Consider the following 288,358-nt stretch of genomic DNA (forward strand, 5'->3'; position numbering starts at 1 on the left):
TCACTTACTCGATGAGCTTCAGATTTAAGAGTAAGAGTGGAAAGGAGAGACGAAAACTAAGTTGAATGCAAAATTTTTGTTTTTTGTTATTTACTTGCTTGCTTGAGATGGAGTTTACACTCTTTTGCCCAGGTTGGAGTGCAGTGGCACCATCTCGGCTCACTGCAACCTCTGCCTTCTGGTTTCAAGCGATTCTCCTGCTTCAGCCTCCCACGCAGCTAGGATTACAGGCACCCGCCACCATGCCCGGCTGAGTTTTGTATTTTTAGTAGAGATGGGGTTTCACCAAGTTGGCCAGGCTGGTCTTGAACTCCTGACCTTGTGATCCGCCCATCTCAGCCTCCCAAAGTGCTGGGATTACAGGCCTGAGCCACCGCGCCTGGCCACATTTTTAGATTACGATTCCAAAGATGGCAGCATTTGCTTTTTAAAGAATATGTTATACTAGAAAATGATTTTACTGGACAAGTTTCTAAGATTAATGCTTGATACCACTTTTACTAGACCAAGTTAATTTTTAAAAACCGTAATAGTGGTCTCATATACTGGCTGTAATTTTTTGCTTCCACATACCATTTGAACATTTCCAAGAATAAACTTTGCCTGTCTTTACATATTTTATTAACATGACAAATGATTTTAAAGATTTATGGAATCAAGTCAAAAGTAAACCAAGGTTAAGTAAATTGGGTGTTCTAAGTGCGATCATATCATATGGCAACTCAGATTAAAATATTTGTATTTCTCAGTATACATATGGGGAAAAATTCTGAAAAAGCAAGTTATTGGGTATTATCCATATGCAAATTTACTTATCTTGATGAAAACTTCAGACTTTAATTATGGTAGATGAAACTTATTAATCAAAATGGTTAAGGCAAGTTTCAAATTTGTGAAATTTGATGTGTAGACAAATTTGTAAGTTTTAACCTTAAATGATAGTCACATTTTGATAATGGGTGGACATATGCTGATTTCCTCCTGTTTAATTTAAACCTTTTTGACAATGTTGTGACATAATCACATTTATTTTGTTATAATCAAATAAAACTATCTCACTTGATGTACTCATGAGTTGTTTGCTCAGAATAGGAGATTGATATTTCAAAGGCATTAAAGAAGTATAAGTTTATGTAAATCAGATTTCTTGAGATAACAAGGCATCTATAAAATATGTACCATTTTATTGAAGAACAGTTATACAGTGTAGCTACAGATACTGACTAGATACTAAATATTTCTGCCTGATTTTTCATTGTCTTCACAAGTTAGGGAACAGAAATCAAAAAACCAAAAATCTCAAATGATGTAGATGTCCAAAACATATTTAACAGTTGATAAATTTATAACAGCTCTGACATATAAATTTCTAATTAAAGAATCCTTTCATTTGAAAAAATTGAGATGATATTACCCTAATGAAGTTTCTGCCTGAAGTTAACAAAGTCCTGGATTTGATATATTACTTTGAATGCATTAATTCTGAAAATTCATATTTAGTTCTACTTTATAACATTTCTTCCCTTAAGGATAGGGTGTGAGGTACACATGAGCTGGTTTCTACAGTATGAATGTATATACATATATAAAGTATGGTTGTAAAGGAGTGGGTGATTTGCAAATAAAGCACATTATACACAAAATATAAATAACTTCCCTTTTAAAAGTTACTGAGAATAAAGAATACAGAACACGGTTACAGGCACTTACATTGCTATCAAATGCAGGAATTCACTTCAATAAGAAGTGCTTTCTTTGTAAGCATGGTTCATGGCATTAGAAGTTCCAACTTTGGAGAGGATGCTTTCCATGACAAAAATAATAACCACAAAAAAAATGGTGGTAGAAGGAAAACAGTCCAAATTTACAGATGCTTTAAACTTCTTTTGGCCTTGGTATCAGCTTTCATGTTAAAAAATAAAGCTGGTGGGGAAGCTATCTCACTTGCAAGGTAAATGGCTTATATGAGATTGGCGAATCTTGGTCAGATATTGCATTTTTAAAGCACAAAACCACCGGCCACCAATATCTTCCTGTGCATGCATATAAATTATTTTCTTCTAATTCAAATGGCAGCAGAGGAATCCTGGCGTGCATGTGCATGGACACACACACACATTATTAAGGAAGGCAGGACAAACTATCATAAACTAAGCAGTATCCCAAACACATCATCATTTGTAGGCTGTTTTACAAAGGTAGAATACAAACGAACTGAATGTCTCAGGTAGAAGGCAAAGTCTATTTCTCCATCTCTGCTGCACTCATTTATCTTCTTAAGGCTTTCACAGAAAGCACCGTTTTATGAACAGGCAATTCAGTACCCAGAGCTTGACTGGAGACACTAATCAGGATTGAAGTCTTGATGCAGTTCATAAAAACCCATTTAAAAAAAGGCATCAAAAACCACATTTAAAATAAAGCTGTCCATATATAAAGAATTAAGTGTTTAGAAGTTCCCAGCTTGTATTCTAAAAAGAGTACTGAAACGTTTAATATTAGCAGCCTGTGAACACGTAGTGAAGAAAGAGTCTGAGAACCAAGTTAACATCCTTATTCCACTCTAATTCCACCCATGCCATGGGTAAAAACAGTCTTGCAGTCTAGAGTTTCTCCTCCGATGGTTACACCGTCAGATTTTTACATCTTGGGATTCAACCATCTTGGCAAGTGTCTTCTTAATTCTCAACGCTGTGAGTCTGGAGGCTGGATTGTGGGCCCAGCATTCTGACATTAGCTTCAAAACTGCTCGTAGACACTGAAAAGTAAAGAGATGTTTAGTGAGCAGAGAATATCTTTCGTGGCATTTACCAATCACTTCTTCAGGGGACTGAGTTCCACTCACTTCATCACTGTTCCACCGATTAGACACAAGTGGCCGCAAACGTTTGACACACACAACCTCACGCATATCTTCATATGACGGATCACTCGGTACCATGTTGTAATATGGCAATTGGTACTCTTCCACGATCCCTGTAAGGGAGAAAACATGAGCACAAAAACAGTTGCTGGACAAAATATACCAACCTATTAAGCATCTTTTGCTAAACTATGGAACTAAAACGGATTCTTACACAAGAAAAAATACAGACATGATGATTCACTCTTAATAGCAGATGTATGTTTTTCTCTTATTTATGTCCAACTACGTCCTCTACCTCCACCAGGGATGTCATCACAACTGTGACAGAGTCCATCAACAAAGGGCATACCAATCTTCCTTACAAAAAATAAGCAAGGCGAAACCAGCCATTTACCCTCAAGTATAATTATTTACTCACACGGTTGTTCCTACTAATGAATAGATTTATTATTTTTTCAGTTTGCTCTGCAGTAGAAAGACTTATGAGGTGCAGATAAGGGTTCACACAAGCAGGCCTGAGACCTTCCCTTAGGAAAGGCGGCTTGCAAGGTTTGGCCTTGGCCAGTGCCTGGATACATGAATGGTAAACAGTTCCCTACATGGATATCAAACCTCCCAGAAACGGTGAGGGTGACTCACCACTCCTGGGCTGCTTGTGCAAACAATGTGGTGTGTACTGCACGTCTGCTTTCCTGCTGGAATTCTGCTACATGCCAGGCAGAGGATGCCTATGTGACCAGCCTCCAGTAAAATCTCTGGGCGCCAAGTCTCTCAGGAGCTTCCCCACACGAGAATACTTTGTATGTGTTGTCACAACTCGTAGGAGGAATGAAGCACACCCTGACTCCACTGGGACAGGACTCTGGGAAGCCTCACCTGGTTTGCTAAAACTTGGCTGATTTTGATTTGTATCCTTTCACTGGGATAAATGTTAGCCATTGGGACAACCACATGCCGAGTCCTGTGGTCCTTCAAGTGAAATCGCATAACCTGGGGGCAGTCTTGGGGACTCTGACGTATGTGACATCTAAATACGTAACTGCCAGCAATTGCACTCCTAGGTGTATACCCAAAAGAAAGGAAATCAGCTAACCAAAGAGATATCTGCACCTGCATGTTTGCTGCAGCACCGTTCACAATAGCCAAGATGTGGAAGCAACCTAAGTGACCATCAACAGATGAACAGATCAAGAAAATGTGGCACCTATACACAACGGAGTATTATTCAGCCAGAAAAAAGAATGAGATTCTGTCTTCTGAAATAACATGGAGGAACTGGAGGTCATTAAGTAAAATAAGCCAGGCACAGAAAGACAAACTTCACATGTTCTCACTTACTTGTGAGATCTAAAAATCAAAACAACTGAACTCATGGAGACAGAGAACAGAAGGATGGTTACCAGAGGTTGGGAAGGGTAGCAGGGGGCCGGGGGGATGTTTAATGAGTAGAAACAAAATAGAAAAATGAATAAGACCTGGTATTTGATAGCACAACGGAGGGACTACAGTTAATAATAATTTAACTGTACACTTAAAAATAACTCAAGGACTATAATTGGTTGGTGAAACACAGGATAAATGTCTGAAGGGACAGATATCCAATTCTCCAAGATGTGATTATCACACACAGCATGCCTGTACTAAAATAGCTCCTTATCCAAAAATATATACACCTACTATATGCCCACAAAAATTAAAAAATAAAAAGTTATATAACTGGAGCCGTTATTTTTAAAATGATGGGTAAATAAACATAATCAGAAACTACTCAAACTCCTACCTCCTGTGATACAACGACGAGCCATCTCCCAAATGATCAGGCCGAAGCTGTAGATGTCAGCCATGATGTAGGGCTGGAAGTGGTTTTTGTTCAGGCTTTCGTCCAGCACTTCTGGAGCCATGTAGCGTTTGGTGCCCACCCTGGTATTCAAGGGCACGTCAACTTCATTTGTGTCACTGAAACAAAAGAAAGCCAATGTCCAAGTTGAGGGCTAAGAATAAAATAGTTTATCTTGCATTTTTGTCCTATTTTATAAAAGCTTCTTTTCCACCTTGGGGCCAGATGTATTGTGGAATTTAGCATTTTTCAGATTTTTCTTTAAATATATGCTACATACTACATGACATCCTCGGTAGGGTTGGGGCAGCACTCTTAATCAAACTCAGTACTCAGTACTGTGTCTGCAGCAAAACACTAAGTCCGATAGTCCTACTCAACTGGATAAGGGCAATACATACCTCACATCCATTCAGGTCAGGTTTTGTCACTAAATAAGTTTGGTGTCTAAGAAAGAGGACAACACTGAATATAAGATAAAGTAAGGCCAGGCACAGTTGCTCATGCCTGTAATCTCAGCACTTTGGGAGGCCAAGGAGGGCTGATCACCTGAGGTCAGGTGTTTGAGATCAGCCTGGCCGACATGGTGAAACACCGCCTCTACTAAAAATACAAAAGTTAACCAGGAGTGGTGTGCACTTGACTATAATTCCAGCTACTTGGGAGGCTGAAGCACGAAAATTACTTGAACCTGGGAGGTGGAGACTGCAGTGAGCTGAGACCACGCCACTGCACTCCAGCCTAGGCAACAGAGTGAGACTCTGTCTTAAAAAAAATAGTAGATAATTATGTCTGAGAAGTGTTGAATATGAAAATAGAAGAGGAATCGTTTGCTTTTACCACTCTCATATGATACACTAAGGCTTTGTAACATAGGATTACATTTTCTTCTTTATGGGTCCAATCATCATAGTTCTGTTGTTAGCAATGTTTACATGATCATACTGACAATTAGTAATAATTACTCTAAAGTAGTGATCAATATATGCACTGTATTTTCTTATAGCATCTGATATATATCTGAGCCAACAAATACTACACTGACTCACAACACTGCAACACATTTAAATGTCCCTTACAGTTGTTTTAAAGACTGGAACTTTTATGTTACAGCCTAAAATGAATTCTGAAATGTAACGCAGCCACTCCATTCTAGAATTACGAGATTAAAATGGTTTCAAAGGTTTTCTAAAAATTTGTAATTTCTAACACTTGCATTTGTTTTAAAATACTGACACTATCAAGTGGTGATAGAAAAATGACATCCTTATCTCTACTGCTTATGGGTATGTAAACTAAGGCACACTCCTAAAAGAAATAATATGCAACATACCATAGTTTAATATGTATAAACTCACTGCCTCAGCAGGCCCTTCTCTAGGAATCTATCATGAAGAAATGCTTGTACAAGTGCCCAAGAATCCAATATATAACATATGGATAAAATACAACAATGTTCATTAAAACCTTTTTAATAATCAACTGAAGACACCTTTAATGTTCATTAGTTGGGTCTTAAGAATAAACTACAGTACCTCCAGATAAAGAAAACTCTGCATCTATAAAAAAGAATGAGGTAGATTTACATCAGCTGAAATGGAAGGATGGCTAAGACTATAACAAAGGAAATCCGGCTGGGCGTGGTGGCTCACACCTGTTATCCCAGCACTTTGGGAGGCTCACTTGAGCTTAGGAGTTTGAGATCAGCCTAGGCAACACAGTGAGACCCCATCTCTACAAAAATAAAAACATTAGCTGGGTGTGGCAGTGCACGCCTGTAGTCCTAGCTACTCAGGAAGCTGAGGTGGGAGGATTGCTTGAGGCCATGAGGTCGACGCTGCAGTAAGCTATGATCACACTACTGTATTCCAGCCTGGGCAACTGAGTGAGACACTGTCTCAAAAGAAAAAAAAAAAAAACCCCAAAAATATATCAAGAATTATGTATAGGAGGAGTAGCACACAATTTTTGTAAAAAGAACAAAATCCCCCCAACTATATATTTATGTAACTAAAAACGAGCATGTGTACAGTTTTAGAATTCCATTATCTTGAAGACAAATAGGGAAATATATTTTGGAGATTAAAAAAATTTCAAAACAATGGGGCAAAGAACCACTAACCTGTTGAATTTAACAGCAAGGCCCAGATCAGCAATACAGCAACTCCCATTTTTCTTGATGAGGATGTTTTTGCTCTTTAGGTCTCGATGAGCAATTGCGGGCTTTCCTTGGGTGCCATAAATTTCTGTGTGCAGGTGGCACAGACCACAGGCAGCCGAATAAGCCAATTTGAGCAGGGCTCTGGTGTCCAGTGTAGCACATTTCAGGAAGTCATAGAGAGATCCATTTTCATGGTAATCAGTAATCAAATAGAGCTGAGTCCAGGAACCTGTACCTTTAATGTCTGCCGCTATGAAACCTGTCCAGTTGATGAGTTTAAAAGGTTAGTCGTTATCAGAGATGGCTAGGGAGAAGTAATGCTCATTCTGGATATTGAGAAAAACCGTATCCTGTGCAGATAGTGAAACTTTAATTTGCCTGACACCAAATCATGAATGTGTTACTAAAAATTTTATTTCTACATTTACACATATAACTGTACTTCTACAATAAATTTATTATAATCTTAATAATCATGAAAGTGAGAATATGATTAAGAAAAAGATCACATATGCCAGGTGCAGTGGCTCACACCTGTAATCCTAGCACTTTGGGAGGCCAAGGCGGGCGGATCACTTAAGGTCAGGAGCTAGAGACCAGCCTGGCCAACATGGCGAAAACCTGTCTCTACTAAAAATACAAAAATTAGCCGGGCATGGTGGCACGTGCCTGTAGTCCCAGCTACTCTGGATGTTGAGGCAGGAGAATCACTTGAACCTGGAGGCAGAGGTTGCAGTGACTTGAGATGGCACCACTGCACTCCAGCCTGGGCGACAGAACGAGACTCTGTCTCAAAAAAACAAACAAAAAAAAAAAAAAAAAAGAAAAGAAAAAGATCACATATTATACAAATAACCTGGAGAATATTATCAACCTACATGATTCTCTAGTGGAAAAGGCTCTCAATTTCAAAGCAAAAAGTGGACACTTTAATAAAATTAAGAATGTCCAACTAAGAGTTAGCTCCTAATTAAGCCAACTCCCATTTGCCCATCAGTGACTCATCACAGCTGCCTTTTCAGTCTGGTTCGTTGACTGCCAGGTCCACAGTCCTGCTCTTTTCCTTTCTCTCCTACCGTCTTCCCTCCAGAAAAAGGTCAGTGAGTGCTATGTACTAAGCTGAATAGTGGTCCCCCACAAAATTCATGTCTAAAATCCATGTCACCTATAAATATGACCTTATTTGGAAAGAGGGTCTTTGCAGATGTAATCAAGTTAAGATAACTCATACAGGATTAGAGTGGGCCCGAATTCAATGACTGGTGATGTTATAAGGTGGAAATGTGGACCCAGACACCCAGAGAGAAGGCCACTTGATGACAGAAACAGAGACCAGAGTGTTGTCTATAATAAGCCAAGGAACACCAAAAATTCCTGGCAACCACCGGTAGCCAGAAGAGGCAAGGAAGGCTCCTCCCCTAGAGTCTTCAGAGACACAACAGCTCTGCCAACACCTTGGTTTTAAACTTCTAGCCTCGAAAACTGTGAGTGAATACATTTTGGAGGTTGAAGCCACCCAGTTTGTGGTAATTGATACAGCAGCCCTCGGAAACTAATACAATTGCCTGCTTGGCAATGTGCTATGCACTCTACAAATTAAACGGAGGAAAACAGGAGGTGAAGGGAAAAGAAAACTCAGGATAGCCAGATCGCCTTATGCACCTGACTGACCAGCTCATACCTAAATTACTTTGCTATTATTGTGTAAATGTGGAGATGGGGGGAAACACACATTAAACACAGAACATACAATGAAACTGCATGTTGGGCTGTGGGGCTTATGAAAGGGAAAAGGCATATGTTACCCTAAATCACTGCTTAAATTATCTATGAAAGACTGGGTTTTCATTACTATGGGAGTAAGTCCAATAAACTAGTATTATTTTCCATTTGAAGCTCACTGCTGTTTCTTCAGCTGGTTAGTAAAGAAACAGCTTGGTTGGCATTCCAGATTATGTTATATTTAAACCATATATTCTACTGGGTTTCCTTTAGACAAGTGTATATAGTTGAACTCACACATGTTTTCAAAGCATATATAGAGGCTTCCACCTGCACCCCCACTAGCCTTGTCAAACATGAAATTGACTGAATCAGTGTGTACCCACCAAGTATGTTTTCATGGCGCATTAGCACAGTTTGGTAGATTTCTGTTTCTCGAAACCAGCTGGCTTCTTCAGTGGTAAAGAATACTTTCACCGCCACTTTTTCGCCACGCCATTTACCCATCCATACTTCTCCGTATCGGCCTTTACCAACTTGCCGGACCATCTGAATCTGTTTGGCAATAGTTCGCTGAACCTTGATAGAAAAAAGTAAAAGGTTTGAGCTCCTGATGAAATAAACCCATTAAGACTGGCAAAGGGATAGTCCATCTCATCAAAAAGCATCGTATACCCAACCAGCTCCAGTTAAAAACTTATAATGTACTTTTTTTTTTTTTTTGGATGGAATCTCGCTCTATCGCCCAGGCTGGAGTGCAGTGGCCCAATCTTGGCTCACTGCAACCTTCACCTTCTAGTTTCAAGTGATTCTCCTGCCTCAGCTTCCCAAGTAGCTGGAATGACAGGCACCCGCCACCATATCCAGCTAATTTTTTTGTATTTTTAGTAAAGATGGGGTTTAGCCATGTTAACCAGGCTGGTCTTGAACTCCTGACCTCAGGTGATCTGCCCACCTCGGCCTCCCAAAATGCTGGGATTACAGGTGTGAGCCACCATGCTCAGCCATAATGTACTTTAAAGTATGAAACAATTTACAATGTATTCTGAAATTATAAACAGGTTATTCAGTGTGGCTAATGGCAAAAATGGTCATCATAATTCCCCTCCCAGTGCACACAGCCATGGGTACTCCTGGCCCGCAGACTCAGGGCTTAGGCCATATGACCTGCTTTGGATAAAAGAACAACAGCGAACGTGATGCAAGCAAAGACCTGACAAATGTTTGTGGACTGGGGCTTGCCCTTTCCTGCTACTTTGGTAACCCTGTGAATAACAAATAACGGCAGCATGAACGGTTGGCCATGCGTGTGAACTATACCACCTAGCTCTAGGTGAGCAAGTCCAACAAATGAACTGCCCCGCAGACTCACAGAATGAGAAATAATGTTTGTTGCTTCACGGCAATAAGTTTTGGGATGGTTTATTATGCAGCAAAGTCCAAATGACAGTTAAAGATCTTAAAAATCCCATCTATAAGACCCTGCAAGATCTGGCTTGGCCCCATTATTCGCTGTGACCACCCACCCACAAACCTACTGTTTATGTCAACTTTTAGAATTCACTCAAGCTTATTCCTGTCTCTGGGTCTTTTTGAATGTCCAGTTCCCTTTACTTAGAGTGCTATTTTCTCACTTAAACACCTTCATAGCACACAAAACCTCTCAGCTGCTGCACTTAACACAATCATAACTTTATTCTTATTTACGTACATATTTGCTTGAAATCCATCCCCTGCTCACAGAATACAGGTATTTATTTGGGACAATATCAGAAGTACTTTTATATTTGTTAAATAAAAGATGTATATGGATTGTTATCTTTCATTTTCAGAAGCATTAGTGATCATTCTACATTAAAAAGAACATTATGTTCCAAGTTGGAAATGCTTCTAAAATGAACTAGATTTAGTGCAAAGTTAAAGTGACTTTATGTATCATTTATTATCGAATCCTTTTGTAAATTTTGTTGTTTTTTTTGAGACAGAGTCTCGCTCCGTTGCCCAGGCTGGAGTGCAGCAGCCAATCTCAGCTCACTGCAACCTCTGCCTCCCCAGTTCAAGCGATTTCCTGCCTCAGCCTCCCGAGTAGCTGGGATTACAGGCATCTGCCACCACGTCCAGCTAATTTTTGTATTTTTAGTAGAGATAGGGTTTCACCATGTTAGCCAGACTGGTTTCGAACTCCTGACCTCAAGTGATCCGCCTGCCTCAGCCTGTAAGTTTTTAAGTCAAGATTTTATAATTTACATAGAATGTACCCTTTTTGAGAAAAGTGCAACAAGCCTTTGACAAATCTATATCATGTAATCACCAATACCACAATTAAAATACAGAACATTTTAATCACGTAAAAAAATTTTCACTTTTTGGCTGGGCGTGGTGGCTGTAATCCCAGCACTTTGGGAGGCCAAGGCAGGTGGATCACCTGAAGTCAGGAGTTCAAGACCAGCCTGGCCAACATGGTGAAACCCCGCCTCTACTAAAAAAAAAAAAATACAAAAATTAGCTGGGTGTGGTGGCGCATGCCTTAATCCCAACTACTTGGGAGGCTGAGGCAGGAGTGTAGCCTTTTGTGTCTGACTTCCTTTATGTAGCATAAAATACTTCTGAAATTCACCCACTGTTACTGCTACAGGTGTTAGAAGTTGTTCCTTTTTACTGATGAGTAGTATTCCACTGTATGAATGTACCAGCATTTGTTTATTCATTTACCAATTAGCATTTGTTTATTCATTTACCAATTAATGAGCTTTGGGGTTGTTTCCAGTTTATGTCTATTATAAATAAAACTGCTATCAACATTCACATTCAGGCCTCTGGTGTGGACAAATTTTCATACCTCTTGGGTAAATAATTAGCAGAAGGATTGCTTCATTGTACAGAAAGTATACCCTTAACTTTCCAGACAATTGTCAAACTGTTTTTCAAAATAGCTATACCATTTTGCATTCCAACCAGCAATGTATAAGATTTCTAGTTGATCTACATCTTTGTCACCACTTAATATTGTCAGTCTTAGCTATACTAGTGGATGTGTAGTAGTATCTTACTGCATTTAATTTGTATATCCCTGTTGATGCTGAACATCTTTTCATGTGCTTGTGTGCCATTCTTTTATCTTCTTTGGGGAAGTGTCTGTTCAAATCTTCTGGTCATTTTTTTAAAAAAATTAAGTTGTTTTATTAAGTTGCAAAAGTTCTTTATATATTTTGCACAAACACCCTGTATCAGATCTGTTTTGCCAATCTGTGACTTGTCTTCTCATTTTCTTAACATTGTCTTCTAAATAACAGAAGGTTTAAATTTTGATAAAGCCTGATTTATCATTAAAAAAAAGATTTGTGCTTTTTATGTACTGAGAAGTCTGCCCAAGGTCACAATAATTCCTTTGGACATTTTCTTTTAGAGGTTTTATACTTCAACTTTTACATTTAGGACTATGCTACATTTCAAGTTAATTTTGTATACAGAGTGAGGAGGTAAGGGCTGAGATTACCTTTTTGGTAAATGGATTCCTGATTTTTCCTGCACCATCTGTTAAATAGATTGCCTTTTTCCAACTGAATTACTTGGGCACCTTTTTTTTTTAAAATCAATTAACCATATTAAGTGCATGTTCCTTTCTAAACTCCATAATCTGTTCCATTCATCAATACATCTATCCTTACACCAGTACCAAATTGTGATCATTATTGAGCTTTACAGTAAATCCAGAAATCAGGTAGTGATTCCTCTTTGTTCTTCTACTTCAAAATTGTTTTGGCTCTTCTAGTCCTTTGCATTTCCATATAAATGTTAGAATATACATCAATTTCTATAAAAATTTGCTCTGATTTTCATTTGGATTCAAATGAAATTACACACCAATTTGAGGAAAACTGAAATCTTAATACTGAGTCCTCAGATTTATAAACATCTCCACTTATTTAGGGCTTTATTAATTTCTTTCAGCAATGTTTCATAATTTTCAGTGTGCAGGTCTTGCATAAATTGTTAGGCTTATTCTAAATATTTCATGGTTTTTGATGCTATTTTAAATACTGTTTTTATAATTTCCTAATTGTTCGTTGCTACTGCATATAAATTCAATGATATTTGTACAATGACTCTGTATTCTGCAACCTGATAAAGTCATATACTGGCTGCAGTAGTTGTATCATTCTTGGGATTTTCTACATAAACAATCATGTTGTCTGCATATGAAGGCAGTTTTACTTTTACCTTTCCAATTCAATTAGAGTTATTTAATAAGATGAATTTTAAAATTAGAGATCAGAGTGGGTGCGGTGGTTCACACCTGTAATCCCAGCACTTTAGGAGCCAATGTGGGAGGATCACTTGAGGCCAGGAGTTCGAGACCAGCCTGGTCAACATGGCAAAACCCCACCCCTCCAAAAAAACAAAAAACAAAAAAATAGCCAGGCATGGTGGTGCATCTGGTAATTCCAGCTACTTCAGAGGTTGAGACGGGAATTGCTTGAACTTGGGAAGCAAGGGTTGCAGTGAGCCGAAACTAGGCCACTGCATTCCAGCCTGGGTGACAGAGCAAGACTGTCTCAATACAATTAAAATAAAGTAAAATAAAATAAATAAAATAAAATAAGAAGAGATCAGTTTCTTTCAACGAATACAATTAAAAACTAAAACCTATCTGGATATCTAGTGTTCATAACACAGGTCCTCTCAAATAAGAGTTCCTTCGACCCATAAATCTGACTATTTCTATATATAAATGAACCTGCCGGGATTATCTTTTTTTCTCTTATACCAAGAATCAGTCCAAATTTGTTGGAATTTGTAATCCCCTTTAAAATTATTTTTTATTGAACTATGTTTTGGTGGTAGTATATTGAGAGAAGCATCCTCTCTAAGAATATCTGTTGAAACTTCTTTTTTATTTCAGAATCTGAAATAGTTACAGTTCCCTCAATCAATCCATTTTAACCTTACAGATGCAACGAATCTTATACCTGATTCCTCTTTAAGTCGGCTGGTAAAATGCTTAGAGCAAAACTTGTGAGCTAACTCTTGCCTTTCATATAGGACTCCGTGATCTAACTTCCTTCGCCCTTCTCTGTAGGACTCGGTTCCTAACCTTGTTTACAGCTCTATCTTACTTGCCTATTCTATTTTTCTTGGTTCATATTTCTTATTTTTAACTAATTTCACCTTGCAATAACGCACACCTCTTTCTAAATAAGGAGAAAAAAATGTGTCCATTATCGTTCCCTGATCTGCAATAATTATACTGTCCACCATCATGAGGACACATTCTAAATCAACACACCCTTCATGTTTATAGGAACTTTTAACTTACCAATAAAGGTAGTCCAGACCCACTACCAGAACTTTGTGACTGGTCAATAAGGTCTTTTAGTGATTCTCCAACTGGAATAAATGCTTCATCCTGTTCCAAATCACGATTGTAACGACGTCTGCTTGAGATGCTCTTACAATAATGTCTTTTAAAAAAGCAGAAAACAATCTACATTAAAAATGAAAAACTATAAAACCCTAAGGTTAAGAAAACCTTGAGATTCTCTATACCGTTATCCTTCCCTCAGACAAAATCCTATCCAAATTAGTCTTATCATTGGATAATATATCCTGTTAAATACATCTAGAAATGGAGTTCAGAGTTCTATGTATCATGTTAAAATGGAAAGATGTCTATGGTATATCAGCATGTAAAAAGAAACTATCAAAATCAGATGTGAAATGTCATCCTAGCTATAAAAAAAAATACGACTTCAAATAATCACAATATACATTTCCTTACATTCCAACCCAAACCTTGAAGTCATATTTTCAGACTTTTGCCAACTTGATAGATATGAAACAATGCCTTCTTTTAATATGCTTTCCTCTGGTTACTAGCGAAATTGAATTTTTTTCCACGGTTCAGTTTTTTTTTTTTTTCCTGTGAACTGCCTATTCACATTTTTAACAAATACATATTTTTTGAGATAGGATCTAGCTCTGTTGTCTAGGCTGGAATGCAGTGGTATGATCTCAGCTCACTGCAACCTCTGCCTCCCAGGCTCAAGTGATCCTCCCAACTCAGCCTCCTGAGTAGCTGGGACTACAAACACGTGCAACCATGCCCAGCTAATTTTTTTTTTTTTTGTATTTTTAGTAGAGATGGGGTTTTGCTATGTTGCCCAGGATGGTCTTGAACTCCTGAGCTCAAGCGATCTACCATGTTGGCCTCCCAAAGTGCTGGGATTACAGGTGTGAGACACTGTGCCTGACCAACCTATTTGTGTTTATTGCACATTATTCAATTGAAGTGTTCCCTGAACTCTTCTCCTTATTGATTTGTAGGCGTTCATTATATAATCTGTACACCAAATGTTGACAATTGTGTTTCAAGCATCTTCTCAGTCCGTGATTATCACAGCATTCTCTTTATGGCATTTTTATGTTGGTTTTTAAATTTCAGTGTAGACAAATTAGTTAATCTTTACTCTTTTTGACATATGCTTTTGTCTCTTAAGACAACCTCTCAACCCTAACGTCAAGAAATACATTCTCAAGGTTTAAATTTTTCTTTTCTTTTTTTTTTTGAGACAGGGTCTCACACTCTGTTGCCCAGGCTGGAGTGTAGTGGCACGATCTCGGCTCACTGCAGCTTCAACTTTCTGGGCTCAAGTGATCCTCCCACGTCATCCTCCCAAGTGGCTGGTACTACCGGTGTGTTCCACTATGCCTGGCTAATTTTTGTATTTTTCGTACAGATGAGGTTTCACCACATTGTCCAGGCTGGTCTCAAACTCCTGGGATAGGGAGTTGATTTGAGCATAGGAGTTTGAGATGAGACCAGCGTGGGCTCAAAGGAGTCTTCCTGCTTTGGCCTCCCAAAGTGCTGAGATTACAGGTGTGACCCAATGTGCCTGGCCTGGTTTTAACATATTGATTCTCTCATTTAGTCGTATGGTCCACTCAGAATTTATAATATAAAATGGAAACTAAGAAACAAATTAAAGTATTTTCCATATAAATAGCCCAATGTACTTAATGATTTTTATAATTTTATTTTTAAAACTTTATATGGGTAATTGACTCAAATGGTTTAAAATTCAAAAGGCACAAAAGGGTATATGGGAAAAAAAAAATCTTCCTCCCAGTTCTATCCCTAAGCTGTCAAGTTCACTTCTAAGGAATTGCCTATTCATACTTTTAACAAATACATATTTTTTGAGATAGGATCTAGCTGTTGTCCAGGCTGGAATGCAGTGGTATGATCTCAGCTCACTGCAATCTCTGCCTCCCAGGCTCAAGTGATCCTCCCACCTCAGCCTCCTGAGTAGCTGGGACTACAAGCACGTGCCACCATGCCCAGCTAATTTTTTTTTTTTTTTTTTTTTTTTGTATTTTTAGTAGAGATGGGGTTTTGCTATGTTGCCCAGGATGGTCTTGAACTCCTGAGCTCAAGTAATTCTCTAAGGAAATATTCCCTATTTCTTCAGAAACAAAACTATTTCTGGTTTCTCTGGTTATCTTCTGGAGAGACACCGATGCCATTCTGCATCTTGCTTCTTACCTGGGGTATCATTCCACAGAAGTACACAAGTGTCACCTTTTTCTTTAATGGCTATATAGTATTCCACTGTATGGCTGCTAACCATTCACCTACTGGTAATATTTATTTTTATTTTTATTTCTTTATTTTGAGACGGAGTCTTACTCAGTCCCCCAGGCTGGAGTGCAATGGTACAATCTCGGCTCACTGCAACCTTTGCCTCCCGGGTTTAAGCAATCCTCCCTGCCTCAGCCTCCCAAGTAGCTGGGATTACAGGCACCTGCCACCACATCTGGCTAATTTTTGTATTTTTTTTTTTTTTATTAGAGATGGGGTTTCACCATGTTGGCCAGGCTGGTCTTGAACTCCTAACCTCAAATGATCCACCTGATTCAGCCTCCCAAAGTGCTGGGATTACAGGCATGCACTACCGCACCTGGCCACCTACTGGTAATATTTAGATGGTTTCTAGTCTTATTGCATGCAAGTGTGAAATACAATTTTCTACCATATCTGTAGTAGGAATTACTGAATTTGGAACTTTGATGGAGTGCCCTACTGACCTCCTGAATGGCTGCACCAGTTGGAATCCCTCCACCAACATATAAGAATGTCTACTTTCCCTACACCTTTATCCCTACCCTTGTGTTATAAACTTTTAGAACTCAGTTTTAAACTTCATCAAATTTTATATTTATAGAACTTAATATTTAATTTTATCAAGCATCTTTATTTGCCTACCTTTGAATGTCATACAGTTCTCCATGGCTTGGTAATGAAAAAGCCATCCCTTGTCTCCTCTCCTCCTCCTATCCAGTTTCCACTTCTTAGAATAAAGAATTGTGACTTTTTGAAGCTTATTTAACATTTACCTCATTCTTTTTTCTTTTCTTTTTTTTTTTTTTTTTTTTTTTTTGAGACAAGGTCTCACTCTGTCACCCAGGCTAAAGTGCAATGGTGCGATCTCAGCTCACTGCAACCCCCGCCTTCCTGGTTTGATCAATTCTTGGGAACCCCAAGTAGCTGGGACTACAGACAAACACCACCACACCAGGCTAAGTTTTGTATTTTTAGTAGAGTTGAGGTTTCACTAGGTTGGTCACGCTGGTCTTGAACTTCTGGCCTCAAGTGATCCACCCACCTCACCCTCCCAAACTGCTGGGATTACAGGCGTGAGCCACCACAACTGTCCCTCATTATTTCTAAATAGCATCTTTACACTGACATTTTAAGTTTTTCAGTATTAGGCTTTAACTATTGACTTACACTGGGGAATATGAAAATTTAACTGATCATTTAACACCCTGCGGCTTCCCAAAACAGAAAGTACTTCCATCCTCACATCCTCCTTACAGTTATATTATTTGTTTAGCTCAACATTCAGTGCTTGTATTATTATGGCTACATAAACTCTATCTACACGTGGCCCTCGCTGTATAACATGACTATTGTTTTCTTTCTTGCACACCCTCTTCCCCCCGCCCCAGAGCACAGGCAAAGATCCATTACTTCAGAGCCTCTTGGGGATGTAGAGGAAACGTTCCCTGTGCCCTGACCAGGTTAAGATCCTCTGATGCTGAGGAATAGGAGAAGATGACACCTTCCTCTCTCCTTGTGGGCACAGGATCCTACAGGAGGACCACAGGGAGGTCAGCTACCTCTGTGGGAGGAGGTGCAAGAGCCCTGAGGAAGCTGCACCCTTCAGGTCTAGCAACACAGAACCTACCTAAGGACAACAGGCACGCCCCCCTCACTTTCCACCTGTCCTCTAATGTGAATAACACGCAACAGCAGATGACTTCTGCAGGAGGAACAAGAACATGGACAGTGACTCCCACAGAGGTGCAACAATGCAGTAAGAGCTGAAAGCTATGGGGGAAGTAGGAACTCAGAGAAAAACACTTCCTTCTGCACCCAAACCCCAACTCGAAGCAAATGAACAGCAGCCCATCACTGAAGGAATTTGAAACTTGTGAGGCACAGACCCAAACACTAAACAAAACCTTAACCCAAATCGACTCCTACTAGACTGAACACCTCCTGCTTATCAACAGCCTAAGAGGAGGTGTGCCCATTTTCAGGAGTATGTCTCTATCTCAGTGTCTGTTCTTCTTTTTAAAACTGATATATAACAGTTGTACATATTTTGGAGGGTACGTGTGATATCTTACGCATGTATACAATGTAAAATGAACAAATCAGAGTAACTGGGATAGCCATCATCTCAAATATTTATCTTTTGTTTTTCTTTGGGTGGGGAAGAGGAGGCAGGGCTCCTGCTGCTTGGGCTGGAGTACAGTGGCGTGATCTTGGCTCACTGCAACCCCCGCCTCCTGGGCTCAAGCAATCCTCCCACCTCAGCCTCCCCAGCAGCTGGGACCACAGATGTGTACAACCATGCCCGGCTAATTTTTGTATTTTTTTGTAGAGATGTGGTTTTGCCATGTTGCCCAGGCTATATCTTTGTGTTGGGAATATTACAATTCTTCTCTTAAAGACTAGCTACTTTGAAATACACAATAAATTACTAACTATAATTTTCCTACTGTACTATCAAATACTAGAACTTATTTCTTATATTAGTAATTGTAGTTTTGTGCCCCTTAATCAACCTCTCTTCATCCATCCATCTTCATCCAACCTCCCTCCCTCCATCTTTCCTAGCCTCTGGTATGTTATTCCACTTACTACCTCTATGAGATCAACCTTTTGAGCTCCCACCTATGATTGAGAACATGTAGTATTTGTCTATGACTGGCTTATTTCACTTAACATAATGAACTCCAGTTCCATTCATGTTACTGAAAATAACAGGATTTCATTCTTTTTCTGGTTGAGTAATATTCCACTGTAGAGATCACATTTTCTTTATCCATTCACCTGCTAAAAGACACGGGTTGATTCCACATCTTGGCCATTATGAATAGTGCTTAAACATAGGGGTGTGAACAGGCCTTCAATATACTGATTTCCTTTTGGATATATACCAAATAGTGGATTGTGAGATCATAGGGCAGTTCTAATTTTAGTTTTTTGAGGGACCTCCGCACTGTTCTCCATAGTAGCTGTGCCAATTTACATTTCCACCAGCAGTGTGCTGTGGATCCCCTTTCTTCACAGCCTCTCCAGCATTTGTTTTCTTTTTGATAACAGCCATTTAAATTGGGGTGAGGTTGATATCTCATTGTGACAATCTCTGCTATTCTTAACATGATGTACAACATCCAAATAAACTTATGAGACCCACTAAAAAGCAAGGAAAAATCACTCACTGCCAAGTGGGCAGGCAATCAAGAGGACCGGTGGCAGACAGCACTTGTGCTGGAGCTGCCAGGAGGGCCTTTCACAGAACTGTGAGTAAAAGGGGAAGGCACCTGGTGAAGGTGGTAACAGGAATACACAGATGGAGAGTCTCAGCAGAGAAATGAAGTCAGACAGGAATGTGAAAAAGGGAAAACATGCTATCAAAGATGAAGAATTAGTTTGATGAGCTCAACAGTACCCAGCTCAGATGGACACACGTGAAGAAAAAAAAAAAATCTATGCATTTGAAAATAGGTAAATAGAAGTTACCGGAACCAAAATACAAAGAAAAAACGAGTGAGAAAAACTGAAGAATTAAAGAGCTGTGGCACAACACCAAATAATCTCAAATATGTATAATTGGAGTCTCAAAAACAGAAGAGATAGATAAAAGCACAAAGTGTTTTTTAAAAAATAGTAGATAATTTAGCAATAATAATGAAAGATAGCAAACTATAGATTCACTAAGCTCAGTGAAACCCAACGCAGAGAAAATACGAAAAAAGAAACACACATATACTTCTAAATGTATTGTAGCTGAGTTGTTTAAAATGAAAGATAAAGGGAAAACATTAAAGGACGCCAGGAAAAAATTACATACAGTACATCAAAGACAAAATGTGTGTCAGAAGGTATGCAAGTAGAAGATAATGAGTGACAGCTTTAAGGGAAACGAACTCGATCCCACCCAGATTTCTACAGCCAGTGAAAATACCTTGGGTAAATGAAGGCAAAAGACTGCAGACAACAGCTGAGAGGACTTAGAGCCAGCAGACCTGCACTACAAGAGGTTAAAGAAATTCTTCAGGCAGAAGGAATATGGTATCAGATGAAAACTTCTAAACATGTATTTAGAATTAAATACATGGAGAGTGCTGAAAGTAATAAAAATACATGTACATATAGGGCATTTTTTTCTTATTTTTAATCACTTTGAAAGCTGATTGGCAGCTCCTTTTTTAGGTAGTTAGAAAATGTTTATGTTCTTTCTTATGAAAACATTACTTGGCAATTTTTCTTTTTCCTGTAATCACTGCAATTTAAAAAGTCATTCAATTCTTAATATTTAACTCTTGTAGGACCAGGAGTCCCCTAAAGACAATGAGGATAAAGGGTCCATTATAAAGCCAGAAGCAGGGTTTTCATCTGACAAATGCATCTGTGATGCTATTTCCCAAGCAGAAATTCTGGGCCAAGGGTGGCTGGCAAACAGCAACAAGAGTGAGTAAGTATCCACGGTGTGCCAAGCATGAGGGACACACAAGATTCACCATGGGCACCCTTCAAGATTCAAGAGGAAAGTGGCAATTTAAACAGCCAGCCAGCTGATCATCAATATTAATGGTTAAGTAATCTCTGCTACCACTGAGATTCTTGTTGAATGGAAATGCAGACTTTTGGCAAATAAGCATGAACAAGTAAATGAATACTTGCCAATGTAAAAAAAAAAATGCAAGATAAAATTAGTAAGTGTTATGGGGGCAGATCACAGGATCTAAGCAGTTTGAAGGATTAAAGGAGCTACAAAAGAGGATGCCAGAGGAAACACCCAGGAACTGGCGTATGGCACGGAATGATCCCTCGTCCACAGTAGAGGGAGGCCATGGTTCCAGAGAAGGTTTTAGAGAAGGTATCAGTTTTGAGGGTCATGGGTCATGAATGTAAATGTGAATGGAGAATAAATTGCAGATGTATCTAAATTGGAGGAAAACAACCACATCAGAAAAAAGGGAAACAAAATATCAATGAGGCAAACAAAACAGACAAACCTTAATATGCTGACGGACAGACCTCTCTTTAATCTTATCCTTTTACGGTTTGCTATGGAGAACAACTTGTGACTTGTTCAACTAAATATGAATGAATATTCCAAATTACAGACTGTGTATATCTGATCAATAATGAATCTTCACGTAGACTCAACTAGCACATGAAGTTCAAAAGCTAAATAAACAGGGCAGTCACAAAGTTCTATATAGCATTTAGTTTAGAACTATAAAAAAGCCTACACAACCAGTTGCTGATGTCTGATCGTATGTTCTGTGAAGTGTTATAGGTCACCCACCTGAGTGTCCACGGCCTGAGTCTCAGATGAGTGGTATTTTTTGTTCATCTTAAAAGATATTGTTAGTTTGTGTCAGGGTCACTTGGATCCACTTCCAGCTCTTCATTCTCTTATGTGGATTCTTATCTCCACCTGGCCTGTCTTCCCTTCACATTTCTTGTTGGGTAGGTCTAAGGGGGCAGAGTTCTTTCAGGTTTTCTGTATGACTGGAAGTCTTCCCATTACCTTCATTTTTGAAGGATATTTTCTCTGGCTATAGAATTCAAGGTCTGTGACGTTTTTCTTTGGGCACTTTAAAGATGCTGGTTGACTATCTTCTTGAGCGCACTGTTTCCAACAAAAGGTCTGCTGTCATCCTCAACTTTGTGCCTCTGTAGATAATCTGCCTTTTTTCCTTCTTGCTTCATTTAGTATTTTCTCTTTATTATCAGTTTTGAGCAATACGATTATCATGTGCCTTAATGTAGTTTTCTTCATGTTTCTCCTACTCAGGGTTTGCTGAGCTTTCAGATATATGGGTTCATGGTTTTCATTAAATTTGAAAAAGCTGAGTGCGGTGGCTCACGCCTGTAATCCCAACACTTCGGGAAGCCGAGGCAGGTGGATCACTTGAGGCCAGGAGTTCAAGACCAGCCTGGCCAACATGGTGAAAGCCCATCTCTACTAAAAATACAAAAATTAGCCAGGCTTGGTGGTACACGCCCGTAATCTCAGCTACTCAGGAGGCTGAGGCACGAGAATCGCTTGAACCCAGGAGGTGGAGTATGCAGTGAGCTGAGATTACACCACTGCACTCCAGCCTGGGTGACACAGCAAGATCCTGTCTCAAAAATAATAATAATAGATAAATTTGAAAACATTTGATCATGATTTCTGTATGTTTTTCGTCCCTCTTCTGGAAACTCCAATTATATCGATATTAGGCCATCTGAAGTTGTCCCGCAGCTCACTGATTCTCTATTCATTCCTATGTCTTCACGTTCACTCATCTTTTCTTCTACAGTGTCTGTCACCAATTTCATCTAGTATATTTCATCTGAGATATTATAGATTTCATTTCCTAAAGTTTCATTTTGTAAAGATCTTTTACAAAATCTTCCATGTCTTGATTTAACTTTTGTACATATAAAATACAGTTCTAACAACTATTTTAATGCCATTGCTAATTCTAAGGTCTGTATCAGTTCTGAGTCAGTGGTTTTGATGGCTTTATTTCTTTCCTCATTATGGGCCATATTTATATGTATTCATTTATTCACAGTATTCATTTATTGGATGGCAGATATTGTGAATTTTACCTTGTTGGATGCCAGATATTTTTATATTCCTATAAATACTGTTGAGTTTTGTTCTAGGATACAATGACTCAGAAATGGTGTGATCCATTTGGGGCTTGCTTTTAGGGTGAGACCAGAGCCATGTTAAGTCTAGGGCTAATTATTCCCCACCACTGAGGCAAAATCCTCCTGAGTCTTTCAACCAAAGCCTATGAATTATGGGGTTTTCAATTCTCACAGCTGGTGTGAACAGATCCTACTCCCAGCCTTGTGTGAGCACCAAACACTGTTTCCTCAATCATTTCAGGTGTTCTTTCCCCAGGCTTGATAGCTTCCTCACAACTCCTCGAACTGAGACAGCCTGCTGGCTACACCTGGGCTCCCCTTGTGATGCCCAACCCGAAACTCTGTTCAGGGAGAAGGTGGGCAATCACAAGGCTCAACTCACTTGGTTCCTGTTTCTCACAGATCAGTATCCTTCACAGCCTGATACCCTGATTGGCAGCTGTTAGTATACAAGTAGGGTTTACTGATTACAAGCTTCACTGTAATATAATCTGCCTGGACCATTTCACTGGGCCCTAACAGTAGTATTTTTAGGTTTCATCTCTTGGGCTGAACAGATTTCCCTAAGAAGAAACATCCTATCTATTGCTTAGAGAGCACACACCTGACTGATAGGCTTCTTTACTCTGTGGCTGAAGGCACTGCAGGCAGTCTGAAGACACACCACAATGAAAAGTGTAGGTAGCTCTGCGGTAACGCAGCATGAAAAAAAAAAAAAGAAAAGTACAGGTAGCTCATATTACAAAGGGCTGATTTCTGAAATATAAAGAGCTTCTATAAATCAAAGAGAAAAAAAATCTATGCAATTCAAGAGAAAAACAGGCCTCCCAAAATGAACACATGATTTAAATAAAAATGTAGATGGCTCTTTTCTTAAAAGAAAATTAAAAGCATACTCAACAATATTTTACTATATACATTATAGGCCAGGGGCGGTGGCTCAGACTGTAATTTGGCAGGGTGAGGCGGGTGGATCACTTGAGGTCAGGAGTTCAAGACCAGCCTGGTCAACATGGTGAAACCCCCGCCTTTACTAAAAATACAAAAATTAGCCAGGTGTGGTAGTGCATACCTATAATCCCAGTTACTTGCCAGGCTGAGGCATGAGTATCGCTCGAACCTGGGAGGCAGAGATTGCAGTGAACCGAGATTACTGCAATCCAGCCTTGGAGACAGAGTGAGACTCTGTCTCTAAATAAATAAATAAATAAAAATAATTTATATATTACGGTGCCCTTGTGTAATAAAGAAACCAATGTATAAAAAAAGTATTTTAATATGAAAAATATAAATTCAAATCACCTTGATATATTATCACCTGTCTTACTGGCAAAGATTCAGTTATTTGACAAAAGCTGATTTCTGAAATATAAACAGCTTTTATAAATCAAAGAGAAAAAAATCTATGCAATTCAATGGAAAAACAGGCCCCCCAAAATGAACACATGATTTAAATAAAAATATAGATGGCTCTTTTCTTAAAAGAAAAATAAAATAAAATAAAAACATAATCTGACAAAGCTTAAAATAACTGATTGAGCATACTTGCTTGCTTTTACTAGTCCACTAAAACAGTAATGAAGAGTTTTAAACTTCTTTGTCTAACAGCCAAGGAGAAAAGGAGATAAAATAACAGTAAACACTGTTGGAATTCATGAAGCAGATGAATGAGTAGTGACTTTGCAGACCCAAAAAGTCTGATTCTTAGGCTAGAAATTGAGAAAACCAAGAAGCAACCAGTTTATACTATGGAGCTCCCCCAAGAACTTCGGAACCGGCCATTGTAGTTATCCCTGGAAGTAAAGTTGACCAAGATGACTGCTTGAAAGTCAATTTTCAGAAAGTCAGACACTGGATTATCTAATACTGTGTTAACAAATCACTCCCAAACTGAGTGGCTTAAAACAGCAATTGTTATCTCACTGTTTCTGTGGATCATGAACTCAGAAGTGACTTGACTGGGTAGCTCAGGGTCAGACATCAGCTGAGACTGCACTCATCTGAAAGCTTGACAGGAGCTTGCAGTCACTTCGAAGGCGGCTCACTCCCAAGGCTTACAGGTTGCAGGCTGGGTATTGGCAGGAGGCCTCAGCTCCTCCCTGTGTAGGCCTCTCTCAGAGCTGAGTGTCCACACAGAATGATGCCTGGCTTCCCCCAGAGTGAGTGATCCCAGAGACCATGGTGAAAGCTGCAAAGCTGTTTATAATGTAGACTTGGAAATCACTTTTGCCATATCCTATTGGTCACACAGATCAGCCCTGATGTGTTGCAGGAGGGGATTGGCCCCAAGGTGAGGAACCCCAGGCAGTGAAAATCACTGGGGGCCATTTGGGATGATGGCTACCTCAGATGTGGAGCTCTCCTCTCCACCCCATCTCCTACTCTGAATAATCATGTGACTTTCCCATCACCTTCCTAACAGAAGATTCCAAGTCTATTATCTGGAAAGACCCAAAATACAGTTTCTCAACTGTGGTACCCCATTGTTGAGGGTGAGGAATTATAATAAAAACAAGGAGGTATGCAAACGTCTTTTTCTCAGTAATCTGAAGTGTTTCCTTTATCATATGCTAAACTGCTTTATGTACTTGGGTTTATTTATGGGTTTACTAACTTGTTTCATTAATCTATCTAGGTCGGTATGATGTTTTATTATTAAAGTTTATATCCATCAGGGACTATCTCTTATTACTCTTCTTTTTTGGCAACTGTATTCTGAAATCGTGGCTACATGCAAACAATTCTGAAGCTCCAAATTTCTAAAGAATTATAACACAGTGGGTTTCTTGGGAGAGACTGAAAATATTCAGATACCAGAAAGCTCACTATTCCATTAATAAGAAAATCATAAGTATTCATGAACATATAAGAAGTATGAAATTGTGCCCAATTAATTAATTGGTAGTAAGGTCCTTTTCCCTTAAGAGAACTATAGTCTAGTTACATAAAGGAGATATACAACCAGAGAACACAAGTTAATGGTTTCTGCAATGGCTTTACAAACAGCGGTAGACATCTAATATTTGACAAAATATTTTGCTTCAAAATAAATATCTTCTTACTTGTAACAAAAGCAGCTGGAGAAGATGATCATAGCAATTATGCAGACAGCCATAGAAATGAGCAAAACCAGCCATCGAATGCTGCCATCAAAAAATGGACCTGACAATAAAAGTAAACAATGAAATAAACAATGAAATGAAAAAATAATCTGAAGTGTTCAATTCTAGGTAGCTTGGTAAAACCAGAGAAGATATTTGAGAAGCATGCTCCGACTTTTCTCGGCTAACCTACCTATGACAACAGGGGGCAGTGTGGGTTGCAAATACTGGTTACATAAATTGGTCCGACAACATTCTATTGTCCGGCGTAGCTGAGCTTTTGGAGAATCCTAAAAGAAGAGTAATGATTAAAATTAGAAATTGTTTGGTATTTTAAACTGATGATACGTCATTTTAGTATTCATAAAATACAATTTCTGATTCAGTGAGTGAAAGGGGCCTGCAAATTTTATATGTAAAAACGGATTACTGAAAGACTAAAATTTGTGCTGAAATAGTGAAGACTGCAAAATGGCTTTTCTTAAGAACATATCTATGTGGATGGTGTGTTAGACACTAGATTAGAATACCAAACCCGAACTTAGGTAATTAAAATTATAAACTGGTCTGGTACATATAATCTCACTGTGGTACTGAGATGTGGATGAGATTTAAGATCAGACTAAAAAGTGGGGGGTGTCTTAGTCCAAAGAAAAGGCTGGTTAGCAAGGCAGCTGAGCGTGCAGAGGCCGCTGCAGACCCTGCCTACCCCAGCCATGTCGAAAGTCATGAGCCTGATGCGGAGGCAAGTTGAGCATCTGTGGTGAGGGAAGGGCAAACTATAGAAAGCATTCCTGAGAGATGATTACAGATCACCAGCCAGAGAGGAGACTGTCCCTAAGAGAGCAGAAAGTTAGCACAGAGAAGGGCAGCAGCACTTACATATGATGTTTTATTGTATTAACAATATAATATCTGACAAGTTGAATGCTGCCATTTCAGCACAGCCTGGGGAGAACTGCCATTCTGGACCAACATGTGAATAGCAAAGAACTGTTTGTCACTACGGAAGTCACAAGAATGTAAGCAGAAATTAAGGAAAAGCCTCAGTATAATCAGCTATGACTTTAAAAAGGTAAACATGAGCCCATGACTTCAGATTCTGTTGGGAAGATGGTCAAGAGCATTTGGAAATCTCCAAATACATATTTTATATTTTAAATGAAGTTTTATTCATAACTTTTACACAATTTTTACTTTTAAATGACCATAAGGAGAGAGAGAAAAAAGTTAGGCTTAAACTGGAGAGTCTGAAATAATCCCAGATTCAGAGAAAACTTACATGAAGGAGGAAATGAAAATCATATAACTAACTATGAATGAAAGAAGTGCCAAGCATCCAAGAGGGTTCCAGGAAAGCTAAAATGAGCTTGGCCTTGCAGAAGAGAAAAGTGCAAAAGAAAGAGTTTCTCTGGCAGCATGGGGTTTCTCCAAGCAACAGATGTACTGCTGACATGACAGTGGATGATGAGGACAAAAATGAACAATTCTTCAAGTCCTGTCTTGTTTCTTCTTCTCTATGAAGGATGCTGACAGGGATGACGAAGGTAGCTCAAACACTACTAAGTGGGAAATGACATCCCAAATGTATGAAGAGATCTTACAATGCTTTTGTATTCTACATGAGTTCCTATCTTCTAAGCTAGGTGAATTATATCCCAGGAAGATGACAGCCCTTGTAAGAGAGATGGCTGAAAGACAGATGAAATTTAAAGACTTTAGAAAGATGGAGCGTTGGAAACTATGATAGATAACTGAATGTTATATTTTTATATAAAAATATATATATATGTTTACATGTATATGTTATATATGTCCCTTTTCTTTAAAAGGGAAAGAAAGTAGACTTTAAGCTGTGTGTGGTGGTGTGTGCCTACAATCCCAGCTACTTGGGAGGCTGAGGCATGAGGCTCACTTGAAGCTACGACTTCAAGTCCAGCCTGGGCAATGTAGTGAGACTCTATCTCTAAAAATAATAATTTTTAAAAAGAAGCCAAAAACAGACTCTGCCAACAGATTAAGGCAGCATAGTATTACAGAAAATACAAGGGTTTTGGAATCAAACAGTTTGAATCCTAGCTTTCCCAGTTGTTCACTTTATGACCTTGAGCAAGTAATTTATCTCTGGGCTTTAGTGTGCTAAAAAATACAGGATAAAAAAAATATCAGCTGGGCACAGTGGCTCACACCTGTAATCCTAGCACTTTGGGAAGCTGAAGCAGCAGAATGGCTTGAGCAGAGGAGTTTGAGACCAGGCTGGGCAACATAGTGAGACCCCATCTCTAAAAAAAACTTTTAAATCAGCCAGGTGTGGTGGTGCACGCCTGTGGTCCCAGCTACTCATAAGACTGAGGTGGGAGGATCACTTGAGCCCAGGAGGTTGAGGCTGCAGTGAGTTGTGATTGCGCCACTGCACTCCAGCCTGGGCGATGGAGCAATAGCCTGTCTTTAAAACAAAAAAAAATCTGCTCTATTGAGTAGTTGGAGGGAATCAAGGTAGAATATACTGACTCCCCAGGTTACTATACACATATAGCAAATATTCAATAAATTAATTTCCCTTCCTCTGTGCCTGACATGAATCCCAGATGAGATTCTAGACTAAGCCAAAAAACTTATAAGCCCCTAAAGACCCAACATGGCTTCACTAAGAGTAAGCAACACCTGACTCATCTCATGTCTGTCTTACTCAGGTTAACGATGGATCTCGGTAGGCAAAAACTGGGTTTCTCGAGGTTACGAATTTGGGTGACACAGCCTTTCCTTTCCCTGCACTCTCCACCCCTACCCTCTGCCAGTCAATTTGTATTTCTAGATTTATGTGGGGAATACGAATTTTTGTGGGAAACAAATTTACTTGGCACTTATGAAGTAAGAGATTCTGACTTAAATAAACTTATTCAGTGTGCTCAAACTGGAGACAGTGTATGAGGAAGGAACTGAAGCCAAGTTACAAGGAATGGCAGCGAGGTTTCTGAAAAACAATTTGTCCTACAGGAGGAAACAGAATAAGCACAATTTACCAGTGCGGCCTGGGGAGTGGAAGAACGTGAGGCCTGGTGAGAGACACTCACATCTGTTCTGCGCCACACCTGGCAGTGTGTGAAGACACTGGGGAAAGGGTTAGGATGAGCATGAGAGAGCTGTGCTTGGGTGAGGTGCTGTGCTTGGGTGACATTTACCAAGAAATACAGAAAGTTAGATAAGTGCTGGTCAAAATTTTTGCTGGCATAACCCAATTCTTAAAAGCAAGGTATCCTTCACATATTTTTCAGGTGACACTTAAAAATTTTCACCCAAAATTTAAATGGCTGCAATATATTAACAATTTCTGGCTTACTGTACATAATGACACTTTGAAATAGAATTGTTACCTCATTTTGAAATAGAAGTGTTACATCATTTTTAATGCATTCAGTAGAATCTAAATAGCATGCAATTTGATACCTATTATCATCATTTTAAAGAATAAATGAACAAATGCTTCATTTAGCAATGAGAAATTTTACACTACAACTCTTACTTCTCCTTGAACTCTTATTTCCTTTCAGTATCTCCCACAATAATTATGTCCTAAAGTAATATATAACTGTCCACATCAAAGATAAGTATATAAAAATTCTTTTATTTCCTATAACTGTATGTCTTTAAGTCTTAGAAAATTATTCTAGTTTATCATAATCATTAGCATAAAATTGATCAAAAATATATATTACAATCTTTATTAAATACAAACTTAAGAAAATGTTACTGGAAAAGGCATTTTTTCTTTTTCTTTTTATGATACAAGATCTGGCTGGCTATCACTCTGCACACTAGAGTGGAGTTGCATGATCTCAGCTCACTACAACCTCTGCCTCCCGAGCTCAAGTCATTCCTCCCACCTCAGCCTTTTTTTTTTTTTTTTTTTTTGAGACGGAGTCTCACTCTGTCACCCAGGCTAGAGTGCAGTGGTGCTATCTCGGCTCACTGCAACCTCCACCTCCCAGGTTCAAACGATTCTCCTGCCTCAGCCTCCCAAGTAGCTGGGATTACAGGAGTGTGCCACCACGCCTGGCTAATTTTTGTATTTTTAGTAGAGACAGGGTTTCCACATTGGCCAGGCTATTCTGAAACTCCTGACCTCAGGTGATCCGCCTGCCTCAGCCTCCCAAAGTGCAAGAATTACAGGCGTGAGCCACCAGGCCCAGCTAATTTTTATAGAGATGTGGTTCTGCCATGTTGCCCACGCTGGTCTCAAACTTGTGAGCTCAAGCGATCTGCCCACCTCGGCCTCCCAAAGTGTTGGGACTACAGGCATGAACCACTGCGCCTGGCCAGGCATTTCTTAATCATATGGATGGGTCTTTTAAAAAAAATCAGTTCATGAATTCATGAATAAATATTACTTACTGCTAGAGTGAGAAGATTCATCATTAATTTTATTCTTATTTTTCCATTTGTCATCAAGACAATTTATTCACATAAGCAAGATAATAATGGAAGGAAATTATTATACCATTGTCCCATAATTTTCTTTTGAGATGGAGTTTCACTCTTGTTGCCCAGGTTGGAGTGTAACGGCACGACTTCAGCTCACTGCAACCTCCACCTCCCGTGTTTAAGCAATTCTCCTGTCTCAGTCTCCCAAGTAGCTGGGATTAAAGGCACGCGCCACCACGCCCAGCTACATTTTGTATTTTCAGTAGAGACAGGTGTCGCCATGTTGATGAGGCTGGTCTCTAAGTCCTGACCTCAGTTGATCCACCTGCCTCGGCCTCCCGAAGTGCTGGGATTACAGGCTTAGGCCACCGCACTACCTCAATCAGCCCATAATTGTTTAAAGTCCTTCCAAAGCATATGCTAAAAGTGCCATAAAGATCCTATCAACAAAAATTATTTTCAATGATCCAGCAACTTGGTTGAAAGCAAACAATTGAAAACCATCTGTCATGTAAATACTTACTTGATATTCCCACATAGCCTACACTGATACCTTTACTTCGAATTATAACACCGTTTGGAAACCTCAAGTTTTACACCTCAGGCCTTCTATTTGTAAACTAGGAGGGGTTGACTATGAAAAGTGACTAAGGGAAAGAGAACTGCTTGAGAAGTTCTGTTCTCAGGCAGAGAAATATTCAGCAACAGGACCTACGGAAGTTGAGGATCCAAAAACTGATTCTCTTAAAACCATCAACGTGCCCGTTACCCTTGTATAACACAGTCTGAGTTACACTGTGTTTAACAGAGCATGAAGACTGCTCTGTTAAAGAATCAATATGGTCAAAGCTAACATCTATTAAGCCCTTACTATGTGCCAATTGTGCTAAACTATTCACATACATATAATTGGACCCTTATAGTAATTCCTTCATTTCTTTGGGAGAAAACAAGAAAGCAGAGCACCTTGTCCAAAGGTTCACAGCAGTATATAGATTTGAACAGCTTGTCAAGTTTAACTAACTTATAATGGTGAATTCAGTTTAGGACAGGCCTACTCTAGGGGCCTGCTGAACACTGGTTATTACTGCTGGGCTCAGTACCCTAACCATAGCTCTTTCTTCAATTTTTTAAGTGATTAAAAAATGTATAGTATGTGTGGTTGACAAATATGCAAACAGCCTAAAACTGGAAGAAACAACTAAATTAGCATCCTTTAAATCCCGACTAATTAGAGCAAAGGATTAATGCTTGTAAGATAAAATTCATATAGACAAGTATGTAACAACTGTATAGGAAAATCTCATTCCATTCCCATCTAGTTATTTGTGTGAAGAAACCAACAGCACCAAAGAAGAGTGGAGGAGATGTGGCTCAGCAGCAGCATGAGTGAGTGACATGGGGATTTCAGCTTACAGAAGGCTCAGTGGTTCAGGAATATGGCGTGACTGCCAAACATCTAACACGAGACTGTGTTTAGAAAAAGGGAACAGGACTATTTACTCTCTAATTTTTTCCTTGGTCATACCACACTCAATTCTGCGTATTACACTGAGGAAGTGGAGACTGAATAACTCTAAAGTTGATCATATAAGGAGCAGCTGAGGTCACTACGAACTATTACTTTCACTGGGTAAAGACTAGCAGGATGAAGCACTTTTTTTTTAGTTAGTAAAAGGCTATCATCTTAAAAAGAGATTAGGTTTGTTCTCTATGGTCCGAAGAGTCAGACAGGAAGACAGATTTGCAGTCATTTACAAAGAGGGTGATTCCAAACATTAGCTGAGAGGTTGAAACACATAACCTTTAAGGTTTCTATCCATCCTGAGAATTTCTTTTCCTTTTTTTTCTTTTTTTGAGACGGAGTCTCACTCTGTCGCCCAGGCTGGAGTGCAGTGGCATGATCTCGGCTCACTGCAAGCTCCACCTCCCGGGTTCACGCCATTGTCCTCCTGCCTCAGCCTCCCGAATAGCGGGGACTACAGGCGCCCACCACCACACCCAGCTAGTTTTTTGTATTTTTAGTAGAGACGGGGTTTCACCGTGTTAGCCACGATGGTCTCCATCTCCTGACCTTGTGATTCGCCCGCCTCGGCCTCCCAAAGTGCTGGGATTACAGGCGTGAGCCACAGCACCCAGCCCCCATCCTGAGAATTTCCAAATAATAGGAACAATTTCCTAACATAGCTGAGACTTAAATTATGCACAAACAATTCTATCTGGAGCTGGTTTTCAGAAACACTGGAAGGATCTCCTGGGACAAAATTACTATACAGAATTTGAAGAGATCAGGTTTACAACCTAGAGCCATCAGGATGCTCATGAACTATTACCACCCTGATTCCTTCGTTGCTGCTTTGTTAAAGCAGCTCCACTGACACCTCCTTACAAGGCCTTAACATTTTTTTTTCAACTTTAGAGGTTGCCCTAGAGTTTGCAGTATATCTTTAACATTTCTAAGTTACCTCAGAGTGATACAAAGGTTATTGCCACTATAAAACTTATTGAAAAGACTTTTAAGATAATCTACAAATAAGTGTGACAATATAATTTTTTTGCAGTCATGACAACCTAGGATGATTTAAAACATTTTACTTTTTTAAAGTAAAATAATCTGGAACTTAAATTACCATAATCATATTACTTGAATAAAATTTTTATTTTTAAAGAAATGTTAGCTGCAATTATTGTGATAAGAAAGTTTAGAAACTTGTCTTCACTGAAAATTGTAATCAGTAGCCAGAGACAGTTGAAATTTAAAAAAAGAAAAAAGAATTTTTTTTTTTGTTTTTGAGACAGGGTCTTGCTCTGTGGCCCAGGCTGGAGTGCCGTGGAACGATCTCAGCTCACTGTAACCTCGGCCTCCCAGGCTTAAGCAATTCTTCTGCCTCAGCCTCCCAAGTAGAGAACAAAGAAAATTGTAATCAGGCTGGGCACAGTGGCTCACACCTGTAATCCCAGCACTTTGGGGGGCCAATGTGGGCAGATTGCTTGAGCCCAGGAGTTTGAGACCAGCCTGAGCAACATGGCGAAACCTGGTCTCTACAAAAAATACAAAAATTAGCCAGGTATAGTGGCATGCACCTGTAGTCTCAGCTATCCGGGAGGCTGGCTTGAGGCTGCAGTGAGCAGAGATTGCAGCACTGCACTCCAGCCTGGGCAACAGAGCCAGGTGCTGTCTATGGAAATAAAAAAGGAAAAAAAGGAAATTGTAATCAAACAATTAGCTTTTCAGAAATGATTTAGTTATAAACTCTACATATGAATACAGGACAGAATCTAGACAGAATGTATTCCTCCAACATATTTACTGACATGAACATACAGCCATGTGTACGTCAGGCATGTTTCTCCTAGGGGGAAATTGATGCTTTTGTGTGGCCCCTCCCTTCTTTGTCTCATGGGTCCCAAATTATATCTTACTTTGCACTGAAAATCAGATCCTTCATATTTCATACACCCTGAAGCTAATGTGGTTTCTCCCTGGTCATCTTCTTCTATGATGGCAAAGCAATGTCCATTAGTTCTAAAACAGAAAAAACAAAACAAAACATAAATTCACATAGAAAGTACTAATGAAATTTGAGTCTGAATGTGAACAGGTACAGACAGCCTTTAATACTTTGTTTTGTGATTCAGAATTGCATTCACATGTGATTTACTGGCAAAGCCAAAGCGGTTTTAAGACAAATGAAAGTTATGTCTGAGCTAAGATCTAAAAGGCCAGTGACAACCCTTTGTCAAGCAGAAAAGGATTTCGATTAAACAAGTCCTCCACATGGGAGTTATGTGACTTTTCTTTGCTAATCACAGTCATGTAGTCACAGAAAGCTGATTTATACAATTTTATAAGGTAAGTCACGGTTTGAAAATATACTTTAAAATAACTTTGTCTCTTTTTACCCATTTTTTCAGTACTCCCATATTGTATATGATAATAGATAAAAACAAACTTTTCTCTGAAATATACAGATAGGCTTAAATGACCCAAAAAAGGGGGACTGAAAGGCACCTTTTACTGAATATGATGGGAAAACAGGGAGAGGACTTTTGAATAAATTTTCAATAAATTTACATACATATATTTAATGAAATTCTTATCTTAGTGTTAGCATCCTGGAATTTCCCCTTAATATATTCATATAGACTTCAACAGGTCTGGGATAAATTTCTAAAAACTTTTTCTGCGCTCCTATTTATTGTTAATATCAGGAATTGTGCTGCTTCTACTTAGAAGAATTTTGCAGAATTCTTTGTTTTCTGTCAGGAGAAAATGTTACATGTGGGACAGAATTCTGCTAAAATGGATGACTCAGTTTTACTCTGGGTTACTAAGCTACTAACAGACAGCCCATTATATCAGGCAGGTACTACAGACAAGAAGTTTAGCAAAAGATTATTTGGTGACACAGCGGAGAGCAGTTCCCTGCTGGCAAACTCCCAGGAAGGTGTAAATGGAAAACTAGTCACAGTCAGCCACGCAGAGTCCACCACCACCAGGGGACAAGCAGCACACCTAAGACACGATGACCATCACATAGGTTCAAGAGTTTACGTGTAAAGTTTCATGCTTTCTATCTGGTCCATTCAAGGAGCATACAATTATTAAAAGTACAAAACATGACATTCATTACTGCCTCTATAATAAGGAGACAACTAATTCAGGTTGAGTTGTTCAGGCAATTTTTTTTTTGGTCTTACTAAGTCAGTATGTCAGTGTTTCCAACAAATATGGACTAGAATTACATAATCATATATAAACATGTTGCGTAGTTAACATGAAATACAGTAGAAAAATTATAAATCAGATTTGGATTGGTAAATTCACAGGTAAGAAAAAAGTTTAAAATTAATTAACACAATATGATTAATATATATCCGCAGAATATTTCAACCAATTAAAAAGTAGGAGGCCAGGTGTGGCAGTTCACACTAGTAATCCCAGCACTTTGGGAAGCTGAGGTGGAAGGATTGCTTGAGCCCAGGAGTTTGAGACCAGCCTGGGCAAAATAGCAAGACCCTGTCTATAGAAGAAGTAGGAGGTTGTCGGTGAGTTTTTTGATTTTTTTTTTTTTGGTAATCTCTAAGTTTTCTAAAATGACTTCAAGATTAAAAGATCATTAAAAAACTCAGATGTTAAAAAAAATACTAGATCCCTTTGAAATTATTTTAAAAGCTGCATTATAACATAATTCTAATATAGTAACTCACCTATCAATCATTTAATGGAGTAATGTTCTAATACACAAAACACAAGGCTTTTTGGCTTTCTGGAAAGATACTATATATGAAGGAAAAAAAAAAACCTTAGACAAGCTTAATAATTCTTAAAATAGCACTAAATGCAACTCTATTCTCCTAACTCTTAAGAAGGGCTGCATAAAATACTTACATGCATGTGTTATTAATAGCATCATCCGGGCAGTGCCCTGAGCAATAGCACTTTAAAAAAGGCAAGGTATCCTCTGGTGCTAAGGTTACTCCATTTTCTGACTTTTTCTGGTCGGAGTCTGATTTCATCCCAGTGCCATGGAGCATACTGTCTAGATTCTGTCCTGCATTCAAATATGGAATTTGTAAGTAAATCATTTCTGAAAAGCTCATTGTTTGATTACAATTTTCAATGAGAAAAAGTTGCTAAGCTTTCTTATCACAATAATTGTAGCTAACATGTTTCTTTAGAAATATAAATTTCATTCATACAACAGACAGACATTTCTTAATAAGTTACCATGCACAGAATTACTGGTATTGTGGGGTATATGAAGACAGCAATAGCACAATTTTTGCACTAGTGAAAGACAAACAAGAGTGGTGCAAGGCAGAATACAGTCAAATCTTGTTTTTTATATTTTTAAAATAACTTTAAAAATTTTTAATTTAACCAGGGGAAAGCATGAACGCAGTCCCTCACTATCACAATTATGCAGTTGAGTTTCCCATGTTTGGGGAAATCACAGGGGTCAGCACATCCGGAGTGCAATGAATAAGCCTCGCCCTGGGAAAACCACCTTCGTGACCCTGGTCTCTCCCTTGTCAGGTTAAAGTATACAGTCATCACTTGTAAGAAAGGTACAAAATGGGGAGATACTTCAGAGAAGTCTGTGAGAGTTTCCAACCATTAAATAGAGACAAGTTATGATTCTTCTTTTAACTCTTTGGTTCAAAACTTGTGACTAGCTTTCCTTTATTTGCGCCTCTATGTGGAAAAGGAGTTACTAAGCATTTTGCTTTGGCCTTTAATTGCTTAAGTAAGGAAATCATGAGAGCACAGAGACCAATCATGTTATCTGGAGACTTTTACCTCAAGGTCATTGGTTTGAATGCAGACCAGGGTGGCAGAAAGTGAAGGTTATAGAAGGGCAGCAGTTAGCTCACAGAAATGGAACTATGTTCTTACACGAGAGCCTAGTAGCCTGCAGTGACAGATACTGTCATATCTGGTACTAAATCTTTCAGGTTTGAAGCAGAACAGTACTAAAAAGACTGTTCTAGTAATTACTTCCTCTCTCTGACTCAGCTAGGCCATTCTTTGTGGGTTACTCTCAAGGGAATAAAAGGTAGAACCAAACAGACAAGTGTATATGTATTTCATTATAAATGTTAAATAAGTAGTTCAAGACACAACACAGACTTGACATTACATTTAACATACTGATACGATAAACTACTGAAAAGACAAAAAATATCACATATGCACACACTGATAACAGAAAAAGCACTGCTAAATAGTATTTTGGTGATTCCATGCCTTCAGTTTTAATAATCTTCACTTTTTTTTTTTTTTTTTGGAGACATGGTCTCACTCTATTGCCCAGGCTGGAGTACAGTGATGTGATCACAGCTCACTGCAGCCTCAACCTCCCAGGCTCAAGTGATCCTCCCACCTCAGCCTCTAGAGTAGCTGGGACCAAGGGCACACGCCACCAGGTCTGGCTAATTTTTAAATTCTTTATAGGGACAAGGTCTCCCTATATTGCTCAGGTTGGTCTTGAACTCCTGGGCTCAAGTGATCCTCCCGCCTCAACCTTCCAAAGTGCTGGGAATACAGGCGCGAGCTACCATACCTGGCCAATAACCTTCACTTTCTTATGCTGAATATTTAGTAAAGGAATTTGCTACTGAATGACTATATATTAACAAACAACAGGAGAGAAAACTTTTTTTTTTTTTTTTTTTTTTTTTGAGATAGAGTCTCCTCTGTCACCCAGGCTGGAGTGCAGTGGCGCAATCTTGGCTCACTGCAACCTCCGCCTCCCAGGTTCAAGCGATTCTCCTGCCTCAGCCTCCCAAGTAGCTGGGATTACAGGCACCCCCCACCATGCCTGGCTAATTTTTTTGTATTTTGTTGGTAGAGATGGGGTTTCACCATGTTGGCCAGGCTGGTCTCAAACTCCTGACCTCAAGTGATCCACCTGCCTCGGCCTCCCAAAGTGCTGGGATTATAGGCGTGAGCCACTGTGTCCGGCCAGGAGAGAAAACACTTAAAAAATAAAAGATGAAGTTTGCGTACATACATATATTACTCATCCCTGTGCCTCCTCCCCCTCCCCACACTCTCCTTTCAGAAATAAATTCCGTAATATAATGTCAAGGCTTCCATTGCACCTGATAGCTACAAAGCAGAAAGATCTCATTTATGTTAGAAACATCAACTGTAAAAGATGGGGTGGGGGGAAGCAGGAGGTACAGGAAGGGAAGAAATCCACTGAGCAGAGAATGAGGAGACTGGGATTCTGTTTTACTGTGGGCCTACCCCGCTTTACCTAGCTTGATGGTCTTGGGCAAGCCATGCCACTTGTCCAGGCTTCATTTGCTCTATAAGGCTATAGGAGTAGAGGACAGGTGAGGTCACCTAACCAGCTTTAAAATCCTATTACGTTAACAGAAGACACTTATCAATTCAGCTCTGGAGAACAAACAATATAATATATCACAGCAATTAATTTTTCAAAAATCTAGTGACACAGAAAAAGCAGTTTAGTGTGGCAGAAATGTCACTTAACAGCAAGAAGTGAAGGGTTCAAGTCCCAGTTATGGGCACAGATAAGTTACTCTCTGAACCTCAGCTCTCTATCTATAGAAAACGGTGATAATAATTCCTGCCTAATTCAAATCAAGAGGTTATAGGTAGATCAAACGAATATCTACTAAAGTGCTTAACTACATGTAAAACAGTATACAAATAAGATGTTACTAATAACAAAGATCGTAACACTAAAAGATCACTGATACATGAAAAACTCAAAGTTATATGAAACTTCCTAGAATACAATTTGAATTTACGAGACAAAAAACTCAATTACAATAGTTGTATCTGGAGCTTATATTATTGCCAAATATTCAACAGAATACTTATTAGGGGTCTATTATGTACAGGCAAGGTATTAAATGCTAGAAATGCAAAGATGTGGCATCAAAACCATGTATGTGGCCTTGAGAAACTTGGTGGGAAGCAAAGGGGGGATAAGCACAAAAGCAAATAAATACAAAATGAAAAGTGACAAAATGCAAAGCCAGGTACGGTGGCTCACCAGCCTGGTCAACATAATGAAACCCTTTCTCTACTAAAAATATTAAAAAATTAGCTGGGCATGGTGGCGGGCGCCTGTAATCCCACTATTCGGGTGGCTGCGGCAGGAGAATCACTTGAACCTGGGAGCCACCATGGAGGTTGCAGTGAGCAGAGATCAAGCCACTGCACTTCAGCCTGGGTGACAAGAGCAAAACTCCATCTCAAAAAAAAAAGTGACAAAATATGGAGGTGTTATGTAAACAAAGGAAAAGGCTCATCCTAGGTGTCAAATTCAAACCGATCTTAGGTGTCAAAAGTAACAAAATCTAAGCTACATCTTAAAAACTTGCAAGATTTCACCAAGTGAATATTGAATATAAAGAAAAGTAGCAGGCCCAGAGCCTCTCTGCACTGTCCCTAGATGATAGCATCCATTCTGTTGATGGTTCCTGGATGTACCCCTCTAGCCATGACTTGCTTAGGCATCTCCTGACTGACTTGTCCTAAATGAACTTCTGATTTGCCTCAGACCTGGTCTTACCAAAGTCTTTTGGCTCAACCTCCAAAATGTACATCAATTGTTTTCATTTTTCTCCACCTCCGCTGCTGTCACCAAGGCCCATCACATCATGCCTCTACCAAGGTAAGAAGTCTCCAACTCGTCTCTCTGCTTCTGCTCTTGGTCCCTGCTATCCATTTCCCATAGACATTTTATAAACACAAATCTGTCACTCCTATTTAAAACCAACCAATGGCTCCACAACACACTCAGAATAAAATCCAACCTCCACTGTGTGCTCCCAGGACCCAGCAGGATCTGGATCCTGCAGGCCTCACCATCATCACTTCACTTGCCACATGGCCTTCTGTCAGTTCTGAACATGTCAATCTCTCCCCATCCATAAGTCCCATATATTTACAAAGAATAAATTACGAGTCCTGGGGTGGACTGGGGGTATGTATAGGTTATACTTCAAAACACACACAAAATATTTAATAGCTTATATGCTTAAGTATAACATCTCAGAAAAAGATGAAAACATATACATACAAAGATACAGTTACAAGAGACACATGACTATACACAGGCACATTTACAGGTCCTTGTCATAAATGGCAATTTCTGGCATCAATGATTTTACTAGATTTTTATTCCTGGCTAAGTACTTTTTCATACTTTCCCAATAATTTATTGGCTTCCTTTTTCTACAGCAAATAAATGCCCTCTGCCCCAAGCTTAAGATAGAATGTCTACAACAGAACTCAGATGGCAAACGGTTGGTGAGACCAATGGACTACTGATGCGCTATACATGTGAGCTAATCAGCAATGGTAGCTGAATGAATTCTGTAACAATAGTCTGCATCATTAATTAAATAGAAACCAGGAAGACATCAGCAGGAGGAAAGTCAAGTACAAGGAGGCAAGAACTAGGGAAAAGGTGGCATATCTACAACTGTGTTGTCCCGTATGGTAGCCCCTAGCCACACGTGACTTAAAATGTAGGTGAATTAAAATGAAGTAAAATTAAAAGTCAGTTTCTCACCCACACTAGCCACAACTCAAGTGCTCAAAAGCCACATTTGGCTAGTAGCTATCACACAAGACAGCAAAGATACAGAAAACAGGTATTGGTTTTGTGGGCCCCAAGGTCTCTGTCACAATATTCAATTCTGCTGATACAATGCAAAATCAGCCGTACAACATGTACAAAAATGAGCATGGGTGTGTTCCAATAAAATTACTTATGAATAATAAAATTTGAGTTTCATATAATTTTCATGTGTCATGAAATATTCTCTTGATTTTTCTTCAATCACTTAAAAATGCAAAAACATCATTCTTCACTCATGAGCAGCACAAAATGAAGCAATGCGCTGGATTTAGTTTGTGGGCTATAGTTTGCAAATTACTGATACAGAAATTTCCCTCACCAAAGTTAGTTCTATCGTACTATGTTGGTCTAGGGGGAAAATTAAAGCAAGAAGAAAAGACTTTGTGGCAGGGCCAGAAAGCATAGAAATGGGCTTTTCACATCTGATAGGATAATATGTGAATGATTAGGCTTTTTTTATGACACTTTTGGAAGGCCAATAAAAAATTATAGTTGGATGTATTTCAGTTGAACATTAAAAATTGCAGTTAATCAGTTAACATTAATCAAAGTTGGTTCTGAACCCGTTATCAAGAATGAGGTGATTCCGACACATACTGACATGCAGTGTCATTCATAATGTCACTGAGTGGCAAAAAAAGCTTCTAGAAACATGAATATAGTTATTGCATTAAAAATCATATGCTCGGCCAGGCATGGTGGCTCACGCGTGTAATCCCAGCACTGTGGGAGGCCGAGGTGGGTGGATTACCTGAGGTCAGAAGTTTGAGACCAGTCTGGCCAACATGGTGAAACCCTGTCTCTACTAAAAATACAACAAATTAGCTGGGCATGGTGCTGTGAGCCTGTAATCCCAGCTACGCGGGAGGCTGAGGCAGAGGAATCACTTGAACCACGGAGGTAGAGGTTGCAGTGAGCCAAGATCACGCTGCTACACTACAGCCTGGTCAACAGAGTGGGACTCCATCTCCAAAAAAAAAAAAAAAAGAAAAAGAAAATCATATGCTTGCCAGGCATGGTGGCTCACACCTGTAATCCTAGCACTTTGGGAGGCCCAGGCAGGTGGGTTGCTTGAGCTCAGGAGTTCAAGACCAGTCTGGGAAACATGCTGAGACCTGGTCTCTACAAAAAAATTTGAAAAATTGGTTGGGTGTAGTGGAGCACACCTGTAGTCCCAGGTACTTGGGTGGGTGAGGTGGGAGGATCGCTTAAGAACCCAGCAGGTTGGCAGGGAATGGTGATTCAGGCCTGTAATCCTAGCACTTTGGGAGGCCGAGGTGGGTGGATCACCTGAGCTCAGGAGTTCAAACCAGCCTAGCCAACATGGCGAAACCCTACTAAAAATACAAAAATTAGCCGGGTGTGGCGGTGGGCACCTGTAACCCCAGCTACTCGGGAGGCTGAGTTGGAGAATCGCTTGAACCCAGGAGACAGAGGTTGCCATGAGCTGAGATCTTACCACCGCACTCCAGCCTGGGCAACAGAGCAAGACTCTTGTCTCAAACAGAAAGAAAAAAAAAATCATATGCTCGAACAAAGTTTACACTGCTGAATTCCTTTCATTGCATTATGATCAGAGTATGTGGTCTTTGAGGTTATCTTATTGTTTTTTTTTTTTTTTTTTTTTTTTGAGATGGAGTCTCACTCTGTTGACCAGGCTGAAGTACAGTGGCATGATCTCCACTCACCACAACCTCTGCCTCCTGGGTTGAAGCAATTACCCCGTCTCAGCCTCCAGAGTAGCTGGGATACAGGCGCCTGCCACCATGCCTGGCTAATTTTTGTATTTTTAGTAGAGATGGGGTTTCACCATGTTGGCCAGGATGGTTTTGAACTTCTGACCTCAAGTGATCCGCACGCCTCAGCCTCCCAAAGTGCTGTGATTACAGGCGTGAGCCACCGCGCCTGGCCAAGGTATCTTATACTTAACTGAAATATTATTTCAAAATTACCCATGATAATCCAAGGGTGGTGTGGGAGAAGTGCATGGGAGTAGAGAGGAAATAGGCTTGGTCATGAGTTGATACTGTCAAAACTGAGTGACAAGTTCATAGAGTTTCACTATATTATTCTCTCTACTTAGGCATATGCTCAAATAAGTGTTTTTCCTAAAAGTAGTTTTTGGTGTTTTTTGTTTTTTTGAAATGATGTTTTTGCTCTTGTTGCCCAGGCTGGAGTGCAGTGGCATGATCTCGGCTCACCACAACCCCTGCCTCCCAGGTTCAAGCGATTCTCCTACCTCAGCCTCCCGAGTAGCTGGGATTACAGGCACGTGCCACCACGCCTGACTAATTTTCGTATTTTTAGTAGCGATGGGGTTTTTCCATGTTGGCCAGGCTAGTCTCGAACTTCCGACCTCAGGTGATCCACCCGCCTTGGCCTCCCAGAATGCTGGGATTACAGACATGAGTCACCGTGCCTGTTTTGTTTTTCTTTTTTTTTTTCTATAAGTAGTTTAAAATAAGAATGTATTCTCATAGGATCCAAAAATATATATATATATATTGAACCCTACAAGTAAACCAAAAAGGCCTCTTTGGGCCCATCTAACCCCCCTCCCACTCCTTAAACATAACCACTGTTATCTGTTTGGTGTATACGCTTCTTGTCCTTTTTCTATTCATTTACATATATTCTTCCAGAAAACTTCTTATTTTTTTGAGACAGGGTCTCACTCTGTTGCCCAGGGTGGAGTTCAGTGGCCCAGACTCAACTCACTGCAACCTCCGCCTCCCCGGTTCAAGTGATCCTCCCATCTCAGCCTCCTGAGTAGCTGCAACTACAGGCACATGCTACCATGTCCCACCAATTTTTGTATTTTTAGTAGAGACAGGGTTTCACCATGTTGGCCAGGCTGGTCTTGAACTCATGAGCCACCGCACCCAGCCAGAAACCTTTTATAAAAGTAGAGAAAACTGTACAATGAACCCACACGTACCCATATAGCCCAGCTTTTATGATGATCAATTTATGGCCCTTCTTGTTTCACTCCTTCCCCCTTTCATATAATTATGAAGCTAATACCAGATATGTCCTTTTATCTGTAATATTTCAATGTGTATCTCTAAAAGGACTTAAAAAAAAAACCACAATTATCACATCTAAAAACTTAATAGTAATTCCTTATCCTTACCAATATTATCAAACATCAAGGCAATGTTCAAATGTCCAATTATATTATAAATGTTATAAATTGCTTTCTAATTTCTAATTGTATTATAAATGTTACAAATTGCTTTAGTAGTTTCCTTGAATCAGGATCCAAATAAGGCTCACACATCACACCTGGTTGTCTCCAAGTCTCTTAATCGACCAGTTTCTTCTTCCTCTTCCTGACCTTGAGATTTACTTGAAGACATTAGGTAACTTGTCCAGTATTTACCAGTATAGCATTTACCAGTCTGGAATTTCTGATCACATCCTCCTGGCATCATTTAACATGTCCTCTTGTTCTCTATGGATTTTGTAAATGGTAGTTAGCTTGAGAACTGTGCTGTCCAATATGATAGCCACAAGCCACATGTGTCTATTGAGCGCTGAAATGCAGCTGTTCTGCATGTTGTGGGGAGGAGAGAACTAAATGTCTGCTTATCTTTGTTTTTAAGGTCTAGATTCACTAGTTCAATTAGCATAGTATAAAATAATGTATCTAATCCTATCATTTCTCTTCTTTTTTATGACTTGGAATACATCTATGAGATGCTTTCCCTCACCTACTAATTGGATACAGGTGGCACAGTTCATATTAGAAAGGCAAGATTAATGCTTGATTTCCCCCTCTATTTACCAATTTTCAAAAGTAATGACTTGAACTAGTTGTTTTCTTTTTTAGAGACAGAGTCTTGCTCTGCTGCCCAGACTAGAGTGCAGTGGCATGATCATGGCTCACTATAGCCTCAAGCTCCTGGACTCAAGTGATCCTTCCGTCTCATCCAGGAATACAGGCACACACCACCACACCCAGCTAATTAAAAAAAATTTTTTTTGTAAAGACCAGCTCTATGTTGCCCAGGCTGGTCTCAAACTCTTTTTTTTTTTTAAAGGGGCTCCCAGTTTAGCCATGGATGGTCTCAAACTCTTGAGGCTCAAGTTATCCTCCTGCCTTGGCCTCCCAAAGTGCTGGCACGTACAGGTTTAAGTCACAGCCCCCAGCCCCGACTAGTTTTTTTCTAAAGTGTCATTACAAACACATGGATTTAAACATATTTGATTTGTTTGAATCCACTGCAATTCGTGTCCAATTCAAGCCGGTCACTGAATCCTTTGAACTTTTCTCCTTGCTTTCTGGCCAAGATACCAAGATCACCTTGCTCTTTCCCTGCCAAACTTAAACTTAGTGATTTCTCCAAGGAGTTCTAGATCCTTAGTGAAAAAAGATAATCAGATACTACAAATGGGTTGTTACAGGTGCTTGTTGCTACTGGGTTGGTCAGTGTAAAAATATATGGCGAAAAAAGTAGTTTTGCAACTTGCTCTTTTCACTTTAACTGTATTCATCCATTAAACAAAAATGTACTGAGTACACAGTGCTAGCCACTGTTTTAAGCCCTGGGTGACTAGAAGAGTAAACAAAACAAAGTCCCATATATATTAAAGCTTACAGTCTTGGACAGAGAAAGACAATAAAGACGAATAAATACTGACATTTGGTACTATTTTAATATTTATTCATAGATAAGTGCTATGATACCAAATAAACCAGGTCATTTTCTAGCATGGGAAAGGAGCGGAGGGCCTCAGAGCGGAGGTCATTAAACCAAAGGCCAGGAGAATGGGCAAAGCAGAGGCCAGTGGCTAGGTCAGAAATTCTCAGAACACAAAACTAGACAAGAGATTTAACTGTTTAATGGAACGAAAACAAAGAGACCAAAGAAAGTAGAATGTAGGACTACTACAACTTTATGGGAACTGCACTGCCAAAGATATCCCAGGCTGACTCAGTCAGACTGTGAGTTTTCAATCCATAGGACAATTTCCAGTAATCAGACCGCCATACTAACAGAAAGCAGGCTGCTAAAGCTGTTCAGTCTCCACAAAGATCATCCACTAATTCCATCTCATATGTGACCATGAAGGCAGAAACACTAGCCAAGGAACACCAGAGAGAAGGCAAATCCTCCCAGAAAATAAAACTAGAGGCTGACAAACAGGCTAAGAATCATTAATCTACATGCTATGGAGCAGTGAACACAGAGGTTGTTTCCAATTTTTCTTCCTCTGAATGGGAGTTTTATATAGTACTTAATCCCACTTCATTTTTGTCACTGGATACTGGGTATACTGTGCACTGATAACTGCTTTTAGCCACACACTGCTGGACCCTGAAAAGGCACCTGGACCTGAAGGAGAGGGCTTTGCACCAGCCACAAGTCCTGGATTAGTAGCTGCGTGTACTACATGGATGCAACTCTGGGGTATAGAACCCTTTGAAAAGGAACTGAAAATTTCATAGCAACATGAGCATTTTAGCATATGTATGACGTCAGGTTGACAAATGTGGTGCCCGGCCAACAGATACTCTTATTCTTCCCCTCCTTCCCTTGCTGGCAACAGGCATGTGCACATGTACACACACATTAAGGGTCTGCCCCTCCCCCATGTGATTCAGGGAAGCGCAGCCCTCTACTCTCAGCAGAGACAATTGTTGGTCTAATCCAACAATTTTAATTCCATTTCCCTTGCCAGTGATTTAACATAAGAGCATACAATGAATTTTGGCCACTAAGATGAGAAGGAAGTCTGTTGGGGAGAGGATGAGTGATTGGGGAAAGATTTATCAATTAAAAAGAGATACAAATAGATGTCCCTCTTCTTTAACTGAGCATTGTCAATTCAAGCTTACCTCATCTGCATGTGCTGTCTGGTCTCTCAGCAGCCACACTGTGACACTGTGGCTAACCTGACATTTAGAGATGGCACAGTTGAAAAGTACAAAGAAGGTGGGTCTTGATGAGCCACATAAGCAACTACAGTCCCCTTATATCCAGACTTCTTGTGTGTTACTACATTCTCCTTATTGTTCAAGTCTTTTTAAAAAAATAAAAATCGCCTAACCCAAAATGTCATGCTTAAGCTCTTTTAAATTTTTTTAAAATTATTTGCAGAGGAAAACATTCTAATTGATGGAAGAAATTAAATCTCTCCCAGACCCTTTTAGTTGCCCAATTGATACCTATTTTTCCCCTTTTCCCAGCTAACCAAACTCCGATTTTGTTTGGGGGAACAACACATCCAGCCTAGGCAATGGATAGAGTAAGCTAATTGTGACAATACTGTTTCTCTGTTTTCCAGTAGCTCTTGCTATGAGAATGATTAGGACTTAGGATAAAACCTGTGATACTTTTGCTTTCCTGGTATCAGGTCTAGTTGAGGCCAATGCCGACCCTTTCCCCGTTTTACCTGCCTCAAATGCAGATAATAGTAGCCACTTGGGAACCACAAGGGAAATGTCAAGAAAATAACAGACATGTCAGCCTTGACACTACTCAATAATTGAATGAACAGCAAACATCTACCACCTATGTTAAAAATAAATCTCTATTGAAGTCATTATTAGTTACTTAAAGCTAAAATCCATTTCTGAAATTTGTGATGAAATTCAAAAAAGGGACTAAATATCTACCCAATATTAATATATCCTGCTGTAAAATTTGTGACCAAGTCTTAAAAAAAAAAAAGAACTAAGTATCTATCAGCTGTTAATATCAGATGACTCATTTTTCTATTCAAACTTTATCTCAATGTAAAGCACTTAAATTTATACCCTAACAGTTGATGGTCAAAACATTCTTGTTTGTATCTAGGATAAGCATTATTATTTCTATTTTACATCAAGGAAACCAAGGTACAGATAAGTTTATTTTCCTGAGACACAATTCAAAACAAGATAAAGCTAGAGCTAAAGTCAAAAGTTATTTCCATTAATACCCTTCTACAATCCTTCCTAATGATCTCTAAGAAATAACTTTTCTACATTGGTTTTAGCTTTAAGAGCAAACATTTTTATGTTATTTGAAGCAACTATCAAAATAATATTTTTGAAAGGAAATGTAACAAATTTCACTCTTTATCAGAGAAATGTAATTCTTAATAAGATCTTTTGCTTTTACACAGTAACTAATTACCAACTTATTGCATCTAATAAAAGTTTATTATAGAACAACGTGAACTGGGGCGAGGACTGAGAATTTTGTATCATATTGCCTATGTGTGATCTAAACAGAATTTTAAAAAACTTATGCCAAAATGGAGATTACCTGGGAGTGAGGTAGCAAATATAATATTACTATGAATTTAACTCATCTTTAAAACTATAGCAGCTTTGGTTGATGCTGATCAACAAGGCATGTAACGGATATTGAAGTAAAGGTATTGTACTAAATAATTTGGTGTTTCACAAGTAAAAGTGGCTTTTGCTGAAGGCTCTGTATTCCAAGCATGTTAATACTAAGGATATGATTATAATACTAAGGCAAAATAAAAAGAAGCTATAGATTTCATTCTGTTTGTGCTTTAAGATGAAAATACCAGCCGGGCACAGTGGTTCACACCTGTAATCCCAGCACTTTGGGAGGCCAAGGAGGGTGGATCACGAGGTCAGGAGATTGAGACCATCTTGGCTAACATGGTGAAACCCTGTCTCTACTAAAAACACAAAAAATTAGCCGGGTGTAGTGGTGGGCACCTGTAATCCCAGCTACTCGGGAGGCTGAGGCAGGAGAATGGTGTGAACCCAGGAGGCAGAGCCTGCAATGAGCCGAGATGGCGCCACTGTACTCCAGCCTGGGCAAGAAAGACTCCGTCTCAAAAAAAAAAAAAAAAAAGAAAAAGAAAATATCAAAAGGTTTATGATGTTAATCATGTTTCTTTTTAACAGCAGATATTAATCCAGATCACTGCAAATAAAACGTTAGGAAAAAGCAACCTGTGAAGTAAAAAACTTGAGTATGAAGACATCCAGTAAGTTTTATCTAAAATCCTCTTGCAAAACAGTACTGTCTTTTCAGCTTAAAATATAATCCTACTTAAACCATACAGGAAAAAGCTTATGTGCAAACACAGGCCATCTGGTCCTAAAAGTCATCACAATAACTTCCTGTTTGGGAGTTCTGAGTTGTGAACACATAGTAGCAAAATTACATTATTGGTCATAAACAAACTGTCAGTGCTCTATGAAGAAATTTTAGTATTCAGCATAGACAAGTGCCAGTTATCTTTCTAAAGTCTTTTGACAACAATAAAATGAAATTTTTCGGTGGTGGGGGCGGGGACAGAGTCTTGCTCTGTCGCCCAGGCTAGAGTGCAGTGGTACGATCTCGGCTCACTGCAGCCTCCGCCTCCCGGGATTCAAGTGATTCTCCTGCCTCAACCTCCCTAGTAGCTGGGATTACAGGCACCCGTCATCACACCTAGCTAGTTTTTGTATTTTTTGGTAAAGACGAGGGTTTGCCATGTTGCCCAGGCTGGTCTTGAACTCCTGACCTCACGATCCGCCCACCTCGGCCTCCCAAAGTGCTGGGATTACAGATGTGAGCCACCGTGCCTAGCCAATAAAATGATTTTTAAATTATTATTTACATTTGCTCCTTATTGTATTTTAAAGGAGAGAGGAATTTTGAAGCTCAGTCTGGAATATCTATTACTCTGTCTTTCAGCCACTAACAGGTGGCTTTACATACTTTATCTCATTTAATCCTCACAAGACCTAATGCTGTGTATCATCACGCCTATGTTGTGAAGCAGAAGATAGACTCAGAGAGAATGAGATTTCAAAAACACTTGAAAATGTTTCCATCACAGCCAAGTTAAAAAATTATTTGGCATGTGTTTCATCTTTGCTTCTTTCCTAAAAACTATTCAATAGTTAGGCCTAACTATTCAAACAGGGATGAGTGGAAAGAACAGAAGCAAGAAAGAGTGCTTTTTATATACAGAAATACATTACTAAAATGAACACTGATTTACCTTGAACATGAGAAATGATGAAGAGATAGGCTCCCAATAATCTGATGTAAATATATAGCTGAGTCATTGTTCAACTGTAATGTTTCCTGTGTACTGTCACCTTTAATAATTGGTCTTGCTACTTCACCAATTTAAAATGACTATCATTCAGTGAGATTTTCTTGTAAAAGATCGCAAGCACTTGACAATGACTTCAACTCCCACTGCTTTCTTATGACTCCTGAAAGACAAAAACATTTAAAAGGTAAGGAATACAACTGAATTCTGGAAAATTTTCAAAAACTAAAAGGGAAACAAATGCCCAAACACACCTTTAAACAACGAAAAACATTTTAAAAGATTAAAGCTATCTTTGCTTTTTTTTTTTTTTTTTAGGCACTATAATTTCAAACTTCAAATAATTTAGTAATAGGCTGCAACCTCCCCTGATCTCAGATAAGCCATATGTACAACAAGGGAAGTATATTAAACAATCTCAATAGTCTCTTCTGTTCTAAAGTAATTATTTTATTAATAACATGAAAATTCCCAAATATATTAAGACTTAAACAGGAAAAGTCAAATTTAAAACATAAAGGTAACCATCAACATTCTTGTAAATGCTAGTAGATATAATGAAAATACCCTGTCTTTGTAATAAATAATTTATTCTATAGATAGAAAAAGAAGCTGACCTAGAAAATTACACATATTTATTCATTTTATTTTATTTTATCTGAGATGGAGTCTCAGATCACCCAGGCTGGATCACCCAGGATGGAGTCTCTTATCACCCAGGCTGGAGTGCAACAGCGCCATCTCGACTCACTGCAACCTCCACCTCCCAGGTTCAAGTGATTCTCCTGCCTCAGTCTCCTGAGTAGCTGGGATTACAGGTGTGCGCCACTACACTCGGCTAATTTTTGTATTTTTAGTAGAGACAGGATTTCACCATGTTGGCCAGGCTAATCTCAAACTCCTGACCTCAGGTGATCCGCCCACCTCAGCCTCCCAAAATGCTGGGATTATAGGTGTCAGCCACCGTGCCAGGCGAAAATTATACATATTTGTAGAGTATGCTTCATCATTAAAGGAAAAAAAAAAAAGGGAGCCAGGTGCGGTGGCTCACACCTGTAATCCCACCACTTTAGGAGGTCAAGGTGGGCACTCACCTGAAGTCAGGAGTTCAAGACTAGCCTGGCCAGCATGGTGAAACCCCATCTCTACTAAAAATACAAGAAATCAGCCAGGCATGGTGACGGGCACCTGTAATCCCAGCTACTCAGGAGGCTGCGGCAGGAGAATCGCTTGAACCCGGGAGATGGAGGCTGCAGTGAGCCGAGATTGCAGATTGTGCCACTGCACTCCAGCCCGGGTGACAGAGCGAGACTCCATCTCAAAAAAAAAAGAAGGCCAGGCGTGGTGGCTCATGCCTGTAATCCCAACACCCAACACTTTGGGAGGCTGAGGCGGGCAGATCATGAGGTCAGGAGATCAAGACCATCCTGGCTAACACAGTGAAAAAGTCTCTACTAAAAATACAAAAAAATTAGCCAGGCGTGGTGGCGGGCACCTGTAGTCCCAGCTACTCGAGAGGCTGAGGCAGGAGAATGGCATGAACCCAGGAGGCAGAGCTTGCAGTGAGCCAAGATCGTGCCACTGCACTCTAGCCTGGGCAACAGAGCGAGACTCCATCAAAGCGGGGGGGAGGGAAAAGGGAAGAAAAAAGGGAAGAAAAAAGGGAAGGGAAGGGAAGGGAAGGGAAGGGAAGGGAAGGGAAGGGGAAAAGAAAAAAAGGAAAAAAGCAGTATCTTAAAAAAATTATTTACTAAAATATTGCAAATTTGACTTTATTAAGACAAAATTGAACTTCTAATATGGATGACACGAAACATAACCTCTACAATTACGGTTTGGTGATACAGACAGTGAACTTTTAAAGGCCTCAAAGTAAAATTGTTAAATAAATAACGGGGGAAAAGGCTAGTTAGTATCAAGATAAATATCATTCTACTTTACACCCATCCCATTGTTTCAGGTGGTTTGATTTTATTGACTTTCAGCTTGAACTATTCCTGAATGACAAAGATTTTGCTTATCTATGGCACAATGACTCTGATGTGATGTCTACATTAATAACCCGAGCTTTTTATTTTATAATATCTACGTAAGAATTTTCACTTTAATTAGCTCTCCAAAGTTATTTACAGTACTGAGGCAAAGAACGTTTACAGTAAGGTATCATTTATACGTGTATTTTTTATGTGGCTTAGTTCTAAAAATCCCTGCAATCTCTTATCTCTCTAATATGAAATTGTTTCCCATCACATAATGCTGAGAGAAAAAGATGTAAAGTCTAAAGTAACTATAGAATAATGTTTGTCACATGATTTAACAGCATTTCTTTGAAAACTTCTTGAAATAATTCAACTGTCATTCTAAGGATACATGTTCCAGGTTTCAAATTCAAGAGAAGTTTCCAGTGTATCTCCAATCCTAATCTCTCTTCCTCATTTCAATTTTCCCATTAAATATTTCTACTAGAATCACACTCCACCTGTCTAAATCAAACCCACACCTTTCTTGCTTGCTCCTCCTCCTCCACTGGCTACCACTCTCCAGTGACCATGCCAGAAACCCTGGCTTTGGTCCTGCCTCCCTTGCTAGGTCTCCACCCCTCTCCAAATTTTCACTTATTAATTTACTCACTTATTCACCAACAACATTTTTTTTTTTTTTTTTTTTTTTACTTTAATAGGGGTGGGAGCAGGGGGACTCACTATGTTGCCCAGGCTGGTCTCAAACTCCTGGCCTCAAGCAATCCTGTGGCCTTGGCCTCCTCCCAGAGTGCTCAGATTACAGGTGTGAATCACTCCAACTGGCCTGCATCTAGAGTACATATTACCAACCCAGTGTTAGGTACCAGAAATACGAATATGAGTATGGTTGCTCCTGCTGCAAGCAGCTCAGTCTTGGACAGGAGACTGACCACTATGCCATGTTACATCTTTCATTGTCACTGTTTCCTCATCAGTTTATTTAAAGCTAATATGTGGCCTTGCCTCATCAGAGCTACAACCAAGGCATCCTGCAGAGCTGGCTGGCCACAAGACTCTAAGTGCTTTCCCTTTCAGAGGAAAGAGCTGTGTGTGATTCCTTCCACAAAAACATCCATGACCCTGCTACCCTGGCACAAGCTCAAATTCTGGATCTGCCTTTAACTTAACCTCTCTGAATAAGTTTCCTCATCTTTAAAACTGGAATGAGGCCAACTGTGGTGGCGACCGCCTGTAATCTCAGCTGTAATCCTGGGCTCAAACAGGATCACTTGAGCCCAGAAATTCCAGGCTACAATGCACTGTGATCACAACAGTTAAGAGCCACTGCACTCCAGCCTCAGCAATACAGCAAGACCCCATCTTAACAAACAAACAAATCTGGAGTGATATTTATTAACTGACAGTTATTTTGAGAACCAAATGAGATAATAGCAAGCACATATTTAAAACAATTTTTAAAATAAATTAAATAAATGTAAATATTTTTAAAATTAAGGAACTCATATAAAATAATAGCTAACACATATTAACCTCTATGTCCCAGTGCTGTCATAAATGCTTTGCATATATTAAGTTATCAAACCATCAACCAACTTATTTAAAGGTTAAATTATTATTTTAATTTTACAGATGAAGAAACAGGCAGGTCGACTTTAAGGAACTTATCAAAGCTCACACAACAGGTAAGTAGAGTCATAATTAATATCAAGGAGGTCTGATTCCAGATTCTACATGTTAACAACTATCCTATACTTCCCTGCCTGATTTTATATATATTATATAATGTAAATACACATTTTAAACTATTTAAGAGAGCCTGGTACACAGTAGGTGCTAAATAGAAGTTCCCTCCTCTAATCCATGTTTATAACACACTTGCCAACCTGGCAAAGGAAGTCACTGACAGGTGCTATCCATGACAATCCAATCTGCAAGAAATTTTTATAGACAAAAAAAAGCTGTGATCACTTGTATGGAGAACAGCCATCAAATCTTCCCTGACTACGAGTTCAACATGCATTGGTATTGATGACGACTGCTAAGACATGCATGCAGTCTGAGATTAATCAAAGAGGACAACCATCTTACTTTATTCCACCTGGCCAGGCCTCCTAAGCACTTGAGAGAAGAATGACAGGAATGCAAAGGACATAGCAACCACTCCACTTGAGATACAACCAAAAGAACCCAGGGGTTTTGCTCACAGAGTACATAAGGAATAAAGTTTGAGTGCACCTTTGTCAAAGACATGACCAACGTGATAGAAAGGGAGACTGGACTAAATTTTATTTTTATTTTTTTGGAGGCAGGGTCTTACTCTGTTGCCAAGGCTGAAGTGCAGAGGTACAATCTCAGCTCACTGCTTCCTGGGCTCCAGGCAATCCTCCCACCTTAGCCTCCTGAGTAGCTGGGACCACAAGCACATCTCACCAAGCCTGGCTAATTTTGTGTTTTCTGCAGAGATGGGGTTTTGCCACGTTGCCCAGGCTGGTCTTGAACTCCCGGACTCAAGCAATCCATCCACCTAAACCTCCCAAAGTGCTGGGATTACAGGGATGAGCCATTAAGCCCGGCCCTAGACTAAATAATCTGTTATCCCGTCCAACGTTGGAGTCCTGTGGAAACAGTGTTCTTACCATTGAATTATTAATGTATTCACTAAATGTTTATTAAGTGTCTGTACTATGCATGATTCTGTATTAGATACCAAGAATACACTGTTCAGAGCCAAACAGTCCCAGCCTTCATGGAGTTCAGAGTCATTAAACAAAACAATTAAGATACTCAAGACACCAAAGAAGAAAACACAAATGATACACAATCATAACTCGTGGTAAATGCAAAGGAAGAAAAGTGCCAGGTCCTGAAGGAATAGGGGCAGTGACCCCCTCTAACCCAGATGGAGGGGAAAGGGAAGCAATGCTGAGAAGTGACCTTTAAGTTGAGATCCGAAAAATAAAGAGTCAGCCAGGCAAAGAAAGAGGGGATGTTCTAAGCACAGGGAACACCCTGGGCAAAGATCTTGAGGGAGAGAAAAGCAAAGAGAGAACAATGTCTGAAATGTTGAGAATAAGAGATAGTGTAGTGGGAGATGAAGGTGAAGAGGCAGAGAAGACAAAGACCAGATCAGGCAAGGGCATATGAAGGACTTGGGATTTAAGCCTAAGTGGGCATCATCTGAATTCTATGTAATGGACTGGAGGGGATAACGGCAAAAGCAAACAGATCAGTAAGCAGAATATTGTGAAAATTTAGGAGAATGACAATGGTGGTTAAGATTAGGGCAGAATCCATGTGCAGATGGGCGAATTAAAAAAAAAAAAAGATAGGTGGCAGTGGTCTAGTGGATGGACTCATGCTATACTTCAAAAATAATTTTTGGCTGGCTATGTGGCTCACACCTGTAATCTCAGCACTTTGGAAGACTGAGGCGGGAGAATCACTTGAGGTCTGGAGTTCAACACCAGCCTGGGAAACACTACAAAACCTCATCTGTACAAAAAACTTTAAAAAATTAGCTGGGCATGGTGGTGCATACCTGTAGTCCCAGACACTAGGGAGGCTGAGGTGGGAGGATCTCTTCAACCCAGGGGTTCAAGGCTGCAGTGAGCTTTGATTATGCCACTGCACTCCAGCCTGGGCAACAGAACGAGGCTTGTCTCAAAAAAACCTCAGCGGTACTTAGCAATGGATTAAATGTAGGGTGAGGGAAAGTGAGGCGTCAAAGAAGATTCCCACATCTGTGGCATGAACAGTTACTGAAACGGGAATAAGTGATTTTGACAGGAGTGAAGAGATCAAAGGTTCAAATTTAGAGATCTGAGATTACCCAAAGGGAACGTGTAATGGGCATTTGGTTCTGAAACTTACAGCACACATTTGGGGCTGAACATACAAACTGGTTATGCCAAAAGCACGGTGACATTCAGCTACGACTCTGGGTAAGATGGCCTTCCAAGAGTGACAAGAGGGGAGGGCCCCAGAACACCATTCGTCTAAAAACTGTATTAATAAACGCATTAACACCATATACACTGATGTGGTATTCACTCATAAAATAATAAAATATAAATAATTTTTAAAAATCAGCTCCAGTATTTATTTGCTGTGTGATTTTGGGGAATTACTTAAGCTATCCGGGTCTCCGTTTCCTTCGCCACAAAATAGAGATATTACTAACTCCTTTGAGTTAGTAATATTACATCTCAGTAAACATTTCAACAAATAGATGTAATTATTAATAACTGAGCACTTCTTTGTCTCATATTAACTGTTTCTATAATTACATAGCAAAATATTAACCTTATTTTTCAACAATTTTTTTTTTTTTTTGAGACAGAGTTTCGCTCTTGTTGCCCAGGCTGGAGTGCAACGGCGTGATCTCGGCTCACTGCAACCTCCACCTCCTGGGTTCAAGCGATTCTCCTGCCTCAGCATCCCAAGTAGCTGGGATTACAGGCATGCACCATCAGGCCCGGCTAATTTTTGTATCACTAGTAGAGACGAAGTTTCTCCATGTTGGTCAGGCTGGTCTCAAACTCCCAACCTCAGGTGATCCTCCCGCCTCTGCCTCCCAAAGTGCTGGGATTATAGGTGTGAGCCACCGCGCTCAGCCTTTTTTTTTTTTTTTTTTTTTTTTTGAGACAAAGTCTTGCTCTGTTGCCCAGGCTGGACTGCAGTGGTGCAACCTCTGCTCACTGCAACCTTCACCTCATGGGTTCAAACGATTCTCCCGCTTCAGCCTCGCAGTAGCTGGGACTACAGGTACGCACCACCATGCCCAAGTAATTTTTCTATTTTCAGTAGAGACAGGGTTTCGCCATGTTAGCCAGGTTGGTCTTAAACTCCTGACCTCAGGCGATCCGTCCACCTCGGCCTCCCAAAGTGCTGGGATTACAGGCGTGAGCCACTATGCCCGGCTGCAATCATTCTTAAAATTATATAACGTCTAACGATAAAACATATTTTTTAATTCCTAAATGATTCATCGGAATTTTTACATTAAATTAAAAATATCTTACAACGTGAAGAAAATGAGGAGATGCACATATTTGACATGCAGCATAATCAAAATTTTTAAATCATGCTGCCATTTAAAAGCTATTGAATAGTCAGACAAAATAGGCATCTAAATAAATTTACTTCCCCTTGCTATATACACAGACTGGTGCCATTTCTTTACAGGAAAATAACATTAAGGCAGAATTACTCAAATGTAAATAATTTCTTTTTTAAGTAAAAGATTTTAAGGCTTCTCAAACAGCAAGACAACTGAACCAACAGTGCAATTGGAACTTTAAAAAAAAAAAAAAAACAGGAAAAGGCTGAAGTCAGCTGAAAAAACAGACTAAAGTCATTCTTTCCTCTTCCCGTTAAGCCCCCCACCCTTGATTTTCACTTTCTAGTAGAGAAGTTTGGGAATTTCCAACAAGCTGGCCAGCAGCCAATTCCATAAAATAGCAAGGAGAAAACTCCCCTTTCCAGGGGTCCCTCCCCTCAGGCAGCTCCAGGCGCCGGGTCTGACAAGCTTTCTGAGAAGGAATAGACTCACTGCAGACTTCCTGGCTCCAAGGCCATTGTTCGCATGGCTGCTCTGCTCCTGATCCAGGGCCTGGATTAGCATAAGAATATCATCTTTTCCCTTAACAAGCAACTCATCCATTCCTTCCCGATTTCTACACTCCTCCCCATCAATCCTTAGAAGAATACACACTTGTACAACCGAAGCAACATCACTCGCAGTTATTTACATCAGTGTAGAAAACAATATCCCCCAAATCTAAACATAAACCCTGAAGAAAATAACTTGCTTAAAGAGTTGTCTGAGTGCTTCTGAGGTAATACACAGAAATCTTACTGAAATGCCTGCCTTGGCGTCCACGCTGTCAGATCTTGCTATGGGTAAGATATTCACAACAGGGTCTTTTAGAAAGTTTTACAATAATGCCCGTGGGCCAGGAGCAAAGAGAGCCAATCACGCAACTAAGTGATGACCTAAAACAGGGATAGGGAAGTTCCACTGTATAACACTTCCACCGTCATGTCTCCATCACTTTGAAGTTACCAATTTCATTGCCACCCCTGATATGACTTTCCAACTCCACCTTTCCCCCATGCTCAATTATTAATTAATAATCAAAACAAGCCCATATTTAACCTTCGTATTTCTGTTCAACTGTCCCTGCCCAATCAAATCCTTCACTTTTCTTCTGTGCCAAGATAGTTTCCCCAACACAAGTATAAACTCTTCCAGGACCAGAGAATCAAGACAATCTAGTATAGCATTATATATAGTTGATGTTAGTTGATGCATTTGTGTGTTTTATATCCTTCACCAGGACCTCAATATTAGATGCAAAAGAAATGTTTCCAGGTTTCTGAAACATTCTTCAAATAGATAATCTGTATTCAAAACATCATTCAAACTTGTACTACAAAAAACATCATTCAACCTTGTACTACAAATTCCCTAATCTAGTTTCTCCTAAGTTTTTTGTTTGTATAACTGTATTAAACAACAACAAAAATCTCACAATTACAACTGGATTGTACTATACAGCAATCTTTGGCATATCTGTACTTTGAAGAGATTCGTAATGTTTGTCAGCTGTTTATTTAAGAGGCCTAGGTGTTACTCTTCTGTTTCTCCTCTAGAACATGCACACATGACTAAAAACAGGGGAAGTGAATCAGTTATTACAGAACTGTCTGGAAGGGGAGAGGGTTTGGTCACCCCATAGGCATACTATGGGTACAAGTTGAGTACTTCTTATCAGAAATGCTTGGGACCAGAAGCGCTTTGGATTTTTGATTTTTTAAATTTGTAATATTTGCACTATCTATACTTACTGGTTCAGCAACTCGAATCCAAAACTGTGAAATCCAGAACACCCCAATGGGCATTTCCTTTGAGCGTCATGTCGACACTCTTTAAAAAGCTTCACGTTTTATAGCATTTCAGATTTCAGATTTTTGGATTAGGGATGCTCAATCTGTACTGGTAAATTGAATAGGGAGAAAAGAGTTTAATGTGGTGGTAAAGAGTTCAGAGTCTAGCATAAAACAGATGATCAAGGTCTTTTGTGCAGATTAAATCAGAGAAACTCAGGTATGTGGTGGTATTTAATGGTACCTGTTTAGCATCCTATCATCACTGTCGTTTTTATAACTTACAAATTAGTTTTACATGCATTATACCATCTCTGTGATCCTTACAGTAAGTAAAATCATTCCTACTTACAGAGAAAGGATAGGTTCAGGGAGATAAATAACTTGCTGAATTCCATGTAGCTAGTATATACGACAAACTAACACCCAGGTTTTCTAATCCAAAGTGCAGCGTTTTGTCGGGTATACCATGAGCACATATGTTAAATGAGAAAGTGGAAGTTATTTTTTATTGAACCCTGTAAGATCTTTTTTCATCTTCATAACTCTGCAAAAAAAAAAAAAAAAGTGAGGCGCAAAGTTAAGAAACTTGCCCAAGTTGGCCAGGCATGGTGGCTCATGAGGTCAGGCACTGGAGAGTAGCCTGGCCAACATAGTGAAAACCCTGTCTCTACTAAAAATACAAAGAATTAGCCAGGCGTGGTGGCAGGCGCCTGTAAACCCAACTACTCGGGAGGCTGAGGCAGGAGAATCGCTTGAACCCGAGAGGTAGAAATTGCGGTGAGTCGAGATCGCACCACTGCACTCCAGCTCAGGTGACAGTGCGAGACTCTGTCTCAAAAAAAAAAAGAAAGAAAAAGAAAGAAACTTGTCCAAATTAACACAACCAGTAAGTGGCAGGTTTGCTGCTGACAAAGCCCAAATTCCACTTGTTACTGCATGTTAAGGTGCTGGCAGGAAAGTAATGAGATTAAAAAAAAGAAAGTACTGTGTCCCTTTTTACACTATTGCTTTTCAGCCAAAAAAAAAAAAAAAAAAAAAGGGCCCCTCTTCTATCTATAGACTCTGCTTTCTGACGCTGGAGCTGGGATGCTGCTGACAATATGTCCTTCACCAGCTGGCTCCTGGAGAGGCTCTGCCAACTGGGGAACTAGAGAAAGCTGGAAGAGAGGAGAAGGGACTTTCTTTTCCCTGATTTGGTTCGCTGTTCCTGTCAGTTGCCTGAATGCCACTGGCATTCAACTGGCAGCAGCAATCTACACTCTCTGCTTCCTTCCACACTCCCAGAATCAATCCCATGGAATCCTTTTAGGCCCAGTGGTGCCTACTCCTCAGGGTCTCAGTCCCAGCTCCTCAAAAACCCCACTTTGCACTCCCCTCAGGCATCAGCAGTGGCTGGGTTACCACCCCCTCCTAAGAGGATCTAAAAAATGCAGGTGACTTTTTGGTTGGAATAATGTCTAGGATATGACAGGACATACGGTTTGACCAGGGACCAGGATAGAAAACACAATGTGCAGGGACAATCCTTCAAAATAAAGAACTGTCTTAACCAAATACTAACAGTACTCTCCTTGTTGAGAAACACTGTGGGGGCAGGAGAAGGTAATTTTTCTTCGTCAACTGCTTGGTCAATTTGTAGAGAAACACTAATTCTGGCCTAGTATATATAACTATCATACTTATTATTATCTAATAATATAACCATTATTATCTAATGGTTTCTTTGTAGTGCCAGCTGGTCAAGTGGCAACAATATTAAATCTCTAAGAAGAAAAATCACCTTGATCAAACTAATGTCTGAATACAACTTTACTTTTTCTCCCTTCCCACCTGACCGCTTTAAAGAGGAATTGTTTTTGCTGTGTTAACCATGGTGCTTGTACAATGCAAAAGCAATTTTAAAAAATCAATCATTTATTTCCACCTATGTATCTATTTAAATTTTTTTTTTAAATTCAGGATGCAAAGATTTCCCCTAAGATCTCAGGAGTAGAGGCTCCTACGCTAGGCATATTCTATCTTCCACGCCACAAAAAGTTCAGGGTTGAGCTGGTCTAACAGTCTCAGGACTTTCACAGGCCCTGCAGTGACAAAGTCACTCTTCTCAGACTCAATATGAATAAGGCAGTCCCAGAAACTGCTGGCAGCTATGTTGGGCCCAGAAGGAGAACCAGAAGGCAGAGCCAGGAGACTGAAAGAAGCCAGATCCCGGGAGACATCGATGAGCTGCTCAAGCAATCTTGTCTGAAGCCTGAATTACTTTGGGACTCTTCAGTTAAGAGCCAATAAATTCCATTTTTAAGGTCAGAGACAGTTAATTTTTCTGTTACAACCAAAAATATTCCAGCTAATATAGCTAGTATCAGGATTAAAGAGAAAGGCACACTTGAGTATTCTGGGTCAGATTAGCATAAAATTAGCAATTCTGAATAAAGGCAAATAAATGTCTTATCAGAAAAGATACTTGCTAACATCTTAAAAGAAGACACAGGCTGCTATAAGGGCTATTTTTAAGACAACTCGGGCCTGCACAGTGGCTCTCGCCTGTAATCCCAGCACTTTGGGAAGCTGAGGCAGGCAGATCACTTGAGGCAGGGAGTTCAAGACCAGCCTGGCCAACACGGTGAAACCCCATCTCCACTAAAAATACAGAAATTAGCTGGGCATGGTGGTGGGTGCCTGTAATCCCAGCTACCTGAGGCCAAGGCAGGAGAACTGCTTGAACCTGGGAGGTGGAGGTTGCAGTAAGCTGAGATTGTGCCACTGCATTCCAGCCTGGGCAACAAAGCGAGACTTTGTCTCAAAGGAAAAAAAAAAAAATTCAGCTCAAATAGTATAAAAATTGACTTAACAATGTTACCAACAACTATACAATTTGTCACTTATTTTTCCTTGCCTCTTCCCTCCCAAATTTGCTAGATCCTACGTCTTTCCCACCTCCGTTAACAGCCTCTTTACTTGGTGTAAAATCTTAAAAGTCCCAGGTCTAAAATCTTTTTTTATTTTTATTTTTAGAATATCACTACATAGATGTAACCAGGCCTAAAATCTCAAGTCATTCTTGACAAATTCCTCTTTCCTTCTCACATTCCATTTCCTATCTGTCATCAAATCCACTGGTTCTACCTGCAGAATCTATCCAGAACCCATCCCCACACCTAGCACTCCTTTCTGGCTCTTTCTTTCTCTTTAGCATTTGTCATGCTATATAATTTGATATAATTTACTCTGTATTTTATTGCCTGCCACCTGCTCCAGAATATATGCTCCATGAGGCCAGGAGGGTTAGTCTGTTTCACTCACTTTATATTTTTAGCACCCAGAACAGTGCTTAGCACATAGTCGATACTAAATAACTATTTGTTGAGAGAATGACTGAATAGAGCAGAAGGAATTAAAATGTTATGCCTATTCCTTTTACTTTTATATACAAACTAGACTTTCCCAAAAGAGCAGTACAGTGGATAAACTATCCCATTTCCTTATCTCAACACAATTGAAATGATATAAAAACCACACCACTTCCTTTTGCTCACTTCCATCCCTGACTGTGTCAAGATCCGGAGAAGAGAAAGTTTCCACTGTTTTCATGGATATCCTCAAGTTTGAGATATAAATTAAAAGGGCTTAAGAAAGGCTTGTAAAAGTAAACACCACGTCCCCAAATCTAAAATGTTGCTTAAGGCAAACAATGGCTTGGGTTATGCTTTTACAGTACCACATGTTATACCAAGTTAAATAATTATGGAAATAATTACAGACAAAAAGAAAATGCAGTCTTTCTTTGGTACAAACAATGTGGTCTGACAAAGGGAACTTCAAAGCATGATCTAAATTCAACTGCAAACTTTCAGTATGTAAACACCACACTGAAGGTTCAAAGGTAGTATGTGTATGTAAAATTTAAGTCTCTAACTGCCTTGAATAAGGGCAGAAGGTGTTAAAATAGATTTTTAACAATTCTTCCTTGACAAGCATGACCAAAAAAGGATAGCATAGAAAACTAAAATCTTACAAACCCGTAGGTTTAAGAAAGAACTCCCTCAAGATGACAGATTCCTGCTATATGCACGTGAAGTTCATGAACTTGGGAACCTAGGAAGAGTTTCCCTCCTTGGGAACGAAATATCTGTACTTCATTTTCTTTATTCTGCGTTAGAACATCTTTTCAGGTTGAAACGTACTGGTTTAGGATGTTGTAAGAAGTTCTAGGCCGGGTATAGTGGCTCATGCCTGTAATCCCAGCATGCTGGGAGGCCAAGGCAGGCAGATCATGAGGTCAGGAGATCGAGAATCCTGGCTAACATAGTGAAACCCCATCTCTACTAAAAATACAAAAAATTAGCCGGGCGAGGTGGCAGGCACCTGTAGTCCCAGCTACTCGGGAGGCTGAGGCAGAAGAATGGCATGAACCCAGGAGGCGGAGCTTGCAGTGAGCTGAGATGGTGCCATTGCACTCCAGCCTGGGCAACAGAGCAAGACTGCGCCTCACAAAAAAAAAAAAAAAAAAAAAAAAAAAAAAAAAAAAAAAAAGGTAGTTCTATGGCATGAGATGGATTTGACATTTACTTGCCCTTGCTTTCCTTTTAGCATCTTTTGGATATGGAGTCTCACTTTGTTGCCCAGGCTGTAGTGCAATGGCACAATCTCGGCTCACTGCAATCTCTGCCCCCCAGATTCAAGCAATTCTCCTGCCTCAGCCTCCTAAGTAGCTGGGACTACAGGTGCATGCCACCACATTTGGCTTATTTTTGTATTTTTAGTAGACACAGGGTTTCACCATGTTGGCCAGGCTGGTTTCGAACTCTTCATCTCAGGTGATCCACCAGCCTCGGCCTCCCAAAGTGTTGGAATTACAGGCGTGAGCCATGGCGCCCGGCCCCATTTAGCATCTTTCTTTAAGCCCAGGTACCTTTCTGATTTTTTCCTGGAATTTCTAGTTTAAACACACATCAACTTGCCTTTCATTTCAAAGAAGGGATTGTAAGTGACATAACAGCATTGCCTTACATATTGTTAAACTTTCAATAGATATATAAAAACTTCACTGTTTTTATATGTATAATGCTTTAATTTTGTTCACATAACACTGTGAAGTATTTCCATGATGGATACTTGTAGTTCTTCTTAATTCATTTTCAATGTTATCTAGTGTTTTATCCTATGAATACCTTATGGCCATATTTGCCCATTCTCTTGTTGATGAACATTTTCTTCTTAGAGATGAGGTCTTGCCATGCTGGTCTAGGCTGGAGTGCAGGAGCTATTCACAGGTGCAATCAGATTGCACTGCCTTAGTCTCCCAAGTAACCCCAACTACAGGTGCATACCACGGTGCACAACCATGTTGATGGATATTTTAGATTATTTCCAATTTAGTATAAGCAATGCAGCAATAAATAAACTTGAAGAGATGCTTTTGTTGTTGTTTGGGCAGATAAAACTGTAGGTTAGATTTGCAGAAGTGGGATTCTAGGTCTAACAGCAGTTTTGGTTTTTTGAACAATACAGGTTGGAACCACATGGGTCAACTTACAAGCAAATTCTTTTGTTTGTTTGTTTTTTTGAGATGAGTCTCACTCTGTCGTCCAGGCTGGAGTGCAGTGGTGCAATCTTGGCTCATCTCAACCTCCGCCTCCTGGGTTCAAGATATTTTCCTGCCTCAGCCTCCCAAGTAGCTAGGACTACAGGCGCATGCCAGCAAGTCTGGTTAATTTTTATATTTTTAGTAGAGACGGGGTTGGCCAGGCTGGTCTCGAACTCCTGACCTCAGGTGATCCACCTGCCTCGGCCTCCCAAAGTGCTGGGATTAGAGGCATGAGCCACCGCTCCCGGCCTCTTCTTTTCAATAAGTATTGCAATGTCTTCATAATGCAAGCAAACATGGGCTGAAAATACAGTATTTAGCTGGGCACTGGTGGCTCACACCTGTAACCCCAGCACTCTGAGAGGCCAAGGCAGGAGGATCACTTGAGCCCAGGAGTTTGAGACCAGCCTGAGCAACGTAGCAAGACCTCATCTCTATATTTAAAAAAATAATAATAAAAGAAAATAGATGATTCACTTTGTCTTTGGTGGCTTTGTCTTACATTTAAGTCTTTAATCCATTTAGAGCTTACTTTTGTATATGGTGAAAGACAGGGGTGCAGTTTCACTCTGCATATGTATATCCAGTTTTCCCAGCACCATTTATTGAAGACTGTCTTTTCCCCAAAGCATGTTCTTGGCACCTTTGCCAGCTGGCTATAAATATGTGGATTTATTTCTAGTTCTCTATTCTGTTCAATTGGTCTATTGTCTGGTTTTATGCTAGTACCATGCTGTTTGATTACTAGAGCTTTGCAGTATATCTTGAAGTCTGGTAGTGTGATGCCTCTAGCTTTGTCCTTTTGGCTCAGAACTGCTTTGGCATTTGTAGTCCTTTGTGGTCCCATATTAATTTTAGGATTGTTTTTTCTATTTCTGTGAAGACTGTCACTGGTATTTTGATAGGGACTGCATTGAATCTATAGCTTGCTCTTCGTAGTATGGTCATTTTCACAGTATTAATTCTTCAAATCCTTGAAAATGGATGTCTTTCCATTTTTTGTGCCTGCTTCAATTTCCTTCATCAGTGTTTTATGGTTTTCCTTGTAGAGATTTTTCAACTCCCTGGTCAAATGTATTTCATTTTTTGGTAGCTTTTGTATATGGATTACTCTCTTCTTTTTCTGCTAGTTCATTATTGATGTATAGAAACACTACTAATTTTTGTATATTGATTTTGTATTCTGCAACCTTACTAAATTCATTTATCAGTTCTAAGAGTTTTATGGTGAAGCTTTTAGGGTTTTCTACATATATGATCGTGGCAATTCGACTTCCTCCGTTCCAATTTAGATGCCCTTTATTTCTTTCTCTTGCCTAATTGCTCTAGCGAGGACTTCCAGTCTTCATGTTTCATTATATCATTTTGCAATTCCAAATGTAAAACACTGATATAAGCACAATTTTAAAATACTGAAGAACAAAAGAATAAGTTTAACAAATAGAAAGACGAATCATATTAGGTACAGAAAGCCTCAATATTAGGTACGTCAACTGTTCCTAAATTATAAATTTAATGAAAGTCTTTATCACATTAAGGAAGTTCCCTTCTTAGTTTGCTGAGAGGTTTCATCATGGAGTTAAATTTCATCAAGTGCTTTTGCTTCATCTAGTGATATGATCACAGAGTTTTTCTCCTTCAATGTACAAATGAATTAATAAATTAATACTAATTCATATTAAGAACTTTCTTGAATAAACCATCTGTGGTGGTTTTTCTTTTTTTTTTCTTTTTTTTTGAGACAGAGTCTCGCTCTGTCGCCCAGGCTGGAGTGCAGTGGCCGGATCTCAGCTCACTGCAAGCTCTGCCTCCCGGGTTTACACCATTCTCCTGCCTCAGCCTCCCAAGTAGCTGGGACTACAGGCGCCCGCAACCTCGCCCGGCTAGTTTTTTTGTCTTTTTAGTAGAGACGGGGTTTCACCGTGTTAGCCAGGATGGTCTCGATCTCCTGACCTCGTGATCCACCCGTCTCGGCCTCCCAAAGCGCTGGGATTACAGGCTTGAGCCACCGCGCCCAGCCTGTGGTGGTTTTTAAACATGTCCACAAATTCTTTCATACTGTTCTTTTTAAGAGGTGGAAACTAATTCCTTTGAGTATGGGTTAAACTGAGTGACTTCCTTCTAACAAACAGGATAAAGAAATACTACAGGCTCCTGCCTGTAGTAACAGCACTTTGGGAGGAATAGGCAGGAGGACTGCTTGAGACCAAGAGTTTGAGACCAGCCTGGTCAACACAGCAAGACTCCATCTCAATTTAACTCATCTCAATTTAATTAAAAAAAAGAAAGGAAAAGAAAAGAAAAAGTAATGACTAGGTCCTTAAAAGGCACTGCAGCTTTCTCCTTGCTTTTTCTGGATCACTAGTTCTGGAGAAAGCCAGCTGTCACAGTGTGAGGACACTCAAGGAGCCTATGAGAAGGCCCATGGGGTGAAGAACTGAGGCCTCCTGCCAAACGCCATGTGAGTGTGCCACTTTGGAAGTGTATTCTCCCCAAGTCAGGCTTTCAGATGACTGTAGCCCCAGCTGACTTCCTGACTGCAACCTTGTGAGACATAAAGATTAGAACCACATCCAGCTAGGCTACTCCTGAATTCTTGTAAGTTAAGGTTTCACGTCATTAAGTTTTTGGATAAACTGTTATGAAGCAATGATAATTAACATGATATTCTTGGATTCCTGAGATAATTTCAATTTGTCATTATTGTAAAATAAATAATGTATTCAGTCTTTGACTCTAGTTCTTGGGAGAGAACCTCTTAATTCATGGAATTTCCTTGGTAGGAGGAGTGCCTTTGTTACTCACGAGCCTCACGGATCATTCCTGAGATTATGCTAACAAGATGACTCAGAAAGGGGTCTGCTCACCAGAAAGGCCACCATGTGTAGAAGGATGGCGTTTGAGCCAGCTAAGCCTCTAAGGAAGAAAGGAGAGAACACTGAAGGTTTGAGTTCAATCACATGGCAAATTATTCCATTATACCTACATATAAAATCTCCATACACCATGGCTCAGGTAGGCTTCCTGATTGGTGAGCATACTGATGTGTCAAGAGGGTGACACACCATGATTCCAGGAGAAGAGAGCACAGAGCTCCGTGTTAGGAACCCTCCCAGTTCCCTGTATCTCATTTGGCTGGTCCTGATCTGTATTCTTCATAATTAAAGTGTAACTTAAGCATACCACTTTCCCAAGTTCAGTCAGTCACTTTATAAATTATCAAACTTGAGGGGATTCATGGGAACCCCCAGATTTGCAGCCAGTTCATTGGAAGCACAGGTGGTCTGGGGACCACCAAACTTTTAACTGGTACTTGCAGCAAGGGCAGTCTCGTTGGGAACTGCGCCCTTAAACCTGTGGAGTCTCAGGCAGACTGTGGAGTCTCAGTCAGAACTGTATTACAGTCAGCATTGTAGACATGAGATATATACATATAAAATATTTAAACATACTACTGGACTTGTTTTGCTCCTATCTTGTTGGATTTTACATAAGCAAGATTGGCCAATAATTTATTTCATATTAGCCACTCTTGGTTTTGGTATCAAGGTTATACTAGTCATAATAAACTGAGGTACTTTCCTTAATTTGCTATTCTCTGGAACAGCGTATGTAAATGTGGACATACCTACGACCTGGATAGCTGAAAAGAATTCACCCTTAAGATAATCTGGGCCAGGTAGGGAGATGGGGCCTCGGGGAGAGACTCTGGAGCTGGTCCCGACTCGCAGACTACTCTCCCCTATGGCTGACTGTGCTGGGCTGCGCAAGGCCGGGGCTCCCACCGTTCTCGAAATGCCACAGGTACTAAACAGACAAGTACTTTGAAACCAGAAGATGCTTCTAAAAGAGGAAGTTCATTACACTTGCTCACTACAACGATGTAGTGAATGAACGTTCTATTTGTCAAACTCTGTGGTTATCCTTTATGTCACAAGAAGCTGGGAATTAAATATAAAATTTCAAAACCAATAAAGTCTATGATATTACTGAAAGAAAGTCTTTTTGCAGCAATTTTTGTTATTAAGCATCTGAGTTTTTTGAAGCACAAATTCCCAAAACTCCAGTATGGGGAGAGGCATCCTGATTTTCAACTATTAAAGGAAGGGCAAAGTGGCCATTCTGGAAAAGAAGTACAGTTATGCAGTAAAGCCATTAAAACATCAGATATAGACAATCCTAGCCACTTTGAAAAGCAATATGAATCTAGTTCTTCTAGCACTCATAATGACAGCAGCAGTGATAATGAGCAGACTTTGTTTCCTCCATTCTACCAGGAAACAGACCAAATTCAACAAGTATTAGACCACAGCTGCACCAAAAAAGCATAATGAAAAAGAAAGCTGATCTCAAAGCTAATGCCAAACACAAAGAACAGACAGTAGTGGATGTCACTGAGCAGTTAGGCAATTGCAAATTAGATACTCAGGAGAAAGCTGCTACATGTGAACTTCCTTTACAGAAAGTAAATACTCAAGAGTTCTTCAAATAGTACTTTGCCTGAAAGATTAAAGCTTCAGAAAATTCTGAAAGTAAATACAGTAGGTCAGAAATAACTCTAGTAGGAGTAAGTGCGGAGTTAATAAGTTATTAATAACTTAAGGAGTTATTAAGTTATTAATAAGAAAAGTGTGGGGCACTTTAACAGAAAATTTGCCAAATCAAACCAAGTTTCTAGGTCAGTCTCTAGTGCAGGTGTGTCCTGAAGTGGCAGAGAAACTTACTTAAAGTTTTGAAGGAGACTTTGACTGTGTGGAAGACAGAAGAAACTTTGAGGTTTTTGTATGGTCAGAATTACGCTTCTGTGTGTCTGAAACCCGAAGCCTCTCTGGTTAAAGAACTTAGTGACGCCGGGTGTAGTGGCTCATGCCTGTAATGCCAGCACTCTGGAAGGCCAAGACAGGCGGATCACCTGATGTCAGGAGTTCCAGACCAGCCTGGCCAACATGGTGAAACCCTGTCTCTACTAAAAATATAATAATTAGCTGGGTGTGGTGGCAGGTGCCTATAATCCCAGCTACTTGGGAGGCTGAGGCAGAAGAATTGCTTGAATCCAAGAGGCGGAGGTTGCAATGAGTGGAGGTCACACTACTGCACTCCAGCCTGGGTGACAACGAGACTCTGTCTCCAAAAAAAAAAAAAAAAAAAAGAACTTAATGACATAATCTCAGACCCAGATAGTCTCATTCCCCCTGCCTGGAAGGAGCCTCAACAGTTTGGACGAGTCTTTACCTTTTAGGGGCTCAGATACAGATACACTGACGAGAACTTGGAAAAAGAAACTGAAAAGTTAAATCTGAAGATCAGGGAGTTTTACAGAGGATGATATGTTTTGGATAAAGAAACCACCAAATCACAAGACTCAGAAGGGATACGTCTTAAAGACAATGAGCTTTTCCAGGTCGTTAACATTTGGAAAACTGACCATAGCAAATCTTCGAGCAGGAAGGATACTGAAGAGATAATTGTTAAATTTTCAAGTAGTTTCTTTAGTCATTCTGCCTTTTGGTTTACAGTGCCATCTCCACGGCTGGCATTACTATTTTACAGGTAAGTTGAAATTTGCCCCTAGTAAACTTTCATAAATGTGCAATATTTTTTCTACTGTAAAAATAGCCTAAAATGGTGGGACCAAGTTTTCTCTAATTCTTCATATAATAAATGAAGTCTCTGAAGTGGCTTTTTTTTTTTTCTTAAAAAAAAAAAGAAAAAGAAAAAGAAAAAAAGATCATCTGGGCCCAAGGTTTATCTCTAAGTGTATGCAAGTGGGTGGCTCTTTTAATTACAAATCCAATTTCTCTAACAGTTATAGAAATATCCAAGTTTTCTATTTACTCTAAGTCAATTTTTGTTGTTATAATTTTCTAGAAAAATTGACATTTAAATTGTAAAATTTATTGGTATAAAGTGATTCAAGATTTTATTTTTAAGACTTTCTTCTGTATCTTCCTTTTACATCCTCAGTATTATTTGTACTTTATATTTTTTCTTGATCAATCTTTCAAATAGTTTATTAGCCTTTTCATAAAAAACAACTTTCAGCTTTGTTAATCCTCTTCAATGTATCTTCAAAAAAAAATTCATCATTTCAAACCCCAATTCTATCACACTTATTATATAGAGGCTTGGATAAGTTTCTCTTTGTGCCTAAGTTTCCTCATCTGTAAAGTGCACATAATAACAATACCCCCTCATATGGCTTTGGGAAGATTAAATGAGATAATCTTTGTGAAGAACATGGAACAGTGCTTGGAATACAGTAAGAACTCTAGAAGTGTTAGCTTTTATCTGTATCATCTATTTTACTTCACTTGAATTTACTGCCTTGTTCTTTCCCTAACTTAGATTAGCTTATCAGTATTCAAATCTTCTTTTAAAATATGAATATTTAAGGCTTCAGGGTTTCACACAAGTTTTAGTATGTCCTAAGTTTCTTTTTTTTTTTTTTTTTAAATAAGGTCTTGTGCTCTGTAGCCCAGGTTGGAGAGTAATGGTGTGATCATGGCTCACTGTAGCCTCAACTTTCCAAGCTCAAGCAATCCTCCCACCTCAGCTTTCTGAGTAGGGGCTACAGGGAGACACCACAGTGCCGGGCTAATTTTTTTTTTTTTTTTTGTAGAGGCGGGATCTCACTATGTTGCTCAGGCTGTTATTTTCTCTATTATTTTGTTCAAGGTGTTCACTAAATTGATTATTTTATATTTAATCTGTGGTATTTACCGAAGTGTGTTTTTAAATTTCCAAACATGTATAGTTTGTTATTCATTTCCAACATCCACGCTTTCTTGCCAGAAAATATGGTTGATTTTATTTGAAATGTATAAGAACTTGCTGTATAGCCTAGTAAACGGTCACTTTCATAAAACACTACATGTGTGCTTGAAAGAACTTTTTTTTTTTTTTAAAGAGTTGTAAGAGGTATTTCAGACTTTTCTTTTTTAAAGACAAGGTCTTGCTCTGTTGCCCAGGCTGGACTGCAGTGATGTGATCACTGCTTATTGCAGCTTCCAACTCCTGGGCTCAAGACATCCTCCCTCCTCAGCTTGCCCAGTACAGGCATCTGTCATCATGCCTAGCCCAGACTAACTTCTAAAACCAAATGACCTTGCCATTCTCTCTGCTTAAAAACCTAAAAAATATCCTCATTTCATAGGGTAAAATTAGTAACACAAGACTTTTTGTGATCTGACATCTGCTGAGGTCTCTACTACTGTCTTCCCCTCTCCTCCATACCCTTACGATGCTCCAACTCTACCAAAGTCAGTGCAGCCGCTCTCCCTTCACAGGCATTCCTTCCGGGCTTCCATTCCTCTGCGCAGCCTTTGTGTCCTCGTTGTTCTTTGCCAGAGTAACTACAACGTTCTCTTCAGGACTTGATCTGTGAGTTCCCTTGTGTATGCAATCCTCGATCCCAACTCATCAGGCTGCGTGAGGAGTCCTGTTCAACTTCTAGTACACCCAGCACACACCACAGCTGCTTCGCAGATCTTGAGCAATGTTCACTCAAAAATGACTTAATGATGACTTGGTTATGTGCCATGTACTGACTATCCAATGGTAAATAAAACAAACATGATTCCTCCTCTTATAAAGCTTAGTCAGCTGATTTTTTCACTTATCTTGCAGCAATGTAATTGCCACTGTCTAGCACATTTCTAAGCAAAGGAATAAAAATGTTCAATAAATAAATTTAAGCAATAAAAAATAGTAATATCTTGCTAAGGGCATTATACTTGGGGAATTAAACCAACCATAAAACTACATAATGCACTCTTAACAGTTCTTTATAAGTATACTGGCACCTAAAAATGTATCTCTAGATCTTATAGTAACAGCCAGTTACTACTGACAGTGCTAGCTCAAGGACTTCGTTCCCAAAATCACCATCCTTTTGTGATTTCTAGACATCAGAGAACAGAAATTGAGATTCACATCATAAAATGGAGGATCTTAATATACTTAAAACCTCTCTTTCCAAAATATTTCTGGTTTGTTTCATACTTTGAATTAGCTTAAAACTTTCAACTATCATGAACAGTTGAGCACTAAGTTTACTGTTTTTTATATTATCACATAAGAAATCTAATAATATAAAGCTGTATTCACAATTAAGTCTTTCTCATATTGGTACTAAACAATGCACCTACTTTATGCAAAAAACATGAGAAAGAAGTTTTTACACAAAAACTTTTCCTGAACATATAAGGGCTGTCTTTAAAAATTATGACCTCAAAAAGGAGAACTTTGGGCCAGGTGTGGTGGCTCATGCCTGCAATCCATCTCAGCACTTTGGCAGGCTGAGGTAGGAGGATCACTTGAGCCCAGGAGTTCAAGGCTGTGGTGAGCCATGATCTGCCACTGCACTCCAGCCTGGGCAACAGAGCCAGACCCTGTCTCAAAACAACAACAACAACAACAAAACTGTGAGCTAAATTAAAGGACTAGTTCTAAAGACTAGGAAATGTTAAAATGGGTATAAGTAGACAACCTAATGAATTACACCCTCACTGGGCGGAGCTGGCTAGCTTGCAAGCTGGCTAGAAATGCAGAATCCCAGACTGTGCTGAATCAGAATCTTTTAACAAGACCCCCAGGTGACATGCACGTACACTAAATTTGAAAAGCACTAGATAAGACCACCTTTATTTAGCTGCTTAGTCTACCCTGTTTAATTTAAGCTTCCTGGAAATATTCATTAATTGAGTAAATACCTGTAAAATAGTAATGCCAGCCATGGAGATGGCACTGTAAACCAAAAGGCAGAATGACTAAAGAAACTACTTGAAAATTTAACAATTATCTCTTCAGTATCCTTCCTGCTCCAAGATTTGCTATGGTCAATTTTCCAAATGTTAAACTTTTTTTTTTCTGAAATGGAGTCTTGCTCTGTCACCCAGGCTGGAGTGCAGTGGCGCTCAGCACTGGGTGCGGAGCTCACTGCAACCTCCGCTTCCCAGGTTCAAGCCACTCTCCTGCCTCAGCCTCCCAAGGAGCTGGAATTACTGGCGTGCACTACTATGCCTGGCTAATTTTTGTATTTTTAGTAGAGACAGGGTTTCACCATGTTAGCCAGGCTGGTCTCAAACTCCTGACCTCAAGTGATCCACCCACCTCGGCCTCCCAAAGTGCTGGGATTACAGGCATGAGCCACTGCACCTGGCCTGAGTAATGAATTTTTTTTAACTTCCTCTCCCCTACTCTCCCCACCCCAAAAGAGAGCAAGATGCTTTCTGGGTGCTTCGTAGTATTTACTTACTCACCCAACATATATTTATTGTTCATGCACTGCATTAGCTGCCATAAAGATAAACTATTACTTTTTAAATAGCACAGGTAAACTAATAAAATTCAGATGAGGAAAGGAAAGTTAAACTAATATTTACTGATATAAACTAATATTACTTACTATGAGGATGTGATACATAGGAGCAACATTCCCTGGTGTCTATTATTTGCCAGGCATTGTTCTAGATGCTGCTCAAAATAACTTTCTGCAATCATGAAAGTCTCTATGTTATTCAATAAAGTGGACACTAACCATATGTGGCTACTTGGTAGCCAAAATACATGTGGCTAATGACAACCATATTGGATAGTGCAGTTCTAGAAGCTTATACTTACTACCTATCTGATTCACTGACCAATCCTGACAAGCCAGTGTAAATGTGGATCTAAGGCACAGAAGTTACTGGTAGACTATCAAAAATGGTATGACTAGTAACAGAGCACAGAAGCCACAGTTCAAATCCAAAGACATGGGAAAAGAAGATTAATTCCAGGCAATGGGATCAGATAAACCTTCATCAAAGTGTTGGCATCTAAGCTCACACTTGAATAACGGAAAGATTTCAACATACTAGGATGTGAGAGAGGCATTCCAGACTGGGAAATCCATAGGCAAAAGCACAAAGTCAGAAAAGCATGGTAAAGATAAGGAATAGAGTAAGATCAGTAAGACTGAAAAACAGCATCACTATATAGTTTTATATTTGGTTTATCTTACCAATTACGATTTTTTCCTAAAGAACAAAGGAATAAAGAATGATTAAGTGTAGGCAGGAATTAATTCATAAGATTTTCAAACGCTAGTGTAAAGTAGCCTGAACTTAACTCAACAGACAAGGAGAAATCGCTGGAGGTTTCAGAGCAAAGAAGTAAGTGCACCATGGTTTAGAAAAATCACTCTTGAAGCATTACATGGGATGAAAGGGACAGGGTGAGGTAGATAAGCCAAAGGGTAATTACAGTAGTTCACATGAGAAGTAACCATCCCAACCAAGAGGCAATGAGAATAGAGAAGTGGAAGAAAACTATTATAGAGGTGGAGCTGACAGAATTTAGCAACTTCTAGATCTGATAGAAAGTAGAGATGCAGTTGTCACAGGTGGTTCCCAAATTTAAATCCTGGGTTGCTGGAAAGATTACAGACCATCAGGAGACAGAGGTGCAAGAAGCTTTTGAAAACATACAAGCAGCTGTAACTAAGGCTGAGAAAATAAACAAATGTGTTCCTACTGTTCCTAAACCCTCAGAAACAACAGAAAAATGTTTAAAAATAGAAGAATATTATGTGTAACCGAAATGGACGACTAGAATGGGTACCAAACGCAGGAAGAAAAGGTAGTATGCTAAAAGCAAAAATTATTAAATATATAACAAAAAAGTGGAGTTAATTTATAAAACTAAAATGCTGCCTCTTTGAAAAGACCCACGAAATATATCTAGAAAGGTCAATATCCCTAGGAAGTCTAAGCACACAAATAAAGAAGAAACGAATAATATGAAGTACAAGGAGGCCTACCAAAAATAATTATAAATATTCAAGTATAATAGTATTAAATAATAGTTAACACTTAGAGCTCTATAGGCCAGGCACTGTTCTGCATACTTCATATGTTAAATTCTTTAATCTTCACACTAACTTTATGAGATGGATATTCTCATTAGGCATAATTTTATAAGAATAAATCTGAAAATTAAGAATGTATGGACTGGGCGTGGTGGCTCACACCTGTAATCCCAGCACTTTGGGAGGTCAAGGCAGGTGGATCATTGAGGTTGGGAGTTTGAGACCAGCCTGACCAACATGATGAAACCCCGTCTCTACTGTAATTACAAAAATTTAGCCAGGCGTGGTGGCAGGCACCTGTAGTCCCAGCTACTCGGGAGGCTGAGGCAGAATTGCTTGAACCTAGGAGGTAGAGGTTGCAGTGAGCCAAGATGGTACCACTGTACTCCAACTTGGGCAACAGATGGAGACTCTATCTCAAAAAAAAAAAAAAAGTATGACTTTCTAGAAAGATTACCAAATATTAACTCAACAGAGTTAATACCAAAATTAACTCAACAGAGAATGTAATACACAGACCAATAACCTAAGAAACAGAGGGCCCCAAGATGGCAGTGGGATCGAGGTGAAGGAGGGTGGTGAGGAGGGCAATGGGGTGAAGGGTGGGGAAGAGGGACTGAAAGACTTGGGTGCATAGCATTTAAAATTTTATACAGGAATTTATTAATAGGCTGCTTACATAATCTTTTTACACACATACATATACACATGTGTGTATGTGACTATTTTTAAATAGAGATGGGGTCTCGAACTCCGGGCCTCAAGCAATTCTCCCACCTTAGCCTCCCACAGTGTTGGCATCACAGGCATGAGCCGCCGTGCTTGGCCAATATATAATCTTACAAAAATAAAATAATCATTTTAAAAAGAAGCAATGAGGAAAAAGAAAAACAAAAGGGGCAATGAGATGTTCTCTATCCCCTGCCCTATAAAAGACAGAGCAGGGAAAGGAGAAAGAAAAGGAAGGAAGGAAGAATACATAAGATATAATCAGAGGTTAAACTGGAGTATCTGTGACACCGAGACTGGAAATTACCTTTCACAGTTGAAACTATCAGACAGTAGTGCAAGAGAGAAATTATTAGGCTGGAAGATAAAGTTAGGAATTGAAATGTAGTAACAGAGTATGAGGAGATGCTACTGAAAACATTGTGGCTTGCTCTCCCCACTATATCATATGGAGCTGCAAATTCACAAACTACCGTCTGCATCTAAAAGCACCCAAAATGGGCCAGGCGCAGCGGCTCATGTCTATAATCCCAGCACTTTGGAGGCCAAGGCAGGCAGATCACTTGAGGTCAGGAGTTCGAGACCAGCCTGGACAACATTGTGAAACCCCATCTCTACTAAAAATACAAAAATCAGCAGAGAGACAGAGTGAGACTCCACCTCTAAATAAATAAATAAGTAAAATTAAAGCACCCAAACTGGAGAAGAATCAAATAAGTAAACCAGAAGTAAATTCACTAAACTTAAATTAAGAAAAAATTAAACTTAAGAGAAGGAAGTCTGAATGGAAGAGAGTGGGACTAAACAGCCTCTTTTTCTGGAGTTGCAGAATAACCCAAAAGCCTGAAAGCGAGGCCTGGATGACATTTCTGAGACCAGGAGTTCTAGGTTTCTCTACAGAAGCAAGTGGATGTGTGGCTAATTTTTTTTTTGCTTTGTCACCCAGGCTGAAGTGCAGTGGCGCAATCTCAGCTCACTGCAACCTCCACCTCCCGGGTTCATGACATTCTCCTACCTCAGCCTCCCGAGTAGCTGGGATTACAGGTGTACACTACCATGCCCGGCTGATTTTTGTATTAAAAGGGGACAAAAAGGAAATAAGAGACCAGAAGCCTGGAGAAGAGGCACGCTGACAGCCCGAAGGAAGGGAATACAGAGTGCCAATCTTTATCTTATATGAATGCCCAACACAAGGCACCTCCCATGGAAGAGGCATTCAACTACACCCCAAGGACAGACAGGATGGCTCGTCAGTGCTGTCAGCCAGCTTCTTCCCAAGGCAGGAGTACCAGGCCCGTCAATGGAGCCTGTGGAGTGACAGAGAGGAAGGTCTACATAGGCCCAACAGCATGGGCTCCTTCTTATGACAGGTGACCTAACTACTGCCACTGCCAAATGCCAACTAACAAGGAGGGTGCAGAACCAACACTCCAGATGCGGGCTTGCCTTCCCTGCCCAGAGAACACCCTACTGCCAGCACAACTGAGGGCTCTTAGAGCATTCTCATGTGAATGTCAAGGATGGAAATAAGAGCTCAGGACTAGCTGCAGTGGTGGAGATTTTAACCCTCTTGTTTTAGATATTTCTTTTAGTGATTATAATCAGTCACCACTCTGCAGGGTCAGTGACAGAGCAGATCTAATGGGGCATGAGGGAATCTCACTGGTAAAAGGGGCAGACCACAGCAGACCCTCATGGTGCTCTGCAGCTCACCCCTCTCCACACTGTGGCTCTGGTGGGCAGTTCTATGTGACACGCACAGTGTCTGACTCAAGTGGGAGTGGAGGCACTGCTGTTTTGTTCCTTGGAGACTTTGCAAACCTAAGGGAGACTGCTCAACAGCATGGAGGTGCAAGCACAGACGTGCCCGAGTTAAAGCTCACGGAGCAACCTTCAAATAACAGGTGAAAGTTGGTACATGCATGTCTCAGGCTCCCTGTCCTTTGGTGGGACAACAGTGAGGAACATTCAGAAGACACCCACAGGGTTGAAGCCCAGTTGCCCACAGTGGCAACTGGATCACCCACTTAATGAAACTTCACTCCCTTCTCTGTCTCACTTTTCCTGTTCTCTCACCTCTGCTTTTTGGTTCATCTCCCAAATAACCTATCAGCCAGTAAGTCTTTTTCTCAGGCTCTTCTTTCAAGGGAACACAAACTAAGTGGTAAAGTCAAGATTCAAACTGAAGTCCTCTGGCTACACTGCTGTGCTTTTAAACAGAGTATGCTGCGTCGGGCGTGGTGGCTCACTTTGTGAGGCCAAGGTAGGCAGATCACCTGAGGTCAGGTGTTCAAGACCAGCCTGGCTAACATGGCGAAACCCCATCTCTAGTAAAAATACAAAATTGGTCAAGCGTGGTGGCAGGTGCCTGTAATCCCAGCTACTCGGGAGGCTGAGGCAGGAGAATCACTTGAACCTGGGAGACAGCAGTTGCAGTGAGCCAAGATCGTGCCATTGCACTCCAGACTGGGCAACAAGAGCGAAACTCCGTATCAAAAAAAAAAAAAAAAAAAAAAAAAAAAAAAAGATAATAGTTCAACACAAAGCCTGACTTAAAAAACAAAACAAAAAAACAAAACACAAATGCCTTCCTTCCTCAATAATGTAATGGCTTCCAGTTTTACAGATGCATAATTATAAAACAATTAGTGACTATTTTCAATAGAGAGAGACTGTTTCTAAATATGGCTAAGTTCTAAATCAGTCATCAATTAAGAGTTGGTAAAAATTTTAATAAATGCATTTTAAAAGCCAGTTTTCTATAACTAAGTAACTTATTGACTTATTACACAATATTTCTCTAATGGACAGTACCATAATAATGCTTATCTGTTAATATGGAACCATCGAATTCTACTTAATGAATTTTTCACAGGTCCCCATCCCTCAAGCAGTACTTCTATTAAAACGAGATACCATCCTTTGGTAATGGTATCAGAATTACACCTGTAGAAATACTTTAAACATTCTTAAATTTTACAGAATCTTACATAGCATTTAACATGATAGCAAAAGAGATAGAACTATGAACAGAATACTGTTTATTTCCTTTAAAACTGCTTTTGTAAAAGAGGTAATACTTTGCTTTTTTCATAAAATCTCCCTTTGAATATGTTAAGCTGGAAAAAGAATGCGAAAAAAAACTTGTTGCATATAAGCAATTTAAGAGACCAACAGTACAATAAAACATAAATTTTAACATTTCTCTACATTTAGAAAAGTAGGATCCAACTTACGTTAGCTATTAATGAGGCCAACATTATCCCCACCATCCAGGCTCAAAATTTGGGTAGCATCATCTCTTTCCAACATCTAGTCACACATCAGTGTCCCTTCTTCTGCCACAATACCTTTACCATTGAGTCTTGCTTTTCTCTTTTCACAATCACCACCCTGATTGAATTCTGATCAACTCAAGCCTAACTATTGCCACAATCTCCTCACTCAGCTCCCTACCTCCTCACTTCATTTCTCTAATGATATATAGTTTATATATCACTGCTACAGTAATTTCCCTAAAAGAGCTTTCTTCACATCATACTTTCTACCCTTTCTAAGACCTTCACCACATTCCTACAAAAACATTCACTTTCTATCCATCCACTTTTCCAGAAATATCCTTTACCCATCTAAATTTAACTCATCTTTCAAAGCACAGCTCACATAACCTCCCATGTTCTTCTCAGTTACAGGACCCTGACTAGAAGCAACAATTTACTCCTGTGGCATTCCTCACTTTTGCGTGGCAATGTTGGTTATCATTACTTACATTACTTATATACATACCTCGCTAACTGGACTATATACCACCAAGGGTAGGGCGCAGGTTACTTTCTGATTCCTCCTTTAAGACTTGCTGCCACATATTTTAATAGGTACCAAAAAAGTAATATCCTGTAGAATAAAAATAAGTGCTTTGGGGGCTTTAGACTAAGAAAGGACATATATTTAGAGTCAAAGCAATACAGATTAGAAAGAACTTTAGGGATGAACTGCCATTTGAGATGTGGTTTTTAAGGTTCATAGGCACTCCACAAGAGAGAGGAAGGGCCAAAAATATGCCGAGAGAAAAGAAAACGCAGGACAATTTCAAATCACTAGCTGAAGAGTACAGTACATAGGGGAAGAGAAGAAAATTAAACATTTTCTAAACAATCAATGCTTAAACGGGTAAGTTGGCCCCCATCTTAAGTTGACAGCTTCATTATTTCTTGCTTGAAACAGTTAAGAATATCCTAACTTATCTCTCCAGTTTTGGTTTTTCCTTTTTCCAAACTACCATTCATATCACCGATGATAAGGTTTGACTGTGTCCCCACCCAAATCTCATCTTGAACTGTAGCTCCCATTATTCCCACATGTTGTGGGAGGGACCCAGTGGGAAATAATTGAATCATGGGGGCGGTTTCCCCTATACTCTTCTCTTGGTAGTGAATACGTCTCACAAGATCTGATGATTTTGTAAGAGGTTTCCCCTTTCGCTTGGCTCTCATTCTCTCTGCCTGCTGCCATGTAAGACGTGCCTTTCACCTTCTGCCATGACTGTGAGGCCTCTCTAGCCATGTGGAACTGAGAGTCCATTCAACCTCTTTACTTTATAAATTATCCAGTCTTGGGTATGTCTTTGTCAGCAGCATGAAAACTGACTAATACAAACATCATATTAATTTTAACAAAAAATTATGATCCAAAATATCTTTAAATGTTAAAATTTTTCAATGACTGCCCACTTTTCACAAAATAAAAGTCTAGACTCCTTGCCATGGCATTCAAAATTCTTCATAAGGTCCTTTCCAGCCTTGTCCTTCAAACTCGCTCTCCTATTCTAAATTCAAGCCATACAAAAATTATTCTATCTTCTGTACATTCTATACACTTGCAAGCTCTGCCTCCACCCCGCTCTGGGTTCTGTGCATGAAATTAATTCCCTTGCCTTCTGTGAGTATGGAAAACACTCAAACTATTTTTCCTCTGCCCTCTCACCAAAACAATCAACAGGGAAGACTTTTCTTACCAAATGTGTGAGGGTTTCTCTCCACCAACAAGCAAGCAGACAATTCTGCATCAGACACCAGCTGGAACCTCCAATTCAACTCCGACACTATCCACCTGGAGACAGCACCAGATCCCACAGGTTGAGGGATCAATCCTCAAGGTGGTCCCCACTTTCAACACCAATGGCAAGCCCAGGTTATTTTACCTGTGCTTCTGACCAACCAGCCATAAATCCAGGTATCCACAACCCCTTTTTCTCAGGTTCTATTAGTTTGCTAGAGCGGCTGACAGAATTCAAGGAAACATTTATGTTTACAGGTTTATTATTGAGGATGTTACAAAGAATAGATAAAGAGATGTACAGGGCACCAGAGCCTGCACATGTTCAGCTATCCAGAAGCTCTCTGAACCCAGTTCTTTTGGGTTTTTATGGAACGTTCATTCTGTAGGCATGACTAACTAAACCACGGGTCACTGGTGATCAACTTAACCCTCTGCCCTTCTCCCCTCCCTAAATGTTGGGGGTTGGGGGGGTGGGAACTGAAAGTTCTGATTCTAATCCTGCCTTAGTCTTTCTGCTGACCAGCCCCCAACCTAAAGCTAACCAGCGGGCTGCCATCTACTAGTTAACTCATTAGCATACAAAAAGACATCACTTCAGAGGTTTCAAGGATTTTAAGACTTGAATGCCAGGAAATGGCATCAAAAACCAAATACGTATTTTACAGTATTACACTTTCCAATTTCCATTCGGCAATCCTCTACTCGTCCATCAAGACTCTGCTCAAATATTCTCTCTTCTCTGAAGCCTGCCTGACAATTCTCTCCTCTCACAACATTGGTGTAGTCTTTCTAGGTGATGCCAATATACTTTTTTTTTTTTTGACATGGTCACTCGTATTTTTAAATTTTTTTGAAAAATTATAGCTGTATGCAATTATGGGTGTACCATGATGTTATAATTATAATCTATGTATACAGTGTGGAATAATCAAATAAATCATTTCAATCATAATATAGCACTTCTCAGATTGCACTAAAATAACTGTTTTCATGCTCATCCATCTCTAGACAGACTGTTTTTTGAGTATAGCCAGGAACCTGTTTTTATTTAATGTTTTGCATTCTGATCTAACACAATGCCTGGCATACAGTAGGTGTTTAATAAATGCTTAAAGGGTGAAAGAAATGGACAGATGAAGGCAAAGCTATGCTGTCTTTAAAATTAGAGGAATTTGTCCTTACTCTGGCAGACACGCAAACTGTCACCGACAATACAAGCAAAATTCTCTCTTAAGATAATTTAAGCTGGCAGTAACATGTAAAGTGAAGTATGAGTGAGAAGAAGCACAAGTTGGGAGATCCCTGCAATATTTTCAGTGAAATGTAATGTAAGGACCTAAACTTGGATGGTGAAGGGGGACTCGGAAGGAGAGGATTCAAATATTTGTGATACGTTAGAGAAGTAAAACTGATAGGACTTCACTTGTGCCTAAGGGTAGGAAGCAAATGATGAGGAATCCGATACAGCACTAAGACTCTGAGCCTGGGTGACAAAGAGGTCCGTTAACAGAAGGAGAAATAGCCAGTGCAGAGCTCACGATGAATGATGTGCTAGATAATAGGAAGTCTGAGGCACTAAGCTAAGCCCTCTGTAAACAGCTGAAAATATGGGCTTGAAGCTTAGAGAAAATGCCACAACTGAGATAGGAAGTTGAGAGAGATCATTTTAGAGACAACTGTGGAAATCATGAGACTAGGAAAGACATAAGAAAAAAAATAGAAGAATTTCAAAGATAAAACCTTGGGGAAGGCCATTATTATTTAAAAGTAGGAGGGAAAGGAAAAAAGGTGAAGGAGTAATTAAATAAGTGGAATCAGAAGAGCATACAATCATGGAAACCAAAAGAACTGAGAAAGAAAAAAAAAAAAAGAACTGAGAAAGAAAAAACAGCTCTACCAATCAAACAATATGAAACCTCATAAAAGAATTTGAGAGTCACAGTATTTTTCAGAAGAGCTAATCCAGCGGTTTGGCACGGGCAGGAGAAGGGCAAGTGAATGCTGCAAGTATTAACAGAAGCAGCGAGCAAAGTCTGCAACCTCCAGAAGTGTAAGCGTAGACTGCTTCCCAAAACTATACATCCTATCTATTTCTTAAAATGTAGATCCCTGATGAATTCAAACCTTTTACCTGATCATTAGTCTCTAAATGGATTTTAAAACAGTAAGCCTGATTTCCCTGTACATACTGTCTTAGGATGGCTTCTTTCCTCCTATTTCTGGCAGCTCCTACCTCTTTAAATTCTATTTCCAAAGATCTATTATTCTAACATGCTAAAAATATTATCCTGGGCTGGGCATGGTAGCTTATGCCTGTAATCGCAGCACTTTGGGAGGCTGAGGAGGGAGGGTCACTTGAGTCCAGGTGTTCAAGACCAGCCTGAGCAACACAGAGGGATAAAGAGACCCTGTTTCTATAAAAAAAAAAATTAGCTGGGCATGGTGATGTGTGCCTGTAGTCCCAGCTATGTGGGAGACTGAGGCAGGAGGATCGCTTGAGCCCAGGGGGTTGGAACTATGCTCACACCACTGCAGTCCAGCCTGGGTGACAAAAGCAAGATCCTGTCTCCCAAAAAAAAAAAAAAAATCCTGAATTCTAAAAAGCATAAAAACTTCAGAATAACATAAACATTCATTTTTCAATATAATCTTTTCTTTTCTTTTTTTTTTGAGACAGAGTCTTGCTCTGTTGCCCAGAATGGAGTACAGTGGCACGATCTCAGCTCACTGCAACCTCTGCATCCTGGGTTCAAGCAACTCACACCTCAGCCTCCCAGGTGGCTGGGATCACAGGCTTACGCCATCATGCCCAGCTAATTTCTGCATTTTTAGTAGAGACGAGGTTTTGCCATGTTGGCCAGGCTGGTCTCGAACTCCTGGCCTTAAGTGATCCACCCGCCTCAGCCTCCCAAAGTGCTGGGATTACAGGTGCATCTGGCCTAATCTTGCGTTCTGAACTCTGCCTTGCAAACTTAGGGTGAAAAAATAAACATATAAACCATTTAATGCTTATCTTCCAAAAGGAGATTTATGAAAGTGATTAGTAAGAAATAAATACCTTTCACTCCTGAAGAGGTTCAACATTTATGAGGAAAATATATTAGAATTATTTATGAACTCATCAGGAAGATGATTAAGGAAACTAAAAAAGCTACTATAAAGTGGTGTTACAAAGAAACTGAAGAACGCTCAAATAAAGTGGCAATGTAGAAGGATTATTTTCAACTATTAAAAAATGAGAAATTTCGTATTATTCTAATTATGTTATTTTCCTTACCTCCAAGATGTGGCTAGATAAAACTGTACCTCCGATTTTCTCCAAACAGCTTTGACCTATGCTTCCATCTCATGAATTCCAAGACAGTATTAAACTGATGCATATTTTCATAAGTCTGTTTAGAAAAAAAAAGAACTTATTTAAGACTTAAGGAACACTGTCAGAATAATACATGTAGAAGCAATACTAGAAGTGTTTCACATGTACAACTATACCTTTTCAAAGTAAAGTCAACGAAAATTTCTACAGTTTTTAAGAAATCTATCACTTTACCATGTTCCTCAACCTCTGCCCAAGCTTTACATTTTTAAAGTTAGTTCTGTGGGAACAGTACTTCCATATAAAATTCCTATCTTAGCTTAAGCTTTACAGAAAAAAAAAATCTCATCTCAATTTGAAAAGAAAAAGAACAGGAACAGCTAGAAGCAGCACCAATATTTCTACAATATTCAGATTCCTACTTAGACAATAATATATTGGATCATCTAGCTAATATCACTTTTTTCTACTTTTTTATTATAAAGTCTCATAACCAGTTTTCATTTCAGCCACAATTCTACCTAGAACATTAGGACTTGTGAGGGTGGAGAATTAATTGCACTGGTTGAGCTAAGTCCGTGGAATAGGTCTAAACTACCGTATATTAGTACTGCCATTAACACCTTACCCTTTAAGGGGCAAGCATTCATAAATCTAAAAGATAGAAACTATTAAAGGTTAACTTTTTTTTTTTTTTTTGAGACAGGGTCTCGTTCTGTCACCCCTGCTGGAGTGCAGTGGCACAATCTTAGCTCACTGAGACCTCCACCTCCTGGGTCAAGTGATAAAAAAATTTTTAAAGATATGTCTGCTGTTTACTTAGCGATCTTAAAAATAATCTCATTCAATCTTTTAACGGAAACTTCAAATAGCAAAGTATTCTGTTTCGTATTTTAAAAGCTGTATGAACATTGCCTATGCCCCATTGCAAGGTCAAATACCTTGTCTTCAAGTCCATTTAGAAGTATCACTTGTGTCACACTGAGGTTTAGCAGTCTTGGCAATAATGACTAAATTCATGTAAATGACGGCAACCTGAAACGGTCTAGCATATCAGGTAGCAGTCTTTCTTAAAGACAAGAGTCTCCACTCAGCAGACAGGCTGCTGTATCTTTCATGGTCTGGCTAAAGACAGCCTGACCCTGAATGCAATTAGCAATGCTTTGCTTTCAGGAGCCTTTCAGTCTTTTCAATGCACTAGTTACCCACAACTTAGCCAGGTCTCTAACATTTTTCAGAGTCCTCATATGACTATAAAACTCTCAGGCTGTCCCTCAGAGAAATGAGGGAAGGCAAAAATAAAGAGTTGGTGTTTCGTGTTCTTCTGAAATGCTCATAATCTTTAATTTCCCTTTTACTAATCAAGAAAAGAAATGCGGGCCAGGCACAGCAGCTCATGCCTGTAATCCCAGCACTTTGGGAGGCTGAGACGGGCAGATCACCTGAGGTCAGGAGTTCGAGACCTGCCTGACCAACGTGGAGAAACCCTGTCCCTACTAAAAATACAAAAATTAGCCGCATGTGGTGGCACATGCCTGTAATCCCAGCTACTCTGGAGGCTGAGGCAGAAGAATCACTTGAACCGGGGAGGCAGAGGTTGCAGTGAGCTGAGATAGCGCCATTGCACTCCAGCCTGGGCAACAAGAGCGAAAAACTCCGTCTCCAAAAAAAAAAAAAAGAAGAAGAAACGCATTGTTTCCATTTTAGAAATGGCATAGGGAGATTCTTCCCCAAAGCCATTATTTGCCAACTACTCCATTCCTCCCTAAGGGTATGGAAGAGAGAGGAGGCAATCACTGTATTAAACAAAGTTCAAATTAATTTATCCCCAAAAAGTAAAAACAGTCCATCGAAGTGTCTGTTTTAAAAATATATGGCCTGGCCGGGTACAGTGGCTCATGCCTGTAATCCCAACACTTTGGGAGGCCAAGGTGAGTGGAACACTTGAGGTCAGGAGTTCAAGACCAGCCTGACCACACACACACACACACACACACACACACACACACACACACACCATATATATACATACATATATTCATATATATATAGCCTGATTCTAATTCTACCAGATATTTCCAATGTATCAAATTATAAAATTAACATGTAAACTTACCAACTATTGTTTATTACAGCACTATTTACTAAAACATTATTTTCTTGGCTAAAAAGTTTTAGGCTTCAGGCTAAATTTAAAGTTTAAAAAATAGAGAATAACATAACCAAAAGAGCTTTCAAACACCCCATCTTCAAAGTCCAAAACCCCAGATGATCTGTTCTTCTCTGTTTTCCCACATGTACAAACACTCAACATAAACTTCAGAAAATCTTTTCTTCTTTTTCTTTTTTGAGACAGAGTCTGGCTCCGTTGCCCAGGTTGGAGTGTGGTGGCACAATCACAGCTCACTGCAGCCTCCACCACCTGGGCTCAAAGAATCCTCCCACCTCAGCCTCCCGAGTAGCTGGGACTACAGGTACACACTACCATGCCCAACTAATTTTTATATTTTTTGTAGAGATGGGGTTTCGCCATGTTGTCCAGGCTGGTGTCAAACTCCTGGGCTTGAGGAATTCTCCCACCTCAGTTCCCCAAGTAGCTGGGGCTACAGGCGAACACTACCACGCCCGGCTAATTTTTATATTTTTTGTAGAGACAGGGTCTCGTCATGTCAGCCAGCCTGGTTTCGAACTCCTGACCTCAAGTGATCCACCTGTCTCAGCCTCCCAAAGTGCTTAGATTACAGGCATGAGCCACTGTGCCCAGCCTAGAAAACCTTTCCTAAAGACTGAATTTAAGTCCCACACATGTATCCTAGAACTATAACGTAACGTAACGTGACATAACATAACGTAACATAACATAACATAGATTAGCTAAGGAAAATCAAGTAAGATTTGACTTCATTACTCAGAGGTAAACAAAAGACACAGGAAACATATGCTCCACAGTACAGATCTGCAAGTCACTTTGCACACAATGGAAGTTGTGTGAATAAAGTAAAGGTTAGGACCTTTGCAATGTAGTGCTATAGTCCTATGAGCACAACTCTATAAATACGTATACACATAAAAATAGGACATACATGGGCAAAATGTTCCAAACAACTTTAATCACTTAGCTTACTGGGTAATTTACCACAGGCTTTTAACACTATGAACTTGTGGTTCAACAACCACCAGGGGTGTTAGTCAAAACAAAACGCTAAGTAAGTACAAGTCATTTTTTCAAAGATTTTGTGTCTGAAATTTCTAAGACTATTAGTTGTAGAAAACACATTAAGAAGAAGGCAATTCTTTAAAAAAACATATCCAAGCTTCTCAATGACATGGAAAAAATGAAAATCAAACGTTTCTAAATATATTCTAACATTCATAATTCAGAGTTAACATCAAAAATTTCCTCAACATTAATAATTATTTGTAAACACACACAAAAAGTTCATTTTAATCCCACATTTCCCTTACAAAACATCTTGTCATCAAAATGTACATATCCATCTTGGTTTTCAAAATTATTAAAATGGTTCAATCTTAAACCAACAAGATACTTTATTTAAAGCTCACTACCCATGCAGAATCCAAGGACAAGCACTAATTATGGATATCATACCAGTTATGTATAAGGTTTCAGAACGTCACCCACTAATTTCTATTATTAATATGATTTGCTTTATAGAAAATAATAGTTTAAATATTCTTTTAGTCAATCTAGGCCAAAACACTTTTTTGTTTTGTTTTGTTTTGTTTTTTGATACAGAGTCTTGCTTGTCACCCAGACTAGAGTACAGTGGCACGATCTCGGCTCACTGTAACCTCTGCCTCCTGGGTTCAGGCCATTCTTCTGCCTCAGCCTCCCCAGTAGCTGGGATTACAAGCGTGCGCCACCATGCCCAGCTAATTTTTGTATTTTAGTACAGATGGGGTTTCACCATGTTGGACAGGCTGGTCTTGAACTCCTGACCTCATGATCCGCTCGCCTCAGCCTCCCAAAGTGCTGGGATTACAGGCGTGAGCCACCAGGCCTGGACACTTTTTTGTTTTGTTTTGTTTTGTTTTTAAAGACAGGGTCTCACTCTGTCACTCAGGCTGCAGTGCAGTGGCACGATCATGGCTCACAGCAGCCTGGACCTTCCAGGCTCTAAGGATCCTCCTGCTTCAGCCTCCCAAGTAGCCAGCACATACGGCCATGCCCTAAGCCAAAATTTAAGATTAACTTTGAGCTTGTATCAGATATCAAGATGTGATGGAATTCTTAGAATTCGGTGGAATCAACAACACTGATTGCACATTTTTTCCTTTGGCTACTCCAAATCCCCTCTTCCCTATCATTTCTCCTCCCTTCTCAGCACCCAGAAAAAGTACCCCATGCACTGCACAAATACTGCAAACACGATAGCTGCATTCATATGACCATTAAAAACAAAAAGCCAAATTATAAAACAATCTACATTTTACAAACATTTCAGTCGGGTTCTTAAACTAAAGATATTACTGTTACTTTGGTATGTTAGCTAGAAAACGCAAACATGATGCTCCAAAAAAATATAATGTGGGTTCAGCTTTAAATAACTCCAATGAACAGTTAATTTAGGCTAGTATACCATGCACTCCTATAATAAACATGTAACCATCTAACTAGAAAGGGAACATCAACTCATGAATGGGTTGTGTTCTAAATTTCCAAAAGTTCATTTATAAGTTGAATATAAGTCTGACTTTGAAACTCGTGATGCCTTTACTCATAAAAAGCAAACATATAAACAGTTGTACTAAATTCATAGTCCAAAGGAACTTTAGTGTACAAATCTATCATAGCACTCTTCTATTTAAGCTTATATCTATGTCAAACTACAAGTTTCTTATTCATTTCTGTATCCTAGAATCCGGCACAGTGAATGACAGAGTATAGGATTTTGGCAAGTATTTGCTGTTGTGAAGTATTTGAATAGTAACAACTAAGTGATATAAAACTGGGTTGCATGGAAAATCTAACCTATCTCAACTACAGAAGAGAATCAAAAGTCAAGGGGGTAAAGGATTCTTCCAGAAGAGAGAACAGTAAAAGATACTTGGGCTAGAAAGCTGCAGTCTGAACCAGCTGTGACAATTTCCATTCCCCTTGCCAGCGGGTAGGCTGGTAACACATACCTAATGCAATTCCGGCCAAGAAGACAAGAAAGTAAATTTGCTAGGGAGCTTTTAGGAAAGGTTTTCTTGGTTGACGAAAAAAGACCCAGGCAAAAACACATGCTCCCAGTCTTTTTGCATGCAATTCTGGGTTTGAATGTGTAAACAAGAACTGGACCATGAGGACAACCAACAGATCAAGAACAGCGGCAGCATTAAAAGACAGAAAGAACCTGAGGTCCTTGGTGATGCTGTCATGCCTGAATGAATTAATCCTAGAATCATCTTAACGTGGATCTTTCCATATTAAATTCTTTTACTGTTTAAACAACTTGCCACAAGTAACTCAGCAGACAGGGTGACTTAGGAACAGATACATCATTTACTTTCATGAATTTAGTTGTTCCCTACACAATGTAAACTCCCCTAAATTCATACCTCAGGCCAGATCCTTCTTTTGAACTAGATACATGTTTCCAAACACTCTATTAAATGTTTATTCCAGTGGCACACCAAGAGAACAAGATCAATATAAAAGCCATCATTCACCAACACAAAATCTGTTTATGTACCTGTAGTCACTTTTTGGCTAATGGCAGCACCATTAGCCAAGAAGAACCCAATTGCCAAAGTTTAAAATCCTGGGATCACAAGCCCCACCTCCCTCTGCTTCATCTATTATACTCAGGAGTTACTAAATGCTGCTCATTCTAACGCTGATACACATACCTTTAAAATGTCTCCCCATCTCTATACATGCTGTCTGGCATAGGCTCTCATCTTTCATGTAGTTCACCTCCATTCTTACCTCTATCCACTGGACTCATGTTTCTAAAATATAACTGCTTCATGAAAAGATTATAAACATCCTGTCATTAGGAAGATGCAACTTAAAACTACAATGAGACACACTATATAGCCATCAGAATGGGCATGATCAAAAAGACAATACCAAGTGGTGATGAGCATCTGGAGAAGCTGGAACCCTCGTACACTGCTGATGGGACTGTAAAATGATGCAGTCACTTTGGAGAATAGTCTGTAAACTTTTTTTTCTTTGTTGTTTTAGAGGTGAGGTCTCACTCTGTTGTCCAGGCTAGAGTGCAGTAGCACGATCATGGCTCACTTCAGCCTTGACCTCTTGACTCTTGAGCTCAAGCAATCCTCCCACCTCAGCCTCCCGAGTCACTGGGATTATAAGCGTGAGCTACCATGCCCCAATTTCTTAAAGTTATATATAAACATAAACTCATCACAAGATCCAAAATTTCCTCTTCCCAAGAGAAATATGTGCCCACACAAAGATTTATCTACAAATGTTCATAGCGGCTTTGTTAATAATAACCAAACACCGGAAAAAATCCAAACATCCATCATCTGCTGAGCATATAAAGTGTGGCATCACCACAGAATGGAATACCATCAGGCAATAAAAAGGCACAAAATACTGATACACATTACAGCATACATGAGCCTCAAAGACACGCTAGGTGAAAGAAGCCAATGTAAAAGTACTGCATACTACATGTTTCCAATGCATATGAAATGTTGAGGAAAAGCAAATTTAGAGACAGAAAACAAGCAGTGGTTGCCTAGATGAGGAGGTAGAAGAGGGTGATTGTGGGAGGTGATAAAGTGTCACAGCACAAAAATTTACTAAACTTAAAAAATTTAAGTATGCCTACATTTCTTTCAATTATTTCTAATTATGTACAATATGAAGTCCAAATTCTTTAGGACATTCACAGACTGCTATAATCTGCTTTCAATCTGTTTAACCTAACATGCCTTACCTTCTGCTACAATCTCTGCCCAACAGCCTCCTGATGACTGTATTAAACTATGGATTTGCTATTTCCTAAATATGCCACCCTATGCAGTGCTGGTCCCTTTCTTCACACTTGCAATTCTATTTCAAAACTCAGTGTTCTTATATTTTCCCAAATGAACTTCCATTTGTCCTCACGAAGACCCACCTTAAGCATCCCCTCCCTTGTTTTAATCCTCCACACTCCTTTGTTACTTGTTCCACAGGATTTTAGTAATAACACATTGTGTGCTAATCACAGTGAACCATGATTACCTATTTATAGATATATCGTCTTTACAAAAAACTCGAGTATAGCATTTTACTAGTGTTTGTGTCCCTAGTGTCTGATACACAGTACAGTGCCTGGTCTATAGGAGATAATCAATACACTTCTAAGTAAGTTAATGATGAATGGCATTGAAGAGAAAAATCCAAAAGTAGATAAAACTAGCTATGTACCAAAAAGACACTTGTACAAGGATGATTAGTGTCACTATTTTTTGTTTGAGTCAGGGTCTTGCTCTGTCACCCAAGCTGGAGTGCAGTGGTGTGATCCTAATTCCTTGCAGCCTCGACCTACTGGGCTCAAGTGATCCTCCCACCTCAGCCTCCAAAGTAGCTGGGACTACAGGCAAGTGCCACCAACCCTGGATAATTTTTTGTTTGTTTGTTTGTAGAAATGAGGTCTCTGTATGTTGCCCAGGAGGGTCTCGAACTCCTGGGCTCAAGTGATCCTTCTGCCTTGGCTTCCCAGAGTGCTGGGACTACAGGCGTAAGCCACTGTGCCTGGTGCCACTGTTATATAAGAAAGAAAAACAGGAAGTTGCCCAATGTCAAATAAATGTTTATTAGAATAGGATCAATTAAGCAGCCACACTAAACACTATACAGTGTTTTAAAATAATGAGATAAATATCTATTTGTATAGACATAAAAAGGCATCCTAAATATCGAAGAAAAAAAAACAACTATAAAATAAGTTAATCCTCCACTATTTAAAAAAGAAAACAAAACTGTACACACAGGTGCTCGCATGCGTACATCTGTGCATCCTGTATAAGGAAGGTGCAGGGCTGAAGGGTACACACACAGCTGTACTGGTGTAGACGAATAAGCGAAAACAACCTTAACTGCCGATCAACTGACAAATGGCTAAACAAAATGTGGTCTTATCCATGCAGTGGAACATTATTCAACTATAAAAATAAATGAAGCCATTAAAAAAAACTGGTTAATGATACAACACCGATAAGGCCTGAATATATGCTAAGTGAAAGAAGCCAGACATATGATTCCATTTATGGGAAATATTCAGAATAGGCAATTCCACAGAGACCGAGAGTAAATTCATGGCCATCTGGGTCTGGAGAGTGGAGAGTGGGGAATGGGGAATGGGGAATGACACCAAAAACATGATCCATGAAAGAAAAAAAAACACGATAAACTGAACTTCAACAAAATTAAAAATGTTTGTACAATATATGTGACAAAAGCCTCATCTAGGATATATAAAGAAATCTCAAAGCTCAACAACTGAAAAAAAATTCAACTAGAAAATGGGCAAAAAATATAAAGAGACATTTTATTGAAGAGGTTACACAGACAGCAAATACGCACATGAAAAGATATGGTCAACATTACTAGACATCAGGGAAATGCAAACCAAACTATGCTGCAACCATCCCTGCACACCTATTGGCACAGCTAAAATAAAAAAACAGTGACAATACCAAATGTGGACACGAATGTAAAGAAACTGGATCTCTCATATATTGCCAGCGAGCAAGTAAAATGGCACAGCTACTTACAGGTAAGCCACCAACTGCACACCCCTGGGCTCTGGCAAAGATTCTTTGCTTGGTCAAATCAGCCAGGCTCCTGAACTTTCTCCCAGGCCTATCTGTGTACTTCCTTGTAAATTCCTGCTTTAGCAAAGAACCCTCCTAAGCTAGATTAGCAAACCTCCCATCATTTTATCTGATTACCCTCTTCATCTTCTGCCACCCTCCAGCTGATGTCTGATCACCTTGGCCTGTCTTTTGCAAGAAAGAATCCTGTTAAGGTCAGTTTAGGCAGAAACCCCTTACACCTGACATTTCCTCTTGAGAATTTTTCCATCCACTGGCCCTCACCCAGCTCCCTGGCTGCAAATTCCCACTTGCCCATGCTACATCCAGCACTCAGGCCACGCTCTCTACCCACCCACTGTAAGACACTCTTGTAGTGGTCCCTACACTTACAGGGATGATCCTGAATAATGTCTTCCTTACCATGCTTTAACAAGTGTCACTGAATAATTTCTTTTCTTCAACAGCACCTCTCCCAAAGAAATAAAAATTTATGTCCACACAAAAAACTGAATATGAATGTTCATAGCTGCTTTACTGTTAAAAGCCAAAAACTAGGGGAAAAGATTATCCTTCAAAAGGTGAACGGTTAAACAAACCATAGAATACTACTCAGCAATAAAAAAGAAAGAACTGTTGATTCACACAACTTGGATAGATCTCAAGGAATTGGGTCAAATGAAAATAAGCTAATTTAAAAAGGTCACATACTATGTGATTCCATTTATTAACATCCTCGAAATGTCAACGTCATAGAGATGAAAAGCAGATTACTGGCTGCCATGGGGCAGGTGTGTGCAGCATAAGGGAGATCTTGGTGGTGGTAGCATTTGTGTCTTGATGCCACGGTGGTTCACAAATCAACTACATATATGTTTAAACAGCACAGCACTAAACACACAAAATGTACCAATGTCAATTTCTAGTTTAATGTTGTGCTGTGGGTATTAAGAAGTAACCACTAAGGGAAAGGTGAAGGGCACAAGGGACCTCTCCTTACTGTTTTTTTGCAATTTTCTGTAAATCCATACTTATTTCAAATTTACAATTTTAAAGAACCTACTTTGAATAGTAAAATAACTGTTCAAGGACTATACGAGATACAGTATTTCTTTGAAATTATCTTTCTTTTATGTAGGTGTGAGTGTATATATATATGTGTGTACATACAAGTTTATTTTTTGGAAAGCAAAGAAGAAAAAAATCACCTAGGAAATTTCAATTCTGCCAAGGTTTCCAGTTTCCTAGAAACAAAACAGCAGTCCCAGGTCGACTTCTGGGTGCTCAGTCTGAAGTTGGGAAAGGGCCCTTTCCCTCCGTATCCCTCCTGCTCTGGCTCCGTGAAGGGGTGACTATTCCGAGGGGAGTGCCAATCTGTTCTAGGGGTGGCACCTGCAAAAGAATGAACCCCAGATAATCACCCAGCTCTATGTTCTTTTGTAATTTATCCTTCCCAACAATGAAGCATAAAAACACTTCCACATTCTCATTCTTGCTCTACAATTTATGAAGCTAATAAGACATTTAAATTTTTTGATAACACCCTCTTTCCTTTTCCAAGTAAATCCAATTCAGCCAGTAGAGAAATATATTGTATATCACCTGTTTTTGTTTTTGTTTTTTCTACAGAGTTTTTGAGAAAGTATCAATAGACCATTTGTTTTATTAGCTAATAGGTAAAAGTCCCATGGAACAAGCTTCCCAGAATAATTTCACCACATGAAACAGTTAAATTTCTACTATTAAGTCAGAAATTATCAGGGAGTGATTCTAGATTTAGCAGTTCACCAGATCTGCTAAAATGTGCATGATTACACTCTCTCAACATATAAAGAAATTCAGAATTGACATTATGAATACCAGAGTTATGCTACAATACAGCGAAATCATCAGGGACTATTAATACATGCTGCTATTTGTTTCAGATCTAAATAATCATGAAAGAGTGTTGTGGTTTTTTACTTACTTACTGGTTTATTTGTTTTAGCTTGCACCCATCTTTCTGTTAGGTTTTCTCCCCTTTGCGAACCACTACCTGGAATGCATACTTGCTAACAGCATCACCCTCTACCCACTTCTTTATGTCATCCCTGGAAAACAGCAAACTAGCTTAATGTAGTTCTGTGGTTCAAGGTCCAGAAAAATAAAAAGGTTGCATATGATGGATGGCCTGAGACCGAAGATATAAAAACTGAACACATCTTCTATTACGATCAAGTAATTGTTGTACCATGATATTACAATTTTTTTCTTTAAAGGCCACTTTAAGGAGAAGGGAAAGATGACACACCTGAATGAGTAAACCCACGAAAAAACAAAGATGGGCGGAGCTAAAAAAGTAAACACATCTCAAATGCCTACTTAACATTTCTAACTAAATAGGCTAAAACTCAAAACACACGAAACGTAACTCACTATCTCACTAGTCCATCCTCTCACAAACTGCTCCTCTTGAACTCATTTATTTGGTTTATTCCACAACTGTGTAAAAGAAGACATTCTGCCATACCTAGTAAAGCTGATGGTGTACATACCCAAGACTCAACCATTCCAGGTCTATGTATATAACCTAGAGAACCTTTTGTACTTAGCTACCACGAACCACGTAAAAGAATATTTAAAGCTGTTTTTTCCATACCAAAAACTAGGTGAAACCCAAGTGTAAAGCAACAGTAAAATGGATTGTGGTATATTCATGACATATTCCATATTCCAATAATTTGGATATCACCTAAAAATGAAAATTAATGAACCTCAGCTAAGAATGTCAACATAAATGACATCTCAAAATCGTAATGTTAAATAAAAAAATCAAGTCCAAGAAGAATACATACAGAATAATTCCATTTGTATAAAGCTCAAAAACAAGAAAACTTAAAAAAAAAAAAAAGTATGTTAAAGAGACAACACAAATGTGGTAAAACAAGAAAAAACTAAGGGAATGGCATCAAATTTAGGAGGATGGTTACCTATGGGAAGGGAGGAGTAATTGTCTTGAGGGATGAAGGAGTTCAAAGTTGCTGTTACATTTCTTAAGATAGAAGGTTGGGCCAGATTTATTCATGTATTATTATTATTATTTAAAATGGATATATACATTATAGATAGAAAGAGAGGTAGATAGATCCTTGTAAAATTAAACCTATCTAGAGCAGATACGGTTAAATGTTAATATTTTAACAATTTAAAAGATTTTTTAAAATTTAAATGTATGCCCACATTACATAAATGTCTATTACAGCACTTTCTATAATTTTGGAATATAACATACTAACAAAATTAAGAGTAAACCACAAAATTCTATTTTGAAATTTAAGGACAGTATCACAAATCTTTAACAGCAGTATATTAAAACAAATACTGAACTATTATACAGCAGAAAAAACAACATGTAAAAAAAAGTTACTTCTCCTCCTAATGTAATATAATGGAAAATTAATGCCATCTATATAGTATATTCATTCCAAAATATTTTTATTTTAATCTAGGCATGAAATATAATCAGCAAACTGTGGGATAGCTTATATAAGAAAAGAAAAAACATGATGAGATTTCATAAAAGACCACTGCCGGGTGGTGGCTTATCCTAAAGTAAAGGAAACTAAAGAACTATGACAGCCAAAAGGGTGTGTGTGTGTATTTCCTTGATTGGTTTCTGGATCAAATATAGATATATTTAGCTCTCTATAGATATAGATACATTTTTTCCCTCGGTTCTGGATCAAAAGTTGAAACATCTATAAAGAGCTGTTCTGGGGAAGAAAATAAATGAAATTTAAATAGGGATCATATGTTAGATAATACTGCATTAATACCGTATCTCTTAAGCATGATAATGTAACTCCTCAGGAAGACAACCCTGTTCTTAAGATACACGTGCTAAAATGTTTAGGAGTTAAATGTCAAGATGTTTGCAGGTTACTTTCAAATGGCTCGGGGAATTAAAAAAGTATGTCTTCATAAACAGAGAGAAAGAGAAAGCAAATGAGGTAAACGTTAGCAAGTGAGCCGCTGAGTTAGTGAAAGACACAACGGTGTTCACTATTCATTCAATTTTTCTATCAATTTATAAATTTTTAACAATTTGCAGAAAATACGTATTTCATTCTTTAGTTATGGGTAGTAATTTTACCACAAAGCTTAATAAACAGTGTTAGTATGACAGAGCTTATTAAAATCAAATATTAACACATTTATAAGCAAGTCCCAAAGATCTTTCCTCCATCAGTAATTTCAAAGCTTTTTTCTGGAAATTGTGAATTACAAGTTGAATGAAAGGCTGGGCATGATGGCTCATACCTGTAATCCCAATACTTTGGGCAACTGAAGGAGGAGGATCACTTGAGCCCGTGAGTTCAAAACCAGCTTGGGCAACAGCGAGACCACATCTCCACAAAAAAATGTTAAATTTAGCCAAGTATGGTGGCACGTGCCTGTAGTCCCAATTACTCGGGAGGTTGAGGTGGGAGGATCACTTGAGCCTGGGAAGTTGAGGCTGCAGTAAGCCATGATTGCATCACTACACTCTAGCCTGGGCAAAAGGGCAAGATCCTGTCTCAAAAAAAAAAAAAAAAAGGTTGAATGAAAAATTAATTTTTGCTTAAAAGGTCAAAAGATTATATCTGTGCTTCAGAAACAATATCATAAGCAATTTGAGGGCAAGGACGTTTATTTTGGCAATTCAATTATACTATATATAATTCACAAAGATTTTTACACCGCTAAAATAGATAAAACCACACTAATACATTAGAATGGGATTTCTTGGCTGGATGCTGGTGGCTAACCCTGTAATCCTAGCACTTTCAGAGGCTGAGGTGGGAGGATCGCTTGAGCCCAGGAGGTTGAGGCTACAGTGAACTATGATTGTGCCACTGCACTCCAGCCTAGGAAACAGAATGAGTCCCTGTCTCAAAACAAACAAACAAAAAGCAAGAAAAAAATATCATTTCTAAATGTCCTATTATTTCTAATATATTTAGAAAATAACATTTCTAAATGTCCTATTAACAGTGTATGTTAAAATTTATTTCTCAAAATAGATTTATTTCCTAATGATGCATACTCTAAGATTGTATTTACAATATTTTTCAGGATTGCGAAGCAGGTAGTAAGGGTGGAATCAATTCCTTTATGTGGACAAAGTTTCCTGAAAAACTAATTACATTTCATAGAAAATTAGATAAACATCTGTCCCCTTAAGGATGTATGGGTCATGTCAGAATTGAGTCCAATTAAACTGTCAAGTAATACTTAATTGTTGTTTACTAAAAACTTAAAATTATCTTCACAAAAAACCCAGTTGTCACCCACCCAAGATGTGTGCATCAATAAACTAACAAAACTCTAGAAGTTACAGAAAATAAAATTATTTTCAATTAAGAGCACCCATGTAAAATCCATCACTTGTACAGGAATATGTCAACTAGCGATTTCAAACAAGAGAAATAAGTCTAGCAATATTTTCTCCAAAAGGCCAGGTGTGAGACAGCGTTGCTACATGTCTGTGGGTGGATAAACACACAGGGAAGAAAGTTTTAGCTGGGAAGCCTACATTTAAGTTCTCATCTCTATGTGATGAGAGGTAGGTAGTTAATTACCACACAGCACTGTCTTTTAAATCCGTGAGTCACATGCCTAAGGGAGGGGCCTGGATGCAGGATGAGCAGCAACTCGGGCAATCAAGGAAGGTTTCAAAAGGAAGCAACAACAGGTTCTGAGGAGCTGCAGACAGACAATTAGCAGCAACTACTACCCCAACACAATGTACATAATCCAACAGTCGACTAGGGACTGCCCACCTTCTTGCAAAAACACAGTATGTACCTTTGGGACTAAGTTTGTGAGGCTAGGTATGTTTGAATTTCAGAGATATTCTATTACTGACAGATATGTGAGACTGAAAAAAACATACATACATACAAATACACACACACACACACACACACACACACACACACACAACTTGGTAATATTTCCAGGAGCCATTAAAGCAAATTTTAAAACATTTAAGGCCAGGCGCGGTGGCTCACGCCTGTAATCCCAGCACTTTGGGAGCCCGAGGCGGGCGGATCACAAGGTCAGGAGATCGAGACCATCCTGGCTAACATGGTAACACACCATCTCTACTAAAAATACAAAAAATTAGCCTGGCATGGTGGTGTGTGCCTGTAGTCCCAGCTACTCAGAGGCTGAGGCACGAGAATGGCATGAACCCGGGAGGTGGAGCTTGCAGTGAGCTGAGATCGCGCCACTGCACTTCAGCCTGGGCAACAAAGTGAGACTTCGTCTCAAAAAAAAAAAAAAAAATTAAGATATAGTTCCCTGCCTGCAAGAAACATGTAATCAACATGATGAGCCAAGACATAAAGATATTCAAATTTAAATAATGGTAACAGATGATACTGCAAATGTCATATCACCACACATGATGATTAATCGAAGAGCACTAAAGTTTACTGCTTCACAGGTGGGAAGTAATTTAAGGTGGCCTTCCAAGGATCCGCAGGATTTGATACCATGCAAGGAGGAAGTAGTTCAAGTTCAAACAGGCATTCCACAGGGAGGGTACTTTGTAGCTAGTCATGGCCCTAGGGGGGGTCTGGATTCTATGGTGGTGAAGCAGGATCATCAATGTACAGTCTGACCCAGATGATAAATATACAGCTGCCCTAAGGCCCATGCCTACAGCACATACAACTGTTCATTTTAGTTCTCCTTCCAACCAAGCATTAAAGACCTCATGGTGCTTTTCCATACAAAATCCTCAGCAGCCAAGATGTCAGGATGTTTGAAATGCATCTACCATTCTTTAGGAAGTAAAGAGAAGAACACAAAGATTAAGAAAGAGCATGGGTTCTGTAGCCAGACTGAGTACCAAGGTTAGAATCCTGGCTCCACCACTTACCTGTTGTAATCCTTTGACCAAGTTGTTTAACCTCCTCCGTACCCAATCTGTAAAATGAGGATCAAAGGAGTTAATATAGGTATGGCACTTAGAACAGTGCCAGGCAGACAGTAAGCACTAAGTGTAAGCTACTATTACTGTTCTCCATCAATAGGAAATCAACTGTATTTTCAGAGAGTAATTACAAGTTTATATGGGAGAATAATACAAGAAGCTGTATTAAAAGCTTGCTGGATACAGAAAACCCTCTGAATCACTGGTAGAAACATCTTCCAGTATTTAATAACAACGCCTAATAGCATCAAACACTTGCTGGTTGATTTAAGAACAAAATTATGGCAACAATATTTACTGAGTTCCATTTATCAAACATTTACTATGTGCCAGTTACTGTGTCTATACATTTATTATCTGGCTTAATCCTTAAAATAAGACTATGGGGCAGATACCACTAGTAATCCCATATTACAGATAAAAAAACTGAAGCTCAGGCTGGGCACGGAGGCTCACACCTATAATCCCAGCACTCTGGGAGGCTGAGGTGGGCAGATCACCTGAGGTCAGGAGTTTGAGACCAGCCTGGCCAATATGGTGAAACTCCATCTCTACTAAAAATACAAAAATTAGCCAGGCATGCTGGCCTGTAATTCCCGTTACTTGGGAGGCTGAGACAAAGAATCACTCGAACCCAGGAGGCAGAGGTTGCAGTGAGCTGAGACTGCACCACTGCACTTCAGCTTGGGTGACAGAGTGAGACTCTGCCTTAAAAAAAAAAAGAGGGGGAGAAAAAAGAAAACTGAAGCTCATAGTGATTAAGTAACCTTCTCAAAGTCACACAATTAATATATGGTAGATTTGGGATTCAAACCCAGACTCTAAACACTGTACTTTTAATCCTAATGCCATACATTTTCTTCCCAAATCCTGAACCAATTGCACGACTGTGATACTGGTTGTACAGATCCGTTGAGTATACTAAAAACCACTGAAGTGTGCCCTTTAAATAATTGTATGGTATGTGAATTATATCTTAATAAAGCTGTTTCAAACCATGAACAAAAAATAGTAAAATCAGGATAAAGGGTCCTTGGGGTTTTACTCATACACAGACTGGGACTAGAATAAAAAGAAAAATTGAATTCATTTTGGATAGAAAAATGAGTATTTTTCAAATGGAAAGATTTAGAACCTGTATATAAATACATGACACATGCTGAAGTTGAACCTAAATAATGAATAAAATGTAGATCAAGAAATAAATGTGAGGGCAGGCATGTTGGCTCAGGTCTGTAATCCCAGCACTTTGGGAAGCCGAGGTGGGTGGATCGCTTGAGCCCACGAGTTTGAGACCAGCCTAGGAACATGGTAAAAAACCCCTCCCTACAAAAAATACAAAATTTAGCTGGATGTGGTGGTCCGTGCCTGCTGTCCCAGCTACTCAGGAGGCTGAAGTGGGAGGACCACTTGAGTGTGGGAGGTCCAGACTGCAGTGAGTCATGATTGTGTCCTGCACTCCAGCCTGGACAGAGCCAAGAACCCCTCTCAAGAAACAAAAGGAGGGAGGAAGGAGGAGGGGAGGAGGGGGGAGAAAAAAGAAACATCTGTTGGCAATGATGATGTCACCGGGATCCCCTTACCATCAAGTCCAATATTTTGGCAAGAGAGAGGTAACAACATGATCATATTGTTATTCACTTTTAGCAAGGGAGCAGCATAAAATGTGGGCAATAGCATAAAGTTTCTTGGAAAAATGTAATGAAGTTAATGGTCTCCTGTACAGCCTTGGGAGGTATAAATGCAGCCTCTCTAGACAGCAACTTAGCAATGTGCATGATGTACCCACTAGCCCAGCAATCCTACTAATAAAAACCCACATTTTAAAAAAATCATCTTGCCGGGCGTGGTGGCTCACGCCTGTAATCCCAGCACTTTGGGAGGCCGAGACGGGAGGATCACGAGGTCAGGAGATCAAGACATCCTGGCTAACACAGTGAAACCCCGTCTCTACTAAAAATACAAAAAATTAGCCAGGCATGGTGGTACGCGCCTGTAGTCCTAGCCATTTGGAGGCTGAGGCAGGAGAATGGCGTGAACCCGGGAGGTGGAGCTTGCAGTGAGCCGAGATCGTGCCACTGCACTCTAGCCTGGGCGACAAAGCGAGACTCCGTCTCAAAAAAAAAAAAAAAATCATGTTGTACACCCAGATTTAGTGACACATATGGTCTTACAACATGCTTAATGATCGCAGAACAAGCAAAAACAAAAATAATGTAAATTATAGTACAGTCAGACAATATTGTAACAACAGCTGATGTTTATTAAGTGCCAAGAATTATTTCTATGTCTTAGCTCACTTAATACTTACAGCAACCCCAGAAGTTAGTTAAGAATGTTATCACTATTTTCAAGATGAGGAAACTAAAACTCAAAGCAGTAACTTTCTTCAGGTCACACTGCAGCAGTAACTGAAGCCAGGATTTGAACCAGGGCAGTCTCAACACCGCCACTTTGTGTAACTACAAACGTTATGCCACACGAAAATAAGTACTTGGAAATACACTCACAACATATTAAGACAGAAAAAATCAGATCACAAAATAACCTTGTGATCCTTCTCTGTTTAATGCATTTAAAAAGAGAGCGATGGAAACGACATGCCCTAGAGCTTAACAATAGGTACTGCTGGTATTACAGTTGATAACTGTCATCTTCATACTTTCCGTATTTTCCAAATTTTCTACTGCTGGATACTTTTTTAAAATGACTTTCTTTAAAAAAATAAGTGAAAAGATGATTATAATTTAAAGCACTGCAAAAAAGGACAAGTAACAAAAACCATGGAATCAGCAGTTAAATCTGCTATTGGGGTTGCTGATTCCAGAGAAAGGGTAGATGCCAACCAGGCAGTGGCCAAGAAGAAGTATATGAAACAGTGCTACACAGGCATCAACTAGCATCCCGAGAAGTCCAGTGGGGAGGGCAAGGAGCACGGTACATAGCTCTGAGATAATGGCAGTATCAAGGGAAGGTTTTACTGGTTTAATTTTGAACTTGAAGGAGATTTGATCAGCATTACAATCAAACTAGAAACAGCCAAGGATGGAGAAATGGATAATGAGAGGGAGGTCTCAGGCGATAAGGACTGAGCCTTAGAAAAAGGGAAAACTGGCCGGGCGCGGTGGCTCACGCCTGTAATTCCAGCACTTTGGGAGGCCGAGGCGGGCGGATCACAAGGTCAGGAGATCGAGACCATGGTGAAACCCCGTCTCTACAAAAAATAGAAAAAATTAGCCGGGCGCGGTGGCGGGCGCCTGTAGTCCCAGCTACTCAGGAGGCTGAGGCAGGAGAATGGCGTGAACCCGGGAGGCGGAGCTTGCAGTGAGCCGAGATTGTGCCACTGCACTCCAGCCTGGGCGACAGAGCGAGACTCCGTCTCAAAAAAAAAAAAAAAAAAAGGGGGGGGAAAACTTCGTCTGAAACAGCTGAGAAGGAAGAAAAGAAGTCATACAGTGATCTTTGAGGTAGACACAGAAGAAACTGACAGAACTTAATTTGGTACCCTCAAGCTTCTCTAAGAGGAAAAAAAAAAAAAAGGTCATCTTCCAAACTAAAAAGGTGATTTTGGGTGCAGTGGCTCATGCCTATAATCCCAACACTTTGGGAGGCCAAGGCAAGAGGATTGCTTAAACCCAGTAGTTTGAGACCAGCCATGGCAACGTGGCAAAACCCCATCTCTACCCAAAAATTTTTAAAAAGTTAGCCAGGCATGGGGGCATAATCCTGTAGTCCCAGCTACTCAGGAGGCTGAGGTGAGAGGACCACTTGAGCCTGGGAGGTCGAGGCTGCAGACAAGCTATGATCACACCACTGCACTCCAGTCTGGGTGTCAGAAAGTTAGACTCTGTCTCAAACAAAACAAAACAAAACAAAACAGAAACTAAACTAAAAATGTGGTATTAGGTACAAGGTGAGAAGCAGGGTTAGTAGGAAAAGTGCTAGAAAGCAACTAGGTTCGCCTTTTGCCAGAGCTAGCAGAAACCATCAGTCTAATCATCAATTGACCATAAATTCTCCTCTGGACAATTCACATTACAGGCATAAATGAGAGTTATTGCAGGAAGTTGGAAAAACCATTTATTCTTCAGTTAACATGTACATAAGCTATGCCACTCGTAACTGAAGAACCCATAGCATGCCTGGAGACTGTTACCCTACTGGTAATTTCAAGGATAACAACCACTACCATAATCCGTGAGGCTGACATGGTAAGTGCCATTACTTTTAGGAGATGAGATGCATAGGCAAAAGAAGCACTAGGTTTCAAGCATAAATTTCTAATTTGACAAAAAAAAAAAGTTTGCTATGAAAATTCAAGTTGTCGCTGGGCGCAGAGGCTCACACCTGTAATGCCAGCACTTGGGGAGGCCGAGGTGGGTGGATCACGAGATCAGGAGATCGAGACCATCCTGGCCAAAATGATGAAACCGCATCTCTACTAAAAATACAAAAATTAGCTGGACGTGGCAGTGCATGCCTGTAATCCCAGCTACTCAAGAGGCTGAGGCAGGAGAATCACGTGAGCCCAGGAGGCAGACTGCAGTGACCTGAGATCGCGCCACTGCACTCCAGCCTGGGAGACAGAGCGAGACTCAAAACGAAAAAAAAAAGAAAATTCAAGTTGTAAAGATCTCAAATTCTGTATAATTGAAAAGTTTTCTAAGGCCAATTGTTACAAAACATGGTATTTTTAATACACATACAGAGATCTCCAGAGATGTAAGTGGCTTTAAAAAATAAGTAGCAATAATAATAAGTAGCCATTTCTTCAAGTGTGAGGATACAGTCAGGGAAATAAGAACATAAGATATGGAGGTAAGAGCTGAGTACTGTTTAATATGTGGTTGGCTTCACTTGCAGGCCCAATGCTTTACATGCATTACCGCATTCCATCCCCAAAACAATTCGGAGGCAGGAATTCTTCGTTTTCATTCAACATATTTACTGAGTGCTAGTTCTGTGTCCTAGAAACTAATCTAAATCTCAGCATAAAGTAATGAACAACAACAAAAAAAAATTCAAAAACTTGCCTTCTTGGAAACTGTATCCTATTTCAGTGTCTGTCTTAAGGGGCTTGAGTAATTTCTCTATGGAGTCAAATAAAGTGGGTGGCAGAGATGGAACTCCAATTCAGGCATGTCAGATCATAGGTACACAGTCTGAATCATTCAAACTATGATTCTAGCATACGTAACTGCTGCTCAATAAAGGGAAAAAATAACTTCTACATTTATCTGAGTTTTTCAATAATAAACAGTACTTATTTGAGAATTTTGAATATTTTGTTGTTTTGCTTATACTACTGCTCTCCCTATAGGAAATGACCTGTCAATAAAAACTAGCAACAATCCTCAGTTAACATGTTTCTTTCCATCTACTTTATAAATTTTAAAGCAAAAAAACCTGAGACAAAAGCAATCTGAAAGCCTCATCTGCTCCCTAAAATTATTAACCAAAGAACTATTCATACTTCAGCAAACTTCAATCTTCAGTTAACATGTTTCTTTCCATCCACTTAATAAATTTTAAAACAAAAAAACCTGAGTTAAAAGCAATCTGAAGACCTCTTCATCTGCTCCCTAAAATTATTAGCTGGCCAGACACGGTGGCTCCCGCCTGTAATCCCAGCACTTTGGGAGCCAAGGAGGGTGGATCACGAGGTCAGGAGCTCGAGACCAGCCTGGCCAACATGGTGAAACCCTGTCTCTACTAAAAGTACAAAAATTAGCCAGGCATGGTGGCAGGCACCTGTAATTCTAGATACTCGGGAGGCTGAAGCAGGAGAATCATTTGAACCTGGGAGGCAGAGGTTGCAGTGAGCTGAGATCATGCCATTACACTCCAGCCTGGGTCACAGCGCGAGACTCCATCTCAAAAAAATATTAACCAAATATTAAAATATTAACTATTCATACTTCAGCAAACTTCTTAAAATATCAGAGGAAACTTTGCTAGTACTTTGTTGAAGATTTTGGCATCAATGTTCTTAAGGGGTATTATCTGTAGTTTCCTTGTAGTATCTTTGTCTAACTTTGGTGTCAGTGTAATGTTGGCCTCATAGAATGGGTTGGAACATGTTCTCTTTCTCCAGTTTTTATTTTTTTCACTTGAAGAATGGTATTAGTTTTTCCTTAAATGTATGGCAGAATTCACCAGTGAAGCCATCAGGTCCAGGGTTTTTCTTTGTCAGATTTTTGATTACTCATTTAATCTCCTCACTAGTTAAAGGTCTATTCAAATATTCTATTTCTTCATGATTTAGTCTTAGTCGATTTTGTGTTTCTAGGAATCTGTCCATTTCATTTAGGTTATCCAATTTGTTAGCATTTGTTTACAATACTCTTTTATTTGCATAGCCACGTTAATGGCAGCATTATTCACAACAGCTAAAATGTGAAAGTAACCCAAGTATCTGTGGGTGAATGAATGGATAAGCAAAATGTGGTATATGCATAAAATGGAATATGATTCAGCCTTAAAAATGAGGGAAATTCCGAGACATGCCACAACATAAACCTTGAAGACATTATGCTAAGTGAAATAAGCCAGCCACCAAAAAGAAAAATACTAAATGATGCAACTTATATGAGGTACTTATAGTAGTCAAGATCAGAGAGACATTAGTAGAATCGTGGTTGCCAAGGATGGGGGAAGGAAGAAGGGAGAGTTGTTGTTTTACAAGTACAGTTTCAGCTTTACAAGATGAAGAGAGTATGGGAGATGGATGGTGGTGATGGCTGTACAACGTTATGAATGTATTTAATACCACTGAACTATATACTTAAAAATGGTTAAAATGATAAATTTTGGGTATGTATATTTTACCTTGATTTTAAAAATTGGAAAAAAATTATTGTAGAAACGGGGATGCCTGGAGAAGAGCTTTATCACAGACTCATTTTTTCACTTGTACTTTCGTTATCTGAATTAATATACAAACAGATCCCTGATGATATGTAAATAGACTCACATTATTATTCTCTTTCCCTTAACGAGTTAATTCCTGTTAGAAGTTTTCCACCAGTGTCTGGTATATCTTGGGTGCTGTTCACATAATGGGTGGTTCGTCAACCCCAACTGGACCCTCTCTGCATGTAGGTGGGGCTTGTGAACTAGCAGGCTTCACTGCAGGGTAACTCCTGCTTGTGCAGATACCGACAGCCTTAAGTATCAGGCTCTGTTGATCTCTTCCCTGAAGCCATTCAGTTTCTTAGAAAAGAGTACTTCAGTCTCCTAGGTGAAGTGTATAACTCCAATTGTCAGTGCTCCGCAAACAAGTGGAAAAAGGACATGGACAGAAATTAAAGGCAAGGAGGTGTATCTCCTGATCCAGTAGGTCGACTTCCGCTTAATCCCCATCTGCAGTGTACTCCTCTTCTGTACTCTCTTCAAATCTGGAATTTCACTGATTCAGTTTCTTTAGACAATCAACTGCCCATCTTTTGTCAAAATGAGGGAGGGGTACAGAACTACTAAGGTAGGGGTCAGTGCTGTGGATAATGCCACAAATGTGACCACTTGTATAATTGTAAATTTTCTAAGCAGCTTCATGAAAAAAACTAAAGAGAAAGCTGAAAATAATTTTAATGCATCTTATTTAACCCAATGAATACAAGATGTTATTTAATATGTAATTAATATAAAAATTTAGATATTTTACACCTTTTTTTCCAAATATAGTATTACTTTAAAGTTACAGCACCTTTTAACTAGGACTAGCCACATTTCAAGTGCTCAATGGCCACATGTAGCCTAGTGGCTGCCATATTAGATAGCATAGGTCTCAGTGAGGCTGTGGTAACAACTCCAAAATTTCAATGGCTTAGTACAACAGAAATTACTTCTGTCTCATGTAATATGTCCAACACGGGTATGCAGGGGTTATTTCCAGTTACTCAAAGAGCCAGGCTGACCACCTTGTTCCCACATCAAATGAATCCTATGACCAGGGATATCCTAGGCAAGAAAGAGACCAGAGTATCTTCATGGGTTTTTCACTATGCCAACTCAGAAGTAACACAACCTCCCTCAAAGTCTACTGGCCAGCATCAGTCACCTGATCCCACCTAACACTGAGGAGCAAAGGAATTAAATGCTCCCAACAGTCTGGGACTAAAGAAGATCTAGATGTAGACGAGCACTAAGAAGTCACTGCCACAGGCAGGCACTTGGCTTGTGGGCAGGTGCGAGGCACAGGATCTCAGCCCTAGATTCCAGGGTATCGCTATTCCATATACAGATTTTTAAACTAGTGTTGAGCCTGAACTCTCATCTCCAGTTACAGATAAAACCAGTGCCTGCAAATCTCCAGGCTTGAGAGAGGTAAAGACTGATTTGCTTCTTCCATGTCCCTCTACAAGCCAAATAACAAACAAGTCTTCATTGGAATGAACAGTGGGCACATTTGAAGATACAGATGGTGCAAACGGCCTATAGCATAAGGGTTGAAGTGGACACAGGAGTCAAGTCAACTTGAAAATGACCAACCAGACCTCCCTTCTAGGACACAGCCTCACTCGCACAGGAAAACAACTGCTGAAAATTAAAATGAAATTGAACAGGAAAACCTTCTCCAGAAACAAAGGAAAGAGGAGGCCCACATGAAAGTGAGGGGCAGTAATGGAAACAGGAGACGTCAAAAGCAATCCATATTTTGTAACGGAAATTAACTCTATGAAATTAGAAATGCTATCCTGAGTCACTATGCCTTCTTCCAAACATTCAGGAAAGTGACCTTCCAATAAAACTGACCCATGGCAAAGTTTTCAGATCCAAATCTCATAGAGGTTAAAACAAAATGGGGAAGGGGCCAGGCATGGTTGCTCATGCCTGTAATCCCAGTACTTTGGGAGGCTGAGGTGGCGGATCCCGAGGTCAGGAGTTCCAGACCAGCCTGGCCAACATGGTGAAACCCTGTCTCTACTAAAAATACAAAAAAATTAGCCGGGCATGGTGGCGCGTGCCTACAGTACCAGCTACTCGGGAAGCTGAGGCAGAAGAATTGCCTGAACCCAGGAGGCAGAGATTGTACAGAGCCAAGATCATGCCACTGCACTCCAGCCTGGGTGACAGAGTAAGACTCCGTCTCGAAAGAAAAACAAAACAAAACAAAACAAAAAACAGGGAAGGAATAGGGAGCAAAACAACATCCTCCTTACAGACAAATACATCATGCTAGAAGGCCAGAAACAGAAGACATTAAAATTAAAACCACTATTAGTATTTCAAAATGAGCTAAAAACATTAAGAAAATTATATAAAGCATGAGAAACAACATCAGAACAGAAGAAACTCAGAAATGTGAGAACACGACTCAGTAAATAATTATAAATTTAAAAATGTATTTGAGAAATGAAGAATAAAACCCAAGGAACACAAGAATGAATACTACAGATAATGCCTTCAAGAATTTGAAAGTGAGAAGGAAGATAATTCTAAAAACCAAAAAAGAAATGATGAAATAATAGGATTCTAAAGAAAGTAACAAAAATTGTGCCATGTTTTACATATTAGGAATCCCTGGAAAAAGCAAAAGCAGGGGAACAAGCAATATTAAAAACTGTAATCCCAGAAATTTTTGCCAAAATTAAGACAAAAGAGCGAATGGGGCCTGTACTCTCAGCGTTGGGGAAGCTGAGGCGAGAGGATCACTTGAGTCCAGGAATTACAGGCCAGCCTGGCAACATGCCAGGACACCAGAAAAAAATTAGAAACTACATATTTAAGGCACACATTGCATACTGGAGAATACTGGGCCAAAATAATCGATACCAAGATATAGTAAAATTGCAGGATTTTTAAGGAAAAAATAAATTTGAGCATCTAGGCAAAAACATCAAGTAACTTATAAGGGAAAAAAACTACATTAACAACAAACTTTCCAAAAGTAACATATTATACCAAAAAATAAAATACTCAAGGAAGGAAAACGAAAGCCAAGAATTTTATGGCCAGTAGAACTAACTTTCAAGTACAAACATTCACATATTATCAAAATACAAAAACTCAGGGAATATTGTTCCCATAAGCCTTTCTAGAGATATCCACTAGAAAATAAGTTTAAGAGAACCAATGTAGGTAAAGGGATACTGACATAGGAATAGAGGTGAGCACTAAATAGTTACTGTCGACTACACAGGGACAAAGACGAACAGACTACAAGGGCGCATAATGGGTGTTCGCTCTAATGGCAACATGACCTGGTGATACATGGAAGACAACAGCACAGGGAGTGGGGGGAAATGGAGACCGCATGCAAAGAATGGTTTTAACTGGTTTCAACCCGTGATGAATATATTAGTATTGTTGTTTTGTAACTGTCAGAGACATGTGTGACAAAATAAATGAGTAATTATCAAATATTCTACCACACCTATGTCCTTGAAAACCAGGATTCCGAGGGTAGTACCTCCCAGCACTATCCACTGAAAAGAATTAGAAACGAAGACTAACTTGTAGCAATGAGCATTAGAACACCCCAAAAGTCCTGGTGGTGGTTTTGAAATACCATTTCCCACTGAAAAAAACTCAAGGCTTCTTGGAGATATTCCAGGTGTGAGGCAGAAATTGCAACAGATATTCCTGGAATGTTTCATTTTATAAGGTAGTGAGGAGACTAATCACAGACCATGAGTCACTTTAGAAGGACTCAGGAACCTACCAGAAGAGGCTCCCTTTGGTCAAAAACGAACAATTTGAGCTTTAACAGGTATAAGAATTACAATGGACTGAACCCCAACAAATGAGTTCGTAACAATTCAGAAAACAAAAAGGAAAGAAAATCACCTTCAGAGAAGATAGGGAACCAATTCATTATTTTTAAAATCGTTACAATTCCAACTATATGACGTTTCTGGAAACAGCAAAACTATGAAGACAGTAAAAAGATCAATGCCAGGGGTTGAGAGGAAGGAGAGAGAAATAGGCAGAAAGCACAGAGGATTTACAGGGCAGTGAAACTATTCTGTATGATACCATAATGGTGAATAGACATCACTCTGCATTTAATATATAACCCATATAATGTACAACACCAAGAGTGAATCCTAATGAAATCTACAGACTTTGGGTAATAAGGACATGTCAACATAGGTTCATCAATAGGAAAAAATCTGCCACTCTAGTGGGGGATGTTGACAGTGGAGCAGGCTATGTACGTGTGGATCGGGGAGATATGGGAACTCTTCGTACTTCTTCAATTTTGCTGTGAACCTGAAACTGTTCTAAGAAACAGCCTACTTTTAAAAACTGCTAAAAGTTTTACTGCTAAGTAAAAGGACAGAATAAGCATGTATCTTGTCTTTCCTATTCCCTGGAAAACTAAAAAGGAATACAGTTCTGTAGGAATATGCTGGTAATCCCATTTCTAGGTACTTAGCTGGTGAAATATAACCTACATGCAAGCAAGAAATATATACATGAATGTATAGAGCAGCTCTATTCATCATCGCTAAAAACTGGACATAACACAAAAGTCCTTCTAAAAGTGAACAAATGAAAAACTGGCACATCCACCAACGGAATGATAATCAACCACAGAGAGGGACAACACTCTTGATACATGCAACAACCTGGACGACCCTCAAAAGGCATAATGCTAAATAATACAGTCTCAAGAGGGTACTTCAAAAAGACAAAACTAGAGTGACAGAAAACAGGTTGGTGGTTTCCAGAGTTAGGGGTGAAGTAAGGTGTGACTGCAAAGGGACAGCAGGAATGAGATTTTCCGGTGGCTGAACTGCTCTGTATAATGACTATTGTAGTTTGTTGTATCTATAGATGTGTTAAAATTCATAGAATTGTATATCCCCAAAAGCTCTATTTTTAGGGTTTTTTAATTTCTTTTTTGCACTGGAGAGCAGTGACATGCTCAAAGCATACCGTAACCTCAAATTCCTAGGCTCAAACAATCCTCTCATCTCAGCCTCCCGAACAGTGAGGACTACAGGTTGACACCACCATGCCTGGCTAATTTTTCTAATTTTTTGTAGAGATGATGTCTTACTATGTTGACCAGGGTGGTCTTCAACTCCTGGGCTCAAGCGATCCTCCTGTCCCTGCTTATATTAATTTTTAAAATAAAATTTAAACAAAGTATGTCAGCTAACAAATGATAACAGAATTAGACTATCATACATTTGCAAACCCCAATGAAGACCTAATCAGCATTCAGCATCAAAGCTACTACAATAATACAACAGAGACACAACCACACATTGTGTGTCTCCTAATATAACATACTGACTGCCTACAAGATAGACAAAAGCCCTTGAACAGAATCTGATTACATCTCTTGATGCACCTGCCAATTTGTAGGAAATAGACAGAGAGAAGCTGAACTGTACCATGGGAACATAATTAGAAAAATACAGAGCATCCAAAAATCCAGACTATCACAGGAAACTCTACAGGTCAAATAGGAAAATTCTTCAACAGATAAATGAGAGGGAGGAAGGGGAGAATCCATCAATTATAATAGACTTAAAAGACATATTAAGACAAAAAAAAAATACAAGCAACAAAGGAAAAAACAAATATAAACTGAACATCATAAAAATTAAAAATTGTTGTGCTTCTGGCCGCGAGTGGTGGCTCACGCCTGTAATCCCAGCACTTTGGGAGGCCGAGGCAGGTGGATCACTTGAGTTCAAGAGTTCCAGACCAGCCTCAGGAACATGGCGAAACCCTGCTTCTACTAAAAATACAAAAATTAGCAGGGTGTGGTGGCGTGCACTTGTAATCCCAGTTACTTGGGGGGCTGAGGCAGAAGAATCACTTGAACCCGGGAGCCAGAGGTTGCCGCGAGCCAAGATGGCACCATGGCACTCCAGCCTATGCGACAGAGCAAGACTCTGGCTAAATAAATAAATAAACGGGCCGGATGCGGTGGTGGCTCACCGGCAAGGCGGGTGGATCACCTGAGATCAGGAGTTCAAGACCAGCCTGGCCAACATGTTGAAACCCCATCTCTACTAAAAATACACACACACACACACACACAAATGTTGTGCTTCAAAGGGCACCATCAAGAAAGTGAAAAGACAACTCATGGAATGGGAATGGTAGAAAATGTTTGTAAATCATGTAACTGATAAGGACTTGTATCTGGAATATATAAAGAACCATTAAAATTCAACAGTAAAAAGACAACCCAATTAAAAATGAGCAAACAATTGCCGGGCGTGGTGGCTCACGCCTATAATCCCAGCACTCTGGGAGGCTGAGGCAGGTGGATCACAAGGTAAGAAGATTAAGACCACCCTGGCTAACACGGTGAAACCCCATCTCTACTAAAAATACAAAAAATTAGCCAGGCGTGGCAGCATGCACCTGTAGTCTCAGCTACTTGGGAGTCTGAGGCAGGAGGATGGCATGAACCCGGGAGGCGGAGCTTGCAGTGAGCTGAGATCACGCCACTACACTCTAGCCTGGGTGACAGAGTCAGACTCCGTCTCAAATAAAAAAAATGAGCAAAGAGTCTCACTTATCCAAAGAACGTACGCAAATGAGCAATAAGCACATGGAAATATGCTGAACGATATCAGTAATCAAGGAAACACAAATTAAAAACACAACAAAATACTTTAGACCCACTTGAGTGGCAATAAAAAAATAATAACAAATGTTGCCAAGGATGCAGAGAAACTGGAACTTTTAAAACCTGCTGGCACAGCTGTAAATGGTGCAGCCATTTTGGAAAAGAAAACCAGTTCTTCAAACGGTTAAGCACAGAGTTGATTCTGTAATTCTTCTCCTATATACCTAAGAGAAACAAAAACATATTTCCACACAAAAACTTGTACAAATATGTTCATAGCAGCATTATCTGGAACAATAGCCAAAAGGTGAAAATAACCCAAATGTCTATCAACCAATGAATGAATAAATTACTCTATACAATAAAATAATATTCAGCAGCTGGGTGTGTTGGTTCATTCCTGTAATTCCAGCACTTTGGGAGGCTGAGGCAGGTGGATCACCTTAAGTCAGTAGTTCAAGACCAGCCTTGCCAACATGGTGAAACCCTGTCTCTACTAAAAAAAAAAAAAAAAAATTAATCGGACGTGGGGGTGGGCGCCTGTAATCCCACCTACTTGGGAGGCTGAGGCACAAGAATCATTTGAACCCGGGAGGCGGAGGTTGCAGGAGGCTGCAGTGAGCTGAGATCATGCCACTGCACTCCAGCCGGAGGGACAGAGTGAGACTCTGTCTCAAAAATAATAATAATAGTAATATTCAGCAACTAAAAGAAATGAAGTACTGATACATGCTACATGGATAAGCCTTGAAAAAATGTGCTAAATGAAATATGCCAGGCACAAACATGCAATTCCACCTACATGAGGTACCTAGAACAGGCAAATTCATATTAGACAGAAAGTACTACAGTGGTTACCAGGGGCAGGAAGGAAGGAATACCACAGAGTTATTGTTTAATGGATAAAGAGTTTCCGTTTGGGGGTGGGTGTCCTGGCTCACACCTGCAATTCCAATACTTAGGGAGGCAGAGGGGAGAGGCTCGTTTGAGGCCAGGAGTTGAGACCTAGATGACAAAACAAGACCCTGTCTCTTAAAAAAAAAAAGAAGCCAGGTGTGGTGGCTCGACCCTGTAATCCCAGGACTTTGGGAGGATGAGGCAGGAGGATCACTTGAGCCCAGGAATTCAAGACCAGACTGGGCAAAATGGCAAAACCCCATCTCTGCAAAATAAAAATACAAAAATTAGCCAGGTGTGACGGCACACACTTGTAGTCCCAGCTACTTGAGAATCACTTGAGCCTGGGAAGTGGAAGTTGCAGTGAGCTATTATCATGCCACTGCACTCCAGCCTGGGTGACAGAGTGAGATGCTGTCTCAAAAAAAAAAGGGTGGGGGGTCCTGTTTGGGATGATGAAAAAGTTCTGAAAATACATAGTAGTGATAATTGCATGACACTGTAAATATACTTAATGAACTGGAATTATATACTTTAAAATGGTAAATTTTATGTTATGCATATTTTACAATTTTAATAAAACAGCAGGGGGAAAAAGTCAGGAGACTATTTTTTTTGCCTTCCCTGTCACTGAAATAAGATTTTTCACAATGAATGAACGACTCATAATAAGAGAAGATCAAAACAGACAGGCGAGCACAGGACTCAATATGAGTTCAATTTCTGTTGTTCCAAGACAGGATTATAATTTACAATTCAAATATTGAGAAACATTCAGGGAAGATAACCAGATCCCTAAGGAAACCTGTATCAGAGAAACGAAAGACTATAGAAGATGGGCATATAATGTTCTGATTTGGATAGAGAGGGCGAGATGGGAATTCTGGAAACTGAAAACCAGACAAAGTTGACCATAAACTGAGGCAAAATTTCAATGGTGATTGTAAAGGAATAATTTTTGTACATTTAAGGGAAGTGATAATATCAAAACTGTAGCACTTTACAGTTTAAAATCAATTTTCACCCACATTCTAACTGAATTTCACAGCAACCTTATAAGTAATATTTTTCTTCCATTTTGTGGGAGATAGGGTTCAGACAGGACAAGGGTTTGTCAATTGAGTGGAGAACTAGGATTCAAACTCAGGCCACTGCTTCAAATCTCTAAACTCCTTCAGTGAATTGATGTTACATGAAATAAGTTGAATGTACCAAAGCTCACAGTTCCACCTTTGGAAACTAGAAAACGAAGAGCAAATTAAATCCAAAGTAAGTGGAATAAAAGAAACAAAATGTAATAGTATCAATGATACTGAAAGATACTGAAAACAGGAAATCAATAAGAAAAAACTAAAAGCTGGTTCTTTGAAAAGATCATAAAATTGATAAGCCTTTAGCTAAGCTAACTAATTAAAAAAAGATGACACAGGCCGGTGGCTCACGCCTGTAATCCCAGCACTTTGGGAGGCTGAGGCGAGCGGATCACGAGGTCAGGAGATCGAGACCATCCTGGCTAATATGGTGAAACCCAGTCTCTACTAAAAATACAAAAAAATTAGCCGGGCATGGTGGTGGGCGCCTGTAGTCCCAGCTACTCAGGAAGCTGAGGCAGGAGAATGGCATGAACCCGGGAGGCAGAGCTTGCAGTAAGCCAAGATCATGCCACTGCACTCTAGCCTGGGAGACAGTGAGACCCCGTCTCAAAAAAAAAAAAAAAAAAAAAACAAAAAAAACAAGACACAAATAGCTAACATCGGAAATGAAAAAAAAAGATCACTACAAAGCCCCTTTAAAGGTACATTAAAAGGATAATAAAGGAATACTATGAACAAACCTATGATCACAAATTTGATAATTTAGATGACATGGACCAATTCATTAAAAGACACAATATGCCAAAACTTACATAAGAAGATACAGATAATCCAAATAGGCCTATATCTATTAAAGATATTGGATCAGTAAGCAGTAACCTTCCAAAACAGAAAGCAACAGGCCCAAATGAGTTCTGCCAAGGTGGATGGATTGCCTGAGGTTAAGAATTCAAGACCAGCCTGACCAACATAGTGAAACCCCATCTCTACTAAAAATACAAAAATTAGCCAGGCGTGGTGGTATGCGCCTGTAAACCCAGCTTCTAGGGAGGCTAAGGCAGGAAAACTGCTTGAACCTGGAGGCAGAGGTTGCAGTGAGCCAAGATTGTGCCAGTGCACTCCAGCCTGGGCAACAGAGTGTGACTCCGTCTCAAAAGGAAAAGAACAACAACTCTAGAACAGTACCTTTATAGAGATTACAGAAGTGTATGCACTGTCAAAACCGATTAAATGGAATACATGAGAACGACAGGGACTGGGCATGGTGGTACACGCCTGTAATCCCAGCACCTTAGGAGACTGAGGTGAGAGGACTGCTTGAGGCCAGAAATTCAAGACCAGCCTAGCCAACATAGCAAGACTCTGTCTCTACACAAAAAAATTTTTAAATCTGCCAGGCATGGTGGCATACATCTGTAACCCCAGCTACTCAGGAGGCTGAGGCAGGAGGACCCCTTGAGTCTAGAAGTTCAAGGTTACAATGAGCTATGATCACTGCACTCTAGCCTGGATGACAGAGACAGAGCCTGTGTCAGATAAACAAGTAAGACAAAAAAGAACCATGCATTTCACTAAATACACAGATCTATAAATTATACTTCGATTTTTAAAATTAAAAACAAATTGGAAATGAAATTAGAATGAAATGGACTGGGGAAAGGCCAAAAAAATCCTGAGGCATTGGTTTAGAAGTATTACTATAAACTAAAAATGATTTTAAAGATAATATGTAAAAAAATAATAGTCTATTTCCTAGATACATTTGTGGAAAGAGGCTAGAACCAATGACACTCCAGTATCAATGAGAACACCTAAGACTCAGATCTTGGTTTCTAGATATTGAATCCCACTAAGAGAACCCAGGGTTCCTTAGAGACAGGACTGATTCCGGGGATGGGGCAAAGACAGTTCTAAAGAAGTCTGGAACATCACTATGGCATAAAGAAGTGCTCTTTATTTTTTTAAAAAAGGAAGAAAAAATGACAGGGCCATATCAAAAGGACAAGAGAGCCAGAATGAAGAGACTCTCACTATCAAAATCTGGGACAACATTAACCTCAGAAAACATAAGGGCTGGTCAGGTACAGTGGCTCATGCCTATAATCCCAGCACTTTGGGAGGCCGAGGCAGGAAGATCCTTCGAGCCCAGGAGTATCAAGCCTGGGCAACATGGTGAAACCCCCATTTATACTTAAAAAAAAAAAAAAAATTCGTCAGGTTTGGTGATGTGCACCTGTAGTCCCAGCTACTTGGGAGGCTGAGATGGGAGGATCAACTGAGTCTGGGAGGTCAAGGCTGTAGACAGCCGTGATCGCACCACTGCGCTCTAGCCTGGGCAACAGGAGTGAGACCCTGATGAAAAAAATCCATAAGGGCTACAACTCATTGAACGAAATGGACTCTATCAGTCCACAGCGATGACAACTAAATAGATAAATCAATTAAATACATAAGGGAGTTAGAAGGGTTCTTACATAATTCAGAATGATAAATGTAGAACTAGTGATGAAAGTGGAAAAATCACCATTCTACAACTATAAATAGTAAAGGCCAATTAAATCTGCAGGGGAGTAGTGACTTTTACGAGGAATAAGAAATCTGTGTGGTGTTGAAGTTTCTCCCCACAGACTGCTTACTAGTTACAAGGGGGAAAACAGTAATTATAGAGAGGAGAAACTGGAAAACACCTTGACCAGGTGATCAAAATTAACACGACCAATGACAGGTAGGACAGACATAGTATGCTTCTGAGTCTGATATCCTGAGAAGGACACATCCGTCATTTATGTAGACTTCTGGCCAGAGATGCATCACCTGAATCTAACAATGAGAAAACACCAAGCCCAAAGCGAAGAATATTCTATAAAATAACTGGCCTGGTGTTCGTCAAAAATGTTGATATCATGAAACACAACAGGTGGCTAAGGAACTGCTTCAGAGAGAAGGAGATTAAAGAGGGAGGACAACTAAATGCAACATGTGACTCCAGACTGAATCCTCCACTGGAGGGGAAAAATGCTAAAAGCAAAAACAAAAACAAACAAACAAGAAAAAAAAAAAAAAAAAACCTCAGTTGGGCCAACTGACAAAACTGGAATACAGACTGCAGATCAAAGTGCCGCCTCAATGTTAAACTCCCTGAATTTGATAACTGAAGAATGATTACACAGAATATCCGTGTCCTTAGAAAATGGAAACTGAGGGCCGGGCACGGTGGCTCAAGCCTGTAATCCCAGCACTTTGGGAGGCAAAGGCGGGTGGATCACGAGGTCAGGAGACCAAGACCCTTCTGGCTAACATGGCAAAGCCCCATGTCTACTAAAACTACAAAAAAACTAGCCAGGCATGGTGGCACACGCCTGTCGTCCTAGCTACTCGGGAGGCTGAGGCAGGAGAATCACTTGAACCTGGGAGGCAGAGGTTGCAGTGACCCAAGATCCTGTCACTACACTCCAGCATGGGCAAGCGAGCGAGACTCTGTCTCAAAAAGAAAATAGAAACTGAAATAGTAAGGGTAAAGGGGCAGAATACATATAATTTCACTCTTAAGTGAGTGTGTGTGTTTGTGTGTGTGTACAGGTAGGAGGGAAGAGACAGAAGCAGAGAATTATAATGCAAATATGGAGAAAATGTTAAAAACTGGTGAATGTGGGTATGAAGAGAATGGGCATTCACAAAGGTATTCCTGCATCTTTTATAAGTATGAAATGATTTCAAAATAATAAAAATAAAAATGAATTAAATTCATATATTAAAATTCTAACCCCCAGTACTTCAGACCATAAATTTGTAAATAGGGTCTTTACAGAGGTAATCAAATTAAAATGAGGTTATCAGGGTGGGGCCTAATCCAGTATGACTATAGCAACCTTATAAAAAGGAGACATCTGGATATGACACCACAGACATGTGTGGAGAGACAGGGATAAAACTGCCATCTGAAACCCAAGAACGCCTGAGGTTACCAGGAGTTAGGAAGGAGGCCAGAAGCAGATCCTTCCCTGGTACCTTTAGAGGGAGCATGGCTCTGCGGACACTCCTATTTTGGACCCCTTGATTTTGGAAGTTTAGCCTCTAGAATTGGGAGCCAATACATTTCTGCTATTCTAAACCCAAACAAACAAATAAAATAACTAGAATAGCAAAAAACAAACAAACAAACAAAAAACACCTACAAACATTAAGTTAAAATAAATTCAAAACTTTTCATAGATATGAGACACACTTGATCAAATAAAGGTGTTTAAAAACACAAATACATGGGTTATTCACTGGTGGTCACAAAATAAAGACTGAGGAAATCATCAAACACCAACCTTGCTTGACCAACCTTGCATTTAATACACGAATTAAATTCATATATTAAAGTTCTAATCCCCAGTACCTCAGACCATAAGTTTGTAAATAGGGTCTATACAGAAAATCGTGTGGTTGGGCACAGTCACTCATACCTGTAATCCTAGCACTTTGGGAGGACTGTGCAGGTGGATCACCTGAGGTCAGGAGTTCGAGACCAGCCTGGCAAACAATGGTGAAACCCCATCTCTGCTAAAAATATAAAAATCAGCCAGGTGTGGTGGTGGGTGCCTGTAGTTCCAGCTACTGGGGAGACTGAGGCAGGAGAATCACTTGAACCCACGAGGTGGAGTTGCAATGAGCCAGGATCATGCCACTGCACTCCAGCCTAGGTGACAGAGCAAGACTGTCTCAAAAAAAAAAAAGAAAACTATGTGATATAAAACCACTAACCAAACCCATACATTACTAAGTCCCAATTGCGAATATATTAAAACTGATTTAGTAAAGTCATTATTATTTAAAGATATTTTAAATCCCCTATGAGAATAAACTGGAAAGTTACTAGAAAAAGAAAGTTAAACATGTTGAATGATTTAATAAAAATTATTAAGTTGTCTATGTATTAACAAAACTGGTTAGAAAATGTAGTGGAAAAATAGTATCATTCACAATAGCACCCAAAAATATAACACATGAGAAAAGCTACAAAACTTTACTGAAAGTCAAAAAAGACGACTTGGGAAAGATGACTCGCAATTTTATGAATTAGTAAACTATATACTGTAAAGATGGTAATCCTGTCCAAATCAAATCAATCCATCAGTCAATATTAGCAGGCTTTTAAATAAAATCAGACCAAAAATTTCTAAAGACAATTGGAAAAATAAACAAATATCCTCAACCTTTGAAAAAGTCACAAAAATTTGCTTTACCAAGTATTAAAATATACCCAAAGCTATACTGATATAAACAGTGTGATTCCACTGTCAAGAGACAGGTCAGAAGAGACCAAAAGTAGATCCAAATATATATGAGAATACAATAAAAGTAACATCTCAAATCAATAAAAGGTGATAAAAGAATTCGCTAACCATTTGGGAAAAAATTAAGTCGGATCCTTACCTCATGCCACAAAACTAATTTCAGATAAATAAAACGTTCAAATATAAAACGTAAAACCAAAAAAGAACTGGGAAACACTACTGTAATGGGGAAAGAAATGTCTAAGTTTAACATCAAAAGTAAAAACCATAAAGAAAAATGTGGCTGATGTAAAATTGTTATTAAAGATAATAATGGCCAGCCAGGGTGGCTCATGCCTGGAATCCCAACACTGTGGAAGCCAAGGACTGCTTGAAGCCAGGAGTTCGAGATCAACCTGGGCAATAAAGCAAGATGCTCTTTAAAAAAATAAGTAACACCAAATTTAATTTTCTTCTGTTTCATGTGGCAACTTTAGTAAGCTTGTGACATTATTACAATTATGTTGTGCTTTAGAATTGTGACTATGGCAGTAACATCAGTATATTTTATTCTACCCATCCGACTTTACTTTAAAGAAAACAATTTTTCACTTTGATGTGACAACTGACTTTTCCTAGAATGGTTAGGAAGTTATGCAGTAAGTCCTTTTTTTTTTAAGACCGGGTCTTGCTATGTCGCCCAGGCTAAAGTGCAGATCCCTAGATAGGGCCTCAGCCATGTACCACAATGCCTGGCTAATATTATCCTTTTTTGGAGATATGGAGTCTCACTAAGTTGTCCACACAGGTCTCCAACTCCTGGGCTCAAGCAAGCCTCCTGCCTCAGCCTCCCAATTAACGCCCCCTCCCTTTTTTTTTTTTTTTTAAACATGTCTGTGATTATCATCTTTGGCTGGAATGAAAGAAATTATCTAAAATTCAGCTGACTTCTGACAAGTTGGTATTGAGTTATTAAAATGCATACAAATTCCTAAACAGATTAAAGCTAATATTCTAGGTTGATGAATGAGAAGTATCTGTAAGGATGTTTTTTTTCTCTCCCTCAAGCTTGTACCAGCTGATCTGAGAGCTACTTGAACCTCAACTGGTTAAATGACCTATGTTATAAAAAAATGTTCTAAAGGGGAAAAAAACTGCCTATTTGAATGTGACATCCCCCGTCAAATTCTTACTTTCTTTTCCCTTTCCTTTATCTCACAGTCATTCAAGCATTTGTATCTGCAATATAGAGGCAAAAAGTACACCTAATGTAATTCCAGATTCTTTAACATGGGTTATTTTTACTTTCCAAGTCCTATTTTTTATCCTTTCATAAATTAGCCCAAAATGTAGGGCATAGTATATAAGGCTGGAATTATGATACTCACGGTACACAGGGCTTAAGGGATTCAGGGTAAGGGCATCAGCCAACAAGACACCACCCTCAGCCCTGATCTGGAGCATCCCTCACCACCATCTGGACTGTGCTGAAAGATGTGGAAGGCTATATGCAGAGTTGTGTCACAGCGGCTAAGAGTTTGGCACAGAAGAGCCAGCTGTGTCAAATGCTACTGAGAGATGGGGCTGGACCATGGAGGCCCTCAACGACGCAGACAAGAATGGCCTGAGGAATGCAAACTGTGGTGGACAGGAGAATAAGAAGCAGGCAAGGGCTGGGCACGGTGGCTCACGCCTGTAATCCCCACACTTTGGGAGGCCGAGGCCGGCGGATCACAAGGTCAGGAGAGCGAGACCATCCTGGCTAACACGGTTAAACCCTATCTTTACTAAAAACATACAAAAAATTAGCCGGGTGTGTTGGCAGGCACCTGTAGTCCCAGCTACTCGGGAGTCTGAGGCAGGAGGATGGTGTGAACCCGGGAGGCGGAGCTTGCAGTGAGCCGAGCTGCGCCACTGCACTCCAGCCTGGGCGACAGAGAGAGACTCCGTCTCACAAAAAAAAAAAAAAAAAGAATCAGGCAGGTTACACAGTTGAAAAAAGGTGAAGGAGAGGAGGTGTTGCAAGCAGACCATCCCTGAAGCATCTGGCTAAGGAAGGGGGTGGAGGCTGACTTTTTTTTTTTTTTTTTTGAGACGGAGTCTCGCTCTGCCGCCCAGGCTGGAGTGCAGTGTTCGGATCTCAGTTCACTGCAAGCTCCACCTCCCGGGTTTAGACCATTCTCCTGCCTCAGCCTCCCGCGTAGCTGGGACTACAGGCGCCCGCCAACTCACCCGGCTAGTTTTTTGTATTTTTTAGTAGATACGAGATTTCACTGTGTTAGCCAGGATGGTCTCAATCTCCTGACCTCGTGATTCGCCTGTCTCAGCCTCCTAAAGTGCTGGGATTACAGGCTTGAGCCACCGCGCCCGGCGGAGGCTGACTTTTCTTAAGGTAATGGTTGGGTTTTCTTACCGAGTCTCTACCAGAGATTGTTTGCTGATAGAATGAACCAAAAAAGGGGGTGATGACTAAAGAGAGGGGAGAAACAGTCAAAATTCACATAGATACCATATACAAACACAGCTAAGTAGGTGATATTAATCTCTAAGCTTCTATCAGGCTGGGCACAGTGGCTCACACCCCTAATCCCAGAACTTTGGGAGGCCAAGGTGGGTGGATGGCTTGAGCCCAGGAGTTCAAGACCAGCCCGAGCAACATGGCAAAACCTCATCTTTACAAAAAATACAAACTATCAGTCAGGCATGGTGGTGCACGCCACCAACTACTCAGAAGGCTGAGGTGGGAGATCACCTAAGCATGGGGAGGTCAAGGCTCCAGTGAGCCGTGATAGCACCACTGCACTCCAGCCTGGGTGATAGAATGAGACCCTGTCTCAAAAAATATACAAAAACAAAAATTAAAGAATTTTTAAAATAAGGTTATGTCAGCCTCACTAGAAATTATTTAGCATTTTGGTATACATTGTTCTGCCCAGATTTTTAACATCTATGCAAACAATACTTCCAGATAAGCTCATATTTGCAATTACTGCCATGCAAAACATACAAATTTTCTTGCCATCTCTAGACACTTAGGAAGTTTCTCATCATACATACGTACATGAAGGTTCTTTTCCTCACAGCAGCATTACTAATTTTATTCTCATTTTCCTCTTCTAGTTTTTCATTATATATCTTCTCCACATATATTAATTGCTATGAATTATGTCTTAACTTCTAAGAAATAGGACTTTTGACAGATATAAATAGAAATGTTCATTATTTTCACAAAGAATTACATGCTTTCCTGTTTCTCTTAAAACACAAATGGCCTAGCCAGGTGTAGTGGCTCATGCCTGTAATCCCAGCACTTTGGGAGGCCAAGGCGGGTGGATAACTCGAGGTCAGGAGTTCAAAACCAACATGGCCAACATGGTGAAACCCTGTCTCTACTAAAAAATACAAAAATTAGCTAGGCGTAGTGGACGGCGCCTGTAATCCCAGCTACTTGCGAGACTGAGGCAGGAGAATTGCTTGAACCTGGGAGGTGGAGGTTGTGGGTGAGCCGAGATCACATTTGCACAGCCTGGGCAACAAGAGTGAAACTCCGTCTCACAAAAAAAAAAAAAAAAAAAAAAAAAAAAAACCATACAAATGGCCTTATTCTAGGTTTCCCTCTTTTGATAGGGACATGAGAACTGTTACTGCCCCATTGGCTCACTATATGAAAAAGAGTCCAAATGCAGTGAGTGATGGCAACTGAGAGCTGAGGAGATGGCAGCGAGGACAGCCTACTAAGCTCCACTGAGGGCTGCAATTGGGAATACAGGCCCTGTGCTGCTCATCTTACCATTTTTCAAGATGAGTCAGAAATCTGCATTTTCTTTTGAAAACTCTCCCAATTTTTAATTGTTGGCCACTAATTTTTTAAAAATTACATTATAAGCCAAATATACACCTACAGGCCAAATCCAACTGACAGGTCACTAGTTTGCAACCTGTATGGTAAAGAATCATGGTTCATCTACCATTCTTTTTCTTGTTTTTAGTTAAATCTTCCCTCCAAGCAGATACGTTGTTTTTCTATAATATACCCATTTAAAGACTCAAAGTAAAGTTAAAAGACTACCAACAACAACTATCATTAAACATCTCTCTTTTTAAAAGTAATTTACTACATTTGCATTTTGATACTGGTTTGGGATGGGAAAGAAATTCATTTTAAATTTACAACTACTCTTGTAATCCTAGCACTTTGGGAGGCTGAAGTGGGTGGATTGCTTGAGGCCAAGAATTCAAGGCAGCCTGGGCAACCAGGTAAAGCCCCATCTCTACAAAAATACAAAAATTAGCTGGGTGTGACGATGTGCACCTGTAGTCCCAGCTACTCAGGAGAATGAGGTGGGAGGATCACCTGAGCCCAAGAGGCAGCGGTTGCAGTGATCCAAGATCACACCACTTTACTCCAGCCTGCGCAACAGAGCAAGATCTTGTCTCAAAATAAAAAAAAAGAAAAGAAAATTTACAATTACTCGTGAAAAAAAGTTGTTATCTTATATCCAGAGAAGTACAATAATTGACATTTGTAGAGCACCTGCAATATGCCCAGCACATTACTAAGCATTTTCACACACTGGTTTTCACGAAAGCCTACATTACCTTGTAAAGTTGGTATTATTATCTCATTTTACAGGCAACTTCTAATAGTTCACAAAGTTCTCAGTTTTTCTTTCTCGGCATTCAGAATCCAGCAGAAATGGTTGGTTAGAGTTGCCTTTTGATAGGTATCATCAATCAACGATAATTACAACCATCTTAAATCACAGTAACAAAAATGCAAGGTAAAGATTTTGAAAGACAAGATCCTTTGAAAAAAAATAGCTAAAACTTTAACTCCTTAAGTTCTCCAATTTCACTAATGTTCCCTGATCTCCCTTTAGTAGTCAGTTATTTTCAAAACAAGCAAAATTGAAGTCAGCTCTTTTTGGTTAACATGTTCCTTTCCAGAACCTCTAAAAACAAAGCCTTGCAAAAACCAAAGCTTTTTTATTAACATAACAAGGACTGAAGGAACACCACTGACTGACACGATGTGGTAGGCAAGGCACAGTGGCAAGGCACAGTGCTCGGCTCACGTGCAATAAAACAATTTGGATTCCCCACTCACTTGAGCTTTCAGTTTCAGTTTCTGAGAATGGAAGCAGATCTGAAAGTAATCATGGTGAATTGCCACAAAGCAGATTTAAAACAGGATGCTGGATAGCTTTCACCAAGGTGTTTAAGTAAAAAGACATACTGGGCAAAATCTCAATATAATTGGAAAGGTAGAAAGACAAACTGCTCCCTTACAGTGAAGTAGTTCCTTTAAGATCTTACAAGGCCTGAAGGCTTACATTAATATCTTATAAATACACAGTTCTACTCATATTTTATATGTCCTAGAGATTCCATGTCTTTAATTTTTATCTTTTAAAAGCCACGTATTTTTCTGTAAGACACACACAAATAACAAACTTAAGTATTTTAAAAAGTAAAACCTTTATCAGGATTTAAGTTTCTAAGGCTCAAGGAACATTTAAGTAATTAAAGCAAATTATATATTTATAAAAATAACAGACAAAACCAATAGCATGTATCAAATAATGTGGAAAGGATAATTGTTAAAACGCTACTTTTACTGTTAACATGTAAAAACTTAATACTAATTTTTTAAGTATGGAAATTGTGATGAAGGGTCTAATTACTTGGTTTTTGCAAAGATATAAAATGTCACATGGTAGTAAGCTACAAAAGCAAAGTGCCAAAATGAGTCATAATCCCCTAGTAAAAAAAAACTGGACTAAAAAAGGAATACATATAGTATCTTACAAATATGCTTATATAAGAATGATATAAGACATCCATGACCTTAAATGAAGAGGATGTGTCAAAAATATCTTAATCTCACTAGCAATTAATATATCAAAATAATAATGAATAGCAAATAGACAAAGTTTTGAACACAGTCTTAAGTAAAAGGTTCACAAATCTCTCCTAAGATTTATCTCCATTTTCCCATTTCTGAGGTTTACCTACATCTAATTTTTAAATATATAAATATATTCACTTAATAATTTAAATGACAATATCCTACAGCAACCAACTCAATTCTCACTAGTCACTTTCCAACATCTTCCGTGTCTCGTGCATTAACAGATTTCTTGACATTACAGGGAACCACAACACTATCTTTTTGGAACAAGGTCCATATTTGAACACATAGAAGTACAGAAGAAAAGCCCTCGATGGTACCTGAAAATGCCATACAATTTGAAGAATTAAAGTTCAAATTCTGGCCGGATGCAGTGGCTCACGCCTGTAATCCCAGCACTTTGGGAGGCTGAGGCGGGCGGATCACTTGAGATGAGGAGTTCAAGACCAGCCTGGCCAACATGGTGAAACCTCATCTCTACTAAAAATACAAAAATTGGCTGGGCGCAGTGGCTCACGCCTGTAATCCCAGCACTTTGGGAGGCTGAGGCGGGTGGATCACTTGAGATGAGGAGTTCAAGACCAGTCTGACCAACATGGTGAAACCCCCTCTCTACTAAAAATACAAAAAATTAGCTGGACGTAGTGATGGGCGCCTGTAATCCCAGCTACTCAGGAGGCTGAGGCAGGAGAATCACTTGAACCCAGGAGGCAGAGGTTGCAGTGAGCCGAGATTGCGCCACTGCACTCCAGCCCAGACGACAGAGCGAGACACTGTCTCCAAAAAAAAAAAAGAAAGAAAGAAAGAAAGAAAAAATTAGCCAGGCATGGTGGTGGGTTCCTGTAATCCCAGCTACTCTGGAGGCTGAGGCAAGAGAATCGCTTGAACTTGAACTTGGGAGGTAGAGGTTGCAGTGAGCAGAGATAGTGCCACTGCACTCCAGCCTGCGTGACAGAGTGAGACTGTCTCAAAAAAAAAGGAAAAGTAAGAATATAAACTGGGAAGAAAAACTGGAGCCACAATATAGAAAGCCAACTATAAAATCAAGTTACTGAGCAAAAATCTGTAAATAAATTAGAACTAAAGTATGAGAGCTACAGAGAATAAAACCTTTATGAACAGGACAAAACAGAACACCAACTCCCAATACTGAACCACAAACTATGATTGGCTGTACCTTTTCTCTTTTGGAAAAAGCGCACTGGGACAATATTCTGCTAAGAAAACAGAGTAACTCAGTCTCGGTGACATGGCAAAACTCTGTCTCTACAAAAAAATACAAAAATTAGCCAGGAGTGGTGGCGTGAGCTGGTCCCAGCTACTTCGGAGGCTGAGGTGGGAGCACTGCTAGAACCTAAGAGGTGGAGGTTGCAGTGAGCTGAGCTCACACCACTGTACTCCAGCCTGGGCAACAGAGAGAGATTCTGTCTCAAAAAACAAAATAGAAAAAACAAGGAAAGAAAAGAAAATACAGCACCTACTCTCAAAATTCTAAAAAAAAAAAAAAAAAAAGAAAAAAAGATATAAATGTGCCTAAATTTATGTGATATAATTCTGATTACTAATTATAGTGACATTCTTAAGAAGGGTAGTAAGCAAATTGATGAACATTATTAATACTTAAAATGACCTAAAAGTGAGGACAAAAATAGTATTTCTTAACGGATGAATAATGTTTGACAGGGATTTACAAATAGCTTATAAATAATGCTTAAACTTCCTAACCCCTCAGAAAAGGGACCAGTCACATATTTATGAACACATATTTATGAAATACATTTAAACTTTAATAACCATAATTGTTTAAATGATTCCTTAAAGGCTAAAAAAAAAAAAAAAAAAGCCTATATTCTAACTAAAACCAACTGGAAAAAAATTACAACATAAAACAGACAAATTAACATCCAGAATATGGCAATGGGATTTTATAACCGTTTTTATGTGAAAATTCTTTATAAACTCTTCATTTATCTAAGAGAAGCAAGGAAACAGAACAAAAGAAATATTGTAACTGCTTTGGGGACTTTTTACCACTACCTTTCTGAAACACACAATCTAATTCAAGGCCATTTTGTGCCAAGAAAGTTATTTTTTTCCCTCAAAATATAATGTAAAATACTCTTTAAATTTAACTCAGTATCAATTTGAGATAAATTGATGTTTAATTGCATTATTAAACTATAACCATTAAGCTCTCAAAGAAAATATTTTTAAATACCTCTGAATATACAAAGAAATAATTATTTGGATTACTTGAAATGCTAAATTATAAAAAAGTAAAGAAAGCCTTACAAAAAAAATAAGTAGCAACTTTTAAGAGTATTTAAGTTAAAATGGTACTCTTTGGGGGCCTGTTAAGAAAACTTCCTAATTCCCTCCCTCCCTACTCTGAGGAAGGGTTGAAGACATAGTTGCAAATGCATACTCTAGCCTCACTATTGCTTTTCTGAACTGTGCAGTGGTAGGCTCAGGAACAAAGAATGTGTAACCTGATCTCTTTTCCTTCTCTCCTTCACAGCAACTTTTAGAAAGTAATTTAACCTCCCAAAATGGCATCTTTGTGCTGCTTAGGGGAAAAAGATCTATTCACTATCACAGCATAAGAAAAAAAAAATCAAATCACTTTTTAAATATGGTGTTTGCTTAACATAGTGATATTTTTGTCAAACATTGAGTACTTAGACAAGCCAATTAAATGAATTACCATCTGAGTAAAATGTCTACTAACCAAGATTTTAAATGTAGTTCAGGATTTAAGAAAAATCAGTCGTAATTACTAATGCAAGGTGGACTTAGTATTTTGCTTCTACAACAAATATAGTATAGCTCCAAAGAAGTCTACAGAAAATAAAAATGAAGATTAAAAATTGTCTAGATAGACCAGGATCGGTGGCTCACCCCTATAATCCCAGCACTTAGGGAGGCAGAAGCAGGCAGATCACCTGAGGTCGGGAGTTCGAGACCAGCCTGACCAACACAGTGAAACCCCATCTCTACTAAAAACACAAAATTAGTTAGGCGTGGTGGCGCATGCCTGTAATCCCAGCTACTTGGGAGGCTGAGGCAGGAGAATTGCTTGAACCAAGGAGGCGGAGTGTGTGATGAGTCGAAATGGCGCCATTGCACTCCAGCCCAGGCAACAAGAGCGAAACTCCGTCTCAATCAATCAATCAATCAATAGATAAAATATATATATATATTTTAAAAATTGAATTTTAAATCCTAGTGACTGTACGAATCATGGAAGTCATTACTTTTAATTCTCATATTATCTTTTCATTTACCTTAATTTAATAAAGGAAATATGTGAATCTGAACATCTGGAAAGGAATAGAAACCTAAAAATATTTGCTAGGCAGGTATCAAAGAATGTAGTGAACTTTCTCACCTTTGACAAAAATCTGGAAAGTCATTCTAAAATTAATACCAATAAAATTTTATATACTTTGTATACATTTCAAAAGGCACTCTAACTTGATGACTTAATTTGATCTTCACAACAACCTTGTGAGGTAGGTGATCACATATTTGCTTATTTGAGACAGATACAAAGAGACTGGTAGAAATCTCTTGCCTCCGGTCTAGAATTCTAAACTATTACTTTATTTCAGTACATACAGACAAGCATTACTATCTTGATTTCACCAAAGAAGAAATAAATCCAGAGAAGAAACTTGCCTAACATCACAGTGCTGCTACACAGTAGAACAAGATTCAGGCCAGGACCAATCCAAGCCTCACCCCTATCCACAACCATCATCAAAAAAAACAGATAAAAGTAACAGTTTAAAGTTATATAGCTGACTAAAAACCAACTGTGGTAGCAGGATAATGGCCCCTGCAGACATTCACATCCTAATCCCTGTAACCTATGAATATGTTATTTAGATGGAAAAGGGACTTTGCAGATGTGTGACTAAGGGTACAAAACCTGAGATGGGGCGATTATCCTGGATGAGCTTGTTGGGACCAATCTACTCACATGGTCCTTAAAAGCAGAGAACTTCTCCCAAGTACGGTGGGAAAGAGATGACAGGAGGTCACAGCCATGTGACCTTGCTGACTGTGAAGGTGAACGGGAAGGGGAGCCTGATCCAGGAATGCAGCCAGCCTCTAGAGGCTGTAAGAGGCACAGAATCCATACTTCCTTAGAGCTTCCCGAAAGGAACACACCCCTGTAGACACCTGTATCTTAGCCTGGTGAGACCTGTGTTGGACTTCTGACCTGCAGAACCATAAGATAACAAATTTGTGCTCTATAAACCACTGAAGGTATGGTAATTTGTTACAGTAACAACAGAAAATATACCAACTACACCACATAATTGACACTGTCTTACACTATCTAAAAAAAAACTGTCAGGTCAGATGTGGTGGCTCACCTGTAATCCCAGCACTTTGGGAGGCCGAGGCAGGCAGATCACCTGAGACCAGCCTGTTCAATATGATGAAACCCTGTCTCTACTAAGAATACAAAAATTAGCTGGGCGTGGTAGCATGTGCCTGTAATCCCAGCTACTCAGGAGGCTGTGACAGGAGAATCGCTTGAACCCAGGAGGCAGAGGTTGCAGAGATCACGCCATTGCACGCCAGTCTGGGCAACAACAGTGAAACTCTCTCTCAAAAAAAAAAAAAACAAAACAAACTTGTCAGTGAGCAAGCATGTCATCAGAAATCCTGTCTCCAATACAGATGAAATAAAAATACAGGTACCCTTCCCTATACAACTCAATGTGATCTTATTGCTTAATGATATTCTGGCCCAATGCTATACTTTTTAACTCTTCTTCCTCTTCTAACAAATCAACTGTAAATACAAAGCCTTGAAATTCCCAAACATAAACCTAGCTAACTTTCTTTTGCCTTGTCCACACCACCATGGGGGGGTGGGGGCGGGGTATAGATCAGGTGGATGAAAAAAGGACACACAGTAGCTAGAGAAGACTGCATTAAGGCAGTAGACTTACCAGAAAGAAACAAAGCAGTGGGCTATTAAACAGAATGTGAAACACTGAACACGGTTCAAAGAGTATTTGCCAAGAAGCTGCACTAGACATAATAATAAATTATTCCTTGATATGCTATTATTATCCCATTTATATACAGGGAAACAGAGCACAAAACAGCAATATAATTTATAGCAAGGTGACTGTAATATCAACCTTAAATCTCTTCAACAGAATCCAAATACAATTGTGATCTGATACCCACCATGATCCATTTTAAAATGAAATTTTCACTGCATATTTTCCTCCTCGAACTCGTATTTCCATATATTTGCCCTGCATATAGTAATTGCTAATGCTTGAAAGTCTTATTAGTCGCTCAGTCATACATGTCTGAGGTTCTGTTTGTTTGTTCATATTATAGAGATGGAGTCTCCCTATGTTGCCCCAGCTGGTTTCAAACTCCTGGGCTCAAGCAATCCTCCTGTCTTGGCCTCCCAAAGTGATGGGATTACAGCCTTGAGCCACTGCACCCAGCCTGTCTGATGTTTAAATGAAAAAAATTTTAAATTTCCTGATCATAAAGAAGCTTCTAAGTGTTTAAAAAATTTTGAATTCAATTACAATTTTTAGCAGTATACAATTGATTTAAATGGCAAACATTAAAGATCTGACAGTACGCCAGGCACGGTGGTTCACACCTGTAATCCCAGCACTCTGGGAAGCTGAGGCAGGCAGACCATGATGTCAGGAGATTGAGACCAGCCTGGCCAACATGGTGAAACCTGTCTCTACTAAAAATACAAAAATTAGCCGGGCGTGGTGGCGTGTGCCTGTAATCCCAGCTACCTGGGAGGCTGAGGCGGGAGAATCACTTGAACCAGGGAGTTGGGAGTTGGAGGTTGCAGTGAGCCAAGATGACACCTCAGCACTCCATCCTGGCGACAGAGCAAGACTCCATCTCAAAAAAAAAAAAAAAAAGATCTGACAGTAATTAACAACATTAAAGGTAAAAATTTTACTGGAGGCTGGGCACAGAGGCTCACACCTATAATCCCAGCACTTCTGGGAGGCCAAGGTGGGTGGATCACTTGAAGTCGGGAGTTCGAGACCAGCCTGGCCAATGTGGTAAAACCCCGTCTCTAGCAAAAAAATAAAATAAAATAAAATAAAAAAGCCAGGCATGGTGGTGCACACCTGTAGTCCCAGCTACTCGGGAAGGCTGAGGTAGGAGAAATGCTTGAACTCAGGGGTGGTGGTTGCAGTGAGCCAAAATACTGCACCACTGCACTCCAGCCTGGGCAACAGAGCTAGAGTGTCTCAAAAAAAAAAGGTAGGGAGGAAGGGAGGCAGGGAGAAAGGGAGGCAGGGAGGCAGGGAGGCAGGGAGAAATTACTGGAAATGTACTTCTCTTAAAGAGATGGCCAGGGCCTTATTTTTTTCCTCATTAGTTCATGTATCTCTTTGAATAATTATTGCTAAAATGAGACATCAACTCAGTGAATTTCTACTTTTCTGTGCGTGTGTTTTAAGAAAGCACTAAGAAGTCTTGTTCATATAAACAGGTGATGGGAATAAAAGGAATTTTGTCAGTTGAGTCACAAGACTTTTAAAATTCCTTCTGAGTTATCTGTTGAAAATTATGTAGTGGTTTTCCACCAGAAATATTTTAAATGATTTAGTAGCTAACACATTTATTATTTGTAAATATTGGAATTGATCCTTCAATTTTGTTAGAAGTGGAAAACTGAAAACCATGAAAGGATTTGTTCTCCAAAGACTATGGCCATTTATTTTCTTAACACTAAAACCAATATTTGGAATCACCACTTTGGGGGCCCCTCAGGCTTTATTTCAATTTTTGGAGATACAATTGACGTACCATAAAATTCCCTCTTTTAAAGTCTGCAATTCAGTAGCTATCAGAATATTCACAAAGTTGTGCAACCATCAACACTAATTCCAGTACATTTTTATCACTAATCTACTTTCTCTGTGGACTTGCCTTTTCTGGACATTTCGTAAAGATAGAATAATACAGTATGTGATATTTTGTGACTGACTTCTTTCAATCTACATAATGTTTTCAAAATTCATCTATGTTGTAAAATGAGTACTTCATTTCTTTTCATGGGTGAATAATATTCCATTGCCTAGACAGACCACATTTTGTTTATCTATTTATTGGTTGGACATTTGGGTTGTTTCCTCCTATTATGAATACTGCTGCTGTAAACTTTCATGCACAAATTTTTGTGTGAACATGTTTTTAATTCTTTTGGATATATATCTAGGAGTGGAACCGCTGGATCATATGGAAACTCAACATTTAGCTATTTGAGGAACTGCTGTTTCCAAACCAGCTGCACAATTTTACATTCCCACAAATAGTGTACGGAGGTTCCCATTTCTCCATATCCTTACCAGCATTTGTTATTATATATCTTTTCGATTATAGATATCCTAGTGGGTAAGAAGCAGAATCTCATTGTGGTTTTGATTTACATTTCTAATGACTAACAACGTTCTTTTCATGAGCTTATGAAGCCATTTATACATCTTCTTTGGAGAAATGTCTATCTGAATCCTTTGCCTGTTTTTAAATAAGATTTTTGGTTTTTTAAGTTAGTTACATGGTTTTTTTTTGGTTTGTTTTTTTTTTTTTTTTTGAGACAGAGTTTTCACTCTGTCGCCCAGGCTGGAGTGCAGTGGCACGATCTCGGCTCGCTGCAACCTCTGCCTTCCAGGTTCAAGCAATTCTCCTGCCTCAGCCTCCCAAGCAACTGGGATTACATAAAAAAAAATGGCATAACTCTTCCCCCGACCCTTCTCTTACCATGATGCACTTGCCTTGTAGTGGGAAAACCTCAGGGATGAAAAGGGTGTCAGGATAATTCTAAGACACCAATGGAATAGTGCTGGAACAATTAGATATTCAATTGCAAAAGAATGCAATTGGACATTTACCTCATACCATAAGCAAAAATCAACTCAAAATGAATCAGAGACCTAAATGTAAGAGCTAAAACCATAAAAATCTTAGAAGAAAATATAGGTACAAATCTTTGTGACCTTGGATTAGGCAGTGATTTCTTCAATATGACAACAAAGCACAAGCAATCAGAAAAAAGTAGGTAAATTAAACTTTATCAAAATTAAAAACCTGTGTGCATCGAAGGACACTGTTGAGTGAGAAGACAACCCATAGAATGGGAGAAAATACTGTAAAATGTATTTGACAAGCATATTGTGTCTAGAATACATAAAGAACATATAACTGGCTGGGCACCATAGCTCATGCCTGTAATCCCAGCACTTTGGGATGCTGAGGTGGGCGGATCACTTGAGGTCAGGAGTTCAAAACCAGCCTGGCCAATATGGTGAAACCCTGTCTCTACTAAATATACAAAAATAAGCCAGGCATGGTGGCACACACCTGTAATCCCAGCTACTCGGGAGGCTGAGGCAGGAGAATCACTTGAACCCAGGAGGCGGAGGTTGCAGTGAGCCGAGACTGCGCTATTGCATTCTAACCTGGGTGACAAGAGTCAAACTCCATATCAAAAAATGAAAAGGGAAGAACCACTTGAACACTAGTTCAAAGGAAGAAATGCTTTAGAAAACAGATATGTTAAAGTTTAGGATTTGGAAATTGATTCAGGTAAAATTATCCACGTGCTTGTGCACCTCCAGGAGTCTGTTTCCACTCCAGCCCTAAGACCAATGTCTGAACACTACTTTACACTACTGCCTCCTAAACTCAGGATATGGGGGGGCATTATTTGGGAACAATTTTTTATATTTCAATTGTGTATATAATAAAATGAGGCAGGACTCAGCATGAGGTTGATAAAAAGAGAAAGCCTACAGGTTTTTCAGCCTATACCACTTAGCCAAATAGAAAATTCATTTCCATCCTGTTTTACGTGAAACATTTAATTCAATGTATGCTCTAACGGAATGGACCTCTTTTTTAAATTTTAAAAAGCATTAAGAAATTCTGCCTTGGGTTTACTAGTTTACTCACCTTATCCCTAATTCCCTTGAAACAAACCCTAGTTAGATTAGGGATATAGTATGCCATCACTGCGTAGAAATTTTAAGATCAAACCGCTGCGTCCCATAGTACTTCACTTTCCTTTGCCCTAAAATATGTATTTAGTTAAATTCTCTTCCTCTGTGGTTGCACCAATTTATGATAATGACTGACATGGCTTGGCTCTGTGTTCCCACCCAAATCTCATGTTCTCATGATAGTGAGTTCTCATGAGATCTGGAAGTGTGTAGCACTCCCCCTTTTGCTGTCTCTCCTGCTGTCACGTGAAGATAGGCCTGCTTCCCCTTCCCCTTCTGCCATGATTGTAAGTTTCCTGAGGCCTCTCCAGCCATGCCTCCTGTATAGCCTGCATTACTGTGGGTCAATTAATTCTCTTTTCTTTATAAACTACCCAGCCTTTGGTATTTCTTTATATCAATGTGAGAATGGACTAATACACTGACCAAACAAAGACATGCTATTTCCTTCTATTACATACTTCCGTTTAATAGGTGAGTAGTACAGCCTTAGGGTTATCTTATTTCCCATGTCTTTAACTGGGATTAAATACAGACAGCATTTGTGCATGTAATGATTTTACTATTTCTTTTACTCCTAATCTAATTACTTACCCTACAAATCGATCTTCTATTTTAGACAGAAACTTCCATTAGTTTGGTCATATATTTCATACTCCGTTGTTATGTTAAATTTACTTTATTGCTTTTTACTATGTAAAATTTACTTATTTTTCAAACTAAAATCCAAGTATCCAAACAGTCTTTACTAGTGTGTTGTTCCTGGTCTATTAAATGCTAAATTTAAAGTTTGACTGTTTCTGTGCTCTTATTCAACTTATTTAGTTCTTTTTTAAAAACTCCATTATCATTGATTCTACTTTATAAGAGTGTGCTCTGAATTGAGATAACACATTTTAAAGGGGCATGAAATCTATAATGCAAACATTAAATGGCAATTTCACTTAAATCCTTGATATTATTCTCAGAACAATAAAGATGACAATTCAAACAATTAAAGATGTATTATTCAATAGTGTTAAGAGAAACTAGCTAGCCGCCTGATTAAAAATAAATAAAAAGCCCTATCTCATGCTTTAGACCAAAAATAATCTGTAGATTGATGTTAAAGCAGATTTGGTTTTGGTTTTGAATTTTCTTGGACAAGCAGAGCCATTCTAAGCATGGCCCATTAAGTTACTGGAAGAAGAGTAAGTTCCCTTTAGAGAAAGCTGCATTTCATTTGCCTAGTAGACATCCAGGTGGAACATAAGTCTGCATTTCAAAGGAGGGGCTCAGGCTGGAGATTTAAAATTTGGACTGCCGTCAAACTTTAAGACAAAGATGGTTTCAAAGCCAGTGGGTCAAATAAGATCAACAAGGAAATGAGCATAGTTAAAACAGAGGTCTAAGGACTGAGCCCTGGAGGGACTCTGTGACAAAAGACTGAGAGGGGGAAATTCTTTGTATGCTGTCCTGGAAGACAAGTGCACAAAAGTGTTTCAACAGGAGGAAATAAGTAATCACCAGTGTCAAATACTGTTACTAGGTCAAACAATTCAAGGATGAGAAAGGCAGAGACAGAGCTGACCTCACAAAAGCAGTGCAAGAAGCAGGGTGCTGGGAGGGAAAATCTCCTGAAATACCTGGAGGAGAAAAATTGGAAATACTTCTTTTGGGAAAAAAGGCGTGGGGGTGGGAAATGGAACAATGGTTAGAAGGAAAAATGGGGTTCAGAGAAGTTTTGTTGTGTCTTAAGATGAGAGAAACAATAGTATGTTGCTGTGGAGAATGATCCTGCAGAGTGTAGAGGCAAGGGCAGAGTGAGCACAGGCAGATTTTGGCCCTGGCTAGAAGCATGGTCAGTTCATTCTATAATTGAAGGACGTGAGAATACAAGAAGCACAGACACAGGCAGGAGTGGCAGGAGCTTTGCAGATATTTTTCTTATGGTATCTGTTTTCTCAACAAAATGAAAAGCAAAGTTGTGTGCTAAAGATGGTAAAAGTGATGTTGAAAGATTGAGGAGGAACTGGGAGAATAAATGACCTAGGAACTATTGCTGTGCAGTTTTAAGGACTCTCCTGAAGTTAGTGGTAATTAGTGGTAAGGCCAATCAGCCAAGTTAATTCCCCAGCCACACGTAGCTGTAAAGGTACAAGTGCAGAACCAGAGCACCCAAATAAAACAAGGCAAACATTGACAGAATTGAAAGAAAAAATAGACAGTAACCCAGTAATAGCAGGAGATTACAATATCCCCACTTTCAATAATGGACAGAACCACCAGAGAGAGGATCAATAAGGAAACACAGAATTTGAACACTGGAGAGTAACTGGAACTAACAGACACATAAAGAACACTACACCCAGTCGGGCGTAGTGGCTCACGCCTGTAATCCCAACACTTTGGGTGGCCAAGTGGGCAGATCACCTGAGGTCAGGAGTTCGGGCCCAGCCTGACTAAACTGGAGAAACCCTGTCTCTACTAAAAATACAAAATTAGCCAGACGTGGTGGCGCATGCCTATAATCCCAGCTACTCAGGAAGGTGAGGCAGGAGAATCACTTGAACCCAGGAGGTGTAGATTGCGGTGGGCTGAGTTCGCACCACTGCACTGCAGCCTGGGCAACAAGAGCGGAAACTCCGTCTCAAAAACAATACACTACACCCAACACTAGCTGAATACACATTTTCTCAAGTACACATGCAACATTCTCCAAGATAGATCACGTTAGGCCACAGAATAAGTCTTAGCAAATTTAAGAAGACTGAAATCATACCACTTGTCTTTTCTGACCACAATGGGAAATCAAAAGCAGAAGGAAAACTAGAAAACTCACAAATATTTAGAAATTAACACACTTTTGAAAAACTAATGACTCAAAGAAGAAATCACAAGGCAGTTTGGAAAACATCTTGAGACAAATGAAAAGGAAAACAAAAAACATTCCAAAACTTAAGGGATACAGCAAAAGCAGTGCTAAGAGGGAAGTTTATAGCAGTAAATGTCTACATTAAAAGAGATCTTAGATCACTAAAATTGACAAATCCTTAGCCAGATTTAAGAAAAAAAACCAAGACTCCAATAATTAAAATCAGAAATGAAAAAGGGGACATTACAACAAACGCCACAGAACTGAAAAGGATAAGAGACTACTATGAACAATTACATGCCAACAATTTAGACAACCTAGAAGAAATGGATAAATTATTAGAAACACACAACCTGCCAGAACTGAATCATGAAGAAACAGAAAATCTTAACAAACCTATAACTAGTAAGGAAACTGAATCAGCAATTTTAAAAACTTCCCAAAAATAAAAAAAGCCTAGGACTAGACAGCTTCACTGGGGAATTCTACCAAACATTTAGAGAAAAATTAATACCAATCCTCCTCAGTCTCACCAAAAAAAAATTGAAGAAACACTTCTAAACTTTGACGCACGTATTCTCAAAAAATACTACCAAACCAAATTCAAAGGCATATTAAAATCATACATGATGACTAAGGGAGACATTCCTAGGATGCAAGGATGGCTCAACATATGAAAATCAGTAAATGCAATACATCACATTAATAGAACGAAGGACAAAAATCACATAACAATCTGAATTGGTGCAGAAAAAGCATCTGACAAAATTCAACACCTTTCATGATAAAAACACTCAACAAACTAGGAAGGAATAGAAGAAAATTACCTCAACATAATAAAGACCATACATAAAAAGTCCATAGCAAACATCACAATGGTGAAAAACTGAAAGCTTTCCCTCTAAGATCAGGAACAAGACTAGGAAGCCCACTCTCACCACTTCTTTCAACACAGTACAATCAGAAAAAGCAGGCAAGAAAGAAAAGGCATTAAAATTGGAAAGGAAGAAGTAAAATTATCTCCATTCACAGATGACATGATTTCATACATGAAAAACCCTAAGGGTTTCACAAAAAAACTGTTAGAACTATTATAATAAACTAAGCAAAGCAGGAAGATACCAAGTCAACACACAAAAATAAGTTGCATTTCTATACACTAACAATAAATAACACAAAAAGGAAATTAAGAAAATAACTCCATTTATAATAGCATCAAAATGAATAATACTTAAGAATAAGGCCAGCACAGTGGCTCACACCTGTTAACTCCAGCACTTCGAGACCAGCTTGGGCAAGATGGCAAGACCCCATCTCTACAAAAATTTTAAAGTTAGCTGGTCATGGTGATGCATGCCTGTAGTCTCAGCTACGCCAAAGGCTGAGGCAGGAGGATCTCCTGAGCCCTGGACTGGGAGGTGGCAGTGAGGCATGATTGCGCCACTGCACTCCAACCTGGGTGACAGAGCAAGACCCCGTTTCTAAAAAAATGAAGTAAAAATAAAATAAAATACTTAAAAATTAATGTCAAGGAGGCAAAAAGACTTGTACCTAAAAATGACAAAAAACTAAGGGAAAAATTAAACACACAAATGGGAAAAACATCTCATGTTCAAGGACTGGAAAACCTTATATTGTTAAAATGAACATACTATCCAAAGCGATCTACATTAATTCAATGCAATCTCTATCAAATTCCAGTGTCATTTTTTGCAAAATGAGAAAAAGCCATCCTAAAATCTGTAAGTAATCTCAAAGGACCCCAAATAGCCAAAACAACAGAATAGACATCCCAGATATAAACTCTTGTGTATGTGGTCAAATGATGAGCCAAGACTACGCAACGTGGAAAGAATAATCTCTTCAACAAATAGTGCTGGAAAAACTGGATGTCCACATGCAACAGAATGAAGATGAATCCTTATCTTAAACCATAAATAAAAAATAACTCGAAATTGATTAAAGACCTAAACCTAAGACCTGAAACTATAAAACTAGAAGGAAACATAGGGGAAAAGCTTCATGACACTGAATTTGGTGATGATTTCTTGGCACAGGCAACAAAGGCAAAAATAGACACAGAATTATATGTAACTTACAAACTTCTGTGCAGCAAGGCAAGCAATCAACCAAGACTAGAATGAAACCAAGGAAGAATGAAAAGGCAACCTATAGAATGAGAGAAAATATTTGCAAATCATATATTGGATAGGGGTTTAATATCCAGAATAAAAAAACTCCTGCAACTCAGTAACAAAACAAAAACCACAAATAACACAATTTTAAAATGAGATAAGGACATGAATAGACATTTTTCCAAAGAAGATATACAAATGGCCAAGAAAAATATGAAAAGCTACTCAACATCACTAATCATCAGGAAAATTCACATCAAATCACATTGAGGTATCACCTCACACCAGTTAAAATTACATCAAAAAAAAAAAACAGAAAACCAAGTGTTGGCAAGGATGTGGAGAAATTAGAACTCCTGTGCATTGTTGGTGGGACTATAAAACAGTACAATCACTATGAAAAACAGTATGGAGGTTCCTCAAAAAATTTAACATGGACCATATGATCCAGAAATCCCACTTCTGGGTATATATCTAAAACAATTGAAAACAGGATCTCGAAGAGATATTTACATACTCTTGTCCACTGCAGCACTATTCACTACAATAGCCAAAACGTATAATTAACCTGTGTCTATCAACAGATAAATGGATAAACAAATGTGGTATATATACACAATGGGAGATTATTCAGTTCTAAAAAAATCCTGGGCCTGGCACAGTGGCTCACACCTGTAATCCCAGCACTTTGGGAGGCTGAGACAGGAGGATCACCTGAGGTCAGGAGTTCGAGACAACCCTGACCACCATAGTGAACCCCATCTCTACTAAAAATACAAAAATTAGCCGGGCGTGGTGACGCATGCCTGTAATCCCAGCAACTTGGGAGGCTGAGGCAGGAAAACTGCTTGAACCTGGGAGTCGGAGGTTGCAGTGAGCCCAGCTCACACGACCGACCGCACTCCAGCCTGCCTGGGTGACAGAGTGAGACTCCGTCTCAAAAAAAAAAGTAATCCTGTCATATGCTACAAAATGGATGAACCATGGGGACTTTATGCTAAATGAAATACGCCAATCACAAAACGACAAGTACTGCATAATTACACTTATATGAGGTATCTTAAATAATCAAACTCATAGAGACAAAAAGTAAAATGGTAGAATGGTAGCTGTCAGGAGCTGAGGGGAGAGGGAAATAGGGAGTTGTTCAAAAGTACAGAGTTTCAGTCAGGCAAGATGAGAAAGTGCCAGAAGTACTAACACAAAGCAAACTACAGATTCAATGCAATCCCTATCAAAATACCAATGACATTCTTCATGGAAAAACAAATCCTAAAATTTGTACAGAACCACAAAAGCCCCTGAATAAACAAAGCGACCCTGAGCAAAAAGAATAAAGCTGGAGGTATCACAATACAACACCTCAAAATACACTACAAGGCTGTAGTAACCAAAACAGCATGGTGCAGCATAAAAACAGATACATACACTAATGGAACAGAACAGAGAACCCAGAAATTAATCTACCTATCTACAGCTAGCAGATTTCTCACAAAAGTGCCAAGAATACTCACTGGGAATAGGACAGTCTCTTCAACAAATGGTGCTGGGAAAAATGGATATTCATATGCAGAAGAAGAGAAGTAGACTCCCAACTCTCACCCTATACAAAAATCAACTCAAAAGAAATCAAAGACCTAAGTTTAAGATTCGAAACAAGGGCTGGGCACAGTGGCTCACGCCTGTAATCCCAGTACTTGGGGAGGCCAGGGCGGGCAGATCACAAAGTCAAGAGTTCGAGACCAGCTTGGCCAACATGGTGAAATCCTGTCTCTACTAAGAATACAAAAATTAGCCAGGCGTAGTGGCGCATGCCTGTAATACCAGCTACTCAGGAGGCTGAGGCAGGAGAATTGCTTGAATCCAGGAAGCGGAGGTTGCAGTGAGCAGAGATTGTGCCACTGCACTCCAGCCTGAGTGACAGAGCAAGACTCCGTCTCCAAAAAAAAAAAAAAGCAAGATTTGAAATGATAAAAACCACCATAAGAATACATAGGGGAAACACTTCAGGACACTGGTCTGGGAAAATATTTTATGGGTAAAACCTCAAAAACACAGGCATCAAAAGCAAAAATAAACAAATGGAATTAAACTAAAAAGCTACTGCACAGCAAAGGAACCCATTAACATCATGAAGAGATGAACTACAGAATATGAGAAAACATGTGCAAACTACTCATCCAACAGGGCATTAATATCCAGAATATACAAGTAACTCAAACATCTCAAGAGCAAAACAAATCCAATTAAAAAATGGGCAAATGATCTGAAGAGACATTTTTCAAAAGATGAAAAATGGCCAAAAAACATATGAAACAGGCCAGGTGCTATTACCAGGGGCTCATGCCTGTAATCCCAGCGTTTGGGAGGCCAAGGTGGGAGGATTCCTTGAGGCCAGGAGTTCCAAGTTATAATGAGTTATGATTGCACTACTGCACTCCAGCCTGGGTGACAAGGAGATCCTATCTGTTTCACAAAACCAAAAAAAAGGAGGGCAGAGCATGGTGGCTCACACCTGTAATCCCAGTACTTCGGGAGGCCGAAAGATCGCTGAAGGCCAGGAATCTGAGACAAGCCTGGGCAACACAGTGAGACCCAATCTATCCAAAAAACTCTTAAAAATTAGCTAGGCCCATTGGCACACACCTGTAGTCCCAGTTACTCAGGAAGCTGAGGTAGGATGATCACTCAAGCCCAGGAGGTTGAGCTTAGAGTGGGCAGTGATCAAGCCACAGCATTCCAGTCTAGGCAACAGAGCAAGATTCTGTCTAAATAAATAAATAAAGCTCAACAGCACTAATCATCAGGGAAATGCAAATCAAAACCACAATTCTAACCCCAGTTAGAATGGCTATTATCAAAAAGAACAGTTAATATCCAGAATATACAAGTAACTCAAAGACCTCAACAGGAAAAAGATAAACAATCCAATTAAAAATGGGCAAATGGGCAAACTGGCAAAAAGATAAACAATTCAATTTAAAAAGTAACAAGTGCTGACAAGGACACGAGAAAAGGGAACACTTATACTTTGTTGGTGGGAATATAAACTAGTACAGCCACAACAGAGACAGCATAGAGTTTCCTCAAATAACTACAAACAGAATTACCATATGATCCAGCATTCCACTACTAGGAATTTATCCAAAGGAAAGGAAATCATTCTATTGAAGGCACATCTGCATCCCCATGTTTACTGCTATTCAAACAGCCTAGATATAGCTTAGACAAACCAGACATCTAAGAACAGATGAATCGATAAAGAAAATATGGTATACATACACAGTGAAATACTACTCAGTCATAAAAAATAAAATCCAGGCTGTGCATGGTGACTCATGCCTGTAATCCAAGCACTTTGGGAGGCTAAGATGGATGGATCACTTGGTCAGGAGTTCGAGATTAGCCTGGCCAACATGATGAAACCCCATCTCTATTTAAAAAAAAAAAAAAAATACATAAATAAAATCCACTCATTCACAGCAATATGGATGGAACCAGAAGACATTATATTAAGTGAAATGAGCCAGGAACAGAAAGTTAATCACCACATGTTCTCACTCATGTGGAAACCAGAAGTTAGAAGTAAAACCTAAAACAGAGGATAGGAAGGGTAGAGGAAAGGGAGGGGCGGGGAGAAATCTGTTCAAGCATATAAAATTACAGCAAGACAGGAGGAATAAATTCTAGTACTTTATCCTTCATCCTACCATTGGGGGGCTATAGTGAACAATAATATACAGTTTCAAATAGCTAGAAGGAGAATATCAAATGTTTCGAACAAAAAGAAATTATAAATGTTTGAGATAACGGATATGCTAATTATCCTGATCTGATCACTGTACATCAGTGAGGGTGTCCCATCTTTTGGCTTCCCTGGGCCACGCTGGAAGAAGAAAAATTGTCTTGGACCACACATAAAATACACTAACAACAGGGTAGGCACAGCGGCTCACACCTGTAATCCAGCACTTAGGGAGGCCAAGACAAGCAGATTGCTTGAGCTCAGCAGTTTGAGAATGGCCCGGACAACATGATGAGACCCCATTTCTATTAAAAATTATGTATTTTTTAAATAAAAACATTAAATAAAACAACAACAAAAAAATCCACTAATGATAGCTGATGAGCTACCAAAAAAAAATTGCAAAACAATCTCATGTTTTCAGAAAGTTTAGGAATTTGTGTTGGTCTGTATTCAAAGCTATCCTGGGCTACACTGTAGCCCACGGGCCATGAGTTGGACAAGCTTGTAGTGCATTGTATGTATCAAAACATTACTACATACCCCACAAATATATACATTTATGTCAATGTTATGTACCCCCTAAATATGTACATTTGTCAATTTTTTTTTAATTTTTTTTTTTTGAGTTTTGCTCGTTGCCCAGACTGGAGTACAATGGCGCCATCTCCACTCACTGCAACCTCCGCCTCCCAGGTTCAAGTGATTCTCCTGCCTCGGCATCCCCAGTAGCTGAGATTACAGGCATGCGCCTGGCTAATTTTGTATTTTTAGTAGAGATGGGGTTTCTCCATGTTGGTCAAGCTGGTCTCGAACTCCCGACCTCAGATGATCCATCTGTCTCAGCCTCCCAAAGTGCTGGGATTACAGACGTGAGCCATTGCACCTGGCCTAAAAATAAAAATTTTTTAAGCTTGTAATTGCAGAGAACAAAAAAAAAGTTCTAGAGACCTGTTGTACAAAATAATTAACAATACTGTAATACTGTGATGTATACTTAATAATTGTTAAGAGGGTAAATACATGTTCTTTTTTTTTTTCTTTTGAGACAGGATCAGGCTCTGTCACCCACTGGAGTACAGTGGTGCAATGACAGCTCACTGCAACCTAAAGCTCACCAGGCTCAAGTGATTCTCCCACTTTAGCCTCCCAAGTAGCTGGAACTACAGGCACATGGCACCACGCCCAAATAATTTTTTAATTTTTTGCAGAGACAGGGTTTCACTATGTTGTCCATTCTGATCTCAAACTCCTGGGTTCAAGTAATCCTCCTGTCTGGGCCTTCCCAAAGTGCTGGGATTACAGGAATGAGCCACCATGCCCAGTTGATATCCATTTTTTTAAACCACATTTTTAAAAAGTGTAGAGTAGGCACAGTTGGATTTAACCAGCACTAGGGTTTCTCAATTAAGCAATGAGGCAAGTGAGGGCAAGTGTACTGAGAATATTTACAACTGAACAATCATGACCAACAACAGAAATTAAACTCAATAAAGAGAAGGGTAAGGACACAAGGAGAGAGTATGGTGAGGAATGGTACAAAGATAATAGGGTAAATGGGTTCTAAGTCCCAGTGTGATAAAAGAATTGCTGGCACTAGAATGCATGAGCCAGTAAAGTGTGAACTGATGATCAGGGTAGAATTGAAATTATGGAGGGGGTTATAATTTTTTGTTATTATTGTATAACAGACCTGGGGTATGACCATGATAGCTGAGGTGGGGTGGAAACTTTGCAGGAAGTCAAGATATTAAGAGGCCAGGAAGGTAGAGGAAGAGTCACCTACCTGGATGTTGAGAGCCTCAAGAATTAGAATAAAGAAGTATTAGGGAAAATGAGCCATATAAGACAAAATCTTCATTAAATGAGAAGGAAGTCAGTCAAGGTTCCATGGAAAACTGCAAGGATGTATCATGAGATTGAATATCCTGTTTTCTATTTGATGTTAAGGAAGGTAGGAGGGAGAGTGATCTGGAAGTAGCAAAGCAGGTAAAGGATAACCCCTCCAGGCCCAAGGAAACCCCGGGTGTCTGCAAGAGAAAATTCCACTGCTTGAGTAGACTGCAAAAAAGAATCGGTGTCCTCCAGTGTAAACGAAGTTTCAGTTGCAGAGGTTCTTATTCAGGAGCTCATGGCCTCACAAAATTCAGGAGGTTCATAACCTTAGATGTGAAAAAAATTACATTTTTATTTTCACTAACCTCTGAGCTCTGAATTTTTCTTTACTTACGAGACGTAGGCAGGACACATAGTAGTATCAGCAATACCTGCAACTTTGTAACCAAAACAAATCAGATATTCTCATCAAACTACTTGTTGCAGGCAACTCAAAGCATTATTTATGCTCATCAGTATCTAAAAGGGCAGTTGTTAAACTCACTCCTGGATTATTTAATGAGTGAATAAAAGAACAAACATATTATTTTATCTAAAAACGTTAACAGCTATATTTCAAAATAATTGTTCTCCTTCGTAAGTCGTACATATTTTACCCATTTAAAAACATTAGTCTAAGAAGGGGAACAGAAGCTGCTCAAAATATTTAAGAATCCTTAAGAACAAGAAGGTAAATAGAAAAAGAGAGACGATGGAAGGTTTCAGGAGTTGGAGAGCAGTGGGAGAAGACTCTGCCAAGGGAGCAGACAGAGCTGTGGGGAAATGAACCCCAGGGTGAGCGGCGGAAAAGGGGGGGTGATAGAGAAAATGTTAGGTGAAAAAGGCACGCTGCAATGCACAATGCATGATGCCATCTGTACAAAGCACCAAAAAAATGGATATATATTTTTGTAAATGGAAAGAAAATCTTAGGAAGTTACATACAGTAACAACAGTGGTTACCAAGGAAAATGAAACAGCACAGAAGGGAGAGCAAGGAAAGTAGGGAGGAAAGCACTTTCCTGTATTGTTGCCATTGTTTACCGCAAGCTATTACATTTAAAAAAAAAAAAAAAAAAAAAAAACTAGCTCTTTTTAGAGGTATGCCCTTTCTGTTTTCCTTAGTATATTCTTTGGTATTTCTGCAGAATACTAACGATTAGACCTCAGGTCTCCAGAAAACTCAGAGATACATTCTCTCAGGAAATGCTGAGAAAATGAAACTTTCTATAGCAGGGTGAGATGGGCATCAGGGGGAATGCATTTTGCTCTCTGGGGCTGTCATGAAACCATCAGCCTTGTGTCCGCCCTTCACAACATTTGACTTCCGTGTTGAGATAAGCAGGAAACTGAAAGTCTCATCTCCTGGAGTGCTCTCCTCATGACTCAAAGCATGTCTGGGAAAAGAAACTGACAAGCAGACCAAAGATTAATAGGCAGGTCTTATCAGATGGAACAGACAGTGACAGTACTTCTCACACGGCTATTGCTGGTGTACAGGAACCTGTGGATTTCTTCGTTTACCACATGTAGAGCCAACTTACTGAACTCATTTATTAGTTTTCTCAGTTTGTCAATCGATTTTCTTGACTTTTCTAGGTAGATTACATGCTTAGCAAAGCACATAAACAAACAGTACCCATTCTGACCTTCCCTTCAAATATTTACAACTTTATCGCCTCAGCTTCTCTTATTCCATTGGCTAGGGTCTCCAGCACTAACAAGAACACTAAAAATAAGCTTAGTATTGTTCTTCCTTTCATGGGAAATATTTTACCAGTTGGCTTTGCTACGTGCTTCAGGTGGAAAACTACCCGTTATCAGGTTGAGGAAGTTTCTTTCTTCTCTTAAAACTAGTCTTTCAGAAAGAGTTACTTAATTTCATTTAATATACTTTTTACCATTAACTGAGATGGTCCTATTGTTTTCCTCCTCAGATTTATTTAGTGTAAATGACACTACTATATTTCCTAAGGTCAAATCACCCTTGAATCTTGGGCTAGCTTTATCCTATAGTATCAATATATTGTTTGATTCAATTTGCTAGTGTTTTACTTGGGATTTTACAAATACATGATAAGTGAGAATAGACATTGTTCTCTTTTTCTGTTCCATCCTTGTCTGACTTTGCTAGCAGGGTTATGGCTAGCCCCAAAGAGCATCTTCTCTTTTGCATATTTTTTCTTTCCTCTAAAAATCTTTGTGTAAAATAAGAATCATCAATTATTTTTACAGTCTTATTTTAAAAATCTGGCCCTTTAAAGAGTACGTCTCTGACAATTTTTCTTTTTTTAAAAATTTTTTTACCCATTAATGGGTTACCATGCTTTTCCATTCCTTCTTACAATTCAGGCTTGCCCATGGTCCAAGACAATCCTCAAATACTGGCAAAAAGGAAAGCAATGACAAATTTACAACAGCACCACACTCTTTTAGTATCACTGAAGTTCCCTTAATGTGTATTTAATAAAACATTGATTCAATGCTGAAGATACAAATAGGATATCTAAATTTAATCCAAAAAAGTTATGTTATTTTTAGAAAAGAATTTTAATAACTCCTAGAAAATGGGGACAATTCATTTAAAGATTAATTAAAGGCTGGGCGCGGCGGCTCACACTTGTAATCCCAGTACTTTAGGAGGCCAAGGCGGGTGGATCACCTGAGGTCTGGAGTTTGAGACCAGTCTGGCCATTATGGTGAAACTCCGTCTCTACTAAAAATACAAAACTTAGCCAGGTATATCTGGCAGGCACCTGTAATTCCAGCTACTCGGGAGGCTGAAGCAGGAGAATTGCTTGAACCCAAGAGGTGGAGGTTGCAGTGAGCCGAGATCGCACCACTGCACTCCAGCCTGGCGACAGAGTAAGACTCCATCTCAAAAAAAATAAATAAATAAAAGGTGCTCATCATAATTAGTGATAAGAATATATGCTTAGTCTACTTAAGATATATTTGTCTTTCAAAGTTTCTTTAGCTATTTCCACAACAGAACCTATAAAGAATGCACAGCTGCCTAACAGATGTATAATTTCAGTGTTTAGATTCCATTCTTTCCAGCTTCATTCTGCTAGAGGTTTTAGATTTTCTACTTTCATCTGGTTTTTTGTTTTTTGTTTTTTTAGACAGAGTCTTGCTCTGTTGCCCAGGCTGGAGTGCAGTGGCGCGATCTCGACTCACGGCAACCTCCACCTCCCAGGTTCAAGTGATTCTCCTGCCTCAGATTCCCAAGTAGCTGGGATTACAGGTGCCCGCCACCATGCCCAGCTAATTTTTGTATTTTTTTAGTAGAGACAGGGTTGCACTATATGTTAGCCAGGCTGGTCTCAAACTCCTGACCTCAGGTTATCCACCTGCCTCAGCCTCCCAAAGTGCTGGGATTACAGGCGCAAGCCACCACACCTGGCCTTCATCTGGTTTTTAACCTCCCTAAGTTTAGGTTCTGTTTCTCTACATCTTATTATATTTTAGTCTATTATTACAGAAGAACATATCAAATGTGAAACATCTTGATTTAAAAAAAAAAAACTTAAAAGTGGCAAAAGCTGAGAAGGAAAAGAACATTCAGAAAAACAAACAAACAAAAAAACAGGTAACTAGAATAAGACAGCCAAATTTTCAGAATTTTCTATTTCTATTTAGATATCCCCACCCCTACAAATTTCAAATTCCTTATATTCCAAGTTCAGACACTCAGGATGAACTTAGCTTTACCCACCTTATTTGTACAAATTCTTAAGCTACAGTAGAAACATTAAGTAGTAGGATTTCTTTAAACTTACAGTATATATACCAAAATGTTTATATATGTTATCTTTGAGTAGTACAAATACAGGGGATTTTTACTTTTTTCTCAGGACTTCTCTGTGTTTCAATTTGTTCTGTTAGCATTATTTTTGCAATCAGGAGGGAAAAAAGACCTGTTTTGAAAAGAAACTTTAAAAAAAATGGGATGATTGGCCGGGCGCTGTGGCTCAAGCCTGTAATCCCAACACTTTGGGAGGCCGAGACGGGCGGATCACGAGGTCAGGAGATCGAGACCATCCTGGCTAACACGGTGAAACCCCGTCTCTACTAAAAAAAAATACAAAAAACTAGCCGGGCAAGGTGGTGGGCGCCTGTAGTCCCAGCTACTCGGGAGGCTGAGGCAGGAGAACGGCGCGAACCCGGGAGGTGGAGCTTGCAGTGAGCTGAGATCCAGCCATTGCACTCCAGCCTGGGCGACAGATCGAGACTCCGTCTCAAAAAAAAAAGGGGGGATGATTTTTAGATGTCTACTGTATCTAAAAATGTTAACAGCTATATTTCAAAATAATTGTTCTCCTTCGTAAGTCGTACATATTTTACCCATTTAAAAACATTAGTCTAAGAAGGGGAACAGAGGCTGCTCAAAATATTTAAGATTCCTTAAGAACAAGAAGGTAAATAGAAAAAGAGAGATGATGGAAGGTTTCAGGAGTTGGAGAGCAGTGGGAGAAAAGACTCTGCCAAGGGAACAGACAGAGCTGTGGTGAAATGAACCCCAGGGTGAGCGGCGGAAAAGGGGGGTGATAGAGAAAATGTTAGGTGAAAAAGGCAAGCTGCAGTGCACAATGCATGATGCCATCTGTACAAAGCACCAAATAAAATGGATATATATTTTTGTAAATGGAAAGAAAATCTTAGGAAGATACATACAGTAATGATGCCATAACCAACTACATTTAAATGACTGTTAAGAGAACAAAAGCAATTTAATAATATTCCATATTATTATTCAGCAGCATTAACAGGTAAAAATCAGATTTCATTTCTCAATCTATTTGACTCCAAAAACTGCCCCACAGATGGACTTATTCACTTTCATTTTCAACTGACGTTGCAGTATTTGGCATCTCCTTTTCTTCTTGTTCTCTCACAGGGTAGGTTTTAAATTTATTCTATGAAATGACACAAATAATTATGTTATGCAAGCATCTACCCAAGTTCAATTATTTTAAGAGTAATACTCATGGTAAAGCTGTGAAAAAAGATCTATCTCTGGCAGGGCGCAGTGGCTCACACCTGTAATCCCAGCACTTTGGGAGGCCAAGGCAGGCAGATCATGAGGTCAGGAGATCAAGACCATCCTGGCTAACACAGTGAAACTCCGTCTCTACTAAAAATACAAAAACTTAGCCGGGCGTGGTGGCGGGCGCCTGTAGTCCCAGTTACTAGGGAGGCTGAGGCAGGAGAATGGCGCGAACCCGGGAGGCAGAGCTTGCAGTGAGCTGAGATTGCGCCACTGCACTCCAGCCTGGGCAACAGAGTGAGTCTCCGTCTCAAAAAAAAAGATCTCCGACCATCACCAATTAAACATGTATACATCTCAGAAATGAGAAGAGAAAAAAAAAAAAACACGCATTTTTAAAAAAGGTATGTGGGAAGAATTTTGGACAAGTATTTTTTAAACAACTATATGCCACTGGCCTTTTAATACTATTTAAGATGCAAAGAAAAAAAAATCAGTAAAGTAAAAAAGTATAACGCCGGGCACGGTGGCTCAAGCCTGTAATCCCAGCACTTTGGGAGGCCGACACGGGCGGATCACGAGGTCAGGAGATCGAGACCATCCTGGCTAACACGATGAAACCCCGTCTCTACTAAAAAATACAAAAGATAGCCGGGCGAGAGGCGGGCGCCTGTAGTCCCACCTACTCCGGAGGCTGAGGCAGGAGAATGGCGTAAACCCGGGAGGCGGAGCTTGCAGTGAGCTGAGATCCAGCCACTGCACTCCAGCCTGGGCGACAGAGCGAGACTCCGTCTCAAAAAAAAAAAAGTATACATGGGAGCCAGGCACAGTAGCTCACAGCTGTAATCCCAGTACTTTGGGAGGTTAAGGCAGGAGGATCTAAGCTTGAGTCCAGGCAGCCGATGATACAGTGAGCAATGTTCACACCTCTGCACTCCAGCCTGGGGAACAGAATGAGTGAGACCCTGCTTCAATCAATCAATCAATCAATCTCAAAAGATTAACTGTGGAAAATTTAAATGTGGAAAATCTCTACCACATTTTAAATATTAAAAGAGAGGTTAATTGTTAAAAGTCAACTCTGTGCCTAGCACACATCCTCATTTTAAAATTCTCCTCCTCCATTTGACAATATAATTATGCAGTTAAGAGCATGGACTCTAAAATCAGACTACCTGGGTTTGAATCCCAGCTCTGCCACTTACAAACTATGCAACCCTTGACAAGTTACTCAACCTTTGCAGCCTTAGTTTCCTCATGTAAAAGGGAACTGATAACAGTAACTATATCATAGAGTACTTGTAAAGGTTAAATGGATTCAGAGTAAGGAAATATGTCAGATACCATTTAATCCATCTCAATCTTGTATTTTATTGCTCAATATTCCTTAAACTAAAACCCATTTACCTTTTATATGTGAATAATGGCTGAACATTAATTTAAAACTTCCTAAAACTCAAAATCTCATGCACTAAGTAAAAATAAAATATTGAACTAGAGTTTCCTTTTGAGTGCTTTTTATGTTATTTAATGTTTCCAAGGTTTGATAAACTCAAACAATTCCATAAAAAGGAATATTTGAGTTAATGTTCCAATTAAAAGGGTTATCACAAACAGCTTAAAAATCTGAGATAAAATTAAATGATACACTTAATGCTAAAATAGTACTGAGAATCAGACTGCATTTGGAAACAGGCCACTGAGAAGATCAAATGGTCATCTATAGTACTGTGACAGCCTCATACAGAGAAAAAGAGAATGGGATTTGGTGTCCAAAGGCCTTAATGGGAACTTAAGGTGGGAACTTAATGGGAACTTAATGTGTCCAAAGGCCTTAATGGGAACTTAATGGGAACTTAAGATAATAGGAACTTAAGACTCTTAACAGAGAGTCTGAAATTGGTACAAACACAAGAAACAATTGTTTCTCTATCCCTATTCCTAATTGTGGTTGGTCAAATCTCCCTTTTCCATTTATTACAGAGATCTTGAAAAGCTCCCATGGCTTTCGGTTATTAAAAAGTACAGTCCAATTTACTGCAGTTTAAAACTTTAACCTTCAGTCTTAAAATCACCTCCTTTCTCTTCAAATTCAGATTGGGTGCACAGTCCAAGAGAGCTAGCCTGAAGGAAGGGATGTGGTCTGATCGATTAGGGGAGGGAGGAGGGAGACTAGAGTAGCTATCTCAGTTGCCACTTCTCTGGCTAATACTGACTACACTGTCTGTATCACAAGCAGACAAAAGAGAGCTTTTCTTCTGGGGACAAGTGGAGTTCTTTCACGACAAAGGAGACTAGAGGCTGTCAGCCCACATAAAGATCTGCTCCAGCTCACCCTCCATTTGTTGTATTGTTTTGTTCGGTTTTGAGATAGGGTCTCACTCTCTCTGGCAGACTGAAGTGCAGTGATAAGATCACAGCTCACTGCAGCCTCAACCTTCTGGGCTCAGGCAGTCCTCCTGCCTCAGTCACCCAAGAAGCTGGAAATATGAGACAAGGCCTCACTCTGTCACCCAGGCTGAAGTGCCGTGGCATGATCTCAGCTCACTGTAGCCTCAACCTCCTGGGTTCAAGCCAATCTGCCACCTCAGCCTCCCGAGCAGCTGGGACCCCAGGCGCCCACCACCACGCCTGGCTAATTTTTATATTTTTTGTAGAGACGGGGTTTCGCCACATTGCCCAGGCTGGTCTCAAACTCCTGAGCTCAAGTGATCCACCCACCTCAGCCTCCCAAAGTGGTAGGATTAAAGGCATGTGCCACCACACCTGGCCTGGCTCATTTATTTGCGCAGACATGGTGTCACTATGTTGCCCAGGCTATTCTCGAACTCCTGAGCTCAAGTGATCCTACCACCTCGGCCTCCCAAAGTACTGAGATTATACGCCTGCGTCACCTCACCCAGCCTCAGTTCACCCTCTTCCAACTGCTTTTGCTTCCCTGTCTAGCACAGCCTGCCTGGCAAGAAGGCTGGTGCCTGGTTACATTTGCATTACCCACCTGAACTAAAAGAAGGTCACTGCCACCCCTCAATCCAAACTGAGATTTCTAATTTTCCTTATCCTTTGCTCAAATAGGTACAGATAAACCAGCCTGCTGCACAATATTGCCTAGGTACTCAGATGTTCCATTCCATCTTCTGCTAGTATTCTTAACCTCCAGGAATGGTTCTACTAGACCTCTCCACATTAAGCTTCTAAGGGAAGGACACCCCAAGGGAAGGAGAAGGAAACAAAAACTACAGTGCTCCCCGCTAGGCACTAATCGCTGCAATGACTACTCCGGCACAATTCCTTCTCCCCCCAACTTGTGACCTAATTCTGCCACATCTTAATAAGCCCTGGAAAGGATTCTGGTCACCAAAGCCTAGGGCTTTCTTTAGTATGTGGAGTCTTTGACTTTACTTTATATGTAACTTTGAGGTCCTAGTCATCCACTCTGAGTGAATGAGGAAAAGTCTGATTCTATTTACCTCTTTCTTTTTAGAGACAGGGTCTCGCCATGTAGTCCAGGCTGAAGTGTGGTTGCTATTCACATAGCACACTATTCTCATAATGCATTTCAGCCTCAAACTCCTGGCCTCAAGAGATCCGCCCACCTCAGGCTCCCTAGTAGGTAGAATTACAGAGTTCAGCTCTAGTTCTATTTACTCTTTTACACCAACTTGTTTGGTGGGAAAATTAACCTTCATTAGCCTCCAATTCTTGATGTACAAAGCAGGAAAAGCAACAAAATTTCCTGTATCAATTTGCCAGTACTGATAATACACAGAAGTATTTTGCAAATTCAAATGTGAATATTAATACGGAAGCTAAAATAACACACACTTTTAGAAAGTATCAAGATCAGATTTAATTTTCAAGCACCCTATATGTGAAGCCATTTTAAGATAGAAATGTCCAGCTTATTTCTCTTTCAGAAATATTCTTCACTAACATTCATTAAGCTACTATGTGGCAAGCACAGTTTTAAGCACTGAACTGCAATTATCATTCATTTAGTCCTCACAGTAACCCTGAGAGAGAGGAACATTACCATCCTCATTTTACATATGAGAAAAGGAGCAATTAACAACTTTGGCTCAAGGTCACAAACCTAATAAGCAGAGTGCAGTAAGGCACAGAAAGCAATAAACACACTGATGCATAACTAAACCTAGAAATAAGCCAACATTTAGTTAACCTTTTTAGTTATTTCATAACCAGAAAAATGGAAAGTCACAACAACCATATCAGGATTTCTTTATTCTTTTAAGACATTAATGCCTTCTTTGTGTAAAGATTTAACCTCAGTTGAATGACTTCTTTTGTTGTCTCTCCTCAGTGATGTGACCAGAGAAACCTGTTACAAACCATTTACTCTTTTATGCAAATTGATAAAATTCCAAAAAAAAAACAGGGAAGAGTGCCTAACTTTAAGAACAAAGGCTTGTGAACACAATTGAAGTTACTATGCCATCCATTAACAATCAACGTTACTACCATAGGAACAAACACAGGAGGGTGAGGGGCACATCTTTAATAGTATAATCCACTTCATTTAACAAATGTCTCATTTTGGATAAGATTTTTTTTAATGTAAAGAAACTTTGCATATATTTAAGATACTTACATTTATTTTTAGAAAAACCTTACTTTATTATTATCCCTTGCCCTTACAGCCAGAAAAACATCAATTTGACCATTGTTAGGGAAGAAAAACTTCCTACACCCTCTTAGGTTCAGTAATTGCGGTCTGATAAATTAAACTGACAAAAAACACATCTACAAGAGAAATGACAGATTTGATTCACATATGTAGAAGAATTCACAGAAAAATGTGACCCAAAGGGGCTGTCTGAATTTGGGCATGTGTATCACTAGGGAAACTGGAAAAGAACAATGGGCTCCTGCAGGAAAACAAGTAATGTGTAGGACAGACAAACAGACCCTTAGGAGAACAGCTGGAGATAGGATAGTTTGTAACAATGTTTAGGTGAGGTGCCAAATTCTCTCCAGCGACAAGACTCAATCTTCACTGCTTGCAAAACTCCCAAGGAAGAGATTTATGACAACTGGAGGTTATGACAATTGAGTTCTTTGGGGAGGATCTAGTTTTAGGCAGACAAGAGAGTTCAGGGGGAAAAAGAGCTATTCTCAAATGTCTTCATATTAAAATACATGTTTTGTTTGTCTGAGACAGGGTCTTGCTATGTCACTCAGGCTGGAGCGCAGTGTAAGATCACGGCTCATTACAGTCTCCAACTCCTGGGCTCAAGAGATCCCCCCACTTCAGCATCCTGAGTTGCTGGGATTACAGGTGCATACCACATCTCACTAATTTTTAAATGTTTGTAGAGACAGGGTCTCAACATGTTGCCCAGGCTGGTCTCGAGCTCCTGGGCTCAAGTGATCCTCCTGCCTCCGCCACCCAAAGTGCTGGGATTACAAGCATGAGCCACCACATTCCCAAATAATTTTTACGTTGCAGTAGCATATTCTGGATGCCTCTGCCATGGACAGATACAAATATCTGAACATTTATTTTGTACAAGGCATGCATGTGTACTGTTGGCAATAGAAAATATTTTACCACAAAAATCAGACCAAGGAGCTTATAACAAGTTGAGAGTATAAGACAAATGAAATTTAAATTTGCTGTTTTTTATTATTCATACAACAGCAAAGAAACCTTACATCATGAATGTTTATTCAGCTGGCAAACTGGCAAAGATAAAAATAGACTGATATGGCTGGGGGCAGTGGCTCACGCCTGTAATCCCAGCACTTTGGGAGGCCGAGGCAGGTGGATCACGAGGTCAGGAGATCGAGACCATTCTGGTCAACATGGTGAAACCCTGTCACTACCAAAAATATAAAAATTAGCTGGGCATGGTGGCATGTACCTGTTGTCCGAGCTACTCGGGAGGCTGAGGCAGGAGAATCACTTGAACCCAGGAAGCAGAGGCTGCAGTGAACCAAGATGGCACCACTGCACTCCAGTCTGGCAGCAGAGCAAGACTCGGTCTCCCAAAAAAAAAAAAAACAACAACAACAACAACAAAAAAAAAAATATATATATACACACACACACACACACAGACTGATATAATTATGTTGGGAGGAGAGAACATACTCAAATACTGTTGGCTGGAATATGAATGGTTATGAAGATTTTGTGGGGTGGCCTGGCACTTTCCATCAAAACTGCATGGCTTCTCTAATAGTATATGCATTTCTTTTTTTTTTTTTTTTTTTTTTTTTGAGACGGAGTCTCGCTCTGTCGCCCAGGCTGGACTGCAGTGGCCGGATCTCAGCTCACTGCAAGCTCCGCCTCCCGGGTTTACGCCATTCTCCTGCCTCAGCCTCCCGAGTAGCTGGGACTACAGGCGCCCGCCACCTCGCCCGGCTAGTTTTTTGTATTTTTTTTTTAGTAGAGGTGGGGTTTCACCATGTTAGCCAGGATGGTCTCAATCTCCTGACCTCGTGATCCGCCTGTGTCGGCCTCCCAAAGTGCTGGGATTACAGGCTTGAGGCACCACGCCCGGCCAGTAAATTCATTTCTAAGACTTCATTTCATGAAATAAAAACAGTCTCAAAGGATATGTACAAACACCACATCAGTATTTGTAATGCAAAAGAAAAAAATGGAAATAATCTAATTATTCAATAGGAAACTGGTAAATAAAATTAAGGTATAACCAGAAAATGGAATAACGGCTTAACTACTATAAAGAATGAGAAGATAGAGGCTGGGCGCAATGGCTCACACCTGTAATGTCAGCACTTTGGGAGGATCACTTTAGCCCAGGAGTTCAAGACCAGCCTAGGCATCATGGTGAGATCCTACCTCCACACACACAAAAAAATTTTTTTAATTAGCTGGGCATGGTGGCATGCACCTGTGGTCCCAGCTATTCAGGAGGCTGAGATGGGAGGATTGCTTGAGCCTAGGAGTTGGAGGCTGCAGTGAGCTGTTTGCACAACAAACAGGTTCAAGCAATTCTCCTGCCTCAGCCTCCTAAGAAGCTGGGATTACAGGTGAGCGCCACCACACCCCGCTAATTTTTGTATTTTTAGTAGAGACAGGGTTTCACCATGTTGGTCAGGCTGGTCTCGAGCTCCTGACCTCATGATCCTCCTGCCTCAGCCTCCCAAAGTGTTAGGATTACAGGCATGAGCCACCCCGTCTGGCCAAGGATTTATACTAGATTTTAAAGTATTCCGATGGGCAAAGAACCAGGGAAAGGAAAGTCAAAGGCAGTACTGTCCGATATGAAATGTAATTTTAAACTTTCTAGTTGCCACATTAAAAAAGTAGAAAGAATCAGGTGAAATCAGTTTTGTTTTTGTAATCGAGACAAGGTCTCACCACATTGCCCAGGCTGGTCTCAAGCTGCTGGGCTCAAGCGATCCTTCCACAGTGCCGGGATTTCAGGCGTGAGCCACTATGCCCAGCCAAAATCAGTTTTAATATATTTCTTTAATCCAGTGTATCCCTAACAGTATCATCTCACTATATAACCAACATTTAAAAAGCAAAATGAGATATTTTACATTTTTTGGTACTATCTTCAAAATCTGGTACATAATTCACACTCAAACTAGCCACAATTCAAGTCTTCAACAGCCACATGTGGTAGTGCTATCTATTGCAGTAGACAGTATAGGTCTAAGGATTCTGAACCCAAACCCGAATCTGACATTTAGGTGACTTAGGCTGATAAAATAGTAGGAAAGTAAACAAAGCAGAAAAGGCTGACTTGGCCAGAGCAGGAGACCAATCTGAGATATTTTGGATTTTCTATTGTAAGCAAATAAGAAAACAGGGAAAAATATTTAACCAATAGGGATGATGACCAGAGCAGTATTTCAGAAAGATTAATAGTTTTTGCTAAGCTATACACCTACAAATTCAACATGCAATTTTCCCCCACATTTTTATTACGTGAAAGATTATAAAATGAAGAAAGAATAATCTGTCACCCAGTGATTGTATTTCATTGATTTGGTGTACATTTAAGATACTTCTGAACAGTTATCACTGAAATATTTTTAGTTCATGACATTTTTAAATGACTTCTTGAAAAATGCAGACATTAAAAGCCTCACCAAAATTTAACAGCCTTTACTTTAACATTTTCTAACAAGAGCTTCTTTAGCCAGGAATCTAAAATATTCTTACATAGAAATTTAACACTCAAGACTCTATACTCTTGAAATACACTACAAGGTGTTTTAATTACTAATACGAAAACTACCTACAAATCTTAATATACATAAAACAGTATCGAAACTATCCAAGTCTCCTAGAGATTTCTCACCTTCGAAATTGAGAGTCTATCTTCTCAACATTTTGATACTTTACCCAAAGGCTAAAGAAAAAAAAAATTAATGCTCAAAAAAGGAGGTAAGAAAGCAGGATACAGGAAGGGCACCGCAGGCATAAGCCATAAGCCATATTCCCTTTGGTACTTGCAAGGACTGCCGAGGCTGGCATGATTTTTCAGCCAAAAGTCAGAAGTCCAGTGACGTCATTAGACCAAAAGCATTATATGAGCTTCAATTTCGGCAGCTAACTGTGCTGCAAGTCATGAGATTTTCTTTCTTTTTTTTTTTTTAAGCAGAAAGGTTATCTTAAAGTTCACATTGTTCCTTTTACTTTTTAAGATAAAGAACGAATATCCAGATTGGGTTAGTGTGGCATCCATGATTGCACAGGTACTCAGTAGTAAAACCAGTATCAGACATTATTTATAAAAAATTAGAAGTTGAAACTTAATCATTCTGCTGCTTCTTTATAGCTTTTTATATTTCCCAAATTAACCACAATAAATGTATTGCCTTTATAATTTTTTAAAAGCTACAAAAACTGCTCGCTTTACTGAATACTTCTGGCCAGGTGCAGTGGCTCACACCTGTAATCTCAGCACTTTGGGAGGCCGAGGTGGGTGGATCACAAGGTCAGGAGTTCGAAATCAGCCTGACCAACATGGTGAAACCCCGTCTCTGCTAAAAATACAAAAATTAGCCAGGCTTGGTGGCAAAGGCTTGTGATCCCAACTACTTGGGAGGCTGAGGCATGAGAATCGCTTAACCCGGGAGGCGGAGGTTGCAGTAAGCCGAGATTGTGCCACTGCACTCAAGTCTGGCGACAGAGCGAGACTCCATCTCAAATAAATAAATAAATACTACTGAATACTTCCAGAAACAATCTCCTTGTCCTTCCTTGCCTAAGGTCTCACTCTGCGGGCTACCTTCTCAGGAAAGCCTTCCAAAGTACCCGTATCCTAGACAGCCCAGCTTCCCTTATCAGTCTTGTAACATTCCCTGGACTTCCTTTTTGTAGATCTTAACATAACTACAACTAGATAATTATTTAATGTCTATCTTCTCTACCCAGGCCTTAAGTTGAAATTTTTCAAGGCTGGCCAGGGGCGGTGGCTCACGTCTGTAATCTCAGCACTTTGGGAGGTCGAGGCAGGTGGATCGCCTAAGGTCAGGAGTTGAGACCAGCCTGGCCCATGTGGCAAAACCCTGTCTCTACTAAAAATACAAAAAGGAGCCAGGCGTGGTGGCAGGCACCTGTAATCCCAGCTACTCAGGAGGCTGAGCCAGGAGAATAACTTGAACCCAAGAGGCAGAGGTTGCAGTGAGCCCAGATCACACCACTGCACTCCACTGGGCAACAGAGCAAGACTCCGTCTCAAAAAGAAAAAAAAAAAATTCTCACGGCTGTTTTAGGTTCTTCGCTAGACCATACAAGGAGTTCCTGATACGAGGTCTATAACCTACAATCTATAATTCTATAATCTATAACCTATGTCTTCCTCTGCCAGATAAATGCACCTGCCTGAAATGAGACCACAAAAGTGAAGAACAGAGAAGACAACCTCAATTAATTATATCATTTGAGCACTTAGGTCCAGCTATGTCTATTTCTCGACCTTTCAAAATCATGGGGGTTAGTGGGGAGAAGCTTTTCCTTCCTTTAAGCTAACCTGAGTTAGGGTTGTCACTTGTAAGCAAGAGTCACTTGAGAGAGCCACCCAATTCCCACTGTCGGAATATAAAATCTAAAATCTATACAGCAATGACTCCCAAATGCCTACCTCCAGCGCAAACCTCTGTCAAACCCCAGACCCATATAGACAACTGCCAAGTGGAAATCCCTACTTGGCTGTTTCAGATACCTCGAACTCCATGTGATCCAACCAATACTATCTTCTTCCACAAACCAGCTCTCCCTCCATTTTTCGTATCAGTCACCCACATCTACCCTGCTTTCCAAGCTAGAAATCCAGGAGTTGTTCTTGCCAATCCCATTCCTTCTCTCATCCATAGCTAGTTACTACCTCCTGTCCATTCCAGGCCCTAATTATCTGCCACCATCTTAACCCATTTATGCCTGAGGTTGCAATTTTTTGAATTTTTGCAATCGGACCTTGGCGATGACCTTGAGCAGGATATAAATAGAACTCCCACATGCTTAGCGTTCCAACAATGGAACACTAGGCATAAATGGGTTTAATCTGGGCCAGGCCAGAAAGACCTTCCCACAAGTTTGAACATCTTCAGTCTTCCTCTCTTCAAAATGATTTTCCAACATGTAACTAATCTCCCTAACTGCAAAAGTGATTATAATATATTATCCCTATATCTTAGCATACTCCTGTCCTCCTTCATAAGTCAACAACCAACTATAAACAGCTGGATCAAGAGCCAAGCTCCACTGTTCCAGACTTTAGCGGTATAACAAATCTGTGCCATAAGGAAGGCTCATCAGAAATATAAAACTATAAAAGAACAACAAAGTCTACAACAACAGCGTAAATAAAAGATACTCGAAGATAATTTACTCATCTATTCAATGTCTACTCATTAGTTATATATTAAACTGCCCATATGAACTGGCTTAGGGACCACAGGGCCTACTCTGAGATGGAGTCTTCTGATCATCTGATCTCCCTATGCCCCTAACTAGTGTTCTTCTCAAAAAACACTACTGGGCATTTCCAGGCACATCCAAGAGCTTTGATTAGGGAGAGAAACCCTATTCATCAATTCTAAGATGCATCCATTTTTCATATTTTAGCACCTCTGGAATTGGAGTGCACCTTACAATCAATGGCTTCTTACAACTAGAAGCATATTTTAAATGGTCTGTAACATTACAGTGTATCTTACAATCGACATAACTCAATGCAACTCAACATTTAATCCTGTGTTAAAAAGTTGGTCCAACCTGGTCAATATGAACCTTGTGATGTTAAAAAGACATCCTAAAGCCTAAAACATGGTTCGCCGTTCTAAGATCCAACAGTCAGATCGGGACAGTTCAACAGCTACTGCTAGGCTAGACAAAAAAAATATTTGTATAAAAATCGTTATAAAGGTCAGGCATGGTGCCTCACCTGTGTAATCCTAGCACTTTGGGAGGCTGAGGCAAGTGGATCAACTGAGGTCAGGAGTTTAAGACCAGCCTGAACAACATGGCAAAACCCCACCTCTACCAAAAATACAAAAATTAGCCAGGCGTGGTCTCAGCTACCTGGAAGGCTGAGGCAGGAGAATCCCTTGATCTCAGGAGGCAGAGGTTGCAGTGAGCTGAGATCGCGCCATTGCACTCCAGCCCAGGCGACAGTGCAAGACTCCGTCTTGAGGGAGGGAGGGAGGATTGTTTTTTTTTTTTTAAAAAAAAAAAAACCGGTAAACCAAGCAAATACCATAAAAAATATTTCGTTTAATGGAAGACCTTGGAAACTTCTGAGTGGCAAAGTGGTAAGAACTGGGCTTACAGATTACTTTAGGCAGAAATGCATAAGATTAGACAAAGGAGAAAAGTGAAGGCAAGAAAATCATAACATTATAGTCCAGGTGGGATGAGAACTTGATTCAGAGTTAGGGGGTGGGGGTGGAGTCGCAGGGTGGTGGGAGGAGAACTATGTGAAAGCCAAATAACACTAGATTTGAAAATAAATAAATTCCTGAAAAAAAGTGAACCATTAAAATTCATAGGAGAAACAGAAAATCAACACAAACCAACAGCTATTAAAGAAATTGAAGTGTTATTCAAAGTCCTCTCCAGAAAAAAAGATCTAGGCCTAAATGGTCATATAGGTGAGGTCTTCTAAACATTCAAGGAACAGATAATCCCAGTCTAAAATTACCCTGAAAAAGAGAAAACGAAAGTTGCCCAACTCATTTTATGATTTGACTACTACCTTGACACCAATATGAATTCAGAACTGTCCCACAGTTAGCAAGAATAGAGAGAAAGAGTTATAATATCATAAAGCAGAATCAACAGATGTTGGCTACAGACAAGATATAATGAAATGGGAAAAGGTTTGGGTTTGGTATGACATCAACAGAAATAAAGAACACCAAAGCAGCAAGTTCGCTAAGGAAAAGCAGCTCAGAACAATCAGGTACAGATACGCATAAAGCAACTGGGAAAAAAAAAAACCGGATTCAGAAGACAAATAAAGAACAAAGAATTCAGAATTATTCCAACAGAAAGGTCTGAACAATCATTCTAAGGGACTAGAGACATAGAGAAAAGTGATCTAAAAAGTGAAACTTGGAGAACGCATATTAAAGAGGAAAGGAGGAACAGATTAGGCAGCAAAGTGGCGGAGAGGAACAAAGTCAGTATAATGTCACAGAAGGCCCCTCTTCATCTAGTTAATAGTTAACTCTTGCTCATCCTTCACAATCTGCCTGGGTTCCAACAAAGCATTTTTAAGGAATCTTTCCCAGATTCTCCCACCACCACAAGCACCAGGTCAGGTCTCCATTTGAAGTTCTTATAATATTCTGCACCTTAATTAAAATCACAATTATATTTAACTAGAGACTTTATTTTTCAATATGTATTTCCCCACTAGACTTGAAGCTCCATGAGGGAAGGATCTGTTGTATCTTACTGCCTTGCACCCTGTGTTAGAATTCAGCGCGTATTTGTTAAATGAAATGTATAGATGAATGAAAGCCAAGGAAAGGCATCTGAAAAATGTGAAGTCGATGTTAAATATTACAGAAAGCTCAAGGAGAGGACTTAGAAAAAGCTGGTTAAATGTGTTGATTAGGTTCCTTGTGAAGGTGAAATCCAGATAACAAGGGGTTAAGAAATGAGTGGCTAGCCACCAACCAGGCAAAGTCAGGAAAAGTAGACTACTCTTGGCAATCTCTAGAGATGGATTGTGAATGATTAAATTTTAATTTCAATGTTGCGCTAGTTCTCAGTTCTTTAACAACCATGTGTTACTTTTATTACGAATAAGCTTTCTAAAATGTTAATAAGATTTGAAAAGGAAAAGCAGCAACAAGACAGCTTGAAGGAGTAGCAGACTTGAGGTTTTTGTAAATTGAAGAAATCTTAAGAACATTTGTACTTTAAAGAACCCAAATACAACAGAGAAAATAACTCACACTCCACTAAGTAGGAAAGTTAGAAGGAAAAAAAAAAAACCCAAGGTGTTAATAAGAAAGACAAAAAAAAAAAAAAAATCATCCCTCTTTGACGGAAGGTTAAGAAGCCAGTAACAGAAGGAATTTAGTGAAGGAGCTCCCGCTAGGTGCCTCAAACTCTTCTGTAAACGGTGGGGAGAAGTGAAGAAAGTAGAAGTTTAAACTGGGCTCCACGGAAAATGGAGGAAAAATTAAACAAGAACCGAGACTGGTTCTACTAAAAACGCATTCTACATTTCAATCGGCCTTTCATACACTCCCCCCATTCCTGGATCAGAGAATTGCCCATATTTTAGCTTCAAATTTAAAAATCTAAATAAGTCTGGTTCACATTCTTTATTTCAACAACTGAAAACAATGAGACGCATTAAGTTACACTCTAATTCAAAGCTTAACTCCTCTCACAAGTAAATACAATAGTTTCAACTCAAGCAACAAAATAACGATAATTTCAAGTAAGAGTAACTGAAAAATGTTCCTAAACGTAGAAGTGTTTGCAAACAGTTTTTTTTTTCCTAATTCGTTTGCCAGAATACGATGTTCCTGGGTTCAAATCCCAGGTCCCCTAGACAAGTTAACCTCTTTGCATCTCGGTTTCTTCCTCTAAAATAATGAGGAATACAATAAACCAGAATCGTTAATAAGGATTAAATGACGCAACACAGGTGCCAAGTTCATAGTATGTACTCTGAACAGTTTGTTAACCGCTTAAAAGAGAAAACCTGCAGCAGTTCGACCAAATTAAAATATATGAGAGCATGAAAGTGTACCACGCTCAAACGCCGGACCCTAACACACAGCATATTATTATTCTTCCCTGACGCAAGCTCATTTTTTTTTTTCCTTGCCAAATCTTTCCACTAGGAGTCTGGAAAGAGAAAAAAGGGTCCAGGCAATCCAGCAGAAAGTTTTCCAAAACTGAAGTGCGGAATCACCAGGCCACGGAGCCGAGGCCGCGCAGGACAACAGGTGAAGCAGCTCCGGGAGCTCGGGGGCCCGGGCCCCTTCCCGCGGCTACTTGGGGGCGGGCTGGCTGCTCCTCTCGCTCGACCCTCGCCCGAAACTCACTTTGTTCTCCCTCGTTCCTCCCCACAGCGTCGGGAGCCAAATCACGAATATCAGCCTCGCCGCTCTGGGGCGGGGAGAGGAGCGCCTTTCCCATTTAAGGATTCCAGAAGCGTCCCAGGAGCGGCTTTCGCCCACTTCGCTTCCCCAAACTCGGCCTGCAACCCGCGGGTGGGAGACAAAAGAGGGGCCGGCGGGGGTACGCGGCGCGGGGTGCTGTGGGTCTCTGGCAGGGCGGTCACGGCCCAGCGCGCGCCGAGGCCTGCGGAGCTGGCGGGGCCGGGCCGGGCAGCCCCTGGCTCCGGCCTCTGCGCGCCCGGCTGCCTCCGCAGCTTCGCCGGAGCCCCGCCGGCCTCCCCGCGGCGGCCAACCCCTCCCGGCCCGCACGCGCACTCCCAACTCACCCGGACTCCAAGGAACTCATCCTCCAGCCCTCGGCGCGGAGCGGGTGGGCGCGGCGAGCCGCCGGGGCGAAGCGGGGCCCTGCTCGGCCTCCGCCCTCGGCGTGCAGCGGCCCCGACCCGGTCGCCCCTCGATTGGGCCGTGCGATCTTCGCCGCGCGCGGACGGACGCGCCGAACCCTAGCCTTCCTGCCCGCCCTTGGCCCTCCTCCCTCTTCGCTCCTGCCTCCTCCCTCCTCCTTCGCCAAGCCCGGCAGGCGGATTCCAATCTCTGCAGCCGCCGCCGCCACCGCCGACTCTCGCCAGGAGGGGAGGGGGCGGCGCGGGTGCGGGGTCCTGGGGGAGGGGCGGGCGTCGCGGGCCTTGCACGGCGCGCGCGCACTGGGAGGGCGCCCGCCCGCGCCGCGCGCACCCGACCCCGGGCGCCGGCCCCGCCCCGCCCCGCCCTGGACACGAAAGGAGCCGAGCGCACGGCGGAAGCGCCCGAAGGGGTCGCGGAGCCCGGCGTCCCGCTGCCGGAGAGTAGGGCCAGCCGCCGGCAAGGGGGCGCCGAGCTGCTGGTGGTGCGGGCGGGTGGAGTCTTCTCCTCCGAGTGGGCCCGCCGGCCCCTCACCACACGCCCGCAGACGCGGTAGGGCGCACGCGATGGAACGCGGCGGAGGGGAGTGCGGACGCGGCTGCGGCGCCCTGCGGCCATCGGCGCCCGGGATGCCCGCTCTTGTGGGCTCCTTCGCGTGGACCCCTCCTCCGGCCGACACTCACACTGCAGTGAACGCCAGTCAGCTGGCGTGAAATAAGCAGGTCGCTGGGAAGGCACCAAGTCACCAAGGTGGGGGATGGCCAGGTCGTGGTAGTTGCGACAAAGAAAAATGTAGTCACATTGCATTTGTTCCTCGCCCACCCACCGCTCCCGGCGTCTCTTCCCGGGCTCCTTGCCAGCGTGCCGAGGCGCAGGCAGGGTGATGGAGGCGCCCCGGCCGGGAAGATCTGCCGGGGAGAGCGGCTTTCCTCATCGATTCGGGAGCGCCAGGCCTGGCGCGCCGGGGCCCCTGTGATCTGCGAGCCCGCGAATTCCAGCGGCATAAGATAAGGAGCGGCGAGGGCCCAACAGGACTGAGGTCAGCCAGCTATAAATACGCCTCCAGTTCCACCGCGGGCTCACGCTGGTGACCTCGTGTACCCTCCGGAGGCTCATTCTGTCCATTTGGAAAATGCAACTAATTGTCGCCACCTGTTTTCTTCCATTTCCCCTCATTCATGGTGGAAAATGCTTTTAAAAGTATTCGATGACCTGTATGTGAAGAAAGAGGAGATAGGCCCCTTTTTCACCAAATGTGTCCTTAACCTCCTTAGTAATCCAAGGAATGTATCGAGTTTAAGTCACTTAACAAAAGATGTTCTTTTGAAGATGTATTTTTAAAAATCAGTTTTAAAACTGGGTAAACTGAGTAAAAAGAAAGGGGGAAAGAAAACAATGTGCCAAGCACTTGTATTGACACACATTCTCGCCTGAAGAGATGTTTAGATTCCCTTATATTCTGGTGTAAATGTTTGAATTCCCTTGTATTTTTGTTTCAGTTTTTTGGTTTATCTTTTATTCTGTCTCCCTTTTCTTCTTACACCTGCCTTTGCCCTTAATGCTGCAGATAGCCTCCGTCATTCTGAATTATTTTTCAATTCTGTTTTCTTCTCCTATCTTTTTTTCTGGGCTCTTCAGCTGTCTCAGGTTTGACAGTCATGGGTTATAGTATCTTGCTATGCAGAAAAAATAGGATAAGTGAGATTACCTGCATCAACTAAAATTGGTCACTTTTCTTTCTCAAGTTTCCTTCATAATACCCAGCTTTAGTTTTTTTTTTTGGTTGTTTGTTTTGTTTTTTTGGACAGAGTCTCGCTCCGTCGCCCAGGCTGGAGTGCAGTGGTGCTGTCTCGGCTCACTCCAAGCCCCGCCTTCCAGGTTCACGCCATTCTCCTGCCTCAGCCTCCCAAGTAGCTGGGTCCACAGGCGCCCGCCCGCCATGCCAGACTAATTTTTTCGATAAAAATACTCTACTAAAAATGTAGAGACGGGGTTTCACCCTGTTAGCCAGGATGGTCTCTATCTCCTGACCTCGTGATCCTCCCACATTGGCCTCCCAAAGTGCTGTGATTACAGGCGTGAGCCACCACGCCCAGCTCCGGCTTTAGTTTAAAGGAAAAGATGGGCCTTTTGCTTAAGGAGATTCAGATTGGTTGGTCAAAGCTCTCATTGATGTATGCTGAGCAATGTGCCGGCAGAGAAAACCATGGCAAGCGTGTTATTATGTTCTTTATAGCCTAGTTGGATTTTTAGACATATGAATTGGTCTATGAAATAGACAACAATCTCAGGTGGGAGCCTTAGTACATCAAGTTTCTGAAATGTACAAATGAGTGTTGCCTGGCTTGTGTTATCTGCCACTGTAGAAATGAGAGCAAAATTGAAGCATCAAATTTTAAGTCATGGTATCTTTGCTTCTCTGCAAAAGGCTCTCCTTTTCAAATCTTCTGGAATTTTTCACTCTCCTTTGATAAGGCCCAGCTAGTAGCCAGGCTTCAATCCTCAGCTTCAGTGCCCTAGCTACCAGCAGCTAGTGGGGCATGCTGTTCTCCCTGGCTACTGGCATGTTAATGCATGCCAGCCCGTTTCTCCAGTCTGCCTGCCCAGGGAGACATCTGGACACGTGTGGTCTGGCCCCTAAACTCAAAAACAACACCTCGGGATCCACAGTTAACATTCTGTAATGTGTTGGTATTCCTTTAAGTGGGTTACTAGAGTAGGCTGGAAATGGCCTCTTCCTCTGCCCAGGTAGGTCCCAAGAGAGGTAGTTGTTACATGCCCAAAGCAGCATTCATTAATTACATTGTGCATTTAGTTATTTGTTTGTGGTCTGACCCCTCTGCCCCACTAGAATATAAACTCCATGAGCAAAAGACTTTGTCAGTCTCTTTTTTTAGAGACAGGTTCTCACTTTGTCACCCAGGCTGGAGTGCAGTGGCGTAGTCATTGTTCACTGTAACCTGGAACTCCTGGGCTTACGTGATCCTCCCACCTCAGCCTCCCAAGTAGCTGGGACTACAGGCCAGCTTGACTTTGTCAATCTGTTCTCAACTCTCTCCTTAGAGCCTAGTGCCTGGCAAGTGAATATTTGTTAAACAAAAGAAGAGAAATAAGCATACATGTCCTCTAAGCATTTCTGAACCTTGTCACCAAGACCCTTTTAGTGTTAGAGGGTGGCATGGCTATCTTGGAAAGAGTGAAGGTTGGCTGGGAAAGCTGTGGATTACATCCTCTTCAGTGAAATGGGACTTCTGCCTTCAGGGATCCAAGTTGAATAGATTAATCCAAGCTAACCATTCAAAGTCATTTTCATATTGTAAAGATTTTATAAGGCAAAAGGCAGCACGAAGTCTCTGGGTCTGATGATAAGTTAGAGCCCAGTAAGGAGGGACAAGTGAAGGAATGCCATTGGTAGGGTGACCCTTTAGGTTGACTTCAAACCCGATATTAAATGGGTGGGGGTTAGGGAGAATAAACAGCTTCATTTTTCAGCAGCTTCATTTTTCAGCATTGACACTGCTACATCATTTTTTTTGGTTAATAGCACCCCATCATGGCTTAGAAGGACTAAACTGAAACAGAAACTGTGGTTAAGAATAAGATGGATGTATATAATTCAGTGCACAAAATAGAGGAAGTTTAAAAACCTGAATTCATTTTCATTGTGGTGGTACAGTGTTTTACTTATTCTTTTGTTTACTTCTAAACAACTAGCTCCTCCCTTAGCTCCATTTTAATTTATCTTTGCCTCAAAGCACTGGCTACTATGATTGAAAGACAGATGATGGAGGATATTGCTGCCCTCACTTGGTCCTACCTAGTCCGTGGCCTCTGTATTTCTCCTTCAGGTACTATCCGTACACCCTTTACCATACAACCTGATCTTTCCTAGGCTTTGAGGCAGGAAGAATTATCAGAGCTTCGGTCCCAAGCTCAAGACTCAGCCTCCCACTGCCTGACCCCTTTCTAAGAACTGACAGCCCTTCTCTTGTGTCTGAAACCCTGACCTGTTAGCTTGCCAGGACCTCAAATTTATCTGCTTGTTGTTTGGACTCAGCTGCATCCCTGCGCCCAGACTGCTGGGCAGTTGTAGGTATTCTCGGTGGCATCACTTAATTGCCTCCAGCTCTTTGTTTCTAGACTCCCTGTGTCTGTATTCTACCTATCTGTTGGGGCTCCCTTCCCCCATTACCTCAGGCTGGATGTCTCGATCCCCACTGCGCTCCTGAACTACCACCTGTTGTTTGCTCACTACTCTCTGGCTATCAGGCACTGCCTAGAGGACTAAGGGTCCTCCCACCGAGCACTGGGAGCTGAGGCCTCCCTACCCTAACTCCCACGCAGCCCACAATAGATCTTGGCCTTCCCTGTCCTGCTGCAGCTCACTGCCCTGCCTTTCCCTATCCTCACAGCACCTGGTTTATTGCACTTGGATTATTTTTTAACCAGATAAAAACTATATATATTATATATGCTCTGGACATACCCTAAGTACGTATTAAAGCTGTATTATATGTAATTTTGGCTGGGCGCAGTGGCTTATGCTGGTAATCCCAGCACTTTGGGAGGCCAAGGTGGGTGGATCATTTGAGGTCACGAGTTCGAGACCAGCCTGGCCAACATGGTGAAACCCCCTGTCTACTAAAAATACAAAAATTAGCTGGGTGTGGCAGCAGGCACCTGTAGTCCCAGCTACTTGTGAGGCTGAGGCAGGAGAATCACTTGTTGCAGTGAGCCCAGATCTTGCCATTGCACTCCATCCTGGGCGATAGAGCAAGACTCCTTATGTCTCAAAAAAAAAAAAAAGAAAATCTATATATAGTTTTTTTCTGGTTAAAAATCCAAGTGTAATGGGGTGTGTGTGTGTATATAATCTATTGAATATAATTCAAATAGATTTCTAGTATTCTGAAATTGTGTGTGTGTAGGTGTTTGCACATATATATGTATTATATATGTACATACATATGTGTGTGTATATATGTACACAGACACCCCATACATACATTCAAAAATGAAAAACCCATGTCTGATTCTTCTTCCTATCCCTAAACACTGATTCTACTCAAGAATTCCTCTGGAGCCAGTAGTCCAGAAATCGCAGCGTGTGGAGCTGTATATGATTACCTTGGGAATGACTAGTAAAAGGAAGGGAAGGTGCAATGATAAAAAATTAAAGCTGAGATAAATGGGGAGATAAAACCTAGATCAGGAGTGCAGATTCATTAACACCATACTGTGCCTACTGTCCATGGCTTACATGGTTATTGGGATGTATTCCTAGATGTGGTGTATCACCAGTGTGACCGGGCATACTAGTTTACCCATCGGATATGTTGGAGGTACCTGACCCTGTGCTTGACTCAGAAATTCAGAGAACAGGAACTGTCTCATTCTCACTCCATTGTATCCAGCGTGCTGCTTGGCACACCAGTAGGTAGTCAGTAAGTATTTATTAAATAAATGAGATACTTAATTTTGTTCTCTGTTGGTAGTTTGCCCTGGCGCATTTCTTTTTATTTCTATTAACCAAGGCAGGGTTAGGTGTTTTGTTTTGGTTTGGTTTTCCATATTTTTGAGGATTAATGATAAAGCACTTATCTTGTTGGAATGAGAGTCTACTAACAAATCCTGTACATCATAACAGGACTATCGTCTAACAACTTTTTCTCAATAAGTAAACTTTAAAACAACTTCCTTTATTTTTTCAAAGGGATACATAGTCATATATGTAACCAGTAACCAATACTTGTCAGTGTTTTTTTAAAATGTAGATTATTTTCCATTTAGTTTGCTACCTACCTTAAAGCCCCTCTTCCTCCGATCCTGAATGCTGCTAGCTCTCCTTCTAATTGGTCATTCCCTCTTTCAATTAATGTTGCCCAATTGTTTAGATTTCTATTGTGAAACACCGGTCCCATTAAATCTGAAAACACTGCTATAGAGCAACATTTCATTAGACTGGTCTCACTACTTTCTGAAGAATGGACCATATTCATTCTCCATTTAATGCCCTTCTCCTCCCTATACTGCCTGAGAAGTACCTCTTCCAAGAAGTCATCTTTGACTACTCCATCCTCAATGCCTTAGGATTTTCTCTCAATGGTCTACATCACTGACTTTCCACATAGCTTAGCTGTTCCTATGTCTTTCTCCCAAATAAGTTTTCATACCTTTGTTCTTCAACATAAATAGGGGCCTCTCAGCCTGAGGGAGACAGGTTAGCGAATACCAAAATACACGTGATATCAAAGAAGCAGTCCCAGGCCACTGGAGCTTACCAGTTGTTGAATCCTTGCTTCTGCGAATCCATTGTTTTCAAAGTTGACAGGTAGTTGCAAACTCCTTGATGCATCTGCTGTGCTGTTGCATCCTCCCTGCTGTCTATCTCCCCTACATAGGTACCACTGTCACCATGGTCACGGTACTGAGCACCAGGGTTGCTAGGTTGCGCAACTTTAAGGGGGTGCCATTCACAACCTGCCTGATATGAATGGTGCTCCATGGAATTATGCATTGCAACATCTGCACATGATTCTACCAAACACCAGAAAGTTCTACTCCAATGGTGGGGGTGGGGGGCTAATCCCTGGCTTGCTTAAAGAACCCACTTTTTTGTTGTGTAACATTATATACTTTTCAGGACATTTGACAAGATATGTTTAAGCATTTGTTAACTTTGTATTATAAAATATGTGTGTTTATAAAAAAAAAAGATTATCCCAAAATAAAGAGAAAATGTTGGCAGTACTCTGTGGTGGCCTAATGGATGGTTATTATTTTCTTCCATAAGCTTTATCTCCCCCACAATGGCAATGTTACTGTTTTTTTGTTTGTTTTTTTTGTTTGAGACGGAATCTTGCTCTGTCGCCCAGGCTGGAGTGCAGTGGTGCAATCTTGGCTCACTGAAACCTTTGCCTCCCAGGTTCAAGTGATTTTTCTGCCTCAGCCTGCCAAGTAGCTGGGACTACAGGTATGCGCCAGTACGCCCAGCTAATTTTTGTATTTTTAGTAGAGTTGGGGTTTCACCATGTTGGCCAGGCTGATCTCAAACTCCTGACTTGTGATCCACCCGCCTCGGCCTCTCAAAGTGCCCCTGGGATTACTGGCGTGAACCACCGTACCTGGCCCAATGTTACTTTTATAATCAGAAAAGTAGATATTTTTGACCCTGGGTTTCAGCACCAAAAAAAAAAAGATTAGGTATTATTTAAAAGAACTAGTTGATTGATAAAATATAGAGAAAAATGAAAGTGACAAGTTGCATATTTGTCAGAATGAAGTCAGAATCCCATATAAGATATGTAAGTAAAGTTTTTATTTATTTGATTGATGTGAAATTTTTTTTACTGAAAAGAGTTATTCTAGGCCAGGCGCAGTGGCTCACACCTGTAATCCTAGCACTTTGGGAGGCTGAGGCAGGCGGATCACTTGAGTCCAGGAGTTCCAGACCATGTTCCAGACCAGCCAGGGCAACATGGCAAAACACCATCTCTATAAAATTTACAAAAATTAGCCAGACATGGTAGCACTTGCCTGTTATCCCAGCTACTCAGGAGGCTGAGGCAGGAGGATCCCTTGAGCCCAGAAGGCAGAGGTTGCAGTGAGTTGTGATCACGCAACTGCACTCAAGCCTGGGCAACAGAGGGAGACCATGTCTCAGAAAAAATAAAGAGTTGTTCTATTGTTATACTTGCAATAACACATCATACTCAACAGATTTTAACTATGTATACCATATGTCATCAAAACTAGGATACTGTTTCATTTTGGGTTTTTTTCCACCCAAAGAACAGCATGGATACTGTTGATTATAAGATCCATCATTATTTTATGTACAACTAAGGAAGAAAAACCTTGCCAGTTAAACTCTGACACATTACGATGTCGCAATTCCAGAGAATTTCAAATGTCAAAAAAAGTGTGCATCTGAGAATCAATGAAATATGGCGTATTTTAATGCATCTAGAAGGCGAAGCAATGCCATACAGGCCAGCGTTTGAAATGTTAAATTTCTGAGTTTTTGATGTATAATCTTGTTATGCCTGATTCCTGAATAGCCACACTGTGGATGATACCACAAAAGCAGAGGCAGTGCAGTTCAACTGCATGTAAACATGTAAAGCAAACAAAAGTGAATAACTTATGATTCAGTCACATAACGTTTGGAAAAAACACTAACGTCAAGTCACGTGCTGGATTATATTACAAATCAAAAATTTACTTTTTTTTTTTTTTTTCAGATGGGAGTTTCACTCTTGTTGCCCAGGCTGGAGTGCAATAGCACAATAAAAATTAACTTTTTGACAGTTGTGTATACTGAAAATGTGTGATGACAAGACAAACCAAATTTTAGAAGTTAACACGTAAGTTATTATCTTTGGAGAAGTCAAACTAAACATTCAGAAAAATCTCAGCAGTGTGGTAGAATGACTTTACATCTGTCCCGGAAACTGAACAATAGTGCTTGTTGCTTATGAGGCCATCAGGAAAAGCCAGCTGTGGATTTCTTTCTAGTACAATTAATTGCTTCCGCTGTATATAAAATTGAAAGAATTGGGTGCTTTAGTGCGGAAAAAGGATATCCTGCTACACTGCTCCTATTTCCTCACAAAGGCTATTAGTGAGCCTTTCACCATTAATTCACATGCATTGGATTATCCTGTGATGAAAGGCCAAAAGACTTTTCATTTTTATAGTCTCTTATCTCCTATTTATTTGGCACCTCTCTGGAGATACCTGCTCTTCTCCCAAGACCAGCTAATTGCTAGGATGTCAGAAGGTGGCTAATGACTGACTTACTTTTCAGACACTGTGAACCCATCTCTGTGCTGCTTCTTGGGGTGGCTTTTCTTATTACTGAGAAATATTCTGGGTTCTGTCATTATTTGAGGTAAAAAATGCTATCTTTTTTTTTTTTTTTAAAGACAGAGTCTTGCTCTCACCCAGGCTGGAGTGCAGTGGTGTGATCACAGCTCACTGCAGCCTCAACCTCCTGGGCTCGAGCAATCCTCCCACCTCAGTCTCCCAGGTAGCTGGAACTACAGGTGCATACTGCCACATTCAGCTGATTTTTTGTATTTTTATAGAAGCGGGGCCTCCCTGTATTGCCCAGTCTGATCTCGAACTCCTGGGTTTAAGTGATCCTCCCACCTCAGCCTCCCAAAATGCTGGGATTACAGGCGTGAGCCACTATGCCTGGCCTCAAGACTGTTCTTAAGGCCTGAGCTGAGCAGGTCAGAATCGACACCAGCACTGTCTAATAGAACTTTCAGTGAAAATGAAAATGTCCTGTATCTTCCCTGTTCCAACATGGTAGCCCCTAATCTCATGTGGTTATTGAGCATTTGATATGGCTAGACAGAGAAACTGAATTTTTATTTTTATTTAACTAATTTAGAATTTATACAGTCACACATACCGAGCAGCTATTGTATGTACTGGCCAGTGCAGGTCTACATGAAGGATATATAAAAGAATCACTTGATGGTCTCAGTGCATACAATGGGCAGGGATTGAGGGTTGGCATTGAAAATGCAGCATCTCAGCTGGGTGCAGTGGCTCACGCCTGTAATCCCAACACTTTGGGAGGCCAAGGTGGACAGATCAATTGAGGTCAGGAGTTCGAGACCAACCTGGCCTACACGGTGAAACCCTGTCTCTACTAAAAATATAAAAATTGGCTGGGCATGGCAACGCATTCCTGTAATCCCAGCTACTTGAGAGGCTGAGGCAGGAGAATCTCTTGAACCCAGGAGGCGGAGGTTGCAGTGAGCCAAGATTGCACCACTGCACTCCAGCCTGGGCAACAGAACGAGACTGTCTCAAAAAAAAGGAACAAAGAAAATGAAACATCTAAACAACCAAAAGAGTAGAATTGGATTTTTTGTAACACAAAGGATAAATGCTTGCGGGGATGGATATCCCAGCTTCCATGATGTGATTATTATATATATATAATAATTTTTTGTGGTTTTTTTGTGATATATATAATATATATATATGTACCCACAAAAATTAAAACAAATAAATGCCACCTTAAAAAAGAAAGAAAATGGGCTGGGCATGGTAGCTCACACCTGTAATCCCAGCATTTTGGGAAGCTAAGGCAGGCGGATTGCTTGAGCCCAGGAGTTTGAGACCAGCCTGGGCAACATAGGGAGACCCCTTCTCTACAAAAAATACCAAAAATTAGCTGGGCATGTTGGCACACACCTGTATCCCAGCTACTTAGGAGGCCGAGGTGGGAGGATTGCTGGAGCCAGAGAGGTCGAGGCTGCAGTGAGTCACGTTGGCACCACTGCACTCCAGTCTGGATGACGGAGTGAGAAAAAAAAAAAAAAAAGAAAGAACAGGTTCTGAAACCATTGGCTGAATTGAGGGCTCTGGTAGAAAGACCACACATTCAGGGATCTTTTCTGTAGTTTGCTACTAGAAAAGTTTCTCTAAACATGCAGAGTACCAGAAATGGGGGTTACTATTCAATGGATATAAAGTTTGCGTTTATATTAAGTGTTCTTACTACCGATTTGTTTGTTTGTTTTTTTGAGATGGAGACTCACTCCGTCACCCAGGCTGGAGTGCAGTGTCACGATCTTGGCTCACTGCAACCTCCGTCTCCCGGGTTCTGCGATTCTCCTGCCTCAGCCTCCCAAGTAGCAAGGATTACAGGCACACACCACCACACCCAGCTAATTTTGTATTTTTAGTAGAGATGGGGTTTCGCCATGTTGGCCAGGCTGGTCTCAAACTCGTGATCGCAGGTGATCCACCTGTCTCAACCTCCCAAAGTGCTGAGATTACAGACGTGAGCCACCGCATCCGGCCGATTCTTTAAAAAAAAAAAAACGAATTTTTTGTCTGGGCGCGGCGGCTCACGCCTGTAATCCCAGCACTTTGGGAGGCCGAGGCAGGTGGATCACAAGGTCAGGAGATTGAAACCATTCTGGCCAACATGGCGCAACCCCCTCCCTACTAAAAATGCAAAAATTAGCTGGGTGTGGTGGCATGCACCTGTGGTCCCAGCTACTTGGGAGACTGAGGCAGGAGAATTGCTTGAACCCAGGAGGCGGAGGTTGTAGTGAGCCAAGACAGCACCACTGCACTCCAGCCTGGGTGACAGAGTGAGACTCCCTCTCAAAAAGAAAAAAAAAAGCACAATTTTTTAGTGATAGAAACTAGCCAAAATGCTAAGTAGCGGTTGTCTCCCGGTAGTAGGACTATGGTCACTTTTTTTTTTCTTTCTGCCTATGTGTGTTTTTCAGATTTTATTTAATAAGCACATATTCCTTTCTTGATTAGACAACATTAAAGAGAGCTAAACCCATTCATTTCTTTATTACCCCAATTTCAAATTGAAGTGGTTTCAACCAACTCTTTCTCTAAGAGAGAGAGTAGTCATTTTGAAATACTGTTTCTTCAAAAATTACTTCAGGCAGCACTTTTTAGTTGAGAGATCTGTATTCCCTAAACTAGCGTGAATAGCATCAGAGACCTGTGTTTGGGGTACCCTAGAACCCTACTAAGAAGAATCAGAGAACATCCTTCTGGAAGACATGGCTCCAGACCTGGAGCAATCCTCTCACTTAGGCATTCCCTGGGCATTGTGCCAGGATCCACACATTTCTAGACTACAGTCCGGAATCTCAGAGTCAAGGCCCAACAGGTTAAGGAGGCTCGTGGACTGACAAGGGCTCTGGTTTTACCACTGAGAAGAGAACCATAAAAAGAAGTCCTCATTTCCTAAAAGTTCAGACATGATCGTACAGGTTTAATTAGCAACAGCGAGCTGTTTACAGCAAAGTATAAACTGTATAAAGCAGACCTCAGCGGACACTCCCAGAGGATGTCCTGTGAACTCTCACTTCCCCAAGTCCAGATTCAGCAGAGCTGGGTTGGTGAGGTAGGGCACTGCAATGCCAGCCAGAGGAGTAGCCCAGAAACCCCTTTCCAGAACTTTCTTTGACCAAAAGAAATGGCCAAAGAGTTTTTTCTTCCTTGAAACTTGAAGCCAATCCCACTATTTTCTTGACTGCCTCTGCATATCCACTAAAAAGACTCTTGAGAAACAGGCTTAGCCACATGATGTGGTGAGAACAACACAAACTTTGCAATCAGAATCCTGGCTGTACTTGCCGTTTTTTGACCTTGGGCAAAGTTTGTCAGCCTCTCAGAATCCCAGTTTCTTCATCTATAAAATGGGAATAAATAATACCAATCTCATGGGACAGATGTCAGAATTAACTGAGATATATGCAAAGTGGTTGGCACAGAGTCAGCACTCAGTGAATTTTAGTTACTTTCCTTTTCCTTCTAGAAAGTGATTGGTCCATTAGTGTTTGTGTTGAAGGGGAGAGAAAACAAACTGTAAAACTCTAAGTGAGCCTTACTTCAAATACAGCCCAGTGCAGTTCAGTAATTAGTATATGAGTTCTGCTTCAGCTTGGGCTGGGCTCTAGTTCTTCATTCCAGCCTTAGCTCTGGAATTTCCTTCTCTAGAAAACCTTGGCTGCCCACTCCCAGGCTGGGTTAGTGGCCTGCTGAGCAGTCCTTTAGCACTTACCTGGCCGCCTGCTTCGCAAACTGAGGCACCTAACACTGAATATGGAGTACAAAGGTTATAGAGCATCTTCTCCAGGGCATCTTTTTTTTTTTTTTTTTTTTTTTTGGATAATAATAACTTAAAACAGAGCATGATTTTTTAAAGCTAAAATATTAGATTGTAAGAGAAATTTTACAATTGCAGAAACTTCCTAGGGGACATGTGTTTACTGTCCTTTGCTTGTAGGTCTGCTTTATATAAAGTTGAAGAAACGTTTATTGCCTTATGAGAGTGAAATTATACATAACTTAATTACCTCCTCAACCAGACTATGAGTTCTGTGAGGCAAGGATTGTGTCTCATTTGCCTCTGAATTCACAATAAAGTGCTTAGTTATTTAGCATGAGGCCTGGCTCAAAGTAAAGGCTCAATGAATGTGGAACTAAACTCAACTCTGTCTTCCTCCCTGCTTCTGATGAATATAGTATTTCCACCAAGGAAAGGACTTCACATCAAGTGCCTAGTGGAGAGAGGTATTTTGGGGAGTTGTATTTTTATCTGTCTAAACCTTGGCTTCCCTACCTGGTAGAGTTGTGAAGATTCAATGAGAAAAGATACATAAAGTGCCAAGCACTGTGCATAAGCATGGAAGGTACACACACACACACACACACATAATAACAAAACTTGTTTCCTTTTCTCTAAAGTCACATTCTCGTTATTAACCTACAAACTATGACATTACCTTGGTCATTTTAATCATTCCAAGCAACTAAAAAAGGACCTCGTATCTATGGCTCAGGTCTGAGCCACTGCCTCGGGCTTCTTCAACACCCTATCTGTCCTCTTAAACTCCCAACCTAATATTACCGTACCATTCAACAGCTTGTTTACTGTTTGGGTTACCTTCCCATTAAACCTGGGCTTACAAGATAGGGATAATTCAACTAGAAGGTGGAGAGAGGTAACCGCTTCTTAGGAGGAGAGAGCAGAGCCATTTCCAGCCTTACCTCACTCAGTAATCTGATTTCGCCTCCCAATTCCAGGACATGTCTTGGCCCTGGTTCCAGGAACAGTCCTGGACAAATGTTGCCAATTCCTAACATAGAGCATGAACCAGGGAATCAGGATCCCAAAATGGCTATGTCCTTTATTCTATTTGCCTGAGTCTAGAGTAGCTTTACCAGGAAACTAATGCAGCTTAAACTTCAAGGCTCCTCCCTCACTTCCAAAGACCCCCATGAGTGCTAAGAGTTGCTGTAATATTCTAGGTTGAGAGGGAAAGCTAGTTTGCAATCAGGGAACTTATTTTTTTTTTTTTTTTTGAGACGGAGTTTCACTCTTGTTGCCCATGCTGAAGTGCAATGGTGCAATCTCGCCTTACTGCAACCTCTGCCTCCCGGGTGCAAGCGATTCTCCTGCCTCAGCCTCCCAGGTAGCTGGGATTACAGGCATGCACCGCCATCCCGGCTAATTTTTGTATTCTTAGTAGAGACGGAGTTTCACCGTGTTGGCAAGGATGGTCTTGAACTCTGCACCTCAGATGATCCACCTGCCTCAGCCTCCCAAAGTGTTGGGATTACAGATGTGAGCCACCGTGCCCGGCCCTGGGAACATTGTTATGTAAACTTTTCTGATAACTTGCCTAAGTAGGTCTTACAAGAAAGTGACCTAGAGTTCTGGGACTCCACTCATTTGTTGTGATTTTGTCATCCCTCTAAATGAATACTCAATTTGGTGTTTGCAGTTACTGTAACCCCTTTTTTTCTTTTCTTTTCTTTTTTTTTTTTTTTTTGAGACAGAGTCTCACTCTGTCGCTTAGGCTAGAGTGCAGTGGTGCGACCTCGGCTCACTGCTACCTCCGCCTCCCAGGTTCAAGTGATTCTCCTGCCTCAGCCTCCCTTGTAGCTGTGATTACAGACACTTGCTACCACGCCTGGCTAATTTTTGTATTTTTAGTAGAGACGGGGTTTCACCATGTTGATCAGGCTGGTCTCAAACTCCTGATCTCGTGATCCACCCACTATGGCCTCCCAAAGTGCTGGGATTACAGGCGTGAGCCACCGCGGCCTGCCAGCTTTTTTTTTTTTTTTAACAAGGTCTCGCTGTGTCACCCAGGCTAGAGTGCAGTGGTGTGATCACAGCTCACTGCAGCTTCCATCTCCCGGGCTCAAGCGATCCTCCCACCTTGGCCTGCAGAATGCTGGGACTACAGGTGCATGCCGCCATGCCCAGCTAATTTTATATTTTTTTTTCTTTTCTTTTTTTTTTTTTTTTTTTTTTTGGCTCACTGCAACCTCCACCTCCCGGGTTCAAGCAATTCTCCCGTCTCAGCGAGTAGCTGGGATTACAGGTGCACACCACTATACTCAACTAATTTTTATATTTTTCATAAAGACGTGGTTTCACCATATTGGTCAGGCTGGTCTTGGGCCCCTGACCTCAGGTGATCCACCCACCTCAGCCTCCCAAATATATTCTTTTTCTCAAATATGGCCCCACAAAACACTGGATTCCAGGCTGAGTCAGGCCCTTCTCCAATCTGTATCTACTTTTCTACAATGCCTCCCTCTCCTGCAGCTCGCCAGAAAGTCACAAGTAGGACGAGAGGGGCTCCGCAGGGATGTGGAGGTGACCACATGCAAGACAGAATTGCCAGCGCCACTTACGTTCCTTCTACCCTAGGCACACATTGGCCTAGGATGCCTTGCAGTGATTCTTCTTCCACAAATGCTGGGATCTTCCAACATTCCCAGTGCTTCTATTTGAAATTGTTTTCAGGATATCCTGAGTTCAGGATAATACCCATCCTGAATTCAGCATTGGACATTGTATTAGTTGAGATTCTTTTGTTTGCAAGTGACAGAAACCCAATTTAAACAAGCAGAAGGAAAAAGGCAAGAACTAGACTTTGAACCAAAGTTAGATAAAGGGAATAACTGATTTGCAAATGGAAAGGTAGTCTGTAAGAATTTACTTAATAAAATATTTGGGGTTTTGAATAGAATTTGTTTGTGAAAAATAGCACCCTGTTCTCAGCTAAGCAATAACAATTATGGCATTCTTTGGTTATTTCAATTCTGTTTCTTTTTTTTTTTTTTTTGAGATGGAGTTTTGCTTGTGTTGCCCAGGCTGGAGTGCAGTGGCACGATCTTGGCTCCCGGGTTCAAGCGATTCTCCTGCCTCAACCTCCCAAGTAGCTGGGATTACAGGCATGCACCACCACGCCCGGCTAATTTTGTATTTTTAGTAGAGACGGGGTTCCACCATGTTGGCCAGGCTAATCTTGAACTCCCGACCTCAGGTGATCTGCCCTCCTCAGCCTCACAAAGTGCTGGGATTACAGGCGTGAGCCACCGCACCCAGCCCGAATGGTTATTTCTTTGTAAACAGACAATTTTTAAATAATGTGAAAATACAGGAGTGTTTTAGAAATACCGAGGAGGGAACACTGACCCGCTGTGGCCAGGACGATGGTGCATCATGAGAAGGTAGCACTTGTGGTTGAGAAGTGAGGCTGGAGACACACAGCGGCCTGGCATATAGGACTTGTAAATGCAGGTTAGTTTGGGCCCTGTTGAGGGATAATGAGAAAACATTTATAAGTTGTGCAGAACCATTTACTTATTTTTTGGAGAGATTTATTTTTGGAGAGATCCTGAATGGGAACGGAATCGGGGTGGATAGGGAGCAACATGGAGACAAGGAGATCAGTTAGGAAGCTGCTGAGATGATGCAGAGGAGAGATGTTTTTTTAAAGGCGGGAGTCCTGAGGATGAGAGGAGAAAACAGAGTCAAGACAGGTTCAGGAAGTACATAGGCAGCCTGTGGTAATTATTGGTTGTCAGAGCAATATGGGAGAAGACACTAGGATGCTCCCAGATATTTAGTTTCAATGATTGGGTGGTGCCTACAATTCACTGAAAGAAAGAATACAAGAGGAGAAGCAGGTTGGCTAGGAGGATGGAGAACTAAGTCAGTGGCAGCCCTGGAATTCCTCTATGGAAGGCATTCAGTCAGAAAGCATGCGGGATTTGTCTTGAAAGTATAGTTCCAATTATAAGCATTCTGCATTTATTTAGCATGCATGCTCAGATAGGATAGCATGGATGGCAGATTATTTGAAGGCCTTCTCAGTAGAAGTCTAATCACCTTGTTTAACCAGACAAGGATATATGAATAACATAAATGTTTTGCATTCAAAGGGAATTTACCAGGCAAATAATAAACTGAAGACCTCATCTCGCATTACATTTTCATAAAGGTTTGTTTGCTTAGCTACTTGGTGGTCAAATATTTCAGTTTATTTCTGTTCTACTGTCAATGGCTTCATTTCTAGAAAAGTTGCTATATTTCCTTTTATATCATTTGTTTTCAAATAAGTTCAGGGTAAAATCCTCTCATAGCATTTTTTTTTTCTTTTTAATAATGAAGACCCTTCTGAGGGTACTATGTTTAACAAAATCAAACTCACTCTTTTCGAGGTAATCTGTTTCTAGGAATTACTGAAAAGTAAAAGGAAGTTTTCCATAACATGTTTGATTTTTAGCGCCTGAATCAGACCTTGAAAGAGCTGTGCAATTACAAATAGAAGCCACATCTTATTGTTTTGATACTTCTTGAAGCTATAGCTTGGATAACAGAATGTCACATCATGAATTCGGCACCAGACGTTATATTAGTTGAGATTCTTTTGGTTGCAAGTGACAGAAACCCAATTTAAACAAGGTCAAGAATAAAGGGAAGGCCAGGTGCGGTGGCTCATGCCTGTAATCCCAGCACTTTGGGAAGCTGAGGTGGGTGGATCACTTGAGGTCAGGAGTTCGAGATTAGCCTGGCCAACATGGTGAAACCCCGTCTCTACTAAAAATACAAAAATAAGCCAGATGTGGTTGTGCATGGCTGTAATCCCAGCTACTTGGGAGGCTGAGGCAGGAGTATTGCTTGAACCCAGGAGGTGGAGGAGGTTGCACTGAGCCAAGATGGCGCCACTGTACTCCAGGCTGGGCGACAGAGTGAGACTCTGTCTCAAAAATGAAAAAAAAAAAAGAATAAAGGGGAAATCGAGCACACCAAGGAAAAGGTAAGTGTGGAGCTTTGGGAATGACAAGATCCAGGAGCCATCACACTGGCAGAACACTCCATCTCTCTCATTTCAATTCTTTGCTTCCCAGTGCCTGCTGGCTTCATTCTCTCCTAGAGTAAACAGACTTTCTTCACACGAGAGGGAACAGAGGGCCTGTTGGACTCATTCTTCCAGCTCAACCACAAGTAAGAGAAGAGAGTCTCTCTCCAAGATCTGGTTTTAACAGTCTCAGGGAAGAAGAATTCTGATTGCTCTGGCTTGGTTCACAAACCCACTTGTTGAACCAATCACTGCACCTAAAGGGGCAGGGTCTGTATCAGAAGAAAGGATAGAAGCACACACAGATGGCTGTTCATCCAACCTGTGAAGCAGGTGGGCTTGGGTGGCTGTGGGACATCCACGTGAGGCAGTGAGGCAAAATCTGGACACATGAGCCTGAGGCTCAGAGGACAGCACTGAACTGAAGACATTCTGTCTGATGGCTCAGAAAGTTGCTGATTGCCTTGACAAAGTTAATGGCAGGATTTATTCCACAAGCTCAGTAGATAGATTCACCCATGATCTTTATTCTCAGATAACCCTTCATATGTGTGTTAATAGAGGCTTAACTAGAATCAGATAGTGAAGTTCATAGTTATAAAATAAATTGTTTTTACAAGAAAGTAGGCCAGGCACAGTGGCTCATGCCTATAATCCCAGCACTTTGGGAGGCCGAGGTGGGCAGATCATTTGAGGTCAGGAGTTTGAGACCAGCCTGGCCAACATGGCGAAATCCTGTCTTTACTAAAAATACAAAAATTAGCCGGGCATGGTGATGCACACCTGTAATTCCAAATACTCAGGAGGCTGAGGCACAAGAATCACTTGAACCCGGAAGGCCAAAGTTGCAGTGAGCTGAGATTGCACCACTGCACTCTAGCCTGGGTGACAGAGTAAGACTCTGTTTCAAAAAAAACTTTTTTAATAAAATAATTAAATAACTTTTTTCTAAAAAAAAGAATATCGGCCGGGTGCAGTGGCTCACTCCTGTAATCCCAGCACTCTGGGAGGCCAAGGCAGGTAGATTACTTAAGGTCAGGAGTCGAGACCAGCGTGACCAACATGGTGAAACCTGTCTCTGCTAAAAATAAAAAAATTAGCTGGTGTGGTGGCAGGCACCTGTAGTCCCAGCTACTCAGGAAATTGAGGCAGGAGAATCACTTGAATGTGGGAGGCGGAGGTTGCAGTGAGCCAAGATTGCACCACTGCACTCCAGCCTGGAAGACAGAGTGAGACTTTGTCTCACAAAAAAAAAAAAAAAAAAAAAAAAGGAAAAAAAAAAAAAGTAAACTCCATGACAGCCGAAGTTTTGTCTGCTGTACTCACTGTCATGTTGTCAGTGTCCAAAGCAGTGCCTGTTCGTGTCACTAGTAGATGCTCAATAAATATTTGTTGAAAGAATGAATGAATGAGCAAATAAATAAACAATATTTATTCTGTCCACAAATCCTTAGGAGGGCAGAAATTACATACAAGTTAATTATACCAAATTCTGATTTTTGGTTCATATTTCTGGGCTGTTAGTAATTTTTTTTTTTTTTTTTTTTTTTTGAGACAAAGTCTTGCTCTGTCACTCAGGCTGGAGTGTAGTGGTGTGATCTCAGCTCACTGCAACCACTGCCTCCTGTGTTCAAGCAATTCTCCTGCCTCAGCCTCCCAAGTAGCTGGGATTACAGGTGCCTGCCACCACGCCCAGCTATTCTTTTTGTATTTTTAGTAAAGACTGGGTTTCACCATGTTGGCCAGGCTGGTCTCGAACTCCTGACCACAGGTGATCCACCCACCTTGGTCTCCTAAAGTGCTGAGATTACAGGCATGAGCCACTGTGCCTAGCCACTATTTGTATATTATTTATTCTTGCTGCTGGTTTTTCCAGTGGATTTTTCCTGTATGGGCAAGGGGAATGAGTTAAGAAAATGGAGCAGGAATGAGGGCTTTGGGTCCCCACTCTATTGGTGATAATAACAACTGACATTTGTATTGCAATTTTCTTCCAAAAGTTACTACATTTGCTTCTCAAAATATCCCTGTGAAGCAGATGCCATTACCTTCATTTTTAGATAGATAAACAAGCTTAGAGAGACTCTCCCAATACCACTCAAGTGGTATTAAGTCAGCCTCCATCTAAACCCTAGTCTTACCATGTTTATTCCATGGCACCTGGCTGCCTCCCTCGCTGGTTGTGTAGGCTGAGAAAGCCACTTCCCCTTTCTGGGCCTCAGTTCTGGAAAAATGCCTAGGTGATCTCCTAGATTCCTTTAAATTCTATGAGTCTAGCAGCCTTTTCTTCTCCATCATCTATTTTTAAAATTGTTATAGCTTTAAGAAGTACTAAAATGATGAGATGTGATTTCTGTTTGTAATTGCACAGCTCTTTCAAGGTCTGATTCAAGTGCTAAAAATCAAATACGGTAGGTACAACTTCCCTTTACTTTTCAGTAATTCCTAGAAACAGAATACCTTGAAAAAGAATGAGTTTGATTTTGTTAAACATAGTACCCTCAGAAGGGTCTTCATTACTAAAAAGAAAAAAAAATGCTATGAGAGGATTTTACCCTGAACTTATTTGAAAACAAATGATGTAAGAGGAAATATGGCAACTTTTCTAGAAATGAAGCCATTTAGAGTAGAATAGAAATAAATTAATTGGAAATATTTGACCACGAAGTAGCTAAGCAAACAAACCTTTATGAAAATATAATGTGAGACGAGGTCTTCAGTTTATTATTTGCCTGGTAATTCCCTTTGTATGCAGAACATTCATGTTATTCACATATCCTTGTCGGTTTAAACATGGTGATTACACTGCTATTGAGCATCAGGGCAAGTAAGTTGTGTTTCTTCCCACAGAATGTTTTGTTTTGTCTCCAACTTCTATTTGTGGCCATATAGAAGTAAGCTACTTCTGATGTGACATGAAAAACTTTACACAGAAAAATCTGTATTTGCACATCCTTTGGGGGGCTTTTATTTTTGCTAAAAAGTAGAATTCACACAGGAGGAAAAAAAAACATGCAAAATATTTTTGTGCACACTTTTAACAGGCTACATTCCACTTCTGAAATCTTACCCAAAACAAAACAAAAAGTCCCAAAGCCAGAATACTGAGTTAAAAAGTTAACATTATAAAAGCTAGGTTCCTAACACAAACACTGCAGATATAAGCTGCAGATATGTCACTCCATTGAAAAAAGTTGTGTTTATCTTTTTTTTTTTTTTTTTTTTTGAGACGGAGTTTCACTCTTGTTGCCCAGGCTGGAGTGCAATGGCATGATCTCGGCTCACTGCAACCTCCACCTCCAGGATTCAGGAGATTCTCCTGCCTCAGCCTCCCAAGTAGCTGGGACTATAGGCACCCGCCACCACATCTGGCTAATTTTGTGTATCTTTAGTAGAGATGGGGTTTCACCATATTGGCCAGGCTGGTTTCAAACTCCTGACCTCAGGTGATCCACCTGCCTCAGCCTCCCAAAGTGCTGGGATAACAGGCGTGAGCCACTGCACCTGGCCTATAAATGTTAAATTAATGTCAACAATGAGGAAACAAGAACTGTAGCTCCAAAGTGTGCTCCCCACCATGGATTATGAAAAATTTTGTTTGGTGTTGTAGGACATTCACAATGTAAACTTGAGCTAGACACAGTCTTATTCCTGACACTACACCAGACTCACAGACACTGAGTGAACCACACTCAAAACTACCTTCTTTTCCTGCTACATTTTAAGTGTTTTTTTTCTTGTTTTTTTTTCTTTTTTTTAAAATTTTTTGCTAGTTTTGTTTTTTTTTTTGGCAAATAAGAGTCCCTCAGAATCTATACTTGCTCTGAAATGTAGAAAAATTGATTCAATAAAGGACTGTGGTGAAACCATCCCTTGAGATATTTCACTTTTCTTCTTAATGATCATATACTTTTTAATGATCGTGTGTGTGTGCGTGTGTGTGTAAAACCTTTAAAAAGAGATTTTGGAAACTGAATTCTAGGGAACGTTTTTTTTTTCTTTCTTTCTTTCCTCAAGACCAGTCCCTGACAATTGAATAGATAGTTTTCGGAGAAAACGACTTAGAGCCTGTCAGTACAGTCAGTAACCTCCTTGTCCCGGCGTATTTGAACTTTCCAAAAATAACAGAATGCTCCAAGGTATTTGTCTGCAACTCCTGACAAATCTCCAGGCAGTCCCAGCAGATTTTACTCTGCCTGCTGCTTTGTATTCACCTTGTCGCAGATCCAAAGGTAGGAAGGGCCCTGTGGCAGGAGCACATCCATGTCCCTCCCTGGTGCTCCCTGGGGGAGATTGGTGGCTTCCTGCTTGGAAAAAAATAGGGGCTTCCTGCAGCTAGGGACACAGCTAGCTGCTTCCTTCTCCCTAATGGAGAGGAGACACTCAGGTAAGATGGCAGTCCCCTGGAAGTCTCAGTCCTTAGAAGAAAAGAGTTCTAATACATTCCCATAAAATATTTCAAACGTGCAAAGAGAAAAATCCAAAACAGGAGTAAGAGCAGAATAGAGTGAGTTGGAAGAGAGCCTAAATAGCGTGCTCAAGTGAGAAACATTCATGCAAACTGCCTGCATCAATGCCATGTTTTCAATGAGCATATTAACAGGGCTTCCTAAAGACGAAAGTGACTACACTATTTCCAACCACAGAATCTAAACTGCCTTATTTATCGCCAAACAGCTTTAAGATGCTTACCTAACTCAAACTATCACTAGTATCATAAAGTAGTTTGAAGGCCCCTCTACTTCAATAAATACTTAAATAATAGCTAGATCAACTCAGCTCATACATTTTCAAAATATTGGCCAAAACAGCAAATGTATATATATCAGTGTATCTGTTCCTTCTAGCAGCTAACACAGTTGTACAAACTCAGTCTGCTGCATTTTAAGGAACATTTGAAATGGATGGTGCAGACCTGAAGGTGGGAGGTCCTGCCTCCTCGTGTGTTCTTACTGAGGGTGGCAGAAAGTAAGTTTTCTCTTCCCCACCCAGAGTTTGGGCATGTGAGCCTATTCTGCCATCCTATTTCAGACACTGTCTCTCTGTCTCTCTTCTTTTCCACAGGCCACCAAGCCTATTTGAGATGGAGGGTACTGGGGGAGACATCGTAAGTGAGCAGTCACAGGTTGGGGTGAAATTCACGCACACGACTGGACACTCATACTAACGAACCCTTAAAGCTAAACAAAGGCCAAAGACAACCCAGAGCCTTTAAAAAATCTCTCACACACCACAGAGCAAAACTGGAAAAACCCAATTCTACTTTCCCATCACAATTCAAAAAGGAGCTAAGCCTTCTGGGGACATTGGATGTTTCAGACTGAGAGAGGGTGGCTGACAGGGCCATCTTTTCTCAGCTGTCTGCAACCTGAGCCAGAGCCCTTCCTGGAGTCCTGGCAATTGCCCAGTGGCTCCCAGAAGACATCTCTTTGGACGTCCGGGCTCCCATTAGAATGTTTCAAGTTTGTTCAAGGTCTGAAGTCTGATGCACAGAGGTAGCTCCATGACGCTAGTAATGGAATAACACTTCCTTTTTTGGTGAGGAAAGCCCAATGGGTCTTAGCTAACAAGCTCTCAGCTATGACTCTAAAAATACCCTGCAGCGAGTGCTGTTTGGCACTTCAATTTGTTTGCCAGGGGAGCGCTTAAGAACTCCACAGAATACTTCAGATTCTCCACAGCTGCTCTGAGCTCTGTCCTCCTCTGGTGACCGCAGGAAGTGTATCGCTTTGGGAAAGCTGCTTGTTGCTTTTCACTTTTGAGTTCTTGGAATTCTGCTCTAAATGTCTGAAGCACAATTCCAGTCTTAGATTAATAACTAGCTTGGTTTTGAGTCTTCATTTGGCTCCTAGTCTGAACTATGCAAATACACGATTTGTGTACAGAAGAAAAAACCTAAAATTATACTTCCAAAGGGCTCAGTTGCTTCCTCTCTCTCCCTGTTCCCCTCAGAAGAAAGAAACATCAGCCTCCCGAATCCTTTGTTGCCAGCAGCAGGAGCAGCTCTGGGCCTCATCAGCACAGGCAGCCTCAGCCGCCTACAAGTTGATGGTGTGTGCGTGCTTCTTGCACAGGGGTCTGTCCTTCTTGGAGTAGAACGGCTGCCCCTCCAGATTCACATGGCAGACCTGGAACAGAGAACAGACCTGCGTGAGACCCATGTGGCGGGGGACATGAGCAGATTTCAATCGCTCTTTTAAGAAAAAGCCCTGGCCAGGTGCGGTGGCTCAGTCCTATAATCCCAGCACTTTGGGAGGCCAAGGCGGGCAGATCACTTGAGGTCAGGAGTCCGAGACCAGCCTGGCAACATGGCGAAACTCCATCTCTACTAAATACAAAATATAAAAATTAGCCAGGGGAACGTTGGCACGCGACTGTAATCCCAGCTACTCGGGAAGGTTGAGGCAGAAGAATCTCTTGAACCTGGGAGAGAGAGGTTGCAGTGAGCTGTGATTGTGCCACTGCACTCCAGCCCGGGCAACAGAGTAAGATTCTGTCTAAAACAAACAAACAAACAAAAAGCCTTGCCCCATGCATTGCAGAGAAAAGGCAACAGCCTATTTCTCCCATTATAAATTCTTAACGACAGAAGCAGAGTACATGAGTTGGACTATGTAAAAACTAAGATTCCTGAAGAACACAGAATAAAATCAAATGAAATTAATTGAATTTAATGGAATAGAGAAAATATACACTATGAAGCTGACCAATTCATGCTATCCAAAATGTATAAAGAGTCAATACAAGTTCACAAGTCAATATACCACAGAGAGGATTCACATCTAAAGAAAGTAGTAAACCAACAAACACATCAGAGAAGATTGTACTCACTAATAATTAAAGAAAAAGCAAATTAAAACTGCCCTGATGCCAGGCGCAGTAGCTCATGCCTATAATCCCTATGCTTTGGGAGGCTGAGGCAGGAGGATTTTTTGAGGCCAGGTGTTTGAGACCAGCCTGGGCAACATAGTGAGCCTCTGTCTCTACCAAAAAAAAAAAAAAAAGAAGATTAGTTAAAAAAAATTATAAGAAAAACTGCCCTGAGATACCACTAGACACCTATTAATCTAGCAAGACAAATAAAACAAGAAAACCTCAATGGCTTGTCACCTTTAACCTAACATGCCTCTAGCCAAAAAGCTTAAAAAAAACCACACAAAGTATTCAATCAAAAATCAGCAATGCCAAAAAGGAACAAGGCCTACTGGTGCACTGCTAGAGACACACGAGTGAGCTCAGTGTTCCACAGGGAATCTGGCCATGTTGAACAAGAACCACTGAGATGTGCCTACCCTATAACCCAGTAATGCCACGCTAGAGAATTTATCCTGCAGAACCAACTCTGCAGAACAAGAAAGCAACCTGTGCTCAACTAGAAACTGAAAACTACTAAAATTTCTCTCAATAGGGAGATGATTCAGTAAATTTTCAAGGTGTATTTTTCCAATGGAATGCCACCATTTAAAAAGATAGATATGGGCCAGGCACGGTGGCTCATGCCTGTAATCCCAGCACTTTGGGAGGCAGAGGCAGGAGGACCACAAGATCAGGAGTTTGAGATCAGCATGACCAACATGGTGAAACCTCATCTCTACTAAAAATACAAAATTAGCCGGGTGTGGTGGTGCACGCCTGTAATCCCAGCTATTCAGGAGGCTGAGGCAGGAGAATCGCTTGAACCTGGGAGTCCGAGGTTGCAGTGAGCCAAGATTGCACCACTGTACCCCAGTCTGGACGACAGAGTGAGACTCTGTCTCAAAAAAAAAAAAAAAAAAGATATGGAAAAGTATGCAGAGAAATATACAAAAAACAAAAGAGATGAAATTCTTTTTTGTTTTCTTTTTTTTTTTTTTTTTTGAGATGGAGTCTTACTCTGTCACCCAGGCTGGAGTGCAATGGTGTGATCTCGGCTCACTGCAACCTCCACCTCCCAGGTTCAAGCAATTCTCCTGCCTCAGCCTCCCTGGTAGCTGGGATTACAGGCACCCACCACCACATTCAGCTATTTTTTTTTTTTTTTTTTGGTAGTTTAGTAGAGACAGGGTTTCACCATGTTGGCCAGGCTGGTCTCGAGCTCCTGACCTCAAGCAATCCACCTGCCTCGGCCTCCCAAAGTGCTGGGATTACAGGCGTAAGCCACCGTGCCCAACCCAAGAGATGAAATTCTATATCCCCATGATGACAACATAGAGTATAGTCTGAGGAAGAGAACTAATATTTGTGGGGACTACCATGGACCAAGCAGGATGCCAAACACTATATACAGCAGCTCATTTAATTCTCATGAAAACCTTACAAGGTAGGTATGCCTTTCTCCCACTTCACAAATGAAAAAACTGGAGCTCAGAGGGCGCCTATGTCTTTCTTAAGTCGCAGACCTAGTAAGTTGTAGGGCTGGGAATCTCTGTCCAGGTCTATAAGACTCCAGTTCTATGCTAATTTTTCCCCTACCCCATAGCAGAAAGGGGCTGTGTTTACTTGAAATTGTTCTGGGTTCATGGGTTTGTACGGAGGTAGCCCTCTGAGTTTGTCAGACTACTAGTATGTAAGCTAGGCCCTGGGTTGGCAATATGCCAGTATGTCAGAGTCTGCCAGGAAGTCACATTGGCTGGCATGGGTCCCAGCCTAGGAGAGGGCAGTGAAGATCCCTGCTGACGGGCAGAATTGGGAGCCATCTCCAGGACACTGACATCAGGAGGAGTGCAGGTGGAGTCCCTACATACAGGTATCCCCCAAGGAAACAGAAATCACCCTCCAGAGTTGAGCTTGGGGCAATGTGCATGTATCCAGTCCAAGAGAGTTGGAAAGGAAAAGGGCACCACGCTGGCCCCATGTGCAAGGCTCTGATGGTCCAGTTGGGGACATTATACCTAGGATCACACAGGGCTTCCAGTGGGTCCTGGAAGCCAATGAGCTGCAAAAGGTGGATACAGTGATGCTGAGTATAACCAGGCTTGTGTGGAGGCCTCAAGCTGCTGGTGGCAATTTAAAGACTAATGCAAAAAGATGGACACCCAAGATCTAACTGGTGAGAATGGGCTTTAAGGAAGACAGAAAGGCAGCTCTGGAGTGAGTCAGCCTGTCAGTGACTGCAGCTGTGGCTGGGAGACCCTACCTGGTCTGGGACAATGCTGGTTGCTTGTGAGAACTTCGGGATGAGTCAGGCTGGGGAGAGAAGGTGTCCAGGGACTGAAGACCAATAAATAAGAAAGGGACAGAGCCTCAAATATGGCTCATAGGTGAGATGGGGCTGAGGGTGGGAACCCTCATAGGGAGTTGTGCCCAGTGTCTTCTTGATGCAAGGTGCTTCATGGTGGAGGAGGCCTCCTGCCCACCCAGCATAGGGGACAACAGGGATGGTCTAACCCCCAGGCTCTGTGGCTGGGTGACATCAGGGCCTGGCTATAAAGGGGTGGTGACCATGAACAGTGCTGACCGCAGGTCCCAGCAGAGTTAGGGTAATAAACTAGGCCAGCTGCAGCAGCCCCTAGGACTGCCTACAAAAGTTGTACCACTGCCCATCCGCTCCTGATACCCACACCAGTAGGGAAGGGCAAGACTTAGAGCAAAAGAAGGATTGGTAAGACATTTTTCCTCCACTAAGGTCAGACCCGGCCGGGCGTGGTGGCTCAAGCCTGTAATCCCAGCACTTTGGGAGGCCGAGACGGGCGGATCACGAGGTCAGGAGATCAAGACCATCCTGGCTAACACGGTGAAACCGTCTCTACTAAAAAAAAATACAAAAAACTAGCCGGGTGAGGTGGCGGGCGCCTGTAGTCCCAGCTACTCGGGAGGCTGAGGCAGGAGAACGGCGTGAACCCGGGAGGCGGAGCTTGCAGTAAGCTGAGATCGCGCCACTGCACTCCAGCCTGGGCGACAGAGCGAGACTCCGTCTCAAAAAAAAAAAAAAAAAAAAGGTCAGACCCTTTCCATTGGAACTCAAGTGTCAGTGCCAGACAGAAGCTTAACTTTCACCCTGACTCACACTGCACTTCTCAGGCTCCCAGCCTTCACTTTATATGCTTTGGACTTGATGGGTACTGTCCTGTTCTACTTTTGAATTGCTCACATCTGTTGCTTTGTTTGCCTTTCAAGATTCTAGATTCCGTCAAGGTAGAGACTTGTTCTGGGACACTCTTGTATTCCCCAAATGCCAGGAATATTTGGTAAACTGAGTTAGTCTAAAAATGTGCTATCTGAGATCTCACTGGTGAGAAAACAGCACATCAGCTGGGAGAGCTACTCCAGATCTTTCTCTTACTAAGTTTTTGGAAGTTACAGGAAAATACATGCTCATCAAAAGTGATTTGGAAATATGAAGTGACAGAAAGAGGACCAAAAAAAAAAAAAAAAATCCCTCATGTCCCTCAAAGTTTTCCAATCAAAAGATTTCTTCCCAATGTTAAAACTACGTTCCAGCTGGGTGCAGTGGCTCACACCTGTAATCCCAGCACTTTGGGAGGCTGAGGTGGGTGGCTCATAAGACCAGCCTGGCCAAGATGGTGAAACCCCATCTCTACTAAAAATACAAAAATTAGTTGGGCCTGGTGGCGGGCGCCTGTAATCCCAGCTACTCAGGAGGCTGAGGCAGAGAATTGCTTGAACCTGGGAGGTGGAGGTAGCAGTGAGCTGAGATCGTGCCACTGCACTCCAGCCTGAGCGACAGAGCAAGACTCTGTCTCACAAAAAAAAAAAAAAAAAAGAACCATGTTCCACTTCACTATTTGTTGACAGGGCAGTGAGTACCGTGCAGGCTGGTTTGGAGGGAGACCTAACGATCTCCATGCTGATCCTCCAAAGGGCAGTGCTATGAGCCTCTCACAGGCTGGACTTCACTCTCTGGAACTTATTTGTAATATCAGCCTGAGCCACCCCAAGCTTTACGGCTTCTTCTGGTCTCTCTCTTGGACTTTTGCTGTTGTGACTCAGCTGAAATTGCGAGGCTTGCAGGAGCAGACCCACACTCACCTTTGCCACAATTCCCTCTGCATGTGACACAGACCTCTCATCAGCCCGCCTGTGGAAAACAGGCCTTCTGTGCCACTGTCTTCCTGGACCTTCCCCAGGTCTCTTGGATCCTTCCAGAAGTTGGGTAACCAGATGTGCAGGCAGTGCCTCAGGACTAGACAAGTCATGGCTTGAATGTAAGGTTCAGAGAGCCCTGTGCTGTGCCTGACACAGGGGAGCTATAACTCTGCAGGGGACAACCCCAAAGCCAGTATATTTACACCATTGTCTCTTTTTGGAGGGGATGTATTTAAAACACCCTAAAAGATAACTAGAGAATCTGTTCAAAGAGCTGGAAAATCAGAGTGATAAGGGGTTGAACTGTATTCCACAAAATTCACATGCCAGAAGGCAGAGTTAGGAGTGAGCCAAGATTGTGCCATTGTACCCCAGCCTAGGCAACAACAGTGAAACTCCGTCTCAAAAAAAAAAAAAAAAAGCGGAGCTTGCAGTGAGTGGATATCGCGCCACTGCACTCCAGCCTGGGCGACAGAGCAAGACTCCGTCTCAAAAAAAAAAAAAAAAAAAAAAAAAGAGCATAACCACACAGAGACAGACACACTCAGAGGAGAATGTCATGTCATGTGAAGACATAGATACAGGGGAGACAGCCTTGTGATAATGGAGGCAGGGATTGGAGTCACACAGCTGCAAGCCAAGAAATGCCAAAGATTGCTGGCAACCACTAGAAGCTCAGAGAGAGAGTATGGCCTCCTGTCAGCACCTTGATTTAGGACTTCTGGCCTCCTGAACTGTGAAAGCGTTCATTTCTGCTGCTTGAGCCATCAGTTTGCAGTAATTTGTCAAGGCAGCCCTAGCAAACCAACACACAGAGTGAATACAGTGCGTCCCACAGACGGCAGGGTATGGAAGCAAAGTGTAGAACCGAAAGCATATGTCCGTAAACTTGATGACTAGGGTCATCCTATGTCATAAGTCTATAAAAATTATTCAAGTAAAAACTGTACAGGTATTTCATACATTTCCAAAATTTACCTTGAGAAACTGTGGTTAAAAAAAATAGTAGGGGTGTCTTAATTTTCCCAAATCAGCCAGGCGCGGTGGCTCACACCTGTATTCCCACAACTTTGGGAGGCTGAGGCGGGTGGATCACCTGAGGTCAGGAGTTTGAGACCAGCCTGGCCAACATGGTGAAATCCCCTCTCTACTAAAAATACACAAAATTAGCCAGGCATGGTGGTGTGTGCCTGTAGTCCCAGCTACTCGGGAGGCTGAGGCAGAAGAATTGCTTGAACCCAGGAGGCAGAGGTTGCAGTGAGCCGAGATCGCTCTACTGCACTCCAGCCTGGGCAACAGGAGCAGAAACTCCATTGCAAAAAAAAGAAAAATTATCAAATCAAGATTAGTCAATGACAGATTGACATTAGGGGGCTTTCTCAGGGATGACTGTTTCCTACCTCTCCCTCAGAGTCTAAATGCCTGTAGCCACACCATCATGTGCCCACCCCAACCCAAAACCTTCAGAAGGAAAATACCAGTCTCATACTAAAAGTGACGCAGCTTTTCAGCAGAAATAAGTAGCACACAATTAATAGTTAATTATTAGGGCTTATCTCCTGGCAGCTATATATCAAGAAAGGACCACTTAGGAAAATAAAATGATACTCAGTCTTGCTTTCCAAAGGTTCTACCAAGAGAAACCCTGTCTCAGCTTTTCATAGGATTAGTCAGCTCCAATCTAGTGTTTGGGGTAACAATTTGGAGGGGAAAACCCTCAAGTCACTCCATCATATCTGAAGTGACATATAACCATGGGAAGTCAACTGCCCCTCTCAAAGCCAAGCATCATCTGCTGCTCTTGCCCACTGACAACACTGCTGGTGAGACAAGCCACTGGTTTGCCAAACCCTGGGACACTCTGTTGTCTTTAACGAAATGGAAAGTAACAAAGCCACACTGGCTTATAAATAATTATTAGGAATGAAACTTTGTTCAACTGTGATGTATCGAGGCATCATGGTGTTTGCCAGCTTTTAAAAATGATCAGGATGTCAAAGAACTAGCATGGCAAGGGATGTAGAGGGTGGTCATCTGGTTCCCACTTCCTCCCTCCTGCCTCTTCTCAGAAAGCCAGAGCCCCAAGCTAGAGACATACCGCACAAATGAAGCAGGTGTCATGCCAGGTGTGGCCCAGGGCTTCAATAAACTTGTCACCGGCCTCCACGGGGAAATCGCAGCCGTGACACTTGGTGCTGAACAGATTGATGTAGTCTGAAATGAAAAGCAGAGTGAAGACCACACACCCAGTAGGGCAGTGGGGACCCAAAGCCAAGACAACCCCCAAATCAGTGGGCAGGGGCAGGGGGTGAAATCTAACTGGTTGTTTGTAATCTCACAGATGAAATACTCAGTTACATGACTGATAGTTTTCCATTTTCCAATCATTGCACTGATGTTCAGACCCACGCTTAGACACCATCTCACGCTAGTTTGATTTACAAACACTTTCTGGAACTGTCATTAACATTCTGCAGGGAGATTGTCTCCTCTGCTTCTGTCACCTCTAATAGACCAAACAGATCAAGCCCCAAAGAGAAAACAATCCACGTTTCCAAACGGCTATGCTTACTTTGGAAGAATGAGGGTCCAACGTATTTAAGAGTTACGGAATGTTCTTTGCTTAGCCATTCTTCTGTCATGGGGCATTTGTGTTGACAACAAGTTTTTACTACTATAAAGAATATTTTAACTATTTTATTGGGGCATGTCCTCCTCCTCCTTCCCTACCCCCAACCAAGGAGATAATGCTATTAAGTATTATTTATATGATGCTTTGCAATTTACCAAGCATTTTCACATGGATGATGTTATTTACAAGTATCTCAATGTCAGGGACTACATTTTAGCTTTCTTTGCACTCCCAGCACAATGACTGACACACAGTCAATATCCAAAACATACATAGGGAATGAACGCATTAACCAATTAATCAGTTAATCAGTGAATGAGTCTGATCACAAAATCCCTCAGAGATTGAACTATTATTATCTTTTTGTTTTGTTTTGTGTATGAGAAAATTGAGACTCAAAGAGGTGAAGGGCCCAGCCAGCATCCCACAGCTGTGGCACAGTGGGTCAGGTTCTGTGCTCCTTCACCAGGGCAGCTGTCCTCTCTGGCCCAAAGGGGCTACAGTTCTACCACACTGGCTGTAGAACATCTCTAGATTATTCTAGAAAAGCTCCATCCCATTTACAAAGCCTTCATCCCTCCTGAGAGGTGTACGCATTCCTCCACAACTCTTCTACAGTTGGCTTCTTCTTAAGTGATTTCCTGTTCTTCTTGTGGACAGTATGTCCATTCATTGTCTTAGACCACGTCTTACTGAGTGCCAGTGTGCCATGGGGGTTACAAAATTGGACTCTGAATAAAGGAAGAGCTAAGTTCAAATCCCAACTCTACTAAGAAACATTCAAACCTGGGGTAAATCACCTAACTTCTCAAGGTCTCAACTTACTTATCTATATAATGGGAATAATTATTGTACTGAACTCTTGGGGTTTTGAGTGGATTAAATAAGATAATGTAAGTGAAGTATTTGGCACAAGCACTCAAAAATGTTGGCTCTTATTTTGAAAGTCTTCGTAACTGAAGCAAGGAGGGAAGGGAACCATGATTTGAGTGCCATTGTGCCTCTTGTTTAATCCTCATGACACCTCTGTGAAGAGATAATATTCCCTATTTATTTATTTATTTTTGTGATGGAGTCTTGCTCTGTCACCAGGTTGGAGTGCAGTGGCATGATCTTGGCTCATTGCAACCTCCGCCACCCGGGTTCAAGCAATTCTCCTGCCTCAGCCTCCCGAGTAGCTGGGAGGACAGGCATGTGCCACCACACCCAGCTAATTTTTTTCTGTATTTTTAGTAGAAACAGGGCTTCATCATTATGGGCAGGATGGTCTTGATCTCTTGACCTTGTGATCCGCCCGCCTCGGCCTCCCAAAGTGCAGGGATTACAGGCGTGAGCCACCGTGCCCAGCCTGTTTCTTTATTTTTTGAAAGCAGACTCTCACTCTGTTACCTAGGCTGGAGTACAGTGGCACAATCGCAGCTCGCTGCAACCTCTGCCTCCCAGGTTCAAGCAATTCTCTTGCTTCAGCCTCCCAAGTAGCTGGGATTACAGGCACGTGCTACCACGCCTAGCTAATTTTTGTATTTTCAATAGAGATGGGGTTTCACCATATTGGCCAGGCTGGTCTTGAACTCCTGACCTCAAGTGATCTACCCACCTTGGCCTCCCAAAGTGCTGGGATTACAGGCATGAGCCACTGCGCCTGGCCTAGTATTCCCATTTTAAAGGGGAGGAAACTGACTGAAGAGATTCCATCACATAAGTCATAAGGAGCAGCCCCAGTCCTGATGGACTCCAATGTTCATCCTACTTCCATGGTTTAACGCTGTCTCCAGCTACTTATCAGCCTGCCATTGAGCTTTGATCAGTTACACTTACCTCTTGCATATGTTTTCCAATATACAGCTTCCCCTTTTGTGCCTAATTGTAGCTTGTCATGCAAATGCTCTTATGTATCCCAGTCCATCAATCCTCTCTGATGGAACACTTAATTTCTTTAGTAGGCAGAAATGCATTGCCTTGCCAGAGCTAAGAAAACATTGTACAGCCGAGCACGGTGGCTCATGCCTGTAATCCCAGCACTTTGGGAGGCTGAGGTGGGCGGATCATGAGGTCAGGAGATCGAGACCATCCTGGCTAACATGGTGAAACCCCGTCTCTACTAAAAATACAAAAAAATTAGCCGGGCGTGGTGGTGGGCGCCTGTAGTCCCAGCTGCTCGGGAGGCTGAGGCAGGAGAATGGCGTGAACCCAGGAGGCAGAGCTTGTAGTGAGCCGAGATCCAGCCACTGCACTCCAGTCTGGGCGACAGAGCAAGACTCTGTCTCAAAAAAAAAAAAAAAAAAAGAAAACATCGTTCTGCTTCCTTTAGAAAGTTAACAGCACAGGTTGCAGTTCACTCTGTGCTCTGCAGGAACTTACTACTATGTGGCATGGGCTGACTCGTCTCCACCTGAGAACTAGTCCTTCACCCCACTTATGACTTCTTTCTTATCACTCCCAGGTGGTCTTATGGTGCCCTGGACTTTCTCTTACACCTCCATGTCTCTGTGTAAACCAGGCCCTGGGCTTAGAAAACCATCCCCACTTTCTGTACCTGAGAGAATCTCTGCAATCTTTTGTGCTAGACTGTACTTCAGGGAAGTCTTCATCCCCTGCCTACCCCAACCAAGAGTGATGAGATGGCCTTGCTGAAAGCTTTCTCTGGGCTTCCCTCCTCCATTTATCCATGTATCCTATCCATTCATTCATCATCTCCTTTTTTTTTTTTTTTTTTTAAGATAAAGTCACCCAGGATGGAATGCAATGATGTGGTCACAGTTCACTGCAACCTCAACTTCCTGGGCTCAAACTATGCTCCCACCTCAGGTTCCTGAGCAGCTGGGACCACAGGTGTGCACCACGGTCAGCTACTTTAATTTTTTTTTTCTTCCAGAAACGGGGTTTCCCTATATTGTCCAAGCTGGTCTTAAACTCCTGGGCTCAAGGGGTCCTCCCGCCTTGGCCTCCTAAAGTACTATGATTACAGGCGTAAGCCACCAAGCCGGGCTGTGTCCCATATTTAAATAAATATAAAAATTAAATTAAATGGTTCAAACAACCTAATTAAATAGTGATTCCTTCTCTTACTGGCTTTTCACAGATTAAGCTACTAAAATGGCTTGAATTGGCCAGGTGCGGTGGCTCATGCCTGTAATCCCAGCACTATGGGAGGCCGAGGTGGGTAGATCACGAGGTCAGGAGTTCAAGACCAGCCTGGCCAAGATGGTGAAACCCTGTCTCTACTAATAATACAAAAAATGGCCAGGCTTGGTGGCAGGAACCTGTAATGCCAGCTATTTGGGAGGCTGAGGCAGAAATTGCTTGAACCCGGAAGGCGGAGGTGGCAGTGAGTCAAGATCGTGCCACTATACTCCAGCCTGAGCAACAGAGCGAGACTCTGTCTCAAAAAAAAAAAAAAAAAAAAAAAAAAAAAAGGCTCGAATTTACTTCTGGAATGCCTTGTCTTGCCCACTGATTAATTTTTCTGTTTTAAATTCGATTCCATATGATTTGGAGAATTGTCACTTTGTTTTAAAATTTGGTAGCACGGGTCTGATCCTAATATATATATTTTTTAAGTTGGTATTTTTCTTCACTTGTTTCTACAAAAGGAGAACATGAGAACATTGCTGGTACCGAACAAAGTCTGTGCATGGGCATTTTCCACAAGGAGCATAATCTAGCTCCTCATTTATTTATTCCTTCCTTTATTTCTCTCTTTAAGTCTTTCTAATTTTCTTTGACTCTCTCTTGTCCCAAGCTGAATTACTACCCTCACATTTAATGGATTTTATTGCTATTGTAAAAGGATTTCCATCCATCAAATTGTGGGTGCTCTCTGTTGAAAAGGGGCTTAGTACTCTTCTAGAACAATGATTCCCAAACATCAGAAGCACATGGAGGGTTTGTTGAAACACAGGGTGCCAGGCTCCCCTCTAGAGTTTCTGATTCATCAGATCTGGGGTGGGGCCTGAAGATCTGCATTTCTAACAAGTTATCAGGTGATGTTGCTGCTGGTGCTGGGACCATATACTTCGAGAAACACTTCTGATTCCCACACCTAACTGAAACACCTGGGTAGGGTGGGGCACCCTATGAAATGCTGCTTCTGTGGGTCTGAGGTAGATCTGAAAAATCTATTTTCTCTCTAGTTCATTAAGTTCCCTAGGTGACCATGATGCCAGGTTTGGGAACTGCTCAGGTGCAGGTTCATCTGTGAAGGGCTGACCCTCCTACCTCTCTTCCTTTTATGCAGTTGTCAGCTTATCTTTGCAGCCAGCCGATGCATTTTTCAGCCTAGACCCTATCATTCTGGCTCAATATGCAGATTTGACAGGACTTCCTTCTGTGTCTTCTTCCAAATTGTTGATTAAAATGACGAGACATAAAAATGAAGTTTCACCTCATACCCATTAGGACAACTACTATTTTTTAAAAAACAGAAAATAACAAGTGTTTGAAAGGCTACCAGAGAAACTGGAACCTTTGTACTCTGTTAATGAGTTTGTAACACAGTGCAGCCGTTATGGAAAACAGTAAGCGGTTCCTCACAAAATCAAAAATAGGCACGGTGGCTCATGCCTGTAATCCCAGCACTTTGGGAGGCCAAGGCAGGAGGATTGCTTGAGCCCTGGATTTCAAGACCAGCCTGGGCAACATAGCAAGACCTCATCTCTCCAAAATTATGAAAATTGGCCAGGCATGGTGGCGGATGTCTGAAGTCCCAGCTACAGGATTAGGTGGGAGGATCAACTGAGCCCAGGAGGACAAGGTTGCAGTAAGCCATGCTTGTGCCACTGCACTCCAGCCTGGACAACGGAGGAGGAAATGGAGACTCAGAAGGGGTAAATAATTTGCCCATCGCCATTCAGCCTGGAAGTGGCCCATGCGGGATTCGAGTCTGGGTCTCTCCAGGTACCTAGGTCTGAAGGTAAATCTACTTCCTCACTGTCTTCTCTTAACACTAGACCATCTTCTTCCTGGATCTTCTTACTCAAAACATCATTTTTGAGAATCTTTTTGGGGGAGTTGCTATGACAAGGGGCAGCAGTGATAATGGAAATCTATCATTCTTTCAAAAGCCTCAGACACAAATTCAGGCTTATCTCAAATAACAGAAGTTATAAGGCCTTTTTTTTTTTTTTTTTTTTTTTTTTAAGACGGAGTCTCGCTCTGTCGCCCAGGCTGGAGTGCAGTGGCTGGATCTCAGCTCACTGCAAGCTCCGCCTCCCGGGTTTACACCATTCTCCTGCCTCAGCCTCCCGAGTAGCTGGGACTACAGGCGCCCGCCACCTCGCCCGGCTAGTTTTTTGTACTTTTTTTAGTAGAGATGGGGTTTCACCGTGTTAGCCAGGATGGCCTCGATCTCCTGACCTCGTGATCCACCCGTCTCGGCCTCCCAAAGTGCTGGGATTACAGGCTTGAGCCACCGCGCCCGGCTGTTATAATGCTTTTAGTAGAAGAATACCAGCAATCTGTATAAGCATAACAGCACTTTCTTTAACTACCAATCAATATCATATGCTTGTAAGAAACGAAAGGACTGGTGTTATCTTCTCCCTTTTACAGATATAGAAACTGAGGCACGGAGTAACTGACATGTTTCAGGTCATTCAGTTAACTTCAGAGCTGGGAAGGGCATTCACTAGTACAAGAACCCAAGACGTTTCTTTTCTTTCTTTTTTTTTTTTTTTTTTTTTTTTCAGATGGAGTCTCACTGTGTCGCCCAGGCTGGAGTAAAATGGCAGTATCTCAGCTCATTGCAGCCTCTGTCTCCCGGGTTCAAACGATTCTCCCATCTCGGCCTCCCAAATAGCTGGGATTACAGACACCCGCCATCATGCCCGGCTATTTTTGTAGAGACCGGGTTTCACCGTGTTGGTCAGGCTGGTCTTGAACTCCTGACCTCAGGTGATTTGCCCGCCTTGGCCTCTCAAAGTGCTGGGATTACAGGCGTGAGCCACCGCGCCAGGCCAAGACTTTTATTTTCTAATTTACAGTCGAGGAAAGAAGTTTTAATTTTGTTTTGCTTTTTTCCTTGAGGAACTGAATGTTTTCTCTTTTCTGGTTTTAAAGTAAACTAACTTACTGTGTTTCTCTTTTTGCCCTCAAATTTGCTACCTGGTTAGTCCCTGCAGCTCTGTTATTCTTCATAATCGGCATGCCTGCTTTTACCACCTCTGATTTTCTGGTTCTACTGTCTTAGCTTTCATGTCTGTGTTGCCTTTTCTGGAATCTGCTTCAGAAAGGTCTGAAGGGGAAAGTCTCTGAATAAATGAGTGACTGACTCCCACCTATCTAATGACGTGCTTTGTCTCCTGAATTTACAATAATTTACTCGGCATTTTAACATAACATATAGCATTTTGGGGGTACAGAGAAACTCTGAATTCACTCAGTGAGATTACAGGAATCTGAAGGAACATCAAAGTCTGATAAATATCACAGGGGCAGAGGAAGGGGTCTCGCATATTTGATGCTCTACATGCCTTCTCTGGTATAATCCTCACCACAGTTCTCTGAGGCGGGTGTTTACAGATTAGGAAAGTAAGGCTCAGAGAAGGTTACTAACTTGCTCAGGATTACAAAGCAGCCCGAAGTGGAACCAGGAATAGAATGAAGGACAAAGTCCATAGCCAAGGCCTTTTCAGAATAGACCTTGTGGTCTCCAAATCAAAATAACCTGAAAGGTTTCCCAAGTGGTCATAAGATGGCAACTTGTGAGCTACATTTTTTTTTTTTTTTTTTTTTTTTTTTTTTTTTTTTTTTGAGATAGAGGATCCTACTCTGTTGCCTAGGCTGAATACAATGGTGCTATCACAGGTTACTGCAGCCTTGAACTCCTGGACTCAAATGATTCTCCCACTTCAGCCTCCTGAGTAGCTGGGACTACAAGCACACACCACTACACCTGGCTAATGTTTATATCTTTTGCAGAGACTGGGTCTTGCTATGTTGCTGGTTTCAAACTCCTGGGCTCAAGCAATTCTTCTGCCTCGGCCTCCCAAAGTGCTGGGATTAAGGTGTGAGCCACCTACCCAACCAGATCCACATATTTGATGCATAAAATAAGCTATAGACTCTGCACCTCACTCTCCCCAAAGCTACAACCATATGGGCAGGGGAGATAGTTAACTTCCTTTGTGTGATATTAGCATGATTCTGCCATTAAAAACAAAAACAAAGGTTTCTTCCAGAAATAAAGGCCTCTGGGTGGCTGGATGTGAATGGATTAGGCAGGAGTTAGTTCCCTGTGCCTGCCCCTTTCTCCCAGTCTGCAGGGCCTCCCCGCATGCCATCAAAGTGTTCCTACCTTTCTCGCAGTAGGGCTCCCCATCTTCCATGTGGAAGAGGCTGTTCCCGAAAGGCTTCTTGCAGGCCGCACAGACGAAGCAGGTGGTGTGCCATGTCTGTCTCAAGGCATGCATCACTTCCTGGGGGAAAGAGCCTGAGCTCAGGACAGAAAGCAGAAAGGGAGCGGGCTTGACTACCCCACCAGGCTCCGGCCACTGCCCGAGCATCCTACTGGGGAATAGGGCAGGAGAGCTCAGGATGCAGGCCTTGGTCACTCTGAAGAAAGACCCAGGGGCGGCAGAGAAGGGGTTGTCACTCTCCAGCTGGGTGCCAGGTCTTGTGCATTCTTACATAAACTGTGACGCTTAATCCTCCCATTAAACCTGGGAGGAGGTACTGCTTATTACTGTCATTTACCAAAGAGGCATTGAGGGTCAAGGCCACATTCTGGTGAGTGGTAAAGTCAGGTTATGAAGCAACCACTTGCTTTGCAGAAGTTCCACCACCACTTCAAGCTGTGTGGTACAGGTGCACAATCATCTCTTGCATCAAGTTCATTTATCCCCAAGTTTATTGGTGGCAAACCAATTCCCTTTCGGGATAAAAATGGAGTTGCTTTCTCTCTGTTACCAGCAACTTCTTGGCTTCCTAATGGGACCCCATGATCTTGGGGAAGGGCTGGGGAAGAGACATGGGTCAGAGGAAAGGGAGGCTGTCCACTTACCCCCATAATTTTGGTGTTGCACTTGGCACAGAGTGGGGCAAAGAATTGCTCATAACATCGCTCACAGTAAACGTTGTTCTGCTCTTCCACAAAGCACACATCTGCCAGGGAACTCTTGCAGTAGGCACAGTTGAACTCCTCAGGGTGCCAAGAACGGCCCATGGCTACCAGAAATGGGCCCCTGGGGAAGCAGAGAATGGCACCCAGTAAGGCAGCCCCCAGAACTTGGAACTAGGTATTTCAAGAACCCCAACACTGTTTATACTTTTACCCAATAACTCTGACTTTTGTGACTGTTCTGATGAAGTAATGTGAAATTCAGAGAAAGCTCCATGCAGAAAGGTGATCATTGTTGCATCACTTACAATAAAGAAAACCAGGAAGCAACTCAAACATCTACCAATAGGGGACTGGGTAAACATATCACAGAATCCAGTTGACCACTGATAATGATAGTAAGATATCCAATAATGATGCTGCTGATGGCTAACATTTATTAAATGATTACTGTGTGTCAGGTTCTATTCAAAAAGACTTTTGCATTTATTAACTTGCTTAATTCTCACAACAATCCTACGAAGTAGGTACTATTATAATACCCATTTTTAGATAGGGAAACTGAGGCACACAGAGTTTGAACAACTTGTTTAAGGCCATAGGGCTAGTAAGTGGTAGACCCAGGATACAAACCTGTATTGTCTAGTTCCAGGTTAGCAGTCAGAACAGTGGGACAACAAGGACATTTCTTTATATTCTAATTTTTATTTTTCTGTGTTTTCTAATTCTTCACTAATGAATATGTATTACCTTAGTTTTAAATAAAAGTGTATTTTTCATGCATATAAGCTCACACCACACATGCATACAAACATACTGTATTCAAACAACAGCACCCATGGTCCATGGCTTCTAAGTGTGAAATCACTTGTTTTCATTTTAGTCTGGCAGATGCCCACCAACTCCCTGAGCAGCCCAGGCCTATCTGTGGAAAGACCCAGAAGCAACCCTAAAGGAAAACTGGGTCAAAATCAACACTGTCTTACAACATGCCCCGTAAACCTACTGACAAGTCTGGTGATTCCCAGAACTCAACCTTAGCCCAAGGGGGAGTTCCTGGCACCAGGCACCCTGCTGGAGCTTCACCCACATACCTCATGCCAACCTCCCAGCTCCCTGGGGGAGTGGGTGTCACACAAGTATGGCAGCTAAGGCTCAGAGAGGTCAGACCAGAGGGCAAGCCAGAAGGACCCGAGCCTTTCTCCCTACACCTGCCTCCTACCCCCATCTCTCCCTACCAGGGCTCAGACTGTGGACAAAAACCCCGCACACACGCCCTTCCAGTGCCCCAATGCAGGGGCACAGCTGGACCATACCGGATGACGTTGTTGCAGTGGCCGCAGAGTGGAGTCCGGCTGCTGGCTGGGAAGCGCTCAGCCCTCTGGACGGTCCCCCTGGCAAGTGGTGGCACCTGGGGACCCGCTGGGGTATAGGCTGGGCCCCCCCGGGGCAGAGTCTGCTTGCTGATGGAAGTGGTGCTCTTGCCCGGGGCAAACTTCTGGGAGAAGCTGTCATCTGTCACCCAGGGGGGACGGCTAGCAGGCTCCGCAGGGCCCCCGCTATAGGCCGCCGAAGGTGCGGGGTTATAGTTGGGAGCAGGCGAAGGGGTATAGGCTAGTGCTGGGGATGGAGTGTAGGTGGGGGCAGGCGAGGGGGTATAGGCAGGGGCAGGCGAGGGGGTATAGGCAGGGGCAGGTGAGGGGGTGTAGGCAGGGGTAGGCGAGGGAGTGTAGGGAGTGGGACTGTAATTGGCCCCTGGGGACGGGCTGTAGGTAGATGCAGGCACTGCAAAAGCCAAAAACAAAACAAAACAAAACAAAACAAAAACCCCAAGAAAGGTGTGTCAGGAATTCATTCTTCCCAGTTCCCCTCACTCCCAGCCAGAGAAAAGGAAAAGGCGGCTTTAACATTAGAGCAGTACAATTTCAGTTTTTTCAGGAGACTTGTTCCTGAACTTCTTGATGGCCCAGATTTGAATTCTCAGCAGGGCTTCCAGAGAGCTAGAGAGCAAGCACAGCAGAGCCCTCGACATGGGCTGGAAAAGGGACATGGCTATAAATATCTGCAGCTGTGCAGGGTGGGGCTCCGCCAGGCCTTGACTGCCCAAGGCCTGCAGAAGATGGGGAGTGGGGGTGGGGGTACCTGGGCGGGAAGGGGTGGGAGTGGGTCAGCTCGCCCTTGACTGCACGATGCTTTCAGTTGCACTCTGACCAGTGATTTGACATCTGAAATACCATCCTTAGCATGAGTTTGCTGAACCTGGACCTAGGTCAGCCCTCAGGACAAAGCAGGTGACCTGGGTTTTCAGGTTCACGTTTCAGGTTTAGCTACAATTACTTTCTTGAAAAACAGCTCAGCTTGATTTGTACGGGGGAAATTCCATCTTGGTTTGTGATTAGGGTGGGGGATCTTGAAGGAGGCATTCAGAGGGTGCTGGGCAGAGACTCTAGGGTGACACAGCCCAGAAGTAGCTGCTCACTTGGCCCGTGGCTGCCCTGGGGGACCCCTGTACCTCCACATCGCTTTAGTGGAAGCTGAGAGTGTGTCTGAGTGACTGTCTAAAGATTGTCCAGGCAGTCAGAGCACAGGGAAGAGAATGCACTGCCTCACTTCTACCACACCCTCCTCCAGCTCCCTGAGAGCAGAAAACCGTTTTGGGCTCACAGCACAGAAAAAGCATTGCAACTGCTTACCCACAGCCCTCTTCGGCCTGGGCTCTCAACACCCAGCCAGGGCAGACCCAGCTGTACCCTGCACGCAAGATCCAGCTGGCCTCCTCTTCCAGCAAGTGAGGTTCCAGAAGCCTCACCTCATTTCAGTCTGCTCGTCGGGAAAGAGGCCTCATTCCCCCAACCCTAGGAAGCATGTTGGCACAGCCTCCCTCCTCATTCCTGAGCTCAGCCTGGGCAGGATGGACTGCACTGAGGCAGTCCCCACACCCACACCCTGCCTCTGCCTCCCACCCCACACTCCAGCCTCAACCTGGAGAGGAAGGTTTTTCTTAGGGCCCAAGACCCTGGCCCTACCTCCAGTCTCTCTTTCCCACCTGGTTCCCCTGGGACACCTGGGGCAGCCTGTGGCTCCCACTCTGCACCTTCCACTCCCAGGTGACCCACCCTTCAGAGCTGGATGACCTGGAAATCCCTGTGCTGGGGGTGAGTAGGGACCAGGTAGATAGGATCCATCCATGTTGTTGAAGGAAGAAGAGATAAAACCCTCCACAGCCCTGCCCTGGAGCCATCCTGCCAGTGAGGCCTTCAAAAGATAATACCGGCCGGGCATGGTGGCTCACGCCTGTAATCCCAGCACTTTGGGAGGCTGAGGCGGGCAGATCACAAGGTCAGGAAATCAAGACCATCCAGGCTAACACCATGCAACTCCGTCTCTACTAAAAATACACAAAATTAGCCAGGCATTGTGGCGAACACCTGTAGTCCCAGCTACTCAGGAGGCTGAGGCAGGAGAATGGTGTGAACCCAGGAGGTGGAGCTTGCAGTGAGCCGAGATTGTACCACTGCACTCCAGCCTGGGCGACAGTGCCAGACTCTGTCTCAAAAAAAAAGGATAATACCTTCTCCATAAGGAATCTTCCTCTCCTTTAGGGGTAATGAGGCACATAGCATCTGTCATCTGAATTTGTCTTCACATTATTCCCCCTTTACACTTGAGGTCACTGAGGCTCAGACAGAGCTAGTAAGTGGGAATACATCTCCAAAACCATTCATTATATCATCCCAAGCTGCCTCTGTAAAGATCATGAGTTCAATTTCTAGAAAATCTCGGTGCAACATGTCAGGGAGGAGTCATTTTCAACATGGAGGAGACCCCATGCTGTGGAGTCTTGATAGCATAGCCAAGAGCCCTGGCTGCAGGACCCAGCTCTACTACTTCCTGGTTGTGTGTCCTTGGGCAAGTTCCTTAACCTCTCTGGGCCTCAATTTCTTCATCTAAAACTGGCAATACTAATTCTTACCATCTCACAAGGTTATTATGAGGATTAAGGGAAGGTAAGAAATATAAAGAGCTTAGCCTGGTACCTGGCATAGTATGTCACTAAATGTGAGTAAGGATGGCAAGGATGGGGGCAACATGGGTGTCAGGGGCAGATGTACTGTCAGCCTGTCTCATGGCCTGCTGCTCACCTAGGGAAGCCCAGCCCCGTTAGACTGGTAGGGCCGGGGGTTGTGGGAGAGGAGGGAAGGAAAATGGAACGTCTTGAAGTCAGATAACCCGAGACTGAGGTCTATTCAGTGGTAGTGGAATGCCTGACGCCCTGCCTGCCCCACAGGGCATGCTGGGGACCTGCTGGAGTGACATAGTACATGGATTTTATAAATGTGTACAGCCCAAATTTGAGGTATTGTCACCCTCCCTAACAACTTTGCAGAGAACCTCAAAATGCTGGGGGAAGAAGTGATTCCAGGAACACCACCAGGAACAGAGAGCAGGGAGAGGTGATGTAGCACAACTTCAGAGCAGCTTCATCCCTCTGTTATACGTAAGGGGGTTCTGTGCAACATTTCCTCTCTTTCTAAAGTGCAATTATCTGCTAAAAAAGATTAAGATTAGCTGGGCACGGTGGCTCACTCCTGTAATCCCAGCACTTTGGAAGGCCGAGGCTGGTGGATCACCTGAGGTTAGGAGTTCGAGACCAGCCTGGCCAACATGGTGAAACCCCCATCTCTACTAAAAATTCAAAAAAATTAGCCGGGCATGGTGGTGAGCGCTTTGTAAATCCAGCTACTCGGGACGCTAAGGCAGGAGAATCTCTTGAACCTGGGAGGCAGAGGTTGCAGTGAGCTGAGGTTGTGCCATTTTACTCCAGCCTGGGCTACAAAAGCGAAACTCCATCTCAAAAAAAAAAAAAAAAAAAAAAAAAGGATTAAGACCACAAGCCCTAATCCTGCGCTGTCCAATACATAGTGCTAAATGGCCAATGAGCAGCTGAAACGTGGCTAGTCCGACCGAGAAGTACTGTTAGTGTAACACACACCAGATTTTGAAGACACATTAATAATTATTTTATGTTGATATGTTGAAATTATATATATATGGTTTTTTTTTTTTTTTTTTTGAGACGGAGCCTTGCTCTGTCGCCCAAGTTGGAGTGAAGTGGCACAATCTTGGCTTCACAGCCGCCTCTGCCTCCTGGGTTCAAGCGATTCTCCTGCCATTGCCTCCCAAGTAGCTGGGATTACAGTCACCTGCCACCACACTCGGCTAATTTTTTTTTTTTTGAGATGGAGTCTCGCTCTGTCGCCCAGGTGGAGTACAGTGGTGTGATCTCGGCTCACTGCAAGCTCCGCCTCCCGGGTTCACGCCATCCTCCTGCCTCAGCCTCCCGAGTAGCTGGGACTACAGGCGCCCGCCACCATGCCCGGCTAATTTTTTGTATTTTTTTTAGTAGAGACGAGGTTTCTCCGTGTTAGCCAGGATGGTCTCGATCTCCTGACCTTGTGATCCGCCCGCCTCGGCCTCCCAAAGTGCTGGGATTACTGGCGTGAGCCACCGTGTCCGGCCTGATGTTTTAAATATATACAGTCAAAGAAAATATATTAAAATGAATTTCACTTGCTTTCTTTTACTTTTTAAAAATGTGGCTACTAGGAAATTTCTTTCTATTGGGTGGTGCTGTCCTCATCAAAATGACTGTTTCCACGTGCCAGGCCCTTTACGTGCATCATTTCAAGTAATTACTCGCTGCAATTCAAGGAGGCAGATAATATTTGCAAGTCCATTTTACAGATGAGGAAATGAGACTTGGAGGGCTTAAATGGCTGCTTCCAAGTCATCCAGCTGGTGAACTACTTAGCTGAAACAAGCTCAGGCTGCCAGACTCAACAGCAGATGCCCGTTTAGAAACTCCCCAGGCAGCAAAACAGGCTTTAGTACGCCCCCTTTCAAGTAAATCGGGCCCTGGCCCACATTTCCTGCCTCCCTCCAGCAATACTAACCCTATTCCCCCTGCCTGGCAGTCGCTTCCCTCTATTGGAAGGCCTTCCAGACTCCCGGATCCACCTCCTTTTCTAAGCCCCCACAACACGGAGGTAACACAGAGGTCTCACAGAGGCAGGCTAGAATCTGGACGCCGATTTGACGGCTTCCTTACCGGGGGCTACACCCACCCAGAGAAGGAACCTCCCCGGCCTGGGTGGCCCAGCCCGGCAGCTCCGTTCCCCCGTCGCAACCCCCACTCCCGGCCGGTGGCGAGCAGGCAGCGGCGCTTCGCCGCCCTCTGCTTCTGCACCCTTCAGCCTGGCTCGCCGTCATGCCAGGAAAGACCTGATATCCCATCTCGCAGCCCCGGGGGCTGTTGCTATTTCTGCGTGACGGAATTAAGCCAGTCTAAATTAGAAGGTGATATTTCATCTCTAATTGGCAAGTTCAAAAGGCCCCTATCGCACTCGGCGGGCTCGGGGATGTGTAATTAAACAAGGTGATTTCTGACTCACTCCGGGCCGGGCCTGGCTCTCCGCGAGCGCCTGGCCGCCGCCCGGCCCGCGGGCCAACGTGGCCGTCCCCGGCCCGCGCGCAGGGTCCCCGTGACGCCGCCGCCCGCCCCTTCCCGGGCCCCAGGTGTTCTGGGGAGCGGCCGCCCACCTCGGGCGCCAGCGATAAGATCCGGCCTGCGAACACCGCCCTCGGCCCGGAGGAGGCCCCGGGGGGAGCTGCGCCGGCGGTCCGGGGCGCTCCGGGTCCCGCGCGGGCTCCCCGCCCTCTCCGACGCCCGGGTCCGAAGAGCCTGGAGGGCAGTGGAGCGGAGAGGGGCTTGGGCCCACAGGCCCCACTTCGTCCGGGGCGCCTGCCAGCCGCCCCCGGACTCCACTTGGCAGCGGGGCCTCCCGGAGAGGGAGGTGGAGGCAGGCCGGCTCCAGCGCGCGCCCGCCCGGCCGCCTCCTTCCCCCCGCAGGCAGGAATGAGTTAATGTCTGCGCGGCCTGGGAACCGCGCGGGGGCCCGCGGCTCCGGCTCGTCTCGCTCTCCTGGGCCCCAGCCCAGGGAGGAGGAGGAAGGAGACGCAGGGCGGGCCGGCCGCGCGCCCCCGGAGCCCTGACGCCGCCTGGCGGGCTGGGCGAAGACAGCCGGCGGCCGCCCCGGAAGGTGCCAGAAGCGCCTCCCCGGGAAGAGACGGAAATGTCCTCCTTGCGCCCCGGCAAGGCCTCGCCTCCAGCCGCCGCTTCTCCTCCAAACTCCTCTCCAGCCTCCCCTCCCTGTGTTCTCAGTCTCCGCAGGGGCAGCCGCTTCCCACCGCTCCATCTAAGGCTTTTCACTACTGCAAAATGCCACCTCGCCCTGCGGAGTTTTCACCTCAGAACCGTCTGTCCTTGCTCCTTCTCTAGGGACAGAGAAGGGCACCTCCTGTGTGACAGACGCTGTGCTGGGTGCTTCATTCCATTTCCAGAACACGAGGTGTCCATGAACATCACAGCCTGGAGGGATGAGGCGCTTTGCCTTCGACAGCAGAGCAGGCCCTGGCACCGGCCTCTGTCTGGGGCAAAAGCTGCTTCGACCACCCACACTCAACCCTGCTGTCAGCGAGCTTCATGAACCAAACCCCCGGAGCGAGGCCCGCCCTGACTTGGTGCCTGTCACATTTCCCCGGGCTCCAGCAGCAGAGAAAACTTCCCTGGGGTCTCTCCCTGTGCCTGGATAGGACCTGCTCCCGAGTCCAGGCTCCACCTGTGCTGTTCTGTATCCCCATGGCTTCGGCCAACTCTAGCACACTGGCATGAAACGGAGAAGAGGGAGTCTCATTCTGTCGCCCAGGCTGGAGTACAATGGTGCGGTCTGGGCTCACTGCAACCTCGGCCTCCCGTGTAGCTGGGATTACAGGTGTGTGCCACCATGCCCGGCTAATTTTTGTATCTTTCGTAGAGTTGGAGTTTTGCCATGTTGGCCAGACTGGTCTTGAACTCCCGACCTCAGGTGATCCGTCTGCCCTGACCTCCCAAAGTGCTGGGATTCCAAGTGTAAGCCACCACGCCTGGTCCAGAGAAGACTTCTCTGTTCTCCTTTGCTCTCCCTTAGAATCATCCACTACTTTCTTGCTCACCTGTCTCCCCCAGGCCAGATGCAGGCTCCATAGGATTCTGACCCACAACTGAAGGATGGAGGGTGGAGCCTCAATAGCAAGACCTTGCTTCCCATTCTTCTGGGGATGTGACCCCAGAGCCATCTCTTGACTCTTGCAACTCCTGGAACCCACCCATGGCTTTAGACAGCCTCCCCTCCTGCTTTGCCTCTTACCTGGCTGGTAGACAGAAGGCCGGATGCTGGCAGTGGTGACAACCCGGGGCTTGGGTGCAGGGGCGGCGGGGCCCTCACTGTAGCTGGTGTGAGTGGCAGGTACTGAAGAGGCGGCCATTGCTGGGCTGTAGGAAGAGGCCTGGGGCCTGGAACCAAGGGGGGAAGGGTTACACCCAGAAGGACACCCCCACTGGGGCCTGCAGCCAAAGCAGGCTGACTCCCAGGTCTTCAGAAGCCTCTGTGAGGACACCTGACAGAGGCATTTCTTGGGAGCTGCCAGAAACTGTAAACGAAGGACCATAAGGGTCTCAGAGGGGAGGAGGGTGTTCCTTGGGTGGCTAGTGCCACTGCCTTTGGAGAGAGGGAGAAAAGCCACCAGCCAGACAGGAGGACACCGGGAAGACCCTTCACTGTCATGGGGAGAGACTGCCCAGGTGGGACTGTGGAAGAGCGCAGAGGTAGGGGAGAGGAGAGAGATGGCGCTGGTCAGAACTACCTACCCCCATGACCTCGTGAGGTACCTCAGCCCCTGACCACCTGGCCTCTTCTGCCTACTCTTTTCTATTGTTGCTGGAAGGAGCAGCAAAGTCTCAGGTTTCTGGGCACAGATACTCCAGGGAGAGTGCAGGGGAAGTCAGGAGACACCCGCGCCGCTCCCCCAACCCCGTCTCTGCCACTCAAGGCCTCCCCCCCGCAGTAACACACACCTTTTCTGCATAGAGTTCCTGTTGTCCTCCTCTAACTGGGTTAGTTGTCAAGGGGCCTAGAATCACCTTTCCCCATGTGTGGCCCTGGGACAATGGGGTCAAAGAAATTTTTTTAAAAAGTGTCCTAGTTCATTACCCTCAGCAGAGTATGTGCTTGGCCTCTCCTCCCAGAGAGTTGAAGGCTCCGAGAACTCCTGGAATCCAGCTGCCTGTTGAGCCTTCTCTGATCAGCGTTCCCCAGTTGTATTTGTTTATAAAACGCTTTTCTTCATTTAAAACTAATGAACACCTTGCAAAACACATCCCTGGTCTTTCAGATCTCAAAGGGGACCACATGCCCACACCCAGGGCAAATGGGTTATTGCTGGAGGTGCTGGAGAAGTGAGTCCTGCCTGCCACCCCCACCCACCGCCCCATGGCTTCCTGCCTTCTTTCTGTCTGTTCCTCAAGGGCCCGGGCCCTGCTGGGCAGAGCTGTAGGATGAGGAGTGCCTTCCTCTCTGGGGCTCTGAGAAGGGGGTGGCCCTGGGATGAGAACCCACCACCAAGCTTCTGAGTGGATCCAGAGAGGTCTGAAGGGCTGTCCCAGACAAGGTGGAGATAAAATGAGCCTCAGGTAGCCAGCATCCCAGACCTGGAGACTGTGCACACTTGCCCTGTCAAGCTGCCTAGTTTCTGGCTGAGTGAAGCCATTGTCTCCCCTCCCCAGGCCCACCTGCCCTTCTCTGGATAGATTTCTGTGCTGAGATCAGCAGAGTAGGGGTCTCCACGGAAGATGAAGAGACAGTGTCCGAGGGTTGCCGGGCTTCCATAGGGATGGGGGTGGGCCAAGGGGCAGTGGTCTTAGCCGGACTCCATCAGTGGAGGACACTTTGCCCGCAGCCCAGGAGCTACAGGTCCTGAGTCAGGGACTGGCTCTGGGAAAGGGAGCAGAGGCTTATGGCATCCATTGAAAAGTCTGAAGCCATGCTCCCATGAAAGGCTGGGGGGTCCATTTGCCTCCCATGGGCTCCCCCAGCTCCAGCTCCATCCCAGCCCATGTGTGAGGAGGGAAGGTAGATTTGCTCAGAGTACAACCCCGTGACCCCTTCTACTCCAGCCCCACTCCCCGCTGGGCAGCCCTCTGTGCCCCTCTCCAAGCTCCACCCAGGCCCCAGCTCTCCTGGCAAGGCAAAGGGAAGGAAGGGAGGACTCCCCCTGTCGGGGGCATCCCGAGGGCTCCAGGAGCTCAGCCGTCGGCACGCCCAGGACACTGAGACCTGAGCCTGGTGCTGGTGCCTGCCTTTGAACAGGGTTGGGGCCCCAGGGATGAGGCTGGACTGCCTGCAGGGCTCCAGCATCTATAGCCCCTCACCATTCAAACTGGGAGGCTTCTTCCCACTCTACAAGAGACATTTCTTGCCCTCCTCAAAATCTCTTCCTTGTGCAGGTAGCAAGGCCTTTATATGAAGAGATTCTGGTATAAAGAGGGGAAGCAGTGTCCTAAATCCCCCCAGAAAACTGGGATGAAACCATCCCTGGAGGGCCAGCCTCCTCCTTCAGGCTTCAGTTGGGCTGGGGAAAGGCTGGTCTTGGGCACCATGCAGTTAATGTGAAGCCTGGGATGGGGGCAGCACACAGGCCTGCGAGCCAGTTTGCTCATATCAATCCCACCTCAGGCTGCACCATGGACCTACCCATTTTGATCCAAGAGGCATGTCCTCCCCAGCAAACCCTGGGGGCCAGGGTGGGAGGCTGGGACACCTGGGCTCCGACCCCAAACACTAACTGGCCGACTCTTGGAAGCCCAGACAGAGAGCAGGCCCCATCCAGCCTGATGCACCACATGGCCACTGCAGAGTGACCTGTCAGCCTGGCCCCTCTGCCTCCCCTCTTCTCCCCTGGCCTTTGGTCTCTGCCTTGTTGGGTGTCTAGGAAGGCAGATGCAGGAACTCACAATACTTGTGTCCTTAGTATGTATTAGGTGTTTTACAGACATTTTTTCTATCATAATCTTATATAATAGGTGTTTGGTAAACATCTTAACAGACGAGGAAACTGCAGTTCAGAGAGCTTCAGTCAAATTTTCAAGGTTACACACAGTAAACTGTGGAGCAGATATAAATTCCACTATACTGGGTGCCTCTGGCGTTAACATGCTTCTCCAAAGAGAGGGGAGGGGAAGTGGGAAGTTCATGGCTAAACTCTCTCTGACGAAATCTGACCTGCCTTCCCTGCCCAGCTCCAATGCTCCCTCCTCCATGGAGCCTTCTTTGATTTCTCCAGCCCACAGGGACGACTTTCATTCTACCTAATCTGAGTTCCAGGAACAAAGACTTTTCACACAGTCCCCTTTTGTTATCTAACTCTGTGTGTATGAGTGTGTGTATATGTCTGTGAGAGAGACTGTTACCTCTCTCACTGGTATATGTGTTCCTGGGGGGCAGAGTGACAGTCCCTGCCACAGTGGTGCACACCCCTGAAATTCACCTTCAGTTTCCCCTTCACACTCTGCACCAAGCAGCACTGGCCTTGGCTTCCTCCAGGCCCATGGGCCCTAACTACCTTGGACACAGCTGGCCATAGGTGGACCCAGAGTGGGGCGTTTCCTGCCTCCCTTCCCCAGGGTCAGGCCCAGCACCTGTGGGCCAGTTACCTTGGGCTGTCGGCAGGACTTGAAGCAGGGGCTGTGGCGGCGGCAGAGGTGATGGCAGTGTGGGCAGCAGCTGTGGCCAGGGGTGGCGAAGCCGCACTGGGAGAGGCAACAGCAGGCGGCTGGGCAGAAGCGGGCAGCAGCGGGGTGGTGGCCTGGCTGGTGCACACTGGCGCATGCTCAATAGGGGTGCTGATGAGGTGGGACCAAAAAGACAACAGGTCAAGGGAGCCTGGAGACCCCATGAGGCCCCTCTGCATGGGGGCAGGTGGGTGCAACAGAGGCAGGCTGGGCAGAAAGCGCCACCCGCCTTGCAAACAGAGTAGGATCCTCAGAGGGTATGTCTTCCAGCTCAGGGAAGGAGCTCCTCCAGGATCCCAGGAGCAGAGGCTCAGACCACAGAAGGGTCCCAATAACATCAAAAACTTTTTCAATCCTGGAGGCATTTCCCACCCCCACCTCTCAAATTTTTCTGTCCTTCCTAATTTTTCTTTTTCAGCAAAACAGTGTGGTATAAAAGCCGATGGAATTACCCACACATGTTCCTCCCTGATCCTGTTTTCACCCTTCCCCATTCAGTCAAGAGCATGTGCTACCTTGGGAAGGAATGATACAGCAAAAAAAGCAGAGTGAAGATATTTGAGTGTCAAGGGCTTAGGCTCTGGAGTTGTGAGAACCTAGGCTTTGGACTCGGAAGGACTCGGCACCAACAATACAGATGGCTGAAAGCTACCATGGCAGACAGAGCAAGGTTACCTGGACAAAAGTGGGCACTGTGGCAAGGGGATTCAAGAATAGAAGCCCCTGTGCTCCTTTTCAAGGTCAAACCTGGGGAAGTGGCAGGACCCCAGGGTTCCCCAGTCTATGGTGAGGGGCCAGACAGACCTGAAATAGCCCAAAGATTCCCATGCCTCTGTGTGGCCTGGGTGCCATAGAGGATTTGCCATGCACCCAAGAGTGACAAGAACATGGTCCTGAGCACCTGCAGATCTGAAAGACCTTGTAACTGGGAAAGAGAAAGGCGATCACTCTGCCAGTGTGGACCAGATGGGTTGGGGGTGTCTCAGCAGATGCCAGTGCAGGCAGAACCTGACAGAGGACCAGGTATGCCCACACGCCCCCACCCTGAGTGCCTTGGCATTCTGTAAGCACCTCTTCCCTAGAACCACTCTAGAAAGACAAGAGCAGTCAGAGTTGGGTGGCTAACTGTAAAATGGGGTGGGCAGAGAATAAAAGTTAAATTATAGGAAAGCAAAGAAATGCACATTCTTTACTCTTTGATTTGTATTTGCAACAACAGCAACTGGATAAATGCAGCTCCCGCGAGTGGGAATGACTCCCCCCATTTTATGCCGTTTGTTTATTGACCTCATGCTATGTGCCAGGCATGATAATGTCTTTCCTTCCTCACAGCAGCCCTCTGATGTGGGTATCATGGACTCTATTTAATAGATGAGGAAATGGTAATAAAGATAATTCAGTTGCTCAGAGTCCTACAACTTATCAGTAAGAATAGCAGGATCTGATTGAGGGATGTTGTGATTTGAATCCTTAACTGGTACCTCGTGGAGGAAGAAATAAACCTCTTGTTGTGTTGTGATCAGCCAAGTAGAATCTTTCCCCAGTAAAAGGCACTATTCTTATTTGAAATAATTAGAATAACAATACTTTCCATTACTAAGTGGTGCCTGTAGTCCCAGCTACTCGGGAGGCTGAGGCAGAGAATGGTGTGAACCTGGGAGGCGGAGCTTGCAGTGAGCTGAAATCACGCCACTGCATCCAGCCTGGGCGACAGAGCGAGACTCCGTCTCAAAAAAAAAAAAATGTAGCCGGTGTGGTGGCGCATGCCTGTAATCCCAGCTACTGGGAAGGCTGAACCCTTGAACCCAGGAGGCAGAGGTTGCGGTGAGCCGAGATCATGCCATTGCACTCCAGCCTGGGCAACGAGTGAAACTCCATCTCAAAAAAAAAAAAAAAAAAAAGAAAAAAAGAAAAAAGAAATTACCCTATTACTCCATGTTATCATTTCAACCTCCCTGAGCCATTGGGATTGTGACCCTCATTTTGTAGATGAGAAATCTGAGGTCCAGAGAGATTGTGTCTCTAGTAAAACATCACAAAGCTGCAAAGTGGCAGAAAAGGGCTTGAGGTCTCACCACTATAACACTTTGCAAACTTCAGTGTGTGCTTGAAGCCCCTGGGGATCCTCTTAAAACAAATTCCTAGTTGAGTAGGTCTGGGGCAGAGCTGACAGTCCATATTTCTTTTTTTTTTCTTTTCTTTTTCTTTTTTTTTTTTTTTGAGAAGGAGTCTGGCTCTGTCGTCCGGGCTGGAGTGCAGTGGCCAGATCTCAGCTCACTGCAAGCTCCGCCTCCCGGGTTTACGCCATTGTCCTGCCTCAGCCTCCCGAGTAGCTGGGACTACAGGCGCCCGCCACCTCGCCTGGCTAGTTTTTTGTATTTTTTAGTAGAGACGGGGTTTCACCGTGTTAGCCAGGATGGTCTCGATCTCCTGACCTCGTGATCCGCCTGTGTCGGCCTCCCAAAGTGCTGGGATTACAGGCTTGAGCCACCGCGCCCGGCCTTTCTTGTTTTTTTAAACTGAGACGGAGTCCCACTCTTTCACCCAGGCTGGAGTGCAATGTCACGATCTCGGCTCCCTGAAACCTCCACCTCCCAGGTTCATATAATTCTCCTGTCTCAGTCTCCCAAGTAGCTGTGATTACAGGCATGCACCACCACGCCCGGCTAATTTTTGTATTTTTAGTAGAGATGGGGTTTCACCATGTTGGCCAGACTGGTCTTGAACTCCTGACCTCAGGTAATCCACCTGCTTCGGCCTCCCAAAGTGCTGGGATTATAGGCGTGAGCCACTGCACCCAGCCGAGAGTTCACTTTTCTAACAGGCTTCCAGGTGATGCTGATGCTGCTGGTCTGTGGGCCACACTTGGAGTAGCTGGCACTAAAGGGGTCTGCCCTAGATAGGAATGCAAGTGGGCCCTGAGCTATTTGCAAAAGCATCACTGAATTGCTTTCCTCCATCTGGTGAGGTGTATGGTAAAAACAGCATGAAATATTGTGAGAGGGTCATGGAAGAATAGAGCTGGAGAAGTGGCAAGGTTGAGGTTGACTGCCCCCATGGGAGAGAGAGTGCCATCCTTCTCCATAACTGCGTGGGAAGCTTTTGGGATGGGCAAGAGCAGTGGCTACATCTTGCCCAGGTCTTCCCTGACTTAATGCTCAGGGAGGCAGTCTCGGACAGCCCAGCTTGCAGGCCTGCAGCCGTGCCTGGCTCTGGCCCTTCCATGAGACCGCTTGTGAAAGAACCTTGCTTCTGGAAGCCATGCCGGTGATGTGACTGCCTCAGAGAAGTAGATGCAGTCTCTGAAGCCACACCATTGAGCTGGCTGCTCAGACCCTCCTGTCAGTGTGGGCAGGTATGGCCTGGGATGGCTCAGGCTGACACAGAACACTGATCTCTTTGATCTGCTCTCCATGGCCCTACATCACACTTCCAGTAGGCTGTTGGGAAATGAGGACACTGCACAGGACAAGGGCAATGACAGTGTCCAGGCTGGGGACAGCATTCTGCACAATGAATAGGAAGTTGGCTTTGCCTGTCTCCTTGGCTCCAATTCACTGTTAGGCCAGCTTACCTGCCACTCTCCCCAGCCAGAGCTCCAAATAAACCCTGGATTCCAGGGCATGAAGTTGGAGCTGGATGTGGGCCCTAGGAAAATTCATCATTGACTGCAGCACCAGGACAGTGATCACCACCAGGTATACCTGGGTATGCACGTAAGGGAGCCTGCTGCTTGGGGTTCTTGCTGAGTGGCATCCTCTCTGGCACCACTGTCTAAAGACACCAAGAAGCCAGGGCCTAGGGAAGGCAGAGGAGGCATCAGAGGGTGTCTTGAAGGATCTTGGGCTCTTATTCCATGTCAGTTCCTGCCTGAAGTTCCACAAGCCCCCAGAAGCATCCTGAAGGGCGCATCATAGAGCAAGCACTGTGGAGAACTTACTTGGCCCTCCCTGGCTTCATTCCTAAAGACAGTGCTGGTGAGATCACCCCAGCCTGATCTAAGATCTACAGTTGCCTCCTGCCTTGGTCATAATTCAGTTTAAACATCTAAGCAAAAACCAAACTAGACCCAAATGCTCATGGCTCCTTGGGGGGATGGCGAGGCCAGGAGAAACACAGCCTGGCTCTCGTCCCCTTTTCAGCTTATCTCTTCCCTCAGTCTGGTCAGCATTAAGGTGGACATGTTGACTGTGTGCCCCCGCTCTTCCATGGTGGCTCTTGGTGGTGGGAATGGTGGGATTTGGTTGATGCTGTTATTGATAACTATGATACTATGTCTGAAAAGGATGGGGATGGTAGTGGTGGTGATGCTGGGTCTTGGGGTTGTTGTCACTGGGCTTGGGTCAGAACTGTTGGTGATGGTGGGGGCCTTGTGATTGATATTGACAGTGCTAAAGGGGTGGTTGCCACTGTGGGGGTGATGATGCTACTTGTGTTGGATAAGATGGTGAAGCATGAAAATCTCTGTTGATTGGGTTGACGATAGAATACCAGTCAGGTGGTTGATCTTGAAATTATTCATGCTGCCACCCCCCTAGTCTACATTCCACCTTGCTGCCTGGTGACTATGGCTCAGGGGAACCCTGAGCTGCATCACTTTGCCCCAGGAATGCTCCACTGCAACTCCAGGGCCCACACTGCCATTGTGGTCTAGGTGAAGAACACCTCATCAGCTATAGTGTGAAAGGTGCCCTGCAGCCTTTGCTAGTTCCACTTTGCCTTCAGAATGCATTCAAAATCCCATGGCCTGGGAGTCTAGATGCAGACCATGCTAACCATGGATGACATGCTAACCATGACATCCTCTGCATTCTCTCCATTCCAACCAAAATGATTAACTTGGGGTTTTGGGACACCACTTCTCATCAGCATCTCTGCTTGCTCTGCTTAGAGTATCTGTCCAGCCTTTTGTATCTACTTCCACCCTAATTCTAACCATTCCTGAAGATAAAATACACTGACCTCTTCTTCCAGGAAGCCTTCTTTGATCCATCACTTGGAGGGATGCTCCCTGTCTCTGGACCATACATGATCATCCTTGCATTGGGAACACAGCTATATTGGCCCTTTCTGATTCCTTTAGCACTCACAGTAGTCAGGCATCTCCACAAATGCCCACAGACACTGGATGCTGAATGAAGACATCTTTCCTGCTTATACCAAGGGGTTTACATGGAACCCAGCCTGGGGCCCCCCAGGGCACTATGTGAAGCGGTCTGGGGTAGGTGGGAAGGCAGGGCTTCAACTAGGTGGCTCCAAGAGGGCTCCTACAGGCTGGGGTCTGGGAGCAGGGGTCCAAGAGCCCACCAACTCTTAGTGGTTGGCTGAGGTCCTTTGCCAGCCTCAGGATACCCACTGCCCAGGACCTCTCTCTATCTGGCAGACCCCTGCCACCAACCCACCCTTGGGCCTTGCAAGTTCTCTATAAAACATCAGCCAAATATGGGCGTGCTCCACGAGGCCTAGATGAAGGCAGCAGGATGAAGCCTACCTGGCCCAGGCATCAGACTGCTGGAGGCAGGATGAGGTGGGAAGCCAAAATAGGTTGGCAGGGGGCTTTAGGGAGCATCTCAGAGTGGATGGACAGGAGAGAGTGGCCTCAAACACCACCCCTTCCTGGTGGGATTGCTAAGGTTCCTGGAGGCAGAGGGAAAGCCTCTGCCCAGGCAGCAGGAATGGGCGCAGGGCTCTGGCCGGCCCAGCCACAGAGGAGGCAGGACAGCCTTGAGGGCTGAGCCTCAGCATCTGCTTCTAATGTAAGTGCCACCGCTCTCATGTCCTCAGCCTGTGATTTCACACAATCAGGGACATGGAATTGGCCTGGAGAAGCCTTGCCATCATGGGGTACTTTCTAAGCGATCGGGCCTGGGTCAGGTGAGTAGGGTGCTAGCTAGTGGGTCACAGCTCAGCAGGACATGAGCCTGAGGCCTGGCTGGGATCTTTTTGACTGCTGCTGCCCTTCCTACCCCTTCCTAAATGCTCAGGACTAGGACAAGGCCACAGGTGGGTGGGAGCCGGGAGCAAGACCCAGGTGGAAGCCTTCCCAGCCCTCTTGCCTCCTGACACTTGAGCAATAATCTGCCAGGGCTGCCTTCCATCTCTTCTCCCTGAGCCCCAGCCCTGGCCCCCTGAGTTCCCTTGTGAACTGCTTCTCAGCCCAGGTGTGCCCACTGGAACCCTTCTCTCGCCTCTGGACCAGGATCGAGCATAAGTAGCTCCTTCTTGCGAAAACAGTTTGCGGGGTGCCTTCTGATGGGGCGGGGCAGGACAATGGCTCAGTCTGCTGGTTGCAGCAGGGTGTGGGAGGAGAGGCAGGGGGCATTCCAGTATTCCCATACGCACTGCCCTGTGGGTGACTAAGGGTGCCCAACGGGCCTCAGCACAGATTCCCACCAGCCATCCTCCCACCCTGGGTTGCAGCTGGGCTCGGGACCTGTGGGGTAGGAGAGCAGCAGGACCAGAGCTGTGCTGGGTCCTGGGACTGGTGGGCACTGCCCCTGCCCCTCTTCTGGTGGTGCCTCTCCTCTCTCTCTCCCAGATTGTGGCCTCACAGCCCCTCTTGGGTGGGACACACACAGGCACAGCATGACTGGGGCTTGGTGTGGTTCACTTCAAATCTTCTTTATTTCAGAACAAGCATGCTTATATGTACAGAAGAGAGAACTATGGAGCCAGCACACACGGTACAAAAAGGAGGGTGCATGCCCCCACCTCACCACTGCCAGGAGGGGTCTCTGCCTCATCTACCCTGGGGCTTCCACTTCCTCTTCAAAGAGCCCTATTCCGGGCTGCCCTGAGCTCCAGAGGACAGCGAGGGAGCCAGGCAGGGCCAGGGATCAGCCTCTTCCCCAGACCCTGATCTATGGGTGACTCATTCTAGGAGGGGATGAGGCCAGGAACTGAGGATGGTGGGATACTGAGTAGTGGCCCATCCATTTCCCTTGGTTCTGGGGTGTTATGCCAGCAAACCCCTCATGCCCTCTCTGGTCTACAGCTAAGGCCCTGTGCAGAGGGCAGGGGCTTGGGCTACAGGCTATTTGGGGGGTGGCGAGGGTTGCCCCGAATGGGGCAGGTTGGTGGCACAGAGGAATTGGGAGGTTTGGTGGGTACAGAGCTGCAGGGGGCTGGGCCCCAGCATCAGCTCTGGGGAGGGCAGAGGACAGAAATGCTGCGGTTGGCCATCAGAGGTGCCCCCAGCACAGTTACACATTGTCAAGCATCACCGTGGGGCTCACATGCCAGATCTGTGTGGGGGTAAGGAGGGAGGGGATCCAGCCTGTCAGGGTGGGGGGATTCCAGGCAGCCTTTTAGCTTTTAACATTAAGGATTTGGGCTGAAAGGCCATGGTGCCAGTTGCGCAATTTGGCAAAACGTGGGCTGTTACGTTCCGTTTCAAACCTTTCCCTGTGGCACAGAGAGAGAGAGAGAGAGAGAGAGAGACAGAGACAGAAGGAGAGAGAGAAGAGAGGAAGAATGAAAGGGGTTAGGGAATGTGTTCACCATTCCCCTGTCTAACAGGTGGGGCAGAGGGCGTGGGAGGGAGGGAATGGGCTTGGAGAAGCTATGCAATCCATGGGGTACATTGTAAGTGGTCAGGCCTGGGTTAGGGCAAGACCCAGAGTCTTGGGGACCAGGATGGAGGGACTGAAGTTCCTGCCTTGAGTGAGCTGGGAGCCATGGAAAAGGAACCTGGCTAATGGCCCTGAGGGCAGACTGAGTAAAGGGGGCCTCCCTGGTCCATGTAGTGAGGGCTAGGCAGGGCTGCTTTGGCTGTGAGCTCTCAGGATTGAACCAAACAGACAGGTGCACCTCGCATGATCTCTGTCCCCTAGCTGGGCATCAAGAAGGAGGAGCGCCTATCCCTCGCGATCAGGCTTGGTGGGCAGACCTGCCCCCTCCCTGTGCTGCCCTGGCCTCGAAAAGCCTTCACTGTCCCCAGAGAGAAGCCTTTGCACACAGCTCCTGCCCACGCCTGCCCATCAGGCCTGAGCACAGCCTGGGCACATGCGTGCACACCCACACATACTCACAAGGTCACTGTCACAGATAGAGCGCCAGGACTTCCGGCCACTTCCCACCAGTGGGGCCTCTTGGGGCTCAACCCACACCTGCTCAGCTGAGGGCACAGTACAGAGCAGGCAAGCAGCAGCCAGAAATGTGGGAATGAATGGAGGAAGAGAACACCTGAGAAAGGCCAGTGCCACAGGCATCAGAATGCAGGCCTTCCAGGCTGGAAGGTCCAGTCACATCCTGCAGACCAGAGGTGTCCACTGGTGGCCAAAGGGCCACATCCAGCCACAAACACAGTATGTTTAACCTGTACAGTGCTTCCAACTCAATTTAAAAATTAATTTCTGAGTCCATACCATGAGATGCTTCTTAGCAATAAAAGGGAATAGATGAACAATTGGAGCACTCAACCACTTGGGTGACCCCTGGGAATTATGCTGATTTAAAAGCGGCCAATCTTAAATGGTCCCATGCTGTGTGATTCCGTTTATATAACATTCTTGAAAAGGACAAAATTATAGAGATGCAGGACAGATCACAGATGAGTGGTTGCCAGAGGTTAAGGAGGTGGGTGGGTGCTGGAGGGGAGTGGGTATGGCTATAAAAAGGCAGGATGGGGCATCCTGGGTGATGGGAAGTTCTGTGTTTTGCCTGTATCAGTGTCAGCATCCTCGTTGTGTTATTGTGCTTTCATTTTGCAAGATGCTACCATTGGGAGATGCTGGGTAAAGGGAACATGGGATCTCTATTATTTCTTATAACTGCACTGAATTTGCAATTATCTCAAAGTAAAAAGTTTAATTAAGAAGTTGGTCGGGTGTGGTGGCTCATGCCTGTAATACCAGAACTTTGGGAGGCCGAGGCAGGCAGATCACAAGGTCAGGAGTTTGAGACTAGCCTGGCCAATATGGTAAAACCCCGTCTCTACTAAAAATACAAAAATTAGCCGGGTGTGATGGCATGCACCTGTAGTCTCAGCTACTCAGGAGGCTGAGGCAGGAGAATCACTTGAACCTGGGAGGTGGAGGTTGCAGTGAGCTGAGATTGCACCACTGCACTCCAGCCTGGGTGATAGAGTGAGACTCTGTCTCAAAAAAAAAAAAAAAAAAAAAAAAGAAAGAAGGAAAGAAAGAAAAGAAAAAGAAAAAAAAGAAGAAAGAAGTTGGCCGGGCACGGTGGTTTACGCCTGTTAATCCCAGGACTTTGGGAGGCCGAGGCTGGTGGATCACTTGAGGTCAGGAGTTCAAGACCAGCCTGGCCAATATGGTGAAACCCTGTCTCTACTAACAATACAGAATTAGCCAGGCATGGTGTCACATGCCTGTAATCCCAGCTACTCAGGAGGCTGAGGCAGGAGAATCGCTTGAGCTTGGGTGGTGGAGGTTGTAGTAAGCCGAGATTGCGCCACTGCCCTCCAGCCTTGGAGACAGAGTGAGAATCCATCTCAAAAAAAAAAAAAAAAAAGTGAATTGCTAGCATATAAAAATCAGGAAGAGCAACTTTAAGTCTTCGAAAGGAAGATGTGGCAGTGCTGGCCTTCTATTTCTGCACAGTAACAGTCATCGGGTCTGGCCCCCACGTCCGCACACTCACAGAGGTCCTCGGTTCTGCACGTGCTTTACCTGGCAGTCTCTCTCTCTCTCTACCCCTTGAATCCTGCATACTGGGTCTCTGTCTAAGACTGTTTGACAAAAGGGACCCACTGCTAACATATAACATATTTGAAAACCACCAGTCTAGTCTGAACTTTCCTTATACTAAGAGGAAGCTGAAGCCCAGAGAAGTCACATGAATGACCTAAAGCCACACAGAAACTCAGGGGCAGAATCACAATCTAAGTGCCGGTGTCTTCTTCCCTTGCCACATACCTGCCTATCTGAGGTTGGGGTGAAGGGGTGGAGATGGCACGAGCAAAGGTGGTGTGGTGGGGCTCCTTGAGTCCTGCTGACAGCACTACAAACAGTCCTGACCATCCCATAGACACTACCCAGGACACAGGCGCACAAGATCAGACACAGGCAGTTAACCTGTAAATCGTCAAGTCCTAGCAAGGCCTGTGGAGGCTGGGTAATAGTCTGTCATCAGTGCTTGGTGACAGGGACAGGGACAGGGACAGCCCTGGAGAGTCTGATCTAGTGAGCATGCTCTACTTGAAGCTGTTTGAAAATCCTCAGCTAGCCAAGGAAAGGAGCCAGGAGAGGAAGGCATGGGAAAGAGGAAAAGAGACAGGAGAGCAAGAGCAAGAAAGAAGACTCCCCAGGGGCTGCTTAGGCAGTGGCACCTGGGGCAACATCCCTGGTGCTTCAGTTTTGGTTTTCAAACTCGCTAGGGTGGCAGAACACCAGGGACTCAAAATCCAAAGAAGAGAGGTAATTTTTTCATTGCTTTCTTACAAGGGGCCCATTGGCGGGGGCACCCATTGGCAGAAGGGCCCTGTGCTGTGCGGCAAGTAAGCGAGGTGGCTGCAGTGGGGGCAAAACTGAGAGACTGCCCAGAGGAGGGAGGGAAGGGGGCGTCTGAGAGGCTGCAGGAGGGAAGAAGCGGAGCCAGTGAGCCCTGGCATTTTGTTGGAAGAAGCTTAATGTTTGCATGATGGAAAAGGGGCATGGAAGGATTTTTACATGATCTGGGATGGAAAGGGCTGTGTGATGCAACCCTCACCTTCAGCTCCTCTAGGGACTCTTCACTAAGATCAGCTTTGTTCCTAATGCTTGGAAGGATGGGGAGATGCAGAGCTCTTTACCCAGGCGGGCATCAGGGAAATGCAGAGGCTGCACTTATAAGGGATCAGGGGGATGTCTGGGTTTCATGCTGGGCTACATCCAGGATGGTTCCCCCAAGCAGTGGGATCCACATGCCTTGCAGATCCAAGCGCTGCCTTGCCCCCACCCCTATCCCTAATGTGGCTGCCCAATGTGGATCTGACCTTTTGGGTGATCAGGGCCCTGGAATGCCTTTCCAAAGTCAGAAGGACTCTGAGATTAGAGGCTCAGCTTGTGGGAAGGAGGCACTATTTCAGCTACCTCCGATGGAAACTGGGGAGCCACAGCATCACCTATACCTACTAAAGTAGCTCCCATGTGGCAGTAGGCAGGAGGCTGATGTTCAAGTCAGCCTGGACAATTTCCTAAGGTGCCTGGGTCCTTCTAGAGTGGGAAGCTAAATTCATAGCTGATGCCTGGGCTGTTCAGGCCTCTCCCACCTCACCCGTAAAGATAGAGTCCCTGGAAATTATACTCTATCTTGGGCTGGCCAGCAGGTTGGCACTGGAGCCTCAGATGGAAGCTACATGCTACCAGACACAGAGATACCATTAGGAGCCAGGACCTGAGAGGAGAAGAGGGCTGTGAGCTGCCCTGGGACTCTGGGGGTGGACCTTGGAGGCAGAGCAGTGATGGAGGTGAAGGGAAAGTTTGCAAGGTCTTCTTCACATGTGGATTCACACCTGACCTCGAGGTCCCAGAGCCCCTGCCTACTCACTCAACATTCCTGCTGACTTTCTCACCACACAGCGCCAGGAAGGAGAAAGCACTTTTGCACGGGTATAAGACTGTGTAGGTGTCACCATGCAAAGGCTTGGCAAACTCAGGCTCTGCTGGAGTGAGACACTTGGAAGCAGTTTACAGTGAAGCCTCCCTGGGGAAACTCAGCCTTCAAGACAGACCCTGAGAATCCCCACTGGGATCTGGGAGGAGAAAGAGAATGTGGCTGCTCTCAGCCAATAAGATGGGTCAGGAGAGTCTAGGGGTGCAGCTTCGAACTTGGGAGTGGGGACAGATAGAAGTGCGGCTCAGGCCCCTGAGGAGCAAGACTCCTGACCGGCCTGGACCAGGATGGGATAAAGCATTTCCCTTCTGCTCAGACGGTGACATGGGTGAGCCTGGGGCCCCAGCCATGACCAGTGATCACAGACACTGCTTTAGGCTTCAATCACAAACAGATTAAAACTGCTACACCCACTGCACCCGCCTCTGGGTCCATGGGATAGTTGTTTGGGATTCAGTGACATGGGTGGCTCTGCCCATGAGGACAACTCTCCAGAAATTAAAGTCAGAAGAAGGGAGAGGAGCCCCCTCCAGACCTAGGCAGAGGCTGGCTGGGTGCCTCAGAGCCTCCACTGCAGGGCCTGAGACCCCAGAGACAGGTGCTAATGGGGTGAGGGAAGCTTCCTGGGACGGTGGGAGGAAGTCAACTGGAGCCACTTCCCAGGCCCTCTTCCCAGATTTCCCTAGGCTGAAACCCTGCTGTAGCTAGGGGAGAGGCTCCGAAGGCTGCCTTTTGCTGAGGCTGAACCAAGCTTTCATGGGGTTAGGCCGCTGGCGGAAGGACTACTCTCCCACCCTTCAATTACCCTCAAGACCAGGCAGAACAAACTTCAAGAGATGTTCCTTGAAGGAGGGAAGGGGAAGGCCAAGGACGAGGCCTGGGGACCCCCTTCAACACTGCCTTTGTGCTCTCCTCACTCAATAATTTTGCAGAGCCTGCAAACATTCCAGGGGACAGAAAAGACAAAAGTTTGCTGCAATGCATTTCCACAGTACTCCTTCCCGTTCTAAAGACATCTGGCTAATGAGGCACAAGCTGAGCGTGACTGCCTTGCATACCAGAGGGAAGCAGAACATTAAGGAACCAGAAGGGAGCCGAGAGGGCGGGGCTCTGGGTCCCTGGGGAGGGAGAAAAGAGGCCCCCTGCTGGCCTCTTGCTGGAAGGAACCCGGGGGATTTTGAAGCCACTTGCTCTGGGGTGTGTGATTTAAAGACTCTTTTATCAAATGTTTGGGAACATCTGCATTGCTCACTGAAGCAGCTACATGGGTGGCTTCTAAGAGGAGGGCAAGACAAGCATGGGAGCAGCACGCAGGGGCAGCAGAGCACAGCAGGAGGGGAGAGCTGAGGGTTCTAGAACTTAAAGTAGCTGGAGCTTAACTTCTGTGCTAAATCAAACATCCCTTCATCGCGGACTCTTTAGATGCCCTGCAGGCACTGAAGGGTTAAGAACTGTTATTGGGACTGCATGCCATCCTTAGCAGGACTGGCACGACCCCACCTTAGACTTGGATGCCTGGCCAAAAAGTGAGAGCAACTTGAGTTGGCAAAAGTGTTGGTTCAAAAATAAAATCCACAAGTCTAAGCTGGCTCGAGTCTTACTCTGCGCGGGTCACATGGCCACTGAGGGTTGGGCCTGCTGGTTAGCAAGTACAGAAAGCTTGGTCCAGGGTGGGAGGGTGCCCTGAGCCCCAGCCCCTTGCACAGAGGCTGCCACAGGATGCACTGGCCCAAGGCAGACAGTGCCAGGAAGAACATGCAGATGACATATTTGCTACCGGAAGTGTCCACACAGTCACAATGAGCCCTGCTCCTCACTGTGGAAGGCCCTAGCGGGTTCCAGTGAGTTCCAGGATGGCATGCCCCCTCATGCTATGAGCACCTGATGGGCCACAATGGTAGGTTGGTGGCTATGGCCTCAGACCTGCAACTGATGGGGAAACCATGCTCTAAGACCCCCAGCTTGGCACAAACCCGTCCTCATGTCCAGGGCTTGTTCTTTTTTTCAGCAGCTATTTTGCTTTGAGCAATTTACAGAACTGGTACCTCAACGTGGGTCTGGACAGGTGAGTCCAGGGGTCAGGCGTTTGTGTCCAGCACAGACCCCTGAGTGCCTGTTTCCCAGTGCCCAGCCTTTGGAATCACAGGGGAACAGGCCCTGAGATGAGTGGGTGGGCAAGGTGGCCAGCCGGGTGTCCTCACAGGGAAAGATGCCCTCATTCTCAACAGCCCAGCAAAGGCCAAAGCAGCCCTGCCCCTGCCCAGGGATGAAGTTGGGAAAGCCCAGAGCCTTTGCTCTTGTAGCCTGGGCCTGGAGGACAGAGACTCGGGTCCAGGTGCCCGCCTCAGTGACCCAGGATGCCGCCTTAAGCTAGTGTCAGCTGGAGCCCTTTGCAGGCCAGGCTTTCCAAATCCATGAACTTGAGAGGTTCCTTCCATAAGTGATGTGACCTGGGGGCTGCCCGGGAAGGGACGGGGCTAGAGGGCAAGGCCACAGAGCCTGAGCCCAGGCACTTACCTTGACCTTCGTAGAGCTTCTTCATCAGGGTCTTGCACTGTGGGTAGAAAGGAGCTGGTCAGGGCACTCACAGGAGACACAGCAACGAAAGTTGCTGGGGCTCTGTGGGCACTGAGTCCCCAGGATTCAGCCAGGCCCAACATGGTGACTACCCCTTTGCCTGTCCACTGTATGCTGGGCAGAGGCCCCAGAGGACATTGGGAAAGGGTCAGGGGGTGGCCTGAGAGGGCCTCATCCCAGCCCTGGGCAGTCATCTCACTCGGAAGTTGCACACCAAGCCTGCTGCTCACTGTTGGAGTTGACATTGGAGCAGAAGGCTGCTGTCACCAGACAGCCTGCCCGAGGGGCCCAGAAGGAGCCCTGCCAGCCGCGGACAAACCATCAAGGCTGGCCCACCTTCAAGGGCAGGTAGCAGGACTCCCTGGCTTCTGCAGTGCTCGACCGACGCCCCCGGTGGCCCCTCAGCATCTCCCTCCTCTGTACCCACCCCGAGAGCCTGCACTCACTGAATTCTGTCCCTGTCATCTGGGCCAGGATGCGGAAGGAGCGAGACTGCAGGTTGGAGGAGCGGCGTGCCCACTCGTCAGCCTCGTCTTCCGGCTTGTTCTGGTTCTTAATCACAGCCTGGTAGACGGGAGAGGCGCTGTCTACGGCAAGGTCCTTAATAGGGAGGCTCCTGCAATGCAGAGAGAGGCCGTGGGCGAGGGCTAGGCTGGAGCCCAGTTCCCACCCTGCTGGGTCCCTGCTCCATGCCCATTGGTGGCCTCTATTGTTCTGTCCCCACCTTGCCTTTACCCATTGCTGTCTGAGAACTTGAGATATGGGCATGACCTGGGTCCTCGGTGCTCAGGTTGGTCACAGTGAAGCAGTGACTCCCCTCCCTCGTGAGAGACAGGAGGCTCAGATCCCTCAGGTCTGCCCTTCCCCAGTGCTAACTCCAAGCCTAGGCCTTGCCCCCACCCCTATCCCTAATGTGGCTGCCCAGTGTGGATCTGACCTTTTGGGTGATCAGGGCCCTGGAATGCCTTTCCAAAGTCAGAAGGACTCTGAGATTAGAGGCTCAGCTTGTGGGATGGAGGCACTATTTCAGCTACCTCCGATGGAAACTGGGGAGCCACAGTTCCCATCAGAGACATCAGCAGAGACATCCCCACCCCCAGATCCCCTTTACAGAGGGAGGAAACAGAACAGGTCTTCTTTGACCTCCCTGAGCAGGCCATGAGTTTGGGGCTGGCTGGGGAGAGGCCATTCGGGGACCCAGAGGCTTCCTCAGGGTCCATCTGCTGCCCTCCTCACACTTTTGGATCCAAACAAGGAGCTGCCAATGCTGTCACTGCCCTGGAAAAGGACTGGGGCCCTGGGCTCAGTGCCAGTAAGCTGACTGTGCTGGGAGCTGGTAAGAAACAAGGCAGCAAGGCACGGCCCTGGCATGGCCTGCAGGGACAGGGGATTTCTGGCCTGGGGAAGTTGGAAGTGGGGCTGCACGGAAGCCACTGGTCCTCTGCCCCAGAGAAGCGCAGCCCTCTGTGGGGGACCACGTGACCTTCGTGTGCCAGAACTCCCAGGGTCTGGCACATGATAGGTGCACAAAACTCTTGGCTGAAGAAACAAATCCTAGATCAGAGCCAGAAGGAACCCTAGAGCCCCTCGGGTCCAGTGCCTCCCAGCCTGAATCAGACTGCAGTGCAGGCCATGTTCAAAAGCCTTACAGCCCACTCGCCCTGGCCAGGGGGCCAGAGGACCAAGCCACCCAGCCCACCTTCTCAGAGGCGTGGGAGGGCTCAGGCGAAGCCCACAACAGTACCAGACTGCTGGCCCAGCCCTCTCCTCTTACAGATGCTAAAGCTGAGGTCCAGAAAGGCCAGCCAACTAGCTCCAGGTTACAGCAGATAGGGGTCCCATTGGGCAAGAACCTAGGTTTCCTGGCTGCTAGCCCTGTGTCCTTTGCATTAGGCTCCCTATAGTCATAGGGCTCAGGAAGGCTACTTCTGCCCAGTAGGAGGCCCTGGACCTATGCCTGGAGAGATGCCCTGTCCAGCACTCTCCTGCCTGCCTCTCCCTTTCCCCCAGAGGGCTGACTGGCTGGAAGAGGAACCTCCCCATTGTCCATGTCTTATACCCTCCCTGCAAGGAGTGCGACAGGGAACTGACCTAGTCTCCCAGGACTGGTCCCTGTGTTTGGCTCAGGGTGGGCTACAAGAGCAGAGGTGGGGAAAGGTGATCGAGCTTGGGTGGAGCTGCCCTGGCTTCCCTGAAGGCCCCACCCTGGCCCAGAGAGCTATAGGTACTGGCAGCCTGTGGTTGGAATCAGCTGGGAAAGACCAGCAGAGGCTTCTGGGGTCCAGCCAGGGAGGAGCCTGCAGCTGCCCAGGGAGCAAAGGAGAGGGTGGGATCTTCCTGTTGCTGGGACAGGCCATTTCTAGTATAGGGAGGAGTCCCAAGGGTTCCTGAGGTCTGGGTGAGATGGGCAATAGGAAGGCACAACCGGGTCTCCCTGGTACTGGCTCCTGACCCACTGGGAGGGGAGGGAAGGAGGGAGTGTGAACTGTGCAGTGGATGAGGGAAGGTGTGGATGCAAGGCCCTTGAGCCTCTCTACGGAGCTTTGCAATCCAGAAAGTGGATGGAAGGTGTTTGCTGCTGTTTTCCTGGAATGTGCCCAGGATGAGCTCCCCTGTGCCTTTCTTGGCTCCAAGGGTTCAAGAAAGCTGCCGGGAGTGAGTCCCTTGGGACTCAGCATTTCTGGCTTCATTTCCCACCACCCCATGCAAAGACCAGGGACTCTTGTTGCTGCTGTGACCAAGACTGGCAGTCAGATGAGGAAACTGCTGTGCCTTTCATGACACCAGGGCTCAGGGAGAATATATGCAGAGAAGATGGAACAGGTCCTGCAGTCCTGGGCCCTTGGCCTGAGTCCACTCTCTGGACCCACTTTCAGCTTGTTCTTCTTGCCACAGAAAACACTCCACAGTCACTGCAGCATCAGGTCACTGCTGCATTTACTTCACTGTGTGCAGTCCCCAATCTGATTCATCTTTCCCCTCCCATGGGTGGTCATGGCAGGCACTGGCTCCTGCAGATACACTTCCCATGCAGATTCTGTGGAGTGGCCTCCAAGAGGTTACCTTGTCACCTTCTAGACCTGAATAATGGCCCAGTGTGGATTCTAACGTCCAGATCTACACTGTCGCAGTGCAGATAGGAAAGGCGGGGGGAGCCACCCCAAAGCATGGCAAGGAGAACACAGGTATGTACCCCAGCCTGGGCCTGCAGCATGAGTGTCATTACTCTGTGATTTCTGTGACCACAGTGACATTATTTGGATAAAGCCCAAGAGACAACTATTTGCCTGGAAAGGCTGCAAGGGATGTCGTTTGGCTGACAGGTGGGTGTGAGGAGGAGCGTGGACAGAGCACGTGGGCTGACCACTGGTCCTCAGACACATCCCACCAAACCCACACACCATCCCACAACCAGACAGACGGATGACGGGACAGACACTGCGGAGTCTACTTACGCCAGCGGTGACGCCCTGCCAAGCAGAGGAAAACCCAGCCGTGAGTGCGCGTCCATCATGGGATAGCAGAGGGGCAGCGCACACAAGAGAGCCGGGTTAGGGTCAGAAATGAGTTATTGGAATGGGGTGGGTGAAGGAGGAAGAAAAAGAGAAAAAACACGGTCAGTGAGGAAGGAACCATGGAAATTAACAGCAGAAACGGGAGCACGTTATGGCCAAGAGAGTTACTCACTGGCACCACGGCATGGTCAGCTCAGCGTGGCTGCATTAAAAGGAAGAGGAGAAGAGGACCCTCTCCAGGCATACCAGGGGAAGAACAGGGAGGGGACGGGAGGGGACAGGAGGGAGATAGGAAAGGTCCTTCAAGAAGCCTCGATTAATCAACAGTGCATCAGTTCCAAAACTGATGGATGCCCTAGTGGTGAGATCAAATGATAGCAGTTTTCCCAACGTGCAGGAAACAGAAAGTTAGTGAAGAGCAGTTCTTCCATTATTTTCCATTGAACTTCCCTTTGGCGATTGCTACTACTTTTAAGAGCACACCAAAGACACACATGACAAAGAAATGTTAACAGGAAATCCCTGTTAGCTCTTGGGCTTAGGCAACCTTGTTTTTCTGGGTACACATGAGCTAATGCTTGTGTTTTTAAACTTGCATGGTCATATTTTCTGCTTTGAATGATGGAATTCAATCAACCTTGCCCAGAATTACGCCAAGAACAGCAGCTCTGAACCTTGGGAGTTTGACTTGAAGCTCTAGGACAGGTGACCTCTGCCCCCTGGTGGCCTAGAGGAAGTACTGCATCTCCAAGAGGGTCCCAGGCTCCTCAGTCCCAGCAGAGTCTAGGGAGCCTACACTGTTCCACCCTTGGGGCTGGGGAGCCTGCCCTTTATAACCTGCATGCATATCACGGCCACAAGGGCTGGGGTCTGGAATGGCCAAGTGAAACTGGGTTCTCTGGGACTTTTTAATCCTTCCATCCCTCTTATTACATCTGTTTTCCTGGCTTTGGAAAAAAACATCGCTGTCATTTCAAGACTTTTTGCCTTGAATTGCTGGGGGATCCTGCAATTCTTATCCTGACCCAGGGATAAGATGTTGCCCAGATTGAGAATCAGCCAACACAGTGGTATTCCCAAGTAGAAAACAGTGAGGAACTGTGTGTATGTGTGTAAGAAACAAACAACAGATAGACAGACAGACACACACACACACACATACAGATGAGAGAGAGAGAAAGAGAGGGAAAGGGAGAGACAGAAAAAGAGAGCAACAAGGAGGAAGACAGAAAGAGACATACAGATAGAGGGAGATACAGAGACATGCAGAGAAAGGGAGACACAGAGAGGGAGACATGGAAACACACAGAGAGAGGTCTGTCTGCATGAATGTTTGCATTGCTAGCATTTTTCATCCACAAATGATTTTCAGCCAACTCTTTCTTTACCAACCCTCGAATTCCCCAACCATAGCTAATGGGTGAACTCCAGGAACCAAGGATGTCTTAAATGCCACTGCCCTGAGGCCGGGCTTCCTGGGGCAAAGAGGAGGGGATTGCTCCCATTAGTGGGACTGATTGCCAGCAGTACTGTGGATAGCTGGTTGCAGACCCCTTCCAAAACCAGAAACCCAGCCAGTGTGTTTGAATCAATTCTCAGCGCTGGAAGAACCTGGCAACGTCCCCCTCCTTAAAGGACAGCTTCGCTGTGAGAGGCCTGGGGGCCTCCAGGATGGTCCTCTTGTTAAGAGGACTGTAGAAGTCTCTTCTTAAGCCAGCCTCCTCAAGGAGCCTGGGAAAATGCAGAGGCTGTGAAAAGCACTTTGAGAAGCCACCATTTTCTGCATTTCTCCACCCTTCTCCTAAAGCTGACCATGGAGAGGGTGTGAAGAGAGGATACCCACGTTCCAGAAGACCCTGCTGAAGGCTGGCTCCCCTCCAAGGGCCATGCCCCCAGGAGGTCCAATGTGAAGGAAGAAAGCTGGTCCCGATGGCGCCCAATGGCCCAGACCCCTCGGGCTCTGGAGGCGCTGAGTGGTGGAGGAGGAGGGAGGCGCTTACCCACTGAAGTCACTGCCCTGGGCCTGGGCCTGCCCAGCGATGGCGTCCATGATGGCATCCTGGGAGTACATGCTGATGGGCGTGTTGTACTGTGCATGGATGATGGTGGCCTTGCCTCCCAGCCCCTTCACCTCGATGGGCTTGTGGGTGGACAGGGCCGAGTCCTTCAGGGCACTGGGGTTGAAGCGTTCCTGGTAGTCGGCGCTGGGGGAGGGGTGGGGGAGTACAGGCAGGGAGGGGGAGGAGAAAAGGGCAACAGGTGGTGGTTACATGGGTGGCCAAGGCAAGGGCTGGGTGCAGTGGGTGTCGAGAGAGATCTCCCAGAGCCGAGGCCCTGAACCCCTATAGGCTGCATAAGTCTCCCATTGGTGGGTGGTCTGGGTCTATTCAGGAAAATCCTTGGTACCCTCCCCCAAAGCCCAGTGCAGAAGGTTTTCTTTTTTCTTTTTTCTTTCTTTCTTTTTTTTTTTTTTTTTTTGGATACAGGGTCTTGCTTTGTTGTTCAGGGTGGAGTGCAGTGGTGTGATCTCCACTCACTGCAGTCTCAACGTCTCAAGTGGGCTCAAGTGATCCTCTCACCTCAGCCTCCTGAGGTAGCTAGGATCGCAAGCATATGCCACTATTTTTGTTTTTTTTGTAAAGACAGAGTCTCACGATGTTGCCCAGGTTGGTCTTGAACTCCTGGCCTCAAGTGGATCCTTCTGCCTTGGCCTCTCACAGTGTTGGGATTACAGGCATGAGCCACCACTCCTGGCCATAGAAGGGTTTCCTTGCCCATCTTGGCATTCCCAGATCCCCTGCAGGGCCTGGCTGAGCCTGAGCTCACTCCCAGGGTCTGCAGGGGCTGCCAGGCACAGAGAGATCTCCCACCACACACAGCAGGGGAAGCAGGGCGTGGGGCTGGGGATAGGGGTTGGGAGCAGCAGCCCAAGCTGAGTCCAGAACGCCCCAAAGGCGAAAAGCGGCTCCAGTGGCACCCACAGGGATTCTGAGCAAGGTTTCTCCATGAAGGGGCTCTTCCTGCAGGCCACCCTCTTGGTGGCCCAGAGCTCTGCTCTTCCAGACGCTTCAGGGAATGTGCTTCTTCCTCAGAGCAGGGCTCCGGCTGCCCAGGCCCCCTCAAGTCCAGTTTGCTGAGTGGCTGGCCATCCTCTACCCACAGGAGGCTCTTCCCTCCAATGGATAGGTGTGCTCCCCGGGCAGAAAAGATCCAGTGCAGCCCTTCCGAGGGGTCGCCAGGACAGAAAGGTCTTCAGGCTCACACAGGCCCAGCAGCAGCACAGCCTGTGCACCCTTCCCCCAACCACCGTCACCAACCCCAGGCGCATCTTAAGCAGCTGCTGCAGCAGGAAATTGGGAATGAAATTAGAACCATCGAATGGAGCCCCCACTCCCACCCCCAAATGCTTCTACTCCAGCTTCACACACATGCAGGCTCACCCAGGGGCACAAGTGCACCCCACTCATCCATATGCACACACATGTACACATGCCAGCAGGCACACCCTATCCACGTCAGATACACGCAGACACATGCTGGGGCTGGCACGCAAGCGCACACACATGCTGTCCTTTGATACTAACTTGGCTGGAGAGTTGGCTACCACCTGAGGAGGAAAAGGGCAAAGAAGACAGGGTGGTCAGAGGGAGGATCCACCAGGGGGAGTTTGAGCGCCGGGGCCATCATCAGCCTGGTCATTGTGGAGGCAGAAGCAGCCCAAACCACACTGGGTGAGGAGAGCAAGGAGCGAGGAGGGAGAGCTGAGAGCTGGGAGTCGCAGTGACTGGGACCCTCGGTTTGGTTCAGAGACTGACACAGCAGTGTTTCCCTCTTGGGCGTTCCCCAGTGCCCTCTGCTTTGCCAAAAGAAGTGTTTTCTTGTCCATCTTCAGGGACACTCGTACCACATACATGAATCCCCCACATACAAACCTGGCTATAGATCCCAGAGAGGAAGCTGCAGGTGGAGACAGGACCAGCTGTGGCTGCTATCGAAAAGCCTGAGGGCCAGGGGCCTCCCTGCCTGTCCGCATCTCTGGACTAAGAGTCTGTTTTGTGGGGGCAGCTCTGGAATTCTGTCCTGAGCAGGCATTGCGGTGGTGAGGGGGCAGGGTGTGCGTGGGGTTACCTATGCCCTCCAAACCCGGACCTCCTCTCCCTCCCAGAAGAGACACAGGCAGCTCTGGCTGCTCCTCTTGGGGTATAGGGGAGTGGGGTGCACAATCCCCAGGGGCCACTCCTAAAGGCCCTTTGGGCCAGCAATGAGGCAGGATGGAGGAGCGAGGAGGCGCAGGGAGAAGTGTGAGCTCAAGGCTTTTTTTTTGAGATGGAGTCTTGCTTTTTCACCCAGGCTGGAGTGCAGTGGCTCGATCTCGGCTCACTGCAAGCTCTGCCTCCCAGGTTCACACCATTCTCCTGCCTCAGCCTCCCAAGTAGCTGGGACTACAGGTGCCCACCACCATGCCTGGCTAATTTTTTTTTTTTTTGTATTTTTAGTAGAGACGGGATTTCACTGTGTTAGCCAGGATGGTCTCGATCTCCTGACCTCGTGATCCACCTGCCTCGGCCTCCCAAAGTGCTGGGATGACAGGCGTGAGCCACCACGCCTGGCCGAGCTCAAGGCTTTCTGAAGGAAAGCGCCCAGCTGAGGCAGCCCAGCTCGGACAGCATAGTGAGAGGCCCTTCCTCTCACTCTGACCTGAGAGTGAGCCTCCCAGAGCATGGTCTCTGTAGGGAAAGCAGTGTCTGTCCTGTGTTTCTTTAAATGCAGATTCCCTGCAGTGGCAGACCCTGTGGCCAGTGTCCCTGTCTGGGGCCTGTGAGGGAGACAGTGTGAAAGGTGGGGGGCTCTGTCATCTCTGCCATCTTCTTGAATCTGCCCAGTGTGGGCTCTAGCTGGGGGAGCCTGGGCCCCAGCCAGCCTGACCCTGGTCATTTGCAGCCAAACCCTGGGGAGCCAGGCTCAAGTCAGTAGTCCCCCATCCCAGGGAGTGGCACAGTGGCCCTGCTCTGCCCCAGGCCTGCCACTGCCTCAGAACTGATAAAATTCCCTCTGTCCTCCCAGGCTTAAAATAGCTGCAAGTGGAGCTATATTAGGAAAGGGCCAGCAAGGAACCCCATTCCTTCTCCATTTTTGGCCAGTGCTGACAGCTGCAGGGTCATTTCTTGCCCTGACCAGCCCAGGGCCCCCTGCAGAGGGCAGTGTTTGCCTGGCAAGGTGGGGGCTGCCTCTGCCCTGCCTTGGCAGCCTGCTCCTTCTTTGGCATTGATTTCTGCGTCCTGCTCAGTTTCTCCCACCCAGGACCTGGGGCTGGGATGGCTGCAGCAGACACATCTGAGAGGAGACAGTGCCCGGGTCTTGGGGAAGATGAGCCAAAGATGCAAGACCTACCCAGGGGCACTTGCACTGAATGGCCTGAGGGACACTGCCCTTCAGTGCCAGCCCCAGAAGGGAGGAGAAGAAGGGGACTGCTGGGATGCCCATGCCTGTCTGCCCTTGCACCACATCTGTTTCTCTCTCCTCCTTCCAAGAGGATACGAGCCGCCAAGGAATTGCACTCCAAGCCGCCCAGAGGAGAGAGCAGCGGAAGGGGCTTCCTTTTGGAGCCAGACAGGACAGAGTTCAAGTCGTGACCCTGCCTCTTCCTAGCACTGTGACTCCGGGCAAATTACCCATCTGTCCCAGCCTGTTTCCTAATTCTAATTCTTGAGATGGTAGTGCCTACCACACCGGTGGGTTGTGCAGACTGAGCAGGTCCTGAGTCTAAGGTGCTTAGCATGGGAGAAGTGTGCCATGGACAAGCACAGGGATTAGCCTTTGCTGACCCTGTTGCTGACCCACTTAGCATAGGTGGTGGCCTCAGCCCAGCAGAGGTTGCCCTAGGTCAGAGGCCAGCGCAGGTCAGAGGCTCCAGCCCTTCCCGCCAGCATTGCCCGGGACAGCAGCATCAGCTTTTACTTTGGATGAATCACCCACTGCACACCCTCCCCTAGCCCACCATCCCTTGGAGGAAATGTCAGACTCTGCTGCTCTGAGCACCAAGTAATAATTTACACATTCATCAGGGTCTGGGCAGCCCCTGCACCAACAGCAGAGTACTTTAGGCACTATGGGAAGCAGAGGTGGGCCTGGCCCCTCACTTCCCTGAGCAGGTAGACAAGTCCCTGTCTCAATGCAAAGTGAAGTCAGGCAGACCTGGGTGTCAGTTCTGTCTGCCACTTACTAGCTGTGTGATCTTGAGCGAATTACTTGCTCTCTCTGAGCATCTATTTTCCAGCTATAAGATGGCGAAAATCATGCCCACCTCTGGAGTTAGAGAGAGAGTTGTGTTAGAGAGAGTTGCTGAGAGATAAGGCATGTGGACTGTTAGCTGGTCCATAGCCAGAGTGCAGGGTCACTATGGGGAGACAATATCATCATTGCAGGTGGGTCTCCTGGGAGTCCCAGGCCACCAGAGGCTGACCTCCCTGCCTGAGGCCAGCCCCTGGAAAGGACCAGAAAGACCTACCAGCCCAACAAAGGCGGGACAAGGAGGCCATATCTGTTCTACTATTCCCTGAGTTTTCTGGCAAAAGTCCTTCGCTGGGGAACCTTGGGGGCATATATGACTCTGTCACCTTGGCTAAGGGAAGCAAACCATGCAGTACCAGAGGTCAGCCTCACTGAGGATTCCAGAAACAGCTGGGGAGCTTGGGAAGCTGAGGGCCACAGGGAGCAGTGATCTGATGGGGCACAGGTACCTTCTGCTGCAAGGGCAAAGGCAAGGGCATGGGCTTGGGCCAGACTGACCGGATTCCTACTGTGACTCTTCTGGGTGGCTCCAGGCAGTGATGATACCAGGTGTCATGCAGTGAGTGGGTGACAGACAAAGCTCAGAGCTTTACAAGTGTTAGGTCCTTTATCCTCCCAATAACCCTGAGACATGGATAGTGTGATTCCTTCACGATTCAGAGGAGGAACTCTGAACCACTAGGCTCTACTGCCTTGACTCAGCCTGCCCTGCCTGGAGAGGGCTACGCTAATTGCACAGGGCGGCAGTAGAAGTTAGGGTGAGAGAACAAGCGTGAAGGGCTTGGAGCTAACACAGGCCCAGTATGGGGACTCTGATCCCTTGGTCCCTTCCACAGTGTCCCAGTCCCATGTGCTTTTAACTGCTGTGCTCCCAGAGTCCCACCAGCTAGACCTTGGGGGTGAGGCTGCTGTTCTCCCGCACAGCCCCTTTCTCCCTGGGGTGCTGCTTCCTCGCCACCCCACCCTGGCCAAGGTCACTCCTGCAAACCCGCTCCCTGCATGCCACTGCCAAAGAGTCTCTCCATATACGACTCAGGGGCTTCCTCCTCCAGGCAGCTTCCCAGACCATTCCTAGTCCCAGAGAACTCGCTTTTCCACCCCTCAGCTCCCCGCTGCTCCTGCCTTCTTCCCCCCAGAGGGCTGGGGACCGGCGCATAGCTCTTGAAGGAAGCAGGCTGTGCTGTGCTGTTCTGGGGGGCGGCTTAGTGAAAAAGTTTTGGAAGTCAGAGTCTCCTGCATTCAGGACTCGCTTGGCCACATGGTAGCTGGACAAACGGACTGTGACTTAACCTTCTCTGAGCCTCAGTTTCCTCCTCTGCAAAATCCGACATGTCACCCCAGCGTGGTTGGTCGTATAAATCACTGGCATGCCTGGCTCATGGCAAACGCCACAGGATCATTGCTGGCCTCATGGACTCGGGGTTGGCTGGATTGGGGCCAGTGCCTCGCTCTGACCACCTGACCAGGTCTCTGCTGAGCACCGAGGACCCAGGTGGCCCAGGCCACCCGTGGAGAGCTGCACGCCCGTTACCTACCCTCCTGGGAGTCCGACACCCGAGGCCTTCCCTCGGAGGCTCATCTGGTACATCTGAGCCATCTCCCTCAGGGTCTCTGCCGAGTACAGGCCAATGGGGTTGTTATATTGCCTCGGCTGGCTCGAGCCCGGCAGGGCTTTCGGGCCGAGTAGGTCCCGGGCCCCGTCCGGGCTGGTCTTGGCCCTCAGTCTGACCCGCGGAGGGCCAGGGTCAGAGGCCTCGGCGAGTGAGGAGAAGGCAGAGGGCGGGGAGAAGGCAGGGCTAAAGGTAGGCCTGAGTTCCGGGGTGCCCGGGGTGCCTGGGCTGGCCCTCGCCTCAGGGCTGGGGCTGGGTGCCACCAGGCTGCCGTTCGTATCCAGAGCGGGGTCCTGGCACAGGGCAGGCCATGCAGGGGAGAGAGAAGAGAGCAGTTAGAGGCCACACGCGTCCCAGCGCTCCTGTGTGGACCTGAAACAGATACGTTAGTGCGAGCCCCACAGCCTGAAGCCCAGAGCACCTGGGTGTAGCACCTGGAGGGGAGGACACTGGCGGAGGAGCAGGCAGGCACATGGCTCCCGGCCTGGCCTGAGGCTGGCATCCAACTGGGCAGAGTGCCAAGCCCCGCACGGAAGCCAAGCCAAGCTTCCTACCCTCAGGGCCCGAGGAAGTGGGTATAGGGGTCAGGGGATGGGCCATTCTGTGTCTGTTCCCCCTGCCGCTGAGAGTGGCTACCCAGTGAGCACAGCCCAGACTCCTGCTCCACTGACCCCACACTGCCAGTGAGATGGGGTCCCTGGGCTGGCTGTGGGCAGGTGGTGGGGAGGTGAGGAGGGAAGCCGAGGAAGTGGGTAGCTGACATTTGGGCCCCTCAGTCCACCTCTGTAAGCATCTCCCAAGCAGTCCTCCACCCACTTTCCCAGTCTGTGACCTACCGCACCCCTGTCAGCCTCTTTTTCTCCCCTCTCCCTATTCCCCTGCCCAATCTGCCCCACTGGACAGGTGGGGTCACTATCAGCTCACACAGAGGGAGAAGTTGAGCAGGGAGCCCTCGGGGGTTGAGCTGCTTAGTGGGGCCTTGGGAAGGGCCCAGGCAGTGGTGAGGTCTGGAGCCAGGGCTTGGCCTCCCTTCTCCCCTGTGCCTGCCTCAAAGGCCATCACCAGCACATGCTAAGGGCTACAGGGCCATGCACTTGGGAGAGGCAGGTGGGGAAGTGGAAACCAGAGGGAGAGATCTGGGTAGGGGAAAGCCTGTAGCCAGCACGCCCCTCCACACCTGGAGGTCCTCCTCAAGCTGGGCCTCAGCCGCAGTCACCCAGTCCCGGCCCCCTTGGCAAATGAGGATCGGAGCCTGGATGCTCGTCCCCTGCCTGGCCGGGAGGGTGACCCCTCTCCTGGGAGCACTGTTGCCCAAGCTAGCTTCTATTGGCCCAGCCGGGAGGCATAGCGGAGGTGACTTGCACCGAGGCAGGCATTCATTCCCACATCCAGTGTTCAAGAGGGGCTTGAAAGTCTCTCCCGAGGGGCTGCCTCACTTCCCCAGGGTCAGCTGCAGCAGTGACAGGGATGGGGCAGGGCTGATCCCACGGCCTCTTCCCAGTTGGGCCAGCCAAAGACCAGGCAGGCTGGCCAGGGCCAGCACTCCAGGAACCAGGGCTGAGTGGACCCCGCCGCCGCAGTCAGCACCTACCTTCTGGTGGGGGATCACTGGCAGAGGGGACTGGAGTGGGGGTGCTGTCGTGGAGATGGGAATGGGACGCTTCGATCTGTAGAAACCAGAAATGAGACCAAGTGAGGAAGTTGCCCCTGGGGCCAGAAGCTCCTGCCTGGGCAGGGCTGGTGAGGAGAGAGAGAGAGACAGGCAGCTGAGTCAGAGGGCTCCAGATACACTGTCCACCCCACGGGCTGGATCTCCCCAAGAAGGCCCTGGGCCCGACAAGGATGGAGAAGTCATGGCCCCTGGGCACTTTGGCCAGCATCCATGGGCCCCTGCTATGTCACTGGGGGATGCCGGGGCAAAGTGGAAGCAGGGAAGACCTGCCTTCCAGGACCAATGGCCCACATATGGGCAGCACCAGGACCACCCTCTCAGCCTTATCTGTAAAGTGAGGCAGTAATGTCTGCCTCTAGGTGCTTGACAGCGACTTGGGCCTGGTTGTTCCTCTGACCCAAGGCTGTCCTTATCTTCCGGCACAGTTCTGTAGCCCAGGGCTAGGCCCACTCAATTGCTGTGGGACTATCCCTCTTTTGGCCCCTGCCCCATGCCCACACCCAAGCCTCCGCCCCCTGCTCTGGAGAGCTCCCACCTACTTCTGCAGGGTGAGGCTCAAGTTGTAGCTGGCAGACTTGATCTTGTTCTGGGCTTCCAGGTGGGTCATGGTGTCTGTGTTGACGCCGTCAATGGCCACCACAAGGTCACCCTGGCTGAGCTGGGACTGGGCTGCCTTGCTGCCTGGTGTGATCTGATTGGATAGCAGAGGTGGGGGGTGAGCATAAGGAAGGTGGTCCTGAGGAAGGGCCAGTTCCTGGGGAAGAGTCACTCGGGAATATTCAGCAGAAGCCGTCATTTTGTTTTTCATTCGCTACGGCCAGTACCAGCTGCTCACCAAGCCTAGTTCCTCTTTCCGGCACATGACTACCACATTGCTTAGAGCTTTGTGTCTGACTGCGGCCTTGGGACTAGCTCTGGCCACTGGAATGAGGGTGGAAGCAATGTATGCCCCTTCCAGGTCTGCCCCTAGCAACCATCCTTGTGGTCCTGCACACTCTCTGCTTGTTGACTGACTGAATGCAGGACATGGTGAGGAGGAGAGATGATTAGGGAACACTGTATTGGACATTGCATGAATGAGAAACATTTGTTGTGCTGAGCCATTAAGGTTTGGAGGCTGCCTGACATGGTGGCTCATGCCTGTAATCCCAACATTTTGGGAGGCTGAGGTAGGAGAATTGCTTGAGGCCAGGAGTTTGAGGCCAGCCCAGGTAACAGCCCAGACCCTGTTTCTACAAAAATAAAAATATTTGGCAGTGTGTGGTGGTGCATGGCTGTAGTTCTAGCTACTCAGGAGGCAGGTGAGAAGGTCACTCCAGCCTAGGAGTTTGAGGTTACAACGAGCTATGGTCGCTCACCACTGAACTCCAGCATGGGTGACAGAGGGAGACCCTGTCTCTTAAAAATTTGCAGGTGGCCGCCAGGCACGGTGGCTCACGCCTGTAATCCCAGCACTTTGGGAGGCCAAAGTGGGTGGATCACAAGGTCAGGAGTTCGAGACCAGCCTGGCCAATATGGTGAAACCCCCGTCCTATTAAAAATACAAAAATTAGCCAGGCGCAGTGGTAGGCGCCTGTAGTCCCAGCTACTTGGGAGGCTGGGGCAGGAGAATCGCTTGAACCCGGGAGGCGGAGCTTGCAGTGAGCCGAGATCGCGCCATCGCACTCCAGCCTGGGTGACTAAGCAAGACTTCATCTCAAAAAAAAAAAAAGAAAAAAGAAAAAAGAAAAATTTGCAGGCAGCCAGGTGTGATGGCTCATGCCTGTAATCCCAGCACTTTGGGAGGCAGAGGCAGGCAGATCACCTGAGGTCAGGAGTTCAAGATCAGCCTGGCTAACATGGTGAAACCCTGTCTACCAAAAATACAAAAGAATTAGCTGGATATGCTGGCGTGTGCCCGTAGTCCCAGCTACTCAGGAGGCTGAGGCAGGAGAATCACTTGAACCCTTGATTGAACCCAGGAGGTAGAGGTTGCAGTGAGCTAAGATCATGCCACTGTACTCCAGCCTGGGTGATAGAACGAGACTCTGTCTTAAAAAAAAAAAAAAAAAAAAAAAAATGCAGGCTATTTGTAACCTTGGTTAGCCTCTTATAACCCCTGTACCCTGTAAAGCTATGGAGCACTTTTCAGAATCCAGGAGAAAAGAGAGATGCAGGAGCTAAGATACAGCAGCATCCCAGAGACATTGCCAGGCTGAAAGGCAGGATAAATGCACCCACTCAAAAACATCTTAGTGCACGGTGCTTTGTGCTACCTGGCAGATGTGGAGATGGTGAGGTAGCTGACAACCCTGCCTGGGTGAGCAAAATTGGCTGGGAAATGGGGCAGGGCTTAGGGTTCTGTAGTTGGCGTCATACCTCCAGGAGGCGGGGTGCAGGTTTGGGAGCCAGTTCCCAAACCCTGAGCCCCAATAACATCACAGAATGTTACATTCTGGAGGCCCCATCTTCAGTGTAACCACACAGAATGCCACTGCAACTCCACCCTGGGAATTCCCCATGGGATCTCAGGAAGGCCACACCTTCTGGGACATTACTTGGGATGTCATGATGGCTCAGGCTACACTTGTGGTGACATCATGCACGATGCCAAATTCTGCACGCCCGGCCTCCAGTAATAGCACACTGAATGCTGTGGCAGCCCTGCCCACAGTGATGTCACATGAGATGCAAAATTCCAGAGGGTCTAATGATGTCACCTAAAATGGCTTGATGGCTGGCCCCTAGTGACCTTAGCAGCCCCACCCCTAAAGATACCTCATGGAATGCCAGAGACTCTGGCTGTCCCCCTGTGACATCATATGGAATGTGCTGGCCCCTGCTAATATCACATAGAATGACTTTATGACCTGACTCCCACCACACCATGTTGGAAATCCCCAACCCCCATGACATCATGAGGAGTGCCATGCAGGCCTGGCCTTCAGTGACATCACAGGAAAGAGGAGGCTCTGGACCCCACCCCCCACAACCTGTGGCTGGAGGTGTTCCTTGCCTTTGCCTCCCAAACATGCCCACCAGCCGGTCCTCTGGGCCTCTCTGGGCACATCCCAGTCACCTTCCTGGCTATAACCCAAGGACCAAGCCAGCTCCTAGTGTTGGCAGAAGCTAGATTCAGGCCAAGGCCTGAGAACCATCCTAGAAGGAGCCCAGAGAGGCTCTGGGGACAGTCCCTTGCCCCAGGTGCCAAGCCTGGGTGGGCCTCTCGCCAGGCCCTAGGCTTACAGACATGGATGGAAGCTCCTGCCAGTCCCCTCACAGGGAAGCCCCTTCCAAACCAGGATGCTCTGCAGTCACCAGTCACCAGTGTCCAGCCCATTCCCAGATGGGCTCTGCAGACGCAGCCCAGGAACTGAGTTGTTTCTGTGTGACCACATTACGGGTCACAGAAACACTGCCCGACACCACATGGGTGATAACAGCAAGACCAGGACAGCCCTCTCCAATGGCTGTGAACCTGCCATTTCAGCCCTAGGGGCTATGGTGCCCTTTTTTTTTCTTTTCTTTTTCTTTTTTTGAGACAGGGTCTCTCTCTGTTGCCCAGGCTGGAGTGCAATGGCGTGATCTCGGCTCACTGCAACTTCCGTCTCCCGGGTTCAAGCAATTCTCCTGCCTCAGTCTCCCGAGTAGCTGGGACCACAAGCACACGCCACCACACCCGGCTAGTTTTTGTATTTTTAGTAGAAAGGGGGTTTTATCATGTTTGCCAGGCTGGTCTTCAACTCCTGACCTCAAGTGATTCGCCCACCTCAGCCTCTCAAAGTGCTGGGATTACAGACATGAGCCACCATACCCAGCCTGTGGTGCCCTCTTAAAATACTGGCCACCTTGTGTCCACAGCGCCCCTTCCCCAGCCCTGGAATCTGCAGAGACAGGAAAGGACAATACAGAAACAGATGCCTGGACTGCCAGGAAGCCACAGCATCTGCTTTGCAAAGTCCAGCCTGCCCTCCAGGCTCCACAGGGGCATCTTAGAGCTACTTGAGATTTCTTAAAATACACTTAGCCCTTACCCCCAAACTCATTGCCATAGCTTCTATTAATGATAGGAGTGTGTTGCTGCCTTGAGTGTAGAGGTGAACAAAGGGTAAAAACCAACATCAGCATGGGAAAGCAAAACAGTTTTCTAGACTGAGAGGGGACTCCTGGGGGCAAGTTGAGCTGCCCAGCCAGGCCTGTCCTGCAGAAAATCGACTTTCCCTACTCCTCTATGTGATCCCCAACATTTTATTATAGACATTTTTACAGATTTCTAGGCAGAAAAAGTAGAAAACATTCTAAAGTGCACAGCTGAACACCCGCCACCATGGCTGTACCATAACATTTCACTCTCTTTGCTTTATCACACTCCATCCCTCCACATCCACCAGTCCATCTCATTTGCCAGGCATTTCAAAGAAAGCTGCAGGCACCAGCATACTTCCGTCCAGGGCGAATTTTGCAATGCCTGTTCTGTCCTAGTGAACTGCCCATGGGACTCCCCCACAGCAGGACACTCCCACAGCAAGGCTCTCTCACGGCAGGGCTCCCCCAAATGCTCACCTACAGAGAAGGGGTTGTACCCCTGCAGGGCTGGGTCACTGAAGACCCCACGCAGGAGGGCTGCAACCTTGGTCACAGAGGAGACACTGACAGGAAAGATGGGAGTTGTGTCCAGAAGATCATGATGACAGCATGAGCAAGGGCACCAGAATGACGTCCAAAAGAGGCGGGGGCCAGATCAGCAGGGCCCTCTGCAGGGCCATCTGACTGTCCTCCCTCTGGAGGTGCCTCAGAGACATCTTTCTCTCACAGGCGTGGGCCAGCTGGCACCAGCCTTCCCCGCCAGGTCTCCTCGCTTCCCCTCACCTGGACCTGCCTGGCTCTCCCTCATCCTCAGGTATGGGCTCGGGGGATGCTTGCTAGCAAGGAGAGCTCAGCCTCCTGGGGTCTGGTCAGTAGCCAAGCCTCTGACCAGAGGGGAGTGGCTGAGCTGGATCCCCTGCCTGGCGCCTCTCCTGTGCAGCTGTGTCTGCTTGTCAGGGCTCAGCTGGCCTGGCCTTTGGCTGCCCTGAGGAGGGTCCAACATCCCTCAGGGTGGGGGCTGGGGGTGCTGATATCCTCCTCTAGGGAGGTGCTCCAGGCAGGATGGAGGCAGGCACTTTATGGATGACCAAGAGCCATCAGATGCCTTCACCCCACTGCAGGAGCAGCCTGCCTGGGTGGGTTGGAGGGGGGCACCCTCAGACCCTTGCCCAGAGCCCAGGGCTCATGGAGAGTGCACTCCATTCACGATGCTTCCGCATCACTCTTGTCTGACTCCATCCTCCTCTTTCCTTTGTGTGTTTCAGAAAGGGCCCAAAGCACCCAAATCCTTGGAGCTGCGGTTTTTTTTCTTTTGGATCTTTCTATCCGCCTTTGAGCATTTAAACGCCTCCCTTGAATGAGCGTTTCATTCCCACTTCACATTTCAGTCTTCTCCAGCCAATGGGCCCCTCTAAACCCTGGAAACCCAACCCTGGGCACAGCCTAGAATGGCCTCAGGGTGGAGCACCAAGCTCCTGTCTCCAAAGCCCCCAAGAAAGGCTGCAGGTGTTTGGAGGCCAAGATCAGCCCCCTGTCCCTAGGAGCCCTTCCGCCTTGCTGGGCCAAGGTCTTAGGGCACCCCCAAGGGCAGCCCAGGGAGGGCTGGTGCCAGAGCCACCTGTGAGTGCTGGGGGGCAGGGAGGCAGCAAAGGAGGAGCACAGGTGCCAGTATGGGCCGGGCCCCTGGCTTCGGTGCCAGCCTCCAAGCCCTCCAGTGTCAAGAGAGACAATGCCTTTCTCGGGATTTTTGTGAGGATTATGTCGTTAAACAGGGGATTATGTAAGGAGGGTGCAGAGCTAAGAGAGTTTCAGGAAAACTCCCAATCCAGGGAGGCACAATGCTGACCCCATCCGCTACCCTCAGAAGGTGCGAGGCTGGCTGGCTGCATCCCCGGGCTCCACAGGAAACAAGATCCACAGCTGGCAGAGGGTGGGGCTTGAGGGGCCAGCCCTGGCTGACCAGTTCTGAGCCAGCCTGCTGGCCCTAGAGGGGCCTGGGTGTCGGGGGGAGGGGAGGAAAGTTCTGTACAGGGTCCAGGGGAAAGAAGGCGTCAGTGAGGCTTCAGACGCACCCATGCCATCGGCTCCTATTTCCCCAGTTCTCTGGCAGCAGAGAGAGCAGCTGGGCTCTGCAGACGTTTCTGGCCATCATTCACTCCCAGTGTTCAAACCAGGCAGGCCCCTGCCTTCCTCCCCTTCTAGTTCTGCCAGTGTAGATGTGGTGGGTGGAGGCTGGGGCAGGTGGCAGATAAGTAGGAAGGGTTCAGCAGCTCCCCCTCCCCACACTCCCAGGCTGCCTGCTTGGGTTGGGGCGGGTGGGACAAAGTGCATTTTCATTGTATGATTAAATTACTGTCTTGCCCTGCTCTGCTGCCTTCCCATCTGGCCTCCCTGGGGTTTTGCTCATGCTCACCCTCTCACTGGAACCTTCTGTCTCCCCATGGTCCCACTCCCCAACTCCACCCTGGCTGATAAATAAGCAGGAGTCTCCTCAATGCTCAAAAAACCTCTCCCTGCCTGCCTGGGTGACTCCAACTGGCTCCTGTCATGTCCCCTTTCTGCACCTCCAGACTCCTCCAGGAGGTGACCCACACATCCTGCCCCCAATGCCACTGCCTCCCACCTGCTCACACACAGCCATCTGCCTTTGGCCCCCACTATTCCACGCATATCAATGACCTTCTGTGTCCAAAGCCAGGGGTCACTGCCCCCCTCTAACTGACCACACCTGCCCTGGCTTTCCTCAAGTGTCTCTTGAGTCTCTCCCGCCTCTCTTCCTCCTGTCCAGGTCCACAGTTCCATTTGTGGCTTGGGTGTGGCCACTAAAATGCCCTCAGGGGCGCTGGCTCTCAGGGGCCCCCAGCAAGGCCCATTCTTGCATCCAAGGATGGTTCCTGGGCAGAGGTGGAGCCTGGTCCCAAAGGGGTGACAAAGCTGCGTTTGAGGGCAGGAGAGCTCTGCGTGGGGGAGGGTCTTTGCAGTCAGGGGCAGCCTCTGGATGAGAGGGGATGATGTAGAAAGGGAAGGAGACTTGGAATTGGGGAGCTATCCCCCAGCAGGGCCTGGCCCAGTCTTTCTCAGTCTTTCTCTAGCCCTGAAGTCCTGACACTGGCAACCCCACAATGCCTGTAGCCCCGGAGCCCTGGGGCTGCTCATGCAGCTGCTCTTGCACGGTGTCCTGGCCTGGAGGCCTCCAAGGGTCCAGTTCATTCCCCAGAACCCAGCTAGGCTCATGTCCTCTCCTTTTGGATCCCTCACAGAGTTAGATACAGTTCCGAGCGGCAGGGAGGACCTGGCCTGGGGGACCTCTAAGAATACATTCCCCAGCTGGGAGCCTCCGAGCCTCTGGCTGCTTATCTTCCCCTGCTGATAGATGGATGTTGCCGGGGAGGCTCCTGCCAGCCCCACAGAAGCCCTTGGAGGCTTGCCTGACCTTCAGTGCAGCTATAAACAGCATGGCCTGTCAGCACTGCTAAGAGCTGCCCAAGAAACAGCACTGCGTGCTCCAGCGGCCCTGAAATTCCAGGCATTGCTGGCACAGCTACCCCAGAATAGTCTCAGCCTGTCCCCCTTCCTCTCCCCAGAGACCCTCTGTCCTCAGCATGTTCCCACCACAGCTGGGAGAGTCTGATAAATAACTGGAACCAAAACCCACAGAGGAGGAGAGGCCTCTGGGCTGGTGCTCCAGGTGAGCCTGCAGGTGGGGTGCCTGAGACCCTAGGGACAGAGGGCTTCCAGTAGAGAGGCAGGCCCCTCCTGGGCCCAGGCTCAGCCCCCTAACTCCACCAGTCTCACAACTTGTCCTGGTAGACACCAGGTGGAAAGTTTTCATAAGTGCCTGTTAGAAAGAGCTCCCACAAGTGTGGAAGGCATTATTTATTTATTGATGTATTTTTGAGATGGAGTCTCACTCTGTGAGACTGGCCTCCCCTGTGGTTCTGCTCATGCTCACCCTCTCACTGGAACCTTCTGTCTTCCCATGGTCCCACTCCCCAACTCCACCCTGGCCGATAAATAAATGGGCGTCTTCTCATTCAAAAAGCCTCTCCCTGCCTGCCTGGGTGGCTCCAACTGGCTGTGCCTCCCCGGATTGGGAGTTTTCCTGACTCCCCAGACTGGAGTGCAGTGACACGATCTCAGCTCACTGCAACCTCTGCCTCCTGGGTTCAAGCTATTCCCCTGCCTCAGCCTCCTGAGTAGCTGGGATTACAGGCATGCGCCACCACACCTGGCTAATTTTTGTATTTTTAGTAGAGACAGGGTTTCACCATGTTGGCCAGGCTGGTCTCCAACTCTTGACCTCAAGTGGTCCGCCCCCTTGGCCTCCCAAAGTGCTAGGACTACAGACACGAGCCACCACACTCGGCCTGCTATCCCCATTTTAAGGGTGAGAAAAACTGAGGCTGAGCAGGTAAACCGACTTCTGAGGCAACACAGCTGAGAACAGCGGGGCCTAACAAAGCATACTCGTCTTCCCCAAGGTGGGGGCATGAGAGGCGTGAAGAAGCGAGAGCCCAGACCAAGGTCCCGGCCTCTGGCCAGCTGCCAGGGCAGAGTCCGGGCTGGGCCTCTGGAGCTGCTCCCTCTCTGCGCTTCTGCCCCCTCCCCACTTCCTGGAGAACTAGCTGGGGTGGGGTGAAAGGGCAGCTCATGTTGCAGGCCCAGCCACACCTGTCCAGGATAAATAAAGGCATTTCCCTGCCACCCTCCGCTCCCGGTCTCCCTCTTGAATCCCCTTCTCTGTGAGTCCGCAAGAGGAGACCCTCTGAAGGGAGGCCTTGAGGGGCTGCTGCCGCCCCAAGGTTGCTGCCATGGACCCCCGGGAGCCACCACCCAGCCTGCAGGTGGCCTGTGTCCTTCCAGGAGGAGCTGCAGCACACACCTGCAGCTGAGAGGGGACAGGTATCCCCAGTGCCTCTCTAGTAGTCCCAGTCAGAGGGGTGAGCAGGCCAGCATGGGAGTTGGGGTGAGAGGACACAGGAGATCCACCCATGGCCATCCCTGTCCTGTGAGCAAACTCCAGCCTCAGTTTGCCAGGCTCTGAAGTGAGGTAACGATCCGAGCCTCGCTTGCCTGCCCACCCCACAGGGTCACACACTCTTGCCTATGGTGCCCTATGGCACAGGCTCAGGTCCTGGCTGGGGTGGCAGTGGAGTTCCTCCAGAGAGCTCTGGCCATGCCTCCCCCGTAGGGGGATGTCCCTGGTGCAGAAGGGCCCTGCGAGCCCCAGCAGTAAATCCTACAGCCCTGGTGGGATGGCAGGGCTGTGTCCACAAGGCCTGCCCTGCCAGCGGCACGGAACCAGGACACAAGCCCAGGCTATCAGCAGCCCACCACCAAAATTTCTCAAGAGGTTCCAAGCCCTGGGAAGGGCTCCAGTTCCCAGTCCAGCCTGCTCCACAGCTCAGGTGATTTGGGGTATGCCCCTAAAGGAAGCCGAGAGGCCATTATGCCCATCCCCCAGTGCCCTGCCTGGGCTTCGGGTTCTATTTTTAAAAGTCCCCCCAGTCATTGGATCCAGCACATCCCTGCATACCCCCTCCCCGGAGTAAGGACATTCCTCCTGTTATCTAGCTTAAGGCCTCTGGGCTGCCATTTAAGCCCCTGGCTGGCTGGGGCCAGGTGGCACATAGACCCTGGGTGAAGTCATTGGCTATCCTGAGTGCCAGTGAGCCCAGTGGCCAATTTGCACCCATAGGGATAGGGCAGGGAGCACCAGCAGGAGGCCTGGAGATGGTGGAGCTGGGGGAGATGTGGGCTCAGTCTCAGGCAGGGGAGGCCACAGGGCCCATGAGAGAGCACACAGAGGCTCCACCTTGTACAGGAAGGAGTCCTGCAAGCATGGGGGTGGGGAGCTGTGCAGGGCAGTGGGAAATCCACTGGGGCTCACATGCCCACAGGTCGCCACCTCATGCAAAGTGTGCAAAGCTGTGGGTTTCCAGGACCCTGTGGTCTCCAGGGCAGTAGATCTGGAGGGGTGGAGTCTCCAGGTTAGAACAAGCCACATCTCCAACTGAAGGATGGAGGGCAGGGCCTGTTCCCTGTGCCACAGCCAGGCCAGCACCCACCCTGGAAGCATGTGGCCTCTATGGCTATTATAAGGCTCTCACAGCATCCCTGGGTGGGGCTTCTACTTCTGGGGTTCCCCCAAGTACCCATGGAACCAAAAACAGAGACGACTACTCCAGTGGTGGCGTTGGCTCCTGACCCTCTGCCCAGGCTCCCTGGTCCCTCTGCCAAGCACCTTCAGGCCTTGCCCACTTCAGTGCTTCCCTTCCAACCCCTTCCTCCAGCCCCCAGGCCCAAGGCAAGTCCCAAAGGCCCCAGAGAAGAAACTGTCCCCTTGTTCCCCTAGTGGGCAGTAGCCCAGATACCACTGCCCACCCACTACCCTCCGGTGACAGCCTGGGAGCCTCCCGCTCCTGACTTGTGACCAGAACAGCACGGCCAGGGGCTCAGCCACCAGGCAGGGTTGTCCTTGCCCTGTATGCCTCACAGTTCATCCTGAGCCTTGGGGTCTTCAGCCCTGGGTCTACCAGTGCCTTGCTGGGGAGTCTCTTTGTTTGACAAATACTGACGGAGCGCCTACTACGGTCTAGATGCTGTTCCCCCGTCAGTCCCTGTTCCTGGAGTGCTTCCTTGGGAGCATGGCTAGCTTTCTGCCTCTCTGGTGTTGCTGTCTCCAGCCAGGCAGTAGAGTTACTCAGACAACCCGATGTTCTGTGTCATCTACATTAGGCCGTGCTGCTTCCCATCACAGACACTGCAGGACAGGGGGCCATCTCACCAGGCCCCAGGCTTGAGGGGAACAAGTGAGACAGACAAAGCGGCCACAGTGAATGGGGAGGACCACCCAGCCCCATGAGCCAGGATGCTGGTGTCTCAAGTTTGGGATGGAGCCGGTGCCCAGTACTCAGTCCAGCCCAGCCCCACACTCTGACAGCAGGACAGCCAAGGTCAGCAGCCTGTTTGTCCATCTATCGAACTGCCCATCACCTGCCCTCTCCATGCTGGGAATGCTCCCTTCCCAAAGCAGCTGCCCACATCTAGGGAAATGCTAAAGGCTTGGGGGCACCCTAAGCCCACTCTAACAGTGAAGGGATCAGGAAGGCGCTGTACTCTGTCCAGCTACCTGCCTGCCTGCCTGCCTGCCTGCCTGCCTGAAAACTCAGCATTTTCTTCTCTGCTAAAAACACCTACCACCTGCTCATGATGTCTCACATGCATAACAGGCCGGCGGGCTCCTGTGAGCAAACAGCTGTGGCTGAGACCAGAGGACCAGGCCGGTCCCAGGGGATGGGGCGTGCTCTGCTTTCTGAGAGGCTCAGAAAGGACAGACAGACACACACACAGCGTGCCCGCCCCGTCGGGTGCCAGGCTGTGGCAGGGTGCACTCACCCGGGAAATAGTGAGGGGCATGTTGAAGTCCTTGCCCCCCTGCAGACGGAAGCCCCAGGGCCCAGGCCCAGTCAGGGTCACACTGTAAGACATGCTGGTGCTGTCAGCGGCCGCCTCTGCAGACAAAGGGTAGAGAGGTTTGAGTGAGAGGGCACTCAGGCACTCTGCCTGCCCGGTCCACACCTCTGCCCCTGCCCCTGCCCCCCAGCCTTGCCTGCTCTGTCCCTTGCTGCCCAGCTGGGCTGCGTGGAGCTCTTGAGAGGCTCCTAAGAATAGCTGGGAGCGAATGCCATCGACACTGATATCTGCCCTCGGCTGCGCCCATAAATGGACTGTAACCCTACACTGTCCCGCCCGCCCGCGGCCTCCCAGCCGGTCCACCGTGACTCACACGGCTAATATAGCCCCTGGGGAGGGGTGTCCGGCACCCAGCACCCCCAACGGGGGAGGAAGGGGGACTGGCCAGGTTGGTGAGAATGCTCTGGTCTCCTTGCTCCTGTGTCCTCTGGAGAGCAGAGACACTCGCTCTTCCTGCTCCGTGGTACCCATCCTCTTGCTCAGAAGACTGGGGGTTGAGCTCCCTTGGGCAGGGGCTTTGCTGCCATGTGGTCCCTGCCCAGGATTCTGGGGTTGTGCTTTATCCAGTGTGGGGTCCTGGAGGTAGCTTGGCCTGAACTGAGCCTGCAGCTAGTCTGTGACTGGCCAGGGTTGTCCAGCCATAAAAATGATCATAATAGCAGCAGCTCCGGGCATAGCCAGTCTCAGCATGCGCCCTTCACTCCCTGGGATCCTGAGAAGCTGCCACCTGGACCCACAGGAGACAAAGCTCAGGGAGGTTAAATGACTTCTCCAAGGTCACACAAGGAGTGGACCCAGGCCACGCTGGAGCCTGGGCTGATTCTTACAGGATGCATGCCAGATAATGGGCTCCCAATGGCCACAGAAGCCTCCCAAAGCCCTGGTCCTGGGCAGCTAGCCCTCTGCCTGCACCCCTTGGCACAGGGTCTGAAAGCAGGTCTGAGGTAGGCCCATCCCCTCCAGACCCTCTGGGGGCCTAGCCAGTTATTCCTGGCTCTCCTGTCTTATTTGTGCTCTGGAAAACTTGACGGCAGCATGGAAAGCTCCAGCTGCCAGTGCCACACGCCAGGCCCCGTGCCCTTTGCGCAGGAATGGCAGGGGGCAGGGAGAAGGGAGGAGACGCCATTTGCTCAGCTGCTAGACACAGGCCAGGAGGGGCAGGGAGGGGGAAGCACGTGTGGCATGTTCAGCCTGTACCCCAGAGACAGGGTGTTCTGGATGGGGGCCTCAGCACCTTGGGACTTCTGCCAGGGTCTTTGGGCCAACCCCTTCCCCAAGAAAGACCTCAGGCCCCTATGTGGTCTAGAGATAGATCAAGGCCCGCTCTGGCTCCTTGGTTGGAGAAACTGAGGCTCAGGGGAGGCAACTGGGTTGGCTGCTTGCTGGCCCTCTTGGAGAGCTCTGGCTTGGACCCTGAGGAGTCAGTAGAGGCCTAGATATGAGTCATTTCTCAGCTTCCAGCCTCACTCCTGGGGCCTGGCACATGAGGATCACCCATATTACGGGGTTGTTTTGTTCTTGCCCAAAGTCACAAAACTATCAAGCGGAAGAAGCCGGGAAGACTGTCCTTTCCCCTGCTTAATCACCTCCTTCATCCTATATCACGCAGCCCAGCCCAGGAGGCCAGCAGTCCATGACCAGCGTCCCTCCCCCGTACCATTCGCTGTCCCTTTCTGCAAAGCCCCATGTCATCCATCCCTAACTCCAGCCTTATTCCCTTTCGTAGGGGTGTCTGTCCATCCTGCCAGGCTGGAGAGGACCCAGCAGCAGGGCATAACCAGTGTGGGAGAAGGAAGGCGCCCACCCCCAGGGCCAGGGAGCTGGGGGAGGCTGTACCTGGAGCTGCACGCTCTTTCTCTGGCCTCTGGCTCCTGCCAGATGAAGCTCGCCTCTGGGGAAAGGAAGGGGTGGCAGGAGAGTGCTCTTAAAGGCGAAGGCCGGCCTCCCTCCATCTGCCTCCCTCGGGAGACGTGAAGCCAGTCAGAGAGCAGCTGGTACCCATGCGCTGGGCGGAGCTCAACAGCTCACTGGTGAGTGAGTGGGGACGGAGGCCAGCCTGGCCTTTGTCCCTTCTCTGCTGTACTCCCTGCAGTTTGAGGTGGGCCTCAGAGTGAGAGTCCCAAGAGTGGTGACAGAGGGAGGAGAAGAAGTGAAGTTGCTGGAGGCATCAGAGGCCAGGCCCTGGTTCTCTCCCATAATAGCACCAACAGGTAGAGACCATATTTTGTCTGAAGACACCTTCTCCACTTTTTATTTTCCTATACCCTGTCAGATCCACACAGCCCTGGGAGGAGCTTACATGAAATTATTCATTCCATTACATGAAATGAATTATAGATGCAGAGTGTGCACGCATGTGCTTGGTGTGCATTCAAATAGGTAACTATGAGAGAGCATGCCTGCAAATGCCCGTGTGCACAAGAATGTGGGCCACAGTGGAACGGTGCGCTGGGGGAAGAAGCCAGAGGTGAGTAACTGCTCCAGTGTGCAAAGGGAGGTCTGTGCTCAGCTTCAGCTGTTGGCAGTGGGAGATGTGGAGCTGGCCTTCCTATGCCAGTGACAGGCCCAGCCTGCGGACAGAGGCTCATAAATAGCTGGTGTGTTCTCTGGAGCCATCACCATTGTCATCGCCTGGACAATTGCAGCACACAGCATTTGAGGAGAGGCAGACAACTCGGGAAGCGGGAGAGCCTGGGCACACACCCCTCAGGCTGGGCCTGGGATGCGGCTGCTGAGCTGGAAAGTGGGTGCGGAGGACGTTGTGGGGCAGGAGTTTTGAGGTGTGGAGAGGGGACATGGGGCTAGGGCTGCGAATCCTGTGCAGCATGGGTGACAGGGCCACTTCCAAAGCCTGCAGGCTCACAGCGTAATCCTGGGTCTGTGTACATGAGGGAGACATGGGGGGGCTGGATGTGTCCCAGAAGAAAGGGAGAGCCAGTGGGTGTCCTACATCCTGGAGTCCTTGCAGGGGAGCAGCCCCTTGGTCTGCAAACAAACAGCACGCATCTGTTTAGCTGAGGAGCAGTTCACTGGGGGCAGTCTCCCGATGACCTGCCACACGCTGGGTCACCGAGCGGTGGGGAGGTTGCAAGGAAGGGCCAGGTTGTGTGCTGGGTCAGGGATGGGCCTTCCCAGAGTCCACATCCCAGAGTAGGAGCCAGTAACGCCTAACGCTGCCTGCAGAGCATCTCCTGGGATGCTCCCTGGGCTCTTGACTCCCGGGGTCACAACTGAACTCATCCTCACCCCCATCATCCAATCCTCTCCTCTCCTCTCCTCCACATGTGGAGACTCTGGCATCACCCCCGCTCCTGCTGCCCTTACATGGGTCACTCCTTGCCTGCCCTGTGGCGCTTCCTTCCTCTAGTCTTTACCCTGCAAAGCTGACCAACCCCCTCCCAGGGCTTCCTGCCCCTAGGTCAGGTCTGGAGACACCTAGGCCAGTCCCTGATGGGGCCTTGCCTTCCCACTGCTCCTACCACCTCCGACCCGTCTTCCCTTCTCCTATGTCCCCCACTGCCAATCCGCAGGGTCCCTCTGGCTGCTCTCAGGGTCACAGAGAGACATCCTGTTCCAGGACATATTGAGCTCCCTCCCCTGTGCCCCTGTGTTTGCACAGTCACACAGGCTGTCTCCTCATCCTGGACAGATCAGTGCTCCCCCCACTCCCCATCCCTGCTGCCTGCAGATCCCTGCTTCACCTCCACCTTCCTGGGGAGCCTCAGGGACTTGCCTCTGCTTTCAGTACCCTGCGTGCTCACACCTCGATGGCAGCGCTTATCACATGTGTGTGGTGATTGTTGATGGCTGCCCAGCACCCCACCCCAGCCTATCCCTCCAAGACAGGCACTGTGTCTTTCATCAGTGCCTGGCCAGCCTGGGGGTCACTGCCAGGACTTTGTCCTGGCATTTATGGCATGCACAGTGCCTGGGCTCCAGGACAGGGGGCGGTGCCCCCAAGGGGAATGCTGAGAGAGGCTGAGGCTACCCAACTGCAGGTACAGCCCAGGACTTTCGTTCTTGGATGCACAGGGACACAGCACTCAGGAAGGAAGGAAGGCAGGAATGTGCCTTTGGCCTTGGACTAGCTAGGGAAGCCAGAGAGCCCAGGAGCTGAGCTGGGAGTGTTGTGTGGGTGTGACAGGAGGGACAGATGGGGAGCTGTCAGCTGGGGCGAAGGGCTGCTTGGGAGCCTGTGCACACGACATTTCCAGTGTTCTAGAATATGGCCTTCTCTAATCGCCATCGACATTCCGTTCCATAGGCACTTGGGCCGACAGCTGGCCTTCTTTTAATAGCCACAAGTATTCTGGGTGACATCCTGATCTCAGGGCATTTATGGTGAGCACATCCACAGCTTGCAGCCCCTTCCTCCCCTGGTATGTCCAACCTTGCAGTCACACAGCGAGGCACACACCACCCACACTCACTCATATACACAGCTTAAAGCAGACACATTGGGGCATGCTGTGTCACGTGTCACTGGGTGTTACAATGACAGAGCATGTGCCGGGCACATGGCCACACACATGCTCGAGCTATGTTCTGCCGTCTGCAGACCTCCTACTCTTATCAACACACACATGTACACTTATCATGGCACAGCACAGCCAACAGCACCGTGCAGAGTCAGAGTTGCATGATCACACACACATACACACACGCAGACCACATGCAAGCCTTGCTCAGAGCATCTCGGAGTCACAGAGACCCCCAGGCAGACAAGGAAAAGCTGAGAGGTGCTGGGAGCAGGTGATTCCTGGAGGGCATTGCCCCTGCCCAAGAGAACAAGTCTCCCTTTCCTGGCCTCTCCCTGGGCTACTGACCCCTAATCCCCACCCCTTTACGGATTGGCAGGTACCGGGCCCAGTCACCTTCCCTGGAGTCTCTGCTTCCTGTCCCTGGGGTCTGGGGGGCGCCTTGGCTTCCAAGTCCTCCAGACCCTGACCGTAGAGGGACCGCCCATTCGCTTGCTGGGCGGCTCCCCACACAGCTGCTGCCTCCATGTGTGTCCAGCCCTGGGGGAGGTGAGAAAGTGACTGTGAGGTGAGAGGAACAGTCCGTAGCTTTGCTCCTGCCCTTACCCCACCAGGTCCTCCTCCGTCCTCCCAACAGGTATTCATTGCGGGAGGCCCCTGACACCATTTGCATGGCTGCTGGTCACCAGATAAACCCCGTAAATTGTGCGTGCCTATGCTAGGGTATGTGTGTGTGTGTGTGTGTGTGTGTGTGTGTGTGTGTGTGTGTGTGTGCAGGTTTGCTCCCCATCTGCACACCTGCAGACCTCCCTAAGAAAGTGGCTATTTATATTTTTGAATACATGGGTGGTCTTCACGAGGGTCTAGGCCTCCATTAACAGATTAGATTTCTCCTTGGTGACTACAGTGGTTTACAGGAGGGACCCCTGAGAGCTCCTCTCTCAGTCCCTCAACCAAGACACCTGAGGATGCAGGCAGTGGGAGGAGATCACTGGCCGGCCAGTCGGCGGCAGCTCTTGCTGAGGCCCATAGAGGGCGCTGTAGGTAGAATTAAGGAGGAGCCCAAGTGTGGCTGGAATAGGAGCCAGTGGTGCACAGAGCTTTCCTGGGGGCATCCAGGGGCAGCAGAACTGCAGGCACCAAGGAGGGCTGACACCCACCCTGGGCACACCTGGCCAGCGCTGATGTGAGATGCCTGTTTTCCCTTTCAGAGGAGGGTGTGGAGCCTCAGAGGGGGTAAGTGACCTGCCCAGGCTCCCACAGTGAGCATGTGGTAAGCTGAGGCTCAAAGCCACATCTCCCATCTCCAGGGCCCATGACAATCCTGTGAGCTCTTCAAGGCTCCCAGGAGGAGGGGGCTTAATGCTGAGGAGCAAGGAGCTCCAAGCTAACTCCTGCCTTGACTCTCTGGAGCCCTATCTAGGGCCAGATGTGCTGATCTCTTCAGGCTGCGGCTCTAGGGAGAGTGTCAGTGTGGAAAAGGAGATGGCCTGGAGTTGGAAGACCTGTGTTCAATCCTGGCCCTGCTCTTGGGAACCCCCAAACCATCCCCTCTCTGGCCCTAGTGCCCCCGCCTATCAGGGAGGATTATGAACTCCATGGGGGTGTTGGGATGGTCTCTTCCTGTCAGGGTGCCAGCGTCCTGAGGGTTCCTGAGTCTCAGAGGTAGCCCCACCAGGGCCCATGCTTCCCCCAGAAACCCAGGGCTGCCTGAGGAAGGGATGGCCAGGTGCAAGCTGGCGAAGACCCAGCATCCTTACCACCTCACTCTCTGAGCCCAGGGACTCCTGGCGCCTCCGTCCAGAGATCCAGCTGAGGTTGGAGGTATGGCTGATCAGCGTGGAGCGGTGGGTGGAGCGGTAGCTGGGGTAGGGGTGACTGTGCCGGCGTGATACACCCAGCAGCACCCCCAGGCAGGGCAGGTGCTGGGCAATGGCCACCCTGCAGGGGCCGCACATCTGATTAGGGCCAGGGGATGGGCAGACAGAGGCAGGGGAGGGGATGGATGCACAGGGTGGTACAGGCCTAATGTGTGGTGACTGAGAGCCTCTGGGGAAATGGGGAGGCTCAGACCCTGGAAACTATGGCAGGTGATGAGGACAGAAAGACAGATGCTGGGTGGGGAGATTGACAGGCTCACAGGGCTGGTGGGAGGAACAGAGAGATTCTGGGGTAGGCATGCAGGGAGAGCCTGGGGATGTCAGTTCCAGCCCCCAAGTGGTTGGGTCAAGCCACATCTCTGGTAGTGGAGACCAGGGACACTCCCGAGCAGCCTCTGTGCTGGACGGGTTCAGGCCTGCCACTGGCCTTGGGAAGGCGGTGAGTGACGGACACCACCAGGCAAAAGGAAGCACTGAGGGAGAAGCGGCCTTGCCGGGTTGCTATCAGCACGCATACTGGCCCAGAGCCACTCCAGGCCCCTGCCAGGCCCTGGGAGCAGAGCTGAGCTCTCCCTGCTGTGGTCTCTTCAGGATGACACTATCAGGGAGGGCAGTGGGGGAGGGGCTTAAATTCACAGGGCTGTCCTGGCTGCCCTACACCCCAGGTCTGAAAGGTCCCATAGTTAGGATTGGATACTGCCCAGGGAACCCTGACCTCCCTCCACACCGTGCCCCCTGGGAAGCTGGGGTAGGGGAGGGAGGCACACCAACTCCAGACCCCATTCAGTGTCACTAGCCGCTCCCAGCTGCTGGTGGCCCCCATCCGACACACATACAAGAGACAGGAAAGGTGGTGGCCTCTGCCCCCATCTGCAGGCCAGGCCCTCGGAGGCCAAGGCTGGGGTTCTGGAAAAGAGCCACACCTGTACTTGGGGTGGGTGATGGCGTAAATGATGGGGTTGTGGATTGCAGAGGCCTTGGCGATGACGGCTGGCACCGAGCTCATGTAGGGTGTCAGGACATGTGCGTACCTAGGACAGAGAAGGTGTGGTCCCCAAGCTAGCTGGCTCTCCTGATGCACCTTCTCTTCTGGGCCAGGCCCTGCCAAAGCCCACATCCTAATCCGGCCCAAACCAGCACCTCTAAGTCAGCCCCACAGGGAGGAATTGGCAGTGCCAGGATAATTTTTTCTTTTTTTTCTTTTTGCTCTATCACCCAGGCTGGAGTTGCAGTGGCATGATCTCAGCTCACTGCAACCTCTGCTTCCTGAGTTCAAGCAATTCTTTTGCCTCAGCGTCCTGAGTAGCTGAGACTACAGGCTCCCGTCACCACACCTGGCTAATTTTTGTATTTTTAGTTGAGATGGGGTTTCACCATGTTGGCCAGGCTAATCTCGAACTCCTGACCTCAGGTAATCCCTTGCCTTGGCCTCCCAAAGTGCTGGGATTACAGGCATGAGCCACAATGCCCGGCCTATGCCAGGAGAATTCTGATCTGAGTGAGAAGGAGGGAGCAGCGGGTGGTTGAGTGTGTGGCTCTGGAAGGAAGATGTGCCGAATTTGGGGTGGAGGTTCCCAGGTCCACTATCCCTTGGAGCCTGTGCTGCTGGCGACCCCCCACTTCCCCCCATTGACTCTGGCCCTCGGACCCTCTGCCTAGCTCTTCTCATACCCCACCCCAACCGTGATGCCCATTCTTGCCCTGGCTATTGTAGAGAAATCCCACAGTTGGGGCCTGGGGGGACCAGGCCATTCCTCCACAAGAAGGTTTTCTATCTAAGCACTTCCAAGGTTAAATAGCCCTCACTTCTCAAAAACACTTCTGAAGGTGAGCCTGCATCCGTGCCGCTACAGATGTCACAATCCCCAGACTCTAGCCACAAAGGGCTAGAAGGGCAGCTCTCAGGGACCCATTCCTGGAGATGGGCAGCACCTCTGGTCATGAGACCACAGCCCAAGCGGAGAGAGAGGAGACCTCAAAAGGAACTGTGTGTTCCAAAGGGGGCTAGCAGGCCAGCCGCCCAAAGTTTTGTGGGGTGCAGAGCTCCTCTGCATGTGCCCTGGTGCTTCCAGGAACTAGGTGGCCTCCCACCCACCCCGGGGCTGGGCACCTTACCCAGGGAGAGAATAAGCTGTGAGGCTGGTCTTAGGGTGCAAGGATGGCTGGCCGGGGTTGGGCTGGGAGGAAGAAGCTGCCAAGGCTTCTTGCTCCCGCCCCCACCCCTTCAGCCTCTCCCCCAACTCTTTACCACGGCTTACCCAGCAAAGGCCACCAGGGCCACAGCAGAATAGGGAGCCCAGGAGAGCACGAAGAGGAGGATGACCAGCAGCATGATCTTGGCCATCTTGCACTCGCTCTGCAGCCGCTGCCGCTGCCACAGGGACTCGCCACTCCCCTTGCAGGCCCCGAAGGTCTGGAGAGCCCTAGGAAGGACGCATAGTCCAGGTCTGACCCTAGTCGGGTGGCAGCGAGCACCAGGGTCACGGCTGCTATCGGGGAGCCTCCCTGGACTATCTTTGGGGGGCACTTGGGAGAGTGTCATTCCTTCCAGCAGTGCAGGCAGCCGTGACTTCCAGAAAGTTTTCTGTGACATGAAGGTCTTAGCTGCCCCCTACTCCCCCTTGATTCGGTGTGCCTTCTCTGCTCCCCTGGCCATGCCTAAAAGCCCTCCCCGGAAGCCCTTGTCTCCTGAGGCTCACCCTAGACATCGCTGCCCCGTAAGCACGTGCTCAGCCTGCCTTCAGCCGCTGGGCATGCTCTGGTAGGCTGGTGCAGGTGTGAGTGGTGGGGCAGGGGCCACCTGGCAGAGGGACTGGCCCCCCTCCTGTAGCCCCCCTCCATGCTCGGCTCTTACTGTCCTGTCTCCCGGATGGCCCTGAAGATGAAGATGTAGCAGTAGATGATGATAAGCAGAGGGAGGAAGAACACGAAGCAGCAGAGAAGCATGGTGTAGGCGCGCACAGCCGGTGTGAAGCTCATGTAGTCCCAGGAGCAGGATGTTAGCAACCCCTCGGGAACGTAGGCACCTGGGAGTGAGGGCAGGTGCTCAGGCTTCGTGGTGGCACTGACCAGGGCTCCTTATCTGGCAGGAGCTTTGTATGTGGCATTCGGGTCCCCATACACAGCCCTGGCCCCTGACCTGGCCCTGTCCAGTGCAGTGAGGAAGCTGGAGGGAATTGGGATGGCCTGCAAAGCCCACTGCCTCCCATTCCTGCTAGATTTGAGCAGAAAGCTCACCATAATTACAAGATGGTGCTTGCCAGGGCTTCAGCCAGAGGCCTAGTCTTGCCCCAGGAGGGCTACTACCTTGCTCTCCACCCTTCCACCTGCAGAGGCCTCACACCCCAGCCCCCTGCCTAGTCTGACTCAGCATGACAAGTACCTGTCACTTTGCCCCACCCAGAAAGCCTCTGTATTTTGGGATCAGCTGCCCAGGAAGTCCTTTGGCCCCTGATGGGGCAGTGTCAGTTTCCCTTGCTGCCAGTCACGTCCCCTGAATGTCCATCTGACCTGAGGCTCAGGTAGTTCCTGGGCACCCCTGCCCCCGTCAGCTGGCTGACCCAAGTCCACCTACTTCCCCTTGAATGTGCCCCTCCCAGCCCATCTGCCCCACTTCCAGTTCCAGCATCCCACTTACTCCAGCCAAAGAAGGGTGGCAGACTCCAGGCCAGGGCATAGAGCCAAACGCCCAGCAGGACAAATGCCGCGCGCCTCTTGGACGCCACACCAATGGTGGCCAGCGGGCGTGTGATTACCAGGTAGCGGTCCAGGGCGATGGCCGTCAGGGTGATCATGGAGGAGATGCCAAAGAGAGCCCCACAGAAGGCATAGAACTCGCAGCCTGTGGGCACAGCCCCTGCTCTGAGTCCTGGGGAGGAGGGTCTGGGGATGGGGTGGACTCTGCTCTGGCCCTCGCCTCACAGGAAGAGCAGGCCTGAGCACACTCCACCCCCTCCACCTGCCACATCTGGCCAAGGCTGGCAGAGGCCTCAGGACCAACACTGCATCTTCCGTTCTTGCTTACTCACAGGACTGAGGGCAGCTACCCACTCTCTGCCCAGGCGCAGCAAATCACCTCCTTTGGGCCACCCACCATTGTGGGCATCCCCAGGTCAAAACCCTCCTCCTCCCTCGAGCAAAAGGGAGCCCCAGTATCTACCTGTCTCCCCAAAGAGCCAGTGCTTATAGAGGCTGCTGGCGAAGAAGACAGGGGCCTGGGTGAAGGACATGAGGAAGTCGCTGACTGCGAGGTTGATAATGAACATGTTGGCAGGTGTCCGGAGGCCTCTGCTCCTGGAAGGATCAGAAGCTGTTAGGAGGCACTTCCTGACACCTCCAGAGCTATGGGGAGCTTCCCGCACCCCTCAAGTACACATGTGCACACATATGCCACACACTCACACATGCACACACACACGGGCATGCAGACAGGCTTGAGCTGCCGGGCCACAGAGCTATCCCACTGTCCAGCAGGGACCAGCCAAGCAGCTGTTGAACCCAGCAGTGTGGGCTGAGTGAGGACCCCAAGACAGCTCCCTCAGAGTGAAGCAGGGGGCAGTTTCTCTCCAAAATCTGAGGCATGGCCCAGCACAGGCTGATTCTTGGGCCATGTCCCTTTCCTCTTCTCGCCCTCTAAATTCCTCTGCACAACTCACACCATCTCCTTGGCCAATTCACTGGTTTCCTTGAGTCCCTCCAGGCCAAGATCTTCCTAGAGGTTTCTCCCCAGGCTCCTCCTCCTGCGTACCCTGACTGTGCTTTCCCATGGCTTCTTATGCCTCCCTCCTCCTCGGGTCCCCTTCCACCCTCCCTCCAGTGTCACATCCTGCTGGGGCCCTGCCCTGCACACTGTCTCTGTAGTCCTCACCCTTGGGGACGGCAAAGGGCAGAGGAGCTGATGGCTGTGCACCACGGCTGGGCCAGGCACTTTCACCAGCCTCAGCTCCTGTCATCATCCATCTTTGCATCCACCCTGAGGGAGGCGTCATTGTCCCCATTTTCCAGACAAGATGCCCCCACTCATGAAGTGACTTGCTCTAGTGCACAGCACTCAGTAAGTGGCTCATTTGTGGGGCAATGCACATCCAGGAACTTACTGCATCATCACAGTGACTCCATGAAGCACAGCTCCATTTTGCAGGTAAGAAAAGTGGGCTCAAGGAGGAGAAATTAGGTGCCCAGTCCTTTAGCTAGCAGGTGGGAGAGCCAGAGGGCTGTGTGGCCCTGGAGCCTGGGTCTCTTTCTCCATCTGCCTGTCTCAGTCACTGAGCCAGGCAAGGGGGCAGATGGAGAGGGACACTGGGGGTGGGTGTCAGGGGTGTTTGAGGGACTTGAGGATTCTGGTCCCCAGGTATGCTCTTTTTTGGGGGGTGGGGGTGGAGTCTTGTTCTGTTGCCCAGGCTGGAGTGCAGTGGCATGATCTTGGTTCACTGCAACCTCCGCCTTCTGGGTTTAAGTGATTCTCCTGCCTCAGCCTCCTGAGCAGCTGGGATTACAGGCCCATACCACCGCGCCTGGCTAATTTTTGTATTTTTAGTAGAGATGGGGTTTCACCACATTGGCCAGGCTGGTCTGGAACTCCTGACCTCAGGTGATCTGCTCACCTTGGCCTCCCAAAGTGCTGGGATTATAGGTGGGAGCCACCGCACCCGGCCTAGAGTGGCTCTTCAAGGCAGGGGGAGGATGCTCTCTGGGGCAGGTGATGGCAGAGGTGCGCTGAGAGCCGGGCAGAATGGTCAGAGACCCACATATTCTGGGCACACACACCCTCCACAGAGGATGCACCTGGGTGTCAATTAGTGCCAGTCAGTCAGGCCTCCCTGGACCATTTTTGGCTCTTTCCGTGACCTTGAGGAAGATCTGGGCCTGAGATCATCGAAGGCATGGCCCTGCCCTCCCTGCCTAGGCTCAACACTGCCCTGGCCAGAGTTAGAGCCAACATTTCCTGCCCGCATGTTCTTCCTGTCTGCATGGCTGCCACCCTCAGTGCCCTGGGCCCAGCACCACCAACCAGGCACCTGCAGAAGGTATAGATGACCGTCAGGTTGCCCAGCATCCCCGTGAGTCCCACCAGCAAGATCACTGTGCCCAGAGTATAGTGGGCATGGTCTGGAACATCAACCGTGGGGAAGGGGACCCAGGCAGCAGCCCAAGTCCCAGCTGCCTGCGGAGAGACAGAGAAACGAGGGAATCACATTATCCCTTGTCACCTTCAAATAGTCCTGAGAAGGAAGACTTAGGATTCTCAACAGGGCAGGAAAACTGAGGCTCAGAGTGGCAAAGCCACTTGCACACACAGCTCGCAAGTGGCCAAGAAGAATGGAAGTGCAGGTCCTTTCCAGAGTCGAGCCCAAGCTCCTAGACCATGGCATAGGGGCCTTCTAGGAGTGGGCTCAGATCACCTGCTAGAGACTGGTAGGACAGACAGATACGTACCTGGCAAGCAGGGACATGGCCTGGGTCACCTTATCTTTCCTTAAGGAGAAGGCAGAGCCAACTCCTGGGTGCATCCCTGCCTGCAGTATGAACTCCAGCCCAAGGGCCCAAGACAGTGTTTGAGGCCTCTAGATGCTGGGGTTGTGAGTTGGGTGGAGCCCCTCTCAGGAGTCCTGTCCCCTACTGAGCCTTAGAGAAGTTGCATTGCCCCATAGCGTAACTGGGTACAGCTGACCTTGATGCCTGGCATGAGAATGAAGGGAATTCCCTTTAGAAAGAAAGCTTAGGCCTCCAGGGTCACTGAAGGGAGGTCATGACCATATCAGGTCAGGACAAAGGGATTTAAAGACTCCTCCCACCCTAACCCCTTTCTGGGGAAGAGAGGGTGGCTTGGTCTCTGTCCTACCCCAGTGGCCCCTATAGCTACCGGAACCTTCCCATCCTGTCCAGCACCTGGGCCAGCACCCCCAGGTCCTGAGGGTGCCCCCAGCCCTCCCCAGCTAGCAGTGGTGTTGATGGAATATGGGCCCTGGGCCTGGGCTAGGATGATGGAGGTGGCAGAAGGTACCCAAGGCTTCGCTGTGGGCTGGGCAGATCCAGAGGCCCAGGGTGTGCCCTTCTCTCTGAAGGGCTCCATGGGGCATCCAAGCAACCTCTAAAAGGAATGAGTGCCGCCGAGGACAGGTCTGGCCATTCCAGCCCCTTGTCCTCAGGGCTGGCCTTTCTATTCCTTGAATACTCTCCATTAGGAAGGACATTGCCTGCACCCTCCTTTATCAGCCTGTTTATTGGGGGCGGGCTCAGGGAGGTCCAGTAATGGCTCAAGGCCCCACAGCAGAGTTCAGATCTTTTCTATCTCCCGCTCAAAGCCCCTGCGTGTGGCCAGGAGGGGACCAGGAAGGGGATAGGGAAGTCTCTGTGCATGCACATGCTGGCCCAGGCTTACCGTGGGACTGACGGATGGAAGCTGGCCCAGGCTGGAGATGCTGCTCTGGGAGCTGTCCCACCTGCTGGGTGGGGCTGGGGTGGCCATGCAGCTGGGCTCCTGGGTTGGGCTCGGCGGGACTCTTGGCCCTGAAGGAGGGTTCATCCTGAGTTGGGATGGTCCTTGCTCGAGCCCACAGAAAAGTCAACGGCACAGGGAGCTCAGGACTTCAGCTGTGCTCAGCCTCCCAGCTTTCCTCCATCCTCAGCACCCCTGCTCAGCCTGCCCGCTGCTTTCTCCTGTGTCTGGTGCAGATCCAGCCTGGAGCTGCTCTTGGGGCTGGCGGTTGCTCTGTGTCTGGTGAAGCACAAAGGAGTGAGTGTCGCAGTTATGGTGACTCAAAGCCACAGAGTTCATCCCCATCTTTATATAGTGGTGCGGGAGCTGCACATGCTCAGTCGCTCCATGCCTCCAGCTCACTCCGACCAAGGTCCCTGGGTGTCTATCTACGAAGGTCTGATGATGGTGGTGTGAATGTGTGTGTGAGTGTGTATGTTTCAAGGGAGATTTCTGGATGATGGTGGTATGACTGTGTGTGAGTGTGTGTGTATGAGTGTGTGAAAGTGTGTTTCAAAGGAGACTTCTGGGATGATGATGTGAATGTGTATGTGAGTGTGTGTGTGTTTTTCTTTTTTTTTTTGAGACAGAGACTCGCTCTGTCGCCCAGGCTGGAGTGCAGTGGCTGGATCTCAGCTCACTGCAAGCTCTGCCTCCCGGGTTTACGCTGCCTCAGCCTCTGGAGTAGCTGGGACTACAGGCGCCCACCTATTTTTTTTTGTATTTTTTAAGTAGAGACGGGGTTTCACCGTGTTAGCCAGGATGGTCTCGATCTCCTGACCTCGTGATCCGCCCGTCTCGGCCTCCCAAAGTGCTGGGATTACAGGCTTGAGCCACCGCGCCCGGCCGCGTGTGTGTGTTTTTCAAGGGAGATTTCTGGGATGGTGTCGTGAATGTGTGTGTGTGTGTGTGAGGGTGTGTGACTGTGTGTGAGAGTGTGTGTTTCAAGGGAGATTCCTGGGCTCGGGCTCCTGGACATTGGGCAGAAGGCTCTGTCCTCTCTTTTCACCAGTCTCTGTTGTGTTTCTTCCCTGAGCTCATCAAGAACAGCCTCAGCTACCCCAAGAGCCCCCAGAGCTGTTTGTGGTCAGCTGAGGCTGTGCAGCTCAGCCTCACCCTTTCCACAGTGGGCCCTACCGCTATGTTTGGCCCCCATGAGCCATGGCGTTTTCACAGCCACCCTGCATAGAGCCAAGGCTGGTCACCCCTTCACAGGTGGAGACAGTAAGAGGATGTAGCATTAGGGTGAGATCAGATCATGAGGTGGCTTCTGCTTGTTTTTTGATAAGAAAGTTTTATTTTTTTATTTTATTTATTTATTTTTGAGACAGAGTCTTGCTCTCTCGCCCAGCCTGGAGTGCAATGGTGCCATCTCAGCTCACTGCAACCTCCGCCTCCCAGGTTCAAGCAATTATCCTGCTTCAGCTTCCCAAGTAGCTGGGATTACAGGCATCTGCCACCACACCCAGCTAATTTTTGTATTTTTAGTAGAGACAGGGTTTCACCATGTTGGCCAGGTCGAATTCCTGACCTCAGGTGATCCGCCTACCTCGGCTCCCCAAAGTGCTGGGATTACAGGCGTGAGCCGCTGGGCCCGGCAGAAATTTTTAAAGTATAAAGATTTTTTAATTTTTGGAAGAGTCCCGGGAACTCACCCAGGCCTGCAGGCCTGATCCAAGTTGAGGATGTCAGAAGTGGAGGGGACCCCGGGCCTGCCCCTTGCCCTGTCTTAGAGGAGGCAGCAGGAGCTGGAGAGAAGGGAAGCTGAATACACGGCTGCCAGGGAGGGCCGCTCAGGCTAGGCCTGCCACAGAGGCTGCGTTTAGGGGAACCCGACCGGGCAGCGGTCATCCTATGCGGGGGCCATGTCCTGGCACAGTGCTGGGAGTGGTGGAGCCCTGGAGTGGACAAAGATATCACTTCTCTTCCAGAAGTTCCCCCAGTCTTTACAGTTCTCCCAGAGCCCCAGGTTTAAGCAGAAGTGGGAGCAGCCTCACTGGGAGCCGGAGCTGCACTTCCTGCAGCTGCCAGCCCATGGCTCACACTGCCCTCCTCCTGAGGCTCTTCCACTTCAGGGCTTTGGCTCACAGAGGCCACCCTGTGAGGCTGAAGGGCTGGCATTGCTTTCTGTCCCTAGGCTCAATGCCAGCTGTTTGCATTTTAATGTAGGGGGTTTAACAATTCCTCGCAGCTGGGAGCAATTCTGAGTCAACACAACGTCCCATTCAATATGGACCCCACTCTCTAACCTGCTAATTAAGACAAGGTGCAAGTGATGGAGCAGGCACGGGAGTCCAGGGGAGAAGTGCTTGTCAGGTGGACACAAGAGGCGGGAATCCACATGCCATACCCAGGGTGCCACAGACCTCAAAGGAGCACCTCAGGGAAAGGTCGGAGGAATCAGAGTCCCCCGCCTGGGGCCTTTGGAAGCCAACATCTCACCTGACAATATCCTTTCTCCATGGCCTGCACACTGCAGCCCTTGCGGGTGACACTGAGATCTCCTCAGGGCCCAATCCCCTCACTCCTGTGCTTCTGTCCCACTGGGGAGGCCCCCCATGGCTCTCATGCTCCCAACCTTTGCACCCCACACCAACCCGGCAGCTCGTCTGCCTGGAGCCTGCCATCCAATGGAGCCAGGAGGGCCGTGTGGGCAGCCTCAGCCTCCAGGTGTCTCCTACGACTACTGCTGCCCAAGCTGTCCTGGCTGGAAGCTGTGGTCTGACCTGTGGAAACCCTGGCCTTCCATCACCCGCCTCCGACCAGGTGGCTCCTGTCTTCCTGGGTGCCTGGCTGTGCTCACCTTCCCTCAGCACTTCTCCTCCTCTGCAAGCTTGGCTCAGGGTGGGGCCCAGCCTCTTGAGACCTGGGATCATTGATGGTCTCATGGGCCTGTGCCATCCAAGAATCTCAATGCAGGAACAAGTGTGGAAGGGGTCCTCAGAGTCTTCCCAGTCCCCACTCTGGCTGGTCTCCCACTCCCTTGGAGACCATCCTGGGCATCTCCTCCTCCCCTGGTGCCATTCCCAGGGGCAGGCTGCTTGGTGCCAGGGTTGCCGATGGTCCCAGGGACCCCTGCACTGATAGTGACATTTCCCCTCCTGTGGCCCCCTTTGTTCTGGTTCCTCCCTTCCAGCCCTTGCTTCCTGATGCAGCCTTAAAGGCAGGTGGAAACACAAATTCCAGATAATCCTACACTTAACCCTTTGGTGGCTTCCATAGCTCTTAAGACAGAGACAGAGCCCAAATGTGGCAAGGCGGGTGGAGGGAGGTACTACATCACCTGGTATGTGGGGATAAGAAGTGGGCTTTAGGGGGAAGCACATAACACCAAGGCTCAGCAGCAAGAGGCACGTCATTTCCTTTGTGTGTGCATGGGCCAGGCTGCTGTCACTGCATGGGGCTCAGTGTCCCCAGAGACCTGCCCTTGCTCTTGCCCCTTTTCCATGCATGCTCCAGAGTAGCCTTGTTTGCGGGACGAGCAGCCGAGCTCAGGCGCCGGGCAGTCTGGGTGTGACTGCCAGCTGATTGGGGAGGTGTCTGAGAGCTCCAACTGCCAGCACCTGGAGACCTTGCTGAAAGCTGGATTAGGCCTTGCAGGAGGAGGAGGCCTGATCCCTTGGGAAGCTGAGTTCAGGTGAGTCTTCTCTTGCTGAGAGAGGAGGAGCCACTGAACCTGCCTAGCTCTGTGCCTGGAGACCAGGTTGGCCTCCTCTCAGATCACTGAAGGCACACAGCTCCTCTGGTCACCCAGCCTCCGCTCACACACTGCTCCTGAAACCTTCCCCTGTCCCCTACTCTGGGTCTCAGCTCAAATACCACCTCCCCAAGACTGCCGAGGGCCCAGCTGTTCACCTCCTCCTGTCCATCCCTCAGAGCATCCACGGATGGTGATAGTGTCATTTGCAGTGATTGTTGTCTGACCATGTCTGTCTCCCTCCTTGGAATGCAGACAAGTTGGTTTTGTTCATCTTTGAGACCCACTGCCTAGCAAAGCACCTGACACATAGTATCAGGAAACCCAGAATCTCCCTGGTCCTTGCTTCTCAAAGTGTGGCTGGAGGACTGGCTGCTGACGTGCACCCCTCCTGCAGCTTGTTAGAAGCGCAGACTTCCCAGACCTGTGATCAGGTGTGGATGCATGAGGATGGCCTCACATTAAATGGGAGAGGTGCTGGTATAGACGCTGGGGAGGACTTCAGGGGTTGGTAACAGGTGGTGGAAGAGCTGATCTGAGGGGACACTGAGGCACCCCAGAGATGAGCACCAGTGGAGCGCACTGCCGTGGCCGAGGCTGGAAGGACCACAGGAGGAAGGGGCTGCTGTGATTCCAGGGGCTGGGGCTCTCCAGCTGGGTGCCACCAAGGCAGGGCACTCACAAGGAGGCACGGCTGGCTGCTGGAGAGGTGCGTGGTGAGCAGAGCAGGGGCGTGGGGCCCTCACTGCCAACTCTGGCCTCCCATCTTCCGCAGGAGCCCCGCCATGGTCAGGCCTACCCACAAACCTGGGAAGGAAACTGGGGAGATGTGGTTCCTGCAACAGAGACCAGAGCAGGGCAAGGGTGATGGAGCACACAACAGCTGTCACTACAGACGTGATATCCTTCCTTCCACCCACCCTCACCTGCCACCATAGCCAGTAGATGGTGTGTCCCCAACCCATGGCCTGTAGGTTAGCCCTCCCATGTAACCCACAGGTGCTCTTGGGTGGGCAGCATTTGGTGGCTCGCTGCCTGGCCAGCCTCTGGATCAGCCTAAGCCACCCTTCTGCTCAGCCTGGCTTAGGAGTCTATGGCCCATCACCTCTGCTCTGCCCCTTGTCGCTCCAGGGAGACGCAGAGGACTGAGCGTGCGCAGTAGTACATGTAGCCCCAGCCCACAGCTCCGCACTGACTGCTGCCTGCTCTTCACACCTCGCTGGCATGGTTGGAGGTGGGAAAAGCTTTCTAGCCCCTCATCCTCAGGGGAGTAGCAGGGCCACAAGGGCAGGAGGCCCGAGAGCTGCCCTGGGGCTGCACAGAGGGTCGAGGGCCAGGCTGGGGCAGCAGGAACAGGAAGTGTGCTATTTAGAAACGACTCAGCAGCAGGCCCTCGGCAGACGCATGACCGCGCTCTGGGGGACTGGAATCAACCAGCCGTCCTGGCCACTGCCCACAACCCCCGACGGATGCTGACTTTACTTATGGGCCTATGGGCCCCATTATTCCTGTCCCCTGTACATATTTTCTGAAAGCCCTTCAAGAAGAGCTGAAAGAAAAGCTAGGAGCCCTGGAGTCTCCTGGCCCCTGCGTTTTTGTATTTCTGGCCACAGTACCGACTGTCCAGAGAGGAGACGGGGCTCCCTGCCCTCCAGCCCAGCCCAGCCCAGCCCAGCAAGCAATACTGCTATGCCCCTCCCATGCCATGCCCATCCTGTCCACTTCTGGGGATCGGTTTCCTTATCCTGGGACTGGAAGAGGCTATCTGGTTATTCAGAGACTACTAGGAAACACCCAGGAGCTGTTGCCAGGGGAATATTAAATATCTTAGCAAGCACAGTCCTGTAGGCATCTGGCCAGCAGCTGACCTGGGGCCTCCCTCCCTCCTCTGGAAGCTGGCATACCCTTTCAGGATGGGACCTTCTTCCCTATGGCTTGAGGGGAGGAGTCAGAAACACAGAAACTCGGCTGGGCGCGGTGGCTCACGCCTGTAATCCCAGCACTTTGGGAAGCCAAGGTGGGCAGATCACGAGATCACAAGATCAAGGCCATCCTGGCTCACATGGTGAAACCCCGTCTCTACTACAAATACAAAAAATCAGCCGGGTGTGGTGGCGGGCACCTGTAGTCCCAGCTACTCGGGAGGCTGAGGCAGGAGAATGGCATGAACCTGGGAGGCAGAGCTTGCAGTGAGCTGAGATCGCGCCACGGCACTCCAGCCTGGATGACAGAGCGAGACTCTGTCTCAAAAAAAAAAGAAACGCAGAAACTCAGTTTTCTGCCACCTTAAACCATAGAACCCCAGGTGCAGCTCTGCCCTTTTACCTGCCCCTGGCCTGGGGACATCACCCCCACCGCCTAAGTGTGGGCCTGCCCACTGGGAGCCAGCCAAATGACCCGGTGGCCCTGCTAACGTTCCGAGGTCTTGTCAGTCCCCGTGGCCCACCCTGCTCTCCATGGCTCCTCCCTCCCCTCACTCCCGCTCAGGAGTGCTCCCACTGCGTTCCCCCCTGTGCAGCCTATCCTGGCCAAAGGAAGCCGATAGGAACAGAGCCACGGCTCCAAGGAGGGCTGATGATGGATAGAGTCTGCAAAGCATGGTGAGGCCATTTCCTGTCCTGACTGGAGCACCTGTGGTACCACCTGATTTCTTGCTGATGGCACCCACATCTCTTGGCCTGGGGTGCTGACCCTGGATGCTCAGGGCTGTCCCCAGTGCCCGGCCTGCCAAGTTTGCATATATCGTCTCAGCGAGTCTGGTCTGGGGGGCTCCAACGTCACACCCATCTGAGTGCCATGCATTCATTAAACTCCTACAGCACTGAGCCACACTCCAGTTTGCCTAAGACACCATGGCCACCTCAGGCAAGCCTGATGTAGAGTGGACATCATTCTACCATGGGGCATGGCTGTGTAGAATGGTGACACAGCCATGCCCCAGAGTGGCCTGTTCCTCCCTTTGCTGGAGGCTTCTTTTGAGAGGATCAGGTGAGAGACAGGAATTAGGAAACAGAATGGCTGAGGAAAACATGAGGAAAGCTAAAAGAACAAACTTTTATGTGAAAATTTACTACTCCCGAGAGAGCCATGTGGATGTAAAAAAACCCCAGCCAGTGGGTGGTCCTGTATTTCACATGCTTTGAGCACACGCAGCAGAAATCGAGAGCTTGCTATAGGATTTTTAAAAAGAAATTATTTCCTTAGCACCTTTGACATTTCCTTGTTTGCACACAGAGCACTCTAATTGGGGTACACAGAGAGAGGAACAGAGACCCATGGATTATATACCTTTCTGTCCTTTTGGTAACTTGTTGGAACAGCACTTTTCTTCCTCAAAATATTATAGCTGATCACAATCAAGTGTCTGAGTCATTCCCTACAAAGTGGGGCATTTGTCTGAGGGAGAGAGTCACCCACTTTGATTTATGACAGCTCAGGGCAGTTTCTGACCTTGCAGAGAGGAGAGGTGTAAAAGACAAATGAAGCAGGATGGAAATCTATAGGAAACATCAGAGATGTTCTTAGTGAAGACCTATTCTGGCATAGAGACATGTCTCTGGGTCTGTTCTGTGACTGCCCCGCAACCCCTCGCTGATTTCAGCAGTGCATGAGTGGCACTGCAAGAGTCGGAATGAAAACCCTGCATTCGGGCCAGATGCAGTGGTTCACACCTGTAATCCCAGCACTTTGGGAGGCTGAGGCGAGTGGATTGCCTGAGGTCAGGAATTTGAGACCAGCCTGACCAACATGGAAAAACCCTGTCTCTACTAAAAATACAAAAACTTAGCTGGGCGTGGTAGTGGGCACCTCTAGTCCCAGCTACTTGGGAGGCCGAGGCCAGAGAATCACTTGAACTTGGGCAGAGGTTGCAGTGAGCCAAGATCAAGTCACTGCACTCCAGCCTGGGTGACAGAGTGAGAAAAAGAAAGGAAGGAAGGAAGGGAGGGAGGGAGGGAGGGAGGGAGGGAGGGAGGAAATAAAGAAAACCCTGCATTCGAATTTGTGACTGTAGACATGTCAGCATCGCAGGCAAACTCCCCAAGCTGTAAAAACAGTGTAAATTCTATCTCCCATCAGGCCCAACACGATCAGGTCAACCTTGGTGGGCATCCCAGCCTTGCCAATATTTGCTACAGGGAACTGGGAAGTGACAAGGAACCACACAGCTCTGAGATTCAGTTTCCTCACCCATAGAATGGAGATACTAACACCTGCCTCTCAGGGCTTCCGAGTGGCCTCATAAGAAGGCATGCAGAGTACTCAGCTTATGCCTCACCCAGAATCCAGGCTCCAATCTTACAGGGGCTGCTGAAGCAGGTGAGGCAGCATCTTGGTGCCCGTGGGGCTTCCATGTTTGTACAGCACATCCCCAATATGATTACCTGGGAATTTAAAAAGTTATGCCACCTGGATTATTAATGATAGCCTACCCCCAGAGACTCCGAGTTAGTTGGCCTGGGGTATAGCCTAAACACTGGAATTTTTTTAAATGCTGTGTAACACAAAGCCGCAGCCAGCCTTCAGCCACATACCTACATGGATCTAACGTGTTTCCCACTCCCCTACCTCATTCGCTCCAGCTCCCCTGGCTCCCAGCTTCATCTCTGCTCTGGATGTTGCTGTTATTTTCTGACTGGGCCAGGGAGCAAACTCTCCCCTCTTCTATGACCTGCAGCCTGGGGGCCCAAGCTGGATTCAGGCCTCTGCCAGGACCTAAACCTCTGAAGAGTGTGGAGAAGCAGTGGTGATGAAGGATCCAGGCACCTGGTGCCCAGGGCAGACAGGCACAGGAGCTGAAGCTATGAGGTAGGAGGGGCCAAGAGGCCTGGTGTCTGTGGGTAGAATTCAGGGCAGTAACCTCTAGCTGAAATGTAGGTTTTCCCTCCATTACGAACAAGGGCAAAACCTCTGCAGTAGTCTTCCTGGGACTTTGTGACCAATGGGAATCATCACTTCTTCTATATGACAGCAGAGTTGTTGCAGATAACTTGCCATATTGGTTTTGTTCATCACTACCTCAAAATCACAGTCCTGCGTAGACCTGCCACCAGATTCTGTGGTTGGTTCATTAAATGAAGAAGCACATAGTTTACCTGATTACAAGTTTATTGTTTAATATTTTGGTAACAACAGTTTAATGTCACTGGCTTAGTTTGCAATCCTATGTATTTTGTCTTACACATTAAAAGCACTCCTAGGCCCAGTGCAGTGGCTCAGTCTTGTAATCCCAGCAACTTGGGAGGCCAAGGTGGGCAGATCACCTAAGGTCAGGAGTGCAAAACCAGCCTAGCCAACATGGCAAAACCCTGTCTCTACTAAAAATACAAAAATTAGCCAGACATGGTAGTGCATGCCTATAATCCCAGCTACCGGGGAGGCTGAGGCAGGAGAATCGCTGGAACCTGGGAGGCAGAGGTTGCAGTGAGCTGAGATTGTGCCATTGCACCCCAGCCTGGGCAACAGAGCAAGACTCTAGTTAAAAAAAAAAAAAAAAAAAAAAGCACTCCTGGGGTTGGGTACAGTGGCTCGTGCCTGCAATTCCAGCACTTTCAGAGGCTGAGGTGAGAAGATCACTTGAGGGCAGGAGTTTGAGACCAACCTGGGCAACATAGTGAGACCCCATCTCTACAGAAAATTATCTGGGTGTAGCAGTGCATGCCTGTGGTCCCAGCTACTTGGGAGGCTAAGGTGGGAGGATCGCTCAAGCCCGAGAGGTTGAGGCTGCAGTGAATTGTGATCATGCCACTGCACTCAGCCTGGGTGACGGAGCAAGATCTTGTCTCAATAAAAAGATGTTAAAATACAGTAAAATAAGAGCACCTCTGAAAAGGACTCCATAGGCTGCACAGGACTCTAAAGGGGTTCCTGGCACAGAAAAAGTTAAGAGCAGTGAAGAGGATGAGGGGTGTTCAGAGCTATGATTAGGCAGCGACGGGGAGGGATGGAGTCCTCTGGGTCTCCCCAAGAACTGCCTGGGGGTCTTATGAGCTGTTCCTTCCTAGGCTTTGCCTGCACCAAGTCCCTGGCCCCTGCAGGCCTGGTTGTTTGCTCTGTCTGGGTCCCCTAAGCCAGCCCGAGTCTGAAAGAACTACCTGGTCCTCGAGGCCTCACTGTCCATTCAGACCCCTGAGCCCCGACACCTGGCTGCAACTCTGGCCTTCCCATTTCCTTAGGTATACTGCAATTCCTCAGAGCTAGAAGAGCTGACCAACACTCTGTGAGGGCGGGGATTCCTTGGGAGACCAGGGGACCCCAGAGTGTGGCAGCTGCCCCCATAGCACAGCCTGAGTGGGCGAGTGACATCTGGGGCAGCATTTCACTGGAGGGACAGGAGCAGCCTTTGCTGCAGGCCTGACTGGAAGCTTCTGGGCCTTCCTAGGAGGGTGGGGCAGAGAGCACGGCATGGGAAACAGAGACCAAGAGGCGGCTGCCAGGGTGCAGGGCGACTTCCAACACTTGGGGCTGCCCCTACATTTGACACTGAGAGTGGAGGCCCAGAGCTGGGTCCCAATTCCAGCCCCAGAGTGCAGACCCTCTAGCCTGGCCCTGTCCTCTGCTCTTTTCACACCAAGAGGGCTGCGGTCCAGAAACTCCCCAGCAGGAGTCCCCACCAGGAGTCTCAGCCTCTTCCTAATCATCTAAAAGCCTCCTAGAATCCTAGTTCTGGTAACGGCTTCTCCTGGAGGACCAGAAGCCTACGATTTCACACCAGTGTGAAGAGCAGCTGCTCCTGCCCATGTGTCCCCGCCAAGGACTCTGTGTCCCCAGCAGGGGACAGGGGCGAGTCACCACATGATGAGACTGATGCGTGAGAGCTCCTGTCAGAACAAGGGAGTTTCTGGGTTTGTTGTGGTTTTCATTTGTGATCTACTTGATGCAAGCACATTCTTTAAAAATGAAATAGCACTGAAAGCCAGTTTCCGGTCCCATCCCTCCTGCTTTCTTGTGTGAAAATAAATATAATTTAAAAGTTGTTGGAACCCAAAAAACCCACTTTAAACCTTGAGAGAAATGTGAATGTGATCTTAGTCACATATGGTTCCAACTTCTGTTTCTCAGATTATAGATTAACTTGCTTTCTTATTTTTTTGTTCTGTACAATGACTAGAGAGAATTAAATTATATCAGGGACAAAAGCCTCCTGCCTTCTTAATTAACGACTCTTGTTATAGATTAACTTCCCCTTTGTTGTCCTGCTTTGGCTAAACCAGATGACAGAAAACCCATGACTGTTACAACCATTATATTAAAAATGCTAAATGTACCCTTTCCAAAAAGGATGCATTGCCTATCATCAATCAAATTGCTGGAAGTATGTGCCAACTTCATATGAGAAATGTTGTAATCCTGCTAAAAACATCTCTGTCTCTGCATCTATAAATGAAACCCTAATTTCTCGACTTCAGAACACTGCCTCCATCTCTTCGCAGTTGATGTTTCTGAGTGGGCCATCCTCAAACTTCGTATTTGAATAAACTCTCTTTAAATTAGACTCTGATCCTTTTGATTATTTTAAGTTGACATTTTGGCAACTGCAGATAGGACCTGAAGCAAGCCTCCTGCGATCCTCGTTGCTTTGCTGGCACTCGAAGGTTTGGTACCAGCATGAGTGGTTTTTACTTGTCTGACCTCATCAGAGCTGGCAGGGGTCTCTGGTAAGACTTCTCCCAGGTTTCATATCTTCCTAGTTCTGGCTGAGATTCAGACTTCATTCAAGCAACCCAATTCCACACTCAGGAGAGCTAGAATTGAAGCTCAACTTTTGGCTTTGAGGTAGTCACTTTATTGTTATTTCTCCAGAGATTCTGTTACAAACTTCTGCAAGTTTGTAGTTTTACTTTCCTTTGAGGTTAAGATTTTGTCTGTTTCGCTTGCTAAAGTTTGCAACTTTTCTCTCATTCAAATTTTGGGGCTGGGTACAGTGGCTCACACCTGTAATCCCAGCACTTTGGGAGGCTGAGGCGGTTGGATCACTTGTGGCCAGGAGTTCAAGACCAGCTTGGCCAACATGGTGAAACCCAATCTCCACTAAAAATACAAAACATTAGTTAAGCGTGGTGATGCATGTCTGTGGTCCCTGCTACTTGGGAGGCTGAGGTAAGAGAATTGTTTGAATCCAGTAGGTGGAGATTGCAGTGAGCTGACATTGCACCACTGCACTCCAGTCTGGGTGACAGAGTGAGATTCTGTCTCAAAAAAAAAAATTGGTTAAATAGAAAGCAGTTTCTTTTTAAAAAGAGAAAGTGAATGCTTGTGGCTTAAGCTAAATGTGAGGTTTTAAACTGGCCAGGTTTTGGAGCTTGATTAAAATTGACATTTAGATTTTCTTTTTGAGTGACCAAAAATTCATAAAAGGCTTTGTCTGAGGATGTGATTTACTTGACCTGAGATAGTCCTAAATAACGGCCACTGTGCCTCCCACCTGAAAGGCACCTTAGGTAACTGAGGCCACACAGGAGTGTCACAGATCATAGCTTCTGCTGTGTAAGGTCCCTACAGGGAAACCCCAAGGAAGAACATGTGGGGAAATCTGATTAACCTGTTGGGCACACATGAAGGGTTGGTACCCCAGGACCCTAAGCCCCCAGCAATGTCTGGGTTTCACTGAAACACATAAGAGGGTAGAAGTGACTCATGGGTGACACCTCAAGGAGTAATCCCTGTTAAGCAGAATACTAGATCCAAAACATCTTTTCCAGCTGGGCACGGTGGCTCACATCTGTAATCCCAGCACTTTGGGAGCCAAGGTGGGTGAAGCCCAACATGCGGAGTTCGAGACCAGCCTGGCCATCATGGTGAAACCCTGTCTGTGCTAAAAATACAAAAATTAGCCAGGTATGGTGGTAGGCACCTGTAATCCCAGCTACTTAGGAGGCTGAGGGAGGAGAATCGTTTCAACCTGGGAGGCAGAGGTCACAGTGAGCTGAGATAGTGCAACTGTACTCCAGCCTGGGTGACAGAGAGAGACTTCATCTCAAAATAAATATATAAATAAAATTTAAAAATTTAAAAAATTAAAACAATAAAACATCTTTCTCTTTGAGTCTTTGGTCACTTAAAAAGAAAATCCAAATTATGGTCCATCTTCCATCTAAAACTGAGTCCTCTTTAAGAAAGAATCCATCTTTAGAAACTCCAGCTGGATTTATGTACAATACTTATGGCACCACCTCCTGTCAATATTTGGAAAAAATGGTCTTACTTGACCTAAGAAAATCCTAAGTTGCAATGGACAAAATGTAGTACCTTTGAAATGCCTAAACTAATTTAATTGTGTGCTCAACTAGAAAAAGCCAGCTATAAGATAAAACAAAATAATTGGGAGAGTTATTTTCAATGATACTTGGATGCTTCTAAAGAGGTTATAATAAAGTTATTTCTTTACAAGAGAATAAAAAGTTGTCTTAAAAAATTCTGAATTAAAGACTGCTGAAATTTATTCTCCTCCCTCAGCTCCTCTCTTTATTCTTCATTATCCTTTATTATCTCCTCCTTCTCTTTATCCTTTAGTACCTTGCCCAGATATACCTCCTCCTCCTCCTCCTTCTGCTCCATTTCTCAAACAGCCAGTGTCTGGTAGGCAAGAACCTACCCTAGTTTCTCAATCATGGTCAAAGGTAAAACTTAAAGACATAGTTCAGGAATTTCCTGATTCTCACCAGGACCAGGAAATTGGTTTTCTCAGGAAATTTAAATTAAATATTTGTGCTTATGGCCCTGGCTCTACTTTGGGAAAAAAAATTACTTTAAATGGAGAATGAACACAAGCTTTTGTTGACACTGGAGCCACATTATCTGTAATACACCTAACCTTATTACAAGATTCATTCCTTGGAGTAAACAAAAAATTCAAATGGTGGGTGTCACGAATACTCCTGTATTGGCTTATAAATCTCAGCCTGTAGCTTTTCAGCTATTTCACTTACAAAGGACTTATGTTTTCCTTTTGGTTGAATCAGCTCCCATCGATCTTATAGAAAAAGACTTAGAATTATATAATACATTTCTTTCTCCCCAAAAAAGGAAAATGTATTTAGAATTAGATGATAAAACTGAGTTACTAGACATAACAAATTTTACAAAATCTAATTTAATTGCAGTCTATATTGCCATAGAAGACACTGAATTATTGAGTAATGAAAATTACAAAACCTGCTAAAGGTAGCACCTGATCAATTATGGTTAAAGTCCTCTGCTGATATTAGAATAATCATCTTGGCTGCCCCAATCAAAGTTCAAATAGATCCTTCAAAACCCCTTTCAAACCTTAAACAACACCCTTTATTTATTTAGTTTTAAAGTAGTTTTAATTCATCATATATGGATTGAGTGACTTTGTTAAGTTTAACAGATGTTTACGTAACTTAACTGTGAACTGTTCTGTTTCATTACCATGTTATGGTTTGTCTAAAATAAAATTTGTGTAGCTTTCTTACGAAATTTATTTATAAGGTTCTTGTTCCTAGAGTAGACAAACACTCCTTGGGTATGTTCAGGTTGGTTGAGCAAACTTCCCAAATTCACATACTCCAGACATTTTTTTTAAAACTTGTGTCTCTAGTTTTCCAATTATAGGAACAATAGATGGCCTTATTTGTTTTTATTAGATGTTCATGCCACTTAATTTCATTTTTAAATTTCATCTGTTTGGATCTCTAAAACAATATTAAGCAATGGTGGTGACAGTTGGTGTCTGTCTGTAGCTCCCGATTTTAATTAAGGTGGTTCTCCTTTTCCACCATTTGTAGAAATGTTTACCATTGATTTGAATACATCAAAATTATTGCTCTAAGGTTACCCCATGACACGCTCTGAAATCAATTCCCGAAATATTTAAACTGAAATGTTATTCCCTAAAGAGCACATAATTTTAAAAAGGTGATGGGGGGCTAATGTTTACTGTGTGCAGTGTAAACATGAGGCTGGCCCTGCAGAGGTGTGTTTTGGGGATGGGTAATGGGTGGCAAGGTGCGCCTGTTTCTAAGGAGGGTTCTGGGGTATGGGGGACAGCGTTAAGCGCATCCTGGAGCCACAGGCTGGGGGACTGGCGGCCAGCCAGCGCTGGATGCGGGCGAGCCCTGGGATGCACTCGGGCTCCAGGGTGCCGAACCTGGGGCGGGCTGACTTCGGCGATCCGCACCTCCGCCCCTCGCCCGGGAGGCTGCGCTGGAGACCTTCAGCCCTCCAGCTGCCCCACGCCCCAGCCACCGCGACCCTCCGGCCGCTGGGGCTGGCTGCTTAGACGCGGCGCAGGGGGACAGGGCAGACGCTGGGCGTCCCCGAGGTCGCCCCGTGAGCTAAGACAGCCAAGCGGGGAGCCAGGCAAACGGCTCCGTGTATCCTCCGCGCCCTCCAGTCTGAGAGCGACCCTAGCAGGAGTGCCAGAACCACTGCCTGGGCCTCATGGGAACCGCAGGGCGCTGCCGAGGGTCCCTCTGGCCAGAGCCCTGCATTTCTCTGACCCCACCTATCCCGGGACCTTGGAGTCTGCGGCTGCGGGCTAACAAGAAGGGCAGGTGCCTTAGAGAAGTGGTGGATCCCATTAGAGAGGCTTTGCTGCCGCAACCACAGCAATGGAAGCCCCCTGCAACCTCGCTGCGCCCATCTCGTCCCCTCTACTCTCCCACAAGTTCCAAAGCACCGTACTGTATCCAAGTTCTCAAAATAACCCTTCATCTAATGCAGTGTGAACATAAGCACAAACACACAAACAGTGACATGATCTCAGCTTACTGCAACCTCTGCCTTCTGGGTTCAAACGAACCTCCAACCTCAGCCTCTCAACTAGCAGGCACTACAAACAAGGGCTACCATGCCCAGCTAATTTTTGTATTTTTAGTAGAGATGGGGTTTCCCCTTGTTGCCCAGGCTGGTCTCGAACTCCTGGACTCAAAAGATCCACACACCACAAGAACCTTATAAACAACTAACTGAGAAGTTAATTGTAAATGTCATCTGCAGGGTTAAATACATGCAAACCTTGGAGAAATTTTAGGAAAAAAGAAAGAAAGAAAAAAAGAAAAAAAGAACAAGCAGAGGCCCATGTCTTGCCAGACACAAATAAAATAAGTACCATAAAATTACTGTAATAGTCTCCCCTCCCACTGCCCAAGATATCAAAAGGAAAGAAGGCCAAGGGGAAGAAGGTGGCTCCGGCCCCTGCTGTCATGAAGAAGCAGGAGGCCAACAAAGTGGTGAATCCCCCGTTTGAGAAAAGGCCTAAGAATTTTGGCATTGGACAGGACATCCAGCCCCAAAGAGACCTCACCCACTTTGTGAAATGGCCCCACTACATCAGGTTGCAGAGGCAGAGAGCCATCCTCTATAAGCAGCTGAAAGTGCCTTCTGCGATTAACCAGTTCACCCAGGCCCTGGACCACCAAACAGCTACTCACAAGTACAGACCAGAGACAAAGCAAGAGAAGAAGCAGAGGCTGTTGGCCCCGGCCCAGAAGAAAACTGCTGGCAAAGGGGAAGTCCCCATTAAGAGACCATCTGTCCTTCAAGCAGGAGTTAACATCATCATCACCTTGGTGGAGAACAAGAAAGCTCAGCCAATGGTGATTGCACACGACATGGATCCCATTGAGCTGGTTGTCTTCTTGCCTGCCCTGTGTCGTAAAATGGGGGTCCCTTACTGCATCAAGGGGAAGGCAAGACTGGGCCGTCTAGTCTACAGGAAGACCTGCACCACTGTTGCCTTCACCCAGGTGAACTCGGAAGGCAAAGGCGCTTTGGCTAAGCTGGTGGAAGGTATCAGGACCAATTACAATGACAGATACGATGAGATCTGCTGTCACTGGGGCGGCAATGTCCTAGGTCCCAAGTCTGTGGTTTGTATCGCCAAGCTCAAGAAGGCAAAGGCTAAAGAATTTGCCACTAAACTGAGTTAAATGTACACTGTTGAGTTTTCTGTCCGTAAAAATAATTAAAATAATACAAATTTTCCTTCAAGAAATTTACTGTAGTAAAACATTGTGAGACTAGCAGAAGGATAAATAACAGATTAAGGGAACAGAACGAACAGACACCAGAAACAAATCAGCACATCTAGTCACCTAAATATGACAGATCTACACTTTTAAACTGTGAATAAAGGATTGATTATTCAATAAATGTTGTTAAACATTTAAAGAACTGATTTTGATCAGTAACTGAGGTTATTCCTCAGACTCCGCAGTGCTGGGGGTCTGGAATTATGTAGGTGGGAGTAGGGTGAGGTGTGGCTACAACTCCAGCAGAAAGAGGCCAACAGGCTGGGATGAAGAATCAGGCCAGAATCAGGGCTTCCAGAGCAGCTGAAATTGAGGAGGGAGGAGGAATTCCAGAAAGAAGAGACCAACAGAGGCAGAACCCCCAAATCTGTATATAACCCCTCTCAAGTTCTTGGCTGACTCCTACGCTGCACTGATACAGGGCAAGACTCCAAGGAATCCAGAGGAAAGCAAGCACTGACCAGAGATTTCAACAGTTGCCCTGTGCTAGAGAAACAGTGCAGAGCTCAGATCCCATCAAGTAATATTAATAATTAATAAATTAATAAATAATTAATAATTATTTAATATTTGATAATAATTAGTAATGATTAATAATTAATAAATTTTAACTTTGCTTATTGCATTTTTTCCCATAAACAAGATTGACAGTTTTATGCACACAAACTTGTCAATATTTTTCAGTGTGGCTTTGTTTTGCCGAAATGCTTGGGCAGTCTATAAAATTATGAAAATATACTCTATAATTTCTTGATTGGTAGGTTTGGTTTTGTTTATATTATTGTTTTTGTTATTTTGTTATGGCTGATTTTTAAAAACTATTAAATCTTTGCTCTAAGTTAATATCTGAGATTTTGATGAAAGTGATATCTCTTATAAAAATAGATCAGAATTAGCTCTTTAAGTGTTTAACAACATTTATTGAATGATCAATTCACGTTAGATGATCTTGGGAGGTGGGTGTGGGGGTAAGGAACGTGGTTGTCAAAGGATGCAAAGTTTCAGTTAGACAGGCGGAAGCAGTTCAAGAGATCTGTTTACAACATGGAGACTATAGTTAGTCACAAAGTACAGTATTATATTCTTGAAAATCACTAAGAGAATAGATTCTAGGTGTTCTCACCACAAAGATGATAAGTATATGAGGTAATATACATGTTTATTAGCTCAATTTAGCCATTTTACAATGTATACCTATTTCTTTTCTTTAATCTCCTACGGAAACGATCTGTACATATTCCAAATATCATGTTATATGTGATAAATACATATAATTTTTGTCAATTTTTAATATTTATTTATTTATTTTGAGGCAGTGTCTTGCTCTGTTGCCCAGGTTGGAGTATAGTGGTGTGATCTCAGCTCACTGCAATCTTCACCTCCCAGGTTCAAGCGATTGTCCTGCCTCAGTCTCCCAAGCAGCTGGAACTACAGGTATGCCCCACTGCACCCATTTAATTTTTGTATTTTTAGTAGTGACAGGGTTTCACTATATTGGCCAGGCTGGTCTTGAACTTCTGATGTCATGATCCACCCGCCTTGGCCTCCCAAACTGCTGGGATTACAGGCATGAGCCACCACACCCGGCCACGCCCAGCTGATTTTTGTATTTTTTTTGTAAAGATGAGGTTTCATCATGTTGCCCAGGCTGGTCTTGAACTCCTGCCTCCAAGTAATCCACCCACCTCAGCTTCTGAAAGGGCTGGGACTACAGGCATGAGCCACTGTGCTTGGCCAAAATACTTAATTACTTTTTAAAAAGGAAAAGCTTGGTAAACACTCTGGCTTTCCATTAAAACCCCAGAAAGGACACACCTCAGAGTAATGGCTACTTCCCAGGACTGAGGACTATGCCTGAGGACTAAAGGCAAAATTGAAATATGTCTGCTCTGAAAAGTCTCAAATCAAGTTTCCATAGGATCAAAATGATGTGCTTGTGATTAAACTTCCTCCAAGAACAACAAAAAAATTCTTAAGTGGAAGATAGCAGAATTCAAAGTCTCTAAAACGTGTCAACCACAATATTTAGAAGGCAATAAAAGCTTGCTAGTGATGATAA

At 44.6% G+C, this 288,358-nt stretch overlaps 3 protein-coding genes, 1 non-coding gene and 2 pseudogenes across 11 annotated transcripts; 2 read left to right on the top strand and 4 right to left on the bottom strand.

Moving 5' to 3' along the window:
* Window positions 1-1,163: 1,163 nt before the first annotated feature.
* BMPR1A (bone morphogenetic protein receptor type 1A) lies at window positions 1,164-166,666 on the bottom strand. Of its 4 annotated transcripts, none has more exons than XM_073019010.1 (14): window positions 166,650-166,666; window positions 83,867-83,981; window positions 79,318-79,425; window positions 49,437-49,656; window positions 35,735-35,897; window positions 33,766-33,868; window positions 26,114-26,210; window positions 25,882-25,981; window positions 13,904-14,048; window positions 8,973-9,165; window positions 6,826-7,123; window positions 4,647-4,822; window positions 2,846-2,976; window positions 1,164-2,758 (listed from the first exon to the last, which is right to left on the bottom strand). In XM_073019010.1, exons 4-14 carry the CDS (start codon window positions 49,501-49,503, stop codon window positions 2,633-2,635), a joined length of 1,599 nt encoding a protein of 532 aa, XP_072875111.1. In that variant the 5' UTR covers window positions 49,504-49,656; window positions 79,318-79,425; window positions 83,867-83,981; window positions 166,650-166,666; the 3' UTR covers window positions 1,164-2,632. The 4 variants fall into 4 exon arrangements, with proteins under 4 accessions (XP_072875111.1, XP_037864896.1, XP_072875110.1 ...); XM_038008968.2 differs by lacking the exon at window positions 166,650-166,666 and adding an exon at window positions 165,891-165,999; XM_073019009.1 differs by lacking the exon at window positions 166,650-166,666 and adding an exon at window positions 99,597-99,649.
* Window positions 36,228-36,392, bottom strand: LOC119628226 (U1 spliceosomal RNA). The gene has a single exon (XR_005244529.1). It is a non-coding gene; the product is annotated as a U1 spliceosomal RNA (small nuclear RNA).
* Window positions 65,799-77,439, top strand: LOC103216777 (putative RNA polymerase II subunit B1 CTD phosphatase RPAP2 pseudogene; annotated as a pseudogene).
* A 19,904-nt stretch (window positions 166,667-186,570) lies between the features above and the next one.
* Window positions 186,571-256,060, bottom strand: LDB3 (LIM domain binding 3). Of its 4 annotated transcripts, XM_073019015.1 has the most exons (15): window positions 255,909-256,058; window positions 255,695-255,810; window positions 244,771-244,922; window positions 244,151-244,226; window positions 238,243-238,265; window positions 236,659-236,862; window positions 231,590-231,759; window positions 231,084-231,120; window positions 216,933-217,121; window positions 213,592-213,737; window positions 206,662-207,130; window positions 205,289-205,469; window positions 204,584-204,704; window positions 196,756-196,871; window positions 186,571-189,760 (listed from the first exon to the last, which is right to left on the bottom strand). In XM_073019015.1, the coding sequence occupies exons 2-15, from the start codon at window positions 255,785-255,787 to the stop codon at window positions 189,671-189,673; spliced, it is 2,067 nt and encodes a 688-aa protein (XP_072875116.1). In that variant the 5' UTR covers window positions 255,788-255,810; window positions 255,909-256,058; the 3' UTR covers window positions 186,571-189,670. The 4 variants fall into 4 exon arrangements, with proteins under 4 accessions (XP_072875116.1, XP_072875113.1, XP_072875114.1 ...); XM_073019012.1 differs by lacking the exons at window positions 236,659-236,862; window positions 238,243-238,265 and adding an exon at window positions 242,485-242,852 and having other exon boundaries at window positions 255,909-256,059; XM_073019013.1 differs by lacking the exons at window positions 216,933-217,121; window positions 236,659-236,862; window positions 238,243-238,265 and adding an exon at window positions 242,485-242,852 and having other exon boundaries at window positions 255,909-256,057.
* Window positions 256,061-257,995: 1,935 nt separating this feature from the next.
* OPN4 (opsin 4) lies at window positions 257,996-269,891 on the bottom strand. 2 transcript variants are annotated; one of them, XM_038008969.2, is made up of 11 exons: window positions 269,512-269,655; window positions 268,146-268,293; window positions 267,227-267,257; window positions 266,290-266,423; window positions 265,768-265,971; window positions 264,985-265,156; window positions 264,389-264,553; window positions 263,054-263,161; window positions 262,011-262,191; window positions 260,647-260,790; window positions 258,719-258,757 (listed from the first exon to the last, which is right to left on the bottom strand). In XM_038008969.2, exons 1-11 carry the CDS (start codon window positions 269,653-269,655, stop codon window positions 258,719-258,721), a joined length of 1,470 nt encoding a protein of 489 aa, XP_037864897.2. The 2 variants fall into 2 exon arrangements, with proteins under 2 accessions (XP_072875646.1, XP_037864897.2); XM_073019545.1 differs by lacking the exon at window positions 267,227-267,257 and having other exon boundaries at window positions 257,996-258,757; window positions 268,148-268,293; window positions 269,512-269,891.
* Window positions 269,892-284,707: 14,816 nt separating this feature from the next.
* On the top strand, window positions 284,708-286,197 carry LOC103215877 (large ribosomal subunit protein eL8 pseudogene; annotated as a pseudogene).
* The last annotated feature ends 2,161 nt before the right edge of the window (window positions 286,198-288,358 follow it).

This window comes from Chlorocebus sabaeus, chromosome 9 (assembly GCF_047675955.1).
Source record: "Chlorocebus sabaeus isolate Y175 chromosome 9, mChlSab1.0.hap1, whole genome shotgun sequence".
Lineage (NCBI taxonomy): Eukaryota > Metazoa > Chordata > Mammalia > Primates > Cercopithecidae > Chlorocebus > Chlorocebus sabaeus.

Coding starts and splice junctions, on each gene's coding strand:
- BMPR1A (XM_073019010.1), bottom strand. CDS start 49,503: ATGACTCAGCTATATATTTACATCAGATTATTGGGAGCCTATCTCTTC. Junction 7,124..8,972: donor GCGCCATGAAAACATACTTG/GTGGGTACACAC, acceptor TCAACTGGACAG/GTTTCATAGCGGCAGACATT. Junction 2,759..2,845: donor ATCGGTGGAACAGTGATGAA/GTGAGTGGAACT, acceptor TTTACTTTTCAG/TGTCTACGAGCAGTTTTGAA.
- LDB3 (XM_073019012.1), bottom strand. CDS start 255,787: ATGTCTTACAGTGTGACCCTGACTGGGCCTGGGCCCTGGGGCTTCCGT. Junction 244,227..244,770: donor TTGAGCCTCACCCTGCAGAA/GTAGGTGGGAGC, acceptor TGGTTTCTACAG/ATCGAAGCGTCCCATTCCCA. Junction 213,738..216,932: donor AGTCCTGCCGACAGCCCAAG/GTAACTGGCCCA, acceptor CCTTGGTTCCAG/GCCCCAGGCCTCTTCCTACA.
- OPN4 (XM_038008969.2), bottom strand. CDS start 269,655: ATGAACCCTCCTTCAGGGCCAAGAGTCCCGCCGAGCCCAACCCAGGAG. Junction 265,157..265,767: donor GCCACCCTTCTTTGGCTGGA/GTAAGTGGGATG, acceptor CCTCACTCCCAG/GTGCCTACGTTCCCGAGGGG. Junction 262,192..263,053: donor ATCACCCACCCCAAGTACAG/GTGTGGCTCTTT, acceptor CGGCCCCTGCAG/GGTGGCCATTGCCCAGCACC.